This window comes from Schistocerca gregaria, chromosome X (assembly GCF_023897955.1).
Source record: "Schistocerca gregaria isolate iqSchGreg1 chromosome X, iqSchGreg1.2, whole genome shotgun sequence".
Taxonomy (NCBI): domain Eukaryota; kingdom Metazoa; phylum Arthropoda; class Insecta; order Orthoptera; family Acrididae; genus Schistocerca; species Schistocerca gregaria.
This window is the reverse complement of record NC_064931.1, coordinates 640,240,746-640,484,538: the sequence shown is the minus strand read 5'-3', so window position 1 is coordinate 640,484,538 and position 243,793 is coordinate 640,240,746. Positions and strand designations below refer to the sequence as shown.

General features: G+C 41.8%; 1 protein-coding gene across 2 annotated transcripts; it reads right to left on the bottom strand.

The window, feature by feature from the left end:
* Positions 1-1,185: 1,185 nt before the first annotated feature.
* Positions 1,186-211,173, bottom strand: LOC126298221 (L-threonine ammonia-lyase). 2 transcript variants are annotated; one of them, XM_049989527.1, is made up of 10 exons: positions 211,082-211,172; positions 137,339-137,478; positions 99,182-99,298; positions 84,408-84,478; positions 62,829-63,116; positions 57,984-58,146; positions 49,273-49,428; positions 37,768-37,904; positions 7,919-8,144; positions 1,186-1,794 (listed from the first exon to the last, which is right to left on the bottom strand). In XM_049989527.1, the coding sequence occupies exons 2-10, from the start codon at positions 137,378-137,380 to the stop codon at positions 1,672-1,674; spliced, it is 1,323 nt and encodes a 440-aa protein (XP_049845484.1). In that variant the 5' UTR covers positions 137,381-137,478; positions 211,082-211,172; the 3' UTR covers positions 1,186-1,671. The 2 variants fall into 2 exon arrangements, with proteins under 2 accessions (XP_049845484.1, XP_049845483.1); XM_049989526.1 differs by lacking the exon at positions 137,339-137,478 and having other exon boundaries at positions 211,082-211,173.
* Between the last annotated feature and the right edge of the window lie 32,620 nt (positions 211,174-243,793).

Here is a 243,793-nt window from a genome sequence, read left to right as displayed (position 1 = left end):
TCTTGATAACCTGCTATTGTAGCAGCATTTACCAATCTAACAACTGTGCCAGACACTTGTTGTCTTATATAGACATTGCTGACCGCATTGCCGTGTTCTGCCTGTATACATACCTCTGTATATGAATATGCATGCCTATACCAGTATCTTTGGCACTTCAGTGTAATATTACATTCTTTTATGGGGTAAGTCCAGAGACAACAAACCCATCATCACATACAGGGCCAGAGCGTGGTTTGCATCAGAGTACCATCACAAAAGATGGTGCTTTTGATCATAGCAAACTCAGACAGATGGAAAGATTGTGGGGTTTTGCATCAAAACTGATTTTTAAATTCAACCAGTCGTTACCTTACCTTAGTTAAGATACAATGTTTATCCTGGAAATCTATAGAACACACCTCCTGTGCCAAAAATGAGACAGACAATTAATGTGATTGGTTCTAATATCACTATTATTATTTATCACTAACTCACAATCATTCACTTGTCGTTAATGAGATGATTACACCAGTCTTACATTTCAGGATACATTCAATTTGGAGCACCTGTACAATTAAATAGCAATAAATTACTGAAATATATAAGATTAATACATAGCTCATTGACTGGAAAATAGGCTTTAATAGTTGATTCAGTTCAGTGCAGTACCTACTTAAATTTTTTAAAAAATGTTTGCACTAGTAATGACAGCACTATCTTGTTTAGCTATACATCTAGCCATTCTGCACATCTATTCCGTGACATCAATGTAAATATTAATTAATTAAATACAGAGGTCACAATCTTAGAACATTGTATTCTGAACTTTTTGCTAGTCTTTACCAGTTACAAGGATTGTACTTCAGGAGGTAACACATTAAAGGTTATCATGGTCAGTACTAGAAAGTTTTCTCACTCAGTACAGCAGATAAAAATAGGTTGCTAATGCCATACTCTGCAGAGCATGTGAATATTGGTATCTGCAGCTAGTTATTGTGGACCAAATCTGGTAATTACAATTAAAAGAGAAAGAATGCTGCTGGGGCTTCATTTCATTACTGGACATAATCAGTAGTTACAGAAGTTAAATTAAATGAATTCAGTTAATTGTTTTATATTGTTACCCTTTGCCTTCTTAATTTCATAAAATTGTGCCATGTTTGCTAGTGCACATAAGAAAAAGTAGAAAATATCTCCAAATCCTCATAAAACACAAGTCTTTATTGACACTGCTGGATCAGTAGCTCTCACACATATATATGACACTATTAATAATAATAGAATTCACATAACACTTAATATTAAGATATGGATGAAGGAATTTATTTCACATGATCAACAATTCTTGGATACAATTTGTTTCCAGGCACATGCTGGTATTTCATAAATATGTTTTTTTATTTCATTTAGTTTCAAAAGCGTGAACTTTAGGTAAATCTGTCTAGACATTCATGCAACAAACTGAAGAATATTGTTGTTGTGACTCCGGTTACACATCAAAATTATTTTTACTTTCAGTTTAATTTTGTGATTATGTTTCCTGCCAGGGTTAAGACTACTTGTTAAATAGTGTAGGTGCAAAAAGAAACTCTTGCAGTAATTAAGAAATATAACAGTACTCTGAAAGCAATACTCAAAACAAAAACAATTTAGCAGTTTCTTTTTTTTTATATCACTTGATGTACACTCCTATGGCTCTGGAAGTCCAGCTGTAGGTATATCACCAAACACCACCTTCTCATAATTCTTGTACAATGTTTCCCTTAGCTGGCTGGCATGTTGCATATCTCTGGTTTCACATACAACTTTCACCTGAAAGCAGAGCTTCTTTAAGCATTTCTTAAAATTTATTCATTCATTTCAACAAAACCATGTTCCATAAACCCCATATTGAAAGAAAGCTTGCAGGGATGTGGAATGAGGCAAGTTATACATTAACAGGCAGAAACAGTCTGTGCAAGTGATATAAAGCAGATCTGTACTAGCATCAAATTATAATTAATTTTAATCTACTCACATTGATAATTATGTAAATTACTTCTAGATTGCTGGATTTATGTTTATGTATATTAGAAATTGTTACTTTGATAAAGATCACTGCTGCTCCTTGTATTTTAATACTTTTAGCTGCTGCTGCTTTTATATGACACTTTGAACAAAGCATTTACCTAACTTCATACATACCACTATCACTGTGTATACACTATCAATGTCAATAACTTCTTAATATATACATTAGAATTTTGCAGAATTTTTAATCCTGAGTGCAAATATTCTGATAAACTGGAAAATAGTTGCTAATAAGGTAGCCTTCCACTTTATTTTTGAATCTCTGCATTCTTTCCACCCCCCCCCCCCCCCCCCACACACACACACACACAGGTGTCTACTGGTAATCCGTTATAGACCCCATTCTAAACCCTGGATAGGGGTATATAGTCTAATTGGTATTATTTTCCTTCCAGTAATTTTGTTGTGAATTACACAGTTCATTTGAATTCATTCTTGATATCCTCTACAAATACCAATGGGGGGTATATGTAGTGTCATATAAGTGTAAGAATCACCATGTCCCTGAAGAAGTCATTGCAAGATGTTCAGTTAACAACATCACACAGTATACATGCTTCTGTAGAATAAATGCTTTTTTATGTCAGTTGCATTGGCCCCAGAAAATTATGCTATTACATCTGCAAGTCTACACTACTAGAAATATTTCTACATGCTAAGCAGACAGAACTGAGTTTTTTTGTTAACTTATCTGCCTGCTGATGCCAACTCAGTTTATTATTCATCAGGATGCCTAGAATCTCAACACATGTAGCCTCATTAAGCATGTGCTCATTGGTATCTACTTCTGGTACATGAAATTCATTCTTAAATTTGTAACTGCATGATATGAAACTTTCTAACATCCAGGGTTAACATGATTGCTGAGAATCCATTGTAAGCCAGTTCCATTATTCTCCTGGAGATATTCAGGGCCCCTATTGATATACATTTGTCAAGAGAAAACAATACAATGTCCCATGCAAATTATTGATGTAGGTCAATAACATGAACAACAGGAGAAGAACAAGTGCCAAACCCTGTGGGGAACCACATTTGATGTTTCTCAACTCCAAATTTACTCTTATTTCCATCCTGTTATTTGCTGATGTAACACACTGCTTTTATTGTCAAAAGAAGGCGCCATCCATGCTAGGGGAATGTCTTTAATGCCATAGAATTTAATAGCCCCAAGCATAATTTTATAATCCACACAATCAAAGGCCTAGAGAAGATCACAAAAAATGCCAAAAGGTAAGTTTTCCTGTCTAGTCCTGTCACAATTGAATTTGTGAGATCATGTACTGCTCTCTCAATAGATAAGCCATTATTGAAGGCAAACTGAGTTGTTGTTAAAATTTTATTCTCAGGAAAATGGTTCATTATTTTGTTGTAAGCTTCCATTTCAAAAAATGCTGAGAACACAGGAAGGAAGGCGCTGTGTCTATCATTAAATGTCACTTCCTAGTCTCCACATTTATAAATGAGTGTTACCACCACAAACTTTAGAATTTCAGAAAATACACCTTGACTGGTTACCTCAAAGTCAGCATAAGATTTTTAGTCGTTTGGTTTTATGTAACATGAAAATCTAAAGTGTAACTGCTTTTCATTAACATAATGTCTTTCATTATCTCAGTAATAGGCAATATGGCAAAACTAATGTCTTGTGATGAAGAATTCTATGTCTGACTAAGTAAGTCTAATGGATCTGCTTTTGGCAGTCAATTTTTGTCATTGTGACATTAGGTATTGTTAAGAAAAATAAACTGACTTTAGTAGCAAATGTTTTGAAAGATTGTCTTTCTCACTCCTACTATCATCAGAGGTTGAATATCATTTGCATTGTCAAATTTATTCTTCGGGAAGCTTCTTATTTTTCATCCAGTAAATTCTTTCCAAATAATGTAATTGAGTCATCATTTACGCTTATGTGAATGTATACTTTCATCTTCTTAGTTGAACCTGACTGATGAAGATGCTTTACTATTGCTATCTGACCATCATTCCCAGTTATAAACCATTGGTTATGGAGTTCACATCTATTTCATGAATGACAGTTGGATTTCGAAACAGACTGTCATGTGCTTTTACAATATGTCATATTATAGTTTGTAATGCTCCTGTGGAGATCAAACCTACAACAGGTCTCTCTTGCCAATAAAAAACTGCTCTTATTATGTGATGAAGGAAATAAATCTCAGTGATAACAGCAGTTGTACTGAATTCAAGATATCATTAGTATTAAATTCTTCTTATTTCATCAAAATGTCATGGATCTAACTTTGAGCAACTGTTTGATGACATAAGTGATACCAATGCACGAAACAGTGCCCATATATTATGTTTTAATGCATGCATGGAAGGGGAAGAAATGAGATGATGAAATTGCATGGATGCAGCACAGTACAATACTATATCAGAAACAGAATTGAAAAGCGTGTCATAGTAATTTATGTTAAATATGATGTAATATTTAGGCCTATTGATGTAAACACTTACTTCAATAATGCCTCTAAAAGGCACAGCCCTCTTAATCTGTTCCCCTTGATTTCCAAAGCTAGATCAGTAGGCTATAACCACATAATTCTTACAGTTCATTCTTTTCTGTATTCTCCATTGCCCTGCCTCACTCCTTCAAAACTCTTTCTTAATATTTTCCTATCCCATCTTCTGAGGAATGCCTCTTCTGCCACAGTCATTGTCCATGTTTCTGAGCCATGCACTACCACCGGCCTTAAAACAATTTGGTAGACAGTCACCTTCAATTTTATGCTCAGGCTATGTAACTGATTAATCTTAATTAGGACCCAGTAAGCTCTGATTCCAATGGCAATGCTTGTATTTATTCATATACATCTCTGTGATAACTCTTCAATTCACAATTAAGTTCCTGGCAGAGGGTTCATGAAACCACATTCAAGTTATTTCTCTACCATTCCACTCCCTAACAGCATGCAGGAAAAATGGAAACTTAAATCTTTTTATTTTATTATGATGATCATTTCTCACTATGTAGGTTGGTGCATTTGAAGGATAAAGTTGTAATTGAAACTTCATGAGAAGATCCTGTAACAATGAAGAAGCCATTGTTTTAATGATTGCTATCCCATTTTGCATATCATATCTGTGGCACTCTCTCCCTATATTTGTGATAATATAAATAACAAGCTGCCCTTCTTTAAACTTTTTCAGTGTCCTACATCAGTCCTATCCAATGCAGATCACACACCACACAGTGATACTCCACAAGAGGATGGACAAGCATAGTTTACGCAGTCTCTTTAGCAGACTTGAATTTTCTAGGTGTTCTGCAAATATATCACAGTCTTTGGTTCACTTTCCCCACAATATTATCTATGTGATCATTCAAAGTTATGTAATTCATAATTATAATCCCTAAGTATTTAGTTGAATTCACAGTCTTTAGATTTGTGTGATATATGGTGTGATCAAAATTTAGTAGATTCCTTTCACTACCCATGAGGATGAACTCACACTTATTTAGATCCAGTTTCCACTTTTTGTACCATATAGGTATCTTGTCTAAATCATTTTGAAATTTTTTGTCATCATCTGATGATTTTACAAGATGATAATGACAATATAATGCGTAAATAATCCAAGAGGGCTGCTCAGATTGTCTCACCAATCATTTATAAAGACCAGGAACAGCAGAGGACCTAAAACACTTCCTTGGTGAATAGCAGATATTTCTTCTGTTTTACTCAACGACTTTCCATCAATTACTATGAACTGTGACTTTTCCATCAGAACATCATGAACCCAGTTGCACAACTGAGATGACACTCCATAAGGGTGCAGTTTGGTTAGAGGTCACTTCTGAGGAATGGAGTCAAAAGCCTTTTGGAAATCTAAATATATGGGGTCAATTTGACATCCCCTCTTCATAGCACTCATTAGTTCATAGGAATAAAGAGCTAGTAGTGTTTCAGAAGAATAATATTTTCTGAATCTACATTGATTATTTGTCAAGAAATCTTTTTCTTTGAGGTAATTTGTAATTTCAAATGCTCTATATGTTCCAAAACTTTACTGCAATTTCTTCAATTACATTGTTATCATTGGTTAAAAGCTATCTCAAGTACTGAAATTCCTCACATCTCTCCTAGTTGGCTCCATGCACCTCTCTTTAACAGCAGCAAAGAGATGCTGCATTTTGGTATCATTTACTTGAAGCACCAACTGTTCTGCCTCCTTTTCTGTTCTGCCAAATCCTAATTACAGCTCTTTCAATCTTCTAGACAGGATACAACCCACAAACATCATCCGAATATGCTAGGTTTTGATTCATATGGTTAAACTTGAGTAGTTAATGTTGCAGCATATTCAAACAGCTAGGCATCGTCATCGTGATTTCTCAGTACATTATCTCTCTTGTCTTTTATTGTCAAGAATTTTGGCTTGTTCAGATTGAACAATCTATTTTTTAACTATGTTGTTGTTGTGGTCTTCAGCCCTGAGACTGGTTTGGTGCAGCTCTCCATGCTACTCTATCCTGTGCAAGCTTCTTCATCTCCCAGTACCTACTACAACTTACATCCTTCCGAATCTGCTTAGTGTATTCATCTCTTGGTCTCCCTCTACGATTTTTACCCTCCACGCTGCCCTCCAATACTAAACTGGTGATCCCTTGATGCCTCAGAACATGTCCTACCAACCGATCCCGTCTTCTAGTCAAGTTGTGCCACAAACTTCTCTTCTCCCCAATCCTATTCAGTACCTCCTCATTAGTTACGTGATCTACCCATCTAACCTTCCGCATTATTCTGTAGCACCACATTTCAAAAGCCTCTATTCTCTTCTTGTCCAAACTATTTATCATCCATGTTTCACATCCTAGAAATTAAACCTTAACCATAACTTTAGAAATCAGTACGATCTGTACTGGGAAAAGCATGAGCTGAGTCCAGATTGGGGTTAACTACTCTAGTACAAAGGTGTATAATCCCTATCCAGCCAAGATCAAATCCATCACTACTGACCTAAACAAGTTTAAAAAACATCCAAAACAGTACCTTTTTGAAAAAAAACTCTGTTCCTCGCAGGAATTTCATAATAATGTATAATCAGTGTCAATTATGATGTAACACATTGTAAAATATTTAATTTTAATGTTATTGTTAACCCTTAATCTTTATAAATGGAACTATTTTATGTAGAAATGAAAGATACATTGCAAAAGTATGAGATATTGTACAGCCTTGTGATTTATTTGCCCATGTATCTATAGAAAATGAAGCAGATAAAATAAATACAACAAGAAAATCATAACAGGAGATCAAAATTATGATCTATCTAACATGACAATAACTAACCATCTCACTGAGGCACTGTGCTGACATTTTGGATGAGTAGGTTGCAAATCCATGTCCATCCAAATCCAACCACACAGATTTAGGTTTTCCTAAATTTCTCTAAACTGATAAACGTGAGTGCCAGAATGGGCCAATTTCATTTCTCATTCTTATCCAGTCTGACCTATGGTTCACATGTAGTTACCTTATTGTCAATAGCATATTAAATTCTTATTTTTCTTTCCTTCCTTTTGTGTTAATTTTATGTTATAAACTATGCTCCAAATGTAAAATTGTTGGAAACCAAATTTTGTTAGTGATAAGATGATATCTGATTTGGAACAAGAACAGCTAACATTCTGCCTGCAACTGATAACAGTTATTCTAGTTCTATTGTAGGTCCATTGCTCATATCTATACATTACATAGATACACATTTTCTGTTCTTGAACTAGATGTTTTCCTTTCCTATTATGACTGCTACAAATTCTGGAATGCCTGCAGTTAGTAAATATTAAAGTAATGTACTGATTTATTATTGCATAATAGTACCTGAATATTTTACTTACCACAACACTAAATATGTCAGACTTTATCCATGCTCTTTCATGTATTATGTCTTTTATGGATACACCAAGGTTGGCCATTATGCGGCACAGCTCTGCAATCCCTCCTGGACGATCAGTAACCGTTACAGAGAATTTCACTAGTCTGCCATCTGCTGCAAGACCTCTTTCCAGACAGCGGCCCAAAATGGTAGTATCAATATTTCCACCACATAGAAGTAATACAATTCTGGAAAATCATTTCACAATATAACATTTGCTAAAGCTCGAACATGTTTAATTTACAGAATTCTGGAAACATCCCCCAGGCTGTGGCTAAGCCATGTCTCCACAGTATCCTTTCTTTCAGGAGTGCTAGTTGTGCATGTTTCGCAGAAGAGCTTCTGTAAAGTTTGGAAGGTAGGAGACGGATACTGGCAGAAGTAAAGCTGTGAGTACCGGCCGTGAGTCGTGCTTCGGTGGCTCAGTTGGTGGAGCACTTGCCCGCAAAAGGCAAGGGTCCCGAGTTCAAGTCTCGGTCGGGCACACAGTTTTAATCTGCCAGGAAGTTTCATATCAGCGCACACTCCGCTGCAGAGTGAAATTCTCATTCTGGAAACATCCCCCAGGCTGTGGCTAAGCCATGTCTCCACAGTATCCTTTCTTTCAGGAGTGCTAGTTGTGCATGTTTCACAGAAGAGCTTCTGTAAAGTTTGGAAGGTAGGAGACGGATACTGGCAGAAGTAAAGCTGTGAGTACCGGCCGTGAGTCGTGCTTCGGTGGCTAAGTTGGTGGAGCACTTGCCCGCGAAAGGCAAGGGTCCCGAGTTCGAGTCTCAGTTGGGCACATAGTTTTAATCTGCCAGGAAGTTTCATATCAGCGCACACTCCGCTGCAGAATGAAATTCTCATTCTGGAAACATCCCCCAGGCTGTGGCTAAGCCATGTCTCTACAGTATCCTTTCTTTCAGGAGTGCTAGTTGTGCATGTTTCGCAGAAGAGCTTCTGTAAAATTTGGAAGATAGGAGATGGATACTGGCAGAAGTAAAGCTGTGAGTACCGGCCGTGAGTCATGCTTCGGTGGCTCAGTTGGTGGAGCACTTCCCCGCGAAAGGCAAGGGTCCCGAGTTCGAGTCTCGGTCGGGCATATAGTTTTAATCTGACAGGAAGTTTCATAACAGCGCACTCTCCGCTGCAGAGTGAAAATCTCATTCTGGAAACATCCCCCAGGCTGTGGCTAAGCCATGTCTCCACAGTATCCTTTTTTTCAGGAGTGCTAGTTGTGCATGTTTCGCAGAAGAGCTTCTGTAAAGTTTGGAAGGTAGGAGACGGATACTGGCAGAAGTAAAGCTGTGAGTACCGGCCGTGAGTCATGCTTCGGTAGCTCAGTTGGTGGAGCACTTGCCCGCGAAAGGTAAGGGTCCCGAGTACGAGTCTCGGTCGGGCACACAGTTTTAATCTGCCAGGAAGTTTCATATCAGCGCACACTCCGCTGCAGAGTGAAAATCTCATTCTGGAAACATCCCCCAGGCTGTGGCTAAGCCATGTCTCCACAGTATCCTTTCTTTCAGGAGTGCTAGTTGTGCATGTTTCGCAGAAGAGCTTCTGTAAAGTTTGGAAGGTAGGAGACGGATACTGGCAGAAGTAAAGCTGTGAGTACCGGCCGTGAGTCGTGCTTCAGTGGCTCAGTTGGTGGAGCACTTGCCCGCGAAAGGCAAGGGTCCCAAGTTCGAGTCTCGGTCGGGCACACAGTTTTAATCTGCCAGGAAGTTTCATGTTTAATTTAATTTAATTTTGTTGTGGAGTTTTAGAAATTAGTGACCTGATTAATGTTATGGTTTCCTTAGGGGTTGTAATTTTGAAACTGGTGTTGCTCACAGTGTCTGCCAAAGAAAATCTAAGGGAAATATTTCTGTTTGTTTACTGTGTTCAAAATATTTGCTGTCATTGTGATGAAATAATCATTGTATTTGCTTGCAAATTACTTTAGTTTGTCATCATTCCTGCCACAACTATTTTTCAGTAACTCAAACCCATATACACTGCTCATGTTTAATAATGTACAAAACTGGCTTTATTATTGGAATGTTTTATTTTTTGTGTATAGTGCATTTTCATAACAAAAAAATGGGACAATTTTACAGTCTGGTTGTAAAGGAGTTTGAACTTGTGAGGAAGTAAGTATTACTTCTCTCTCACAATGTATATGTAGGCTAACCATGAATACAAGGGAGCAGGATTTCCCCTCTCTTGTGTGCTGAAGCCATTACTGGCTGCAAACCAGTAATGGCGGGTAGCAATTGGACAACAACATGTCACTGAGATCATTGTAATTAACCACTATCAAAATATAGCTGATTGCAGTGTCTGACAAAAAAAGAGAAGTACCCAGAAGATATGGCCAGATGTCAGCGGAACTTCACACACACACACACACACACACACACACACACACACACACACACACACACACACACACACACACACATTGGTGGGTATGTAAATGATTTGAATTGGAATCCTCTGTGATGGGTAGGATGGCTAGCAAATGTAGTAGTATTGTCTGTGTTTGTTAGCAGGTCTGGTAGGGTATAAAAGGAACATGAAGAGCATCAGATGTTCAGTATCACTGTGAGTGGCATTAAGATGCCACAAACTCATGTGAGACATTGTTGTCAGTAACTGACAAACTTTAAAATGAGCCTTGTCATGGGTTACCATTTAACTGGATGGTCAAATGGTACTGTATCCAGATTTTTCGGTCACTCAAATGTGACATTGACCAAGTGTCAGACTGCACCAAGCATGTCATGGTCCCTTCACATCTGCACCTCCCCTTCTGAGAACAAGGAACACACTCTCTGCAACACTGCATGATTGCTTGGAGACTAGCAGCACACAGACAGGGGAATTACCATCCTAATGGCTGTGCTTGGAGTGGTGCTATGACCAGAAAGCATGGGCTACTGATGAATGGTGTTTCTCCATGTTCAGCAATGAATCGTGATTCTGTACTATACCAAATGACCATTACAGTAGAGTGTGGTGGCAGCCTGGAGAGAGGCCCCATTCTTCCATTATTTTGGAGAGGCACAGCAATGTTACTTCTGACATCAAGGTGTATGGAGCCATAGGACATCTTGCTTCATCTTGTGTTACCTCTGATGCAACAATAACATGATGCCATATTTCAACAGAACAATGCTCATCCACATATGCCACATGTCCCTATGAACAATCTGTGCTATGGTGAGGTACTCCAATGGCCAGAAAGGCCCTTATATCTGCCCCCATACAGTATGTGGGATCAGTTCAGACATGAGCTCCATCCCAGAGCCAGTATCAACGTCAACAAGGATCAGTTAAAACAGTTGGGCAAGCTTGCCTCAGGAGAGGACACAATGGCTTTATGAGAAACTTTCCAGCCAAATCTACGCAAGCATCCAGGTCAGAGGGGCTACAACATCATACTGATAAGTGAGTTCATAATGCCACGTTCCTTGCAAATTTGACTAAATTTCATAATCACTGAAACAACATCACATACCCTCTCAACCTATGAAGTTTCATTCCATTTCCTCATCCCCTTGTGGGTACTTCACTTTTTTTACTAGGCAGCATGTGTTAATTTTATGTAATGCTGAGCTTGATTCCAGTTCATTCAAAAGGTTCCAATAAATCTAATTCTTCAAGACTGCATTCCAGTGAAAATGAAAGACACAAATTAAAAATTTTAATAGTGTGTGTAGTAAAGTTTAAGATCATCATACTGAGGTCTTCTTTTAAATCTTCTTTGTTTTCTGAACTAGTTCATGAAATTAACTAAACAAAAATAGTTTTTTGCCTTGTTTCACAAATTTTATTATTTTTATTGCACAACCTAGGTTTTGGGCTGTAAATTCATTTTAACTACATTACTGATACCAAAGACAATAAAGGAAAGATGAACATGGTGATAAGACGAAGATAAACCAATCAACTTCTGAATGTATCAATCCATGGCTTCATATAACATTACTTCAATGACCATTTTTTTGACAAATTACATGCAGAATTACACAATTCAGCAACTACACTAACATGATCAAATATATCTAGGAATTAAATATGAAATCTACAAGAGAACTTTATAATTTACAATCTCTTTGTCATAACTTAGAAATTAGAAAATTCAGTGTCATATTGTGTATAAAAGATAATAAAGCTGCACCTGTTTTTGAGTTTATAGATGTAATACTTTAAGGTATAGAGTTAAATGAATAGGTCACTTCGGAGGTAAAAAAGTAAAGTAAAGTCATATGGCATGGATGGTTGTGAGACCCCAAAGGACAGGTTCAGCCATCTAACTGGAAAAGTCTTCCCTATCCTCTGCACCAGGAGGCATCTTTCTGGTATGAAGTATGAGAGCTGTGTATGTAAGTATATCTGTTAAGTGTGGAGTGAGTGTGGAGTTCAGTGTCATGCTCATGTTGGATGATGATGAAATAAGGAAGAGGGTCATACATGGTGCCAGCACATAGCTTACTCCTCTTGAATAGCACCAAGGGAGCCTGGTGAGATTATTGTCCCCATGTAACAGACAGATAACCATCATAAGGTCATATGTCCTCACTTGATGATATTGCAGAGAGGTGTGAAATGTAACCCAGTAGATTGGTGCAAAGACTGGCGATAAGAAACTTTATGGTACCACATCTCCACCCTTTGCAGGCCAAATACTGGCAGTGAAAATGTCATCCACCCACCAGGCTGCAAGACAGCTTACCCCCAAGTCGAGAGCAAGTGCACAGGTGTGTATAAGGTAGGTACTTTGGAAGTAAATGTCTACTATCAGCTCCATTTCCAAATCACAGTCTCTATAATTGTATGGGTAGAGGTACCAAGTTCATTCACATTATCAGGAGAACAGTCATCTGTAGTACAAGAAATTCACACTGGTTTAGAATCCTAACTGGGAAAGGTATCCAAATTTTTTTGTTACAACCTACCCAGACAGCCAAAAGCACTGATGTGCCTTCTTCCAGAACATGTCAATGAAATTGCAGCCCCAGATTGAACCCACATTGTGGATTAACAATGATGGCTGATGGTCTGGTCAGCCAGAAATGGCTTTTAGACAATTTACCACACTGAATTAGGTAAGTACTAGGCTGGTGCCTGCATCCCATCACAAATACACACTACACTAACACTCAAAAAGTGATTACACATGAACATAAGATTTACACTGGTCACAGACATATGGGGTATACAGATTCATTCCTAGGTAGAATGATGGCATCAAGAATAGCATCTGGCTGCCAGACTCATCTGAAACTGCCAAAACCAATATATAATGATGCTAAATCTGTAGAGATATATGAAAAGTAAAAGAAGAAAGAAGAAGATTCAAAACTAAGGGTAGTTTAGTTATTCATCATCAAAAATAAAATAATTTCCCTTGGATGACTGTGTTTGAGAACTTGCAACTGTACTCAGGCTCATTCACTACCTATTTTTCACGTGGCTCATCTGCAAAGGGAGTTGGTAGTGGACGGTCGTATTTGCACTCCTAATACTGAGTCATATATTGGCTAGTCTTTAAACAGCAGTGAACTGAATACACAATTGTCTATACCACAGCCTTGCACAAAATGAGGTACACTTTACAAGATCAGGTAGAAACTTATTTATTGAAAAAAAAAAACCACTTCTAACTTTGTGGTCATGCATATTAAAGTTCATGAATAAATCTGATCTGGATAAATAATAATCTGTGCAATTCGCACACATGGCTTATTGTCTTGCACCTACACACGTTCACGTTGTTCCTTCACAGTTTATTCGCATACACTGGTGTCCATGCTTACACTCGTGGCACTTTGCCGCTCCGAACTTACCACCACAACAGACAATGGCCAAATGGCCAAAGACCTCATATTCCCACTCATATCCCATGTCCTGAGTCGGGTCACGTGACACTACATGGCCACACATGGCCACAATTCATTTACAATTTTTTATAAGATTTAAATACTTAAACCTAAATACATTATATAATTTTACCCACAGTTATCACGACATAATTTTATAATTCATTGAAAAAAAACACGCTATGCAATGGAACTATGATTCTCATCAAAATACAAAATAAGTATTTTCATGTCCATTTTGCATTACACTATTTTCACTCTGCATTTAATTCATAATTTTATTCTTAAGCTCAGAAAATTTAAATCAGAACTAATTTATGACATGCTATCAGATTTACAAAATTAGAAATAACACCCTCTCCCTTCATTTAATGACATCTTTGCATGAAATATGAGACATACAAATACTTGTCTGGCATGACAAAGATTGAAACTGAAAGGCTTCTCCATAATAAAATAATGACTTACTTCACAGTTGTTCTAAACATCTTTATAACTTAATTCTACTGTGAAACATTTTGATTGAAGTACACCAGCCCAACATACTTCTGCTGCTGTGTATTAAATTTAAATTACTGACTACTTGGAACAGCTCCATATTATCCCTTGTTACCTTACAAACCGTATTATAAGACAATGTTAATGTACATTAGAGATTTATGGAATTGACTAAATGAACATACTTTTAGGCCCATGGCTTTGTCCAACCTGCAGTATTTTATTTTGTTATTAACTTTTTCAACTGTACATATATTTGTCCTACAGGTCCCTCTATTGGACAAATCTACATTAAGAAAAGCTTAGTAAATTACCATCCATGTTTAATTTGACACTGTTATTATCCCTCTTCAAGCAAATACATGGTGTTCCTTTTCTTTGTGTTCAGTGCTAGCTGGGAACCCAATGTTGCTGGGTATGCACTTATTCCTTGCCACTCTTTATGTACATCACCTCACACTCCCCTTCCCACCTCTGTCCATCTGCTCTTTCTTCCTCTGTGCACCTCCTGAAATGTAATGTTCTGAGCACACTCCGGACATTGTGGATCTTGTAATACTGAATTCCCTAATGATTTCCAAACTGGAATGTCCCATGTGTGTAGCTCCAACTACCATTCCATGTTCAGAGTCTGTTAATTCCCGTCATGCAGCCATAATCATGTCAGAAACCTCTTCACATGAATCACCTGAATACAAATGACAGCTCTACCCATGTTTGTCATATGTCCCACATTGATTTCTGTGGTAATTTTATGCAGTCTTAGATATTAATGATTCGTTTGGTCATGGTAACGGATGGTTCACTGTAGCCATTGTTCGTGGTGGTTCTGGAGTACCAAATGTTGGTGGACTTGAAAGTTTCGTTGACAGAGACATTGAACGCTGCCAAGATCCCCTTTTATATCTTGTGTATGCAATGCTGCCACCATCTGTATATGTGCATATCAATATCCCATGACTTTTGTCACCTCGGTGTACATTGCAGCTACATTCAGCGGCATATGTGAATACCGTCTGCAAAATGTGTTGTAAATAGAAGTAGTACAAAAAAAAAAAAAAAAAAAATATATATATATATATATAAAACATAATGTCTGATGCTGAAGTTTTACTGCTTGAATAGCGAAAATGTGGTAAGCAATAAACTTTTCCATTTTGTCATTTTGTGGGAGGTGTGGAAAAGAAAACATCTAGTAAGGGTTTGAAATTATGTGTAAAGTTGTCTGCAAATCACTAAGTGCTCTCATTCTCAAATACTTGACAAATACAGTCTGCCTATTTGTGTGTTGTGAGCTACACTTTTTTTCACTCCCACCTCTTTGATAGTTAGATGGTTCTTACCACCACAGTGATTCTTTGCAGACAGTATGATATGTGTACCAAAGTTGGTTGAAACTGAAACAGTGGTTTAAGAGAAGATGTGGAACATACATACATACACATACACATGTTCAGAAAAAAAAAAAGAATGCCTTGAACGACTAGAGATAGAACATTCAAATTCACTGGACATGTACATTAGTACATTCTGTAGAAATGATTAGCACTTGAACCACGTTGGCCCATGGAGTCTCGGTCAACATCAATACCACAGCGCAATGCCACCTACTGGTACGACGTGCCTACAGCTCTTATTGTCTCTATGAACCAAACATAATGGATCAGAGTGACTAGAGCAAGCATGTAGGATACCTCACAGATGTATGCATGAACCATACCATCAAATCAGTGAGTTTGAAAGAGGTAACATTATTGACGTGAGAGAATGTGATGCATCCATCTGGGAAATTTCTGCTCCTGTGAAACGAAGAGTTTCAGCAGGGCAAACGGTATATGCAGAATGCCTCAGGGAATGCCATAGAACATGACAAGATGGGCCAGGTCATATCACCCAGGCCACCCACTGAGAAGATTGTCATCTCATCTGAATGGCATTGCAGGACAGAACTGCACTTGCCTCAGCTCTGGTGCAACAGTGGAACAGTGTAACACATTATACACTATAAGAGATGACAGTGCATTGCCGTTAATTATGGCACAGGTTACAAGTGCTTTGTCCACTTATCTGCCTACTTTTGATGAATATGCAGAAACATTCTAGATGACAGTGCTGCATGGAGCAACATCATTGGGGACAGGAATGGCATCAGATAGTGTTTTCAGATGAATCCAGGTTCTGTCTGTCTGAAAACGATGGCCGCATTTTGATTCACCACAGAAAAGGGGAATGGCATCAGAGTGATGGCATTCGCACAAGACATACAGCACGAACTCAAGGCCACATGGCACACTTAGAATCCTCAACTTTATAAACAGATCATTACAATGAACCCAATTATTATTTTTAGTTTTAAAGTATAGTTCTTCTCTGAAGATTAGAAATTGTGTGTCCATATGATTTGCAAAACAATAACTTCATTTTAAAAGCTAATAAGAGAAGTACTCCAGCTCAAATTGATAAAACCAAATAAAATTATTTAGAAAGATGGAGATGTGTCAGTTCTAGCATCTGTCAAGGTACTTTATCTGTAAGATTCTGCATCTGTATGCAAACACTGTCTGAAGGTTATCAAAAATGTGTGTGAAATCTTATGGGACTTAACTGCTAAGGTCATCAGTCCCTAAGATTACATGCAACTTAACCTAAATTATTCTAAGGACAAACCCACACACCCATGCCTGAGGGAGGACTCAAACCTCCACCAGGACCAGCCGCACAGTCCATGAAGGTTATCAAATGTAAAGACTAACAGAAGCACAAGCTGCTGAAGAAGCAGTACCATGTAAACTCATGTTCAGAAAAAAACAGAATACATTTAATGATTAGAGATAGGATGTTCATATTCACAGGACATGCACATTAGTATGTTCCACAGAAATGATTAACATTTGAACCATATCAACTCGTAGGTTCAAGATTAATATCAATATTGCAGTGCAATACCACCTACTGTTAAAATGTGATTGTGGCTCTCTTTGTCACTATAAACCAAGGTATGAATCAGTGTAACTTCAGCAGACATACACATGAACCGTACTGTCAAATCAGTGGGTTTGGAAGAGGGTGCAGTACTGGCATGAAAGAATGTGATGCATCCATGTGGGAGACCACCACCTGAGAAGATCGACACCTCATCCTAATAGCATTGCAAGACAGATCTGCGTCCTCCTCAGCTCTGGTGCAACAGTGTAACACATTGTACACTATCAGGGGTGACCACCCATTGCCATTTATTACAGCATGGATTACGTATGTGTCGTCCACTTCTCCAAGTACCATTGGCAAATGTACAGAAACATGCTAGACAGCAATAGTGGATGGAATCATGCCACTGGGGACAAGAATGGCATGAGACAGTGTCTGTGGACGAATCCAGATTCTGTTTATTTGAAAATGATGACCACATTTTTCTTCACCACAGACAAGGGGAGTAGCATCAGAGTGATTGCATTTGCGCAAGACATACAGCACCAACTCAAGGCCTTATGGTGTAGGGTGCCACTGGGTACAACCATTAATCACAGTTGGTGTGTGTCCAGGGCACTGTGACCAGTGTGACCTATGTGAATGACACCTATGACCTGTAGCCATATCCTTTCTGCACAACAGCCCAGATGGCATTTTCCAGCAAGTCAATGCATGACCACACGTTGATGCACAAACATGTGCCTTCTCGGTATCTCAGGATGTCAGTCTTTTGGTCTGGCATACCATATCACCAGATCTGTCACCAAACAAAAATGCATAGTATGTGGTGAAATGACATGTGCAGCACTGTGATCCAATGCCAACCACCACAGATGAACTTTGGAACCGGGTTAATGCAGCATGGATACCACAGGATACCATTTGTGCCTTATAGCAATTGATGCCATCACACATGGAACAAGTTATCAGGGTCCGTGGTGGGCTACATCCCTATTGGGCAACAGGACACACTCTGAACTGAGGTGACTGAAATGATAATCATTTCTACAGAACATACTAATGTACACGTCCTGTGAATATCAACATCCTATCTCTAGTTGCTCAAGGTGTTCCATTTTTTTGAACATACCTGTACATACACTTTTATAATATGTATGTATGGATGTATGAATTAGTTTATTGCATATTGACCAACTGTGATCATCATTCAGAATTTTATTTGCTTTTTATAGCAGGAATTCTGGTATGTACACGCTGTTATCAGCAAAGGGAATTTTTTCCCATATCTAGTGCTGCACAAAAAGTATTTGATTTAAACTGGCAAAAAAAAAAATGTGTTTCACCGTGGGCATGACCAGGACAATGTTCATTTTGTTTTCTGATTGGAGACATGATATTCAATACTCTTTTGACAAGGATAAATTGCTACATGCAGGCATCTATGTACTCAAGGTAAAAATAAACCTGCATTCTCTGTGAAGTTCAGTTGAGTGTGCCAAGTCAGATAAGATTCTGTAGCTTATGTACAGTGTTCAGTCTATTAACATGCCTTGTAGGTCACTTTAAGTTTAGAACATGTACATTGTTACTCTATGGCAAGTAGGACTGTCAGTGTGGGAAATTGGCCACAAAATTGGGGTACAAAACAGTGACAAAGTTCAGACATTCAGCCACTATTGTGACAGACAAAACACTGAAGATCTGCCTTTTGTGCTTTATTATTGTTAGCAACAACCACAGATGACTGCTACCTATAAATTATGGCTTTAAATTTATCAGGGGTTAGGTAAATTTCCATTACTGTAGCAATCAACATCGATGTTTTTAAAAGCTCTCTAACTTAAATATAACTTACATCTTAATTATGTGATTAATGTGATCATATGTAAGTAATTACTTTACACAAGTTGTGTTGGAATTAATAAAAGCATTTCTCCTGACCTACTTTCAAGTATTATGTGTGTTTAACCAGGGCCTATGAGAAGCAACGGCTAAAAAATGAACTTGAGATGTCACACTAGTCAGCTTGTGCACCACACTTTGTGAACTTTCAGCTCCAGGCAAGGCCTACAGGAAACCAATATGTAATTGAAAAGATACCCACTAAGGATTTTAACTTTGTCATGTACAATTGAGAGCTTTTATGCAATTAAACACACAATTAAACTTGTCTGAAATAGTTACTCACTCCCTGCCAGAAATGGCTGCTGGCACTCTTAAGACCTGCAGTGTCACCTGTGTGATGTTCATGCCATGGCCTGTCTTTCTTGTTGGCCTTGGTTTAATATAGAGTAATAAAGTTTCATCACCACTACATTTATTTTAAAATAAAGGAAGCAATTACAACAAAAGGGTGAACTAATGATCCAAATGACACTATATTTATTTTATACTGTTTATTAAATAAGTAATGTGATATTGATATGTTGTAATAATCAATTAAAAATGTTTTGTTTTGTAAGTTTGTCCAATATTCATTAACAGTATTATACTTTCACATTTTTCTTTAGTGCATTTTCCAGTTGCTTAAACTGTGCTGCCACCTGGGACTTACACAGTGAGCATACTGGTAAAAGGAACACTTCTTTCTTGGAATGTGTTTGTGGCTCTGTGCATATGTATCACTTTTTGTACCCATTTAGTAAATAAAACATTGACATTATCGTACAGTGAGGATCAGTGGTGTTTCTATGTGACTGCTTTATAAACTGATGGGCCTAGTAATTACCGAGTGACAAGGTTTATGTAACATAAATAGCTAAGTATAAACAGAAACATAATTGGTGAGTGCTTTATAAACTGATGGGCCTAGTAATTACTGAGTGACAAGTTTTATGTGACATAACTAGCCAAGAATAAACAAAAACATAACCTTAAACTGATGGAAAATGACATTATAGGAGCTAGAAACCTCAAAGGCATTGAGAACCAGGGAACCTGGAAATTTCAAGTTCATATTTCCTTAAATTCCATGGGAGGTTTGTATATTGTCATTAAACCAATGCGCAATGACATGAACACTGCAGCAGGACAAGCATATGAAAAGGATCTCACAGTGTGGAAAAAGATGTAAAATCCAGGTCAGAAAATTACTGGAATCTCAATTGAGAAGAAGACACTCCCACACATTTTAACTGTGAATACAGCCATGTGGAACAAACTTCTTTCAGTTTATGGACAGGAAAATAATGTAAGCATACATTGGTTCCCACAGCAATGGTACAATTTAAAAAGAATGTTTCAAGTGACCTTGTTCTTCACTTGAGGAATAAAGGAGAAAATATTTTGAACTATGTTGTGATCACAAAACTGTTAATGACATTACCAATGAGCAGTAATCATTCCCTGAATGCATGAGAGTGAACACGACCTGAACAACAAACACTAGAAAATTGTTGATGCAAGGAAAATACCTAAATCTCTGGGGGAGGGAGATCATTTCTGGCAGGTAAACAACAGAGGAACAAGCATGTTAGGAATAGCCCCCAACTTGAAAATAAAAATTCAAGAAAACCAGGTAAATGCAGTGGCTGTGACAGGACATCCTAAGCATGGCTTATCATGGAGTTCTGTTTCTGTATTTCCTGAGGCTGTAACTTTCCTTACCCATCACCCAACTGTACTCCAATCAACTGCAGCATCACTGTAAACTGCACACAAATGTTCATGGATGTTCACCACTGTTTCTTTTCCTGCACACAAGAATTCAATAACAGCATGCTGCTTGTAACCTGAATCATATGTAGACGCCATTTTGACACTGTACTATGGCTCTGCCATCTGCCAGAATGGTTCGAAATTTCACCAGCAGACAGAACAAACATCAAAAATGGTTCAAATGACTCTGAGCACTATGGGACTTAACTTCTGATGTCATCAGTCCCCCAGAACTTAGAACTACTTAAACCTAACTAACCTCAGGACATCACACACATCCATGCCCAAGGCACGATTCGAACCTGCGACTGCAGAGGTCACGCAGTTCCAGACCATAGCACCTAGAACCACTCAGCCACCCTGGCCAGCAACAAACATAAAATGTGAAGCACCAAGAAGGATGTTTGTCTATGTATATTAATGGTTTTTTTTTTTTTAATGTGGGCATTACTTATTGAACGACCCTGGTAATAGAAACCAGTATGTTGTCATTGATGGTGAATGTTAATCAGAGACAAGGGTATCATTATGAGTGTTCCAAGGAAGTTTGATAGGATCATTATTATTCTCTACATACATAAATGATCTAACAGACAGAGTGAACAGCAATCTACAACTATTTGCAGATGATGCTGTGCCATGTATGGAAAAGTGTCTTTGTTGACTGACTGTACAAGGATACAAGATGATTTATACAAAATTTTTAGTTGGTGTGATGAATGGCAGCTTGTTCTAAATAAAGAAAAATGTAAGTTAATGCAGACATGTAGGAAAAACAATCCCATGATGTTGGAATACTGCACGAGTAGTGTGCTGTTTGACACACTTACATTGATTAAATATCTAGGTGTAGTGCTGCAAAGTGATATGAAATGTAATTAGTACACAAGGACAGTAGTAGGGAAAGTGAATGGTTGTATTTGATTTATTGGGATAATTTTAGGAAATTGTGGTTCATCTGTAAAGGTGACCACATACAAAACACTTGTGTGATCCATTCTTGAGTTTCAGTGAGGTGTGGGGGATCTCCACCAGGTTGGATTAAAGGAAGACATCAAAACTGTTCAAAGAGGGCTGCTAAATTTGTTACCAGTAGGATCAACTGACATGAAAGTATTTTGGTGATGCTTCATGAACCAAAAATGGGAATCCCTGGAGGGAAGATGGCAATTTTTGTGAAACACTACTGAGAAAATTTAGAGAACTAGCATTCTAAAACCATCAATGCACATTTTACATAAGGGTCACTAAAATAAGAACCATTAGAGTCCATGCAGACTCAACAGATAGTCATTTTTCCCTTGCTCTGTTGGCATATGAAACAGAAAATGAAATGACTAATAGTGGTTCAAGGTACCCTCTGCCATGCACCATATGATGGCTTGTAGAATATGGATGTAGATTCATAAGATGCCTTTCCATTGAAGTGACTCACAGTCGACAAAGACAGGTGACCTCATGCACAGTGATTTGTGTGACACTATACAAGTTAATTCAGTTAGCAATTTGCAGTTCTTTCTTTTATTAAGGGATAACTATTCCCACTGGCCAATAATGTATTTCTTAAAACATAAGTCTGAAGTGAAAAAACACTTGGAATATTTTGTAAACACAAGTGATAAGCACATTGAACATGGTATTAAAGTGATCACTCCAATTCATTGATCAAGAGGTACATAAAATAATGCAGAATCATGGGATAATCCATCAGATGTCAGTAGCCTGCAGTCCCTAAAAGAATGTTGCAGCTGAACATGAGAACAGAACTTTGGTTGAGAACGCAAAGACAATGCTTCATGGAGGTGGGTTGCCAATATGATTATGGGCTGAAGTTGTAGACATGGAAACATATTTTGAACACAACAGGCAAAAGTAATGTTGATGAAAATCACATAACAAATTGTGGACTGTGATGTGGCCAGGATTTTTGGAGAGATAGTTTACACACACATCCCAAAGGAGAGATGGCTGAAATGGGATTCCAAAGCTGAAAAAGGTTTTTTAGCTCGATATGATGCATAGGTACAAGGTTATCATGTTTGGTTCCCTCATAGTGGTCAAGCTAAAATATATTGTGATGATGTTTTCATGGAAAAATTATACAAGGATTGTCAGTCTAAGAAAACTGTCCAGAAAGAAGATGAACCATTCTTAATATTTGAGACCAATAGCATGAGCAGCCTACTTAAGAAGAAAGCCTAACTCATGCAGAAGAGGAGGTAATTAAATCACCTGAAGAAGACCTGAATACTGAAATCAACAGTATTAAACAGAATGTCAATAAATATGGTACAGAATCCATCAATCAAACAGGAAGAAGCCTATGTGACAGGGTGACAGTCACAAAGCCTATTAGATATGCCAACCTTAATATAAATTTGGCATATGTGACACATTGTTATGAATTCATACCAAGATACAATGGACTGTGACTACTCAGAAAACTGGAAAGAGGCCACGCAAGAAGAAATGAGTGCACCTAATCTTAATGAAACTTTGATTATGATTTATTCTTCAGAAAATCGAGACATACAAGACAATTAGTGGGTATTCAAAGTGAAGAGGGAAATGAATGGAATTTTGTATAGATTCATTGTTCAACTTGTTATTAGAGGATTTCAATACAGGCATGGCATGGACTATATTGACACTTTCAGTCCAGTATTAAGATCTGCCCCCACAAGAATAATCCTACCTATCACAGCATCCAAAGCCATGGATATGAGACAGTTTGATATTGAAATTGTATAGATTCATTGTTCAACTTGTTATTAGAGGATTTCAATACAGGCATGGCATGGACTATATTGACACTTTCAGTCCAGTATTAAGATCTGTCTCCACAAGAATAATCCTACCTATCACAGCATCCAAAGCCATGGATATGAGACAGTTTGATATTGAAATTGTGTTTTTATGTAGTAAAATTGATCCAGAGATATATATGTAGGCAAGAAACCACAGGTCTTTGTGGGATGATACCAAAAGGATATACAAGCTGAAGAAAAGTGTCTATGGACTCAAACAAGCATCTAAACTATTGAACCAATATTTCAACAATGTGTTCAACCTGATAGAAACAAATGCAAATCCCTGTGTTTTTGCAAACAAGGGTGGACTCTCTTCGTATCAATGATGGTCTGGTTGTATCAGAGTCTAGAGAAGTCATCAATCTGTTGTATGATTTGGAACAGGAATTTGGTGTAACTACAAGCACTGCTAGTCATCATGTCAATTTGCAAATGCAAATTTCAAGATGGCTCCATCATCTTAAATCAAGAGGCTGTGCTGATTGATTGACTGAGTGATTAACTGATTTATATATTTACTCATCCATAGTAAAATATGAATTGTATAGATGTCATCAATTGTTGATTAATACTTCTTATTAAATAAATATGCATGGTTTCTTACAGATTTATTGTTCTTATAATTAGTCTTACAGTACATTATTTATAGTTGTGTCACATAGTGTTGCTTAATGTGTGGGGTATTCAGGAATAGATCACATTATATTTAGTTTTTGTTCCACAGACCAAACAAATGAGATGATTCTCTTGGGTGTGCAACATGTCAGAAAGTGTAACATTAGAAACATAAAACATTTGAATATAATACTTACTACCATTGTCTTTTGTCAAGAGATTATCAAAATACGTGAATACATTACAGTAACTGGAACTGTTAATATTTACAGAATTAATATGAATTAATCTGGTGTCAGAATGAAACATTGTTAAGTACTTTTAATAAATTTTATATACACAAATTACCTAATCTTGACTGTTGTGACAAAGTGCTGTCAAAACTGAAATCTGACGGACTTTTTACAAATGCTGGTCTAACAGTCCCTGTTAAGACAGACGTCTATAGAGTAGAAGGAGTTGCCTATCAAAAAGTCTTTAAACTCTGTTTATCTGAAACCAAGTTTTTAATGGGTGCTGGCAATTCATTGAAAATGTTCGTTCCTCAATATTTGACCCCTTTTTGGACCAAGGTAAGTGATTTTAGGTCCTTATGTAGAGTGTTCTTATTCATAGTATAAATACTATGCATTGAGCTATTGATTGGAAATAGAGATTTATTACTTGTAACAAATTTCATTAAGGAATAAATATACTGAGAAACAGTGGTTAGAAAACAAAGTTCCTTGAACAGGATTCTACATGATGTTCTTGACTTTACATAACAAATTATTCTTATTGCATGTTTTTGCATGCTAAACCATTTTGCTCAGTTTGATGAGTTACCCCAGAATATGATCCCATATGACATAATAGAATGAAAGTAAGCAAAAGCAATTCTGCAGAATGCCCTTCCCAATGGAATTTATTATCGAGTTGTAATCCCAGAAGTTCAACACTGTCAACCTCTTCGATTTGCCTGCCTTCATATGTCATATATATGCTGGAAGGAAATCTCTTACAGGCTATGAATTGCATCAAGTGGGTCTTTTCAAAGTTTAATGACAGTGAATTAGCTTTAAACAATTGATTAATGTTAGTGAAAATTTTATTAGCAGCTATTTCTAAATCTGTACTTGATTTGCTGAAATGTTTGTATCATCTGCAAACAAAACAAACTTAGCATCTTACAATGCAACAGATGGGAAGTCATTAACGTACACAAGAGAAAGCAGAGACCCAAGATGGATCCTTGAGGAACACACATGTAATTAATTCCCAATCAGATGGAGAATGACTGCTTCCTGCATTGGTATTTTGCAATGACACCCTTAGTTTCCTGTTTATTGAAAGAGACTCAAACAGTTTTGCTGTGTCGCCAGTGACACCACAATATTCTAATTTACTTAAGAGAATGCTGTGGTTCACCCAGTCAAAGGCTTTTGACAGGTCACAGAAAAGGCCAGTAGCCTCTAATTTATTATCTAATGAATTAAATACAGTCCCCCTATAAGTGTAAAGCGCTTTCTCTATATCAGAACCCTTAAGAAACCCAAACTGTGACTTGGACAATATATTATTTGCAGCCAGATGCTTAAAGAGACACTTGGACACAATCTTTTCAAATATTTTTGGGGAAGACAGCAAACGTGAAATTGCTCAATAACTTGATGGCATTTCCTTATTCCCCTTCTTGTAAAGAGGCTTAACTTCAGCATGTTACAGCCACTCTAGAACTATTACACTGATAATAAATTTATTTCAGAAAGCACTGAAGATAGAATGCAACTTGCATGAACATTATTTGACTAACTTCATTGATGTGTTATCATACCCATTAGTATATCCATTTTACTGAAGTTATTTTTAAAGATTGGTTTCAGATACTCCATTGCACTGTTCACCAAACCTGATAACCACAAGCTGTCAGTAACAGAAATGCAATAGTTGTTTAAGAGGTTTCCAACACTACATGCACTTGTTACCAAAGTCTCATTTAATTTTAGAGCTATCTGTTCCTCTTCCTTTTTGGACCTACTTGTCTCTGTCTTCACTATATCCCATACAGCTTTTATTTGGTGCATGGTGTAACTATCTTTTTTCTCATAATAAAGCTGCTTTGGTTTCTGAATTACTTGCTTCAGTATTTTGCAGTATTCTTTGTAATGCATTACAATGCTAACATCAGAGCCATTCCTAGATGATAGATACAGTCTCCTTTTTGTCCCACGTGATATCTTTATTCCTTGTGTAATCCACAGTTTACTTTTTGACTTCTGTGTGATTTGAGTTACTTTTCAGGGAAAACAATTTTCAAATGTGGAAATAACTTTATTAATGAATTCTTTCTATTTTCCACTTGAGTCAGATGTGTCATAAACATCTATCCAGTTTATGTCTTTGATCAATTTCCTGAATTTATCAATTTTTGACTGATTTATTATGCTCTTGTACTCAAATTTAATAGATTTTTTATCCTGACAAGTTTCAATATTTAACACAATATGCTGCATGTCATGATCAGGTAGCCCATTTACTATTGGTTTTGTGATATGATTTTTTTCCCTTGATTTTTCTATAAAGATGTTATCTTCAGCAGTCTCAGAGTATTTACATATGCCAGTTGCAAAGTTTACAGTAGCAACTAAATTGATTGATAGTGTTACTGATGGCAATAATTGTTCACTGAAGAGCTTTTAAATGAATCAACATTAAAATCACCAGCAACCACTATTTCCTCGATTTTTTACTGTGAGATGGGACACCAGAGATTCTAGATATTTTATGAAGAGGTTAAAATTTCCTGAAGGTGATTTGTATATACTAACTAATATAAAGGACTTATTATGAAATACTATTTCTGTTGCACAAGGTTCTATGTGCTGCTCTGAGCAAAACTAATTAATATCAATATTCTTGAAATCAAAACAATCCTTCCTCCGTATTTTCTCTACAGAAGTAGGAAGCTAACTTGAATCCTGTAACATTTAACACATCTATACCAGTGGTCACATGATGTTCAGAGAGGCAAATTAAATCAACTGCTTTGCTAAGCTCTAATTCTTCAACACAAATAAGGAACTCATTAAGCTTACCCCTTAGTCCTCAGATATTCTGATGTAATAAGGATAACTGAGCTTTTGCACTGACTGAATTACAGCTGCATGAAGCTAATTTTCCTGTCAATTTTTGAGTATCTCTAGTTTCAATCAGAGGCTGTCTGCATGAATTGTGTACATTAAATTTTGCTCTCTGGCTACTTGTTTTATCAATGTGAATGTCATTTTCAACCTGTCTCTAAAAATCTTTTGTTTGTGCTCTCCCTACCCTTAAAAACTGCTGTTCTGTCACTGTTAACCACTGATACCCAGACAGCTTTCCCTTCCCTTTCATATTGAGGTGAATGCCAGTCTAGTATAGTCCCACCTGCTGATAGAGTCAACAGAAACGACACCAGTGTGAGACCCCACACTTGATCCAAGCAGCTGTTCCACCTCTAAATTAACTCTTCTAACAGAAGAGTTTAAATGAGGCTGGGGCACCACAGAACAGACACAAGACCAACATCACTATGTTTCATTGCTGAAGGTATCTTTACCCCCCAGGTCACTCTCTGTTCAATAATTATGGTTCCTGTCTATGCTATTGCCTGCCCCACCCACTATTACCATGGTGTCTTGCTTTGTGAAGTCTTTGTGAAGTGAACCTACATCCTCTATCACATGACCTAGATTTGCACTAGGTTTAAAAAAACTCGTGACCATATGAACTACCTAACAACAAAACTTTCTTCTTCTTCACAACTTTTTCTGACTTCTTACTATTCAAACACTTTTTGAAAGTTTGTTGAGTCCTGTTTACTCCTACAGCTACTTGTAGCTCATCAGTTTCCAACTGTGATAACAGATGAAACCTATTTTTCACATTCACAACAACACTGTCTGAGAAATTCCTATTCTTATTTCTTCTATAATGTGTTGTCACTTCCTTCCTCCCTACTCCTCCCTTAACCTTTCCAGGTCTTGTTTCACTTTATCAAGTTCCACCTGAAGGGCAGAAATCTTCTCCTCCTGTTGCACTATCTTCCTATCTGTACAACAAATCTTATGCAACTAATCAGCCTTGTTTGTATCCCCAATTTCCACACTGCTACAGTCACCCACATGGAAGAAACTGCAACAATTTTCACACCCTCACCCCAGAACTAACAATCCTACAGCAAGTTATACACTTCTCACTCACAGCAAACAAATTTGAGCTTTAGTCTAAGTTAAACAAGAATAACTTCCTAGACTACTCAATTAATACATTAAATTTCTTAGAAAGTTTAGGCCTAAAGTTTGGATACAAATTCAAAACTTCCAGAGAAACAAAAAAGATTTAACCTGTACTGTTTATGTGATGAAATAAAAAGAAAAAAAATAAAGAACTGAGCCTACACTATATTAACTTTTCACTTATTTCAGAACTTTTCACTCCACCTACTTACCAGAGAATAAAATGGATAGTGTGTAAGAATACACAAACAACACAAACTTTACTTTCTTGAAATAATCACATAACTTACAGTATATGATAACATATACAACTAGTCCAAAATTCATGCCTATGAAATGTTCTCATTTTCCAGAAAAAACACGAGGAATGTGAAACCTTTAATTAATGGCTTACAATAGGTATTATATATAATGACCTGGTGTTTCCTCTCAGAAGATTCAAGTGGCATCCTGGAGACATTTTCACTAGTGGTTCAGAAGTCTGAGGTGAGAGATGACTTGGCACCCACAAGTGAGGCAAATATTAGTCACTCCAGCAGGAGGGTTAGTCATAAGCTCATCTCTAAATGATCATTTTGCAGCTAAGTTGTTAAGCCATAGTTGGTCATGCATCTTGTTCCATCTGCAGTCAGTTTCCTCCATTTGCTGGGATTCTCAGCGAGTTGCTCTCACTTGTAACTGTCAATGTTGAATGCACATATATGATGATTGATGCAATCCCTAAAGTGTAGTGAAGGTCTTCCATGAGGTCTCGTTGCTCCTGCTATTTCATTAAGTAATGTGCGCCTGGGCAGATGGGAGTGGTCCATATGATGCAAATGTCCTAACCACTGCAGGCGATGTTGCTTGAGCATGGCAGTGATACTCTGTTGTTTTGCAGTTTTCAGAACCATGTCATTTGTCACATGATCCTTCCATGATGTTCCCAAGATGCTCCATAAGCACTGCAGGTGAAAGGCGTTCAGCTTTTGTTCCTGTTTGGCATATGATATCCAAGTCTCAGCTCCATACAGGAGAGTACTCAGCACACATGATTGATACACAAGTACTTTTGTCGACAATGTAAGATGTTTGATGTCCCATTCTTGTCTGCAGAACTCTCAAAAAATGCTGGCAGCCTTTCCTATTCATGCATTTATCTTGTCATTGAGGGAGAGATCTTCTGATGTTATTGAACCAAGATAGCAGAATTTATAGGCTACCTTCAACAAGAAACTGTCCAGAGTGATGACAGATGAATCCATGTACCCTTGTGCCAAGTCAACTGTCTTCTTTATGTTTATAGGCATGAAGAAGAGCTTGCATGCAGTAGAGAATTTACCCACAAGTTCTTGCTGATCAACTTGAGTATGCGCTACAAATGCAACATCATCAGCAAATAAAAGGCTATTTACAAGCAAGTCTTCTCAGAAGCACTTGGATCTGGGTAGAAAAATGTTGTAGAGCTTCCCATAAGCTCTGGTATACAGGTTAGTTTCACCAAAAGCAACTTTGAGGAGTGCTGAGAAAAAAATATTCAACAGAGTGGGAGCCAATACGCAGCCTTGATGAACCCCTGTTTTCACAGCAAACAGGTCAGATGTGATTCTCTTGAAGACCACAGCACCTTCCATATCTTCGTGAAAAGCCACGATCATCTTTAAGAGCTTTGGAGGACACCCTATCTTCAAAAGTACTGCATACACTCCTTCTCTGCTGACTGTGTCAATAGCCTTGTTTAGGTTGATAAAGGCAATGAACAGAGGAGTTTTCTGCTGGTGGCACTTTTCCTGAGTTTGCCCGAGTGTGTAGATCGTTGGGGACAAAACCCAAATTGATCCTCAGGGTATATGCACTCAGCAAGCTTCTGAAATCTGCCCAACCACATAGGCAAATGTTTTTCTAGGTATACTCAGGACTGAGATTCCACAGTGTCAGTTGCAATCACCGTGATCACCTTTACCTTTGTATATATTAACAATATTGGCATCATGCATGTCTTGCAGCTCAGTACCTTCAGCCTAGCATTTCAGTAAGAGGTTGAAAAGCAGCGGAAAAACTGGCCTAAGTTTTACAATTTCTGTGGAAATGTTGTCTTTGCCAAGGCAATTCCCACATCTAAGCAGTCCAATTTCTCTTTGAAGGTCCTCCATAGTAGGCATGAAATATAAGTCATGGTAAGATGTCATCTGAGGAATTTCATCCATTGTGTTTGGACTAATACTGATGGAATGTGAGTAAAGGCTGGTGTAATTTTCTACCCAATGGTTCAATTGAAGATTTCAAACTGTGGTGATTTTTCCATCTATTTCCTTGAGTGGTACGCTCTTCTTTGGAATGGGTCCACACACACCACCAATATCACCACTCCTGCATGCCAGTGCAAAGCTGCTCCCAACAGGAATTGATGAAGTTGCAGACAGTACATTGAACAGCTGCCTCTGCTTTGCTTACCTTCCTGTGTATAGAATTCCATGGGTTTTTTGGCCAGATGACAGTAGCCTGTCGCTTAGCCTCAAGGAGAGATTTCAAGACATCTACATTCTCGATGAACCAATCCTGGGATTTTGCTTCCAGATTACCAAATACATTTCCAATCATAATGGTTAGAAACAATTTTCTCTTCCAGTCTTCAGAAATAGGAGCACCTGGGTTCCAGGGATCCACCTCTTTTTCCTATCTCATCACTAAATACTTCTACTGTAGTAGTGTTTCTTGCTTGGCAAAGATTAATTTTTCTTTTGCATGGTGTTCTGGCACAGTGAAACTTTTTAATCATGAAGAGCACTTTTGTTGCTATTAGTGCATGAGCCATGTCACAGTCTGCACTAAGAAAAGAACATGTTTGTAGAAAGTAACGCAGATCTTTCCTTTTAGTTAGAATAAGATCTAACTGATGCCAATGTTTTGAGCGGGGTTGCATCCAGGAAACCATGTGGTTCAGTTTACCTTTAAGGTATGTATTGGTGACTCACAGCTGATACTGTGTTCAGAATTCAAGCAACCATAGCCCATTTTCATTCATATTGCCCACTCTATGTTTGCCTAGGCAGTCAGGCCAAGTGGCAAAATCACTACCAATGCGAGCGTTGAAATCTCTAAGGATGCATAGATGGGCCCCAGAGTGCACTCCTTGTACCACATCACTGAGTTTGTGATAAAACTGATCATTGGCATCTGAAGTTGAGGTAAGTGTTGCCTTGCATGTATTAATTTATTTATTTATGATGTAATATTGCCTTAATTAATTGTTATTACTCAGTTAAACACTTATCTTTACAAGAGCTCTGAATCTGAAATATTGTAAACTTGTGCAATTATTCACTGTGAACCATCTCCTTGCCAAAGCTTTTACATGTTCGGTCCATTTCAACTGACAATTTACCTTTAACCGCAAGCTTTTACACGTTAAGTCCATTTCAACTGACAATTTACCTTCAACCCCAAGAATTTGGGGTCCATTAAATGTTGTAATAGATCATCATTAACTTTTAATCTAGCATCAGCTGGAAGAACATACAATTAGTTTTCTTTATGTTTACTTTATTTTTCAGTGATCAGTTATGGACACCCCTGAGGGCTGCATTAGCCTTTTCTGTCAGTTGTGTTAGAGTATTATCTATTATCACTGTGTTGCTGTCATCAGCAAACAGTATATTTTTCTCTACATTCAATACTATGGGAAATCATTAATCTAATTAAGAAAAAGGATTGGGCTTAATACACTCCCCTGTGGGACACCTATTTTAATATATTTTGGATCTGACTGGTGTTTGACAGCAAATCCTTCCGAAGTACATGAGATCTCAATTCATTGCTGCAACATGGAGAATGGTAATGCTATGGCAATACTGGCTGACTGTGGTCATATGTGTTTTCTGTGCTAGGACTCGGTTAAAAAATTATCAGTGCTCCAAGTTGTTGAAAGCTCACTCTGTCTATCAGGGGAAACTACATTTGACATCACTTTTGTTGTGCACAATGCTAGTCAGCACCTTGAAAAACTAGAAGATATACACTGTAATGCTGTGGAGAAAATCTTATAGTACCTAAAGGGCTCTTACAACTTATATTGTCCAAGGAGTGGGAATATCCTTTTGCAGGAGGTGCTCTTACTCACAAACCAGTCACAGGTTTTGGTGAAGCTGCCATATCTTTGAGCTCTAAAGGCAGAAGCTGGTTGCCTTCTACACAAAAGGTGTCTTACAGCCCTCATATAGTTTATGAAAGGCATTTTTATTTGTATGTACAATGAGAAGGCTCCTTATTTCTTTCTTTTTTTTTTTTTAATTCGCTAGACTGGTCTTGAAAACATGCTCATCATCAGCAGTATTATATGTTATTTTAAAGCTTTCATAGAAATGGGAATCTTTAACTTGGGACATGTCTGCTCTGTAGATCAGCTAGCAAACATTCCCACCAAGCTACTCATTAGAAGCACCTTTGGTAAGATACAACAGCTACTTTCTGTTGTCAATACTGAATATCTTGCAGATAAAAGATTGTGAAAGTGTTAAACATTTATTAATTGAAGAGGTAATGTTGTAATAATCAATTAAAAATTATTTTATTTGTTTCTCTGATATTCATAAACAGTGTTATACTTTCACATTTGTATTTGGTGCACTTTCAGTTTCTTGTACTGTACTACCATCTGAAACTTAAGCAGTGAACTTACTGGAAAAAGACCACTTTTTTCTTGTTATTTGTGTGCGTGTCTGTGTGCATTATGTACCACATTTCTGTACCAGTTTAGGATACAAATCTTTGCCATTATCCTACAGTGAGAATCAATGCTGTTTTACTGTGAGTCCTTTATCACAAAATGTTCCAGAAATTGTCAAAATTTTAGTAAAAATGTTTCAGTTTAAACTTTATTATTCAGTTTTTAGTTGTTACTGTAATAAAGTAGTTTGTTTCATTAAAAACATTTTATTTTTAAAAAATATGATTAGTTTGCTTAAAAATTCATTGATGATATAAACTTTTGCACTCTAAAATATTCTTTTGTGAAATTGAAAAAGGTTTCAGTAATTTTTACTACAGTCTTCTAACCTTAATGCTCTAATTTCCAGGTTTCTAGAAAGGTATAATTTTGTCAAAATTAATGTGCTTATTATTAAATTATTGAAATTATAATGTTTTAGTTTAGAAAAAATGACAGGAAAAGTGAGATTATAAATGTAGGTGCTATGCACCTATTCTACAAGTTTGTGTTCAGCTTTTGACATGTAAAGATAATATCCAATTAGTCTATGACTAACTTATTACTGAAAAGATACTATGCCACTCATCTGAAGATGTCTGTCATTTTCATCACTTGTCTGTAGAATGTCTCATGGGCAGTTCATCTGTTGTTAATAAATGATGAAAAAGGCACATAAATGTGTTTCATTCATCACATAACAAGCCCGTCCTCAGACAATGAGCAAGAAGCAAGAGGGAAAGATAAGCAAAATCAATTTTGTTTGTAATTATTTCCACCCACTGATAATTAAGTAGTGCAAAAAGGTAAACATTTAGTCCTAAAATTTGCTTACTTTTTCTGATGTTTAACTTCACTGCATACTGACTGGGATGGCATAATACAAACTCCTAAGTACTATAATGAGAATGTGATAGAACTGTGCACTGACGTTTTTGAGACAACTGGGAGGGCTGTGTCAGTTCAAAGAGTATAGACCTATCTCCATATGATCAATGTGGCCTCTAAACATCCAGTACAAGCCCAAGCCCATCAGCACCATGATGCACAAAGAAGGAGGGCAAAGAAACATTTGGAATGGAATCTGGACCAGTGGTGTGAGCATATTTTCACAGTTGACTGCAGGATTTGTTTGTTACTTGATGACAGTTGTAGAAGGAGATGTATGCCTTTGGGATGCAGTACCACAGGTTCAACAAGGGGGTGGTCAGTCTTGTTTTGGGTTGATATCATGTATAGATGATGGGTGCCTCTCATCATTATCAAGGTTAGTTTGGGTGCTGTGCACTAAGGGAACGGGATCTCTAACTTACTGTCCAGATCTAGCAATCTTTTAGTAAATAAATAGTCTCTCAAGAGGTTAATGCACAAGTAAACCATTTGAAACTTATGAACACCTTTTACCAGCAAACAGGAATCAACAAAATGAAATGGTCTGTGGTATCTGCTAATGTGAAACAAATTATGCATGCTTCAGGACCAGCTGAAACATTGCAGTAACCCTTGTCACACACTGAACGACCTCAGCAGAGGCATTGTGAAAGAAAAGGACAGATCTCAGTGGCAAAATCTCGAATACCTTGTTGACTGCAGCCAAAGAAGAATCCATGCATGGGGAGGAGCAAAATAGAGTTTGATTTAACAGATGTGCAAAAATGTGTACTTCCAAGCAAACAGCTTTTATTTTGTGATTTGTTAGCATATCTCAGAGTATTTTCTGAGAGAACAGTCCATGACTGTACTGCCAGTACTCAATGCCTAATGAGCACAGTATTTCAATTAGCAATCCTGTTGCCATCAACAGATGAACCGATGAACTAACTTCTTACGGGCATGCAAGTAACTTATATCTCCTCACCCAAAATCTCTCAAGCAACATTCCATACATGGTTCATGAAAAGCTGGGCCAACTCTAATGACATCAATGCTGTTGAGACATTAAACCCCAATCTCTCTCTCTCTCTCTCTCTCTCTCTCTCTCTCTCTCTCTCTCTCTCTCTCTCTCTCTCTTTGTCTCTCTCTTTGTCTCTCTCTCTCTCTCTCCCTCCCCCACCACCCTCTGGTGTATCCCAGATTCCCTGCCAATGCAAAAAGAAGCATGTAGATCATGTGGTTTACACAGTCGAAGATCACTGTCATGAACATGGGTGGCATACTTGTTTACTACAGCCAAGCAAGTCAATTATTGCAGTGCATATTTTTTTCTGAATTACACACTATGGAATATGACTGTAGCACAAATTTGACACAAAATACAAATATTGGAACTTGTCATAAAAGAAGTCACCCAAATCAAATATGAAACAAGCACCAACCAATAAACTGCAACAATGGTTACATTCTCAACAAGACCTGAGAACCCAACTCAGTATGATTAAGGAAAAGGGTGTGGTATTCATCATACATAACAAAGTGACTTCTGAGAAGGTGGTGTTCCAAAAACTATGCCACCTAAACTGCTTCTACAGCTGCAGCATACACCATAAGGTGCTGAGAGCATATGAAACATCATTCTGGAGAAATGAGGGGAGAGAACATAAGTCATCCATTTATCTCCTGGACATCTGTTCATCAGTGCATCAGATGACAATGAAATGTTTGCTGAAATATTGTGTCCATTGGACAGTGAGTACTAGCAGATTGTATATGGACTGTCTGCATTTATTTTGGTTATTATTTTGTTTTTACTCCATAGTAAATTGTTTTTATTAGTTCCATTATTCTTTCATTACCTGATCTCGTGAATCTAGGGCAACACTCATTCACATATATATGCAATAGGGACAGAACTTTGAGCAGTTTACATTAAAAACAATGTTACTTATAAGATGCTCCTCTGAGGAATTTCTATAATAATGTACATTGAATCTAATAAGTCCTTTAGTAAAATTTTTAGTTTATTTGGCAACTGTGCTATCTCTGTTCTATATATGCTCTTTTTCCAGATATGAACAGAATCAATAATCTCCGAATCTTAATATTCTGGTGTCATTAAAGCATTAAAGAAAATCAACAATTACTCAACTATCAAGTGTCCTAGTTGGACAACCTGAGTCTTTGCACTGCAGTCATGGAAATGCAGTCACTCTTAGAAAGTTACTAATCTTAAAAGTACAAATGTTATTAGTAAAAATAGATTACCTGGAGAAAAATAATTTCTTTTCTTAAATTATATTGTGTGAGATAAAAACTGCAGTAGTTTGGCATGCTGTGGAAAAAGCTGGTAATTTATAGAATTGATGTTGCGACACTTCATTTTAGCAAAGAAGGGAGAAATACGCTGTTTTACATTGAAACATCATCATATTATTTACCATTACTGGAATACTTGAGAGTACTGCTGCTTCATATAGTACAGAAACAAACTAAATGGACAGTGCACTAATATTTTTTATGTTACTAAGTCAACTTGTTCCACTATGTATAAACATAAACATGATAGCACTGCAAATTATGTATAGCTCAGGTAATGCATTTGTTAAGCACTGACTTCAGATTCAGGAGGATGGAGATTAATGTTCTGCCAAAGCATCCTAATTTAGGTTTTCTATGGTTTTCCAAAAGCACTCAAGGCAAATATTGGGATGATTCATTTAACAAGTTCATGGCCAACCAGCAGTCCTTTCCTTATTAAACATATATGTATACAGGGTGTTACAAAAAGGTATGGCCAAACTTTCAGGAAACATTCCTCATACACAAAGAAAGAAAATATGTTATGCGGAGATGTGTCCGGAAATGCTTACTTTCCGTGTTAGATCTCATTTTGTTACTTCTCTTCAAATCACATTAATCATGGAACAAAAACACACAGCAACAGAATGTACCAGCATGACTTCAATCACTTTGTTACAGGAAATGTTCAAAATGTCCTACATTAGCGAGGATACATGCATCCACCCTCCATCGCATGGAATCCCTGATGCAGCCCCAGAGAATGGTGTATTGTATCACAGCCGTCCACAATACGAGCACGAAGTCTAAATTTGGTACTGGGGTTGCGTAGACAAGAGCTTTCAAATGGCCCCATAAGTGAAAGTCAAGAGGGTTGAGGTCAGGAGAGCGTTGAGGCCATGGAATTGGTCCACCTCTACCAATCCATTGGTCACTGAATCTGTTGTTGAGAAGCATACGAACACTTCGACTGAAATGTGCAGGAGCTCCAGCGTGCATGAACCACATGTTGTGTCGTACTTGTAAAGGCACATGTTCTAGCAGCACAGGCAGAGTATCCCATATGAAATCATGATAACGTGCTCCATTGAGCGTGGTGGAAAAAACTAAAATGAGCTCTAACATGGAAATTAAGCATTTCCGGACACATGTCCACATAACATCTTTTCTTTATTTGTGTGTGAGGAATGTTTCCTGAAAGTTTGGAGTACCTTTTTGTAACACCCTGTATATTCACACATATGACTTATGTTTTTCTTGTATTAATCTGACATATTCTAAAGCATTGTAAAATTATCCTTTCACAATTAAATTACTACTACTAAGTTATCACTAACCTCTTGCCTTTATATTCAGGTAAGTGACCTGCAAGTATTGCTGCTAGTCCGGCTGCCCCAGCACCTTCCACAACACATTTTTCTAACTCCACAAGCCGCAAGATGGCAACAGCAATCCATTCTTCCTTCACAACTACCTAAAATTATGTTGGCATCTTAGAACAAATGTTCAAGGGCAATACACTCACAAGCCAAATGCTATGACCGCTTGCTTAGTGGCATGTTCGCCCATCTTTGAAGTGTAATACAGCAGTGCATGGCATGGATTCAACATGGCATTCACAAAAATTCAAAGATATACAACACTAGATGTCTATGTACAGGTCACACAATTCCCTTAAATTATGGGTTGGAGTTTTTTGGACACTAAGGTAGCACCAGATAGTATCCCAGATGTGTTTCATTACATTTAGATCAGGCAAATTTGGTGTCCAAAACATCAAATGAGATCACTGTCATGCTTCTCAAACCACTGTATCTTGATTTTGGTCTTATAACACAGACAGGTATACTGCTAGAAGACATCATCACAGTTCAGGAAAATATCAAGCACAAAGGGAAGCGGATGATCCACAGTAAAGTTAATGCTCTCCACAGCTGTCAGAGTACCATCACAGCTGAGATGAATGTCCTTCATTAGCATAATACTACCTCCAGCAGCTTGTGTGTATGCATCTGAGCAGCTGTTCACTTGCTTGACAGTGTATCCACACATGACCATCAACCTAGTGTAACAAGAAAGAGAATTCATCCATCCAGTTGACATTTCCATTAACCTGTGAGTAATCTTGATACTCTCATGCTCACTGGAATCTTAACTGATGATGGCATTGGGTCAACATAGGAACATATAGGGGTCATCTGCTGCAGAGCATAATGTTCAACAATGTGCAATAAATGGTGTGCTCTAAATCACTTATACCCACACTGGTGTATTGAGCCCTCTCATCTGCCTCATTGCCTCCAACTTCCACATTCTGTGATGAGGCATGAAAATCCAATAGCTTCTCATCTGGTCATGGTTCCTCTGTCCTTCAACTACTTTCCACAGATGCTCATGACTGTAGCACATAAACAACTAACCAGCTTTACTGTTTCTGGAATGCTCATATCCATGCATTGTGCCATAACATTAGCCTCTGTCAAACTTACTTACATCTGTGGATTTCCCCGTGTCTTCACTAGAATGATTCCTCATTTGTCTCTATTGTGCTTATATGCTTTCCTTAGCACATCAATGACCCATAGTGCCATCAGGTCGTGTTCATCTCACACTGGAAAATGCCTAATGTTTTGGCTCATGTATAATGTGGCTTTTACAGCATTTACACTGAAGAGGCAAAGGAACTGAAACACCTGATTAATATTGTGTAGGGCCCCTGTGAGCATGCAGAAGTACCACAACATGACATGGCATGGACTTGACTAATGTCTGAAGTAGTGCTGCATGGAACTGACACAATGAATCCTGCAGGGCTGTCCATAAATCCATAAGAGTATGAGGAGGTGGAGATTTCTTCTGAATAGCGCGTTGCAAGGCATCCCAGATATGTTCAATAATGTTCATGTCTTGGGAGTTTGATGGCCAGCAGAAGTGCTTAAACTCAGAAGAGTGTTCCTGGAGCTGCTCTGTAGGAATTCTGGACGTGTGGCATGTCACATTGTCCCACTGGCATTGCCCAAGTCCATTGGAATGTACAATGCACACGAATGGATGCAGGTGATCAGTCAGGATACTTACATACTTGTCACCTGTCAGTCATATCTAGATGTATCACGGGTCCCATATCACTCCAACTACACATGCCCCACAACATTACAATGCCTCCACCTGCTTGAACAGTCTCCTGCTGACATGCAGGGTCCATGGATTCATGAGATTGTCTCTGTACCCATACACATCCATCCACTTGATACAATTTGAAACGAAACACTTCCGACCAGGCAACATGTTTCCAGTCATCAACAGTGCAATGTTGGTATTTATGGCTCAGGCACGACATAAAGCTTTGTGTCATGCAATCATCAAGGGTACATGAGTGGGCGTTCAGCTCCGAAAGCCCATACTGATGTTTCATCGAATGGTTTGCATGCTGACACTTGCTGACGGCCAAGCATTGAAATCTGCAGCAACTTGTTGAAGGCTGGACTTCTGCCACATTGAACATTTCTCTTGAGTTATTGTTGGTCCTGTTCTTGCAGGTCTTTTTCCGGCTGCAGCGAAGTTGGAGATTTGATGTTTTATCAGATTCCTGATATTCACGGTACACTCGAGAAGTGGTCATACAAGAAAATCCCAACTTCATCGCTACCTCAGAGATGCTGTGCCCCATCATTCATGCACTGACTATAACATCACTTTCAAACTCACTTAAGTCTTGATAAGCTGCCTTTGTAGCAGCAGTAACTGATCTAACAACTGCGCTAGACACTTTTGTTATGTAGGCATTACCAACCGCAGTGACATATTCTATCCAAAGTTAGAATATAAGACAAATTATTTTTCCACTCACTGAAACATTGAAAACTTATCCATTTTCCTACAGACATACCTTTTCTTTCCTTAAGAATTTTTCATATTATCAGTTTTGGAACAGAATTTTCTGGTGATACCATCAAAATGGCATGGAATTCCAAAAGGGTTTTATGTGCTAAAATGTTTTTGTATTTTGTACTGTTTCAATGATATCATGAAAAAATTGTGAACTGACACTTTGAAAAATGGTTAATGAAAGAAAAAGGAAGTTTGTAGGACAATAAATGAGCTTTTAATGTTGCAGTGAAAAAATAAAACACTTCGAAGCTTTTGGACAAAAGCTTACAGCACTCACTGTTTCTTTCTGAAGCCTCTCTGAAACATATATTCCTGCTCAGAAGGTTTGCCTCCTTGTCTGTACAAGTAGTACTATCATTTAGGGAAATGTGTGAACTATCATCTGTTTTTTTACAAAAATATCCTGTTGTAGCCATCTGATTATAACTTCATCAGTACAATAAACAACCTGGCCAGTCATAGTAATTTGTTGATTACCAACTTACAAGATCACCATAGAAAGAATAGTTTCATGCATAAAAATCCAGACTGTGAATATTTCTACGCAGATCCCTTAATATATGATAGTATTGTACAGTTATCTCCCAGTCATGAAATTTTGAAAGAGGCACTGAAATTTGAGAATCTTTCTCTTGATTAAATTTTATGAATAGTGCAGTCATTATAAGTAGCTCAGGCACCCAACCAACATTTTTATTGAATGCCATGAGTGGGTGCAGATAAACTGTAGGACAGTTCAGATTTCTAGTTCAGTGCAGAATCACGCTCATTGTAGTGTATGAACATCTTAAGAGGCATTGGAAGATAGAGCTTACACAAATGAGTCAACACAAGAGGTCTGGCATGTGTCACCACCATGTTCAGAATGTTTCCGAAAAGATAAAAGAGCAGCACTCTTACTCCAATTGGGTATATGAGCACCATGGTACAAACAATGGCATATAGCAAGGGTTTGTTGAAATCAAACTGACCACGCAAATCTGCATGGTCTGAGTTTTTATATACAAACAAGTTAACAATATTGCCTCTTACCTACTTTATTAACTGTTTAGGCTCTTGCCATTGTCTCCTTTAGGCCAGTGAAAAGCATTAAATTCACATTGGTGGCCAATTAAATGGAGAAGTCTCCTCAACAGCCACACTATAGAAGTCACTTTCTGAGTTTGCTACTCTGACAGCTCCAAAATTTTTTAGCTTAATTCTGTAATTTAAAAAAAAATCTGTTAGAGTTTTGCTTCAGAAGTAACTGAGTGCATCTTTCATGACCATACTTTCCCAGCTTGATAGTTGATGCTTTCTTGCTGAGACTTTTTTGAAACACAGACCTAAGAAGGCGTTACCATTCCTTCGATAGAAGGGATGTATGATGGCCCATATGGTGAAGGTGAAGAACCAACATGTGTCAACAGCACTGTGTGGCATATATATTCTTATTTATGGGACACTATAGTCCCTGAATGCTGATGAAAACAATATGAACAAATTCATAAGTAAAGTTTTTCAGCTACCATGCAAGAGAAATCATTCACTAACCAACTACTTAAATGCCAACATGGAGAGAATGAAGACTAGAAGCTGCTAAATAAGGCCGATAAAGAACCACCTGTGTTGGCTCATGAGTCTAAAAGTGGTACACAGCTGATGATTGCATGAGCATAGTTCAACAGTAGCCAGTCTGTATTAGTGATTAATGTAACAGCATAACTCTGCCTGCAAATAAATGCCAGTCATCCAGTAAAGAGCATACTCAACAACTCAGTAGCAATAGGAAACAGAATTAAAGTTGAAACAATTTTAGCTGCAAACACATGGCCTCTGCCACTATGCACATTTACATTCATTTCACTGCAGAGGTTGACTGCACACTGCTGACAAACTTAGTATTCTATGAATAAAATACGCACAAAATATTTGAAATAAAAATAAATTAAGTGTACTTGACTTACTATGCAACCCAACCTGTTTGAACAAGATTATCTTTTAAACACCTCAAGATTGTGAGAAAACAAATATTTGTGTAGCTATAACATAGAAAGCACCTACATTATCCACACGATTCAGTTCAGAACAGCATGCTATCATAAATAAGTTTACACATTGCATTTAAATTATCATACAACCTATCAAATTACATAAAATAAAGCAAAATGAACATGTTTCAAAAGTAAACTTAAACCATTTATTAAGACCCACTGCTTTTTCTCAGTACAAGATTACCCATAGAATTGATGTGTCCTATATCCATTTCACTAGAGTAATAGACAATGGCCCATAACATCAATAAATGACAATAGTTAGTTCATGTTTCTAGTCTCCATGAATCTACTCATCTGAAAAACTATGGATTGCATCATTGATTTGTTAGACTTTTGTCATGCCCTCCATGCATATCACTGTTTGTAAGGCACTCATCAAATAAATTAATTCAGTAGCTTGTACTCTCATCTACACTTCATGTGCATGTTTTATTTCCCTTGCAGCAATTGTCAAAGCAATTTGATTAAATATGGTTCATACTACTAACTCAGATACCTTTTAGATATATATGTTGCAGCGAACCATATGTCATTATAATCTTGATGAGGGCATTATGAATAATTTTCTCCAGAATGAAATTTTAACTCTGCAGCAGAGGGTGTGCTGATATGAAAGTTCCTGGAAGATTAAAACTGTGTGCTGGGTCAAGACTCAAAATTAGTACCTTTGCCTTCCATGGGCTAGTGCTCTATGAACTACGCACATTCCACTGCAGAGTGAGAATTTCATTTTGAAAACATCCCCTAGGTGTGGCTATGTCATGGTTTCTCTATATCATTCCTCCTGAGAGTGCTAGTCTTGTAAATTTTGCAGGAAAACGTCTGAGAATTTTGGAGGGTAGAAGATGAGGTACTGGCAGAAGTAAAGCTGTGAGATGGGTCCTGATTCATGCTTGAGTAGCTCACTCAACAGAACACTTGCCCTTGAAAGGGAAAGGCCCTGAGTTCGAGTCTTGGTCTGGCACACAGTTTTAATCTGCCAGAAAGTTTCAATAATTTTCTTGTTTTGAAGAAAGAGTAGACATTATCATCTTTGCTTAATACATACAATAAAATTTTGTAAATATAGTTGGAGATGTGGAAAAGAATTATCAACATAGAATTTGTCATTGCCATGTCTATAATTAATGAATATTAACTGTATAATTAGCTAAAGAGTTCTCATACACTACTGACATTAATACATTTTTTCTTTATTTTATCTCATTTTGTTGATGGTGCATTTACGATAGGCACACAAAATAGCCAATTTTTCATTAATACTGTATTTCATTAAAATTTGTTATTCACTGGATAGCTTCCTGACTACTGATGATGGTAATACATTTGATGCTTGTAGATACATTGTCTTGAAAGAAACATTTGTGGTTCACAATATGTACAAATCTTGTGAAGGAGAAATTTTCAGTGAGCAAATAGCTGTTCATTTATAAATTAGCATATCTCATTTAAAAGACCCCAGTCTCATCTTTTCAACAAACATTTTACTTTCTCCAAAAAAACTGTATGCCAGAAGATACTTGTATTCAAACTTTTTGTGTTTTAGTTAGCTTCTGTTGTGACTCACTGATTTTTCAAAGTGCCGCCATGCAGTTACGCATGTCCTCTACATGGGACGCTGTCTGCCAGCCATGCAGCAGCAGTGCCACCTAAGTGGCCAAGCAGCCAGTGGCCGCTAGACTCGGACTTAGTTATGATTTGACTGTTAAAGTGACACACGCCTTACTCTTCATGGATTTCACCTCAAATGTATCGGTTGTTGTCACAATTGGCTCCTTTGAAAGATCCTGTGTCTTTGTCCTTTGCTGAAATGTGCTCACTTCTGTCCATTTATTTTCAAAAGCATACACGTGTGGTAGCCTCTCGTGTTGCCTTTTATCGTTGTCAAAAACAACCAACTCAATCCTATCGTGCTTGGGCTGCTGAGCTTCATGGCCTCAGGAGAAAGTGTCAATTTGTTACTGAAGTTCACAAAGAATCCTATGCCGATTCCGTGATATAGGATGCTATTATCCGGTTGGTGCCCGACAAAGAACTTAGGCAACCTGCTCTTCAGTTGGCAAATCCAATTCTAGATAAAGTCCTATCCATTTCTCAGTCTTTTGAAATTTCTCATGCTGTTGGAGCATAAATAGAGGCATGGGGTGACATCAGGGAAATACAACCTCTGTGTGCTGTTGACAAGGCGTGTGGCATGTGCCTGCTGGCTGACGTGGCCGCAGTATGCTCCCAAGTGCAGCCTCAGCTTAACCAAGAACAAACCTCTAAAAAACTGCAGAAAAACCCACGGCAACTTCCTTCATGTGTTTTACGAAACATTTTCGAGAGGATTGTCTACAACATTGGGCCGTGTGACACAGATACAAAAAAAAGGGGTCATGTGTCATCCGTTTGCAAATCCGACAGCATACATGATGTTCATGAACATGGCGCTGATTCTGATTCTGTGTTGTCTGTCAATTTTACTTCTTCCCTTTCAGGGAAATTATTCCTCACTGTCCAAATACTTGGTCGAGATGTTCGCATCCAGGTGGCTACTGGTTCTGCTGCCACTATCTTCAATTCTCAGACATATCTTCACTTGGGTTCTCCAATCCTGTCACCTGTCACTAGGCAATTATGGACAATAAACAGAAGATTTCTCTCTTGGGACATTTTGATGCTGAGGTATCTTACAAATCTGTCGTTCGCACTGTTCCCATATTTGTGGTTGACCATAGTAACATGGAGAATCTTTTTGGTTTCGATGCCTTTTGCGTTTTTGGGTTCTCCATAGATGACTCTGTCAATATCGTCTCTGATGCTATTCCTTATGCTCAATTGGATTCCTTGTCGATGACATTTTTATCCCTTTTTTCTCCTGGGTTAGGCCATGCAAACAACTTTGAAGCTCATATCACTCTCAAACCCACTGCTTGGCCTAAGTTTTTTTGGGCTCAGCCCATTCCTGTGGCCCTTCGTGATCAGGTCAAATGGGAGCTGGATCGTCTCACGGCTTCAGAGGTCTTGCTTCTTGTCACTTCCAGTGAGTGGTCCTCTCCTGTCATCGCTGCTAAGCCAAATAGTGCTATTCGTCTCTGTGGTGATTTTAAAGCCACTGTAAATGCTAAATGCCTTATTGACACTTACCCTATGCCTCGACCTGAAGAATTGTTCACTAAACTTGCTGGAGGCCTGCATTTTTCTAAACTTGACCTGTCAGAAGCTTATCATCAACTTCCTCTTGACACTGCTTCCCAGCAGTTTCTTGTCCTTAACATGCCTTTCAGCCTCTATCAATACCAACAATTGCCATTCGGGGTTGCCAGTGCCCCTTCTTGGGGAAAATAGCATACTATCACAGGTTTTTACCATCTGCGGCTTTGGTGGATCAGCCATTGCATCGCCTGTTTCATAAAAACGTGCCCTTTCACTGGTCCGCCTCATGCGATGTGGCTTTCCAGAAATTGAAGACTATGCTGAAACAGGCCTCATGCCTGGCTACTTATTGACCTGGCCAAGATCTTGTTCTTGCCATGGACGCCTCTCACTACGGGGTTGGTGCAGTCCTTGCGCACCGTTTTTCTGACGGTTCTGAACAACCCATTGCTTATGCCTCCAAAACGCTCATGGATGCCCAACAAAAGTATTCTCAAATTGAAAAAGAAGCTTTGGCCATTATTTATGCTCTTCATAAGTTTGGTGTTTTTCTCTATGGATCCTAATTTCATCTTGTTACGGATCACAAACCACTTGTTTCCTTGCTTCATCCATCAACATCACTTCCCGACAAGGCTGCACACCACCTCCAGCATTGGGCTCTTTACTTGTTTCGTTTCAATTATTAGATTCATTTCCGGCTGACGGCTTAACATGCAAATGCTGATGCACTGTCTCGCCTTCCCATGGGTCCCAATCTGGCATTCGATGGGAACAAACTTTTGTGTTTCCACCTGGATGTTGCGTAACAGCGGGTTGTGAATGGGTTCCCCATCACCGGGGACCAGCTGGCGGCTGCTACGGGTTCTGACCCTACCCTCTCCTGGGTTTTACGCTGTATTCAGAAGGGTTGGCCATATCGTCTGTCTGCTAAGACTTCTAATCCGTTGCGGAACTACTACGCTTTGCGTTACCGCCTCAAGGCTAGGGATGGTATTATCCTCCTTTCCACCAAAAATGCTTCACGCGTGTTGTGGTACCTGCATCTTTGCATGCTTCGGTCTTGCGCCTCCTTCACCAAGGGCACTGGGGTGTCTCTCACACAAAATCTCTGGCACGTCATCATGTGTACTGGCCCGGCATTGACTCTGAAATCACACACATGGTCACTGCCTGCGGCCCTTGTTCATCACAGGCCACTGCCCCAAAGTCATCTTTATCACCGTGGCCTTCACCTGGGAAGCCTTGGGAGCGTATTCATGCTGACTTTGCGGGACCTTTCTTAGGTACTTACTGGCTTCTCGTTATTACTGCCTACTCTAACTTTCCTTTCATTGTCCGTTGCATGTCGCCTACCATAGCGGCAACCACCAATGCTCTAGCTCGCATTTTCTCTTTGGAAGGCCTTCCCTCTACTCTTGTTACTGATAATCATCCACAATTTGCCTCTTCCGTCATGCATGTCATGGTCCCTCCGTTCCATCCACAGTCAAACAGTGAGGCTGAACGACTGGTCCACACATTTAAGCCTCAGATGAGGAAACTCCTGACTTTTTCTGCTGATGATGATGCACTTCTCCAATTTCTGGCTTCTTACCGTTTCACCACCATGGGCGACCACAGCCCGGCTGAGCTCCTACATGGCCGACAGCCCTGCACAGTACTTCATCTTCTGCGGCCTTCCACCTCACAGCCGCGGGTGCCTTCGCTTGGCCTGTTCACCGCCAGTTACGTTATATGGGTACAGGGATATGGCAGGGGGCCAAAATGGAGTCCTGGCCACATCTTATGACACCGTGACCAATGCCTGTATGAAATCCAGACGGACACGGGTGTTGCAGTGCATCATTCAGACCAGCTTCGGCCTCGTGTACCAGCAACGCCTGTTCCGGATGCTGCTACACCACATTTGGCTCTACCTGATGCTCAGGATCCTGGAACCTCTCATTACTCACAACGCAGTCCTCTCACCATCATATCAGTGCCAGCACAAGAACTGACATCAACAGGAGGCATGCCCATGCAGGAACCAGATGACCACCATCTGTCGGAGCAACTCTACTCGCCGCCTTCTCCTATGGACGCGGGCACATCGCCCATGTCTCCTGTTATAACAACCGGACTTGCCACAATGGACAGACTGGTGCACAGGGCCCCTGCAGATTCAACCCCCACATTTCCTGTCATATTGACCCATTATCATCGGAGACACTTCTGTCTGTACGGTAAGCCTCCTCCTCGAGACTTTACGGCCAGTCAAACAACACCTATGGATGTTAGCATATCACAGACCACCTCCATCAAGACCCATGCAAAAACTTTAAAGGGGGAAAAGTGCTGTGACTCGACGATCTTTCAAAGTGCCGCCCCGCAGTTACGCGTGTCCTCTACATGCGGCGCTGTCTGCCAGCCATGCAGCAGCAGCGCCACCTAAGCGGCCAGCCAGCCAGCAGCTGCTTGACTCAGAATGATGTACATTAAAATCAACCTCATAACGTAGTATTTATTCTTTTTGGCATTGTCTAGTTATACAGCTATTAGTTAAATTTATGTCATTACCTATTGTATCTTTGTGTCTTAATTTTCCTGATTTTGATGTTAATATTCAAAATGTAACAGTCTGTGCATCAATATTTTGTGATTTATAATATTATGCTCATCTATACATAAGCATGCTGCACAGTACCACAGGCATTCTGAAGTCAGCATTCAGATTTTACAGTTACCACATGTGAGTCAGCATTTCATCATCAGTTTGTAACTGTCTATCTGAATCAGTCTGTATTTAGCCACCAAAATGTTCATTTTGTTCCCAAATAATGTAAATTCATTTAGTGGTCTGCCACCAGAGAAATTTGAATATGAGATGCAGTATGTTCATTAGTACTGTAGCTGACATGAAGTCTCTGTTTCCTCTCCATGTAGGCATGACGAATAAAGAAATCAATACTGGTAATTCCAATTGAGCTATTATTGAGTGCACTCTGCAATGCAATGACAAAATCCTTGATAATAGCTTCACAACACAGATGGTTTTAATTCATCCACTCATCAACAGTACCTGAGAACTTGCAGGAGGGCAGCTGCTCCACAACATGTATGCAGTTCTCACTACCCACCTAGTCTTAAGTTGAATCCAAAAGAAAAAAAGGCTAGAGGAAGGAAACAACTGTGATCTGTTGAAAAAATCATTGTGTTCTACTTGAAGTGGCCACTTTATAATAATCACTGTTGTTACTGTCTAGCTCTTGATTCCTCCCTCATTTCATTTTCACTCTCCCTCCTTACTTTGGCCACCAATTTAATATTCAGTCATCTTCATTTTATGATCCTCTTTAATGTTTTGTGTATTTTTCTCCTACACCATTCATTTGTTTCTTCTTGTCTTTTTATTAAATGTTGCTGTCCTTTAATGCCACATCTACGTTTCTATACTCAGTTTTCCACTTCATCATTTCTGACTTTTTTCCCCTTCTACCTTCTCAGACACTAAAAAATTTTCTTTTGTTAGTGTTGTTGTTATAATTCTTTTCTTCTATGGTGCCCGTTTTGGTATGTGCATTTCGTTGCACACCATTTTTCATTTGTGAACTTTTCAATAAACAGTTTTACTATGAATCAAGTAAATAATTTATTGTCCCTAGATAATACGTAAAAATGGTGTCTGTATTCAGATAATCAGTGTAGTATTGAACTAATAAAATATTATGAACAGTACTGGTTATTACGTAGATTGTTCTGGTCATACAGTTTGAAACAATCCAAATGACTACTCACCATTTTGTCAATCAGTGGAGCAGCAGTTACAAATGCATTGTATCCCACCTTTGGGACAGCAAGACCATCTGCCAAGGTGGACTGAATTGGTGTGTACACTGGTTTCTTTGATTTCAAAGCACTTGAAAAACTGGCACACTTTTCTGACTCCACTCCCTATGGCAGATCAATAAATTTTATCAACAGAGGTCCAAATAAAAATAAAAGGTTGAAGTATATAAAACTATGTTAAAGGACCTAAGAGTTGAAATGAAAATGAGTCACAGGGAATTCATAAAAATCCAATAATAGGTACTGAAATACTTAGTACAAACAAAAAGAGTGGATAATTTTATGTTGTTGTTTATATAACTGTGTGATAATCGTTTTTAAGCTACATCAGGTGAGTGTACATATGGAGTCTTTGTGAAACTTATTCATAATATATTGCTATAAAGTCAGAGAAACCTAAAATCCAGTATTCTTGTTAGTTTTAAAATGCTTATCTGATGATGCCCTCATTTTATCACCATGTCACAACATAAGGTACCACCACATTAAAGTGTATAATCCATAATATCTTTACTAATTTGTCATCTACATCTACAGGCATTCTCCACAGACCACAATGCAGTACATGTCAGTGGGTACCCTGGACCACTGCTAGTCATTTCCTTTCCTGTTCCACTCACAAATAAGGAAAAATGACTGTATACATTCAATTGTATGAGCCCTAATTTCACCTATCTTTGCGGTCCTTATGGGAGATGTATGTTGGCAGCAGCAGAATAGTTATGCTGTGATTTTAAGTGCCAGTTCTCGAAATTTCCTCATTAGTGTTTCTCAAAAAGAACATCACCTTTCCCCCAAGGATTCCCATTTGAGGTCATGAAGTATCTCTATAATACTTATGTGCTGTTCAAACCTACTGGTAACAAATCTAGCAGGCTGCCTCTGAAATTCTTCCATTTTTTTCCTTTAATCTGACCTAGTGTGGATCCCAAACACTTGAGCAGTACTCAAGAATAGGTTACACTAGTGTCCTATATGTAGCCCCCTTTACAGATGAACCACACTTTCTCAAAGTTCTCACAATAAACCAAAGTTGACCATCTGCTTTCCCTACCACACTCCCTTTATGCCCGACCCATTTCATAGTCTTTTTCATTGTACCTGTCTGTGACTCAATACCTGATTTATGTGGTGAGTAGCAATCTATCCTTTCCATATTGTGGTTATTCTATCATGGACTTTTCACTGTCTAATACTGATTTTATATGATTGTCGCATTTCATATTGTTTCTTAGCATTATTCCTAAATATTAATATGAAGTGACATGCTCAAGATGTACACCATAAATCTTGTAATAAAATATTATCAGATTCTTTCACTCTGTTATAGGAATTATAGTACTGGTATCTTGCACTCATCAATATTTAGAGACTTGCACTCTGAAAGTAAGACTGCTGGACTGCAGACCCCCCAGCCTTCCCCCTCTCCCACCCTATTTCATATTATCATGTGAGGTTTCTACTGTATAGAATTTTACATGACCCTTCATGACAAACTTATCACCTATACACTTGTCCTTCCACACATATGGTGTTAAATTGGAAGTGAAAAATACATTGCCTCAGTGCACTATATCGGCTGATGATGATTTCTCATCCTGGTGTCAAAATATCATGACATTTTGCATTGTAATACAGTAACAGAAAGACCTGGTGGAATGTATATAATAGAAAAAGGAGTTGACCAAAATAAGCAAAGTTCTCAGAATTTTTTATGTACCTTTTGACAACTGAGCGCCTCTAATATTTGATGAATTGTTGTATTTATTCCTTCAATTATTTATTATGCCATTCCAAAAGTTATGTCTGGTAATAGACATGAGACAGAGAATTTGAATACCAAATGATTACTTTTTAATCTGATGTCCAAATATTGTGCCATTTCAATAGTTACATCTGGTGAAATGGTTGAGTTGTATTTTTAATCTGAGGTTTATTTTAAGCCAGTTGTACAGTATGTAATTAGTATAAACTTTAATTAGACCACTGAGAACTAAATGAAGATGTTCACATGTGATTTTTGTGTTACACTGTTGGTCGAATTTTGAACAAATTAACTATTGACTAATAGTAATTTTTTTTCTCTTCATTCTCAGGCATAAGTTGATCCATCATTACACACTGTTATTTTTCTTTTGTCTACTTATTCTAATTCTGCATGTGAAGTATGAAACTCACCAACTTAATATAAAAGTGACTATGAACTGTATCTCTGATCTAGGGAATAATATTTGTAACCTAAGAGAATAATCAGATGTAGATAAGACCCATAGGGATTTACAGAAATTTTAAGGTTGTCAGTAATAAACCAAATGCTTTTACATATGTAACTCTTCAGGCTTTCCTGGCGATCTAATGACATCTTGGGTTGTTGGGTTTTCTGCCGGATATCAGCGTCGTACTTGCATGATATTTTGGTCACGTAGCTCGTAAACTTCATCAGGTGCGACCTGAGACTGCTCCTCGAGTGTACTTGGTCCAGTATTTATGCCTATGGCCTCCCCCCTCCACCAATGGCTGCAGGCGCTTCCTCTGTGGTCGGCACCCATTCCCTGCAGCCTGCTGGAGTGTTGCTGCTCCGTTTTCCATCCGCTGTGGATCTAGGTGTTCCCTCTGCGGTCCGCGCCCACCAAACCCGCTCCTGGGGGTTTCATCTATGGTCTGGGGTACTAATCGTTCTGCCTGCGGTCTGCGCCTGCTCACCACGAGCTGTTGGAGCGTTGCCGCTCCGTTTTTCATCAGCTGCAGCTCTGGATGTTCCCTCTGCGGTGCGCACCCACCAGTCCAACTTCTGGGTGTTCCATCTTTGGTCTGGTGCACCTGGCAGTCCGATAGGGGCTCGTTTTCCATCTACATGTCTCTGGTTCTTCTGTTTGTGTAGTGTTGCAGCTGGCCCCATTGCTCCTTTAACAATTCCAGAGCCGGATCCCAGGCTCTGCTTAGCTGGTACCCTGTGTCACAGTTCATAAGATCATCAGCCATTTTTATTTCTATCGATTCTCTTATAACACTGTCCCAAAATCTGAGTGTTTGTGCTAGAATCTTGGTATCCTCATACTTCATGGCATGATCTAGTTCTAGACAGTGTTCAGCTATGGCTGACTTAGTCACCTGTCTTAGTCTAGTGTGCCTCTGATGTTCTTTGCATCTGATCTCCACAGTTCTTGTCATCTGACCAATGTAGGACATGTCACATGGACAAGGTATATTGTAAATCCCTGGTTTTCGTAACCCCAGGTCGTCTTTGACACTCCCCAGCAGTCCCCTAATCTTGTTGGATGGACAAAAAACACACTTGATATTGTGTTTACAGAGGATCCTACTGATTCTGGCAGAAATAGAGCCAGCATAGGGCAGATATGCCACCTTCTTTGCTTCATCTTGGTGTTCTTCAGGAACCTGTGGTATAGTGGCTGGTTGGAGTGCCCTCTCAATTTGTCTGTCCATGTATCCATTCTTGGAGAAAACTGTTTTGAGACGTTCTATCTCTATAGGTAGATTCTCTTGGTCTGACAGGGCACGTGCTCTGTGGACCAAAGTCTTCAGAACCCCATTCTTCTGTGCAGGGTGGTGACAGCTGCTGGCCTGCAGATATAAATCAGTGTGTGTTGGTTTTCGGTACACACTGTGGCCAATTGATCCATCTGCTTTCCTCTGGACTAGTACATTCAGAAATGGCAGCTGGCCATTCTCCTCCAGTTCCATGGTGAACTTGATATTAGGGTGGCATGAGTTAAGATGTTCAAGAAACTCATTGAGCCTGTCCATTCCATGTGGCCAGATCACGAAGGTGTCATCCACATACCTAAAGAAGCATGTGGGTTTAAATGTGGCTGTCTCCAATGCCCTCTCCTCAAACCTCTCCATAAACATGTTGGCAACCACAGGGGACAGTGGGCTGCCCATAGCTACACCTTCAGTTTGCACGTAATATCGGTTTCTGTATAGGAAATACGTGGATGTCAGTGTATGACTGAACAGGTCCAACAGAGCACCGTCAAATTTCTCTGCAATCAGTTCTAGTGTGTCCTTCAGTGGGATCCTGGTGAACAGTGGTACCACATCAAAACTAACCATGATGTCCGAATCTGTGATGTGCAGTTGCTTGAGCGTTGCAGGAAATCTTCTGAGTTATGGATGTGGTGAATACATTTCCCCACATACGGAGACAGGAGACCTTTTAAGTACTTGGCTATTGTGTATGTAGGTGCCCCAATATTACTGACAATTGTGTCTGCTGCAGAATCCTTTAACAGATTCTCAGTTCGAATATAATAAACTTTCTTGAGGCGAAGAAGTTTATGTCCATGAATCAGCATGGTTTTAGAAAGCATCGCTTGTGCAAAACTCAGTTTGTCCTTTTCTCACATGATTTACTGAGAACTATGGACGAAGGGCAACAGGCAGATTTCATATTTCTAGATTTCCAGAAAGCATTTGACACAGTACCCCATTGCAAGCTGTTAATGAAGGTACAAGAATATGGAGGAAGTTCACAGATATGTGAGTGGCTTGAAGACTTCTTGAACAACAGAACTCAAGATGTTGTCCTCAATGGCAAGTGTTCGTCACAGACAAGGGTATCGTCATGAGTGCCCCCAGGGAAGTTTGATAGGACCACACTTGTCGTCTATATATATATATGATTTGGCAGTCAGGTGGCAGCAGTCAGAAGAGGTTGTTTGCTGATGATGCCATGGTTACAGTAAGGTGTCAAAGTTGAGTGACTGTAGGAAGATACAAGATGACTTAGACAAAATTTCCAGTTCGTGAGATGAATGGCAGCTAGCCCTAAATGTGGAAAAAGAAATGGTAGTTAATGCAGATGAGTAGGAAGAACAAACCTGTAGTGTTTGGATACAGTGTTACTAGTGTCCAGCTTGACATAGTCAAATCACTTAAATATCTGGACATAACATTTCAAAGCAATATGAGGTGGAACAAGCATGTAAAAGCTTTGGTCAGGAAGGCAAATGGTCGACTTCAGTTTATTGGGAGAATTTTTGTAAAGAGTGGTTCACCTATGAAGGAGAATGCATATAGGATGCTAGTGCAACCTATTCTTGATTATTACTCAAGTGACGGGGATCCATACCATATCAGATTGAAGGAATACATCAAATCAGTTCAGAGGAGGGCTGCTAGATTTGTTATCAGTAGGCTCAAGCAAAATTTAAGTGTTATGGAGATGTTTCAGGGAACTCAAATGGGAATTTCTGGAGGGAAGGCAGTGTACTTTTCAGGAAGCACTATTGCAAAAATTTAGATAACCGGCATTTGAAGCTGATTGCCAAACGATTCTGCTGCCACCAACATACATCATGTGTAAGGACCATGAAGATAAGATACGAGAAATTAGGGCTCATGTGGAGATGTACAGACAGTTGTTTTTCCCTTGTTCTGTTTGCCACTGGTACAGGAGGGGAAATGAAAAATACAGAGTACCCTCCACCATGCACCTTATGGTGGCTTGCATAGTATCTATATAGATGTAGATGTAGACATAAATGTAGAATTATGTCTCAGTTCCAAGCAGTTAGCTGATAAAGCTGTATAAATATTTTTTTCAAAATGGAAAAGTTAAAAATGGCAAATGTCTCCCATGGTATATGAATATAATTCGGAAACTTGTTAAGAAAACAAAAACAGCTGCACAATGGTTATCATTAAAAGCACAGAACTGTGGTTAAGGTATGCCAATTAAGACACTCTCAGCAACTGCAAGATCAATGTGCAAAGTGTCTGAAGACTTATTTTTCAGAGTTCTATCACAGGACTGCTCCCAAACATTAAAAAATTGGTTGAAAGCAAAAAAGAAAAAACTGATGAACTGCTTATAAAGGCAACATTATCTCACACTGTACTTCAACACGATGCAATGTGGGGCAGACTATGTTCAGTGCTGTGATCAGTGACTTTTGGTCAAATTGTTTGATCATTTTTACAACAATTTGTTAATGATATCACATAAAATTATCTCCTACGGTATCAGGGAGTGTAAGTACGTAAAATATGCTTCTATCCTTGTCTATACATTAAGAATAAATGGCATTTTAAGTGCATAACATTGAGAAAGTAAAGGATTATCAGAAGATGACACTTGTAATATTCCTCCCATCCTTCCTATCCAGTGCCCTTTTCCTAGCCCATTCTGGGTCAGGACTGATATGGTACTTCTCCAATTTTGCAGAGAACTAATCATACCAGTATACAGGATATTATTATGATTGGGTCACCAAGCTGTCCTATTAGTCACATGCATGCCATTTCCAGGATTTGGGGAGGCAAGCTGGCCCCAAATTGAAGCCAGCCCTGTGGATAAATGATGATGGTCTGTGTGCCAGTGAGCCTGGCTCCGGCTTCTAGGTGGTTTCCACACATCCCACTAGTTGAATACTATGCTGGTACACACCTTCCACCTTAATTACATGATTCATATAATTTTAGAAAATATTCACACACTTTCATGTGGAATAGCACTAAACATGGTCAGATGCTGCACACAATTACCATTCTCGTGGGGGTGTGTGGTGGGGGGGGGGGGGGGGGGACACTTAGAGGGTGGGGGGAGGGGGGGGGGGGGGAATGACAGGAATGGCAGAAGGGCATCCAGTCATCCTTTACCACTAACATTGCAAAATCTAACAATTGTCTTGCTTATCCCATGAAGATACTAAATAAAAGTTAGTAAAAGGAAAAAGACTGCAGTGGGTTATCACTTCCGAAGGAATTTTAAAGCTACTAGCAGCAGTCCCCCCAACCCACAGGAAAAATCTGTGGATTCTTTCTGTTTGCAACTAGTGTAACTGCATGGTCAAATGCAAAATCATTTTTCAAAGTGTCTGCTCATCATGTGTCTGAAGTTGGACATGGGAATCAGCCCAGTATTCACCTAAGTGGGTGCGAAAAACCAACTATAAACCACAACCAGGTTATGCCACATGCCAGCTCCCTTCAGTAATGCCTGAGGCAGATTTGACCTGGGACCAATGGGCCTTCCTAGGTCCTGGTAGTGGGCTCTGTAATGCACTCTGCTACCCATGTGAATCTTATATTTGTGTATTATAAAAACAAGTTAAGTATTTACATAAGCCCCTAATTGCCTGTTTAAGTCTTTCATCAAATGACATGAAACTGTTTCATTCTTAATTTTATGCATGTCATCAAGTGTGTGAATAATATGAGAACTCTATAAAAATCAGCACAAACAACTAAATTTAAGTATGACTGCTTACTGTTGGAAAGGAAGATGCTGATGTTGCAGTGGGCTATATCTAAGCATGGTACCTATAATATCAATCAAGCTCTTCACTCTTAATTCTTCCAAGCCAGGGAATGAGCTACACTTTCACTATTGTCTTGTAATGTTTCTATTGCTTCCAACCTAACTCTTTTCCTGGAAAAGGCAGCAAGCAGTCATGAACAATTTTTCTCTATCTCTCTCTCTCTCTCTCTCTCTCTCTCTCTCTCTCTCTCTGTGAGACCCCTCCTCTGAAGTTAATTTTGCTAAGATGTACTAGAGCAGGGTTCCTTACCTAAAGATGCTTGTTTCAATTCTGACTGTGAAAGAATTTTCATCACTAGAATATAGTTCATAAGGATAAGAAGGATGAATGGAATACAGTTACTGATCATTAACATGAGCACCAGTGTAGTGTATTTTTATTTCAAATCTCATAGAGTACCTCACCGAAAGATATAATGTGACAAGGTTGATAATAGTCCATCCTCCAAGCGGTACTATTAAGCTTGCTGACCTGTTTGATTCTACTTGAGAGCAGTAAGGTTTGTGCCAGCAACCAGGTTGTATTTTCTCATTTCTCTCATTAATAACACTATGCCCTACACACATTAATCACAGTGATGTTACCTATACAAATACATCTAAGGTGAAATAAACATATTACATTAAGGGAAGGTGGATGTGACAATAGGAAAAGCATCTTTCCAGTTAGATAAATGGACAACCTCTAAAGATTTGTAACTAAATTCCTTTTGACTGCCCCCACCCTCCCCTGGCCTCTCTTTTTCTCTTTCTCTTTCTCTTTCTCTCCCTCTCTCTCTCTCTCTCTCTCTCTCTCTCTCTCTCTCTCTTTCTCCGTCTCTCTCCTCTCTCTTCCTCCCTCCTTCCCCCCCCCCCCCCCCCTCTCTCGCACTCTCTCTCCTGCTGTAATCAATGAACAAACCTTTGCCCTTTGCGGGCAAGTGTTCTACCAACTAAGCTACCCAAGCACGACTCACGCCCCGTCCTCACAGCTTTACTTATGCCAGTACCTCGTCTCCTACCTTCCAAACTTTACAGAAGCTGTAAGGACGGGGCGTGAGTCGTGCTTGGGTAGCTCAGTTGGTAGAGCACTTGCCCGTGAAAGGCAAAGGTCCTGATTTCGAGTCACGGTCTGGCACACAGTTTTAAGCTGCCAGGAAGTTTCATATCACTGCACACTCCATTGCAGAGTGAAAATCTCATTCTTCAAGTAAACCGCATATTGTCAATACATCTCCACACTAAAGCCTATGCCTTAGTAGAACCTATATCATGATTCATGTTTCTTATAGATTAGAGGCAAAAATTATTTGAATACCAGTACCAGATAATTTTTAATGCAACATAAAGAGCATCTGCGTCAGAACTTTGCTGTAGTCCATAATTTTGCACTCACAATGATTTTAATATCAGGAAACATTGACTTGACTGCAAGAGCAACTCCTGCTATTAGTCCTCCTCCTCCAACAGGTACAACAACAGCATCAATCTTTGATACTTGCTCCACAATTTCTAATCCTACAGTTCCTTGTCCAGCAATTATGTGTGGATGATCATAGCTGGAACAAAAATAAGTAATTACAAGTCATATTACTTAACTATGATGTTTTATAATCCTCCTTTTACTATCTCAATCTTTGAAAATGTTTTAAACCAGAATTATTTGTATATATTTACACTGTTAAATTTGGTTCATTGTGACATCAAAAATAGTTTTTTTGCATCTTTGCTTAGTTGTCTAAAACTATTAGCATTTATGGTTCTCATTCCCAGTGATTTATGTTCAGTTACTACTTCCCTCCATTTCAACCCCCACCTATATGCCCTACCCCACTCTTTCCCTCAATTGCTTATCACAGTTTATCCACCACAGGCGAAAAGGCTTATGTACTCATTCTGAGTAAAATGTTTGTTGGAGGATGTCTCATTGACCTCTAATTTCATCTTAATATGGTATGAAATCAATTCTTTATTATAAACATATATTATGTGATTTAATTTTTATTCATTTCTTTGTGTCAGATGTAATCAATTATCAAATTTGTCAAACTCTTCATACATAACAAACACTGAATCATCAAAGAAACTGGTGTAGGCATGCATACTCAAATACAGGGATACGTCAATGGGCAGAATACAGTGCTGCAGTCAGCAACGTCTATATATGACAAAAAGTATTTGGCACAGTTGTTAGATCAGTTCCTGCTGCTACAATGGCAGGTTATCAAGATTTAAGTAAGTTTGAACATGGTGTTATAGTCCGCGCATGCACAATGAGACAAAGCATCTCCGAGGTAGTGATGAAGTGGGGATTTTTCCATACGACCATTTCACGAGTGTACCATGAATATCATGAATCTGGTAAAACATCAAATCTCTGACACTGTTTCAACCAGAAAAAGATCCTGCAAGAACAGGGCCAATGGGACAGATGTGCAACACTTCCACAAATTGCTATGAATTTCACTGCTGGGCCATAAGCAAGTGTCAGTGTCTGAACTATTCAATGAAACATCATCAATATGTGTTTATGGAGCCAAAGGCCCACTCCTGTTTCCTTGATAACTGCATGACACAAAGCTTTATGCCTTGTCTGGGACCATCAACACTGACATTGGACTGTTGATGACTGGAAACATGTTGTCTGGTCCGACAAATTTTGTGTAGCTGGAGTAATATAGGATCCCTGATATGTCTAGATACAACTATGACAGTTGACATGTATGTAAGCATTCTGTCTGACCACCTGCATCCATTCATGTCCATTGTGCATTCCAATGGACTTTCACAATTCCAGTAAACTCTGCCACATCCCCCATTTTCAGAATTGCTACTGAGTGGCTCCAGGAACACTCTTCTGAGTTTAAACACTTCTGTTGGCCACCAAACTGCCCAGGCATGAACATTATTGAATATATCTGGGATGCCTTGCAATGTGCTGTTCAGAAGAAATCTCCACCCCCTTGTACTCTCGTGGATTTATGGGACAGCCTTGCATGATCATGGTGTTAATTCCCTGCAGCACTATTTCAGACATTAGTCAAGCCATGCCACATCATGTTGTGGCACATCTGCATGTCCATGGGGATCCTACATGATATTAGGCAAGTGTACCAGTTTCTTTGTCTCTTCCGTGTACATGTTCATACAGTTATGTCTATGCATCATGTTGCATAGACATCATTAATAGTGAATATTAAAAATGTACTTTTTGGCTATTATAAATGTGCTAACCAGTACTTGACTGACTGAGGGTGATGTCTTCATCAAAACTGCCATTGTTGACTTAAGGGAGTAGTCATAATAACTGGGAAGACACTCCATTGTCTATTACTGCTCACATGAATGGAGTCAATTCATGGGTGAGTCTCCAGTTTTTCATGTTATTCGTGCTTCTTATACCTACAGAATGCAACTTGTTGTGCAGCTTCATGTGGCCTTAGGTTCCCTATGCCATACTGTAAGACTTCCAGATAAAGCTGTCCTTAAGTTATCAGATTGGTCTAAAAATATTCTGCAGAATACAAGAAAGATCTCTTGGATTTTGCCCCTTGTAGGGCTGCATGTCATCCATATACTGGGTGACACTTTGAAGTAAATGCATTACTTGTTTCCCTTGTAACTGGTAGTACCTGTAATACAACAAGTGGACTGGAGCCCATTGATCAAGAAAATTTTTAATGTCTCACAATAAACAGACATGAGGGAAATATCTGTAGGTCTGGTGTGATGTTGTTTTTGCCACACTTATTACAGAATACCTGAGGTTATCTAACAATGTTTCATAATTTTCATTTTCTTCTGAACACACAGAAATTTTAAATCTTCATTCCGTCAATCTTCTGTAGGTTTCCTACAATTTCTAAATCACTAAAGGCAAGTGCTGTGATGTTATTTTATAGGGAAAGACTGTGGGCAACTTTCCACATTATCTTCGTCCAACTGAGTACATGTGTCACCTCTAATACAGTCAACAGGGTGTTAAGGGGGCTCTGAGCACTATGGGACTTAACATCTATGGTCATCAGTCCCCTAGAACTTAGAACTACTTAAACCTAACTAACCTAAGGACATCACACAACACAGGGTGTTAATCTCTAACCTTCTTTCTACCTTAAATGTTTTTTCCCCTCATTTTCTTCATTTACAAGTATTCAGAAGATTGCAAAATTGCCAGTAAGATGGAGTTCTTTATTCAGTTATTACAGTATGGTAGTTCATTTGTTAAATCATTTAGAAGATTCATCAAGAATGGCTACAGTATGCATAAAATTTTAATTCACTTTGTAAATCACATAAATATTATTGGTATAATTGTTCACCACCACTAAAGTATTTAAATGAGGTGCCAGGTTAATGAAATAAAAAGGTGTATAATCCCTAATATATGAATGTATATAATTCCTGCAGTGCATTTGTTAACAGAGTGTATTTTTGCATTAATTATTAAAAAAATAAAACTAACATAGCAACTTCACTGCCAATCACTGAGCTAAATTCAACAATGCTAGACAGCCTGTTTCAAACACTAAAACAGCAACACCATTTTAATTCAGTGGAATCAAAATTGCAGGCTCAATTTTGATAAAAATAATCATTATAAAATATCTGTAGTAGAATCCACAGTCAGTTAAAATATACACTGGGTTTTTGGAATGGAAAATGTTCTGTAAATGATTATAATGGGCATAAAACACATATTATGATGTATCACATAATCAGTCATGTTGGGAGGCTTTTTATTCTTTTTATAGATGAGCAATGTTAGTGTTTTTCATAGAACTGTTTTCATGTACATCTAAGTTTTTGTAAATGAGAGGCACAGTCGCTAACAATTTATTAACGCAAAAGAAGATGTGACATTTATAGCAACACTTGCTGTAATATTAGCAAAACAAACTGAAAACATGGAATAAGAAATGCAACCTCAATCACCCTACAATACATTTGTTAGTTGTCAAAAAAATGCACCAACCTAGTTTTGAGTGAACATATGCTATGTAAGCGAACTAACAAGAAAAAATGCTATGTGTTTAACAACCTGCTACACAAATAGGTATAGCTCACACAGTATATAGTATATGCTAAATTACATAAACATTATTTATAAAATAAAAATAGTTCTAGTCCCTGTCTTTCTTGCAGTACATTTCTTAATGGATTAAAAATCTATAATGTAGTGTCTACATTATCTGATCAAAAGTAACTGGATACCTATTAGTGGACATCAATATGGGGTGTGTCCACCCTTTGCCTTTATGATGGCTTGAACTCTGCTGTGGACACTTTCAATGAAGTATCTGCATGTCTGTGGAGGAATGGCAGCCCATTCTTCATCAGGAGCCAAACCACAGAGGATTGTGATGTTGGAGACTGGGGTCTGGAGTGAAGTAGACTTAATAACTCATTCAAAGGCGTTTCATTGGGTTCAGGTCAGCACTCTGGGCAGGCCAATACATTTCACAAATGTCATTGTCAATAAATCATTGCCTTACAGATGCTGTTTTATGTCAGGGTGCATTGTCATGCTGGGAGAGACAATCTTTGTCTCTGAACTGTTTCTCTACTGTATACAATAGACAATACTGTAAAATGTAGTCCTATCCATCTGAATTTAGTGCTTCCTTATTCAAAATAAGGGGACTACACTCTAACTACAAAAAACACCCCCGTACCATAATTCAACATCCACCATACTTCACCATTGGCACTGCACATGATAGCAGATAATGCCCTCCAGGCATTTGCCATACCCTAACACTTGGGTGGTTCTTTCTGCTGCTTTCATGCCATTTTTACAACCACATTCATCAATTCTTGATGGTGCCTGTCTGCCATTACACGAGATCTGCCTTGTCTTGACTTAGCTATGGCTGTCTCTTTGCATTTACACCTCAGAATTACATGACCAATAGTCAACTTGGGCAGCTTTAGAAGTATTGAAATGTCCCTGATTGACTTGTTACTCAGATGACATCCAATGACTAGTTCATGTTCTGAGTTACTGAGCCCTTCTGATTGAACTATTCTGCTAATTCAGCTGCCCTACTGATAATAAATACTTCCCATCTTCTTTTATACTGGTGGATACACCTCTCAAGACATCTAGTGGTCAGTTGCACGTTACATACGGGGTGTAAAAACAAGAATTATTACAAAATTAAAAAGTTAATATATCCCATGTGTAAAAGCTCTGCAGTGTTTTCTAGCTATCATGTGCACTATGGATGAAACTTCTTACCCATTAATGTAAGTCAAGTCTTTCTCATGTGCAAGTCTCATTGCAGCCTTTTTGGCTTCACCCATATCTTCACCATGGATTATAACAGTAGCTCCATGCTGCTGACAGGCTTGGATCTTCATTAATGGTGCTACAGAAGGCATAACAACAGTCACAGGAATCTTCAGATCCTTTCCATGATAACAAAGTGCCAGAGCATGGTTCCCAAGGGATGCTGAAATAACACCTCTTTTCTTCTGATCCTCAGGTAGCATCAGAAGTGCATATCTTGCACCTCTCTCCTTAAAGCTGTAAACATTATAGGCATTACATAATATACCATGGACTGACAATTTCATCATTCAAACTGAAAGATATTCTTTTGTTCATATTTTAACATTGATATACTGATATGTCATACTAAGTGACTAACAAACAATAAGACAGCTAACTTTTCTTTAGCAGGGAAGACTTTGGGAAACAAGCATCAAGCTGAACCTTTGAGTCAGCCTGTGAAGTATGCAGGGATAGAGCAAGTTGTATCACCTGCCTACAAAAAGCAAGGATATTCATTTGAGTCCTGTCAGTTCATATGAGATTGCTGAAGTTATTTTCTTTTCATTTGACAGATTACCAAACAACACAGAGGTATGTAACTGCAGAAGCTACTAGCTTGGGAAGGTTTTTGCTGAATAATGTGTACCATGTTCATTCAATAGAAGCACATTTCACTTAATCTAAAAACATTGCTCCAAAATACTTCACTATCAGATAAGTAAATATGGAAATATGTGGTGTTCATTAGCATTTTTGTGTGCTATGAACACAATAAAATATATGCAAAACATGAGAAACATATTAAAACCAACTTATAGCTAAACATTTTAAGTATGACATATTGTCATCCATAAAATCACTCTGTAAGAATGGTAATCCAATGTTTATGGTCTGAAAACACATAAGATGAGTTGTTTTTAACTCTCTGTTAAGAGCTCCTATATTAGGAAAATTACAGTTTTAACTTTAGTTCTTTAGTACTGTTTTCTGACAGCAGTTTATTTATTCATTTATTTATTTATTTATAAATAAATAAATAAGGGATAACAGCAATGATTATCTCCAAAGCATGCACCTAGTAAGGATATGTAGAGGCTTCACTTTCAGGAGGAATGAAGTTCAAAACCCCTTCTGGCCTTTCAAATGTAGACTTTCACTGGTTCCTGTAAATGAGTTAAGGCGAATGCTGAGATAGTTCCTTTAGAAAAAAAAAAACACAAAACATAAGGCTACAATTTGTTTTCCATAATGACCTCATCGGTGGGAAAAAAATAAAAATCTCTAATCTTCCATATTTTCCTATGCAGACATCATCATCTTTCACAGAACAATACTTATTTAGTAAATACTGTTAATCAGTTAAAATCACTTCAAAATCAAGGATGTAGTTTTACCTGTAGTGTAAATGAATTAGATCCTGTGACTCTGGGGAAGTGCTCAAGGGTCACCACTTCAGCCATGGCATAAATGGATTAGGTTCTGTAACTCTGTCATGCCATTAGTAAAACAGCTACACTGCATGCCAAAGTGCCCAACTGCCATTCTCCCGTCAGCCAACAGCACATCTATCAGATGTTTTGGCACACAGTGTAGCTGTTTTACTAGCAGCATGGCAGAGTCGCAGGACCTAATTCATTTACACTGTGGCTAAATAGTAATAATTGAGAGTATAAGACTAAATGATTATAAAAGTCAATGAAAGTTATTTCACATGCTAACAGGATATGAGTAAAGCCAAGCAAGACAAACCCTACTTATGTAGTTACATTGTTGTATCATTAAAATATGTTGTTAAATATTGTACAAACATGAAGGTACAAAAATGAACCATATTTATTGCTAGTCCATTCAAAAATTCATCAATGCAACAACTTAAATATTCTAAGGGAACTTCTGGCAGAAGGTGATAATGTCGATTTTTCTGCTGTATGATCTTAGAAGGGTCAAACACTTGCTCATACACTACCCAATGAGATGGAGCTGTAAGCAAGGCTTGAACTGTGTTCACATGCTACATTTAGTCTGGTACAAAGGACAGCATGACTTTTAAATTTGTTATCCACCTCATTCAGATGAACACTGGATGTGCTCCATTACTATATTAGAAACACAACACACAAACAGTCAAAACACAAAACCACACAGAACTAAATATAAACACATCCCAAGGAGAAATCAGACTTGTTATTCCACACTTTAGATTAAGATGGTCTAGTCATATTACAATGGGCATTATGTCAAGGAAACAAGTGCCATATTATTAATGAGCAAAGAAAAATCCAATGTGGTCCCTAGTGGAAAGGCACACTTAGCAAGACCTAATTGTAACATGTACAGAATTATGCAACCTGGCCCATTTCAAAAATAGTTGCCAGAGAGTTACAAATTTGGTCTGAAAATACAATGAATATCTGTTTCCTGTCTATGGATGATAAGACCCAGCTGGATTTTCTGAGGGGATCTAAGCAAGACCTTGGCATGATAATGATATATTGAAGATGTTATTCTTTCAGATGTAGCTCACCAATCAAATGACTCCTACTTTCTAGAAAAAAAAGAGTACTATAGTGAAGTCATTGATGTTTGTCCCTCTCTGTGTTGGTGCAATTACAAATAAGACCTGTTTGCTGCAAATTTTTATACTCTTTTGAACAAGGAAATCTGTTATAGTAACACATTAATTGCTTGCACTTCTTACACTGTTGTTATCATTGTTACTGTTGTTGTTGTGGTCTTTAGTTGGAAGACTGGTTTGATGCAGCTCCCCATGGTAGTCTATCCTTTGAAAGCCTCTTCATCTGTGTGTAACTGAAGTAACCTACATCCATTTGAACCTGCTTACTATATTCAAGCTTTAGTATTCCTCTACAACTTTTAGATTGCTGTCCCTCCCCTGCCCCCCCCCCCCCCCCTTACACTCTTGCTTCTATTACCAATTCCTTGATGCATCAGGATGTGTTCTATCAAAATTTTTTTAGTCAAGTTGTGCCAGAAATTTCTATTGGCCTGAATTCAATTCAGTACCTTCTCATTTGTTATTTTATCTACCCATCTTATCTTCAGCATTCTTCTAAAGCACCATATTTCAAAATTTTCTGTTCTCTTCTTGTCTGAACTGCTTATTGAACACATTTCACTTCATTAAAAGGCTACAACCCTAACTAACAGCTTCAGAAAAGACTTCCTACCAGTTAATTTGATATTAGATATTGACAAATTCCTCTTTTTCAGAAATGCATTTTTTGCTATTGTCAGTCTGTAATTTATATCCTCTGTACTCTGGCCGTTATGTTATTTTACCACTCAAATAGCAAAAGTCATCTACTACTTTTGGTTGATCATTTCCTAATCTAATTCCCTCAGCATTTCCTTATTTAAATCAACAACACTCCATTACTCATTTAATTTTTGTTGATGTTCATCTTGTAATCTGTTTTCAAAAAACCATTCATTCCATTCACCTGTTCTTGTAAGTCCTTTTCTGTCTCTGACAGAATTTCAATGTCATCAGCAAAGTGGAAAGTTTTTATTTCTTCTCCATGAATTTTTATTCCACTTTCCCAGCTTCTCATTGGTTTCCTTCACAGCTTGCTCATTGCACAGACTGAATAACATTGGGGATAGGCTACAACCCTGTTTCTCTCCTTTCTCAATTGTGGCTTCCCTTTAATGTCTTTCAGCTCTTGTTAACTGCAGTCTGGTTTCTATAAAAGCCATAAATAACAGTTTTATTCCTGTATTTTATCCTGCTACCATCAGAATTTCGAAGAGTGTAGTCCTGTTAACCCTGTCAAAAACTTTTACTGAATCTACACATCATATAAATACAGGTTTGCCTTTCTTCAGTCTGTCTTCTAGGATCAGACATAAGGTCAGTATTGCTTGTGTGTTCCCATATTCTTCCAGAAACTGAAATGTTCTTCCCTGGGATCATCTTCAACGAGTTTTTCCATTCTTCTCTGATAATATTATGCAAGCATGACATATTGAACTGATGGTTAGGTGGTGTTCAAATGTGCCTTCTTTGGAATTGGAGTTATTACACTTTTCCTGAAGCCTGTAGGTATTTTGCCTGTCTTATGTATCTTGCACACCATGTGTAATAATTTTGTCATGGCTGACTCTTCCAAGGATCTCAATCATTGTGAGGGAATGTCATTTATTCCAAGGGCTTGGTTTCTACTTAGGTTTTCAGCCTGTCAAATTCTTCTTGCAGTCTCAAATCTCCCATGTCATCTTCACCTACTTCCTGTACTCTTTCTATAACATTGCTGTCAATTTGTTTCCCTGATACAGACCCTTAATATATTCCTTCCATTTTTCAGCTTTCCTTCTATATGTTACTAAAATGACATGGCCTTAAGGGAAGTGGATGACACATAATGGTGGACATGACAGATTTGAAATTCCATCTCACCTTGCAAGCAGCCATTCCACAGTTTCACATGCATCACTGCAACACTGTACTGAAGGGATTGTCTTTCAGCACAGACAGTGTGGTATTTTACCATGGCTATTTCATGATTATGATCACCAGCATAAAGCAAGAATTGTGAGAAGTAATCAATAAAATGTGTCAGGACATTGTGACATTACAATTTAATGCAAGATGTTCTCAAGGTGCCTCTGAAAGAAAAATGGGGTTCATTTGTTGTCACAGGATGTGGAGGCTGGTTAACAAGCAGACAGCCTGTGCTAATGTCCTGACACAGCAGTAAAAAGTTATTAGAATTTACTTTTCTGTAAGGAGTGGGGTTTACATCTGTAACTGACAGTCTTGAGATTGTTTGAAATCACTTCAGCCTCTACCATGTGCTGCACTGTGGTTTAGAGAATATGAATGTGAATATAGATGTATTAAAATAAAAATGATTCTTTAAATGAGCTTGTGATCAATTTCCTCACCTAAAACTGTACAGCTCAGTTAGTGTTATATGTCTTCTTTACTTTCAGGTACAGCACAAGAAGCTACAGGTCCCACTGTTTGACCAAAACACAGTGTCAGTTGATGGAAACTCCAAATATAGGTCACTGGTATTGGCTAATTTAACTACTTTTTTTCTATACAGGCAACTGATTGTAGGCACTATGAAAGGTTACTTGAGAATAATTTGCACCTTTCTGTGCAGTTCATGTACTCTTAAAACATAAGTTATTAAAGCAAGACAATGCATTTGCTCATGCAAGAAGGCCTCTGTATACTTGTTTTGATGACATTCCAAAGAATTTCAAGTTATTGTATGCACTTCGCAAAATCTTTCGCACAATATGAACGCTATGGGAAATTTATGGGATGAGACAAATATTTTTGTTACTGGGTTCTGCATTGGGACATTTAGTCCACCAATGTAACATGCAAATTCTGAAGATTGGAAATGTGCCTGCCTACAGGCCACTTCCATAGCCATTCACCAACACCCCAGAGGACAATGTAAGGTTGTTTTCACGGTCAAATCTAACAGTCACTCTCATGACATGTGGCACTACCTTCACCTATTGGCAGCGTACCACCAGGAGGCTTGATGAACATGGCACTACTTGCCTTCACTGTGTCACATGCCAGGAAGTAGGCTATAACATATCCATCTGCTGCTGCAAGGTTTCAGTGAGCCAGTTCCAGCCACCACCTCAATCCATGCTACATGCCTTCATGACAATAATGAGCAGTTACCATTCAGCTATGGGCCTCTGCCTCTACAACTTGGCCTCTGTGGACTCAGGTGCAAGGACTTGGTATTTGATGGTTCAATGAACGTAGTACTTGTGATTAACAGACAGCTGTCTACTTGCAGCCCATCTGTTGGTACTAATTTTACTCAATGGTGATAGTGGTCTACACTGAAAGTGTAATGTCTAGATTTGTCAGTTTGCCATAAATTCAATAGGCAGTTTGTATGACTTCAGAGTGTCTTTACAATCTTCATTGAGACAATTAGGACCATCAGTGAACTTTCTGCGAAGCAAGACTTTTATTTTTGTTAAAATGACATTGATATTGTTTTATGTCCACCTAGGAATTTTGTTTTGCTTGTGAAGCCCCCATAAGGGCACTAGTCACTGGCAATGAGGTTTTCATTATAAAATTTGTGTATATTTGATGTTTCCCAGAGAAGACAGTGATGCTTGGTTTTTCCATGAGTTTTCATGTAATGTCACTGGTGGCCTAAGATTCAACTTTCATTTCACTATGGCTGTAGTCAACACAGTTGTGACCACCCAAGTTCTCTTATTATTGAAAAAAAGCAGCATTCACAGTAACTGATATTGGAGAAGGTGGTTGGCTGCACCACGCCACTGGAAGTATCCAGAAAACTTGCATGGACTGACTCTACGACGAAAGTGTTCTGGTCAGCGCTACCACTGTTTTCTGCTTTTGATAAGAAGGTAGAATCTTGGGCTAATTGTACCATACACCTGAAACAGCATTTCACTGCACATGGAATTTAAGGTGGTATCCAGCAACAGACCTTTTTACCAGCCTGTTCAAGTGTCACAGTTTATAGACTCAGTCAACAGTTGAACAGAGAGGTAAGACCCAAAAATTAAAATGAAACTAGCAGAGTATTCTGATTCCCAGGTACATGTGGCCACTACCTGCGATGAATTTTTTTAGGTGTCACAAAAATATACTGAGAATGCAGAGTGCAGTTACAGGGTATTCTTTGGACTGTTGTTTCTATTGCACCAGTTTGAAGTGTAAACAATGCTACACTGATGCTTTTGTTAGAAACATGGTCCTTGTGTATTCACTGGATGAGGGATTTAGGAACAACTTGCTGAAACTCAATGACCCATCTTGGTTGGCCTGCCTTCTGCTCATTCAAGCATTTTAACAGACAGTGTGATCCTCAGTGGCCCTACAGAACTTATATCTGGTGTTTTCACCAGATATAAGTTTTGTAAGACCCATCAACCATTCAGGCAACTGGTCTCAATCTCAATCTTTGGGAAGAAAAAGTTCTCAGGCCACAACTACGCATTATGCAGAGAGTTTGAGCAGCTGGGTTTCTAGGAAGCTGTGTTTTATCAGGACATACGAGTTCTGGGGGTTGTCGATGTGCTGGCTTGCAGGAGAGCACCTTATGGAGCCTCAACATCCTTGTAGCACAGCAGTAACACAAGGCTGATTCCACAGGGAACTCTGACAGTCACCACTGTAAGAAGTGGAGCTCCCTCTGCCCACAGGAGTTACCTCTGCCATGACCGGGATGTACAGCAAACATGGCACTACTCGCTTTTGCAGAATCATGTGACAGCAAGTAGACATGATATATCCATCTGCTCGTGTAAAATTTAGGCTGCTGCACAGCCTCAGAAAGTCAGTTCAAGCCACTGCTTTAATCCAGACCATATGCTTTCACTGAGGCAACAAGCAGCCATCAGTCAGCAATAAGTCTTTGTCTATACGACTTGGTCTCTGCGGACTCAGGCACAAGAATCTGGTATCTGCCAGCCCATTAAACTTAGTATTTGTGGTTAATGGAGAGCCATTCACTTATGGTTCAACAGTACTTCAAGTTTTTGCTGATTCCACTCAAAAGTGAAGGTGGTCCACACTTGACAAGTAACTTCTAGATTTGTTGGTTTGCCACAAATTTGAGAGAGAGTTCAAATAACTTCAGAATAGCTTTATGTTCTTTATTCAGACAATTAGTAAATCAGTGGAGTTTCCATGAAGCTATGCTTCTATCTTTGTTAAAATAACTTGATATTGTTTTATGTCTACCTGGAAACTTTTTGTTTTGCCTGTAGATGCAACTTACAGGTACCACACTGAGTAATTCTGTAATATTTTGTCATAAATATTGGTGTTTGCTTCTATCTTTTATGCAAGACTTGCCAAAAAAATTTGGCAGTGAAATAAATCCATTAGTCCTGCCACAAATGAGCTATCAGCAGTATTACAACTGAATGTTTGTGTCTCTCAAGTAGTCTTCCATTTTCTTGCTTAGTCAGTGGAAAAATCAAATTAATGCCATATAAAATATTAGAAAATGTTTTGTGCTTCTGAATTTTCAGTTTTTGGTTAAATACTCAAATTCACAATGACTGCAGACTATTCAGAGCAAATCATTCACAGCAACTGCCAAAGGTTTCCATTATGTGTTCGCTACATATGAGGCAACAAGCAATCAACACACAAAATAGAAACTATTTTAGTTTAATGAAAATTGGACATATGCATAGTCAAAAGTAATCACTGGTCCCACATCATACATGGAGAAGGACACTTACCTCTGGATTATAGAGTAGCTTGTGTGACTATATCAACCAGAGAGGAAGGGGTGGTGTATTAATGAGTCTTGAGAGATGGCACAGAATTTGGAAGGAGCACACCTAAAAGTCCAATCCAGTGATCCTGATGTGCATTTTGCATGGTTACCCAAAATCACTTCAAACAAATGTTACTGTGGACCTTTCGATCAGAACATGGTACATTCCTTCGCCTATCCCCTTCCATCTAATCTAACACTCCACACTTGGATGTGCCCAGATCTCGAGCTGTTTTGTGAGGAAGGTTGTCTGTAGAAAATGACCAAAGGCTAGTCCCATACTTGCACTAAAAACATTTAAGGTATTGCATCCTGTTGATAACAGGAAAAAGCCAGTGGGCTTTGCCTTTCCTACTCATGCAGCAGTCTCTGTTGCGGTCAGGGCATCCATAGACAGGAAAGAAGAGGCTGTTAATGGTAGTGGTAGTGGTATGATAGCCCCTCTTAGGGAAATAAGCTCACCAGATAAAAAATCAGTTACCCCTAGAGAAATCATTACAAGCATCATTTAATACCATGCAGTTCTGCCCCTGGACTTGATGACCATCTGGATTTGGTTAGAACAAGAGCACAAAAGTTTGCATGTACCGTACATTGAATCCAGGTTAAGCCAGCTGCTGAGGATTTGATTGTGGAATTCCATTGCGGGGATGCTGATGTCAGCGTTTCACCAGTTGTTCCAATATGTCCTACAAATTTTGTGTAGGTTTTGGGCAGGTGATTTTGCAGGCGAATCAAGATGTATCATGATGGGGGTGTGTTCATAAAACGAGTCACATATTCTTTCTGCCTGATCAACTTTACTGTTAGCATCTTTTTGTCCCTGTGTGAGCAATGGCCTATTGTGAGGCGACTGTCTTTAGATGTTCATTGTGTGTAGTTTCCGTCACAATGTTCTCTCGTTAACAGGTGGGGATGGGCCTTCATTCATTGCCTGCAGCAATTCCTATGAGGTTTGGAGGCGATTTTGATTCACAAGCTCTGAAACGCGTCTCCGGTTCCTCTCAGTCGGGATCTCTTTCCTATCACAATTCTGACGTCGTGTTTCACGGCCACGTGTGTTAAGCCACTGCTTTAGAAACGTTGTACAGTCCACTGTGAAACACCAACAAATCCAGCAACTTTACCCACCATATGGTGTTGACATGGCCAAACAGGACTGCCCCTTTTTGCCACTCTCTCAGGTCCTTACATTTACCTATGTTTATGAATTATGTCTGCCTGAAACATGAATGTCTCATTGATCACTACTTCCTTATGCTCACATAGAGTCAGTGTGAATGCCAGTGAACATGTGACTCAGTCGGTACGCCATCTGTGATGGCTTAACAATTCATCTGTGTGTGCGCACAGAGGTGGGCTTACCATCAAGGAGGGGGGAGGGCAGAGATATGAACCAAATGTGCACTTGGTATGTATTCTGGGAGGAACTATTATCAGTTCAAAAATGGTTCAAATGGCTCGGAGCACTATGGGACTTAACATCTTAGGTCATCAGTCCCCTAGAACTTAGAACTACTTAAACGTAACTAACCTAAGGACATCACACACATCCAAGCCCGAGGCAGGGTTCGAACCTGCGACCGTAGCAGTCCCGCAGTTCCGGACTGCAGCGCCTAGAACCGCACGGCCACCGCGACCGGCCTATTATCAGTTGGAAGAGGTCATCCAGGGAGCAACTGAGAGCGCAAGTTGCAGCCAGCTACAGATCATCACTCACATTGTCATCAACAACATCTGTCAGCTGAATTCTGAGGCGGTTCTTAACTCTCAATGGTGACCGACAGAAGTATTGAAGGCAGCTAGCCACACTAGCGAGGTCTCTGCACAGCTATCGATCTGACATATGGTTCTAAGGACTGATCAGCGTCCTCTGGTCTGGAGGTGAGTGGAGGATCTCATGCAGATGCTACACCAGGTCTATAACGAGATCAGCTTAGATTCCTTGATCTATTATACACAGCTGAAACTAGTAAAGTTGCCCTTTATAGTTCAGGTGTGCACTGTACACCACAAAACGCAACTTGTGTTGCACAATATGTGTGGAATTCGTGATTTTTTGACGAATATCTGAGATTTAAAAAAAGGCATTAGATAGACCAGTTATTTCAACAGACGGAACAGACGAGGTAACAAATCTGGAGAGAGAGATTGTTAACCGCCAGATTATTTGCAGTAAAGTGCAGAACTCATGTCTCTCGTAGAAAGTTATCGACCACACAACATAATGCGAACTAAGAGTTGGTTGAAACCCAAAATAGAGAGTACAGAAATTTTTGACAGCACATATCCGAAGGATAGATTGGACTCTTCAAGAGAAAGTTTGTTTATGGTGATGAGCAAAACATTACGTGTAGGGTAGTCCAAAATAAATCCGACTTAAAATTAATGTGGGCAACAGTAACCAGGGCCGATAGACTTAAGTTCCCGACCACTAGACTCAGAGTGATTCAGTAGCAGACTAAAGTCGATAGCGTGTAAATACCCCGAGTATAAGATAGTAAAGTGGTGACTTCAACCTGCTTAATATCAACATGGAAAACTATGCTTATGTTATCGGCAGTAAGGACAAACAGTCTAGTGGAGTGATACTGAAAACTTCGTCCGAGAGCTTCCAAAAACAACGTTCTACACCTCGTATAGCTACAAACAGACGTGATCTTCTCGAAAGTATCACCAATGAGGAGATTAGTGACCATGATGCCATTACAGGAACAATGGTCACCGAAGGCACACAAACAAAAATTACGCGAAGCGAAATGTAGTGTGAGGAGGGCTATGCGAGAGGCTTTCAATGAATTCGAAAGTAAAGTTCTATGTACTGACTTGGCAGAAAATCCTAAGAAATTTTAGCCCTATGTCAAAGCGGTAGGTGGATCAAAACAAAATGTCCAGACACTCTGTGACCAAAATGGTACTGAAACAGAGGATGACAGACTAAAGGCCGAAATACTAAATGTCTTCTTCCAAAGCTGTTTCACAGAGGAAGACTGCACTGTGCTTCCTTCTCTAGATTGTCGCACAGTTGACAAAATGGTAGATATCGAAATAGACGACAGAGGGATAGAGAAAGATTAAAATCGCTCAAAAGAGGAAAGGCCGCTGGTCCTGATGGGATACCAGTTCGATTTTACACAGAGTACGCGAAGGAACTTGCCCCCCTTCTTGCAGCGATGTACCGTAGGTCTCTAGAAGAACGAAGCGTTCCAAAGGATTGGAAAAGGGCACAGGTCATCCCCGTTTTCAAGAAGGGACGTCGAACAGATGTGCAGAACTATAGACCTATATCTCTAACGTTGATCAGTTGTAGAATTTTGGAACACGTATTATGTTCGAGTATAATGCCTTTTCTGAAGACTAGAAATCTACTCTGTAGGAATCAGCATGGGTTTCGAAAAAGACGATCGTGTGAAACCCAGCTCGCGCTATTCGTCCACGAGACTTAGAGGGCCTTAGACACGGGTTCACAGGTAGATGTGTTTCTTGACTTCCACAAGGCGTTTGACACAGTTCCCCACAGTCGTTTAATGAACAAAGTAAGAGCATACGGACTATCAGATCAATTGTGTGATTGGATTGAGGAGTTCCTAGATAACAGAACGCAGCATGTTATTCTCAATGGAGAGAAGTCTTCCGAAGTAAGAGTGATTTCAGGTGTGCCGCAGGGGAGTGTCATAGGACCGTTGCTATTCACAATATACATAAATGACCTGATGGATGACATCGGAAGTTCACTGAGGCTTTTTGCAGATGATGCTGTGGTGTATCGAGAGGTTGCAACAATGGAAAATTGTACTGAAATGCAGGAGGATCTGCAGCGAATTGACGCATGGTGCAGGGAATGGCAATTGAATCTCAATGTAGCCAAGTGTAATGTGATGCGAATACATAGAAAGATAGGTCCCTTATCATTTAGCTACAAAATAGCAGGTCAGCAACTGGAAGCAGTTAATTCCATAAATTATCTGGGAGTACGCATTAGGAGTGATTTAAAATGGAATGATCATATAAAGTTGATCGTCGGTAAAGCAGATGCCAGACTGAGATTCATTGGAAGAATCCTAAGGAAATGCAATCCGACAACAAAGGAAGTAGGTTACAGTACGCTTGTTCGCCCACTGCTTGAATACTGCTCAGCAGTGTGGGATCCGCACCAGATAGGGTCGATAGAAGAGATAGAGAAGATCCAACGGAGAGCAGCGCGCTTCGTTACAGGATCATTTAGTAATCGCGAAAGCGTTACGGAGATGATAGATAAACTCCAGTGGAAGACTCTGCAGGAGCGACGCTCAGTAGCTCGGTACGGGCTTTTGTTAAAGCTCCGAGAACATACCTTCACCGAAGAGTCAAGCAGTATATTGCTCCCTCCTACGTATATCTCGCGAAGAGACCATGAGGATAAAATCAGAGAGATTAGAGCCCACACGGAGGCATACCGACAATCCTTCTTTCCACGTACAATACGAGACTGGAATAGAAGGGAGAACCGATAGAGGTACTCAGGGTACCCTCCGCCACACACCGTCAGGTGACTTGCGGAGTATGGACGTAGATGTAGATGTAGATGAAGGCAAAAATGCCATCAGGAGAGCTGGTAGAGTATTTGTTTGGCCGAAACGATAGTCATTATCAGCTTGTTTAAAGAATGAACTGAGAACATTTAGTTCCAATCTGATAAACGAAGAACAGTTCTGGTGAAAGCTGAAACACGTTATAAACCGTGGTCTAGATTAGTTTGTTCCACATAAAGTAATAAAAGGCCTCAAAGACCGATCCTGTTTCAATAGTATCATTCGTAGAACGTAGCGAAAACAAACAACAAAACTCTCGCTGCAATAGACTACAGGGAAACTTAGAGCAAAAGTTAGTAGCATCAGTAAGAAAGCCCAGATCCCGAAAGGCTTATCAGAAAATTCTAGATAGTTATATTCAAACGTAAAGTGAATGAGGGTATCGAAACCTTCGATTCAGTCTATCGTAGATCCGTCTGGTGTCGAAAATGAAGACAACAGACAAATGACCGTTGCACAGACTTACAAATGAGAAGTACCGATATTAGCACCCTCAGTATTGAAAAACAGTAAAGACTACTTAAAGCGAAAAAGGCACCAGATCTTGGCATGTTACATTGAATACGCCACGGAAACAGTTCCTTCTCTAGTTCATATTATCGAGAATCACCAGCGGACGATTAATCCTGTGCGACGAAGAGAGCGCTAATCACTCCTGTTTACAAAAAAGATAAAAGATCGGATGCGCCGATTTGCAGGCCAATTATCGCTGACGTCTGTCTGTTTGGAAATTTCTGGAGGTAAAGAAGCTTCTCTCAAAGAACAAAAACTAATTCAAAAACTCACTCGTCTGAAACAGCTAGCTTCATTCACACAAAAAATTTGAAAACAATAGATGGCCGGCTGCTGTGGTCGAGCGGTTCTAGGTGTTTCAGTCTGGAACAGCGCTGCTGCTACGGTCACAGGTTCGAATCTTGCCTCGGGCATGGATGTGTGTGATGTCCTTAGGTTGGTTAGGTTTATGTAGTTCTAAGTCTAGGGGACTGAACACCTCAGATGTTAAGTCCCATAGTGCTTAGAGCCATTTTGAAAACACTGGATGCAGGCGCACAGGTAGATTCTGTCTTCCTACAATTCCCAACGCCTTCGACACAATACCACATCGTCGGCAACTAAGCAAGATACGAGCATACTATTTCCGCAAATATGTGACTGGCTTCAGGAATATCATACTAAAAACCTGGTTCGGATGACTGTAAGAAAATGGAGAAGAATTTGATCAAAATTTCGCTTGATGTAATGAATAGCAGCTCTCTCTAAATGTGGACAAATCTAAGATAATGCCTGCTGCAACGGGAAAGAAGCCTAATTATATAATTACGAGATTAATGGTGGACATTTTGAACATGTCACATCATATGACCAGTTAGGGTTAACACTAAGAAGCGACATCAGATGGAGCGGTAGCGTAAAGTCAGTATTAGGGAAGGCGAATGGAAAACAGATTTGTTGGAACGATTGTGGGAAAATTAAATACATGTGTAAAGGCAACCACATACAAGCCGTTATTGCAATCAATTGGAGAGTATTGTTCAAACGAGAGGAGTCCTTATTGCATAGGCAAGACAGCAGTCATCTAAGGAATTCAGAAACGTAACAACTCCGTGTAGCCCCTACGAAAGTGTAACAGAAGGGGTCACAGAACTTAGATGGGAATCCTTGGAAGAAAGATGACGTAGTTCTCGCGAATCGCTGTTAGATAAAATTAGATACCTTTTTTCTAAGGCTTTGTGATTATTATGTTCCCAACAATGTTTATCTCGCATTCACATTATGGGAATAAGATAAGAGAGGTGAGGACACATACAGAAGCATTTAGTCATTTTTTACTCTCTCAGTACGTGAATGGAATAGCAAAGAAAGTTGATAATATTTGTACGATGTACCATCTGCCATGCGCTATACAGTAGCTTGTGTAGTATAAACACTAGTGTGTGCGAAACTACGGGACGAAAATAACTTCCCCATGATAGGCCTCTTTCAAATAATACAGCTCGATGAAACTTGGACCATACATAGAAAGAACTCTACAGCATAGTACAGAAAGTAACTGAAAGACATGCGCAATGAGAGGAAGAGAAATGATACTTTTATTCAAAGACAATAATTACACCGAAGTCATCGCGATTTGTGTTGTTCCTCTGGACGCAAGGTTGGTAAGGAGTTCTTACGGTAGGGAGTTCCATTCCTCCACTGATGCGGTTCACAGCTTCTGGATGTCGTCGGTGCATGTGGACGTGCCACCAGACGTTTTCCAAACGCATCCCGCAAGTGCTCGATGGGATTTAATTCCGGGGAAAGGGCAGGCCAGTCCATTCGCTGAATACCCTCTTGTTCAAAGAGCTCCTCCACGTGCTCTATTCGAAGCCGTCCCACATTGTCATCCGTAAGAATGTCATCAGGGTCGAATGCACCCCTGAAAAGACGCACATGGGGAAGGTGTGCAGTGTCACAAAAACGTTGAGGGGTGAGTTTGCAGCGTCCAAAGATTTGGAGGTCAGTACGTCCATGCAAGATTATGCCTCCCAACACCACAACACCTGGACTGCCGAAACGATTGTGATCGACAGTGTTACTGGGTGCACTGTGTGTTCCCGCCTCTCGTTGTATGAGGGTCGACCAGCATTGTTCGACAGTTGGTCCAGGTGTTATGGTGTAGGAAGGCATAATATAATGTTGCATGGGAATGCTGACCTCACAATCTTTGAACACGGTACACTCTCCAGGATTCCAGTGTTTGTCACCATTGATTGTGTACCGTTGAGGTACCCCATGAGCATTAGATGTAACAGGGAAAATATCGACATTACATGGTTTTGGAATTTTAACAAACCCTAACGTAGGCTTATATTCATAATTAACAATGATACTTCCAGTACGAGCATCCGCATCTATTTCCGAAATACATGATTGTACACACTTCCACCCCAGTTACGCAAACGTTCTTCTTTTGTACTTGACACAAAGGCATAGTAGTATTTTAGATTAATAGGTTGCCCAAATTGGTGAGCAGGTACTGTAGCTAAAAAGGCATCCTCTTTATTTTGATATCCATACCATGCTTTCCAAATCGGAGGAAAATCACGTTTATGATCTATACTAGTAGTCTCCATGGGAGCTGATGACCCAGATATAGTAGTAATTACTCATGAAAATGCAGTATTTATGATTACTCCTTTAGCTGAAATTCTTGTTGATCGACCATTTTTGTATATGACACCATCCGAATTTGATTTATTGCCACATGGTAGTAGAATTGTTCATTTTTCTGCAAAAGTAATTGCTCGAAATCCTAGAATTGCTTTCCCAACAAATTCAAGTGAAACGTAACTCGCAACTTTAAATCAAAATAAGAATATGATTACTAGTGTGGGTATTAATTTAAAAATACCTGGTGTTAATGTAAAGCCTACTGCAATTATATGATATGAAAAGGCATAGAACCTTTTCCCCTGGGGCTGGAGGATTGCACTCTTTTCCTGTAGAGATTGGCTGGCGCTTGCTACGAGGCCATTTACATGCTGCATAATCGTTGAACCCCGTTCCGCACTGATCATTAATTCCATTACTTTCCCCTTCCAATATATTGAGGGATCCTTCGAGGAAACTTTCTCATTGTGCAATTTCATATGAACTAGGTAATCTCCTATTGGATCCCCTAAGCCATACTTGTCCCCGACTTGGCCGTTTTTGCAAGAAGAGATATAGCAAAATATTGAGCCAGTCGACATCGGACATGGTTGCGATGGCCCTACTCTTTCTCCATACGCGTCTTTTCAGCTATGCATTCTGTCCTGACTTCATTTTTACGAATGACAATGCGCGACCGCAACAGTCTGTTTAGTTGAATATTCGGCGAAGGGACTGGGCCTGCCCGTCCCCTCCAACTTAAATCCTAACCCCTTTCAAAAGAACTCCTTTCCAATCTGGCTGCCAGCAAAGAGCAGAGCATGCATTGCCGTCCATGGTGATCACACACCGTATTAAGAACCGTGTTCTGCCTCTTTAATGTCCAGGAGACGATTATAAATTGAGATGACTTCAGTGTAACTAGTCCCTTTCAATAAAAGTGTCATTTATTTTCGTCTAATTTCTTATTTCTTTCTATTGCCTTATGTACTATACTGTAGCAGTTCTTTGAATGTATGGTTCAAGTCTCATTGAGCTATGTTACTTGAAAGTTACACAAATGCGAAAGTTACTTCCGTCCTTAAGTTTTGCACACCAGTGTATGTGGATGGGGATGTAGACCTCGATCTCAACGTCACCTGACAATTTCACTTTTATTACGGAAAATGGATAACAAAAAGAAGTTTAAGCGCCTTCATCGATGGGGGGATGATTAATGGGGAGCACCAGCTTGGAAAGGATGGGAAAATGCCCAGCTGTGGTAAGTTCAAGAAACCATTGCAGCGTTCGCCGGCAGTGAGTTAGAAAGTTAAAAAGTCGTAAACTAAGTCGACAGGACGAAAAACTGGGCTCCGCTTCTTCCAAATGTGAGTCCAAAATGAATAAATGCAACGCCACTTTGTTCGACCCATAAGCCAGTACCCTGCACCTCAGATTACAGTTTGGATACGGTATATTTGCCTACATTGCGAAAAAAAGCTGCAGGTCATTCCAGTTTCTTTGCCCTCATGTGTGTAAACCCCAAAAATTTCACTACAGTAAAAGAAGTGTTAAGAAGAAGTAGAAGAGCAATTACGTAATTTGGTAGTCTCAAATCGGAAATACAAATAAGTTTGCATGGAGTTTGACATGGGCGCACGATAGCAATGTCTTTTAATGCACTGACGTTGAGTATACTGCTACCACATTAGTGTTGTATAAAAATGCAGACAGTTGCATTTGAGGAAGGCGTAAGGTTACGATACTATTAACGAACCTCCAAAATCACTGGAATGAGTCAGGACAAAGTAGTGTGCTACCATGAAACTGCAGAAGGTCCATGAGGCAACATTGCAACGGTGATTCATATTCTGAATATGTGAGGAAATAGCTGTGGTAGCCAACTTGATATTGTAAGGTGGCAGAATAAATGAGCCGGCCGGTGTGGCCGAGCGGTTCTAGACGCTTCAGTCTGGAACCGCCCAACCACTACGGTTGCAGATTCGAATCCTGCCTCGGGCATGGATGTGTGTGATGTCCTTAGGTTAGTTAGGTTTAAGTAGTTCTAAGTTCTAGGGGACTGATTACCTCAGATGTTAAGTCCCATAGTGCTCAGAGCCATTTGAACCATTTTTGAGAATAAATGAAGGTCAATTTCGCACCTTACATAAGAATTTTACACATTGTAACAGGAAGGTGAATATGACACCTAATTTACTTCAGCGGTAATGGGCAGATTTGCCTATAAGTATGTAATGCAGAAGGGATGACAATCAATCGACGGTATTAACACACCGCTCCTATATAATGCATGTCAATGAACAGAAGGTGAAACAAGCAGCGAGAGGAAACGTTTTGTGTGGAAGTGAGTGTGGGGAGAAGCAGAGACTGCACCATGGAAGGCACCACGAAAAGCTCTTAGAGGGCGTACCCTGGCGAGAGTCAGCGACTGGACTGGTGACGCATACTGGAGAGCAATTAATGGGCCAACAGAAGTAGGACAGAAAGAGGCTTTAGAAAACTGCGTTTCGGAATTCCAAATGGATACGAACAAAACCAGTGACACAGCTGATCACGTGAACAGCGAATGGTACACATGTGATGTACGCATGTAACTTTTAGGTGCCTGGAGCGGGCACAATACGTCCGATTGGCGGAAATGAACGAGGAAGGAGTAAAGTGCTGAGTTTTCGACTCAGTTCAAAGGTAGGGCCCTTGCGATTGGCGGAGAGAGTTTCCACAAAATAAGAGGAACACTCCTATTGGTCGAAAACGGCTGTGACGTGGAGAACGAAAGAACCCAGGTGGCGAAACAGTTCGACTACGAGAAAGTCAAGAGCGAAATTTTCGGGGACTCTTCTCTGAACTGGCGTCAAGTGCAGAACATGGCGCATAACGCTCTGTGCTACGCAGAGGAGAAATTTGTGTGAACATTGCGTTCACTGCGGCTGACATTCAGCTAGATATTAGCTGAAGCATCGTTGAGCTCCAACTGTGGAGAAACGAACCAGCCAGTCTAAGAAAAACTCGAGCTGGATTTTCATCACAGATGCTTTCGGAATCCGTGATTGTCGACATGAAGAAGGTCATTCTGTTCGAGATACCCCATTACGTTTGAGCTCAGAATATGTTATAAGAGTCTACAACGTGTGGATATAAATGATTTTAGACAACAGCATTGTGGATCATTTCTGCTATCCTTCTTGTGGACAGATGTGACCTGCACTTTCTGCCAACTTCTGGGCACCGATTTTGGTCGAGATCTCTACAATATATTATGGTCAAAAGGAAGGCTAAGTAGCCATATATTCTGTATAAAATCGCATAAGTATTCCATAGGGCCCTGGAGCCTTGTTCAGTTTTAGCAGTTTTCTGTGTTTCTCAAAGCCACTCTTACTAATATCTGTATTATTCATCTTTGCAGTGGTGCAAGAATTAAACAGGGGCAGTAATCCAGGATCTTCTTTGTAAAGCATCATTTGAAAACGGGACTCGACATTTCTATTTTTGTTTTCCGGTCTTCAATTTCTGTTAGCGTCTTGACACTAACTTTGGTGCCACTGAGATTCTTTGCATATGACCAAATTTTGGGATGTCATTTGATAATATTCAAATACTATAGTAGTCGAAGGCTTCACACATTACCTCTCAGCTCTTGACTAATTGCCACTGAAGACACTAAAGCGTTGTTTGTATCAATTTATGCTACCAGTGTCCTGTTGTTGCCCTCATGTGAGTGATGGGGTTGTCCACGGGCCACTTTAAAAGTAGAAGCCGCCTGTGTATGGGCTTCGACGTCAATAAAAATTGATCTCGGATGTTAGTGATTTCCACAACACGTGTGTCCCAATGCTTCAATCGATTGCCTCTGCGTACAACGGCAAAGACGCCACCAAGCGCCACATACGCAAGGCTGTGTGCCTCGCCTGCTGGAGAACAGGAACAAACTAGAGGTACGAGTAGAGGACGGTGATACAAGCAAATAACCCTAAGAAGCAGGTCCAGAACGAACGGTTTTCCCGAGACGATGTGTTTCTACTGAATACATGAACACGTTACAACAGACTCCTCGAGGAATCAGACTGCAGATATGCACCTGAGGACAAACACATTACAAGTGTTCCACGCGACCACTGTTTATGTGAAGGCCGGCTTCAGCACGTCTTTTCATCGATGCACGGATACATTCAAAAATCCCAGGCTTGTTCCCAATGCAATGACAACCATCCACAATGCGTTCCCGTAGTTCATTGCCCCACACACAAAAAATCAACAGGTTTAAGCCGGCGGACCTGGGAGGCCATGGTATTGGCTAGCCACAACCGATACACTTGTCGAAGATTGGTGTTACGTATTCCCGAAGAGCCACATGGAAGTGTACCACTTACGTATCCTTTCACAATTGGGAATATCATACAAATAGTCCAATAAGCTTGTGTCGCAGAAAATGTAGGTATACACGACCAGTAACTCATACAGTTAGGAAATGTGGCCCTGTCAATGTTGTTGCTTCAAGGACACTTTCCATTTCACACCAACGAATTCAGTTAACCGTCAACGATGTGGAAACAGCGAAGTTGTAGAATGTGTGTATGTCGTGCCCGGGAAACCATTGGCTTCTGGACCAGTGTTTACTAGGACTGTTTTCTTGTTTCATTGTCCTCCACTCACCACTTTCGTCTGCACCTATAATAGTCAGACCATACAATGGCTCAGCGAGAAACCGTTACCACCCGTTCTCTCAATGCTCAAATAAATTGTGCCACAACACAATAAACCACCTATGTCTACCAGTTGGCGACATTCGCTGTAGTTGGACTTCGTATGGACATCTGTTACTGAGTCTGGTTGTGTACTGATTGGTTACTTATCTCGGCTCGGCTCACAGACTTGAATTAGTTCCTCACCTACACGCTTCGCAACAGTACTTCGTCACGTAATGAATATTATGGCCACATAACTTGTACATTCCAATATTTAACAAACAGCAAATTAGTGCCGACACAAATCTGTACGTGCCATATTTTAGTAAGAAATTCTTATTTACGCTGTGTACCGCTGTCTCACAAAGTCTTTCTCGACGCACTACAAGGACCTAGGTCGAGAAATGATCTCTGTGTATCCCCAGGCTGGCTACTGCGCCACGTCGTACGGCCAGTAGATCCTGACGCGAAATTGAGCCAAGTATGTGTACAGCTGACGCTTTTCGCCAGCATCACTGTCGCACAGTTAATGAAGACTCTGTTTTATCACCTTTCATATGCTTATACGATGGAGATGCGAACCTGCCTGTCGTTCTGGCGTCTGTGCGGACGTAAAACCTGTCAACTGAGAATTACACGACCTATGATTGCTGTGTGGGGACGTACAAGAGGAGTGCCAAAACAAGTAAATACGTTGGCTGTTCATTGTTGGCGCATGTAACGACCCAAAGTACGACACATAACTGAGGTGCATAGTAAAAAATGTGCAAGCAAAGCATACTGACATTATAAGCGAACTGACGTTTTCCCACGACCTCATGCGTGGTCACACCAGCTCCCAGGGGCTCTACCGTTAGAACAGTTATCGACTTATACCTCATACAATACCTGCCAGTATATTGCAGGAAGTCCTTCTTCAAGTAAATTTCCATACCAGTGACCTGTGATAAATGAGATTTCTGAAAAGAAGACAAATTAAATCATATTAATACTTTCCACATAGTACCACAAAACATAAAACAAGCCATTCAAGCTTATAATTATGTAATAACATCACAATAAAAATACCTTATATTTTAGTGTACAGTACTAGATTGCTTTTTACTAAATCTTCAAATTCAACAACTTATTACATAACATACATATACAATGCTATCCAGAAATCCAAGTCAACCTGTAACCAGAGTAATTCCCTTGTCCTTTCTAATTAAGGGGGACAAATATGGGGAAGTAGCAGCAAATCTACGAAATTTTTGATAAGCCACATAAAATGATCCACGTACACAAAATCCTACGCGAAACTGCTTTGCTGTCATTCCAGAAGTCTTCAACAAGTCTTCTTAAGTTCAACATGCTGTAGACAGCACGGCACGGCCATAACAAGCAGAGCAACAATTCAGTTTTGACAGGAATGAAGTAAAAGACTGGCCGGAGCGTTGTCGGAGGGACAATTCTACAATTCGTCGTGTATAAACAATCGAAGATTAAGATTTGATGTTATTAGTGACTAAGCGCAAGCTATGAGAGGGTGAAGATGATGAAGAAAATTGGCTGTGCCTTCTTTAAGGAAACAGCCTGACAGTGACAAAATGATTTCAGGAAAATCACGAAAATCTAGGGAAAAGGGAGAACTAACCAACACACACTGTGGATACGAGTTCAGTGTCAATGCACCACTGCATCATCTCGCTTTGTTCTATCATGAAGGAACTAGGTATTATTTGTGGACTGGAAAAACTGGTATCTTGACTTACAGCGAAATCTTATCTTCTCCCAATTAGGAATCCAGAATTCTCTCTCTGTTCCAATTCACTCGGTGCGCGAGAATGTGGTAGAAATAATGAGCGAATTAACAGAGAAGAACCCATTTCCATATCACAATCTCTTCTTTCTGATAGATTTCACCTGTGGTTGTAATACGCTTTCTTTATCACCAAACTAATAATTACTTGCTGGGTTGAGATGCTCTAGTGTCATACACAAGCGACAGGATGGCAGCAAGTGTAGGTGGTATTCCTGTTGCCAATCTTTCGCCTTTATATCGTTATCTTACGGTTCTTAACTAAACTATGTATATACTTCTTTCTTGTTCCATTGGGAAATAGACGGCTTCTGTGAAAGAAAAGTCAGGAAGGTAGAGTTAAAATAATTTATTAGCTCAGTATGAGAAAGGCTTAAGACAAAACGAACTGTGATCTTGTTGAGCGGTCCATCTCAGTCCTAAATCATTTAAGGAAACTAAAACTAGATTGCTAGACGATGATTTGAATCCTGCTCCTCCGGAATCTGGGCCCAGTGTCGTAGCAATTGCTTCTAGCACCCAGTTATAATAAACAGAAACCGGTTTAAGATAAATGTAACTGTAGGTTAAATACACAAACCATGCCTAAAACCTAGCAAAATGGCGCAGAAATAAATAACATTTCTCTTCATTAAGAGGAAGTGATTAAAATCTTAAAAGTTTCTGACAGATTAAAATTATATTCCGAATCGGGAACTGAGCCCAGACCTTCACTTTTCGTGGGAAATTCTCGTACCAGCTAAGTAATCCCGACATCCTTCACGACCTTCCTCGAAGTTATAAATTTTTAGTGCCTCTCGTACTTTTCATAGCGTGCAGAGGTGCAGTCCCAAATACCTTTTTGGGCTAGCAGTACAAGCAGAACGGTTGCCATGGAAAATGCCGTAGTAATAGTTCATACAATGTTTGCAGAATAAATCATTCTGCCTACAGCGGAATTAATTCTGTAATGGAAGTTCCCAGAAGATTAAACTTATTAATAGGTTTAATGTATTGGAAAGCTTTATCACAAATAAATCAATTAATTGATGTTAACACTGATTAATTAAATTAGCTTTAATCTAACAGCAAGTATACTATGCTGCCGAGTAAAAGATTTATTCGTGACGGTTTCAAAAGCTGATGTGGTCATTCCAATTTCAGTTCTCAGAAGTGTCTGCAAACCCCATCGGGTGGTATGAATGGTTTCTTCAAGTCACTTCCCAACTCTGTCAGATTTCATGTAATGCTCCGATGTTGAAACATGCCAAAGCCTGTGATAAAGTAAACTGTGCTTCGCTGTACATCTTTCTCAGGAATGAGATTGAAATATACAAAAAAAGGACTGCGAATGTCTGTTCTGATGTATCACTTTAGCAGTATACATCCATCTTTCGTCTAACAATCGGTAAGAGCTACCATCGTCTTCAGTGGAAGTATGAAAATATAGAATTTCAGGGCATCCGCTATTTTCGCTTTCTTACTGCTAATTTAAATGAATGGTATTGTAATTAATTAATTAATGGAAATCCTTTTTTCCGACTCGGGTCAGTCAGCGTTACTGGGAGTAAATCGAATTCATACCGATGCTTTTCTCATTTTTATGCCCACGCATGACTAGGTAAGGAGACAGTAGCAGCTCCAAGTATCGTTCCATGTCATTTAGCTAAATCTACTGAAATATCAACACATTAGCTGGTACTGGCAGTACACAGTATGTGATATATAAAGAGCTGTGTAGCCTGTCGACGTGAAAAGAGGGTAGATAACCTCACTTTAAAAATGTTCAAATGTGTGTGAAATCTTATGGGACTTAACTGCTAAAGTCATCAGTCCCAAAGCTTACACACTACTTAAACTAAATTATCCTAAGGACAAACACACACACCCATGCCCGAGGGAGGATTCGAACCTCTGCCGGGACCAGCCGCACAGTCCATGAGTGCAGCGCCTAAGACCGCTCGGCTAATCCCGCGCGGCTAACCTCACTTTAAAGAAAGGTAATATTTGCAATACATAGCCTAGTTCCGGTTGGTAACGACGGAGGTACGATTCTGCAAATCACACCACGTCAATTCATCTGAAAATACCTCTGTGGTAAACAGACTCTAAAAATAGGTCGTTACGTTTAACGGTTATAGCGTCAACGCTAACAGGTCGAGCAAGGCACTGAACGATTGTTTGTCTCCTGTGAGTGACGTGTGAGACTTGCGACGGCGAAATGTGGCTGTTTACCAGCTTTCCTGCCAGTCGCGAACTGCGGTACTAATGTGGAATGGGTACGGACATCTCTGCGTGTTTACATGTACATGCCAAATAAACGGCCCAAGAGAAGTGTGGAGAAGGCTTTACCTTACACGAAAACGGCTCAATATACACCGCCAAAAAAATAAATGCAACACGCTCAAGGACCAGGTCATTTTACTGACAAGTGAGGTGAAAAGCAGGAGTATATGATAAAAAAACTCAGACTAAAGGAAACACACGTCACAGTAATCGGCGGTCAAAGAGTCGCATCGTTATACATTGTACCACCCTCTAGCGGCGACGCATGTGCACATTCTCGCACGCAAACGACCATAAAGGTGCCGAATGGCATCTTGCGATAGACTGTCCCAAGCATCTTGCGCTTTTTGTTGCAATCCGGTAATGGGTCTTTCAGGCCCAGGGTAACGATTAAGTGCCCACTGCATCACGTCTCTTACGTGTTCAGTTGGCGAGAGATCTCGTTATCTTACTGGCAGGGCAGTTGTTTCACACCGCGAAGAGAATGTCGCAGCAGCCGTATGTGAAAGTGCTCTGTCCTGCTGAAAATACACATCATCTTGCTGTCGAAGACATAAGAGTAGCACCGGAATAAAAGCCTGTGCAGTGTAGCGGACGCTGGTTACTTTACCCTGCAGAAACACCAAATGTGACTGCAAGTTTTAACTAATGGCCCCCCACACCATGAAGCCAGCGGTGGAACCGGCGTGACGTGGACGAATGCGCTCTGGAACAGGCAGCTCACCACATCTACGCCATACACGTCACTCGCATACAGGCAGAACGTACTCCCATCACTGACGACAACAGATCGGCGTTCCACTCTCCAGCCAGCTTTTTCACACTCCCACGTTTGTCGGTGTCGTGGTGTCAGTAGTAGCCTGGTAGCCTGGCCAGAGGCACACGGGGACCTTAATCACTTTGCACGCAGGTGGTTCCCAATGGTACCTGATGACGCAACAGGTGCTCTGATTTCGTCCCTGGATGATGTTCGGTCGGGCGCTGCTACTAGCACAATGCGTTGATTTGGACGTGCTTCTGTACTACACGGAAGTCCAGAGCCTGGTCTACACATGTGGGAATGTTTGAAATGGCTCTGAGCACTATGGGACTTAACATCGGTGGTCATCAGTCCCCTAGAACTTACAACTACTTAAACCTAACTAACCTAAGGACATCACAAACATCCATGCCCGAGGCAGGATTCGAACCTGCGACCGTAGCGGTCGCGCGGTTCCAGACTGTAGCGCCTAGAACCGCTCCGCCACCCTGGCCGGCCTGGGAATGTTCCACAGACCACTGTTGAAAGCAGCGGCAAATCACCGATGCCGATACACTGTGTAAAACATGTGCGGCAGTTCGTCTATACATCCGTCCAGCTTCCCCCATGGTCAGAGTGCGACCCCGTTGAATGGCTGATTCTTTTCAGCAAGAATACGTACTCATCGTTGGGGCATGGTTGTATCCTAGAATGAATGTTGCAAACACTGCTCACCTATAAACTCAGCACAGTCACTGCCTGCACAGTCAAAACCGAGGGTGCACAGACAGGCTTCCTGGGCGCCATCAGATTGCCGATGACCATGTACCCTGGTGTCACTAAACAGTCCCTGAGGGTGTTGCATATTTTTCCAGTGGTGAATTATTCTCTTAGTGAGCTCCTCGAAACGGACTTCCAAATGAACGTATTTGTCCCTGACAAACTGTGTAAGCCTCAAAGAATTTTTAATGTTGTACTTATACGCCAAAATCTGTTTGGATGGGAGTAACTAACTGTTTCGCACTTACTCTGTGCAGAAAGCAGATTCACATCGAAAAGAAAGTAATGAACTATAATTGTTTAAACGAAAGCATGCCAAACAGAAAGGTAACGTTTTTGAAGCGAAGCATCAGAAGAAGAAGAAGATGAAGTCAGCTGATTGACTCAGGAATTAAAATTACTCAACCCTTGATTATATCCGTAAAAAATATTAACTTAATTCTTGAAGTCTTCGCCTAATCATTGACCCTTCTATTTCAGAGGTAATAGTCTGACCACTGAATTTTTCACACGATTATGGGAAAGCGTGTTGAAAGTCGTAATGCTCATAAGGCTTGATGAGGCTTATGTAGATCTTGAATGTATCGATTTGTAAGACTATCCACATAACAGCACTCAGTTTATCAAGACTCTGCTAAATAATGAATTATTATTTTCAAAACATATGCTAGGCAGAGAGGTCGGCTTTCTCAGTTTCCGATTCCTGAACTGTGTTTTATGCTTTCGCAGTGATGAGATCAGATCGCTTCCCTTCTCCATTTGACATGCAGATGGCAGAACTGCATCCAGTGCTTCAATATGCACGCGGGAATAAATCATATGACCATCGCTCCTTGAACTAGAAGGCAGGAAGACCAAAGTCGCTGCATGAAGCATACCTGGAAAGTTCACAGCTGCTGTGACTGATGTGTATCATGTCGCCAGGATTTCATTGTGACATGCAGAAAATCTCTGTGATATCCCCCAGACGTCTTTCGTGGCAGTAAAAGAGATAGGACTACTTTGAGAGCTTTTTAACTTTTTCTTACGGGGTGTTAGCTGTGAGTTTTGGTATAAGTATCTCACCGCCTTCTGTGGATTATTACTAAACAGTGTAACTTTTTTTCAGAAAGATACCATCTTTCTGGCAGGTTCTGACACTTGATGGAGAATTGCTCAAAGTCTCATCACTTTCTGGCATGTGTACTGCAATATCATGAACAATGAAAAGTACAACAGAGTAGACAATTACTTATTTTTTGAACTTCTTTTCAGTACTTACTTTCATTTTAATGCATCTGTTCTAAGTATCGACAGACATTATCACTGTACACAATCACTTACGAAGACTATCGTATGCGTTATAACAGCAGCAGCAACTCTAGTTAGCACCTACATATAGATATCAACAAAAGTCTATTAAACTGACATTTTCTTACTATTTCAGAAGGACAATTCCATTGATGTTTTACCTGATCATTAAATTGATCGTGGAATCTTCAGTCAAACTGTGCATCGAAATCTTCCTAACACCTAATAGACATTGTGCCTTCCGCAAATCATGTCGGAGCTACACACTCATACTTATCACTAGACCGCGGATTTTAGGTAAAAACTTATTTTGTTCCTGAGTTCCTATTTCATAAAAATTTGTACTTATGTTTTTCATGACTGTTTACATTTAATAGCCTTAATTCTACAGGACACAACAAAGGCTATTTCGACGTTAGTGCCTATTTTTGCCTATTTCGGCTTTAATATCCTAAAAAGTGCCTATTTCATCGTATAAGACAGTGGCTCCAAGTTTTTCCACACTATACGACAGATGGAAAAAAATATTTTCTGTCCAGCGTGCAGCAAGGTGGCCAGTTGGTATGCGCTCATGCTTCGTATTTTCGTTCTTTTTTTTATTTTTTTATATCGCTATCCCTGTTAATACCAAATACTCCTTACAGGTGTTTTATTATTCATATGTAAAAAATAGATCACGGATCTTTAGGTTAAAACCTATTTTTTTTTCCTAAGCTCCAATTTGGATATAAGTTGGTACTTATGCGTTTTATGACTAACTAAACTGAATACCGTTAGTTCTATAGGACCTAAAATTGCGTATTTCGACGTTGACGCCTAATTTTGCCTATTTCACCATCAAAATCCTAAAAAGTACCTATTTCGTTAATCTGGCACAGAGTTCTTGTGTTTTCAAAGATTAGGAAAAGGAAGTAAACTTAGGGCCTTACGTCTCGTCGAAGGCTAAGGTCGTTAGAGACTGTTTACAATTCCTTTGCTTGCCTTACTACACCAACAGCACTCGGCACGGTTGAATAGTCATCCATACAAGTACGCGCCGAGAGCGACAGTGCTTAACTTCGGTGAGCGAATGGGAACCGGTCAAAGATTTGAGTTACACATTAGAATCGAACGTGGGAGTACTAAATGTTATATTTGAAATTATTTCGTTCGTAGGATTCTGGCCAGCTGTTTATTTTCGCAAAGAAACGGTTTCATAGGCCTTAAGCTGAGCACGGATTAAAAAATCACAATGTTAATAGTAGACGCCCTCTATAGCTAAATTACTGCCCTTCGCGCATTTTCTCGCTGCTGTCTACAGGCAGTCCTATCAAACTACTCAATTTCGCGAAAGGTATTATACGTGAATTTCTGTCAGGTGCCATATGTCCAGCAACGAGTACAGTACTTCCCATACCGCTCCCATGCACCGCAGTAAAAGGAAAAAAAAAAAGAACAGGTCATCGTTCACTTTTTCCCAGCGAAAACAAAGCAGTACATTGTGTAGCGACCGACATGTTAAGTGTTACTGACGTTCTAAATGCAAAATAAATTCTAGTTTCTGTGTGAGAATACTACGCCATGCCGAAAACAGCTAGTTCAAAGTCTACTCATATAAGGCAGTGGCTGCAAGATTTTCCGCATTATACAACAGATGGGAAAATTATTTCCTGCCAAGCATGCAACAAGGAGGTTAGTTGATGTTTTTCTTAGACTTCTTATTTTCCTGTCACTTAGGATTCTTTTTTAACTCTATCCCTTAGTAATACGAAATATTCTTTATATGTGATTTTAAACTGAATTTCCATTTTCTCTCGTATTAGGTTTAGAGTGTTAAGAAATCTCACTTAACTCAGCATGCAGATGGAATCGCACATACAGCTAATGTTGAACGAAAGTCAAAATTGAAGCAAACTCTTTTAACCAACAAATCTGGTGAATCCTCCGAAAAAAAGTAGTTCTGCAGTGATTTGTGTCATGCACTTGTGGCAGCAAACATCCCCTTTCGGAAACTAGAAAACCCTATTTTCAGAGGTTTTCTTGAGAAGTACTGCCATCAGTCTATTCCTGCAGAGTCAACTTCACGTAAGAATTATATCTGGTGAATCCTCCGAAAAAAAAGTAGTTCTGTAGTGATTTGTGTCATGCACTTGTTGCAGCAAACATCCCCTTTCGGAAACTAGAAAACCCTATTTTCAGAGGTTTTCTTGAGAAGTACTGCCATCAGTCTATTCTTGCAGAGTCAACTTCACGTAAGAATTATGTGGATTCAGCTTACAATGCTGCATTGCACAGAAAACGAGAAGATGTTGGAGAATCTTGTATATGGATTTCTGTGGATGAAACTACTGACAGTCTTGGCCGTTACATTGCAAACCTGATTATTGGCAAGCTAGATCCAGATGCTCCATCCAGGGCTCTTTTGATTTACTCAAAACAACTTGCAAAAACTAACCAACAAACAATAGCACAGATTGTGAACAATGGGCTTAAGGTGCTATACCCAAACGGAGTGGATGAGAATAAGATGCTTCTTGCCGTCACTGATGCTGCTGCATATATGATAGCAGCGTTACAATCATTAAAAGTATTCTACCCATTGATGTTGCACGTAACTTGTGTAGTGCATGGGATCAACCGCACAGCAGAGCAAGTAAGGCTACAATTTCCTAAAGTAAATGAAGTAGTGTCTATGGTGAAGAAAATTTTTGTTAAGGCATCATCAAGAATACAGGCATTCAAAGAACAGCTTTCAGATGTCCCATTGCCGCCAGAGCTTGTTGTCACCCGCTGGGGCACGTGGCTGATAGGACCAGAATACTATAGTACACATCTCTCAGCTGTCCAGAAGGTGGTTGGAAATATACCGGAGGATGCTGCCTCCGTAACTGCAGCAATGGAGTTACTCAAAGATTCTTCTTTAAAATGGGACTTATCTTACATTAGGGCCCACTAAACATTTATGGCAAGAATAATTTCACAATTAGAAGGCTCAGGGAGACCAATCTACGACAATATTTCTTTGCTTGAAGAAGTCAAAATGAAAATTAATGAAGCGCCAGGTGAAGTAGGGGAAAAAGTACGGGCAAAAATGCAAACGGTTTTGCAGAAGAACACTAGCCTGAAGGAGTTGTGTGCAGCTGCCGACATACTTAGTGGAAAACACAGCACTCCTGACTGCAGCATTCCTGTCCAACATGTGCCGAAAATGAAGTACGCCCCTGGCACATTTGTTGATGTAGAACATTGTTTTTCAGCGTATAAATTGATTCTGACTGACAAGCGCCACAGTTTTTCACTAGAAAACCTAGAAAAGATTTTGGTTATTTATTGTGAAGCCAACTATGCTCAGAATTTGTGAAACTACGAATGTATTAATTAAACCATTGCCACATCTTTTTTACGGAGATCTTTATCTTGGAGGAACTCAAAAATATTTGGAGCTATGTTCAACATTAATGTTGTAGATTGCTGTGTTCTGTAACTGTGTAAATATTCATTCTCCTTGTTTTAATGACTAACGAGATGTTCATACTGTCAACACTGTGTATTTTAATTTTTTCTGCATCATTTTTGTTAGAGCCTATTTTAGGTTTTATATAGCCTAAATGAACTACTGAAGGAGCCTATTTTAGGTGCCTAAAACACACTTTTTTACGACCTAAAAATCCGTGGTCTACTTATCACATGACAGCTGGCTGGAGTGGCCGAGCGGTTCTTGGCGCTAAAGTCTAGAACTGCGCGACCGCCATGGTCGCAGGTTCGAATCATGCCTCGGGCATGGATGTGTGTGGTGTCCTTAGGTTATTTAGGTTTAAGTAGTTTTAAGTTCTAGGGGACTGATGACCTCAGAAGTTAAGTCCCATAGTGCTCAGAGCCATTTTTTTATCACGTGACAACATCCGACACCTTTGAACGTTTCTTGAAATCTGTCCGTAAAGAGCGCTCCTATCCCATACTTAACAGCATTTTCATTAACACATTGTGCCTTTTCTCAGAAATCAGGTATTATTAGAGTTTTCAATAAAAGTATTTAAATCTCTGAAGCAAAAACGGACTATGGTTCGAGATAGTTTTGTGGGTATTTGTGTATCGTCGCAGGCTATTAGGGTTACAAAATGTTTAAAAAAAATGGTTCAAATAGCTCTGAGCACTATGGGACTTAACATCTGTGGTCATCAGCCCCCTAGAACGTAGAACTACTTAAACCTAATTAACCTAAGCACATCACACACATCCATGCCCGAGGCAGGATTCGAACCTGCGACCGTAGCAGTCGCGCGGTTCCGGACTGAGCGCCTAGAACCGCTAGACCACCGCGGCCGGCACAAAAATGTTTACTTACATCTACAATACACGGCTAAATGTGTTGCTATTTTTCGAAACATTCCCCTCAAACATTTATGGGGAATTTCGAAACAATGGCGAAGGCGGATACTGAGTACCAACACTTGATACCACTTTCTCACCGAAGAGGTTATCGCCTTTGGCGATCAACCCATGTATTTCAAGTTGCTACTTCCATCCGTATTCATTCTTTGTTTACTATACTGTAGGTTTCCTTCCCCTTCATCCTTGACGAAGTAGCCCCTGCCTAGGACAGAGATATTTTAGCGTACAGGTGTTGCTATCTTTCCCGTCGGCTTTTCCACTTTTCAAGTAAATACTTGCGTTTTTACGAACTCTGTAATGGTAATTTATTAAATATAACTCTGTTCTGTTTTTTTATACATTTAATGTTTAAGAAGTCATTTTCAGAGTCCGTTTTGCAAAATTAGTATAGCATTTACAACAAATTTCGCTACTCAAAACCAACTAAAGGGACCTACTTGTTACAAAAATTGGTCGTTAGTATGTCGGGATACGTTCTCATGGATTTGACCTGCTTGTGCTAGGTTGCGGTGCAGGAAGGTGAGACAGATCCGGTTTGAGTCCGTGCGCCAGATAAACGACGGATGGGCAGGTTCACCGATCAGCACGACTGCCATCAAGTAATGGACGTTCTCGCACATCAAGTAAAACATGTTTAAAATTCTCGGTCATCCTAGGAGACTTGCGCTGAGATATCTTAATTAGTACAGACACGCATTCTTGTAAGCAACAGATTAACGGGAAAAAAGACTATCAAAATCAGAAGCAACATTCCTCATCGTGCCCCAGCTATCAACAATAAACGATCTGCATTCACCAAGCAAACTGGCGCTGTGGTTGAAACACTGAATTTGTACTCGAGAGGAACAGGTATCAGATCTGATACACGTTACCTGTTGTTTCCTAAATCACTTCAACCGACACCTGTAAAGGCGCAGCTTATTTCCTCCCTTACACTTTGTCTCCGTCCCTATTGACGTCGAAATTGACGAAATGCTACGTCTTATTCTTCCTTCCTGATCTACATCTCTGTCTCTCATTACCTCAACGTTCAGCTCTAAGCTTCCTTTCGAACATATTTCACAGTGTTTCCTGATTTTGGCATATCATCCCATCCACAGAGAAGTATTTAGTGACGAAGCAATGGTTGATGGCTGATTTTAGATAAAGATGGAGAAAAACATGAGTGAACTATTCTACATTCTGACATAAAAAGTGAAACACCCGGAAGATATGATCGGATGTCACTAACTTCATACACGCACACACCATCGATCTGTGTGTCGTTGATAAGCAATTCAGTTCTCCATAACAAGTAGAACGGCCAAGAAAATGCATTAGCTTTGTTCGTGTTTAATGTTGTTACCAGGCCTGATAGGATATACAGGGTGATTAAGCTGTCCCTATCGATGTCGTTTTATGCAGCCCGTAATGTTTTATCTAGCCTTCAAAACTAAGAGCGAGATTTTCATATTGTCTCGCTCGCTACGTGCAAACTACTAGATCTACAGAAAAAATGAACAGGATATTTTTGTAGGAAATTTAATGTAGTTAAATTTTGTACTGCGACACTTTTTGGCTAGAGGTTTTAATTTTCGAGTTATTCAAGAAAAAAGTATAAAAGTGACCTTCAAACCCACCCCCCACTCCCACACTCAGTCCCCACTGGTCAAGATTTCTAGTACGTTGTTCATGGTACTCCCTTCAAACAATGTGAAAAAAATTGCGACTACAAGAATTATTTCCCACATTCTACCATTTTTGACGTCATTAACTGGCCTCATTAAGCCAACGGCTTAGTTGAGCACTTACATATTGTAAAATTGACATTTGCGTAAACTTTACCTTAAAATTTTATGAACTATAACAGCATAAAGTAAATAATTACATCGATGTATTCGTCAGGCCTTCTGATTACGAAAGTACTGTGGTTGTAAGGCTTAAGTTTGGGTCGAACTGTCAACGTAATTAGTTTTGGCGCAACGTTTACAAAAAGCGTTTTTATTATCCTCGCGAGTATGTTTAAATTAATAATGTTAACGAAATAGCCGACTATGCTGGAGGCGATATATCCCAATCAATAGATACCAAAAAAGGTCTAACATCGGGAATAGTTCAGGAACTGGGAAAGTTTTTTGCAGTGGTTGGAGGGAGTGTCACGAACAACATACTATAAATCCTTAATGGTGAGTGATAAGTGTGGGGGCGAAGGTGCGTTTGAAGGTTATTTTTGTACATTTTCCTTGAATAACTCGAAAATCGTGGCCTCCAACGAAAATGTATCCCAGTATAAAAGTTAACTACACTCCTGGAAATGGAAAAAAGAACACATTGACACCGGTGTGTCAGACCCACCATACTTGCTCCGGACACTGCGAGAGGGCTGTACAAGCAATGATCACACGCACGGCACCGCGGACACACCAGGAACCGCGGTGTTGGCCGTCGAATGGCACTAGCTGCGCAGCATTTGTGCACCGCCGCCGTCAGTGTCAGCCAGTTTGCCGTGGCATACGGAGCTCCATCGCAGTCTTTAACACTGGTAGCATGCCACGACAGCGTGGACGTGAACCGTATGTGCAGTTGACGAACTTTGAGCGAGGGCGTATAGTGGGCATGCGGGAGGCCGGGTGGACGTACCGCCGAATTGCTCAACACGTGGGGCGTGAGGTCTCCACAGTACATCGATGTTGTCACCAGTGGTCGGCGGAAGGTGCACGTGCCCGTCGACCTGGGACCGGACTGCAGCGACGCACGGATGCACGCCAAGACCGTAGGATCCTACGCAGTGCCGTAGGGGACCGCACCGCCACTTCCCAGCAAATTAGGGACACTGTTGCTCCTGGGGTATCGGCGAGGACCATTCGCAACCGTCTCCATGAAGCTGGGCTACGGTCCCGCACACCGTTAGGTCGTCTTCCGCTCACGCCCCAACATCGTGCAGCCCGCCTCCAGTGGTGTCGCGACAGGCGTGAATGGAGGGACGAATGGAGACGTGTCGTCTTCAGCGATGAGAGTCGCTTGTGCCTTGGTGCCAATGATGGTCGTATGCGTGTTTGGCGCCGTGCAGGTGAGCTCCACAATCTGGACTGCATACGACCGAGGCACACAGGGCCAGCATCCGGCATCATGGTTTGGGGAGCGATCTCCTACACTGGCCGTACACCTCTGGTGATCGTCGAGGGGACACTGAATAGTGCACGGTACATCCAAACCGTCATCGAACCCATCGTTCTACCATTCCTAGACCGGCAAGGGAACTTGCTGTTCCAACAGGACAATGCACGTCCGCATGTATCCCGTGCCACCCAATGTGCTCTAGAAGGTGTAAGTCAACTACCCTGGCCAGCAAGATCTCCGGATCTGTCCCCCATTGAGCATGTTTGGGACTGGATGAAACGTCGTCTCACGCGGTCTGCACGTCCAGCACGAACGCTGGTCCAACTGTGGAGCCAGGTGGAAATGGCATGGCAAGCCGTTCCACAGGACTACATCCAGCATCTATACGATCGTCTCCATGGGAGAATAGCAGCCTGCATTGCTGCGAAAGGTGGATATACACTGTACTAGTGCCGACATTGTGCATGCTCTGTTGCCTGTGTCTATGTGCCTGTGGTTCTGTCAGTGTGATCATGTGATGTATCTGACCCCAGGAATGTGTCAATAAAGTTTCCCCTTCCTGGCACAATGAATTCACGGTGTTCTTATTTCAATTTCCAGGAGTGTATATTAAATTTCTTATAAAATGGTCCCGTTCATTTATTTCTGTGGAACTAATAGTTTGCGCGTAGCGAGCCAGAGAATATGAAAACCTCGCGCAATGTTCAGAGGCCAGATATACATTGCGGGTTACACAAAACGATATCGGTAGGGGCAGCTGACGCACCCTGTATAAGGAGCGCGAACAGTGTCAGGTGGTGAGTGATCACTGAAGTTCACGGAGACGCCGCGTACTAGTGACAGCGTTATCAGCAGCTCACAGTGTTTGAGCGGGGCCTTCCTGTGAGTCCCACCGACTGGTCGAATCGCGCTGTATCCAGGCTTGTGGAACTTTAGGATGTAGCACTGGGGCGATGTTGGAGGGAATGTGAGGGCAGGCATACTCGTCGCCAGTGTTCCACGTCTGACTCCCAGGACCGACCGACCGCCGTGTCATCCTCAGACAATGGCGTCATTTGACTGCGGATTCTTTTTGTCCTTACTTTCGAACAGATCACTGCAGCCCAATATTTTACATCGATTATTGATCACAAAGTATTACTAGCACATTAACAAATGTTTAACAGTAGAAAATGGTCGAGAATGTTTTCCTGTGTAATAGAAAAAATATTATCCACTACTAGTTATTGGACAGTGAGAGTTGCTAGTGAAGCGTGACAGTGATATATATAGCTATCCATAGATCTTAACAGCAATGCACATACATGTTCAACTCACCACGCACGGCGTATACATGACGCCAGATTTTATTTTGAATGCGGCTGATGTGACTTCTTCGAAGTGTAGCTGATGTGGTGTTTCCTCTGAGCACAGAGGATCGAATTCATCCGCCACCTGAAAAATAATCGTAATCACTTTAAACATTGCACAAGCTCAATTCCTGGGGCTTGGTCTTGGCTGAATGCTTATAGAGAGGAGTTAGCATGGTGGTCCCCTACACTCTCCAACCTACTGCGACGTCCATGGCATTCTATTCGTACACGTAACTTATAAACGTACGTGGCATCGGTGAGAAGAACCTGTTTCCTTAGTACATATGCTTATAGTTAGGGGCCAGTACGCTACAGAGGAAGCTGGCTGAAAATACGTCTACCACGTTATTATCCATACATGGTCGGGTCGCAAGGACCGTGATCACTCCAATAAAATACGTGATTACGTGCATATAGGTTTATAATGGCAATATTACTAATGCTTTTAGAAAACCATCAGCATAGCATTTCAAACTTCAGCACAACTAACGCATTGCTGGTACAACACATATGCCTCCTAGTAAGTCTATGTATAGACATCTACCAATTGTAACAGAAATGTAAGTGCGTTTTCAGCTTCGTGTGCAGAAAACACGACATAGTAGTCTACCTAAATATATTTTTTGCAGTCTACCAAGCACATATGAGACGTGAATCCTACCGAGTCTTCGCTAGAAGTAAGTGCCACAAAGTCTCTGATGAAAACCAGCGGGAACCATGGACAGGTGGCATGTTCGGCTAGTTAAGCACTTCTTAAGATGGCCCAACCAATCACAGTTGGCCATCCTCCCACGCTGCCTGCTTTTACTGTTATTTTTCAGTATAGTCTGCGACTGTTTGCTGATGACGCTGTAAATGTGGCGGACAAGGTCGTCTTTGAGTGATTGTATAAGTACGAGTATACGGGATGACTTGGACATAATTTCTGTTTGGTGTGATGAACGCTTTAAATGTGGAAAAACGTTGGATATAATTTCTGTTTGACGTGATGAACGCTTTAAATGTGGAAAAATGTAAATTAATGCAAGTGTGTAGGAAAAATAATCATATAATATTCGAATTCACAATTAGTGGTGTGCTGTTTGACACAGTCACGTAAGTTAAATATATAGATGTAACGTTGCAAAGCGACAAGAAATGCAACGAGCAGGCCGGCCGAGGTGGCAGAGCGGTTCTAGGCGCTGCAGTCTGGAACCGCGCGACCGCTACGGTCGCAGGTTGGAATCCTACCTCGGGCATAGATGTGTGTGATGTCCTTAGGTTAGTTAGGTTTAAGTAGTTCTGAGTTCTAGGGGACTGATGACCTCAGATGTTAAGTCCCATAGTGTTCAGAGCCATTTGAGCCATTTGGAACGAGCAGGTAACATTGGTTGTAGGGAAGGCGAATGGTTGGCTTCTGTTTATTGGGAGCATTTTAGGAAAGTGTAGCTCATCTACACTGTGTAAAAAAGTTAAAGGATCGCTTTTTAGAAAAACTGTAATTGTCTCTGATTGCGACGCATAAGTTTCAAATTTGGCGAAAAGGTGCCGACAACCTTCCTCTGCAATGGCGGAAAAACGTAGCGCCCTAACCGTCACTCTCGAACTCGGCGATGCTTCAGACAGCAAGGCGTCGACACATGCGAAAAAAAGGCCACAGCTTAGAAGTTTCTGCGAGCTGTAATGTGGCTTAATGATGTCATATTGGCAACACATTTCACCACAATTCTGCCCAACGTCACTCAGGACGTGTCACACTATGGAAGGGTCGTCACAGCCCCTCCTACCCACGTTTCACCCCTTCTTTTCTCACCTCTGGGATAGAGATCAGAACTGCGACCCCCAGCGTTGAAATCACGCTGTTTTCTTAAGGGTGGCCAAGCAAACATTTCGAACACGCCACCTCTCACAATCTACACGAAAAGGCCTAGGGAGCGGAGTAGAGGACGTGAGTGAAACCAACCATTTCCCAGGGGCGTAGATTTCCACATATTTCGCGGTCGAAAACGACATTTCGCAGTGCGACGAGCAACAGGTAGACTCTCTTGACGAGCTTCGACACTGCTGACATCCTCAAGCGTTTGGCGGACTGCATCCCCATTGAACATGATAGCACCCTTTTGGAGTGCAGCACGACCACATTTTTGCTCTCGTGTACAAGTTGGAACCAGTAGGGACCGTTCAAAACCATCCGACGCAATTTGAACACGTGATTAGACACAGCAAAGGGTGCTTGTGCTTTCTTAGCGCTCCTGTTTTGCGCCACCCCTGTGGCGTGATCACGGGGTAGTGTAATGTTAACATGTGAATGAATAAAACGACAATGGGTCCCTCTAAAGATTCCCTTCCCCCACCCCCCATCCCTAATTTGCCAACGCCCTTGGTGCTACCGATGCTTTGCTGAGCACATTACAAATGTACCTGTTGGAAACTTCGACACCAGTCCAGCCTTGCGACTACTATAGCGCCTGAAAGTAGGCAAACCCCACTTAAGGTGTGTCGAACGGGCTGCCTTACAAACAGTAGCACACAACAAGCCATTTACTAGGCTCTAAGCACTATGGGACTTAACATTTGAGGTCATCAGTCCCCTAGACTTAGAACTGCTTAACCCTAACTAACCTGAGGACATCACACACATCCATGCCCGAGGCAGGATTCGAACCTGCGACCGTAGCAGCAGCGCGGTTCCGGACTGAAGCGCCTAGAACAGCTCGACTACGGCGGCCGGCGCACTTACTAGTGTGAGGGAACACTGAACTGCGTGCAGCGACCTCTCATGATTAAGAGGTCAAACATTCTGTTTCGTTCTTTTGATATGTAAGCAGTTGCTTGCAACTGGGTGCACAGCCAAAACTTCGTTGAATGCAAAATAAAAATTAAATGGACATAAAAACAGCCAAGGCAAGAACCAAACTTCTTTCAAGAAGTTTATCATGGCTATTGACCCTTATGCAACTAAAACTGCTGAGGACATTTAGAGAACCGCCATTTGCGACAGACTACTAAACCATCTTACTGTCAACAACATACACCTCATGTAAGGACTACGAAGACAAGATAAGCGAAATTAGAAATTCTGGAAAGTTGTGATAAGATCTTATGGGACCAAACTGCTGAGGTCATCGGTCCCTAAGCTTACACACTACTTAATCTAACTTAAACTAACTTACGCTAAGGACGACAGACACACCCATGCCCGAGGGAGGACTCGAACCTCCGACGGGAGGGAGCCGCACGGACAAGAAGCCTGAGACCCCACGCGGCCAGAGAAATTAAAGCCTTTGCGGAAGCATATAGATAGTCGTTTTTCGCTCACTCCGTTTGCGAGCGGAATAGGAAACGGGATTAGCAGTAATGGCTTGTGGAGTACATTTGTTTGTCGATTTCCTTTAATTTAATTCCTTCTTTCTTGCGTCAATCAGTCTTATCACGATCTTAACCTACTACTTCTCTCTGTCAACTTTAATTGTAATATATGTATTACTCTAATTACCTCTATTTTCTTATTTGTAGAAACTTATTTGATGTGAACTCTTTGCTAGCCACCCTTAGGAAAATCATTTGGTGTTCTTACTGCTCGCATACCTACACTGGTGTTCTGACCTAATGGATGGTCACTTCCGAGATCACTACTACTGTTTCAGAACATCAGTGATAGACTTAGGAACGTAGATGACACATTGGGGCAACGTTTGTTTTGTTAAGAAACATACTACTATTAATCAGTCGCTTAAGAGTTACACGTTTGAGACACATGCAAGTGTATGAAAATAAATAACAGTAATTGTACGAAAACAACTTTTTGTAAAAGGCATGTTCGAATAAATTCATACATGTGTTAAAGCAGTATTCCATGAACTCCATTAAATACTTGATACTTTCGCAGAAACGACCATACAGTTTTTCTAAGCATGACAAGATTATTTTAAAGCTAGTGAAACCCTCAGGAAAACAGCTCGTGTGACAGCTGGTGGCATAACATGACACTCATGGTATACAGAGCGTAAGCAAGTTAATGTTTACAGATATCTCATGTTCGGAAACCGGTGCTCATTAATCCGACGAGTGGTTATTCTGTTGTACCTCTCTTTACAGGGAGCTCAAATAATTTGTAAGCTATGCTGTAACCGGAGGAATTAAATGCCGGACTGGCTCTTTAAAGGCTCCTTGTTATAATAACCCGTCATTTCTGTAGGTGAATTGTTTGACTCTTATGGTGAAAAGACATAAAAGAGAAAAAGAGACCGAGAGAGAGGGAGAGTGAGTGAGTGAGTGAGTGAGTGAGTGAGTGAGTGTGTGTGTGAGTGTGTGAGTGTGTGTGTGTGTGTGTGTGTGTGTGTGAGAGAGAGAGAGAGAGAGAGAGAGAGAGGAGGGGGGGGGGGGGAGAATTTGTAGTTGTTTGTCGCCATGGCAACATATGAAAATCTAGCAGTTTATAGTTACTTTGCTATTGTGAACTGCTTTTCTAGCTCACACATGTACACACACACACACACACACACACACACACACACACACACACACACACACACGGACCGATGATCTCGTTGTTTTGTCCCCTCCCCCAAATCAACCAACCAATTTACCCTCCCCCTCCCCCCCCCCCACAAACACACACATGGAGAGGTTTCGCACAGCCGTTACTGAGAAGGAATTATGAAATATTCACCGGATATAAAATATAATCATGGATTCGGATTATCGAAAGGATTACGAACCAGATGACCGCAATCATGGGTTGAGTGCGTGCATATTCAATTAGCTGGTCTACATCTACATCTACGTGATTACTCTGCAATTCACAATAACGTGCCTGGCAGAGGGTTCAATGAACCACGTTCAAGCTGTCTCTCTACCGTTCCACTCCCGAACGACGCGAGGGATAAACGAGTACTTAAATTTTTCTGTGCGAGCCCTGATTTCTCTTATTTTATCGTGATGATCATTTCTCCCTATGTAGGTGGGTGCCAACATAATGTTTTCGCAATCGGAGGAGAAAACTGGTGACTGAAATGTCATGAGAAGATCCAGTCGCAACGAAAAACGCATTTGTTTTAATAATTGCCACTCCAATTCACGTATCATGTCTGTGGCACTATCTCCCCTATTTCGCGACAATACAAAACGAGCTGCCCTTCTTTGTACTCTTTCGATATCACCCGTCAGTCCCACCTGATGTGGATCCTACACCACACAGCAATACTCCGGAATATGGACGACAAGTGTGGCGTAAGCAGAGTCTTTAGTAGACCTGTTGCACCTTCTAAGTGTTCTGCCAATGAATCGCAGCCTTGGGTTGCTCTAGCCATAACATTGTCTATGTGATCATTCCAAGTTAGGTTACTTGTAATTGTAATCCCTAAGTATTTAGTGGAATTTATAGCCTTCAGATTTGTGTGACTTATCGCGTAACGAAATTTAGTTTATTTCTTTTAGTACTAATGTGAATAACTTCACACTTTTTCTTTCTTCAGGGACAACTGCCACTTTTCGCACCATACAGATATCGTATCTAAATCGTTTGCAATTCGTTTTGGTCATCTGATGACTTTACAAGAAGGTAAAGAACAGCATCATCTGCAAACAATCTAAGATGGCTACTCAGATTGTCTCCTACGTCATTAACATACATCAGGAACAATAGAGGGCCTATAACACTTCCTCGGGGAACGCCGGATATTACTTCTGTTTTACTTGATGACTTTCCGTCTATTACTACGAACTGTGATCTTTCTGACAGGAAATCACGAATCCAGGCTCACAACTGAGGCGTTATTACATAGGCACACAGTTTGGTTAGAAGAGGCTTGTGAGAAATGGCGTCGAAAGCCTTCTGGCAATCTAAAAATATGGAATCAATTTGACGTCCCCTGTCGATAGCACTCATTAGTTCATGAGTGTTAATAGCTATTTGTGTTTCGCAAGAACGATATTTTCTGAATCCGTGCTGACTATGTGTCAATAAATCGTTTTCTTCGAGGTACTTCAAAATGTTCGAATACAGTATATATTCCAAAACCCTACTGCAAATCGCAGCCTTGGGTTGCTCTAGCCATAACATTGTCTATGTGATCATTCCAAGTTAGGTTACTTGTAATTGTAATCCCTAAGTACACGTAATTCAGCGGATTTCTCCTACTTCCCTTTTTGGGTATTGGTGTGATTTGAGTAATTTTCCAGTCCTTAGGTACGGATCTTTCTGTGAGCGAGTGGTTGTATGTAACTGCCAAATATGGAGCCATTGAATCAGCATACTGCTGATATGGAACGTGACCGGTATACAATCTGGACCAGAGGCCTCGGCTTTATTAAGTGATTTAAGCTACTTTGTTACAACTAGGATATCTACTTCTATGTTTCTCATCTTGGCAGTTGTTCTTGATTGGGATTCAGGGATATTTACTTCGTGTTCTTTGGTGAAGAAGCTTCGGAAAACGGTGTTTAATAACTCTGCTTTTGTGACATTATCATCAGTGACTTCACCGTTGTTATCGAGCAGTGATGGTACTGATTGCGTCTTGCCACTGGTGTGCTTTATGTATGACCAGAATCTCTTTGGGTTTTCTGCCAGATTTCGAGACAGAATTTCGTTGTGGAAATTATTAAAAGCATCTCGCATTGAAGTACGCGCTATATTTCTAACTTCTGTAAAACTTTGCCAGTCTTGGGCATTTTGGGTTCGTTTAAATTTGACATGCTTTTTTCACTGATTCTGCAACAGCGATCTGACCCTTTTTATGTACCATGAGGGATCAGTACCTTCACTTATTAATGTATGTGGTATATATCTCTCAATTATTGTCGATGCTGCCGGCCGGAGTGGCCGAGCGGTTCTAGGCGCTTCAGTCTGAAACCGCACGACTGCTACGGTCGCAGGTTCGAATCCTGCCTCGCGCATGGATGTGTGTGATGTCCTTAGGTTAGTTAGGTTTACGTGGTTCTAAGTTCTAGGGGACTGATGACCTCAGATGTTAAGTCCCATAGAGCTTAGAGCCATTTGAACCATTTTTTGTTGTCGATGCTATCTCTTTGAAATCATTCCACAACTTTTCTGCGCTTACATGGTCAGATCGGAAGGAGTGAAGACTGCCTTTTAAAAAAGCGGTAAGAGCATTTTTATCAGCTTTTTAAAATAGATATACTTTGCGTTTCTTTTTGATGGTTGTAGGTATGACGGTATTTAGCTTAGCAGCAACTGCCTTGTGGTCGCTAATCCCTGTATTCGCCACGATACTCACTATTTGTCCAGAATTATTTGCTGCTAAGAGGTCAAGTATGCTTTCGCAAGCATTTACGCATCGATTAGATAGGCAAATTTCTCCCAGAAAAGTAATTTTCTCTGCGATTCCGAACCGATCGAAGTGTTGCCAGGGACAAGTACCACGGGATGAAAATATCCAGATAATTTTGAGAGCGCTGGATGTCAATTTTTTTAAATAGTTCCAAGATAGCGAGTTCGTTCAAACAGAAAAAAGGAGTTGTTCCATTCAGACTTGCTTCTCGGCCACGCCGTTGTTGAACAACACCCTTTCTTTCTGCATCTCTTGATTGGTAACACTCTGGCCTAGCTAACGTAAGAAACTTAAGTCCCCTATGCTGTTCAGCAATACAACAGCAGGAGAGGTTAGCTAACGTCCCATGTAAGGTTGGCAGAAGAGAGGCAAACTGAATAAGAAATAAAACTGATGGAGACACCCTCTCTAACCCCTCTGGAGCAGTATCTAATCGCGGTTGCCTGATTTCGGTTCATCGTGAAGATGGGCGTGCAAATCTGCCACAATCTTACTTACAACATGTTCTGAATTTCGTTACCTGGTGATGGGAACTCACCATAGTAATTCGGTCGCATAACAAAAAGATGCAAGCGATTTCCGGAATTGCTGTAAGAACACGCACTCATATCTGCAAGCAGCCTGCCACCAGCACGCCGATGCTTCCTTGGTAAGCTACTCGCCTTCGTTCTCGTATCCTCATCGAGTATTAACTTCTTACAGGGTGACAGACGAATAGCGTAATTCTGCCAGGCCCGCTGAAGTGTCCGAAAAAATGGTTCAAATGGCTCTGAACACTGTGGGGCTTAACATCTGAGGTCATCAGTCCCCTAGAACTTAGAACTACTTAAACCTAACTAACCTAAGGACGTCACATACATCCATGCCCGAGGCAGGATTCGAACCCGCGACGTAGCGGTCGCGCAGTTTCAGACTGGAGCGCCTAGAACCACTCGGCCACAGCTGCCAGCTGAAGTTCCCGAACATAGATGCTGTCAATAACCACGTGAATGGCTTTTTTTAGGTCAGCAATGGTTTTGGGGTTATTACTGTACAGGTTGTCTTTAGCACAGCCCCACAGAAAGAAGTCGCATGTATTAATATCCGCATGTATTAATACCCAAGAGCCATGTTGCGATCCCCAAAGTGCTCCTTCAGAACATCAAATACTCTCCTACTTTGATGGGGTCTAGCTCCGTCTTGCAAGAACCACAGCTTGTCAGGGTCACATTGTATAATGGGGATGAAATCGTCTTCCAAAACCTTCACGTACCGTACGGTAGTCACCGTGCCATCAAGGAATATCGCACCGAGGATTCCGTGACTGGACATCGCACACCACACAGTCACCCGGTGAGGCCGAAGAGACTTCTCGATCGGGAAAAACGGTTTCTCAGTCCTCCAAATGCGCCAATTCTGTTTATTGATAAATCCATCCAAATGAAAGTGGGCTCCGTTGCTAACACAAACCATACTAATACCCGTCATTCCCCCGGCCGTGCAGTTTGAACGTCCTAAGGCAAAGTTATGACGATTTTATTTCATATACACTACTGGCCATTAAAATTGCTACACCACGGAGATGACGTGCTACAGACACGAGATTTAACCGACAGGAAGAAGATGCTGTGATATGCGATTGATTAGCTTTTGAGAGCATTCACACAAGGTTGGCGCCGGTGGCGACACCTACAAGTGCTGACATGAGGAAAGTTTCCAACCGATTTCTCATACACAAACAGCAGTTGACCGGTGTTGCCTGGTGAAACGTTGTTCTGATGCCTCGTTTGAGGAGGAGAAATGCGTACCATCACGTTTCCGACTTTGATAAAGGTCGGATTATAGCCTATCGCGATTGCGGTTTATCGTATCTCGTCATTGCTACTCGCGTTGGTCGAGATCCAATGACTGCTGGCAGAATATGGAATCGGTGGGTTCAGGAGGATAATACGGAACGCCGTGCTGGATCCCAACGGCCTCGTTTCAGTAGCACTCGAGATGACAGGCATCTTATCCGCATGACTATAACGGATCGTGCAGCCACGTCTCGATCCCTGAGTCAACAGATGGGGACGTTTGAAGGACAACAACCATCTGCACGAACAGTTCGACGACGTTTGCAGCAGCAAAGACTATCAGCTCGGAGACCATGGCTGCGGTTACCCTGGACGGTGCATCACAGACAGGAGCGCCTGTGATGGTGTACTCAACGGCGAAACTGGGTGCACAAATGGCAAAACGTCATTTTTTCGGATGAATCCAGGTTCTGTATACAGCATCATGATGGTCGCATCCGTGTTTGGCGACATCGCGGTGAACGCACATTGGAAGCGTGTATTCGTCATCATGGCGATCACCCGGCGTGATGGTTACACGTATCGGTCACCTCTTGTTCGCATTAACGGCACTTTGAACAGTGGACGTTACATTTCAGATGTGCTACGAGCCGTGGCTCTAGCCTTAATTCGATCCCTGCGAAGCCCTACATTTCAGCAGGATAATGCACGACCGTATGTTGCAGGTCCTGTACGGGCCTTTCTGGATACAGAAAATGTTCGACTGCTGCCCTGGCCATCGCATTCTCCAGATCTCTCACCAACTGAAAACATCTGGTCAAAGGTGGCCGAGCAACTGGCTCGTCACAATACGCCAGTCACTACTCTTGACGAACTGTGGTATCGTGTTGAAGCTGCATGGGCAGCTGTACCTCTACACGCCATCCAAACTCAATGCCCAGACGTATCAAGACCGTTATTACGGCCAGAGGTGGTTGTTCTGGGTACTGATTTCTCAGGATCTATGCACCCAAATTGCGTGAAAATGTAATCACATGTCAGTTCTAGTATAACATATTTGTCCAATGATTACCCGTTTATCATCTGCATTTCTTCTTGGTGTAGCAATTTTAATGGCCAGTAGTGTAGTTCAATAACTGTCACCCTGCGCCGGCCGGTTCTAGGCGCTACAGTGTGGAACCGCGCGACCGCTACGATCGCAGGTTCGAATCCTGCCTCGGGCATGGGTATGTGTGGTGTCCTTAGGTTAGTTAGGTTTAAGTAGTTCTAAGTTCTAGGGGACTGATGACCTCAGAAGTTAAGTCCCATAGTGCCCAGAGCCATTTGAAAGTTTTTTTTTTTTTTACTTTCACTCTGTACTTATTTCCATCAGATTAATTCTCTCTGTTGGGTACTTGAATTTGTTCTTACTGTCTGTTAATAGGGTGGTATATGAAAATTTATTGACAGTGGTGTCCTTCGGTTGCTACAACCTTTCCCCACTTCTTGGGAAACAAATGGATTCCGTGACAAAAAAAGTTCTTCTGAGGTAATCCATTTATGAATCACTTTTTCAGATAGTCCAAAGTTGCGAGGTGTTGTTAGGAAGGCAATGCCTCAATAGGTAATCTGAAGGGCCAATGTCTGGTGAAAATGGGTGGGGGGTAAGACTTCCTATGTAAGTCCTTTCAAGGTTTGCTTCACTTGGTTTGCAACGCGCTTTGGCATTGTCATGAAGCATAATTAATTTTTCATGTCTCTGAGCATATTGTGGGCATTGGCTTTAAGTACGCCACTCAAATTGAATAACTGTACTTAACTGTGCTTAGTAGCGTTCAGCATTCACCGTCTGATCCTCTTGCAGCAGCTCATGTTATACCTCAGCCATCAGGACGCATTTTTTCACGCATCTCAAAATTATTGCCTTGGAATAGTTGAAACCAATCGCTACACGTTGTTTTCCACAGAGCATGTTCTGCATACGCTTCCACTAGCGACCGATGACATTCGGATGCAATTTCTTGAGGAGACAGTAAAAGAGTAACACTTCCCGCAGATGCTGTTTTATAGGTACAAAACGCGATATGTTCAACGAGCTAAATAGATATGTTCTTTCCACTTCACTAGAAAGTCACACAGGGTGAAAGCCTGGTAGTGGACTGTTAAAGGGGCCTCGTGTCAAAAAAAAAAAAAAAAAAAAAAAAAAAAAAAAAAAAAAAAAAAAAAAAATAAAAAAAAGGTTCAAATGGCTCTGAGCACTATGGGACTTAACGTCTGAGGTCATCAATCCCCTAGGACTTAGAACTACTTAAACCTAACTAACCTAAGGACATCACACACATCCATGCCCGAGGCAGGATTCGGACCTGCGACCGTAGCGGTAGCGCGGTTCCAGACTGAAGCGCCTAGAACCGCTCGGCCACAACGGCCGTTGGCCTCGTGTCGCCGTCCGCTGTGTTGCACTAGGACAATTAATGTGTCCTCTTCGCCAATAGTGAGAATTAATTCGAGTTATATGTATATATGCATGTATATATTATACACACAGTAATTTTCCTTAAGGTCTGGAACGAACCCTCACCGTTATATTCTTTGCTTGCTTTTACGCGTTATTTTCCCGTGGATAACTTGCTTGTGTCAATAGTAGTCCAGAATTGTGAATTCTAGACTTTTCCCATACTTGAGTCTGCCTCGTCTTTTCCCATACGTTTGAGATCAATATTTGAGTTTTGGTTTTGGCTGCAGAATCTTTGATACCCCTCTGTAGCGTTCGCACTGTTCCTAAAGGCTAACACACGCCACTGTTGAAACACCTGCTGTAGGTTGCGATCTCTGATGCTGAACGTTCAAGAACAAGACAGGCGGATCTTTAAGGTAAGCTGTAATTCATCTGAAAAATTGCACGAAGGAGTGACAGTGTTGCGAGTATGCTCGTGATTACTGATAGGCATGAATCATCCTATTTCCACATTAACTTGGAGTTGTCACATGAGCGGTTAGAATATGATGAACTGAATACAGATACGGATAGCTGCGACCAGTCACTTACGAAATATATGTTTATATTCATAAATTAGCTTTCGGAACTAATATGGGACAAGCAGATGTTATATATTTATTTTCGAAGCGACTCGTTGAGTACAGGCTTGCGGCAGGGTGGACAGTATTGTTGTCAGTATCCGCCTGTCGGCCACAAAATTAATCACCGTTCACCGTTCACAGCTTGTTGGAAGCATGAATGTCCAACAGCTTTTCATTTACAAGTAGTTTCGCTGTCATTCGTCTACTTTCAACTATACAAATAACAGGAACACGTGAATATCCAACAAGTCAGAGCAGTAGTTGATTTCCCATAGCTCCGAGTTACGAGCATATGAAGCAAAAAGTAGAATATACGTGTAGCTGGTGATGTTATGGCAGTTTTCAGAAAAAATATTTCAAATAAAGAGAAGATAATTTAAAGCCTTACATACTGCATACAGCATCTCAATATTGCCGAAGACAGGATCAAACTCGCATTGTTGAGAACAATAACACGACGCCTTGACTGTGTTACAGTAGTTAAGTGGTATCTGCGTGACTGTGGAACATCTGCTGTCACACGGTTCGTGAAACAGACAAAACAGTGACTCTGGGAACCATGTCACGCAAAATGTACAGTGCATAACTCGGCAGCCTTAACAGTGTGTCTCTTTTCATACATGTAGTCTTGTGCGCAGTCTAATTTTAGTAGCGTCTGGACGAACTAAAGATTGGTTAATCCAGCCAGGATGACATCAACCGCTATTTTTTCATCCAATATTTCGTCTTATTAAATTATGATCTTCAGAATCAACAATTATTGAAATAAATACGCATAAAACATATTAACTTTTTTAATAAAGCACTAAGAAACAGTTTAGAGCACAAGATGTGATTCAATGCAGCCTCAAACACGTACAGTGATATTATATCATTTTCAACGCATGTAAAAGGAGCTTCATCAGATTCATTTCACTGATGAGGAGTTTAAACTATTTTCTCATTTCCTTAGTCGCACATTCCTCCCAGTACATAGGACGAAATACCGTAAATTTAGGGTATAGCACTTTAGTGAAAATTTGCGAGATCCTAGGAAGGAGAGGAGGATTAGAGTGTAACATCCCGTCGACAACGAGGTCATTAGAGACGGAGTGCAAGCTAGGATTGCTGCAAGGATGTGGAAGGTAATCGAGTGTGCCCTTTCAAAGGAACCATTTGCCTGGAGCGCTTTATTGAAATCTCGGGAAGCTTAAACCTGGATGGGAGGTTCTAGGATCGGCCTGGACCTCCGGAAGCAACTAGCTCGTAATTTCTCTTAAACAAGTCAGAGGAATCCGTTACCGAAGAACACAGCATATTTCTGCATCTTTCATTTCGAGGAGCTTTGTAGTCGCTGTCTGTGATGATATCTATGATGCCAAGAGCAGTTAAAACAAAACAAGAAGAAGTTGACAGAAGCATACAATTTACAACGAATGCATTAATAACGTACTGTAACTGAGGAAGCCTGAGGTGGACATCAGTGGCAGACGAAACCCATATACCTGAAGGAAATCTAAGGCAGGAGCTCAAACACTCGCGTAAATCAGTCCTCCGCTTGAAATATCCTATGTCAGCCCACGGATGCATGCAAACTCCGTTTTATCCTTATTTTCTTTGTTTGTTCCAATAAACATTTGCATCATACAGGTTCTTCGTAATTACAATACTTACTAACGCATAACTAACTGATCTAATATATATTAGATACGAAAACGAAGACATACAGGTTGTATCATAATTAGCGAAAACTGATCTGGGTAAAAGCACACGATAATAAAAGCAAAAATGTTCCAGCGGACATGCGTTTGCAAATGAATATGCGATTAACAGCTGCCAATGACGTCAGTTTGAAATAATTCAATACTTTGTACAACCTAACTGAAATGTAAATTTTTCGATTAAATCCCAATCTAGTTGGACTCAAATTTCGCCCATGGGCTAGCGTAACAAGAAATACAGTAATAATGCAGCCTCCTAGATGTTAGGCCTACAATTTGCTGCACAGTCGTATCTGTTGAAGGTGTCCCATGCGTCATCTTCGCACTTGGATGCAATACTGCACTCGTCTCTACAGTGAGGTACAAATTCTGTCAAAAATCCCTGATCATCTCGTAAAGCTGTAAAAGACGGCAAATACGCTGTTTCAGATACGCACTCGAATAAAAAGGATGATATACGCTACAGTTTTTATATGGCCACAGACAGAAAAATCTAGATGACTGAAGACAGGTGATCTGGGTGTTACAGGACATTCTCGATCTATCCATCTGGAACTATACGTCGTCTTACATCAGCAGCAGAATAGTCTGATGCGGCGCGATGCATGTACCACATTCGTCAATTTGCGAAAAAGGGACATCTTCAAGCAGCCTAGGAAGATCCCACCGCAGATACCCTCATCCATCAAGTTTTCGTGAAAGAAACTGTGGCTCAATGAGACGAACACTTTGTACTTCTAACCAAACGTTCCATGGAAAACTTCGCTGATGTGACGACTCATGAAGAGCAACTGAGTTACGTCAGATTGGAGTCCAATTACATGCGCACTTAACCAAAAAGCTTGTATTTGAAATGTATTTGTCCTAACTAGACAACAATTGGTAATTTATCCTGGAACGTCTTGTAACAATACACTCGCAGTTATCTTGCAAACACTTCGTCTGAAGATCGTTTTTTGCTGGAACGTTTCTGCTTATATTGTAATCTTTCACCTTTGTCAATTTTCGCTATTAATTATGATACATTCTGCATAGTAATAGATAAGACAGTAAAATATGGCGTATACAAATTGAAAACAAGAGTAAATACAGTTATTTAATAAACCAACAAAACAAAGAATAGCGTGGTGGCAATTATCAACCTGTTTTGAAAATTTAGTGCCCAATTCTGTATCTGGTCATAGAATCCTTTCTGAATCTTTAATTTATTTCTAATAGCTATAAGGAAAGTTGACTATCCCAGGTTATATGGCCACAAATACAGATATACGTGCAATCTACATCAGCATCTATACCATACTTTGCAAGCCACTTAATGGTGTGTAGCATGTGGTACTTCTACCACCACATCTGATGCCCCCCCCCCCCCTGCCCTGTTCCGTTTGCGAATGGCACGTGGCAAGAATGATTGTCCGTAAGCCTCCGTATTGGCCCTAATTTCTCGAGTTTTCTCTTCGTGGTCATTACGCGAGATGAATGTGGGAGGAAGTAATACGTTGTCCGACTCTTCCTGGAAAGCGCTTCCTCGAAATTCCAATAGAAAATCTCTCCGTGATGCATAACACCTCTCTTGTAACAATTGGTAATGGAGTTTGTTGAGCACTTCGATAGCGCTCCCGCACCGACTAAACGATGCAGTGACGAAACATGCTGCTCTTGGTTGGGTCTTCTCTATTCTTCTTTTATTCGTACCTGGTAAGAAATTGAGGAACACTATTGAAGAATCAGCCGAACAAGCACCTTATAAGCCACTTTCTTCGTGGGCGAGTTACATTTCTGTTGTATTCTTCCTATGAATGTCTGTCTGGCATCTGCTTTTCCTACTGTTTGTTTTATATGGTCATTCCACTTGAGGTCGCGCAGGATAGTTATTCCTAGATATTTTACGGAAGGCATTGTTCGCAGCAGTTTCTCACCAATAGTGCATTTGTACAGTAGTGGCTTTCGTTTTTTGTCTATGCGCAATATGTTACATTTATTTACGTTCAAGGTTAACTGCCAGAGCCTGCACCATTGATCAATGCCCTGCAGGTCGTTCTGTAAATCTATACCGTCTTCTCGCGATCCTAATTTGTAACAGGCAACCGTATCATCTGTGAGCAGTCTTAAAGAGCATCTGACGCTTTCTACTAGTTCATTTATATACGTCGTTAACGATAACGGTCCTATTACACTTCCTTGAGGTACTCCGGAAATTACGTTTACATCTGTCGCTTTTGTTCAATTAAGAGCGACGTGTTGGGCTCTGTCCGCAAGGAAGTCTTGAATCCAGTCACAAATCTGGTCCGATACTAGATATGCGTTTTTTTTCACTACATGGCAGTTCCGGGCGGTATCAAATACGTTTTTGAAACCAAAGAACACGACATCAAACTGAGTACCGTTGCCAACAGCACTATGGATTTCATGGAGGAACAGAGCCAGCTGAGTTTCGCAGGATCTCTGTCTGCGGAATCCATGTTGATTTTTATAGAGGAGATTTTCGTTCTCCAAAAAATCACAGTTCTTGAGTAAAAACATGTTCCATAAGTCTACAACATACTGACGTCAGTGATAAAGATCTATGATTGTGTATATCTGTCCTGCGGCCCTACTTGAAAACGGAGATGACATGCGCCTTTTTCCAGTCACTAGGTAAACTTCGTTAGTCCAGCGGTCTACGATAAACTCCTGCTAGAAGGCAGTAAGTTCTTTCGCATATTATTTGTAGTATCTTATAGGTATTACATCTGATCCTGACGCCTTTCCGCTACTAAGCGATTGTAGTTGCTTTTCTATTCCGCGATCGGTTATCTCAATATCTGCCAATTCGACGTTCGAACGATGATTGAAAGGAGGGACTGTGTCATGATCTTCCGCCATGAAACAATTTCGGAAGATGGTTTCCATATTTCGGCCTTCTCTCTGTTACCTTGTGTTTCGGTGCCAGTATGGTCTCTTAGTGAATGAACAGATGATCGCCAACTGCGCCGGACACTGTGGTAGAGCGGTTCTAGGCGCTTCGGTCCGGAACAGCGAGGCTGCTGCGGTCGCAGGTTCGAATCCTGCGTCGGGCATGGACGTGTGTTGTGTCCTTAGGTTAGTTAGGTTTAAGTACTTTTAAGTCTAGGGGACTGATGACCTCAGATGTTAAGTCCCATGGTGCTTGGACCCATTTGAACCATTTGATCTGCAACTGCTTACTGATTTTACATTCGGAAGGACGACCGTTCAAACTCGCGTCCGGTCATCATGATTTCGGTTTTCAGTGATTTCAATAAATAGCTTTACGCAAAAGCCGGGATGGTTCCGTTGAAAGGGTACGGCTGATTTCCTTCCCCATCCTTCCCTAATCAGAGCTTGCGCTCCGTCACTAATAACCTCGTTGTCGACGGGACTTTAAAAACTAATCTCCTCCACCTCCCTTCGTCCGACTTTTGTTTTCCAGCTAGGTTTTGACGTCTCTTGAATCTAATATGAAACTCTCTTTGTTCACTAAGCAGTTTTCTAACACGACTGTTAAATCACGTAGGGTCTTTCCCATCCCTTAAGGCCTTGCACAGAACGTACTTGTCTTAGGCATATTGAGCGATGCTTTTCAATTTTCCATTAGTGCTCCACATCTTCGTCCTCAGCACTGCATATCTGATGCTGACAACTCGGGTACTCTGCAATTTTTATTTTGTTACTCTTGCTAAGCAAAAATACCTTCCTACCTTTCTTAATATTTCTCGTAAAACCACCTTCATAGTTTCTGTCACAGCCTTATCACTGATACCTTCCTCTACGTTAACTTATTCGCTAAGATCAGGTCTGTTTGTTGCTAGGAGGTCCTGATTTGGTTCTCTAACTATATCATCAAACTAGTTTTCGGACAAGAAATTCAGAATGAGGTCACACGAATCCCTGTCTCTGGCACGAGTTTTGATAAAATGACTCTCCCAATCTGTGTCTTGCAAGGTGATGTCACCCGCATTACAACAGCATGATCAGGAAAATAATTTAAGGTATTCTGTAAGTTCTCTCGAAGCCGCTCTATCGCTACAGCCATTAATCATACCGTCTATAAAAGCATTCGATTGCCAATTTTGGCCGAACTTTCATTCTTAAGTGCACCCAGATTAATAGTGCCTAATACTATTCTTAATGCACATTACACTTTGAAAAATACGTTAGGATGGTACAAATAAGGTCCCCAGCCTTTCAAATACTTCTCTAGAATAACACACACGAGAATTTTAGATATAACTGGTGTTGTCTGCCTCCGTAGCATGTGAATTGTTTCAGATCTCTGTGTATTTGATCCCACACCATTACAAAGTAGACAAACATTAGGATTCTAAGCAGTGACGTAACTAGGCTGGGCAACGAGGCCAGCGCCCCGGGGCGAGGACAAGGGGCCCGCTGGCATCCAAAAGAAAGGAGGGACAAACAAGTAAAAATCAAAATAGAAAGTAAAAGTGAAAAAATAGAAAAAAATGACATACATCGATGTCTGTTCACAAATGTCCATAGCATATTGGTGGTCAATAACCCTGTTTAATCGTTTGAATTGGAGCGAAATGGATTTCAGTCTGTTCAGACTCTGCTAATTGCACACTGACTGCTGAGAGGTGTACAACTGGCGATTGATTTCTTTCTGCACACTAACCCAGCACCTGTCAAATCGGATCGTCAGTAAAGTATGTTGATACACTAATGCAGAGGCAAACCACTTCACTTACTTTAGGCTAGTTCATCTTACTGCTACTTTGTCCGTCTGCTCCTTCGTACAAGGCATTCCAGTTGAAATGTTGAAGCTGTGTGACCTCTAGACAATTTGACATTTCTGTTGGTCCTCTGTATTCTAAATCCTAAGCTCTGGATTTGGATACCGTATTAGTAAATAATTCATTCGTCATAGGAGCTCCTTCGCCTAAACATGTTTCCGCATATTTGTACCGTGCGAAACATTTTGAAAACTTGAAAAAGAACAATGACGGTGTAAAATTAAGCCTGAATGTTGTTGCTGTCACAATTTTAATTATGTGGTTTGTAACACATTCATTTGTTTTGACTGGGTAGCCTGTCATCTACAACAGCAATGGTGTTACAATTAATCATAAACTTTATTCGCTGCACGATATTTTTTTCTCTCCAGATCTACAGAGACTTTCGATGTTACTCGCTTCATTCACGTGCACCTCACCGGAAAAATATAGTCACAAATTCGCTTTGGATGCCACTTATCAACGGCAATACAAGTCATTAGAAACTAGTTTCACAACAAATTTTTGTCAGTTCTACGATTGTGGCTGTATACAATGTTTTGTTTTCATCCAACGCCTGGAACGCAAGTTAAATCTTACTCTCGTCTTTCTGTCACTAGTTATCTATGTGTGTGTGTGTGTGTGTGTGTGTGTGTGTGTGTGTGTGTGTGTGTGTGTGAAAGAGAGAGACAGAGAGAGAGAGAGAGAGAGAGAGAGAGAAAGACACTCTCCCATTCAGTTGTCCTGCTCTCTACTCCGTATAACCGGCAATATTCCGATTCTTAAAAAAAATCGAACTCCCATGTATAAAACAGCTTCAAACGTCTAATTACTAATAAGTCCCATGTATAAAACAGCTTCAAATGTCTAATTACTAATAAGTTAATGTCCAAAATATTTTCTTTAAGCAGGTAAGCGAGAAAAAATTTAAGAAAGGTTTGAAAGTGTCCTTAAAGTTTGTTAGAAGTCGCTAAGTGCTCTCATTATGAAACGCTGGACGAACATAAACTCGGTAATTTGCGCTGCATTTTAAACAAAAGCTAGTTTATCACGCATCTCAATGTTTATGACGTCATATGTCCGACTATGATATAATTTTGCATGTACATTCAGTGATATGTGTAGATACTGCATGCGAAGTGTGCTACCAATAGAGAAAGAAATAAAAAAAGTAATATATTAAAACGTCTTGCATAATGTTGAAGTTTTACTGCGCGCCATTGGAATCAAACGCTAGTTTTCCACGTACCTAAATGTTTATGACTTAATATCTCCTGAACTGTGTGTCTTACAATGATATAATTTTGCAAGAATATTCATTAGTATATGTGGATACTGTTCGTATATTGTGTTGCGAATAGACTTAGTAGTACAGAAGGAATAAATTTAAACGTCAAGCTTAATGCAAAAATGTACTAAGCGATAATTTTTTCCATAATTTTGTGGGAGGTGTCATCGAGAAACAGTTTGAAAAAGGTTTGAAATTATGCGTAAAGTTGAAACTTCCTGGAGGAACAAAACTGTGTGCGGGCCGAGTCTCGAACTCGGGAACAATGCCTTTCGCGGACAAGGGATCTCCGACAAAAATCCAAGCACTAGTCAAGACCAATCTTCGCCAGTGCCTCATGTGTAAAGTTTCTTGGAAGTAGCTAAGTGCTTTCATTCTCTAAGATTGGACAAATATAGCCCGGTAATTTGCGCGCTGTCAGTTAAGTCCCCTCAAGGCAAACACACAGTTTCTAACAGTAATACTTGTCTCATTGTGTTTAACTTTTAACATATTGTTCTACCTCTTATTGAGTAGGTTATGACAACATTTTAAATTTTTAAATTCGGCCAAGAATTTGATGAAATATTGAAATTCATTCATCACATTATTACTATTTTGATGTATCACTTCAAATTTACACAATGACCGTAAGTAGTCTGCGTCGATGCGGGTGTATCTTCAAATATCTGCAACAATAGCTTTTTATGCATTAAACAGTAGAGTCTGCGTCAGAATTACGATTTTTGCGTTAAAGGTGTTCTATAATGATTATGATTATTTTTAAAGCACTATTATTAGTCTGGGACAAATTGCAGTTATAGTGGCTTATATGCGTAGTATCCTGGAAAGGGTAGATGAGTAGTAACAGCCGGAAAGTCATCGAGTAAAACAGAAGTAATATCCGGCGTTCCCTAAGTTAGTGTCATAGACCCTCTATTGTTCCTGATCTATATTAACGTCATAGGAGACAATCTGAGTAGCCGTCTAAGATTGTTTGAAGATGATGCTGTCATTTACCGTCTTGTAAAGTCATCAGATGATCAAAACGACTTGTAAAATGATTTAGATAAGATATCTGTATGGTGCGAAAAGTAGCAATTGACCCTGAATAAAGAAAAGTGTGAAGTTATTGACATTAGTACTAAAAGAAATCAGCTAAATTTCGGTTACGCGATAAGTTACACAAATCTGAAGGCTGTAAATTCAGCTAAATACTTAGGAATTACAATTACAAATAACCTAAATTGGAATGATCACATAGATAATACTGTGGATACAGCAAACCAAAGACTGCGATTCATCGGCAGAACACATAGAAGGTGCAACAGGTCTACTAAAGAGACTGCTTACACCAAGCTTGTCCGCCCTATTCTGGAGTATTGCTGTGCGGTGTGGGATCCGCATCAGGTGGGACTGACGGATGACATAGGAAAAGTGCGAAGAAGGGCAGCTCGTTTTGTATTATCGCGAAATATGGGAGATAGTGTTACAGACATGATACGTGAATTGGAGTGGCAATCATTAAAACAAAGGCGTTTTTCGTTGCGACGGGATCTTCTCATGAAATTACAATCACCAATTTTCTCCTCCGTTTGCGAAAATTGCTACCCACCTACATAGGGAGAAATGATCATCACGATAAAATAAGAGAAATCAGGGCTCGCACAGAAAAATGCAAGTGCTCATTTTTTCCGCGTGCCGTTCGAGAGTGGAACGGTAGAGAGACATATTGAAGGTGGTTCATTGAACCCTCTGGCAGGCACTTTATTATGAATAGCAGAGTAATATGGTAGATGTAGATGTAGAGATGCTGATATCTGTAGGGGATACGTTTGGCGACATGTTGACATCCTAATTTACAGCGCAATTTCACGTACATCCCACTGTTGTCGTACCAGCACCTGCCTTACGTCTCGGTGATTATTGTTTCGTTCACATAAACAGAGGTCACCTATGCCATAAGCGACTTGACAGGTGTTATAAGACACTCCATCCATTTAAATCCTCATGTTCGACCTCTGTTTGCGTATCACATACGACATAAATATCTTCGGTATAATATCAATGACGTTAGCAATGTTTCTCTTAAAATATTTACAAGTACACATTGCAACACTAGCTAGATTGAGAAATGTAGCACGTTAATGTGATTTAATGTACATTTGATGAACGAACTATACCAGTAACATTTAAGGGTGTGCAAAGTGTGACGGTGGTTTGAAAAACGGGTTCATTTGACTTCCCCAAGTTGCGGTAATATTCTGTAGAATATTTCACAAAATCCATTTTAGTAACTCTGTGGTGCACAGGGCCACTACAGTGGACAACTGTTAGTGGTCGCTTCTTTGGCGTTTTCAGTCAGTGCAACAGTTGGCGCAGCGGAAAGAGTACAAAACGGTAAACCAAGACGGGGATTGGGTCCCTACGCGGAGTCATTTTCTTATTTTTTACGTTATTTACAATGCAGTTAAACTGAAATAATGTTCAGTATATTGTATCTATTAATATTTTAATAAAAGCCATGTTTTAATAAAAGGCATTTTACATACTTTGTAAACTAGATACTTTAATCGCTTTATAGCTGATTTACACTTTCTGGGGTGATATTGATCGTAAGAACAGGGGAAGAAGTCATTTTATCAGAATCTTGCACACGCTATAAACGTCACATTTTTGTAATTAAATAATTATTTTAAAGTTTCTATAGAAAAACAAACTTCGTTTATGTGATTCTTGAGTTTCTCCCGGCGTATTTGATAATCAAAATATGCACGGGTGTACTGCCGGTCTATAGTGTCCAACGGGCACAATATTTCGGCGATCAAACATGTCGCCACATGATGGCGACATGTTTGATCGCCTAAATATTGTGCCCGTTGGACACTATAGACCGGCAGTACACCCGTGGATATTTTGATAAACTTCGTTTATATTCATGAAACGTTAGCTCTCATCGCAGTTTGGCAGCAAACCACGCGGAACGCACCATTTCTCCAAAATTAACGAGGATAACTGGTGAAGTATGATGGAATGTAATTTGTTGCAGTCTTCTCGCGGAACTATTTCGTTTTCTCTCTAAATGAGGTAAGTGAAGTTTTAAAATGCTTTGATCAAATTCATTAGATGATGATAAAAATACACATGACATAGATGCGCTGGCGGAGCGCATTTGGTGGAATACTGCACGATGCCAATCCTCCTCCATCAAGAAAAATCTCGTCCTATAGTTGAGGATTTGTTTGTCTTCCTTACGAGTCAATTAACAGAGGATATTTGTTCTCCTGCACGTAGCGTTTCATCACATTAGTTGAAAAAAGTAGAAGCGTTTGTGAGTTTCCCAGATTTTGACTAAATAATGATGACACTCCTATATTTTGACGCGTACTCATCCACCGGTTTTTGAATCCTCTGTCAAAACGAGCTCGTACTCTCTTGTAGACATACGTCTACTCTTGGTAATGATTTTCCCGAATGAGTTATATCATATTCCTCTGTATTGGGTCGCTTACTTTCTCCGTCCCCCCCATGAACCATGGACCTTGCCGTTGGTGGGGAGGCTTGCGTGCCTCAGCGATACAGATGGCCGTACCGTAGGTGCAACCACAACGGAGGGGTATCTGTTGAGAGGCCAGACAAACGTGTGGTTCCTGAAGAGGGGCAGCAGCCTTTTCAGTAGTTGCAGGGGCAACAGTCTGGATGATTGACTGATCTGGCCTTGCAACATTAACCAAAACGGCCTTGCTGTGCTGGTACTGCGAACGGCTGAAAGCAAGGGGAAACTACAGCCGTAATTTTTCCCGAGGACATGCAGCTTTACTGTATGATTAAATGATGATGGCATCCTCTTGGGTAAAATATTCCGGAGGTAAAATAGTCCCCCATTCGGATCTCCGGGCGGGGACTACTCAGGAGGATGTCGTTATCAGGAGAAAGAAAACTGGCGTTCTACGGATCGGAGCGTGGAATGTCAGATCCCTTAATCGGGCAGGTAGGTTAGAAAATTTAAAAAGGGAAATGGATAGGTTGAAGTTAGATATAGTGGGAATTAGTGAAGTTTGGTGGCGGGAGGAACAAGACTTCTGGTCAGGTGATTACAGGGTTATAAACACAAAATCAAATAGGGGTAATGCAGGAGTAGGTTTAATAATGAATAGGAAAATAGGAATGCGGGTAAGCTACTACAAACAGCATAGTGAACGCATTATTGTGGCCAAGATAGATACGAAGCCCACACCTACTACAGTAGTACAAGTTTATATGCCAACTAGCTCTGCAGATGACGAAGAAATTGAAGAAATGTACGATGAAATAAAAGAAATTATTCAGATAGTGAAGGGAGACGAAAATTTAATAGTAATGGGTGACTGGAATTCGAGTGTAGGAAAAGGGAGAGAAGGAAACATAGTAGGTGAATATGGATTGGGGCTAAGAAATGAAAGAGGAAGCCGCCTAGTAGAATTTTGTACAGAGCACAACTTAGTCATAGGTAACACTTGGTTTAAGAATCATGAAAGAAGGTTGTATACGTGGAAGAACCCTGGAGATACTAAAAGATATCAGATAGATTATATAATGGTAAGACAGAGATTTAGGAACCAGGTTTTAAGTTGTAAGACATTTCCAGGGGCAGATGTGGACTCTGACCACAATCTATTGGTTATGACCTGTAGATTAAAACTGAAGAAAATGCAAAAATGTGGGAAATTAAGGAGATGGGACCTGGATAAACTGAAAGAACCAGAGGTTGTACAGAGTTTCAGGGAGAGCATAAGGGAACAATTGACAGGAATAGAGGAAAGAAATACAGTAGAAGAAGAATGGGTAGCTCTGAGGGATGAAGTAGTGAAGGCAGCAGAGGATAAAGTAGGTAAAAAGACGAGGGCTGCTAGAAATCCTTGGGTAACAGAAGAAATATTGAATTTAATTGATGAAAGGAGAAAATATAAAAATGGAGTAAATGAAGCAGGCAAAAAGGAATACAAACGTCTCAAAAATGAGATCGACAGGAAGTGCAAAATGGCTAAACAGGGATGGCTAGAGGACAAATGTAAGGATGTAGAGGCTTATCTCACTAGGGGTAAGATAGATACTGCCTACAGGAAAATTAAAGAGACCTTTGGAGAGAAGAGAACCACGTGTATGAATATCAAGAGCTCAGATGGCAACCCAGTTCTAAGCAAAGAAGGGAAGGCAGAAAGGTGGAAGGAGTATATAGAGGGTTTATACAAGGGCGATGTACTTGAGGACAATATTATGGAAATGGAAGAGGATGTAGATGAAGACGAAATGGGTGATACGATACTGCGTGAAGAGTTTGACAGAGCACTGAAAGACCTGAGTCGAAACAAGGCCCCCGGAGTAGACAACATTCCATTAGAACTACTGACTGCCTTGGGAGAGCCAGTCATGACAAAACTCTACCAGCTGGTGAGCAAGATTTATGAGACAGGCGAAATACCCTCAGACTTCAAGAAGAATATAATAATTCCAATCCCAAAGAAAGCGGGTGCTGACAGATGTGAAAATTACCGAACTATCAGTTTAATAAGTCACAGCTGCAAAATACTAACGCGAATTCTTTACAGACGAATGGAAAAACTGGTAGATGCGGACCTCGGGGAGGATCAGTTTGGATTCCGTCGAAATGTTGGAACACGTGAGGCAATACTGACCTTACGACTTATCTTAGAAGAAAGATTAAGAAAAGGCAAACCTACGTTTCTAGCATTTGTAGACTTAGAGAAAGCTTTTGACAATGTTGACTGGAATACTCTTTTTCAAATTCTAAAGGTGGCAGGGGTAAAATACAGGGAGCGAAAGGCTATTTATAATTTGTACAGAAACCAGATGGCAGTAATAAGAGTCGAGGGGCATGAAAGGGAAGCAGTGGTTGGGAAGGGAGTGAGACAGGGTTGTAGCCTCTCCCCGATGTTATTCAATCTGTATATTGAGCAAGCAGTAAAGGAAACAAAAGAAAAATTTGGAGTAGGTATTAAAATTCATGGAGACGAAGTAAAAACTTTGAGGTTCGCCGATGACATTGTAATTCTGTCAGAGACGGCAAAGGACTTGGAAGAGCAGTTGAACGGAATGGACAGTGTCTTGAAAGGAGGATATAAGATGAACATCAACAAAAGCAAAACGAGGATAATGGAATGTAGTCCAATTAAATCGGGTGATGCTGAGGGAATTAGATTAGGAAATGAGACACTTAAAGTAGTAAAGGAGTTTTGCTATTTGGGAAGTAAAATAACTGATGATGGTCGAAGTAGAGAGGATATAAAATGTAGACTGGCAATGGCAAGGAAAGCGTTTCTGAAGAAGAGAAATTTGTTAACATCGAATATAGATTTATGTATCAGGAAGTCGTTTCTGAAAGTATTTGTTTGGAGTGTAGCCATGTATGGAAGTGAAACATGGACGATAACTAGTTTGGACAAGAAGAGAATAGAAGCTTTCGAAATGTGGTGCTACAGAAGAATACTGAAGATAAGGTGGATAGATCACGTAACTAATGAGGAGGTATTGAATAGGATTGGGGAGAAGAGAAGTTTGTGGCACAACTTGACTAGAAGAAGGGATCGGTTGGTAGGACATGTTTTGAGGCATCAAGGGATCACAAATTTAGCATTGGAGGGCACTGTGGAGGGTAAAAATCGTAGAGGGAGACCGAGAGATGAGTACACTAAGCAGATTCAGAAGGATGTAGGTTGCAGTAGGTACTGGGAGATGAAGAAGCTTGCACAGGATAGAGTAGCATGGAGAGCTGCATCAAACCAGTCTCAGGACTGAAGACCACAACAACAACAACTTTCTCCGTATTTCTTTGCAGTGTAAATAAAGTAAAAATTGAAGATAAAAAGAAGTTTCGTCGTAGTGATTCGACCCCGCGAACCACTAATTATAGTTCTGTATTTCTTTCGCATCGCCAGCCACGGGCTGGAAACTACGCTGAGATACTGGGCTCTCGACTCCCCCGCCCCGCGTCAAAAATGCCTTTTTTTCTAAACGCTTTTACATTTGGAGCTTCCATTTCTGCTACTTTCATTTCGGGTCAAGCCCTGCATACACCATAAATTTGGACGACGCCGCTGATGCAGTGTAGGCGCGGTCCCTTGGTAAGTTGAAGTCCCCCGGCGCGTTTTCTCTCTATGTATAGTTTAGTCTCCGGAACTACTACAGGGCTCTTGATAACGGTTTCCTCTAACAGCCCGACTGATTCACGAGGAAGATTTGTGTATATAATTTATTACTGGTATGCCAATACAGTCATCCATCCGTGGATATTTAGTGCTACCATCGCGAAGCTAACGTGGCCGCGATAGGTCTTTAAGTTCTTAGTCTAAGGTAATCGCAATGCTACCGTCCGAACTCCACTAAACCAGAGGGGTGAAGTGGTTGACAATCTTTTTATATCCGTCGATGCAGAGACGGAGAAAAGAGCTGCGGACGCGGTGTGGATACTGACAGCATTTTTCTTATACGCAAAGACCATGAGTGGCAGATTCAACGCAGCTTTAAAAAAAAAAATAAAAAATAAACAGAATAACGCATTATACCTAAAGATCTTATATAATAAGTCAGTTGATCGGATTATAAGAAAATAAACATGATGCAATAGATAAAACAGCAATATAAGAACGTGAAGTTAGGGGAAAAATACTTCCTACATTTTTTCATATTTTCCTCCTTTTTTACAGAAATAATGGTTAACTTGAGACATAAATTGAGAAAAATACATACACTAATTACAGAACACAGTACACTGCAAAGGACCGATATGGGCCCAAAAAGTTCGTTGTTATGTTTTTGATATTAAATACCCTTTATACAATTGAAACGTACAGAAATTAGATCTGAAACAGTGAAATGTGTGAGTCAGTGACGTGTCCTATGAAATGATCAAGTATACGTATAGGACAGACATAATTACAACAAGCAGAATATACTGAAACAGTACTACGCGTAATTATACAGCTTTATTTCACAAAAGACGAAAATCCCTATGTAAAAGAGAAAATAAGCAGAAGAGAGCCACTACACTGAATAAATCTGAACATGATACTTCATTCAAAACCACCAAAAAACATCAGTAAGAGCTTCCTAATTTTGGGACCTTACATCGACTCTTGCAGTAGGTAGCCAGGAGACGCTCTTTGTTAGCGTTCCTGACGATATGACTTTTCTTCGCGCGCCGCTGATGTGGATTCCGCCCACATTCCCTGGAGTGATTTTCGCGTCACTGCTTCTTGTCGCCATCACATGGACTTTTCTGCCGTATTGCCGCCTGCCATCGGCATCGCCTGGATTCACCGCCATCTCTCCGTCTGTCATCGACTCGACTCTCATTCGTATCGCCGCCTTCGATTGCCAGGACCATCTTTCGTGTCATCTCCGACTTCGTGGTGTCATCCATTTCGCTATGACCTTCTGTTCTGTCTCCTCTTGTGTCTCTGCTGTCGCCCTTCTCTCTACTGGTCATCTGAATATTCAGTCATGGACCTTCGTACAACTGTGACACCCACAGCCATTTAGACCGATTGCTATTCTGCTCTACCTTCACCCCCATAGGGCTTACACCGCGCCTTCGCCGGTTCTTTCCGCTTTTCTTAATGATACACCGCAAGGGTAACTTATCCAATCTATCAAAACCTTACATACAGTCGGCCGGTGTGGCCCAGCGGTTCTAGGCGCTACAGTCTGGATCCGCGCGACCGCTACGGTCGCAGGTTCGAATCCTGCCTCGGGCATGGATATGTGTGATGTCCTTAGGTTAGTTAGGTTTAAGTAGTTCTAAGTTCTAGGGGACTGATGACCTCAGAAGTTAAGTCCGATAGCGCTCAGAGCCATTTTGAGCCTTACATACAAACACCACCATCGACTCCACCTGGCTTTTCCGTTGTATCTGCCAGTACATCACCATGTGATACCACTCTTTTACCACCACTAGCGGTTTTGCACGAGGACAACCCATAACAGCAGAAACATGTTTTTATTTTCGCCAGTCATCAAAATGGCTCTGAGCACTCAACTGCTGTGGTCATCAGTCCCCTAGAACTTAGAACTACTCAAACCTAACTAACCTAAGGACAGCACACAACACCCATGCTCGAGGCAGGATTCGAACCTGCGCCCGTAGCAGCAGTGCGGCTCCGGACTGGAGCGCCTAGAACCGCACGGCCACCGCAGCCGGCGCCAGTCATCAACACACGAGCCTCACATACCCTTGCAAAAGCCCACGCTTTGTCAGCACCGACTTAATCTCGTCAGACAGGCCACACTCTGGGTAAGACACTCTGTGGCAAAATGTCAATTCCACTATCAATCATTTATTTCGGAAACAGTGTGCAAGTGATCGAATAGTGATACACTACCCATCCCAGAAGCCAAAAGTCTCTTCCTGAAGCCGACACCCCCACAATCCCCGAGCACCTACTCCAGTCAATCCCCTTGACTTACTTCAACCTGACCAACCGTATCTCCATAGCCTCAACATCATCCAACTCACACAATGCAAAACTTCTGTAATAATTAAGTCTTTATTTTCTCGATTTCCACTACCACGCTATGCAAAGTTCTATCCAAAACCTATAATCTTAGTATCTAATGATCCTCCAAGCTCCAACCAACCACAACTCCTCCATGCCACCTGCCAGCCTCACAACTGTGATCAGATACGTCGCATTAGAACTAAAATCTCAGCCCAATTTCAACATCTGTAAAGCCCTCGGCATCCACATAAGCCAAGTCCCCACATTCTTTGTTCATATATTTTCAGAATCCTCATCATCTATTGATGACTTGATCAATTATGGAGTCCCTAGTTAGCACTAAAGAACACCTTGAAGAACATTCCCATCGCACCATTGCCAAATATGCTTTCAACACTCGTTTAACGACTAACTAACCCAAGAATGTAAAAACCCATCCCCTTGTCCCCAATGCAAATTCATTCGGCTGCTAAAACAATACCCAGACCTCCAACGCTCACCATAAATTAATATCTGTAACTAATCCCACAAGACTTGGTATGCCTTCATCTGATCAGACTCAAAATGTTATCCTCATTACCTGTCTTTTCCTCTCGATTTCGCGTCTCCTTTGCCCAGTTCAGTCATCCCATAATGCTTATTCTCATTGCCTCTTGAGTAACTCAATTTCCTTATTGGTTTGTTCATGTAAGCTCTATTTCTCAGTGCCATAGCAGTTACAGATTTTCCGTATCATAGGCCTTGGGAATTACCTTGCAATTCAGCATTCAATTTGTCTAATGAATTTTTAGTCATTTGTAGTCTCCTGATTATTATCTTCCACGTCCATCCGCTTTTTATTCTTATTGATTTTGAGTGGTAAATAGTGTCACTGTCTTATTTTCGGTCTATCTACAAACCGTAAAGTAGAACTTCCTCATCCCTTAGACTTGGCCTATCTAACGGCTTCGACGGGCAACAAAAATTGTTCTGTTTCGCCTGACTGAATTTAAAAATGTGAAATGCTGTCATAGTTTATTCATTAAGGGGTATAATCTTATTATTATTACTGGTACCAGCTGTGTTTTTCTTGAGGTAGCGTAACTATTGGCGCACAAATACCCGGACTAATTCATCCTGTATTTGAGAATGAGAGCTCTTAGTGACTTCCAACAAACTTTACACATGATTTCAAATCGTTACTGAGCTTTCCAAGCTTACATGCTTGAAGTAAAATATTTAAGACATTAACTCATTTGTAAAGCAGTCAGACGTTTGAAACTGTTTTATACGTGGAGGTCGATTCTTTAAAGAATCGGGTGTTCACTGGTTGCAAGACGATTTGCTACACTAAGAATTTACAGGAGTTACGTACATGAAACAGTTTATTCTGAGTAAAAGGTACCCACAGGTGAACGCTTGCATGGCTCGTGGGAAAGAAGGCTCCTTTTCTTCTCGTTGTACACGCTGTTACAATATTTAACTGCCCGGTTACAGCAAACTTTCATATCGCCATAAAGTGGTAGATACTACGTTTTACCAGTATTCGAGAGTACGGCAATTCAGATCCTCGCCCGGCCATCTAGATGTAAGTTTTACGTGCTTAAAGCACGAGAGATTCCTTTGAAAACGGCACGACCTAATCTTCTCCATCCTTTCTCAATTCGAGCTAGAGCCCCTCTTGACCATTCTAAGTTTTTATATAGCATATATGCTACATCTAAGTTTTACTTTTACTGGCTGAGTGGTAACGCGCTTTCCTGCCATGCGGCGGACCCGGCTTCGATTCCCGGCCGGGTTGGAGACTTTGTCCGCCCGCGGACTGTGCGTTGTGTTCTCCTCATCGTAGCCGACACGCAAGCCGTCGACTGAAGTAACACTTGCAACGCGGCTCCCGAATTTCCCAGCATGGGGCCTCCTGGCCAAGAATGCCACGCGATCATTTCATTTTACTGACTCAGGGAATAAACTAAACTCGCTGTGCCTGATAGTAGCATATACGTTATACCATACGCTTCAGTGCTTCACTTGCTTTCGTTTCTGCATTTTCCCAGTAGGTGGCGTTTAACCCAGGAGATCGGTGCGATGTCTAGCGATCAGGAACCACCCCTGCTCCTCTTTACCGTAAAGGCAAAGGATAACAGCCAACAGCTCATGATACATCCAAACGGCTACCCATCCACTTACTGGCCATGCCCGACGTTGCTTAACTTCGGTGATCTGACCATAACCTCTGTGTCTCATGAAGCGAGGTCATGTAATACTGTTTATGGCGATCCGTCCGTCGAATGGAAAAGTTAACCTCGGCCTTCCCCTCTGGTGGCATTCGGGATGAGTAAGACAATGTGCTGGCACTGGGTTCCACTCTCTCTCTCTTCTCTCGTCATCATCCAACACAACATGGCGCCACGCTACACACAACCATTACAGTCGCCAGACTTTCCAGATGCACATAAATTCACAACTGTTCCACATCTGGAAGGAAAAGTGCCACTGTGCGCAATATACAGAAGAACCTTTCCAATTAGGTGGCTGAACATGCCCTTCGCAGTCTCCCAGCCAACAGTCCCATACGCCTTTACTTTTTTACTATGAACGTATCCTAAAATTTTAATTAATTACTCCCATTTCTTACATTTAGTACTTTGATCTTATTTTTCTCTCAGAACAATGAGCTGATCGTATACATAAACTTTTCATTCATAAACTCTAAGCTCAGGACTGAGGAGGTTAATGGCCTCGACGTCAATCTTGCCTCCCCTTAAGGCTCACAAAGCACGAGGGAGCCGTTAATGGACAAATTGGTGTTAACAGCCGACCGACACGTGGAGCGGTTGCAGCGTCGTATTGCTTTGGAGCTTCCCATGGTAATAAAAAGCGTTTAAAGTACTGTTGCAAACGGGTACGTGTTATCACTAGCTACTCGTAAAACATTACGTCAACTATCTATACTGTCGAACAGGGTCAACCAGATCTCTACCGACAGTCTTTCAGAGGTAATTGCATGGACCAAAATAAGAAAAAATATTTAGTAAACATGGAATCCAAAATGCCTATCTTAAGATCTATGAGCACTTGTTCAGTAGAACAGTTGTGTTTCTCAGTAGCGAAGATGAACAAGTGCTCATAGTCCTTAAGGACTGCACTTAAGAGCCAATGTTTACTAGATGTTTTCCATGTTTTGGTCCATACTATCACTTCTGAAAATTTGTCGGCGGAGTTCTGGTTCATCCTGTATAGTCCGTGCTCTTGTTTCATTGTTGTTTGGAGTCTCACAATCAGAGACGAAACTCTAGCTAAAGTGGACTAGGACAGAGAAGAGAATAGACGGTGGAATTACTGAAAAAACCGTACTGCTACCAGTGTGAAGAGATTTTTGAAATCACGGAATCGCTCTATCAGAATAACTGGACCAGTATTTGCAGCTGACTACTCCGGAATTGTAGACAGCACCGTATCATAATGCCGTCGCTATTTATAATTTAGCGCATCAAATAAAAATGCTAGCTCACGCACATCGGATAGACACGAATATCACACCAATCCTTTGCCTACATGTCATTCCATATACAGAGTGTTCAGAAATTCCCGTTACAGACTTATGTGGAATAGGAATCTATGTCCGGAAACGTACTATTTCTGTTCTAAGACGTTTTCACTTCAGATATGTAACGTATCAACGTCTCCTGAGGGAAAGAGAAAATTTTCAGAGTTGCTTATCATAATACGCAATAGAATAGAGAGGATGACGTATACTACTGGCTCAAATGGCTCTGAGCACTATGGGACTGAACATCTGAGGTCATCAGTCCCCTAGAACTTAGAACCACTTAAACGTAACTAACCGAAGGACCTCACACACATCCATGTCCGAGGCAGTATTCGAACCTGCGATCTTAGCGGTCGCGTGGTTCCAGACTGAGGCGCCTAGAACCACTCGGCCACAGAGGCCGGCCCGTATACTACTCCTATGGACTACTTCCTGTGGGGTTATACGCAAAACTTAATTTACGAGACTCCTGTACAGACGGGGAAAGATCTGGCAAAAGTTCTGCCCGCTGCACTAGAAATTGAAGAGACAACAGCCGGGATGGAGAGCGGTTACCAAAATATGCTTCATAGGTACAATTTCTGTAACAACGTTCATCGAGTGGAGTGGCGCAGTTGTTAGCACGCTAGACTCGCATTCGGGAGGACGCCGTATGATTTAGGTTTTCTGTGATTTCCCTAAATCGCTTCAGGCAAATGCCAGGATGATTCCTTTGCAAGGACACGGCCGACTTCCTTGCCTAATCCGGGACCGATGACCTCGCTGTTTGATCCCACCCCAAATCAACCAACCAACAACGTTGGTGGTCACCACATCGAGCTGTTGTTGTAATGCGCCGGCCGCTGTTTCTATCGGTACAAAGAACCTTGTTCTGGGCGCTTCCCTGCCTTCACGAATTGGCATTCCGGGCCCTGGCAGGTCGGGCAGCGTCCTTGCTGTTCCCGTTACGGCTGCCGTGGACGCCCAGTTGTCCTTTCTTTCCTTTTCTCCGCAACTGACATATCCTGACGCAACGCACTGTAAAGCACACTCAGCCACCATCAGTAGCGACGATAAGCAACTCGGCTGCGATTTTCTCTTTTCATTCATGTATGTGGACGTACTCCGGTAATTAAAATTAAGTGTTCTGCATTTATTGACGCAGAAAGCGTTTAAAAGTAACATTATCAGTTCGCTTGGTTGTATGATCATTTGATAAAAACTGTTCTTTAAAAGTTAAACACATGAGATTAAGGCTTCGTTATATCCTCTCGTAACTGAGGTGGTACATCGGTACCAGTCTATTACTCAACTAGTCCATTGGTTCCCAAGTCTTCTGAGGCCATTAAACCTGAGTGTAATCAGATATTAGAGAGTACCCTCCCTCCAAACACCCCTCCCCCCACACACACAGTCATCAACATTAGCGTATAATTAAACTTTAGAATTAAAAAGGATTTTATTTGAAAAATTTAATTGCTAAAATGATCAAAGATAAATTATATTTAGTTTTGGCCGCTTTTTATTAAACCACTATCTAATGAGTCAATGAGACTGCTGGTACCTCTTGCTTGAAACAATCCTTTTTTATATTATAAGTTCTCAGTGAATCGCGTGTGCTGTCAAAAACTCCTACTTAGAAAATAAAGCTACCTATTCACATTGAGGATAGACATTTGGTACAAAACACGATTCCTCTGCACCACACCTCTCCCTAGCGACACTTGCTTCACCCATAGCCTGTAACTTCATTTAAAATGCCTGATCGTCATCACCGATTTCGTCCAGATTTGTGGTATATTCACAGCTTAGCCAGAAATGAAAGTAACAGAAGTGGAAGCGTCAGATGGCTACGCATTTAGAAAAACTAGCATTTTTGGCGCGGCTGGGGCGAGGCATGAGCCACTTACATTAGCGTATCTTCCAAGCAGGGGAAAGAGTACGGAACGACAATTTGAGGGTCATAGGGTCTAGTCCCCATGTGGGAATTTTTTTATTTTAAATTTTTACTTTACTAGCTCTACAGAGTCAAAAAAGCTAGTTTTTGTAAACGCCTAGCCGTCTGGAGCTCCCTCCTCTTTTACTTTCATTTCTGGCTAAACCCTGCATATACAAGGTATGAAACGGGAAGGCAAAGGAAAATTTGGATTGCAAATAAATTTCCGGGCACGGATTGTACACTTTAGTTACAATCCTTTCTTGTAAAGCTATTTGCAGAGTCCTTGTGGACCTCGAAAGACAGTCCTTTCTTGGGACTTATTTTCCGCAATCCCAGATTTCCCTTTGCCTTTCCATTTCATGCTGTTTATGAAAATCTGATAAACGCAATTTACTGAGCGATGTTTCGGTTTATTTGCTTTGTAAGTAACGTAAAAACTGAAAATAAAAGAAAATGTTTCGAGAGAGAGACATGAGCTCACCATCCTCTGATTACCATTCTCTGGTCTTTCCACTATGATATCCGCTGCCTGGAAGCTACGCCAACAGAAATGGCTCACGTCTCACTCGATCCGCGCCAAAAATGAAATTTTTTTCCAAACCTTTTCCCATCTGATGCTTTTCCCTCCGCTACTTACAATTCTGGCCAAGCCATGCGTGTACCATAAATCTGGACGAAATCAGTGATGTCATGTATGTGTCACTCCTCTTGTAAGTTAAAATATGTGCACTATACAATAGTTGATTACTGGACTGCTCACTCCTGAAATGGCAGAAATTCGAAAACTTCTGGCTGCCAATGCTTTGTTTCTGGTGACTGCCTTAATAATAACAACAATAATAATAATAACATCGTGTAGACACTACAGCAGTGAAGCAGCCATTATATATTTATTGTTGTGTTGTACTGTTACTTAGTTTCTGTATGTGTTGCGAAGCAAATAATGAAGCAGTGTCTGGTCCATTGCGGTAACTACCTACAGTTCGGAGGAGTTTTCATTAGACATTTAAGCATATGTCACGTATATGTCTCAGTTTTACTGGCATTGTTGCATGGTACAAAGTATGTGAGTAGTGGGTGGAGTATGTGAGAAAAATGATGTTCATATACAGGGTGAAAAGTATTTAAACCGACAAACTCTGGGAGGCTGTAGGAGACATCAAAACAAATATTTTTCCGTAATGTCATTTTTGAGGAGTATTCAAAGCGGTAGAGGAAGATTTCTCTGGCGACGAATTAATTAACCCAACATACACTTTTCCATTTTTGTGTGACCAAGAGACAACACATTAACACAACCCAATTTCAATTACAGTAGATTTTCAAAAATGCCTCCATTGACACGTAAACAAAGGTTACACCATCGGACCATGTTCTGTCTGACACGGGCAAAAACCCCAGGAGTATCCTGAATTGTTCCTGCTGCTGCTACCATCCGGGCAACCAGATCCTGTTCTGATGCCACAGGAGTTGCGTAAACAAGGTTGCGCATCTCTCCTCACACAAAGTCCCGAAGGGACATATTTAGGGATCGAGGAGGCCATGGTACAGGACCACCTCTGCCAATCCACGTTTCTGGGAACCGTCGGTCCAGGAATCGACGCACACGATGACTGAAATGTACCGGCGCCTCGTCATGTTGGAACCACATGAGTTGTCTTGCAGGGAGCGGGACGTCTTCCAGCAATTCTGGCAATGCTCTGGCGAGAAAACTGTAATAGTATCTGCCGTTTAATGGCCTAGGTAGCAGATACGACCCTATTAAACAATCCCCAACAACACCGACCCACACATTAGTGAAGAACCGCACTTGATGAGCCCTAGTAACTGTGGCATGTGGGTTATCCTCACTCCAAACATGCGAATCGTGCATGTTGAAGACTCCATCGCTCCCGAATGTTGCTTCATCGGAAAACAACACAGAGGATGGACATGTAGGATGCATTTCACACTGTTCCAGGTACCACTGCGAAAAGTGTGCTCTGTGTGGATAATCAACTAGTTCCAGGTTGTGGACACGCTGTAAGTGAAATTGACGTAACAATTGCTCGCGAGGGACTGTTCTTAGATTCGTCTGATTCGTCCCCATGTTACGTGCAATTGCGCGAGTGCTGATTGAAGGATCCCGCTCCACATGCTGCAATACAGTTTCCTCAAATTGCAGCGTTCTTACCGTGCGACGGCGTCCCTGTCCAAGTAATCTGCTAAATGACCCGATCTCACGCAGACGTTCGTACACAGCAGCAAAGGTCGTATGATGCGCGACACGGCGATTAGGAGTTGTTGATAAACCCGCTGTGCAGCTTGTCCGTTGTGGTTCGCTACGTAGTGCGCGCCAACCATATCTGTGTACTCACTCTAGGTGTACCGCTTCATTAGTAAACAGAGACAATGCATTACTACACTGGTGGACAGCAAGTTGCCTACAAATGAAGAGCATAAGAACTGAAGATCGTAATACAGCCTCTAATAACTGAAGAGCGTAATACGGCCTCCACCGGTTTAAATAATCCTCACAGGAAAAAGTGACATCAGGGAAAATATCTGTTTTGACATACCCTACAACCTCCCAGAGTTTAAATACTTTTCACCCTGTATTCGTTTCACAAGCTGCAACTTCCACCATATACTGTCACTCACTAATATTATTGTTTTAAAAGTATGTAATTATTGGTATAACGATGTAATCATTATTACGGCTTTGTGAAATAGGATGATAATAGTAATAATGAGATTTTAAAAATAATTTAGTTTCTTGACCGAAAGAGAATCGGACCATTTTGTTTTTACCCTCAGAAATTTTTTTCATTTTATTGCGAAGAGGGTAACTGCCCTAGTCGGATGTGGGAAACCGCCAAATAACCACATCCAGGCTGATTGGCCTCGTTTATCCGCCGCACAATGTGCCAATTAGCTTCAAAACTTGGACAAAACAAAAATATAAAAAGGTGTGCGTTCCGACTTAGTCTCGCCAAATACTGCCTAGGTGGCACTGGTACATACATGTCCAATGCTGCAGTGCTATTCCAGTTACAAGTAAGCAGTGTGATACGTGCCGTCACAGCTGCCGGTAACGATGAATTGGACAACGACACATTTTTCGGTTATTGTTTGTGTGGCCTGTTTAATAATTGACAGCCATCATACGCAGCTGTCAGGATAAAAAAAAGATGGATAGCACTCCAGTAGATATTTCTTTGACACTTTTAACCGGTATAATGACATATATAGACTTACGGCTAAACTATTACCGATATTCTCCAAAATAGTTAGGGACAAAATTTCCTCAACATTGCTCCACTTTTGTAAATGGCTCTCCTGCTACTTTAATAGTACTGTTAACGAGTGCAAATGTATTTTTGTATAGGATTTTATAACCTTCTTTGGATTATGTCCAGGTTTTGAAGCAAGTTGGCCCATTGTGCGCCGGGCGGATTCGATCCGGGCACGCCGCAGCTCCCCGAATCCAGGAAGCAGCGGGCTAACACGTACGGCTATCCGGTCGGCTGTTATCTGCACTAAGAACAAACAGAAAAATTTCATTATCAAAACGAAGGTGATTCATATTTATTCGATGAAGACATTCCTAGCCGCGCGGGATTAGCCGAGCGGTCTAGGGCGTTGCAGTCATGGACTTAGCGGCTGATCCCGGCGGAGGTTCGAGTCCTCCCTCGGGCATGGGTGTGTGTGTGTTTGTCCTTAGGATAATTTAGGTTAAGTAGTGTGTAAGCTTAGGGACTGATGACCTTAGCAGTTAAGTCCCATAAGATTTCACACACATTTGAACACAAGACATTCCTTCTTTGCTTTCCCTGTTGATGCTCTGTAAATTCCTTAAAAATCTGAAATCTTCTTGCCTGATCCCTCTTTCAGCTCAGAATGTCTCACTTTCCAGATGTGGCACTGTGAACATCTTCTTCAGTAAACTATCATAATTCGAAGTAATGCCTTGTTTCTCTAATGCTATTAGTACAGATTGTGTTTTAAGTGAATTAAAAGTTTCAAAAAATCCCAAGGAAAGCAGTAGTTCGTAGCTACTAATTGCTTCTATAATTTTGATCACGACTTGTGTGTGGTCTAAAGCCATTTTATTAATATGCTTGATTAAAAACCAATGTTTTTCAGTGCGTTGATGGTCAACATTTCCTCCCATATACGCCTCGCAAAATGACCATAACTAGGAAATTTGAGAAATTCGAGCTAAGAAAAGGGCTTACCGACAATAATTCTTCCCACGCGCCATTTGCGAATGGAACAGGGAAGAGGGGGACCAGTTATTGGTACCAGAAGTACCCTCCAACACACAATGTCAGGTGGCTTTTGGTATATTGATGCAGATGTAAAAACTGAGTCGTTAAGCCACGTCATCTTCCTGTTCAAAGTTTTAGAAAACTCGACGTTTCGGTGCCTCAGTTGGGATCTTCCGCAGGATTCCTGTGGCGTCCTTGGGTGGTCGAAAAGTCCTGTTGCGTCCATTTATAAAAAGGCTATTTTCCCGCGCATTTTCGGACAAATGGAGTTAATAGGTAAAAGTCTTCAGGCTGCCATTGATGGACTCGTCTTTGGTAAATGCTGATAGCAGATAGTGAAAGAGAGCGGAATGTTATGTCGTGCCGTCGAGGTTGCATCCTGACAATTGTATATATTCTTTGCGCGACGCGGCAGGGTATTTACTTCTTTGACGACGTGTAGCCTCGAAGCCGGAGGGCAGTAGCCGTGATCTCTGTCAAAATTGCACTCATTCTTAGGGACATAAACTGCTTCCCGGACTTCATTCAGTAAATATTTTTTCCTTTCGCAAGACTAGTAAGTTAAGAAAATTTTAATACTGATCACATTCTTCTTGGTGTCATCCCTGTTTCACCTACATGTACTTTACAACAACAACATGTCACTTCATAGACTGCCGCAGTGTGAAGGTGATCAGTCACGTACTTTTTAGTCTGTAAAAACGGTTGACCCAATAATTTAGACCTTAAAAACTTTAACCTTACAGAATGAGGGGGAGATTCCTCATTGTTCTTCTTTGAACTGTTATTACCGCTTTGTTTTGAAAGTTCTATTCATGGAAAATTCATTGTAGCCTTTGGTCACCAGTGCTTCCCTTAAAAAATCAATTTCTGATATCAAGCTCTTATTTTCACTGATACAGAATGCACGGGAAGGCTCAAATGACTCTAAGCACTATGGGACTTCACATCTGAGGTCATCAGTCCCCTAGACTTAGAACTAATTAAACCTAACTAACCTAAGGACATCTCACACATCCATGCCCGAGACAGGACTCGAATCTGCGACCGTGGCGGTCGCGCGGTTCCAGACTGTAGCGCCTAGAACCGCTCGGCCAAAGAGGCCGGCTGCACGAGAAGACAGGGTGTTCAGAATTGCTTGCTACTTGGTTGGGTGGTGAGTCGAAGCGACGCATAAATGACTGCGTTGGTAGGCTTCCTACAAACTCTCCTAAGAACTTTAAGGTTTGCCAGTGACATTGTAACGTAGAAAGAGACGGCAACGGACTTAGAATGTCGTGAAGAGATTCTGAATGTATGAGAAGCAACGATATTACCAAGGAGTGAAGGCATTACACCTAACGCTCGCAACATTAATTGGTTCCAACAACAAGGAGAAAGACACAACGAGGAATCGAGACCATATATTGCTGTCGTCGTAACTGTGCCTACACAGTAGTAGAGATAACCCATAAGCAGTATAAACAGAAGCACTTACAAATGGCCCAAGTACAACTCACAGATGGCACACACATACAATAAGTTGCAGTGTAACAACCGATGCCCTGTGCATATGCTAGCTGTACCAATGAACAGTGTTTCTTATACAACAAGCCACATTTGCTATCATCGTGAGGAACTGTAATTAACCCGGCATGGCGTCCGCCTGTAAGCTTTGCCCTAAGCCCGTAATTGATAAGGAAATACAGTCAGCCGGGAACCAAACCCACTTCACCATGAAAGATCAAAACAAATGTTAATATCTCACCACGTGGCCCAAGAGTTCCTTAAACACAACACATAAAACTTAGACCAGATTATGTGTCACGATACATCGCTGACTACAACCTTCTTATATAATTGGTTCAGCTCTCTCGCAAGTACTTGGCAAGAGGAGACAGCCAAATTCACACTCTTAGCATACACATAATCTGTGAGCAAAATAGAATATAACAGTTCAGTTCAAGAAGTTTCTGGATGAACTGCATCTCTTCTCATACATCTCGCCTCCTAGAAATTCATTTACTACCGAACAAATGGAGCAAAGATTCGCCGATGATAGCTTGTCTAATACATCCGCAGCGCATCGCACGATACATGACATCCAGGACATCTGACGGCAAACGTTGCTTTGTGAGTACCAACACTACTAATACTTCAGATTACCAGTGACAATACAGTATCCAGTCCCTCTCCCATTCCAGTACGATGGCAATCTCTGTGTTTTGACATTCTAGCCAATGGCGAACCGTGTTCCTTCTCTGTAAGATGAAACTCACTGTTCGGTCGCCACACAGGACCAGCTAGCATGCTTCTTCGCCGAAACCTCCTCGGCTTCGTCACAAAGGGTCCACCAGGCTCAGAACCAATGAACGTCTCTACGGGGCTCAACTGAAACGCGCCAAACGCAATTTAAACAACCATACCTTTTATAACCACAGCTGGTGACAAAGACCGTGATGCCTATAGGCACAGCGTAGTCCCGCCCTGAAGGCATTGCCCGAATTCTCTCAATCCTCTACACCCAACATTCACCCGAGATGAAATACGACACGCATGTCACTGGACTCGCATTCGGGACGACGACGGTTCAAATCTCCGTCCGGCCATACAGATTTACACTACTGGCCATTAAAATTGCTACGCCAAGAAGAAATGCAGATGATAAACGGGTATTCATTGGACAAATATATTATAGTAGAACTGACATGGGATTACATTTTCACGCAATTTGGGTGCACAGATCTTGAGAAATCAGTACCCAGAACAACTACCTTTGGCCGTAATAACGGCCTTGATACGCCTGGGCTTTGAGTCAAACAGAGCTTGGATGGCGTGTACAGGTACAGCTGCCCATGCAGCTTCAACAGATACCACAGTTCATCAAGAGTAGTGACTGGCGTATTGTGACGAGCCAGTTGCTCAGCCACCATTGACCAGATGTTTTCAGTTGGTGAGAGATGTGGAGAATGTGCTGGCCAGGGCAGCAGTCGAACATTTTATGTATCCAGAAAGGCCCGTACATGACCTGCAACATGCGGTCGTGCATTATCCTGTTGAAATGTAGAGTTTCGCAGGGATAGAATGAAGGGTAGAGCCACGGGTCGTAACACATCTGAAATGTAACGTCCACTGTTCAAAGTGCCGTCATTGCGAATAAGAGGTGAACGAGACATGTAACCAATGGCACCCCATACCATCACGCCGGGTGATACGCCAGTATGGCGATGAATACACGCTTCCAATGTGCGTTCACCGCGATGTCGCCAAACACGGGAGCGACCATCACGATGCTGTAAACAGAACCTGGATTCATCCGAAAAAATGACGTTTTGCCATTCGTGCACCCAGGTTCGTCGTTGAGTACACCATCGCAGGCGCTTCTGTGTGTGATGCAGCGTCAAGGGTAACCGCTGCCATGGTCTCCGAGCTCATAGTCCATGCTGTGGCAAACGTCGTCGAACTGTTCGTGCAGATGGCTGTCGTCCTGCAAAAAGTCCCCATATGTTGACTCAGGGATCGAGACGTGGATGCACGATCTGTTACAGCCATGTGGATAAGATGCCTGTCATCTCTACTGCTAGCAAAACGAGGCCGTTGGGATCCAGCACGGCATTCCGTATTACCCTCCTGAACCCACCGATTCCATATTCTGCTAACAGTCATGGGATTTCGACCAAAGGGAGCAGCAATGTCGCGATACGATAAACCGCAACCGCGATAGGCTACAATCCGACCTTTATTAAAGTCGAAAACGTTATGGTACGCATTTCTCCTCCTTACACGAGGCATCACAACAACGTTTCACCAGGCAACGCCGGTCAACTGCTGTTTGTGTATGAGAAATCGGTTGGAAACTTTCCTCATGTCAGCACGTTGTAGGTGTCGCCACCGGCGGCAACCTTGTGTGAATGCTCTGAGAAGCTAATCATTTGCATATGACAGCATCTTCTTCCTGTCGGATAAATTTCGCGTCTGTAGCAACTCATCTTCGTGGTGTAGCAATTTTAATGGCTAGTAGTGTAGTTTTCAGTGTTTTCCATAAATCGCTTAAGGTAAATGGTTCCTTTGAAAGGGCACGGCCGATTTTCCTCCCCTCTGTTTGCTAATCCACGCTTGCGTTCAGTCTCTAGTGGCCTAGTTGTCAATGGGACGCTAAACAATAATCTTCCTTCCTTACGTACGACACGCTTGTGGTAGTAGAGCATCCGACAACCCCATCCGATGAACCTCAGCCTGTCAAGGCTCGCAGAGTTTAGCGGAACACGTGAACAATGCTGCACTACGCCACAGGAGCCTCAGTCCAGCGTGAGTTTGAAATCAACGCGATAGTTTCATGTGCTGATCACGTGACAACAATAATCTCAAGTCAACGTTGTTGTTTAGCAGCAGTCTTTTTTATAGTCTTAACACATTCAGCCTAGCCGGTTGCACATGTTGACTCACCGCGCTCTCTACAGTATCTAGAAATAGGTGTTAGTTTCTCACAATATAGTTACCTGACAGATACCATGAACTGCATGATGTTAACGTCTAAACTAGAAATCGGGATCTACCGTAGTCGATTCCCGATTGGAGTCACGTTCACCATCCATAAAATCTAACTATGACCAAATACGATGGTATAGCTAGTCTTGCCCACCCTCTGTGCATCTGTCACTCATGTTGAAACCTTAACGGGTGGTCTGATTATGCTGCATAAGGGACTATTCCTTTCTTTGAGGTGCTTGGAGCACTACGTCTAACATGGCTGCCTCTGCTTACACAGTTCCTCATCAGTGCTGTAAACTCTACCGGTTAGAATACGCCTTTAACTTATTGCATTACATATTATGCTAGTAGTTTGAATTCTTTCTAATCAGTTACCTTCTCAGCTAAGTAGATATAGAACAACTGCGTTCAGATATTCCTGTATTTTGTGAAAAATCCAGTCGAGACTTTCAGCAATGGATAATGATGACGTTGTGAAACAGCAGAAACGCCTACCTGGTGATGAAGTAGTGTCTCTGAGCGCTGCACGACCACCTCGTGGTTATAGCGGTTTCTTGAACCGTTAACAAGCAATCTCGCGCAGGTGCTTTTGTCTCAGCATTAAGCAACGTTGCACGTCACACTTTTTCTGAGGGTAACGCAAAAACCGTCAAATGACTTTAGTGCCGTCTCATGTACTTTTCGTCAGACAGTGTATTAATCCTATTTATGACAACCCTTACAAAGCGCGGTGCTGCAGTGGTTCAGAAACTAGGAGTCACATTTTGGAGGAGTATCACCGAAATTCCCTTACGTCCGTAAAGGTGAATATCTTCCACGGTTTCCGTAAATCGCTTAAGGTGAATACCTGAGTCCTTTGACAAAAAAACAACCGAGTCCGCATCCGTTTTCAATTCAGCTAGTGTTCTGTCTCTTTTGATAGCTGTGTCGATATGACGTTGTACTCCAATGGCCCTTTTTTGCTTCCTTCCTTCCAATGAACTAACATCGCAAACAGAAATCCATTTACGTTGCGTTGTTCCCGAGATAACTGCTATTCTTATTTTCCTCAGAATAATTTTCATTAATGAAAATATATGCAGACGAGGTATTTTTGAGTCGTTTATTGTTCAGGCACTATTGTATGAAATGTAGTAAGTTGTTTGATTTTAAGCTACTTAGTGGTAAACGTACAATTTGCATGAACTATCTGTTTCTTATTTGTTGGATCTGGTATTCTCCGACTTTCAAGTTATTAGAGGTCGTGTGTCTTTACTTTTTAGTTAACTGTTTCAGGCAAGTATCCTAACTTGTGTGAGTCTCTAAATTCCCACATAAGCACCACAATTGGCTATCTTATTAAACTCTGCCTTCTCTTGACAACTATTTTCCCTTTACTATCCTATTTAAAACTCTTTCATTCCGCTTTTTTCCTGTGCGTGTACTTTCCGAATTCGTCTGTGACAGCATGTTTCAGCTCCTCCTCCGAGGCCTTAATTAGCGATATTATGTTTGCAAAGTTTAACATCCACTAATTCATCTTCTCGACCCAGGTCACCGCAACATGCTGAAGCTCGACCCGAGATTAGTCCGTTCAGATACCGATAGTGGAAGCACTTTGCGTAAGTGATACTGGTCATTAGGGTGGGAGGATTAACGGCTTATAGTTCCTCATCACAAACTGGGTACAAATAAACTGGCTTAAATCTCACAGCCCCCGGGCGGCGTATGAATACTGGTTACTTATTCGCGTGTCCGAAAGGGTCGACTGTAACCGTAATTTCAGCGGCTGTAGGCTACTGGCCGCTGTCGCATTCGACCTATCTCAATTTCGTTTTCTTTCAGGTTAGAAACATTTATTTATTTACTGATTTCTTTTATTTGTTACTGTTGCGAAGGGTGGGTGTAACATCTATACATTCCATATTCCTTTCAGTATAACGCTGAATAAATAAAATTGAACATCTACAGCGAAATTCTACATCCTTAACATAAAAATGTAGAAGTTACATAAAAGAAGAAGAGTTAGTAAAAATGAAAGAAAAACCCAGCATCACAGAACCCTCTGGCCCTGATCCGTTACAGTGGTAATGAGCATCTTAGAACTGTTCAGCATTGCTGACCGTGCAATTACCAATATCTAAATTTGTTCCTATATTAAACTACAGCCAAATGATACTGCGTGGGTCGGCAGCACTCGAGCCTTTGCATCATCATCTGTGTTGCCATTGCTATTTTTTTTTCTTTTGTGCAAGTTGATCGACTGTCGATTTTACAAATGAACACATTACATCATTAATTAGCCTACTCATCGACATCTCATTCCGTCTCATCATCAACTCCTTCCTACTTACAATGTCTAATGATTTTTGCTCTTCACTGTTCCATTGTTGAACTCCTCCAGGTTGTCCTGCTACTGCTGTTTTTCTTGTACGTATAAGCTCCAAAGCTGGTTGATCTTGACCCATTTAGTTACTACAAATATCATCTCGTGCTTTGTCATTAATATCCCTATGTTCCCCGTCGTAAAACTCACACTGCAGTGCTGCTGATATTCTATTGTCAGCAGAGTTAAGTAAATTAAATCCTTCGGCATCTTGACCTATTGTGCCAAAGTTCATATTATCTGGCCTGTTTCTCATTTTCAGTTGCTGTAAAATACAATGAAGTTTCACTTGTTCAGGGGTCCTTACTTCTCCGCAATCGCAGATGGCCGCGGACCATCTTCCTATTCTGTGTAAATGGACCAGACAAGGACCGTATCCAGAAATGAAGTGCACTATTCCCTTATTTGCGTCATTTAGGCACGCTTGTAGTCTGTCTTTACCCTTGAGAAAAAATTTCAAATAAAAAGGCAGTCTCTGTTGCAAGTAATTTCTGGGTAACAATTATTGAACTATATGAAATAAAATCGTCATAACTTCTGAACGGTTTGCATTAGGACGTTCAAACTGTTGGCTGGGGGCATGATGTGGATTAATATTGTTTGGTTTAGCAACCTAGCCCACTTTCATTTGGGTGGGTTCGTCAATAAGCAAAACTGACGCATTTGGGGGACTGAGAATCCGCTTTTCGCGATCGAGAAGTCTCTTCACCATCAACGGGTAGCTGTGTTTACACAACACAGCTACCCGTTGATGGTGAAGAGGCTTCACCATGTATGGTTTGACAAGGCCCGTGTATAATGTGATCGTCAGCAAGTTCTCCATCAAAGCTCTTTTCCTTTTTTCTTTGCTACCTCCCCCCTCTCTCCTCTCTCTCTCTCTCTCTCTCTCTCTCTCTCTCTCTCTATCTATCTATGTCTTCTCACTTTTTGTGGAAGTCACCATCAGCCAATGCGACTATTATTAAATCACTTCAGAGCGTCATTCGAACCTCAGCCTTATTGCGGATTCATTGCCACACAAAACTACAGGCTGTCTGTAAAGTCAAAAAACTATTTGAGACAGAAAATTGTGATTTGTTGTAAAAGGTTTAGCAGCTTTCAAAGATATTTTTCCCGTTTATCCTTTGTCAAAATGGCGACAGTCGAGGTGAAGGTGCAATGTGCCACTTGCTGTGCAGAATCCAAAATAATGACAACGACGCTGTGAAGAACAACGAGCTGTAAAATTATCGACGCCAATATGGGAGGGAACCACTGGCAAAAACGACCATAATGAGGCGATGTAAAAACTGTACAGAGAAAGGCCGAGTGGAACACCTCCCTCGAAGTGGACGTCCCTTTATGTCTCAAGCACGCGTTGATAGAGTGAAAGCTGCATTTCAACGCAGTCCCCCAAAAGTCATTTCTTCGCGCACCACGCGAATTGCAGCAAGCAAGATCAACTGTCCATAAAGTGTTAGAAAAGCGGTTACTCATTTTTGTGTACAAAGTGAAATGGTCCAAGCATAGCGGTCAAATGATCGTCCTCTGTGGCGCGCATTCTCTTGTTCTACGCTGGCCAACATAGCTGCTGACAATGAACATTTGAAAATTGCTTATTTTCAGATGAAGCAACGTTCCACCTTCGAGGACATGTGAATCGTCACATTTGGAGTTGGAGCACTGAAAATCCACACAAGGCACGTGAACACATCTGTGATAGCCCGAAGCACAATATTTAGTGTAGGGTCGAAAATTACATCGCGAAACACCTCGCTTGCCATCACGACATTGGTCAGGTAGATGGTGGAGGTATTTTCGTGTAGGGAATGCTTACAGGTCAAGGCATGGCGACCCTGATACACTATATGATAAAATACAGGGTGGTCGGAAATTCCCGTTACAGACTTCTAGGACTTGTAGAGAGGAGTGAGTACAACGTATTTTGAATAGGAACTCATGTTCGGAAACGTCATCCAACGAGACTACAGAGGGTCAAAGCTATAGGCGCAGGCGTCTGTAAATGTACATATACACGGGGTGATTCCGTGATGATTTTACAGGCTTTCTAGGATGATGCAGAACGATGAATGTATTAATTTGAAGTACGGATCCCTCTACCGGAAACGAACGAGTCGAAAGTTATAAACGAAAACCGTTCTGATACCTCTGACAGTTGAATACATGTACCGGTTATTGCGTTGCGAAGAGTGTAGGGTTGGTAACTTTCAGTGGTGGTAGTGTCGACAAAAACGAGAAAAAATATCCAATAAACGTGGGCTCTAAATTGCATACCTGAGGAGCTATGACCATTCGTTCATCTTTGCTAATGTGAAACACATCTCCTCTACTGAGCAAGTGTTCACGGCTCTTAAGGTTCGCACTTTAGAGCTAACGTTTATTGGACATTTTTTCTCGTTTTTGTCCACACTACCACCACTGAAAGTTACCAACCCTACACTCTTCACAACACAACACAACACAACACATGTATTCAACTGTCAGAGGTATCAGAACGGTTTTGGTTTATAACTTTCGACTCGTTCGTTTCCGGTACAGGGATCCTTACTTCAGATTAATATATTTATCGTTCTCCATCATCCTAGAAAGTCTGTAACATCATCACGGAATCACCCCGTGTATACGTACATTTACAGGCGCCCGCACCTGTAACTTTGACGCTCTGTAGTCTCGTTGGATGACGTTTCCGGACATGAGTTCCTATTCAAAATAGGATGTACTCACTCCCCTCTACATGTCCTACAAGTCTGTAACGGGAATTTCTGACCACCCTGTATTTCTCGTCGCCCGTATGTAATGTGGAACTGGCTGCTAGATGTCATGAGAAGCGTACCCGCCAATGTAGAAGGAGGCGGGGAGTAATGTGTTGTCACTAGAGAAGCAGTGACAACAGACTGTGTCGGCCAGGAGAGGTCAGTGACTTGGAGTGTGCGCTAGTCATTGGATGTCAACCGAGTAACAAATCCATCAACGACATTTCAACTCTCCTTGAGCTGCCAAAGTCAACTGTCGGTGGCGTGACTGAAGTGGAATCGCGAAGGAACAACCACAGTTAAACCAAGACTAGGTAGACCTTATGTACCGACGGACGTTGACCGTCGAGCATTGTGGAGGGTTGTTGTAAAAAATTTGCGTGAAATCAGCTTAAAGAATCACTCGTGAGTTCGGAAGTGCTACCGGCAGTTCTTTCTCGTTCTTAGGGAGTGGTCCCGTTATTGTGCTTAAAAAAAAAACTAAATGCGAATATGAACATATTGTATAGAATTGTATACTGCATAAGTGGAGGAACAAATCGGAGAATATGATTATTTGTATCAGCATGACAATGCATCCTATCATAAAGCAAGATCTCTGAGGCAATGGTTCGTGGACAACGACATTCCCGAAATGGACTGGTCAGCCCAGAGTCCCGACCTGATCGCAGTGGATCACCTTTGGAATGATTTACAACGTCGACTTCTCTCCAAACCTCAGCGTCCGACATAACTACCTTTCTTTGGTTTCGGCTCTTGAGAAATAATGACCTGCCATTCATCCACAGACGTTCAGAAATCTCATTTAAATTGTCCCCAGCAGAGTTCAAGCCATCATAAAGGAAAAGGTTGGACACACCCCATATTAATGGCCACTATATTCTTTATCAGATAGTATACATCCGCCACGGTGAATGATACTGGAACCTTCTATCTGATCATGTTCATCACTTTGTTCGCGTTCTGCATCCCACAACTCACCTGTAGCTTCAGCAAGACAATGGGCCCCCAGTAGTTCACGAATTAGAACAATGTTTTGTGAGACGCTCTAGCTACGTAAGAGTGCTTGTGTGGCCGTCAAGGCTGCAGTCATGGACTGTGCGGCTGGTCCCGGCGGAGTTTCGAGTCCTCCTTCGGGCGTGGCTGTGTTTGTTTGTCCTTAGGATAATTTAGGTTAAGTAGTGTGTAAGCTTAGGGACTGATGACAGCAATTAAGGCCCATAAGATTTCACACACATTTGAACATTTGTGGTCCACAAGGTTGCCTTAGTCCAATCCCTTTGGAAACACCTAGGGCTTCTTACCATCGACCTGACCCAGCTTTGGTCCATCTCCGAGAGTTCTGGACGATGACTGAACAGTCATTGAAGATGACTCCCCAATGCTTTCCCAGACTCATAGAGCTCATACCATGACGCGTCTCAGCCGCCATCAGCGCTAAAGCGTTTGCTACACTATCAGGTACGTATCTCTATTTCAGTTTTTCATGGTAGTATTTATCTGAACAAATATTTAAATGGAAGGTGTTTTATGCTTCTTATACTGAAAAAATTATAAAGTTCTTTTTAAGCTAATTTTGGAGGACGCTAGCACGGCGGTATTCACGAGGACGCGCTGAAAATTAAAGCCTACGAATTTTTTATGTGAGAACTCTTAAAGATTTGGAAATGAAGCGAACTTTTTTAACATTCTACATATTTATTCTTCATGCCTACGCGTTTCTTTCTCAACATAATCAGCGCGCGACGAACGCATTTTCCCCAATAAGAAACGAGTTGTTGATACCTTCACTGTAGAAAGTTTGACTTTTTTGACGGAGCCACAACGTCACCTCTGCTCGCAGCGCTTCGTCACTATGAACTTGAAGTCCTCGAAGGTGTTCTTTAAGTTTTGGGAATATATGTAAACCAGATTGGGCCAAGTCTGGAAGGAGGATTATTGATGACAGTGAACGCAAGGTGGCGGATTCTTGTAGCGGTCGTGCGTCATCTGACATTGTCATTCTGAAGGAGAGAGTGCTCCATGTGTGGACGAACTCTTCGAATTCGAAATTCCATTACAGAACGCTGCTTCTCACGCATCTACATAGATACGTTACACACAGCCATGTTACACGCTACAAGTCGAACCCATCTAGGGCTGTAAATACGTAGACATGAAGAATAAAGAAGTGGATTGTTAATAAAGTTTGTTTTATTTTAAAGCTTTAAGATTTTTCACATAAAAAGTGGAGACATTACTTTTCAGCATGCCCTCGTAAATCGAAGATTGCCACTTCGAACTCTGAGGACGGAACACATTTTCGGCATCAGGAAGCCTACTAGACAAAATAGTAGTCACTCCCTTAACACACTGGTCACCTTGGAGTGCTGTGGATGGTGTTGAACTGGTACCAGGCACTTGTATGAGCCTCCGCAGCTGACTTTAGACCTCATCGTGAAGTGGTATTCATGTGCCAGTCGTTTGTAGGGAATCAGCGTAGTAAAACTGGTAGACGTGGAGTCGTGATAGAATGGCAGAAATGACCTACCGAGTCTGGACGTGCCTAGGACCACACAGTGATTGAAGTTGCCCGATTTGTTTGTATACCAACGGGTAAGGCCACCGCGTCAACGAGGAAAGATGTACCACTCGCAGCCTCGTAACGTGACGCAAGATCAGTGATCGTAAAAAGATCCTAACTGACTGGGACCGGAAACGAATGTTATACCTTGTCAATGATAATCGGCTTCGAGCCCGACCGAAATTGCTGCTGTTAGTGCATGCAGGTTCATTTAAATCAGTTTCTGAGAGAACATTGCAAAGCGATCTGCGTGTAATGAGTATTTAGAGTCTGGTACCGCGCAAAAGGCCATTTCTGCCAGCGGCACGTAAAGCTGCACGTTGTCAGTGGACCAAAAAGAACACAAACTGGGCAGTAGCTGACTAGAGGCGGGTGGTATGGTCCAGTGAGTAGCAGTTTTCTATCTCTTCAAACGATTCAAAGCGTCGAGTGAACCGATGGCCCAATGATGCGTTTGACCAGCAATGTGTGGAGGATAGCGTTCAGACCAGAGATGGTTCCGTTACGCTTTAGGGGTGTTTTTCTTACCATGAAATGGACCCACTCGTTCATGTTACTGTGAACCTAAACCAGGATGTTTATTTCAACATTACTGGTTACCAACTGATGGCCTTTGTTCAGCATCTTCGTGATGGGTATGCTGGTAACACTCGCGTTTGCCATGATGACAACAGCTGTGTTCACGGAGCTACCCGCATACTCACACTTTACCGAACCTCGACTGGGCCTCTAAATCACTCAGTCTTAACCCCACTGAAAATATCTGGGATTATTTGGAGCAATGGACAAATCGTAGCAATTAACATCCCTGCAATTTAATACCTCTACGGAATCAAATAATCAACAAATGGCTTTAGTTTCATATGGCATGTATTAAGAAAATTGTGGTCTCGCTTCCTTGCTGAATTTGGTAATTTATCATTATCAGTAATGTGCTAGTATTTGTTGTGAAAAAGATTATTTGGAATAAAACGATGCCTGCTGTGAGACTAAAATTTCACAAAAATCTTTGTGTTCTGAATATACTAAAGCCTTCTCGTAATTTCTGTTCCGGCGTATGATTTGGCTTGAGTGCAATAGTAGTACTTCCTGGCTCACGATAAAAAAGTGCGTTGGAACATCCTGTTCGGAGTTACTGCATTGCATTGTCTGCTAGTATTTGAATTAAAATTTTACCGCTAACCATTAGCCAAGCAATGTAAAATGCACAGCGGATGATAACTTCGTCAGCTGCCGAGCGTAATAGTATCTCCCCTCTCAATAATAAGAAAAGTAATAACTGAAAATCAAGTATTGATTCCATTCATTTTAATGTTTTCTGGAGGGGGATATTGTTTGACTTGAGTATTGTTGGTTGCACAGAGACGTAATTGGAGACTTCAGCTGTGAATGGCTATTATCATATTGCTTCTTTACCATTCAGCTGTTTTGCTGTTGCAATTTATATGCTGTGATCGCATCGGTGACAGAGGTGACGCGGTGGAAGATAGAGCCGGGGTTGTTTCGAAATCGGTAGCAGATAAATATAAACAATAAACATAGCCGAGTGGTAGAAAAATAGTAAGAGACTAGTCTTTATTCTTCTTAACAAAATAATGTGTGCACTGTACTTACGAAGAGGTTATTTCCTCTATGGCTGTATATCCTGACAAGAATGTAGTTTGTTTTTGTTTGGTGAATGAATATGCTTACTCACATATGAGAGGAGGCTTTTTCGCGTGCGCAAAAATGAGGGACAAATTTATGAAGGCAACGCGGACGTCAATTAGGGCACAGACAGAGGAAGTGGCTGGGATCGCGTTTGCGTAAGACGCCGGGTCAGAGACCGCCTGATAATGCCCGTCTCCACCGCCCTGCCTCACTCTCAAAGTTCACGCGTCGCTTTGTGGCTGTTATCACTAGCGCTCTGAAACAGTAGGAGGGACAACCAGTGTCCACTTCCGTTCTGTGTAATTAAAATGTAACGATAGACACACCGCTTTTGATCTGTGGACGTGTCTTTTAGGCTGGGCACGTACGTCGCTCCTCCTTTCGTATCCACTGCACAAGCAGGCTAACATCAAATCCGTTGGCCAATATTAATGCTTTTTAGGGGGTTCTCGATTTCCGTTTAGGTAAAATTAACTCTGTGTATCTTCACGTTTTCGCTTTTCAGTAGCTGTTATATTAAATTTAGGGTGTGCAATGGGACAAATTCTTCTTCTTCTTCGAGTATTTCTGTTGTATACCTTTCGGCCATCTTCAGAATGAGCTCACGGGCAGAAGCTACAGTATTCGTCCGTCATTTTAAATCACAGAGACGCACGTGCCAGACATGTTGGTCGGCGGTAAAGAGCATGCATAATTTGAATCTGTGACCACGTGATCGATCCATGCTAGGATATCGATGTATCATTATTAGTTGCAATGAAGCGACGTCTTTGCGGTATGAGATTGTCTCAAGTCTAGAGTTGCCCTCATTTTTTCGGACTCGGTGGTAAAGGAAGCAGCTGAAATTCGTTTGACGAAGAATTTCATTTCACCTTGGACAAATCATGGAATGTGGTGCCTTCTTTAACAAGTTCGCCAAGTCGTCACCGCAGGGCAGTTAAAAATGATCCCTATTTGGATCGACCGAGCAGTCACAGATTCAATCTATGAATACTCTTTGTCGCCGATTAGCGTCTCTGGCGCTTGTGTACCTGTGGGTACAGGACGAGTACTGTAGCTTCAGTCTACCATCTCACTCTGGGATGGCCGAAAGGTATACGACCGAAATAGTAGAAGAAGACGAAGAAGAAGAAGAAGAAATCGAGTTTGTGCGGCCGCATTCCCGAATTATAATGGATGAGTCCTATCTCTGTTTTACTCAACCTGTTTTCATGCCAGCGAAGCTCCTACAGATAGACCACTCCTTTTTCGAAGCCTCCAAAGTTGTGGCATCCAAATTTAGCGTCCTACAAAATGCACTATAGTACTCAAGTCCAGAGAAAACGCAGGTATCTCAAGTCGCGCGATCGTCTCACTCTGTAGTGCCTGTACAACGCGGGCAATTCTACTAGCTGAAGTCGATCTCCACCGACACATTTTCGGAGGTTGTTCAGGAATATTTTTCGAGTATTTTGATATAAGGGACACGTGGTCCTCGGTGTACCATTACAGAGTAATTGCATTTCGTGTGATTTATAACATCAATTTATCTCTGTATCTGTATTACACTGCAAATAAGATCACCGGACAAAACATTAGTCACCCCAGTGCAATTGTTAAGAATTTGCAGATGGCATAACGATCGAGTCACGCGCTCAGACGTTCGCGCACTGCCTCTACGTGAGTATTAAGGCAGTAGCGATCAGTAAGACACATGTTTCAAGCGTGCATTGTACGTAACCATGGGGACAGAATGGCAAAAGGAGGCAGTTGTGTTTGGCCGTGCCCATGGACATAAAGTATGTGAGATTGCTGGATTTGTTGGTGTTTCGCGGCAGACTGTTCAGCGTGTCTGCAAGCACTGTGGTGCACCATACGTGGCCACGAAACATGGCGTCAGAATTGTGGTCAGGAAAAGATCCCGGCAGAGGGACCGGAGACGTGTTTTACGGCTTTTGAGTAAAAATCGCTTCCAAATCCGACAGGAACTGTTGCAGGTAGTAACCGAAGGCCCATCCCAGCCTATCAGCGAGATTACATTGCAACTGGCACTGGATGCAGTGTCGTTCCAAGGCGTGGCAGGCAGCGAAAGACGTCCCCGGAGGCTGATCAGAAAGCCTCTCCGGTGCGTCTGATAAACAGGTTTCTGGCACTGTCTCTGGCTGAGCCAGATGCAGCTGCCTGCCCTGTTTCAGAGGATCATTCTCAGCCTTCAAGGTCCGGGCAATCGCAGAGGGTGGGCTTATTGGTAGTTGGGAGCTCCAATGTTAGGCGCGTAATGGGGCCCCTTAGGGATATGGCGGCTAAGGAGGGGAAGAAATCCAGTGTGCACTCCGTGTGCATTCCGGGAGGAGTCATTCCTGATGTGGAAAGGGTCCTTCCGGATGCCATGAAGAGCACAGGGTGCGGCCAGCTGCAGGTGGTGGCACATGTCGGCACTAATGACGTGTGTCGCTTTGGATATGAGGAAATTCTCTCTGGATTCCAGCGGCTATCTGATTTGGTGAAGGCTGCCGGTCTTGCTTACGAGATGAAGGCAGAGCTCACCATCTGCAGCATCGTAGACAGAACCGACTGCGGACCTTTGGTGCAGAGCCGGGTGGAGAGTCTGAATCAGAGGCTCAGACGGTTTTGCGACCGTGTTGGCTGCAGATTCCTTGACTTGGTGGTGGGGTTTCGGGTTCCGCTGAATAGGTCAGGAGTTCACTACACTCAGCTGGCGGCTACACGGGTAGCGGAGGCTGTGTGGCGTGGACTGGGCGGTTTTTTTTAGGTTAGAAGGCCTCGGGAAAGTACGGATGGACTGCAATGACAAAGGGTGCATGGCAAATACAGGACGTGCTTGGATCAAGGAACAGTCGGAATTATAGTTGTAAATTGTTGTAGTTTTGCGGGAAAAGTCCCTGACCTTCAAGCGGTAATAGAAAGCACAGAAGCTGATATCGTTATAGGTACAGAAAGCTGGCTAAAGCCTGAAATAAGTTCTGCAGAAATTTTTACGAAGTCTCAGACGGTATTCAGGAACGATAGATTAGGCAGAATTGGTGGTGGAGTGTTTGTGTCTGTCAGTAGTGGTTTATCTTGTAGTGAAGTCGAAGTAGATACACCGTGCTAATTGGTATGGGTGGAGGTTATACTTAACAGCCGAACTAAGTTAATAATTGGCTCCTTCTACCGACACCCAGACTCCGATGATACAGTTGTGGAACAGTTCAGAGAAAGTTTGAGTCTCGTAGCAAATAAATACCCCACTAATACGGTTATAGTTGGTGGGGACATCAACCTTCCCTAGATATGTTGGCAAAAATACTTGTTCAAAACCGGTGGTAGGAAGAAAACATCTTCCGAGATTGTCCTAAATGCTTTCTCCGAAAATTATTTCGAGCAGTTAGTCCACGAACCCACGCGAATTGTAAATGGTTGCGAAAACACACTTGACCTCTTAGCCACAAACAATCCAGAGCTGATAGCGAGCATCATGACTGATACAGGGATTAGTGATCACAAGGTCGTTGTAGCTAGGTTCAATACCGTTTCTTCCAAATCCATCAGAAACAAACGCAAAATAATTTTATTTAAAAAAAGCGGATAAATTGTCACTAGAAGCCTTCCTAAAAGACAATCTCCATTCCTTCCGAACTGACTATGCAAATGTAGACGAGATGTGGCTCAAATTCAAAGATATAGCAGCAACAGCAATTGAGAGATTCATACCTCATAAATTGGTAAGAGATAGAACGGATCCCCCGTGGTACACAAAACAGGTCCGAACACTGTTGCAGAGGCAACGGAAAAAGCATGCGAAGTTCAGAAGAACGCGAAATCCCGAAGACGGGCTAAAATTTACAGACGCGCGAAATTTGGCACGGACTTCGATGCGAGATGCCTATAATAGGTTCCACAATGAAACATTGTCTCAAAATTTGGTAGAAAATCCGAAGAAATTCTGGTCGTATGTAAAGTACACAAGCGGCAAGACGCAGTCAATACCTTCGCTGCGCAGTGCCGATGGTACTGTTACCAACGACTGTGCCGCTAAAGCGGAGTTATTGAACGCAGTTTTCCGAAATTCCTTCACCAGGGAAGACGAATATTCCAGAATTTTAAACACGAACATCTGCTAGCATGAGTTTCTTAGAAGTAGATACCTTAGGGGTTGCGAAGCAACTCAAATTGCTTGATACGGGCAAGTCTTCAGGTTCAGATTGTATACCGATTAGGTTCCTTTCAGGTTAAGCTGATACAATAGCTCCCTACTTAGCACTCATATACAACCACTCGCTCACCGATAGATCTGTTCCTACAGATTGGAAAATTGCGCAGATCGCACCAGTGTTTAAGAAGGGTAGTAGGAGTAGTCCATCTACCTACAGACCTATATCATTGACGTCGGTTTGCAGTAGGGTTTTGGAGCATGTACTGTATTCAAACATTATGAATCACCTCGTAGGGAACGATCTATTGATACGTAATCAGCATGGCTTCAGAAAACATCGCTCTTGTGCAACGCAGCTAGCCCTTTATTCGCACGAAGTAATGGCCACTGTCGACAGGGGATCTCAAGTTGATTCCGTATTTCTAGATTTCCGGAAAGCTTTTGACACCGTTCCTCACAAGCGACTTCTAATCAAGTTGCAGGCCTATGGGGTATCGTATCAGTTGTGCGACTGGATTCGTGATTTCCTGTCATGAAGGTCGCAGTTCGTAGTAATAGACGGCAAATCATCGAGTAAAACTGAAGTGATATCAGGTGTTCCCCAGGGAAGCGTCCTGGGACCTCTGCTGTTCCTGATCTATATAAATGACTTGGGTGACAATCTGAGCAGTTCTCTTAGGTTGTTCGCAGATGATGCTGTAACTTACCGTCTAGTAAGGTCATCCGAAGACCAGTATCAGTTGCAAAGCGATTTAGAAAAGATTGCTGTATGGTGTGGCAGGTGGCAGTTGACGCTAAATAACAAAAAGTGTGAGGTGATCCACATGAGTTCCAAAAGAAATCCATTGGAATTTGATTACTCGATAAATAGTACAATTCTCAAGGCTGTCAATTCAACTAAGTACCTGGGTGTTAAAATTAACAACAACTTCAGTTGGAAAGACCACATAGATAATATTGTGGGGAAGGCGAGCCAAAGGTTGCGTTTCATTGGCAGGACACTTAGAAGACGTAACAAGTCCACTAAAGAGACAGCTTACACTACACTTGTCCGTCCTCTGTTAGAATATTGCTGCGCAGTGTGGGATCCTTACCAGCTGGGATTAACGGAGGACATCGAAAGGGTGCAAAAAAGGGCAGCTCGTTTTGTATTATCACGTAATAGGGGAGAGAGTGTGGCAGATATGATACGCGAATTGGGATGGAAGTCATTACAGCAAAGACGTTTTTCGTCGCGGCGAGATTTTTTTACGATATTTCAGTCACCAACTTTCTCTTCCGAATGCGAAAATATTTTGTTGAGCCCAACCTATATAGGTAGGAATGATCATCAAAATAAAATAAGAGAAATCAGAGGTCGAACAGAAAGGTTTAGGTGTTCGTTTTTCCCGCTCGCTGTTCGGGAGTGGAATAGTAGAGAGATAGTATGATTGTGGTTCGATGAACCCTCTGCCAAGCACTTAAATGTGAATTTTAGAGTAGTCATGTAGATGTAGAACGTTTGGGGTAGGTCACCTCGCAAGGGGTCGTTGTTCACACAGGCACATAAAGACGACAACAGCAAAGTTCATCTGTCTGGAAGAACATGTGACTGGTTTAATTAACACTCCCACACCCTATTACATTTCGACTGGCCTGCGCAATCAACTGACTTGAATACCACAGCAAGTCTGAGAGACATGTTGGTACAGCGGTTAAAACGGTGGCGTAGGCACCCCTTCACTCTGGTGGAATTGCACGATCAGATCCTCAGTTAGTGGCTTAACGTGGATGCTACGTCCGTGCACAACCTTGTGGATTCACTTCCTAACGAAATCCAGGTGGTTATCAAGTCATTAAATGGAGCTTTTCATGATTTCTCTAGGGGTTCTTATCTTCTACAACAGTGCAAATGTCGACGGTACGCGCTGCGTCTTGTTTCGAGGTGGGCGGTGGGGGTGTGGGGGGGGGGGGGGGGGGGAAGGAGGGAGTGTGTCCACGTTATTCTTTGCCTTTAGACTTGCAGAGCCTAGACAGAAATATGGAAACATCTCGAGAAATAGGTACTTGGACATACATGCACATGCTAGCCAAGCCTACAGGTTGCGCTGTTGCACAGCGTGTTTCAAAAATGACTTTACAGCTTCGAAAATGTGAATAAATTAATTCATAGTAGCTATGGAGGTTATTGTAGTGAAATACATCAACTTTTGTCTCGCGTAGTTCGCTAGTGCCGAATCACACAGTAAGGAGCGCTAGCGGCAGTTGCGTTAAAGATGGCTGCCTTCACTGGACCCGAGTATGCAAGCTGTGCGTTTTGGTTTGAAGAATCGAAGTCGGTGACAACAGTTCAGTGTAATTTCCGTACCAAGTATGCTAAAGATCCTTCCAGTAGGCCTACAATTTGTGAGTGGCGTAAATGTTTTGTATAAACAGGATGCTCAGGTCTTCCAAGCACATCTGACGACGTCGTTGAGTGAGTGAGACAACGTTTTATCAACAGCTCTACGAAATGGACCTCCTGTGCATCGCGCGAACTGGAAGTCATACGACTGTTTGGCGTGTGTTCAGAAATCGTTTGCATTTGAAACTGTACGGGCTGAAGATCGTACAAGCAATAAAGGACACTGATAAAATTGCTCGCAAGAACTTGTGTGCGGATATGTTACAACAATTACATGAGAATGAACATTTCTTGGACAAAATCATCTTTTCTGACGAGTCGACTTTTCACTTAGGCAATAAAGGGAACTGATAAAATTGCTCGCAAGAACTTGTGTGTGGATATGTTAAATCGATTACATGAGGATGAACATTTCTTGGACAAAATCATCTTTCCTGACGAGTCGGCTTTTCACTTAGTTGGCAAGGCTAGCACACACAACTGTAGGATTTGGAGCAGTGAAAATCCACATCAAACTTTGCAACATGTTCATGATAGCCCTAAGCTGAACTTTTTTTTTTCATTGAGCAAGAACAAAATGTAGAGCCCCTTTTTTGCCACGAGAGAACCATCAATGTTATGGTGTACCTGGATATGTTACAACACTTTTTGATACCACGGATCGATGAGGATGACCAAGAACGAAATGCAAGATGGTGCACCACTCCACTACCTAACTAACGTCCAGCGACCACTTTCCAGGTCAATTGATTGGCCAACTTGCGCCAATTCCATGGGCCCCAAGTTTCCCAGACCTGACACCACTCGATTTTTTTATGGGGATTCATCAAGGATATCGTGTTTGTACCTCCTGTGCCGGCTGTTCTACCTGAGCTTAGAGCAAGAATTTATGCCGCCACTGAACAAGTTACACCTGCAATGCTACAGCGAGTTTGGGAAGAAATTGACTTCCGATGGGATGTGCGCAAGATAACCAACAGAAGCCACATACGACATCTTTAGTTTAAGGTAAAAGAACTTGAAGTTTTTCCCTACAAAATAACACTACACCCAGCTCATCTTTCAATAAATTTATACGAATTTTTAAACTTGCAAAGTCTTTTTTGAAACACCCTGTATTTGACGACGGATGGTACCTTTGCAATGTCCTTAATACGTTGCAAGTGTCAGCCGTGGTTGGAACAGTGTTCTGTGTAGTTGTGAGTGCATTATGTTTGATGGTTCAAATGGCTCTGAGCACTATGGGACTTAACAGCTGTGGTCATCAGTCCCCTAGAACTTAGAACTACTTAAACCTAACTAACCTAAGGAAATCACACACATCCATGCCCGAGGCAGGATTCAAACCTGCGACCCTACAGCAGTCGCACGTTTCCGGACTGCGCGCCTAGAACCGCGAGACCACCGCGGCCGGCTATGTTGGAGCTGAGTGAATTCGAATGTGGACAAATACTTGGTGCTCATATGGTGGGTGCTTCCGTAACCAAGATAGCCGACATGTTAGGTGTTTGAAGAGGCCCTGTATCGAATATTCAGGGCATAGGAAAAACATCATCCTCTAAATCACAATTCGGACGAAACTGTATGTCGAGTACTCGTGACATATGGTAACTGAAGAAGTTCGTGAAAAAAAAGAAGACGACAGCTGCAAAAGTCAGTGCACAACTGAATACTGCACTCACGAACCCTGTCAACACCAAAACCTGAAGGGAGCTCCATAAGTAGGGAATTGTAGGACGAGATGGCATTCCAAAACCACACATCAGTGGCGCAAATTCCCGTAACAGGAAAACGTGGTGCTGAAGCCGTAAAACGTGGCCTATGAAGCAACGGAAGAAAGTCATTTGTTGGATGAGCTGTTTCACATGGTTCTAGCTTCTGACCGAGTTTACGTCCAAAGAGTGAAACAAGGCGTGGATTCGGTGATGATCTGGGCACCCATGGGTGTCATGGTTACTCTGTCAAGGATTATGTGACCATTATGGCTGATCAGGTCTATACCATGGTACCGTGTTGGTTCTCCAATGGTGGTGCTGTATTCACAGAGCTGACATCGTCCAGACCTGGTTTTGTCAGCACGAGAACTATTTTTCACACCTCTCCTGGCCGCCACAGTCACCAAGAAATTATTTATGCCCAGGTGCAACAGACAAAGCAAAAAGGTAATAGGTAGTAACGGAGACACTTAGGGATGTTGAGGTGAGAAGAATGTAGGTTGAAACAGTTTTCCACAAATTTACACGTTTCGATGCAACAACGAGATAATTTTAGTTTATCTCTACTCAAGTTTCTTTTGAGGATAGTATGGAAAAAACCGTTACAAGCTGTTCTTGAGTAAAATATGCAAGACATTAACTTAATTCTTATGTAATATAGGATATGGTCAATAACTGATTTGTTTGAGACTGGGAGGGGGGGTTATACTTGCAGGAGAATGTCCCTAGGAACACACGATATTTTCGGGCTGTACTATAGTCTGGTGACTGAGATGTAGCATCACATTAAGGAATGCGCACTACAGCCTGTCACAAGCAGTTTGCGCGATTTTCAGAATTTTTTATTGTTGTTAGGACTGAGATTCTGTTTTGTGCAGCATCTGTAAATGTTGTGCAGCATCTGTAAATGTTTAAAGTTCTACACATTTATGTGCTCTGTAATAGTATGAAGATTTTTTCAAATATATTGTTAACCCTTCAATCGAATTTTATGGCACATAAAATTCTATACATACAAAAAGTTGATCGTTTATTCAACAGAAAGAGCTTCACAAATTGAGCCAGTTATAACGATTTGGTCCATCCCAGGCCTTTATGTAAGATGTTATTCGGCTTGGCGTTGATTGATAGAGTTGTTGTATGTCCTGAGGGATACCTTGCCAAAAATCTGTCCAATTGACGCGTTAGATCGTCAAATTCCAGAGTTGGTGGAGGGCCCTCCCCACAATGATCCAATATTCTCAGTCGAGGAGAGATCCGGCGATCTTGCTGGCCAAGGTAGGGTTTTGTAAGCACGAAGACAAGCGGTAGAATCTCGCACTCTGTGGCATTATCTTGCTGAAATGTTAGCTCAGGATGGCTTGCCATGGAAGGCATCAAAATGGGGCGTAGAATGATGTCGACGTATCGCTGTGCTGTACAGGTGTAGCGGATGACAAAGGGGCCCTCTTATAACATGAAATGGCACCCCAGACTATCACTCTTGGTTGTCGCAGTATATGGTGGGCGACAGTCAGGTTGATATCTCACCACTTTCTCTAGCGTATCCAGACGTCTTCGGCCTGGAATCTCATTGACTTGAGTAGAATTGTCTTCAGTGATGAGTCACACTTAAAACTGAGCTTCGATGACCAGTGAAGATGTGTCTAGAGACGCTCCGGACAGTGGTCGGATACCAACCTGACAGTCGCCCGCCATACAGCAACAAGCAGATGTGATGGTCTGAGGTACCATATTTTTCACAGCAGGACCTCTTTGGTTGTCATCCTCGGTACCCTTGCAGCACAGCGGTACGTCGACGGCATTCTGCGCTTGGCTTTTTTGCCCTTCATGGCAAGCCATCCTGGGCTCACATTTCAGCAAGATAATGCCCGCCCGTAGATGGCGAAAGTTTCTACTGATTGTGTTCGTGCTTGCCCAACCCTAACTTGGCCAGCAATGTCTACATATACACTCCTGGAAATTGAAATAAGAACACCGTGAATTCATTGTCCCAGGAAGGGGAAACTTTATTGACACATTCCTGGGGTCAGATACATCACATGATCACACTGACAGAACCACAGGCACATAGACACAGGCAACAGAGCATGCACAATGTCGGCACTAGTACAGTGTATATCCACCTTTCGCAGCACTGCAGGCTGCTATTCTCCCATGGAGACGATCGTAGAGATGCTGGATGTAGTCCTGTGGAACGGCTTGCCATGCCATTTCCACCTGGCGCCTCAGTTGGACCAGCGTTCGTGCTGGACATGCAGACCGCGTGAGACGACGCTTCATCCAGTCCCAAACATGCTCAATGGGGGACAGATCCAGAGATCTTGCTGGCCAGGGTAGTTGACTTACACCTTCTAGAGCACGTTGGGTGGCACGGGATATATGCGGACGTGCATTGTACTGTTGGAACAGCAAGTTCCCTTGCCTGTCTAGGAATGGTAGAACGATGGGTTCGATGACGGTTTGGATGTACCGTGCACTATTCAGTGTCCCCTCGACGATCACCAGAGGTGTACGGCCAGTGTAGGAGATCGCTCCCCACACCATGATGCCGGGTGTTGGCCCTGTGTGATCTGGTCGTATGCAGTCCTGATTGTGGCGCTCACCTGCACGGCGCCAAACACGCATACGACCATCATTGGCACCAAGGCAGAAGCGACTCTCGTCGCTGAAGACGACACGTCTCTATTCGTCCCTCCATTCACGCCTGTCGCGACACCACTGGAGGCAGGCTGTACGATGTTGGGGCGTGAGCGGAAGACGGCCTAACGGTGTGCGGGACCGTAGCCCAGCTTCATGGAGACAGTTGCGAATGGTCCTCGCCGATACCCCAGGAGCAACAGTGTCCCTAATTTGATGGGAAGTGGCGGTGCGGTCCCCTACGGCACTGCGTAGGATCCTACGGTCTTGGCGTGGATCCGTGCGTCGCTGCGGTCCGGTCCCAGGTCGACGGGCACGTGCACCTTCCGCCGACCACTGGCGACAACATCGATGTACTGTGGAGACCTCACGCCCCACGTGTTGAGCAATTCGGCGGTACGTCCACCCGGCCTCCCGCATGCCAACTATACGCCCTCGCTCAAAGTCCGTCAATTGCACATACGGTTCACGTCCACGCTGTCGCGGCATGCTACCAGTGTTAAAGACTGCGATGGAGCTCCGTATGCCACGGCAAACTGGCTGACACTGACGGCGGCGGTGCACAAATGCTGCGCAGCTAGCGCCATTCGACGGCCAACACCGCGGTTCCTGGTGTGTCCGCTGTGCCGTGCGTGTGATCATTGCTTGTACAGCCCTCTCGCAGTGTCCGGAGCAAGTATGGTGGGTCTGACACACCGGTGTCAATGTGTTCTTTTTTCCATTTCCAGGAGTGTATATCTACATAGACACTCCGCAAAACATCGTACGATGCGTGGCGGAGGGTACCCTGTTCCACTAGTTGTCATTTCCCCTCCTGTTCCACTCGCAAATAGAGCGAGGGAAAAACGACTGTCTGTACTACTCCGTATGAGCCCTAATCTCTCTTATCTTACGTTCGTGGTCCTTACGCGCGATGTATGTTGGCGTTAGTATAATCGTTCGGCAGTCAGCCTCAAATGCCGGTTCTCTAAATTTTCTCAATAGTGTCTCTCTAAGAGAAGGTCGCCTTTCCTCCAGGGATTCCCATTTGAGTACCCGAAGCGTCTTCGTAACACTTACGTGTTGTTCGAACCTACCGGTAACAAATCTAGCAGCCCGCCTCTGAATTGCTTCGATGTCCTCCTTCAAACCGTCCTAGCACGCGTCCCAAACACTCGAGCAGAACTCAAGATCAGGTCGCACCAGCATCCTATATGCGGCCTACTTTACGGGTGAACCACTCTTTCCTAAAATTCTCCCAATAAACCGAAATCGCCGGATCTCTCCCCAACTGAAAACGTTTGGAGCATTACGAACAGGATCCTCCAACCAGCTCTGGGTTTTGACGAGCTAACAGGCCAATTGGACAGAATTTGACACTATGTTTCTCAGGAGAACACCCAACAACTCTGTCAATCAGTGCTAAGTCGACTAACAGCTTGCGTAAGGACCAGAGATGGACTGCGCGTTATTGACTTGCTCAATTTGTGAAGCACTTTCTCTTCAATAAATCATCTATTTTTTTTCTGAAATTGTAATGCCGTCCCACTCCGATAATTCCTACTTGGTGCTTCCCTTTTTTTCGTCTTAGCGTGTATTTTAAAACTTGTTACATAATGAACATCCAGCATGCTGGAGAATTATCTATATGCACTGCAAATGTTTACTGTACAATTTTAACATCTTCGGAAATACCATTTTCGATTTTATTATGATGATTTGAAACTGGGTCTCAGCCCGAAACTAGTCATCGAATGAGTCAAAAAGTAATAATTTGCAACTTGTTCTATTTTTTTCTTTCTTCTAGTTATATATCGTGTGGACTATAAAGCCATACTTTGTCAGTCACGCACCATCTTGTACGTTGAAACAAAAGATCTGTTACAGTAGAACATGATACATTTACAAATTAACTGAGTTTCGTTACTGTCTTAAGAGTTTTGCCTGTCTTGAAAATGGAAATTTGTGTTAGTTTCCCATAGCTTCAGTTTAAAATTGTATTTAACTTTTAATTTGATTTTGATAATACTTCAGCTTGATTTGATTTCACTTGCTGATTATTGGTGTGCAGTAGATCAATAGTGTAACACACTATTAACAAGATGCTCTTGATTGCAGTACTTTTAAATTTGAATAAAAAATTTGTGCCTAGGTACAAGACCACGGTTTACCTAGGAATATTTTTTCACATTTGGAAATACCTTAATTTCCCAGAGTAATTTTTGTAATTATAGGAAAAGAGTGCAGCATGTAGAAACTGAGTGACGTCATTTGAGAATGAAATAAGAAACCATATTAAATATCTATTACACAGCTGGCTAGAGGCGAGTGTCTGAGAAGTGTCCCAAGGTACAACAAACTGGCCTAAACAGTATTTTATTCAGGATCACATACGAGGGAACGTTTCGTTACTTCCCACACACCTCGTTGTTTATTTTACAATCAGTGTTAGTGCTGTTATTACTTCTACAGCTACTACTGTCACATCTGTGGAGAGTCCAATGCTATTCACTTCAATGCAAAACTTGCATCTCCAGGCGTTCTCGGAGCTTTTTGCTACGCCGGAGAAACTATTTCTTTCCTCTGGATTTATTTGAGTGGTCACTCACTAAGTGTGTGAGCCAAAAGTCAAGGAAACAGGTTTATAAAAATTTCTATCTGTTTATGTGGCTGAAACAACAATTGTAATAAACTGTCGTTACATAAATTGTAGTTATAGTACATCTGAGATGAATGTATGACAGATGGCCCGAGTTGAAAGACAAGCAGCCAGTGCTCGTGGCAGTGGCTTGTCGGAGCTGTCAGATTTGAGCAGACGAAAACTGAGCCATTGCTATTGTCGGGATGTACTATACATGAAGTAACTACGGCTATCAGAAAGGTAGTAAGTAAACTGAAAAGTTCTTGTGAATGCCAAATCTCGGGGGTGTACGACGTGAGGGGCCAATATGGAGGGAACCGGAGCTCCCGCTATCTATTTTGCAGCTGCCACCCATTAATCCCAAGACCAGAGAGGAGAAGTTTTGATCTGCAAGTAAGCTAGACGGTCCAGTATGGAATTTCCTAATTTAAAAGCTGTTTTTAATGTAATTTTTTCTTGTAGGGGTGACACAGAACCATTCAAACAGAAAAAGATTTATTGTGTTCAGCGACTGCATCCTTGAGGCAGATCTAGGCAGATCTTTTAGTTTAGCACGAAATAAATCTTTTAGATCAGTTAGATTGAAGCAAACAGTTTTAGAGAGCCTGCACCATGCAAAGGAAGTAGAAGAAGGAACAGGATAAGCAAATCAGTGTGATGTGTACCTATAAATATTAAATTAGGCATCATTTTGTAGTTGTACTTGAGAATGATGTGTAATTTATTTGCGTTAATGTGTAATTGTCTTGTTCTAAAGAGAATGAAGTCAGTATTTTTACAGAAATCAAGTGAAGTAGTTCTAGTTTTAAGTTCTGTTTCATTAAAATTCAGAATATGCAAGATGACTATTGAAAAACATGCTAAGTTTAATGGCGGGGTGACAGAAATAGTATTTTAAATGATCACCACATGGTAATCTGTGTAGGTCTTTACTGAATAATTGAACAGTTGAGATCTCACACCGACGCAAATGAGAAGGCTATTAGGAAGTACAGGTAGTGGCTTATGTGGAGACAAGACTCAGAAATACGCCTGAACTTAGACTGTACAAGGAGCAGGTAGAAGTCAAACAGTTCATAAGAAAGATTATTGGATTTTTTGTGCGCTATATTTATAGAGTTTTTTATGTCCTTCTGTCGTGAGTCGTATATAGTTGCTTAGACGAGGTTCACATTTTGGAATAGGTTACGATATGCATGTACTACGTTGGGTTAAGTGTATTTTCATTAACTATGTAGAGCACTTTGGTCTGCGTAGAAAATCAGTGGTAATGATAATGAAATCGGAATTTGTTGCTTTTATCTAAAAATATAGCGACAGTGATTTATTTATAATCTTAGTGTTTGTTTGTACTTATTTCGCCATTTTGTAATGTGACTGGAGTCAGATGGTTGACAATGAGGAAAGGAGGGGAAACTGATTTTTGTTTGTTGTTGCAACTATAATAGAGAATTCTTGTATATTTTGTTTAGTGGGATGCATGTTTTAGATATACGCCAATAATTGGTAGTCTATGTAGCGGATGAGAAGTCAGATGATTTGTTTTTTTTATATGATTCTGAACAGATGTTCGCTAGGATAGTTATTTGATCACAGTAATTCTGGACAGTTAAGCTTATTTACTACATATGCATATGGCTTACTGGTTTATATGTATATTTTATTTAATTATAACTGTTTTGGTATCATTTTAACGTTTTCCTTTTGTTTACTTATGTAATCAGTCAGTTGTTTGCTCTGTGTGCAGTCATGAATTAGGTTTACAGTAAAATCGTGACAATAGACTGTTTGTTCATTCTGGGAAAACAGCTACTGTGGAACTGAATGCTTGCAATGAGGCTAATCACGGAAAATCTACATACCCTTAGCTCTGTTAACATCACGTCTAACTTATTTCGGTTAGAGATCCTTTTGTCTTAGTGGTGTACAGTTTCAATAATTGCTTGGGCCATTTTATTGCTGAAAATTATATGCTGTTGACACTGAAATGAAACCTTCACACAAGCACTACCTCGTTTTTTTTCTGAGCATGGGTCGAGAACGGAGGTGGGTTCAATTCGACTTATTCTTGAATATCAGGTGAGTCGTCGTGTTATATTCTTTGTTTTTTGCTAACAACTAAAAGGCATGGCTGGCTGGGGAGAATGCATATGAACTGACGATCAAGCTGCACCCATGTAACGAGAGTGGGAGCTGCCAGAGCAGACAACGTCAGGTGTATTGACAAAAGTGTGCTATGATGCGAGGAAACTATTAATACTGTATGCAAAGGTGCAGTCAAATGAACTGTGTCATTCATTATGTATATAAATGCACAAAAACAAGTTATCAGTTAAGTTTGAACTGTGAAAAGCAACGCCAATTAAACTTTCTTCTGTGGCATTTTGACCACTCCCAATTATGATTTTTCGGATAATGTACATTTTATCAGCCATACTCAAGGGAACACAAGTTTAGATCACACTAATAATAATTTTTCTTTGTTATTATGCCGCGCGGAATGGCTGTGCGGTTTAAGGCGCCATATCACGCATTGCGCGGCCCCTCCCGCCGGAGATTCGAGTCCTCCCTCGGGCATGGGTGTGCGTGTTGTTCTTAGAATAAGTTAGTTTAAGTAGTGTGTAAGTCTAGTGACCGATGACCATAGCACAGTTTGATCCCTTAGGAACTCACACACATTTGAACATTTTGTTATTATTTTTATTTACTGGTGTGTTGCGACTTTTTATCTTTCACAGTAATCTGCAGTGGCATTTCTATATGAATTTCTTTAGATGTTAAGCTAGAATACATAATGCCATATACACTGAAAAACCAAAACATGAAGACCACTAACCACCACGAGACTGAACGTCACTTGCTGGCGTTGCATGCACGCGTGCAAACTGTGTAAACAGAGCCTGACGAATGCGGAACCATTCTGACGATGAAACGAGCCGCAAATGGGGAAATTCATTTTGATAAATGCCAAATTGTTATGGCTCGGTTCCTGGGAACGATCGTCTCTGAAACAGTAAAGCTAGTTGGCTCTTACACTGCTACTGTCGCTTGCATGAGTGGAAATTGGTTGTGATGTGTCGGTACACGAGGTGGCCAATAAAAGACAATCAGAAATTAAGAAAAAGATAATATAATAGTATGTTCAATTACATTATGCACACTTAGTAATTGAGATATGCACTGAAGAGCCAAAGAAACTGGAAGACCTAACTAATATCGTGTAGAGCCCCTGCGAGCACGCAGAAGTGTCCCAAAACGACGTGGCATGGACTCGACTAATGTCTGAAGTATTGCTGGAGGGAATTGACAACACGAATCCTGCAGGGCTCTCCATAAATCCGTAAGAGTACGAGGGGGTGGAGATCTCTTCTGAACAGCACGTTGCAAAGCATCCCAGATATGCTCAATAATGTTCGTGACTGTGGAGTTTGGTGGCCAGCGGAAGTGTTTAAACTCAGAATATTGTTCCTGGAAACACTATATAGCTATTCTGGACGTGTGGTGTGTCGCATTGTCCTGCTGGAAATGCTCAAATCCGTTGTAATGCACGATGGACATGAATGGATGCAGGTGATCAGACAGGATGCTTACGCACATGTCATCTGTCAGGGTCGTATGTAGACATATCAGAGGTTCCATATAACTCCAACTGCACACGCCCCACACCATTAAAGAGCCTCCACCAGGGTCTGGATTCATGCAGGGTCCATGGATTCATGGGGTTGTCTCCATACCTGTACACGTCCATCCGCTCGATACAATTGGAAACGGGACTCGTCCGACCAGAATAGATGTTTCCAGTCATCAACAGTCCAATGTCGGTGTTGACGGGCCCTGGAGAGACGTAAAGCTTTGTGTCGTGCAGTCATCAAGGGTACACGAATGGACCTTCGACTCCAAAAGCCCATATCGATGATTTTTCGTTGAATAGCTCGCAACCTGACGCTGGTTAACGGCCCAGCATCGAAAACTGCAGCAGTTTGCGGAAAGGCTGCACTTCTGTCACATTGAACGATTATCTTCAGTCGTCGTTGATCCCGTTCTTCAAAAAAAAAAAAAAAATGGTTCAAATGGCTCTGAGCACTATGGGACTTAACATCTGAGGTCATCAGTCCCCTAGAACTTAGAACTACTTAAACCTAACTAACCTAAGGACATCACAAACATCCATGCCCGAGGTAGGATTCGAACCTGTGACCGTAGCGGTCGCACGGTTCCAGACTGTAGCGCCTAGAACCGCTCGGCCACACCGGCCGGCGATCCCGTTCTTGCGGGATCTTTCTCCGGCCGCATCGATGCCGGAGATCTGATGTTTTACTGGATTCCTGATATTCACGAACCACCATGAAATTGTCGTACGGGAAAATCCCCCCTTGATCGCCACTCCCGAGATGCTGTATCCCAACACTCTTGCGCCGACTATAACATGACGTTCAAACTCACTTAATGCTTGATAACCTGCCATTGTAGCAGCAGTAACCAATCTAATAACGACGCCACACATTTGTTGTGTTATATAGTCGTTGCCAACTACAGCGCCGTATTCTGTCTGTTTGATATATCGCTGTATTTGCGTACTCATGCCTATACCAATTTCTTTGACGCTTCAGAGCATGTAACTTTTAAGCGCTGTAGGCTCTTCCATGGTGCAAAGTTATATTTTAATGAGAGTAATGTTCTTGATATTAACAAATAATCTTCAGTGCTAATACTCTCTGATAGTCTTAGACACGTAGTAATTACTTAGTCGCATCATCCTAGATTGACGTACAGCAGTCTTCTGTACTAATGTTGATAAGTCAGTAGGTTCACTGATTGAGTAACAGAGCTGTGAGTGCGGCTGCTTGAAGGAACACGCCGACCATCAGAGTCGCAGTCCTGGACAATGTGAGCGAATCCCGCTTCCGGCCATCCTGAAAAACTGGTTCAAATGGCTCTGAGCCCTATGAGACTTAACATCTGAGGTCATCAGTCCCCTAGACTTAGAACTACTGAAACCTAATCATCCTAAGGACATCACACACATCCATGCCAGAGGCAGGATTCGATACTGCGACGTAGCAGCAGCGCGGTTCCGCACTGAAGCGCCTAGAACCGCTCGGTCACAACGGCCGGCGGCCATCCTGATTTAGGTTTTCCGTGATTTTCCTAAATCGCTCCAGGCAAATGCCGGGATGGTTCCTTCCTCGTCCTTCCCTAATCCGATGAGACCGATGCCCTCGCAGTTTGGTCTCTTCCCCCAAAACAACCCAACCCCAATGTGAGTGGTATGAACAGGAGCCGTGTTGTATTGGAACACAGCACCACATTGGGAAACAAACATTGTACCATGGGATGGACTGATCAGCCAAAATAGTCACATAATCCTTCGTTGTGATACGACCTTGCAGAGTTAACCATGGGGCCCATGGAGTACCACGATATTACTGCGCAAATCATCACCGAACTCCCGCCAAATTTCACTCTTGGGACATAAACTCGTCCAGAGGCTGAAAACAGTGCGAAACAATACTCATCTGATCAAATAACTTTCTACAGTCACTTCAAACGAATCCTCTTGGGGCACAAACATCAAACGAGCTTATGTACCACGCTATCTTGGTGTACAAATAGACGAGAAATTGAATTTTCACGAACACATAAGGCTAGCAACGGACAAAGCAGAAAAAAATAATACATAAACTGGTGAGCCTAAATTCAGAATAGCACACACTGTTTCTACCAGTCATACGGACATACCATTGTGCATTCTTCGAATCTGTTCAAAAATGGTCCAAATGGCTCTGAGCACTATGGGACTTAACATCTGAGGTCATCAGTTCCGTAGAACTTAGAACTACTTAAACCTAACTAACCTAAGGACATCACTCACATCCATGTCCGAGGCAGGATTCGAACCTGTGACCGTAGCGATCGGGCGGTTCCGGACTGAAGCACCTAGAACAGCTCGGCCACACCGGCCGGCTTCGAATCTGTACTCAGCCTCGCAACTAGCACGTGGGGGCACAGACTGAACCTAGTCACCACCAAATCATACTCAGGCGAGAGCAAAGAAATGTCCTGCTTAGGCTATCAGGAGCCTTCGGCACCACCTCAGTGGATGCACTGAGTGTGCTGCTCGGAATATACCCGATAGCTATCACGATCAAATACAGACCTGGAAAGGACTGGCTAAAGATAGGGAGACCAGATAAGGTGCACACAATAACTGGAACTGGTGTACCAATGCAGACGACACGTCATCCCAGAAGAGCTTCCATTTGTATACATGGCAAGGTAAGTGGGATGTAAGTGATAAATAACGTAGGCCGTATGACTATCTTTCTGACATAAGGGAGTGGTTGAGAATGAAACATATCGATCACACCCACTGTATGGCGCATTTGCTAACTGCACACGGACCTTATTCCACGTACTTAAACTGCGTGGGTCTGAGACAGACACCTACATGCACATGCAGATAAGAAGGTTTCCCAGAACATATTGTCTTCTGCTGTGGGCAAAACGCGAATGTTAGACATACACTACACAGACTACACGGTAACAGACATACATATTTACATACAGAGAAATAAGAGACCAAGAACAATGGGCACAATTAAATGGGTTAAAAAAACAGAATCTGCATTGTGAAATTTGGTACTGGAAGATTGCAATATATAAGTCATTATGGCTCATGTTCAAAATCGGAATATTTGGCGTATGGTTAAAAGTTTGCACCGGACGGGAAAATTCCATATTGTTCCAGCTAAAACCGTATGTCGAGCAACAATATTAGCAATATTAAAGGTGAAACTTCCTCACAGATTAAAACTATGTGCCGGACCAAGATTCGAACTCGGGACTTTGCCTTTCGCGGGCAAGTTGGGGTTGGGTTGTTTTGGGGGAGGAGACCAGACAGCGAGGTCATCGGTCTCATCGGATTAGGGAAGGAAGGGGAAGGAAGTCGGCCGCGCCCTTTTAAAGGAACCATCCCGGCATTTGCCTGGAGCGATTTAGAGAAATCACGGAAAACCTAAATCAGGAAGGCCGGACGCGAGGCCGGCCGAAGTGGCCGTGCGGTTCTGGATGCTGTAGTCCGGAACGGAGCGACCGCTACGGTCGCAGGTTCGAATCCTGCCTCGGGCATGGATGTGTGTGATGTCCTTAGGTTAGTTAGGTTTAATTAGTTCTAAATTCTAGGCGACTGATGACCTCAGAAGTTCAGTCGCGTAGTGCTCAGAGCCATTTGAACCATTTGAACCGGACGCGGGATTGAACCGTCGTCCTCCCGAAAGCGAGTCCAGTGTGCTAACCACTGCGCCACCTCGCTCGGTCCGGGGAAGTGCTATACCATCTGAACTACGCAAGCACGACTCACGACCCATCTTCACAGCAGCAGTTCTGCCAGTACCACGTCTCCTACCTTCCAAACTTCACAGAAGCTCTTCTGCGGACCTTGCAGAACTAGCACTCCTAGAAGAAAGGATATTTCGCAGACAGGGCTTAGCCACAGCCTGGGGGATGTTTTCGACAATGATATTTTCACTTTGCAGCGTGAAAATCTCATTCTGGAATATTAATGGTATACGCCTTTCCCTCCTGAGACGGAATTCGCTTATCCCAAATGTCTGCGTCCAGTGTTGTCACATGTGAAACTGACCACGCGTTTATTAAATGTCTGCGAGTCCTGTGACAGGTTGGACGTTGCTGCCTTTGTCACGTTGAACGCCGCCTTACGTCGGGACTCCATGGCGGCGATAGCGCCTGCACCCATTGCCACCAACGTGCGCTGCCTGCCTGGTGGACAACTCTCCGGAGCCCATATCCAGGAGGGAAAAAAGCACTTCTTTCGGACTTTTCACTAGTCAATTCACCCGCCTCCGTAGGGGTCATGTCCCGACCCTCACATTCTGGTATCAAGAGTGGTTGCAGCAACGATGGAGAAGAAGTGATTTCTGACAAAACTACGTCATGATGTCAAAAATTTTCAACATCAACCGCTACGACGCGGGGAGAGAACGCTCCAGCTGCGACATCATTGACAGATCCAGTTCGCAGGTTCAACAGCACTGGTGGGGTGAGTAAACTTGCTATTCTAGTGACCCTCCTCGTTCATGCGCACAGGCGTGGTGGGGAAAACTGGTCGTCGAAGAGACTTACAAGTGCAGTGTGTGGAGTCAGAAGGGCCTGCTGACATGTGTCAGTTTATCGGTAATACTAGTACATACTACTAATGGCCATTAAAATTGCTACACCACGAAGATGACGTGCCCGAGACGCCAAATTTAACAGACAGGAAGAAATGCTGTGATATGTAAATGATAAGCTTTTTAGAGCATTTACACAAGGTTGGCGCCGGGGGTAACAGCTACAACGTGCTGACATGAGGAAAGTTTCCAACCGATTTCTCATACACAAACAGCAGTTGGCCGGCGTTGTCTGGTGAAACGTTGTTGTGATGCCTCGTGTAAGGAAGAAAAATGCGTACCACCACTTTTCCGACTTTGATAAAGGTCGGATTGTAGCCTATCGCCATTGCGGTTTACCGTATCGCGACATTGCTGCTCGCTTTGGTCGAGATCCAATGACTGTTAGCAGAATATGGAATCGGTGGGTTCAGGGTAATACGGAACGTCGTGCTGGATCTCAACGGCCTCGTATCACTAGCAGTTGAGATGACAGGCATCTTATCCGCATGGCTGTAGTGGATCGTGCAGCCACGTCTCGATCCCTGAGTCAACATATGGGGACGTTTGCAAGACAACAACCATCTGCCCGAACAGTTCGACGACGTTTGCAGCAGCATGGACTATCAGCTCGGAGACCATGGCTGCGGTTACCCTTGACGCTGCATCACAGACAGGAGCGCCTGTGATGGTGTACTCAACGACGAACCTCGGTGCACGAGTGGCAAAACGTCATTTTTTCGGATGAATCCAGGTTCTAGAGTTTCATTCTAGAAACACCCCCCCAGGCTGTGGCTAAGCCATGTCTCCGCAATATCCTTTGTTTCAGGAATGCTATTTCTGCAAGGTTCGCAGGATATCTTCTGTAAAGTTTGGAAGGGAGGAGGAGACGAGGTACTGGTAGAAGTAAAGCTGTGAGGACGGGCGTGAGTCGTGCTTGAGTAGCTCAGTTGGTAGAGCACTTGCCCGCGGAAGGCAAAGGTATCGAGTTCGAGTCTCGGTCCGGCACACAGTTCTAATCTGCGAGGAAGTTTCGAATCCAAGTTCTGTTTATAGCATTATGATGGTCGCATCCGTGTTTGGCGACATCGCGGTGAACGCATGTTGGAAGCCTTATTCGTCATCGTCATACTGGCGTATCGCCTGGCGTGATGGTTACACGTCTCGGTCACCTCTTGTTCGCATTGACGGCACTTTGAGCAGTGGAAGTTACATTTCAGATGTGTTACGGCCCGTAGCTCTATCCTTCATTCGATCCCTGCGAAACTCTACATTTCAGCTGGATAATGCACGACCACATGTTGCAGGTACGAGCCTTTCTGGACACAGAAAATGTTCGACTGCTGCCCTGGTCAGCACATTCTCCAGATCTCTCACCAATTGAAAGCGTGTGGTCAATGGTGGCCGAGCAACTGGCTCGTCACAATACACCAGTCACTACTCTTGATGAACTGTGGTATCGTGTTGAGGCTGCACAGGCAGCTGTACCTACCTGTATACGCCAACCAAGCTCTGTTTGACTCAATGTCCAGGCGTATCAAGGCCGTTATTACGGCCAGAGGTGGTTGTTCTGGGTACTGATTTCTCAGGATCTATGCAGCCAAATTGCATGAAAACGTAATCACATGTCAGTTCTAGTATAATATGTTTGTCCAATGAATATCCGTTTATCATCTGCATTTATTCTTGGTGTAGCAATTTTAATGGCCAGTAGTGTATAATAGTATGAACGCATGAACACTCATTCAGCACACTGATGCTACGGAATCCGCCTACCACCGCCCATGAAAGCCGAAGTTGGGACACCTTACAACAGCTGCGGAGCGTCAGGAAGACATGGCTGGACTAGAAAACCAGGGCAAATTAAGTCACCATTGCTAACAGTGACAGCAGAGCACTGCAGCCTGTTAAAATTACCGAGGTGAAGCGCTCCCGTGGTGGAATACTTTGCCAGCATGGCTCTCACGTATTCATATCGGTATTCCACAGCCGCGCTGACGCCAGCTGCCGTAACCGCCAGAACGCGGTTCCTATCAGCTGGGCAACAGCTGAGCAGGCACGCCGTGCGACCGTGGCCTACTATATCACAGAGGGCAACAACTTCCTCTCCGGCTGTGATTATGTCTGTGAGACTGTCACAAATGAGTTTCTTAACCAAGGATGTTTCATTGACAGCTCGCCGTAAAATGCGTGTGTCAATCAAGTCAGCAGCCCACGTCCAGGCAGAGAAACGGCACTCCGTTCTGCCTTACCAGCAGCGGATTCACTCACTACCTTATGGGGCACATCTCGACCCCTACAGTAAAGTTCATATATTTATCCCACGATACAGAAGAAATTAAATTATTCAACTCTTCAGAATATTGAGTGTCGTTACCATAAAACACCATACGCTGATGAATCATTAACTGTCGCCCACAGCGTGTAGTTCCAGGAGACACGTGTAGAATATCAGCAGCTGTGGTCGTAACATACCAGTGCGAATATCGACTGAAGTTTCGTAAATTAGATTATTTGCGTAAATCATACAAAGAAAGTTCATTTTTACCCAAATCTTGTATCAATTCATACCTGACATAGTGAGCTAAGTGTGTCTACATTCCGTCCTATCGAAATCACATAAGATCACCAAATTTTTGTGGCACACCTTCCAAGCAGCGAGTGTCAGCATCATGTTCTAGAAAATTCATGCAAGACGCAATTACTTGGTAACTAGTCACTAGAGATCGTGAGCTCGTTATGTAATATCTCAGGAAACATACCGATACACGTCTGAAAGTTTTTCAGTTGAGTTAATACACAGTTTATATTTTATGTAGTATACCAGGTGATCAAAAAGTCAGTATAAATTTGAAAATTTAATAAACCACGGAAAAATGTAGATAGAGAGGTAAAAATTGACGACACACATGCTTGGAATGACATGGGGTTTTATTAGCAGAAAAAAACAAAGTTCACAAAATGTCAGACAGATGGCGCTGGACAGCAAAACGTCAGTGACTGCGGATGACAATCGTGTATAAAAGGAACTGTAATGAGAGAGAGAATCAGATGCGCCAGCAGTCGCAGGATGTTGCCGTTACCTGAAAAGGCGCTTTTAGTGAAGCTGTATTATCAGAATGGGGAATGTGCTGGTTCAGCGTTACGATCCTATCGCCATAGGAACGGGATTCGACCGGGTAAAGGTCTGTTGACAAATGCAGCTGTGGCGAGAATTATTTCGAAGTTCGATGCCACGGGTTGTTTAGACGATAGACCCCGTAATGGCCGACCGAGCACAAGGCGCAATGCTGTTGAGACAGTTCAAAAATGGCTCTGAGCACTATGGGTTGGTTCAAATGGCTCTGAACACTATGGGACTTAACATCTGAGGTCATCAGTCCCCTAGAACGTAGAACTACTTAAACCTAACTAACCTAAGGACATCACACACAGCTATGCCCGAGGCAGGATTCGAACCTGCGACCGTAGCGGTCGCGCGATTCCAGATAGTAGCGCCTATATCCGCTCGGCCACCCTGGCCGGCTGTTGAGACAGTTCACGAAGAAATGGAGACTGTAGCGGGTTCGTCTATGCACGGGGAAGTCAGCGCTCGTGCAGTCGCACGTCGCACCGGCATTCCATACACTACTGTTTGGGTAGCACTTAGGCGTACCCTCCTATGCTATCGGTACAAAATCCATCAGCATCATGAGTTGTTTACTGGCGATTTAGCGAAGCGGAGGGCATTTGCGGTGTGGGCGTTTCAAAAGATGGAGGTAGATGACGATTGGTTGAGTAACGTGTTGTGGACCGACGAAGCTCATTTCACGCTCCGAGGGTCTGTCAACGCCCACAACTGCAGAATTTGGGCTACCGAAAATCCTAGAACTGTTGTGGAAACTCCATTGCACGACGAGAAAGTCGCGGTATGGGTTGGATTTACCACATCTACCGTTATGGGGGCTTTTTTCTTCGAAGAAATACGTGATTCTGGTTTTGTAACTGCTACCGTGACGGGTGAGAAGTACGCCGATATGTTACAGAATCGCATCATCCCTAACCTGGCTGATGAACACCTGCTGGAACGTACGATGTTTATGCAGGATGGCGCTCCACCCCATATTGCTAGATGTGTGAAAGATCCCTTGCGCGCGTCGTTTGGTGATGACCGTGTGCTCAGCCGCCACTTTCGTCATGCTTGGCCTCCCAGCCCCCCAGCTCCGTGCGATTATTGGCTTTGGGGTTACCTGAAGTCGCAAGTTTATCGTGATCGACCGACATCTCTAGGGATACTGAAAGACACCATTCGATGCCAATGCCTCACCATAACTCCGGACATGCTTTACAGTGCTGTTCACAACATTATTCCTCGACTACAGCTATTGTTGAGGAATGATGGTGGACATATTGAGCATTTCCTGTAAAGAAAGAACATCATCTTTGCTTTGTCTTACTTTGTTATGCTAATTATTGCTATTCTCATCAGATGAAGCCCCATCTGTCGGATAGTTTCTGAACTTTTGTATGTTTTTGGTTCTAATAAAACCCCATGTCATTCCAAGCATGTATGTCAATTTGTAACTCTCTATCTACATTATTCCGTGATTTATTCAGTTTTCAAATTTATACTGACTTTTTGATCACCCGGTATATTAATTATATATAGTTATGGTATATTTTATGCAGTAATGGTATATTTATATTGATGTTAGATCTAACTTCTTGTTGTGGAAAGTTGTTCATGGTCACGATTTTCAAGTTCTTTGTTAAGTTTGACAGGTATTGTGGCAATAAATGGAGATGAATATGGTCAGATTGGAGCGAAGGGTAAATTTATGAGTAAACAGAGATCATAAATAGATAAAAACTGAAGGTAGAAGAGATCCGTAATATAGATAAGAGAAGGAGTGCAAAGCAAAAAGTTAGTTACGTCCAACGTTAATCAGACGAGAAGTTTAGAGTATTATGGAAAAAGTGGTAAAATATATCCACAAATGATCTGAAATTATGCTGTCTGCGAAACTTACAAGATCCATTGAACAGGGGGCAGTGGATGATTTATACAGAAAACACACAGATTGAGGTGGTCCCGTAAATGGTTAATTGGGAACAGGAGACCAGGAAAGGTTTACAGTCTCCAATGTCTTCTGATAGTCCTTTCTGAGTATTTCTAATCATATGACAAGGCACGTTAGCTTTCTGAAATACCTCCTTCTCCCCAGGGAAGACAACATTCAGAGAGGTAACCCTGGTTAAGACATAGAACTTTTATTCGTCAGTAGAGAGGTTCTAATCCCCGTCCAGGGTTTACATTTCAGGTTTTCCATAGGCACTTCAGACGAGTGACCATGACTGATTTGATTCAGCAAAGTTTGGAAGGTTGCAGAGTGTTACTAGCAGTATTGAAGCTGTGAAGGCGGGTCAGGAATGGTGCGTGGATACTTTCGTCAGTAAAAGATCTGTCCGAGAAAAACAAGATTCCACTTTCAAGCACCGGTCGAGCAAACAATATAAATTTTCTGTTATACTTTTTGGGAGTTTTTTAATATCACGTCGTGTCCTGCTGTGTACTTTCTATTTTGTTGACCTAAAACCATATCCAGTAAAGAGATTTGTGTTTTTTCAATACTAAGATATTTAAACTTTGTCAGAGCAGGCGAAGAGGGGCTAGCCCGAATGACGTTGCTCACAGTAATTTCAACCTATAAGTCTTCCAGTTCTTACTCAAACATTCCGACGATAGATCATTCTACAGCTGGCAGTTCTGGATGCGTCTTTGCAACACTTCCATTAAAGGTGCAACATGTTAGTTGGAAGCTCGAGGTGAAGGCAAATGGTTGCCCTGCAAATAAACTAGCTAGAGATAGGCGAAATAAGCGAGTAACAACGCTTAAATAAAACAAATGTAAAACGCCACGCACACGCACACAGCAGAACGAAATATTCGTTGTAACAAGGAGGCTGTCGAGGAGAACACTGCAGTCTATGGTACTATGCACTGGCAAAAAGAGCAGCTTGCGATCTATAGGGCTCTAACAGCGGATCAGTAATAGCGGATATGATTGGAGATCCCTTGGAAGCTGTACATCTTTTTATTGCTTCCCACTATCCCCTGTTATCTGGCATCACCGTCAACACATACTCGTCATCGTGAGAAGCATTTCCCAACCACATGCGTGGACTGTGTAGAGCATTATAGCCATGCGGATTTTCAACAGACGGTGGAGATAATTCTACGAAAATATAGTAGCTTTCGAATTCAGAACATGTTCTTATTTCACTCGACATCAGTTTTGTTCACGGCTAGGCGTCGTCTCACCACGAGACAAGCGTCTTCATACCGGACGCTTCTCTTAGAGCCTGCAGAAAATGTAGACTGGAGACGATCTTCATTTGATCTATACAGCTGCTCTCCACTCTCCACCTTGGCCTTGTGGCCTCCATTTTTCCTTCCATGATTATATTCTCTAGACTTTCATTATCTGTTCTCACAGTATGGCCAAAAACTGGAGAATTTTTTGGTTGACACGAGAAGAAAGGCGCCTGGAAATACTGAGTTGCTCAATGATGGAAACATTAGTTCTTTCTGTCCATTTAATGCACAGCATCCTGTGCCAGGACCAAAGTTCAACTGCATCAAAACAATGCTTGTCTCTGGTCTTTAAGCTTCATGTTTCGCAGTCATAAAAGAAGACTTAAACACGAGTGTTTCAAGAAGCCAGATCTTTACGCTGTTCGTTATCAGTCTGTTCTGCCAGATGTTGGAGAATTTCCTCGTACCCACTTGCCCTAAGGTGATCCGTATCCGTATTCGTATCTCATCTTCACAACTTCCTGTGTAGCAGACGGTAGACCCAAGGCAGATGAAAGAATGCACGACTTTCTTTTATCGACCTGTGAGTAGACCTATGCTCCTCGATCAAGTACCATGAGTTTGGACTTGGTGACACTGATTTCTTATACATGTGACAGACTAATGTAGTTTATTTTTGTTGGTGGCTCAGCAAGTTCGTTATCGCTGCTGACTGAAAGTACGATGTCATCAGCAAATCGGAGGTTGTTAATAGTTCTTCCAGCAACTGAGATGCCTTTAGTCCAGCCATCAGGAGCTTTCCTAATAACACGTTCTGCATAGACGCAGTAAGGTGAGAGGATAGGACACAATCATGTGTGACACCTTTTGATACGTTGTATAAATTGCCTTCACAGTTTCAACATAATTATCATATATGTCACTCGAGATACTTACGTAATATTCCTTGTTTTTTTTTTCCTTGTTTTAGTCAAATAGTCGAGCTCTGTTCCACAGTGTTTTTTTTGGATCGAAAGAAAGAATAAAAAATAATTGAAATACTGTAGCGACATCCCATAGATGTACTGGACGATGACTTACGATTTCTCTCTGCAAGTGCAGTTTGCACCCCCTCTCCTCCCAAAAAATAAAAATAATAACTTATAAACGATTATGAGAGTCAATGATCACGATAATCAGCTCTGTCGAACATCAATGTCGTTTCTTGTAGACATTGTAGGTTTGAATGTAGAATCTTTCTATGTCGTACTGAGAATTCATTCGGGTACAATGAAACTAACCAGATTTTTCATGGGTGCCACAGTGTTAAGAAACGGGAAATTTCAATACACCACACGGGTCCATACAATCTCATCATGAAGTGCAACACCATAACTTGTTGCGACTAAGCCCTAGAGGCACCTTGGAGTGAATAAAGCATCTCATGTCATAATATTTTTAAAAATCCGTTATTAACGTGCAAAATGCCGACAACACTTTTTTCCTGCCTCCATCCATCACTAGGGGAAATAGAGTAAAATCCATAGTACACTAGGAAGAAGATTTATGACTAATACAAGAAAGATGAGCATATTAAGGATTTTTTAAGACATGGTCTAGATGTATTCAACAAGTTACAGGACATTCGGAAGTCTGATGTACAAACCTACACATTTCTGGAAACGTATATGGCCTACAGAAACGAGGTCATAAGCAGAGATATCTTTCTCACTGTACACGTGACTTTCACTGAAAATTGTGCTCTTCACTAGTGCTCAGTTGCCAGTTTCGTCCTATTGTCAGCTTTCATTATTGATTGATAAGTTCTTACGATTTTTGTCTTTGTCAGTTACTTCTTACGTCAGAGAAGTTGTCGAAACAATCGTTATCCGGTCGACTCATTCGGAATGATTTCTCCTTTCCTGTGATAAATAAGTTTCTCTCTTCAAACATTTAGGTACCAATATGGCTAAAGCTTTCTTGGATCTAAGGATAAGAGAAGTGAAGTCTGAAGAAGAGCAGTGTATTCTAACCTTTTAGAGTAATATATCCTTAAATTTTTGTGTTGTTAGCAATAATATTTTGTCCATAGTAATGGCATCAGTAGCAACGCGGTAGGTAGCTCAGCAAGTGATCGTGTGTAGAGTTCATTCTGGCTTTGTTTGTGGAACAATCTTGTTATTAATCTGAAATTCTTTAAGAAGGACAGATCGGAATTTGAATCCGTATCCTCACAAAATCAATACCAGCGTCTGTGCCGCCTCTCTTGGTAACTTTTTCCATACCAAATAATAGTGTATCAGTTATCCTAACTTGTGCATGTAAGTGCTGTCTGACGCTGCCAAGATCCATGTGTAGCGTCTCGTAAACACCGAGGTCGTTAGAGACGAATTACTCATGTTTAACACTCCTCGAGTATCGAGTCGACCGTGGTCCTCTCTAGGGAATTATCTCAGCGATCGGCTGGAGGAACCATTGGAACTCACAGAATGCCAAAATCAGTATAGAACGGGTGTCAATATATTCTCTCGTGAGTAAACGTTATAGCTGTAGCATGTAAATTTATGCGTGACGGAATTTGAACGAATAATTTACCGTCCCAAGTGGACATCGTAACCGCTTCAGATATTGTTTCAAAGTGACATCTGTGGTTTATGTTGCGAAGGGGCATTAAAGGCAAGCAGCTACTTACTGTCCACCAACCGCACCATCAACCCATCTTGTGCAGCAGAGACTATGGACTTTATCTGCTAATGATAGTGAAGTTAAACCACATACTCCCTCCATTGTACTAATTCTTACATATGTAGTAAATCTTTCTGGTCCATTCTGCTGTAAGGTTTCTTCTAGATAGTTATACAGTATTTGCTAATTCGTATTTTGCCTATTGGTATCTCATTCTATTTTTGCACATTTTTTTAAAGAATCTGGCAAGAATTTTGTTGTTTTATCTGAAATTCTGAGAGCTCTTTTGAGAAGATTCATTTGATTTCTATTTACTTATTTCTTTACTTTTTTAATTGCACTTCCGGTTCGAAAGCGGTAACGGCCCTACTTATTTGAATAAATAGCATTATAAAAAGTGGCTGGTTGCTTTACCTTCTCTGCAATAATCAACATGAATTTTGTACACAGACACGGTCTCAAAATATCAGTTTTCGACAAAATAGCAATTTAACATTCAACTATAAAAGTAATGAATTAAAATGATAATAATAATCATAAACAAAGGGCATAAAATTTATCAAATCTTAATAATGATAACGAAAGAGGAAAGCATTGAGCGTAGCCTTCTCGGCATTCACCTCGCATGATTTGGAAAAACATGGACAACACAGGAGAGGATAGCTAGGTAATGTAAACAACGCAACGCCCTCTCTACATGATCAGTTACCATACGTTTTCGTTCATTTTAGTGAAATACCGTTACGAGGAAGGAAAGAAGATCCGGGTTCAATGATCCACTGACGGCCGGATCAATGGAGGCTGTGCACAAGTACTGGCTGTGAAAAGTAATCGGCTGTGTTCTTTCGAAGGCGCCATCCCAGCATCCGGCTTAAGTGATTTAGGGAAATCACGCAAAAACCTTAATTACTACCGGCGTACGGGGATTTGAACCTGAGCTATCTCGAATACGAATCTAGCGCCTTACTACTGCGCCAGCTCGCTCAGTAAAATTTCTACTTCACTACCACAGTTGATGAGACAAAGTGTTCATATGTTAATAGTATCCTCGTCTGTTTCAGTCTTTCATTTCAGTTAATTGGATTCCCACAGCACATTTGACCTGTGGCTTGATGGCTGATTGGGTGTTCTCCAATAGATTATGTGATTCCATTTCTGTTACTTATCTCAGTTTTTCGCCTCCGGTAGTGACTTGTATATGTGGGAAACGCCAAGCTGTATCGAATTTTGGGGTCTACGTTAAACTGTAGTGCTCCTGTAAGTGGCTGGGTAAGTCAGTTCACAGACCTGAGAAAGATAAGGTCATCTTGCCTCCAGGAGGACCATTCGTAATAAAGTCCTGTTGTGTTCAAACATGCTTCGATTTGAAGATAGATTAACTTTTTTAATTCTATTTACTGAACTTAATTAGTTTCTGCAATGAAGAAGTGTCACTCGAGAAAAGTTTTATGCTCCGATTCCCCTAATACGTTATGGAAAAGTATATTTTTCACCATGCCATTTGTTAAATTATCTACCCGTTCCATTCACGGATAGAGAGCGGGATTAACCATAGGTTCTATGTCCCTGTGCATATTGTTATTAGTCTAATTTTGTTTTCAGCATCTCTACCAGAGGTTGCACAGAGTTTCAAGGACAGCATAAGGGAACAATTGACAGGAATGGGGGAAAGAAACACAGTAGAGGAAAAATGGGTAGCTCTGAGGGATGAAGAAGTGAAGGCAGCAGAGGATAAAGTAGGTAAAAAGACGAGGGCTGCTAGAAAACCTTGGGTAACAGAAGAAATATTGAATTTAATTGATGAAAGGAGAAATTATAAAAATGCAGTAAATGAAGCAGGCAAAAAGGAATACAAACGTCTCAAAAATGAGATCGACAGGAAGTGCAAAATGGCTAAACAGGGATGGCTAGAGGACAAATGTAAGGATGTAGAAGCTTATCTCACTAGGGGTAAGATAGATACTGCCTATAGGAAAATTAAAGAGACCTTTGGAGAGAAGAGAACCACATGTATGAATATCAAGAGCTCAGACGGCAACTCAGTTCTAAGCAAAGAAGGGAAGGCAGAAAGGTGGAAGGAGTATATAGAGGGCCTATACAATGGCGATGTACTTGAGGACAATATTATGAAAATGGAAGAGGATGTAGATGAAGACGAAATGGGAGATAAGATACTGCGTGAAGAGTCTGACAGAGCACTGAAAGGCCTGAGTCGAAACAAGGCCCCGGGCGTAGACAACATTCCATTAGAACAACTGACTGCCTTGAGAGAGCCAGTCATGACAAAAAACTACCAGCTGGTGAGCAAGATGTATGAGACAGGCGAAATACCCTCAGACTTCAAGAAGAATATAATAAAACCAATCCCAAAGAAAGCAGGTGCTGACAAATGTGAAAATTACCGAACTATCAGTTTAATAAGTCACAGCTGCAAAATACTAACGCGAATTCTTTACAGACGAATGGAAAAACTGGTAGATGCGGACCTCGGGGAAGATCAGTTTGGATTCCGTAGAAATGTTGGAACACGTGAGCAATACTGACGTTACGACTTATCTTAGAAGAAATATTAAGAAAGGGCAAACCTACGTTTCTAGCATTTGTAGACTTGGAGAAAGCTTTTGACAATGTTGACTGGAATACTCTCTTTCAAATTCTGAAGGTGGCAGGGGTAAAATACAGGGAGCGAAAGGCTATTTACAATTTGTACAGAAACCAGATGGCAGTCATAAGAGTCGAGGGGCATGAAAGGGAAGCAGTGGTTGGGAAAGGAGTGAGACAGGGTTGTAGCCTCTCCCCGATGTTATTCAATCTGTATATTGAGCAAGCAGTAAAGGAAACAAAAGAAAAATTCGGAGTAGGTATTGAAATTCATGGAGAAGAAGTAAAAACTTTGAGGTTCGCCGATGACATTGTAATTCTGTCAGAGACAGCAAAGGCCCTGAAAGAGCAGTTGAACGGAATGGACAGTGTCTTGAAAGGAGTGTATAAGATGAACATCAACAAAAGCAAAACGAGGATAATGGAATGTAGTCAAATTAAATCGGGTGATGCTGAGGGAATTACATTAAGAAATGAGACACTTAAAGTAGTAAAGGAGTTTTGCTATTTAGGAAGTAAAATAACTGATGATGGTCGAAGTAGAGAGGATATAAAATGTAGACTGGCAATGGCAAGGAAAGCGTTTCTGAAGAAGAGAAATTTGTTAACATCGAATATAGATTTATGTATCAGGAAGTCGTTTCTGAAAGTATTTGTATGGAGTGTAGCCATGTATGGAAGTGAAACATGGACGATAAATAGTTTGGACAAGAAGAGAATAGAAGTTTTCGAAATGTGGTGCTATAGAAGAATGCTGAAGATAAGGTAACTAATGGGGAGGTATTGAAAAGGATTGGGGAGAAGAGAAGTTTGTGGCACAACTTGACTAGAAGAAGGGATCGGTTGGTAGGACATGTCCTGAGGCATCAAGGGATCACAAATTTAGCATTGGAGGGCAGCGTGGAGGGTAAAAATCGTAGAGGGAGACCAAGAGATGAATACAATAAGCAGATTCAGAAGGGTGTAGGTTGCAGTAGGTACTGGGAGATGAAGAAGTTTGCGCAGGACAGAGTAGCATGGAGAGCTGCATCAAACCAGTCTCAGGATTGAAGACAACAACAACAACATCTATACATAATCGGTACATAAGAGGCTGAAGAATATTCGTTGTTCCCGTCCTGAAAGCTGGTTTTCGCTTTTCGTAACAACGGAAGGAAGCTTCTCTCATTACTAAGGATATAACTGTCGTGGTGCATTTGTGTGTAACTAATTTTCGACGATGAACTTTGTTTTTATAAATAATAACAAATTTTATCAGAAGTGTTCTGCTCAGTGGTAGTTTACTACATAGGTGCTCCGCTGGAACTCAAACACGGGGGACCTTCGTCGAAGCCTCAAGGAAAACGACATGCAGGAAGGTTGGACCAGTGGAAGGAACAAAGGCAGATAAGTATGGACGCCAACTGGTCCTGCTCTGGAGGTCACCACCCCCAGATGAATATGACAGACACACAAAATTGCAACACTAGTCTCGTTTCTGTTGTTCGATACCTGGTATAAGACATTTTCCGACAGACCACCAGAAGACAATTATAATAAAATGATTGTCCACTGCTTCCGAGTAGAAACGATTTTGATGAAACCTTGGCACCGAGTGAGGATGTACCTCGAAGTGTTAAAAAAAGTTGCATACTAGCACTCCAGGAAATCAATGCGAGCAGCTTCTTTCTGTTTTTTTTTTTCTTTTTTGTAAAACGTGTATAGCGTCTTTCTTGGCGTGAGTACCAGTTGCGGTTTTATGATTTTCTCTTACATTCTCCTGTAAGTTAAACAAGTCCATGACCACTCGGACGCTCTCCTTCGTAAAGGTTCCACGTGTTTTTTTTTTTATTCAACTATTTTGGTATCCAGAAGGTCATTCTCTTTAAGTTACATTGTTACGTTAGAACTCAGAATATGTTATAAGATTCTGTAACAGATGGGTGTTAATATACACTCCTGGAAATGGAAAAAAGAACACATTGACACCGGTGTGTCAGACCCACCATACTTGCTCCCGACACTGCGAGAGGGCTGTACAAGCAATGATCACACGCACGGCACAGCGGACACACCGCGAACCGCGGTGTTGGCCGTCGAATGGCGCTAGCTGCGCAGCATTTGTGCACCGCCGCCGTCAGTGTCAGCCAGTTTGCCGTGGCATACGGAGCTCCATCGCAGTCTTTAACACTAGTAGCATGCCACGACAGCGTGCACGTGAACCGTATGTGCAGTTGACGGACTTTGAGCGAGGATGTATAGTGGGCATGCGGGAGGCCGGGTGGACGTACCGTCGAATTGCTCAACACGTGGGGCGTGAGGTCTCCACAGTACATCGATGTTGTCGCCAGTGGTCGGCGGAAGGTGCACGTGCCCGTCGACCTAGGACCGGACGGCAGCGACGCACGGATGCACGCAAAGACCGTAGGATCCTACGCAGTGCCGTAGGGGACCGCACCGCCACTTCCCAGCAAATTAGGGACAGTGTTGCTCCTGGGGTATCGGCGAGGACCATTCGCAACCGTCTCCATGAAGCTGGGCTACGGTCCCGCACACCGTTAGGCCGTCTTCCGCTCACGCCCCAACATCGTGCAGCCCGCCTCCAGTGGTGTCGCGACAGGCGTGAATGGAGGGACGAATGGAGACGTGTCGTCTTCAGCGATGAGAGTCGCTTCTGCCTTGGTGCCAATGATGGTCGTATGCGTGTTTGGCGCCGTGCAGGTGAGCGCCACAATCAGGACTGCATAAGACCGGGCCACACAGGGCCAACACCCGGCATCATGGTGTGGGGAGCGATCTCCTACACTGGCCGTACACCTCTGGTGATCGTCGAGGGGACACTGAATAGTGCACGGTACATCCAAACCGTCATCGAACCCATCGTTCTACCATTCCTAGACCGGCAAGGGAACTTGCTGTTCCAACAGGACAATGCACGTCCGCATGTATCCCATGCCACTCAACGTGCTCTAGAAGGTGTAAGTCAACTACCCTCGCCAGCCAGATCTCCGGATCTGTCCCCCATTGAGCATGTTTGGGACTGGATGAAGCGTCGTCTCACTCGGTCTGCGCGTCCAGCACGAACGCTGGTCCACCTGAGGCGCCAGGTGGAAATGGCATGGCAAGCCGTTCCACAGGACTACATCCAGCATCTCTACGATCGTCTCCATGGGAGAATAGCAGCCTGCATTGCTGCGAAAGGTGGATATACTCTGTACTAGTGTCGACATTGTGCATGTTCTGTTGCCTGTGTCTATGTGCCTGTGGTTCTGTCAGTGTGATCATGTGATGTAGCTGACACCAGGAATGTGTCAATAAAGTTTCCGCTTCCTGGGACAATGAATTCACGGTGTTCTTATTTCAATTTCCAGGAGTGTATTTGACAGTAGTTTAGCCAGTCACTTCTTCCACCATTCTTGTTGTCGGGTATGACCTGTGCTTTCTTGCAAGCACTCTGCACAGTTTTTGTTATGGTAATTATGATTAATAGATGGAATAACTCAGACGAAAATTCCGTATGGAAGATGACAGAGATTCCAATCGGCTCTGGGACCTTGATTAATTTTACTCACTCCGTCTTCAGGCCACGAGTGGCCTACCGGGACCATCCGACCTCCGTGTCATCCTCAGGGGAGGATGTGGATAGGTGGGCGTGGGGTCAGCACACCGCTCTACCGGTCGTTATGATGGTATTCTTGACCGAATTCGGTCGAGTACCTCCTCAATTGGCATCACGAGGCTGAGTGCACCCCGAAAAATGGCAACAGAGCATGGCCGCCTGGATGGTCACCCATCCAAGTGCCGACCACCCCCGATAGCGCTTAACTTCGGTGATCTCACGGGAACCGGTATATCCACTGCGGCAAGGCCGTTGCCTTGATTAATTTTAGTAATCTATATTACTAAATAGCTAAACCTGGGGACATTCCCAGTTGCAGGTTGCCTATTTTACGGCTTTCAGAGCCAACGAAAAACTGCTTTTGAGTATTGAAAAATTTAAAATGCTTTCATGTTATGTTACAGTTAGAAACTGTGCATACGTCTTGGGGCAACGTAACTCACAGAATGTATGATACCCAGACTACATTCATCTACACCGAAGGAAAAAAAAAACGGAACACCAAAAAAATAATTAATGTTGAGTAATGAAATTTCTAAGTAAACGATGGAGACATTTCTTCGAAGCCGACACGTCTGATTTCCTTCCCCAGCCTCGCAAATCAAATCAGATCCTGTACTCTGTCTCTAATGTAGTCTGTTAAGTGGCGCGCGGTATTAGCCGAACGGTCCGAGGCGCTGCAGTCTTGGACTGTACGGCTGATCCCAGCGGAGGTTCGAGTCCTCCTTCGGGCATGTGTGTGTGTGTTTGTCCTTAGGATAATTTAGGTTAAATAGTGTGTAAGCTTAGGGACTGATGACCTTAGCAGTTAAGTCCCATAAGATTTCACACACATTTGAACATTTGTCTGTAAGTTGAAGAGTGAAAGTGTTGCAAACAGTGCTGCAGAAATTACAGAATATTTGTGTCGGAGCATGCAAAAAAGAAACGAGACTTGGAAGAAAAATTGTTTCTTACGACTGACGACCTAAACCAGCACCTTAGAAGCCACAACATGTGCCTGGCAATGTCAATAGCTAGAAAGATTTGGCCAACAATTATAAACTTCGTCGTAAGAAAAGAAGGAGCTTGAATAAATATTAATAAAAGTAGGGACAACAACAGTGTATCTTTTATTCTTCGAAGAATTTATTGCAATTTTATTAACTCTATTTTTCTTCACGTGCATTCTATCGTCTTTGCTACCTAACTCTTAACTGTAATTTTACTTACGTTTAGTCACTCTTTCCAACTGTGTTATTATTTTTATTTTGCCCTCCGAGTATTTTTTATAGAGAAAAATAACCCAACGATCAGCTACAAATTTTTACTCTCACTTTTTTTGGATCATATTCGGAAAGTCTATTTCCATTCTCAATGCTGTGTGATGCGCTAGTATGATATCACACACAACAGAGCCATCACTAAAACCTGTAGGATCCTGCCTCACGTTGTAGTCGGTGTCCAGCGTGGGTGTGACGTGTTGCATGGTTTTCGCATAATAGTTAGATGCCGATCACAACCTTAGGGAGGTTCCGAGGGCTTTTACGAATGGCTCTTTTGTATGTGATGTGGGGTCATACTGTGGCATTGCATTATTAGTCCTTAGTTTCTTTAAAGTCAGTACCGCCATTAGACTGTTTTTATTTGGAGTGTTACATTTACACGATCATGATTTCGGTTTCAAAGTGACATTATCAAGTGTTTTAAGTGTTATACAGTGTCTAAGATAGGATACTGTCGTATTTAAAATACACTATTAGACACATTGTCTAAGGGTCAATATGTATTGATTCTTAGACAATGTGTCTGACAGTGTAATTTACATGCGACAGTATGCCATCTTAGGCACTGTATAACACTTAAAACACTTCATAGTGGCAATTTGAAGCCGAAATCATGATCGTGTAAATGTAACACTGCAAATAAAATAGTCTAATGGCGGTACTAACTTTAAAGAAATATTTTATGACTGTGGCCCCACATTATGAAAAAATTATTTATTCTTTAGTTGTTTTTATTAGCAGCAGTTTGGTTTTTGCCCTTTCCCCGATTTCGTTACTTGTTTTCTTGATTGATGTTATTTATGATGATTTTATTGTTTTCGTGGTCTTCAGTTGATGCAGCTCTTCGCACTATTTTATTCTGAGCAAATCTCTTCATCTCTGCATTATTAATGCAAACAACACGGTGGGCAAAATAAAACTGACCGGGAAAACATTTATAACATTGATGCAGAATTGACCCTTGTTAATGAACAAAAGTGCTCAACACAGAAAATGCTGGAAACTGTGATTTCGATGCACCAGACGATTGCTGTTGCATATTTGCGCACAAGCATCACCCACGTGGTCTGTCCCGAGAACTTTGCTGTGTCTTAACGTTTGAGTGAGTGACGAGCGGACGTGTTACGTGACCAGCTGGAAGTAACACAAAATGTTGCTCACTGTCGAGTATTATGCGAAGCACAATTCGTTGAAAACGCGTGCGTAATTGTTTGTGCAAGGGTTTAAGGGCGGAAGTGTTTTGATAGGAACTCCAGCAAAGTCTGCAATGCAAAATGTAGAAGAAAAATGGCGCGAAAATAGTTCGAACACCACAAAACATTGCTCGAGTGAAGGGAAGTATGGAATTAAGTCTGACGAAATATCAGTGTCATTTATCTGTGCATGTCTGAATTAAGAGATCGTTGTGTTGAAACATTATAGAAAAGTACCCGCGTCTGTATCCGCACGAATGTACTGTTATGTATTAGTTAAAGCGAGCAGACGACCTTTCGGGTGTAACTAACCTAAGGACATCACACACATCCATGCCCGAGGCAGGATTCGAACCTGCGACCGTAGCGGTCGCACGGTTCCAGACTGAAGCGCACGTCGATCGCTTGAACTCTCTTCCTGTGATTCTTACATACAGGGCAAATTGAAGGGTCAACTGTACTCAAATAACCCTCAGACATTGGAAGAGCTACAGCAGAACATAGAAAATGCTTTTGCTGCTATCCCTCAGGCAGAGCTGCATGGCGCGTCCCACAGTTTGATAAATCGAGTGCAGCGGTGTATCGACGTCAGCGGTGACCATTTCCAGCATCTTCTGTGATGTCCATTAACAGGGGTCAACCTGTCTCATTGTAAATACAGGGTGTTTATAAAAGAATATCGAGGTTTTAACGCTTTATGCTACTTATTATATTAAACTTATAGTTATAAATGATATGTCAAATGAAAGAGCAACTCAAACAGTTTTACCAAGAACCTCATAATTGTCTAAGTGAGCACCATTTGTCACACGGCACACATCAAGTCTATAGCAGAGTTCTTCCCAAAGGTTGAGAAGTGTGTCTTCAGTGATTGTAGCAACAACTGCTTCAATCCGGTTTCTTAATTAAGGGAGGTCTGCTGGAAGCGGAGGAAAGGATGATGAAGGAAAAAATCGCATGGCGTTAGGTCGCGTGAACGTGGAGGCTATGCAAAGCAAGCCCTGTCATTGGCCCCTTGCGGCCTATCTAGCACTTGGGTACAGTGAAGTTCAACCAATCGCGTGCTTCGCTATTATTTAACATTTATAAGGTTCTTAGTAAAACTGTTTGAGTTGCTCTTTCATTTGACATATCATTTATAACTGTAAGTTTAATATAATAAATATTATGAAGCGTTAAAACCCCGATATTCATTTATAAACACCCTGTATATTCCAGGCAATTCTGTATATCCATTAACCTATTTTAACCTCCTTACTGTAGCCTAGCCTTGGTCTCCCTCTACAATTCGTATCCCCCGTCCCGCCTCATCCCACTTAAACGTTTCCGTCCATTACCAATCTGCTTATTTATTGATATCTCAGGATGTGTCGTGTCAACTGAACCCATCTTTTAGTAAAATTGTGCCATGAATTTATTTCCATCTCATTTCCGTTCAGTACTTCCAAATTAGTAATCCGATCTACTCATTCAGTATTCTTCCGTAGCATTACATTTTAAAAGCCTCTATTCTCTTCCTGTTTGAACTGTTTATCGTCCAGGTTCCACTTCCATACAAGGCTACGCACCCGACGAATACCTTCAAAAAAGACTTGCTAACACTTCAGTATACATTCGATGTTAAACAGTTGTATCTTTTGCAGAAATGCTTTTCTTCAGGTTGGCAGCTTGCATTTTATATCTTTCAGCCATCGTCAATTTGGTTGTGTTTGCTCTTCATTGCCAATTATAAATATTACAACAAGTGTCTCATAGAAATTTGTTTTTAATTGGGCTACGGCTTCGTGTGCTAATCACGAAGTTATTACATTTATTTTTCTTGACTGGCAGTATCAGTATTCCAAATAATTCATGTTTTTCTTTCCATTCTAATCTCTACGACACACTACCAATTACATTTTCATCCTTTCTACTCCCCCGCTATCGCAATTTCAAAACAGAGAGTTAAATTGTCTCCATCTCGTCAGTATCTCTAACATATCTCCTTACATTAAAAAGCGCTTCGCTGTTCGGGCACGTCTGCAATCTCAGAAAATCAGCACCCGCCGACTCCTTCCCATGACAGAGGATACGAGAGAACCTCCACTTGAACAGGCAAGTCTGGCCACCCCTGAACTGTGCCGCCTGTCTGGAATGTAGGTCATGCCGCAGGCAAGGGCGAACACCTCAAACTGTCTGCTGTGCTACAAGCTTCTCGGAAGACGGAAGTACTGTTGAAGCTACAGTCTGCCCGTAAACTGATAAGTGAGCAGCGCGTATGGTTCGGGAATCGGCCTTTCCCCGAAGAACGCAACAACCGCCGTACAAGATAGTTGTCAAGAAGAGCGCGTCTTCTCTCCAAAACCAATTTCGCCGAAATTTATGGTATATCCAGGACTGGGCCAGAAATGACAGTGCCAGAAGTAAGAGATCCAGATGGCCAAGCGTTCAGAAGAAATAGCATTTTGGTGAGGTTCGGGTGAGGCCTGAGCCATTTACGTTAACAGTTTCGAGGCAGTGCAGCGGTTGTCTCAGCGGGACGGTAATCAGACAGTCGTAGGATTGGCTCCCTTTGCGAAAACTTTTTTAAAATTTTTGTTTATTTTCAATTTTTACGTTACTTACATTGCAAATAAATTCATCATACTCGATAAATTCTATCCGATGTGATGAAAGGGTATGTGCAGGTAACAATTTTTTTCTGTACATTGACTCGTGATGGGAAGAACGAACAAATCCACAGTTATACGTAGTGACTCTTCAATATGAAGGACTGCCATCGTGCAGAATTAAAGTTGATCTCCTAATTGCACTACACTAGTACAACCCTGCGATGCCTATTTTGTTCGTCAGCTGAAGAATCTGATGAAGTTTCAAAATCACTCTTATCTCGTCAAGAGAGAAAAGTAAATCACATCCCGAGAAGACTGCATCAAAATACATTTCCGTGTACACAATCAGTTACACTCGCCAATATCTGACGATCTGATGTAGTTGTGGTCTTCAGTCCGAAGACTGGTTTGATGCAGCTCTCCATGCTAAGGGGGAGATTCCAGATTAAGTGGTAGATCTGGGTTCGAATTTCTGAGCCACACAAATTTTCAACTTTCACCATCGAATTATTTCTATGCCCGATTGCAGCTGGCGTCAACTATTCCTTCAAAATATTATAGAAGTAATTACAACCGAAAAGGCTGACAAAGTACCGGTAAGAGATGTTAGATTCGGCTCCTGGTCTCTCAGCCCATGGCGTAATACTTTTGTTTTCCCCCTCGAGGCATGAAACATATACACTGACGAGAAAAAATCGCAACACCAAAATATAATTAATGAAGAGTAATAAAATTTCGGGAATACATTTGTCTAGGTCACAAATATAAGTGATTAAATTACAAGATCACAGGTTAATGTAAGTGCGAGATAACCCATTGCAGATTTGAAATGCTGGTACATCAATAAACAGTGTAACCCCCAGGATGATGAATGCAGACGTGTATGCACTGTGTTGTAATGGCGCAGGATGTCAGTTTGTGAGATAGAGCTCCATGTCTGTCGCACTTGGTCAGTAAATACAGATACCGTTAATCCTTCTTGTCAATGACGCTGAAGTTGTCGCCCGATGATGTCCCATATGTGCTCGGTGGGAGACAGATTTAATGATTGGGCAGGCCAAGGCAACATGTTGACACTCTGTAGAGCATGTTGGGTTACAACAGCGATATGTGGGAGAGTGCTATCTTTTTGGAAAACACCCCTGGAATGCTGTTCATAAATGGCAGCACAACTGATGGAATCACTAGATTGACATACAATTTGGCAATCAGGGTACTGCATGGGATAACCACGAGAGTGCTCCTCCTGTCATACGAAATCGCACCCCAGACCATAACTGCAGGTGTAGGTCCAGTGTGTCTAACACGCAGGCAGGCTGGTTGCAGACCCCCAACTGGTTTCCTCCTGACCAACGCACGGCCATCAGTGTCATCGAGGCAGAGCCAGATTTCATCGAGAAACACAACAGACCTCCGCCCTGCCTCCCATGAGCTCTCGCTTGACGCAATTGAAGACGCAAATGGCCGTGGACTGGGATCAGTGGAAATCATGCTACAGGGCGTCCTGCTCGAAGCTGTCCTTGAAGTAACCTTTTTGAAATAGTTCGCTGTTTCACTGTGGTGCCAGCTGCTGCTCAAATTGAATCTGAGCATGCAGTACGACTCCCCAAAGCCATATGCCGAATACAATGGCCTTCCCTCTCGTTAGTGCCAAGTGGCCGTCTGTAGCCCAGTTTTATTGCGACCATACATTCTTGTGGTAGATTAAAACTGAAGAAGCTGCAAAAAGGTGGGAATTTAAGGAGATGGGACCTGGATAAACTGAAAGAACCAGAGGTTGTACAGAGTTTCAGTGAGAGCGTAAGGGAACAATTGACAGGAATGGGAGAAAGAAATACTGTAGAAGAAGAATGGGTAGCTTTGAGGAATGAAATAGTGAAGGCAGCAGAGGATAAAGTAGGTAAAAAGACGAGGGCTAGTAGAAATCCTTAGGTAACAGAAGAGATACTGAATTTAATTTATGGAAGCAGAAAATACAAAAATGCAGTAAGTGAAGCAGGCGAAAGGAATACAAACGTCTCCAAAATGAGATCGACAGGAAGTGCAAAATGGCTAAGTAGGGATGGCTAGAGGACAAATGTAAAGATGTAGAGGCTTATCTCACGAGGGGCAAGATAGATACTGCCTACATGAAAATTAAAGAGACCTTTGCAGAAAAGAGAACCACTTGCATGAATATCAAGAGCTCAGACGGAAACCCAGTTCTAAGCAAAGAAGGGGTAAGCAGAAAGGTGGAAGGAGTATATAGAGGGTCTATACAGGGGCGATGTTCTTGAGGTCAATATTATGGAAATGGAAGAGGGTGTAGATGAAGATGAAATGGGAGATGTGATACTGCGTGAAGAGTTTGACAGAACACTGAAAGACCTAAGTCGAAACAAGGCCCCGGAAGTAGACAACATTCCATTAGAACTACTGACAGCCTTGGGAGAGCCGGTCCTGACAAAACTTACCCATCTGGTGTGCAAGATGCATGACACAGGCAAAATTCCCTCAGACTTCAATAATTCTAATCCCAAAGCAAGCAGGTGTTGACAGATGTGAAAATTACCGAACTATCAGTTTAAGAAGTCACAGCTGCAAAATACTAATGCGAATTCTTTACAGATGAATGGAAAAACTGGTAGAAGCCGACATCGGGGAAGATCAGTTTGGATTCCGTAGAAATGTTGGAACACGTGAGGCAATACTGACTCTACGACTTATCTTAGAAGAAAGATTAAGGAAGGACAAACCTACGTTTCTAGCATCTGTAGACTTCGAGAAAGCTTTTGACAATGTTGACTGGAATACTCTCTTTCAAATTCAGAAGGTGGCAGGGGTAAAATACAGGGAGCGAAAGGCTATTTACAATTTGTACAGAAATCAGAGGGCAGTTATAAGTTTCTAGGGACATGAAAGGGAAGCAGCGGTTGGAAAGGGAGTGAGACAGGGTTGTAGCCTCTCCCCGATACTATTCAATCTGTATATTGAGCAAGCAGTAAAGGAAACAAAAGAAAAATTCGGAGTAGGTATTAAAATCCATGGAGAAGAAATAAAAACTTTGAGTTTCGCCGATAACATTGTAATTCTGTCAGAAACAGCAAAGGACTTTGAAGAGCAGTTGAACGAAATGGACAGTGTCTTGAAAGGAGTGTATAAGATGAACATCAACAAAAGCAAAACAAGGATAATGGAATGTAGTCGAATTAAATCGGGTGATGCTGAGGGAATTAGGTTAGGAAATGAGACACTTCACGTAATAAAGGAGTTTTGCTATATGGGGAGCAAAATAACTGATGATGGTCGAAGTAGAGAGGATATAAAATATAGACTGGCAATGGCAAGGAAAGCGTTTCTGAAGAAGAGAAATTTGTTAACATCGAGTATAGATTTAAGTGTCAGGAAGTCGTTTCTGAAAGTATTTGTATGGAGTGTAGCCATGTATGGAAGTGAAACATGGACGATAAATAGTTTAGATAAGAAGAGAATAGAAGTTTTCGAAATGTGGTGCTACAGAAGAATGCTGAAGGTTAGATGGGTAGATCACATAACTAATGAGGAGGTCTGGAAGAGAATTGGGGAGAAGAGGAGTTTGTGGCACAACTTGACTAGAAGAAGGGATCGGTTGGTAGGACATGTTCTGAGGCATCGAGGGATCACAAATTTAGTATTGGAGGGCAGCGTGGAGGGTAAAAATCGTAGAGGGAGACCAAGAGATGAATATACTAAGCAGATTCAGAAGGATGTAGGCTGCAGTAGGTACTGGGAGATGAAGAAGTTTGCACAGGACAGAGTAGCATGGAGAGCTGCATCAAACCAGTCCCAGGATAGAAGATCACAGTAAACATTCTTGTGACCACCGCTGCCAGCAGTCACGTACAGTGGTTACATTCCTGCCAAGCCTTTCTGCAGTACCGCAGAAGGAACATCCAGCTTCATGTTGCCGTACCACACGACCTCGTTCAAACTCAGAGAGGTGTTGATAATGGCGTCTTTGTCGCGTTAAAGGCAGTCTTGACTATCATTAACTCAGCCCGCCCGGTTAGCTGTTCGGTCTAACGCACTGCTTTCCGGGCAGAAAGGCGTTCCGGTCCCCAGCACGAATCCCCTCGGCAGATTAGTGTCGAGGTCCGGTGTGCCGGCCAGCCCGTGGATGGTTTTTAAGCCGGTTTTCCATCTGCCTCGGTGAATTCGGGCTGGTTCCCCTTATTCCACCTCAGCTACACTATGTCGGCGATTGCTGCGCAAATACTTTCTCCACGTACGCGTACACCATAATTACTCTACCACGCAAACATTGTGGTTACACTCGTTTGGTGTGAGAAAATTCAGGAGGATCCACTGGGGGCCGAACCGCACAGTAACCCTGGGTTCGGTGTGAGGCGGCGGTGAGGTGAGCTGAGTGGAAGGCTGTAGTCGGTTGAAGGGTTGTGTACCACTGAGCTGAGGCTAAGGCGGGGAGGAAGCCTCTCCGTCGTTTCTTGGTCCCCAGTTCCATACAGTACAATACAATACAACCATTCACTCATCACATCCAATTTCAGAGGTGAGTAATGCTCACCACCGTCAGAGAGCATATTTAAAGCAAACCTGATTTGCATCCTCATTGTGGCACTACTAGCGCCGCTCTTAAAGCCTTCTTGGTGTTGCGCTTTTTTTTCTGTCAGTGCAGAACGTGACGTTCTCATAGCGGATTGATTAGAAATCTGATAACCTGCTCCTGTTGCAGACTCAGGAAAAAACAGGAAAGACATGGAATCACCATGTTTTCCAGAAATCTACCTACTTCAGTTCTCCCAAAGAACCTCTACATCTACGTGATTACTCTGCTATTCACAATAAAGTGCCTCGCAGAGGGTTCAATGAACCACCTACAAGCTGTCTCTCTCTACCGTTCCACTCTCAATCGGCACGCGGGAAAAACGAGTACTTAAATTATTCTGTGCGAGTCTTGATTTCTCTTATTTTATTGTGATGATCATTTCTCTTTACTCAGGTGGGTGCCAACAGAATGTTTTCACAATCGGAGGGGAAAACTGGAGATTGAAATTTCATGAGAAAATCCCGTAGCAACGTAAAACGCCTTTGTTTTAGTGATTGCCACTCCAATTCACGTATCGTGTTTGTGACACTATCTCCCCTATTTCGCGATAATGCAAAAAGAGCTGCCATTCTTTGTACTTTTTCGATGTCATCTGTCATTCCCACCTGATGCGGATCCCACACCGCGCAGCAGTACTCCAGAATAGGGAGGACAAGCGTGGTGTAAGCTCTCTCTTTAGTAGACCTGTTGCACCTTCAAAGTATTCTGCCTATGAATCGCAGTCTTTGGTTTGCTCTACCCACAATATTATCTATGTGATCGTCCCAATTTAGGTTATTTGTAATTGTAATCTCTAAGTATTTAGCTGAATTTACAGCCTTCAGATTTATGTGACTTGTCGCGTAATCGAAATTTAGCTGATTTCTTTTAGTACTCATGTGAATAACTTCACACTTTTCTTTATTCAGGGTCAACTGCCGCTTTCGCACCATACACATATCTTATCTAAATCATTTTGCAAGTCGTTTTGATCATCTGATGACTTTACAAGACGGTAAATGACAGCATCATCTGCAAACAATGTAAGACGGCTACTCAGATTGTCTCCTATGTCGTTAATATAGATCAGGAACAATAGAGGGCCTATAACACTTCCTTGGGGAACGCCAGATATTACTTCTGTTGTACTTGACGGCTTTCCGTCTATTGCTACGAACTGTAACCTTTCTGACAGGAAATCGCGAATCCAGGCGCACAACTGAGGCGATACTCCGTAGGCACGCAGTTTGGTCAGAAGACGCTTGTGAGGAACGGTGTCGAAAACCTTCTGTAAATCTAAAAATATGGAATCAATTTGACATCCTCTGTCGATAGCACTTATTACGTAATGAGTATAAAGAGCTAGCAGTGTTTCACAAGAACCATATTTTCTGAATCCGTCCTGACTATGCGTCAATAAATCGTTTTTTTTTTTTTCAGGTACTTCATAATGTTCGAATACAGTATATGTCCCAAAACCCTACTGCAAATCAACTTTAGTGATATAGGCCTGTAATTCAGCGGATTACTCATACTTCCCTTTTTGGGTATTGGTGTGACTTGAGCAATTTTCCAGTCTTTGGGTACGGATCTGTCTCTGAGCGAGTGGTTCTATATAATTGTTAAATATGGAGCTATTTTATCAGCATACTCTGAGAGGAACCTGACTGATATACACTCTGGACCGGAGGCCCTGCCTTTATTAAGTGATTTAAGCTGCTTTGTTACACCGAGGGTATCTATTTCTATGTTTCTCATGTTGGCAGTTGTTCTTGATTGGAATTCAGGAATATTTACTTCGTGTTCTTTGGTGAAGGAGTTGCGGAAAACTGTGTTTAATAACTCTGCTTTAGTGGCACTGTCATCAGTGACTTCACCGTTCTTATCGCGCAGTGAAGGTATTGATTGAGTCTTGCCACTGGTGTGCTTCATGTATGACCAGAATCTCTTTGGCTTTTCTGCCAGATTTCGAGACAGAATTTCGTTGTGGAAATTATTGAAAGCATCTCGCATTGAAGTACGCGCTATATTTCGAACTTCTTTAAAACATTGCCAATCTTGGGGATTTTGCGTTCTTTTAAATTTGGCATACTTTTTCGTTGCTTCTGCAACAACGATCTGATCCGTTTTGTGTACCATAGGGGATCAGTACCAACAATTATTAATTTATGTAGTAAATATCTCTCAATTACTGTCGATACTATCTCTCTGAAAACATTCCACAGCTTTTCTACACTTACATGATCTGATCGGAAGGAGTGAAGATTGTCTCTTAAAAAGGCGTTAAGAGCATTTTTATCAGCTTTTTTAAATAGATATACTTAGCGTTTCTTTTTTATGGTTGTAGGTGTTACGGTATGCAGCCTAGCAGCAACTGCCTTGTGGTCGCTAATCCCTGTATTCGTCACGATACTCACTATTTGTCCAGGATTATTTGTTGTTAAAAGGTCAAGTATGCTTTCGCAACCATTTATGCTTCGAGTGGGCTCATGAACTAATTGTTCAAAATAATTTTCTGAGAAAGCATTCAGTACAATTTCGGATGACGTTTTATGCCTGCCGCCGTCTTAAAACGTATAATTTTCCCAGCATATCTAGGGTAGATTGAAGTCACCGCCGATTATAATTGCATGAGCGGGGTACTTATTAGAATTGACACTCAAGCTTTCTTTGAACTGTATAGATTTAAGTCGGCGGTTGGTAAAACGATCCAATTAATAGTTTAGTCCGATTGTCAGATATAACATTTACCCATACTATTTCACACGAACTATCTACTTCAATTTCGCTACAAGGAAAACTACCTCTCACAGCAATAAATACTCCACCACCAACTGTATTTAATCTATCGTTTTTGAACACTGTTAGATCGTTTGAAAAAAGGCATCTCTCTGTACCTACAAATATTTGAGGTTCAGTGCTTTCTATTAGAGTTTGGGGCTCTAGTTCTTTCCCAACACAGCTACGACAATTTACAACTACAATACCAATCGTTCCTACAACTACCTTACTGTGTTTCACCTGCCCACTTTTAGACGGACGCCCCTTTTGTGGTTCCCTGAGACCCTCTAACCTAAAAAACCACCCAGTCCCTTCCACACAGCCCCCGCTACCCGTGTAGCCGCCTCCTGTGTGTAGTGGACTCCTGACCTATTAATACACGGTCACAGAACCGCCTGAGTCTCTGATTCAGACCCTCCACTCGGCGCTGCACCAAAGGACCACAGTCGGTTCTATCGACGATGCTGCAAATAGTGAGCTTCGCCTTAATCTCATTTCCGCTAGCCGCCCGAAACCAGACAGAATCTGCTCCGATCCAAAGCGACACACGTCATTGGTACCGACATGAGCCACCACCTGCAGTTGGCTGCACCCAGTACTCTTCATGGCATCCGGAAGAACCCTTTCCACATCCGGAATGACTCCCCCGGGAATTCACTCGGAGTGCACACTGGCTTCCTTCCCCTCCTTGGCAGCAATGTTCCTAAGGGGCCCCATTACGCGCCTAACATTGGAACTCCCAACTGCCAGCAGTCTGTAGGATGATTGCAACGCCAGAAGAGTAGCGAAATCCAGGAAGATCTACAGAGGGCTGACGAATGATACAAGGAATAGCACTTGACCCCATAAATGTAACGTGTTGCTCATAAAATGAGGAAGCTATCTATCCCTGTTCGAATAAACTATTGGGCATAAATCACTGCAACCAATAACTACCGTAAAATACCTAGCAGTATCTATCCAGAGCGACCTATAGTGGTAAGAACACATAAAACAAATAGCAGTAAAAGCGGATGCTAGGCTCAGATTCATTGGGAAGATTTAAGGAAATGTAATTCATCCACGAAAGAAATGGCTAACAAAGAACTCATTCGATCGATTCTTGAGTATTGTTCATCAGTATGGGTGCTCTTGCCAAGTAGCATTGATAGAAGAAATATACAAGATCCAACGAAGAGCGGTGCGTTTCGTCACATGATCTCTTACTCAGCGCGAGAACGTTAAGCTGTCTTCACACGAACCGTGCGTAGGAACGTCAACGTAGGGAGTGCAGAATTTCTGGCGTCATAGCCTGTAAAAAGCACATCGAAGAGTCTTTTAGAAAGTGTAGACTGTAGAGTAATACGGAAATTCTGAACGTGCTTTTGAACGTAGACCAATGAGACGGAAGAATGCCACCTAACTCACACGCTCGCGATCTCTTTTCAGTACTGTTTTGAAGACGCCATATTAGCTTTCAGTGGAAGTCCATAGTTGGTGGGTTTTATATTATAACCTACTTTGCTATGAATATATACCACTTTAAAGCATCAGCAAATTAAGAATATTTCGAAAATCCGTCGTTCTCTTCTAGGCTCGTTGTAACAAAATGACGGGAAACATCATAGTGCTGATTAAAGAATTTTCGATTTGTAATTAGCGGGTTGCGAAAGAGTGCCGCTTTAGGGCAAAGACACATTGAATATTCATCAAAAATACGTTGTTCTTGGTACGATCTCTTACAATTAAATTTCAGTTAATAACATATCTGTTACTGAACCTTCAGAAGGCACTAATATACAAGAGAAGGGCGGATATTACAGAAGTTCAAAATGGTTCAAATGGCTCTCAGCACTATCTGAGGTCATCAGTCCCCTAGAACTTGTAACTACTTAAACCTAACCAACCTAAGGACATCACACACATCCATGCCCGAGGCAGGATTCGAACCTGCGAACGTGGCGGTCGTGCGGTTCTAGACTGAAGCGCTTAGAACCGCTCGACCACAGCGGCCGGCTATTACAGATGTACAGCATACCATAAGGAATAGAGACACCAAGAGATGTGTGGCCTTGAAGCTGGTTTGCGACTCACTACAGCCATTTTTCTTATCTTCGCGTCTCTAATACGTTCAGAGACTTTCGTCGTAAGTTAATAGAAGTATATTCTATAACATTCGATGTTATGTAAATTTACGGTAAGTGCATACTCTCTCAGAAGTGTGTTTGTTCGATTAGCTTTATCTACGACAGAGGGTGTATTACTTGCAGCAAGATATTTTGTACTTTCTTGTTTAGAGTCTCGTATTTCACATGTTTCTATCAATACCAATAGCGATTAAAATAGAATCACCTTAGAGTTTTACTGAAAAGTGAGAAGGATGAAGGAATTTTTATCGTAGTGAGAGACTATTGTAATTTTGTTTCGCACTATTTTTAATGTTACTTTATAAACTGATGTCCTTACTGACTGGACATGTGACTTTCCTTTTTGCCTTATAACATGTTCTTGAAGTTTTTGTTTACAAATAATGCAGGCTAAATAACATGTCTATCCTACTCGCAAGGAACACTATATGCGTTGTAACAGAGCTAACGCAGGAATTTTACGCTCGTCCATTTTGTAAACAAACTGTGATCGCGAGCCAGAGAAACCGATAACCACAGCAGCGCGCTGCGATCGTGTGTTCCACGTTGAGGCACACGTGCCGTATACACAAGCCGGGTAGTTCCTGAGCGTTCAGTGCCATGGTGGAATTCAAGTCAACGAGTTGTATACTTAATGCCATGGCACGTGTGACGGCGGCTTATACGAAGATGCTCAACACTGAACAAACTACAGGGGCAGACACTGCAAGAGAAGCGCTTTAAATCAGTGAGAAATTTGCTGTTGAAACTTCGAGAGCCTAAGTCCCAAGAAGAGTCCGGTAACAATGATTTCCTTCCTCATACGTCTCGCGCAGTGACCGCGACAAGAAAATGAACGGCTTTAGAGATCATACGGATGTACCGACAATTATTCTTCTCGCGCGTGATTCCTAAATGGAAAAGGGAAGGAGAAAAAATATAATGGTACCGGAAGTACCACACTCCCTAAGGTGGCTTGCAGAATATTGATACAGATGTAGATGTACTGCCTTCTAGTACAATTAATTCTAAGTCGTGAAATTCTATTTTAGAGAAAAATGCAGAAAATTTGAACATAGTTTTCAGATCACAGGATATGGCGATAGAACCAAAATCGGTAACCGGGCTCGTTGGAAAGATCTGCTCAGAACATCATATATTTTAATAGCACCATACGAGTACATTTACTAACAAGGGGACGCCACGACGTGCGGATCACGGATTTACATCAAATTTCGTACATTTTTAGCAGTCTATTAGGGCGACACAATGTGCAAGTACTAAGGCGTACTATTTAGTCAATTTCGAGAAAATAGCAAGAGAAGTACTGGTGCGTTGTGATTAAGCACGAGGTGGCGGCGGTCAAGCAGTTAATATTCGAGCTCCGTAGTCAGTGGATCTCTGAATCGATATCGCTCATATTTTTTGTTTTGGTTTTTAAATGTATTTTTCTTTTTCAACGCTGGTCATATTATTTCATATGTACGACATTTGAGAGGTAATATGATAAAATGTACGCGTATTTGCTTGAATTTTTATTCAGTCTCCACCTTATATGGCTGTTTTAATTATTACAACAAGTATTATAACGATGGACAAGTAAACGATGATACGAATAAATTTTTCCATGTACACGTATTGAAACGTCCCCAAAGAACAATTTTATACACGACTGTGCTTAAACTCAAACACAATATTTTTGGCGCAACGCAATCTGACTTTCAAAAATCCCTACAAAAGAATGGCCCTGACTAACATTAACCTATACCTTTCACAAATCACTTACCTCACAAAAATCTTCGTTACTCGAACTACTGCAATACAGCGAGCGCCACTACTGCCAGCTAAATAAAAGATTCAAACTACGGAAGGCACTAACTACTGATAGGTATAGTTAGCAAATGAAAGATTTTAATAGAGAACAAACAGTGTATTTACCTTAATAGTCAAAATATATATGGTAGTTCATGACATCCAGTCTTACAAATTACAAAACTTCGCCATCTCTCTCCCCACGTCCACCACTGCTGGCGGCTCACCTCCAACTGCGCAACGCTACGCGCTGTTAGCATCCAGCTGCCGTTGCCCGACACTACAATGGCAGACAACAATGCAAACTAAACACAGACTGTGCACAGCACAGCCAGTGATTTTTTATACCGAGCGCTAAGCGGCGTTACCAATAAGAAAACCTAAACAGCCTACTTACAGTATGCTTATCTTGATTTGCGAAATCCCGTGTACCAGCAAATGGATCAGGTGCCCGGAATTGCTTTGCACCTGGACTCTTCGATCTGTAGACACAGAGACAGGCCTCTATCGGCAGTTAACTTGCGTAGCGGTGAGGCCTTGCTAATGTAACAAGAATAAATAGTGTACGAGCGAATTTTTCGGAAATCAGAATCACGGAGAATAGTATAAAACTTCATGAAAATATACTTGTTTTTCGTTACATTGCCTCTCAAATGTCATATTTGTGAAACAATATGAGCAGTATTGAAAAACATGTACATTTAAGAAAAAAGCACAAAATGAACGGGACTCGATCTTGCGATCCGCCGAGAAGGGAGTTTGAATGCTGAACACTTTACTGACGCCAGCTTGTGCTCAGAGACGCAACACACCGCACTTATTCGACATGAAAACTGTCTCTTGCGTTTCTAGAAATGGCCTAAGTAGCACGTCTCACTACTGGCACGTTATACTGTCCTAATGGACTGCTAAAGCTGCCCAAAAATTGAAGTAAACGTCGTAAGTTATGCATATAAAAAATCTTTAAAAATTAATGCAAAAATAGGTCTATCTCTGACCATGGAATAATATCTAGACTGAACTTATATTTAATTATCTAAGGGGCTTAGTGGAACAATGTCCGCGGCTCGTGGTCTTGCGGTAGCGTTCTCGCTTCCCGAACACAGGGTCCTGGGTTCGATTCCCGGCGGCATCAGGGATTTTCTCTACCTCGACATGACTGGGTGTTGTATGTGTCTTTCATCATCATTTCATCCTCATTCGCTCTGAAGTCGCCGTAGTGGCGTTAAAGAACTTCTGGAGCGGATGCCGTACCGCCCCGCGAGAGGTCTCCCTGCCACCAATGCCAGACGCTCATTATTACTGAAACAAATCTATTTTTTAAAATAAAGAAACAGTTAAAAAGTACGTGTTAAGTAATACTGCCTACATAGTGAAGGATTACTTAAATAAATATTAGGAGTTTGGTAAAAAATATAACACACCTATATAACAGTCAACCACCTCTGCCATTTCAATTTTCACTTGTTTCTTTTTCAGGAAAACCTCATACAGCGCTCTCCAGTGCTTAACGCTAATATCTAATCCTCCTCTTGAGCTCAACATCTCGCCCATTAAGGAGCGATGCTAGCTCAATTTCTTAGGTAAGGAAAAGGAAAGTTGGGGTACACAGAATGGAAACAAAACTTCATCCTCGTTGTATGGACGTCACTGATAAAGTGCGTAATGTGTGCGATGATTGGTGATGAGAAATGAATGAAAAGTATAGCACTAGCCTTTTTTTACATGAAGAAATAACTTATTTGCAATACTATATAAAGAAAACACTATTGTATACTATAGATAAATTTATCAATGTTGCGCTATTTCTAACGGATAGGCTTTGTGTTCGCGAGGGTGGGTGCTAAAGTCTCTATCCGACCATCTTCGTCAGCTAGACAGCTAAGTATGTAATACAGCGATATGTCAACCTTCTTTCTAAAAGTGTTCCTCGGATGGCTGGCTCTGAGCCCTATGGGACTTAGCTTCTGAGGTCATCAATCCCCTAGAACTTAGAACTACTTAAACCTTACTAACCTAAGGACACCACACACATCCATGCCCGGGGCAGGGTTCACACCTGCGACCGTAGCGGTCGCGCGGTCCCAGACTGTAGCGCCTAGAACCGGTCGGCCACTCGGGCCGGCATTCCTCGGATGAATAAAAAATGTTTCAAATGGCTCTGAGCACCATGGGACTTAACAGCTGAGGTCATCAGTCCTCTAAATATAGAACTACTTAAACCTAACTAACCTAAGGACATTGCACACATCCTCTAAATATAGAACTACTTAAACCTAAGTAACCTAAGGACATTGCACACATCCATGCTCGAGTCAGGATTCGAACCTGCGGCCGTAGCGGTCGCGCGGTTCCGGACTGAAGCGCCTAGAACCGCTCGGCCACACGGCCGGCTCGAAGAATAAAAGTACTACTACTACTACTACTACTACTACTACTACTAAAAATCTCGTCAACGACAAGGTCATTGCAGACGGCTGTGACTTTCTTACTCTACAAAAGCATGATACACTGAATTGAGATTTTCTACACTATAAAATATAAAATAAAATGTCTCTGGTTTTGTAGGACAGATACTGCTTTCCTGGCTATTAAACTACAACGGGAGGCAAAACAAATGGCAGCTGTTGTGTTGGCGCTTTACAGTTATAAACACGATTAACAGGTCAGGTTCACTATTAGAACTTGTAAACACTTTGAATGGACCGACGCCGACGGCCGTGCCGAGGTTGCTGCACCCTTCCCCGCCAGACCACCGAAGTTGAGCACTGTCAGACATGGAGTTGGATGGGTGACCAGCAGGGCACGCCGCGTGCAGGTGACTATTTTCCCTTTACCTTTACGGCAGACAGGACAGGAGAGGTGGTGGCATAAGGTCCCCGATCATCAGTCCTTGCGCCAATATCTTAAGTTAAATTCCAGACCTCTTCGCAGTGTCTCGTGAAGTGAGGACATGCGACAGTGGCGATGGTAATCCGTCGTCGGATGGGGACGTCAAGCTCGGCGGGAACTTTGGTGCTCTTCGTGAGAAGCAGGCTATGTGCCGGCACCGGATTTCTTCCTCTCCCTTGTCTGACCGTTGAGAACAGTACGCTACGCGCCCATGCCCTTACAATTAGCTAAACTCAACAGGTACACTTATTCACACAGTTCTCACACTTTGCGAAGGAAAGGTACCTGCAGACGTGGGGGATAGGATAAACCTTTGAAATTAGGCAGGTGAACCCGCCCTTCAGGTTATCCCAGCCATTCATGCCATCCTCCTTTACTTTTTTTTATGCACCTTCGGCACCGATACGCGAAGCTTCCTTCCTTTGGCTACAGACGTTTCCAGATAGGTACAGCACTTCTCTGACAAGCTATTCACAATGAATTAGTTTGGTCAGAAAGCGTGTTGTAAGTTCTGAGCCGCTTTAAATTCAAATTGCAACCTAACAGCTGATGATAAAAGACTTACCCAACAAAATTGATAACAGCATTATAAGGTAACATTACTTTTCAAAATTTATTTAACCAGATAAAGTATTTTGTTTTTGACAACTGTCAAAAAATCGACTAGTTCACGTAGTACAATAAGTTAAACAGGTGGATTTCGTAGCATATCTCGCGTGAATTAATCCCCATTGATGGCAAATATCACACATAGCGATACAATTTTTCCCTAAGGCTGGTTTCCACCGCAAGTAGTATGATGTAAAAGTATATCCGTGACAACTGCGAAAAAAATGCAATTTGTCGCAACTGACCTACATAATAGAAGATTTCTGTAAAAGTACATTGCAATGTCTTTTGAATAAATCGTGGGAGAAGACAGTGATCAACTTTATTACTAATAGTTACTATTAAAATCAGTCGTGATCACAAATTTAATTATTCTGGTAACTGGTTTCGACCACGCCTGTGGTCATCTTCAGACCAAAATACTGTATGAGCAGGAGTATCCTTCTGCTGGTGAATCACCACCAGGAGGCTGTTGCTCAAAGAGTATTTTGGTCTGAAGATGACCACAGGCGTGGTCGAAACCAGTTACCAGAATAAAAAAATTTGTTATCAAGACTGATTTTAATAGTAACTATTGCCTTGCAATGTATTTATTAAATACAGAATTGCACATCGAGTTGATGTTTGCATTCACCTTTTTTGTCAAGATCCGATAAAAAAAACATTACGACGTCGACAACAATAGAAACGACAGACATATTTTGTGTAAGGTTCTGTCTGCAGTTTTGTTACATCCAGACTGAAGTATCTAAAAACTGAAAAACACTACGCAGTCGTTAATTCATTGAATTCGCATTGAGGAGAGAGGAGATTAAAATCCCCATCTACACATAAAAATTATAGTCTTCCGTGTTTATTCTAGATACCCCAAAGAGAATGCCGGATGGTTTATTGGCAATGTCACCACGGGCATCGCGCCCCATCCATATCTAAGTTGGGCTAGTATTTCGTCTCCAGCGACGTCCGCGAGATATTAAACCTTAATCTTCGTTCCATTTATTGAAATGTGTAAAAGTATTGCTCCGCATCTGTCGATTTTACGGATAAGTGCTATACGAAGGGAGATACAGATGATTGTCAGTAGATTACCAAATGCTGGAAAACGCATTTTTGTACGTCTGCATCCTACGGTGATAGTGCGCGACTTGGGTTGTAGATACCTCAGGTAGAAGAGGTCTATGTCGCCGAAGAATGGATTATTAACATCGAAGATCAGATGTTGTGAATAGAGCTTTCTTTATGAGGCACAATTGCTTTTCTGTGATTACCAAAAGCACTTTTCTTCCCATTCTTATCAATCAATAGCTTCCATCAAGACAATCAACAGCAAATAATAAGACATTGTTTAACAACAGCGATAATTTTGTAAATTAGTTATAGGGCAACTCAAAATGAATGCAGCGAGTACAGACATATATAACTATTTAATGTACAGCGAAGCATCGATAAGATTTGTAGAAAATGTAAAAGAATGGTCTTTTCTGTTTATTTTATTAGTTTTCTATATGACTCCCTTTGGTCACACTGTCATCATCTAAGTGGTAATCCATTTCACGTCACATACTCTGAAGCATATGTGGAGATGCCCTCGCGAGAGCATTATAAATACATATTTTGAGTTGAGGAATCGTTTATGGTAAAAGAGGTCTGTCATATAACCCCATAAAAAGAAATCATGGATGTCAGATGTGGAGATCTAGCTGATGAAGAACGAAACACAGCGTCCTCATGCCCAAACGTTCGGAAGATGATTTAAAAATGCACCGGCTTGAAATTCACTGCACTTGTGTGACGTTCGGGATTTCGAACTTTCATTTTTTTACGTTATCTATATTTTTATCAATGCATCGGCATGCATTAAGTAATTACAGCCGTTTGTGATCCCCAAATTCATGTTCTGTTTCTAGTGACCACGCTGTCGGCTGGACTTCAAACTCTTATCTTCCTTCCTTCCTAAATTTAGTTTGAATTGTCCAGAACATAACGATTTGTCATGCTCTGTAGTAAGCAGAAATTTGCAACACATTCTAGATCAGTTTTTTGAAAGTTTTGAGCTTATTAGGGCATGGTGTCTGGATAACAACATAAATATTTAATGTGGTTATTAATACTACATATAGTTTTAAATAGTTGCACACTTTGATTCCAGCGCAGAGTAGGAGATTCATTTTGAATGGCAACTTTTGTTTATGAAATACATCGGAAATTCCTACTTGCGAAATCAGACTTTGCTGCTAAATAATTTCTTGACCTGTACAGAGCACCCGACGGCAACTATATCTCATTGTACGTAGGCATTTGTCAGATTAATTCTGCGCGATACGCGCCAAGTTCTTTTCTCTGTTAAAGTACGATTATAATATCGTGTGGCTCAACGGCTTGGTGCGAGTCTCTCAACTGGACGCAGAACCGCTAACAGTACAGACCGCAAGCACTTACGTTGTCTGGCGCGGCGGCTGCAGCGGCGTGCTCTTCGGTTGCCATGCTGGTGGACACTACTAAGTAACTGGCGAGCTCCACGGCCACAGGCGGAATGCGGCCTTCTCCCGCCACCGGAGCACTTATACCGTCGTTCTCAGCTTCCGCGCATGCGTGTGCGCGTAAAAATCAAGGCGCAAGTCTCTCGTACGGCACCAGCTAGAAAAAAAAAGCTACGTCAGTGTCCGTTTATACTATTAGCGTGTTAGCCTTCCTGATTTCTCGCTTATGGGCACAAATACCGGTACTCCTGATGTCCGACAAACTTCGAACGTGGAAGAAACACAGGGCGTCCATAAAATCCCGCACTCATTTTTATAAATTATAATCTAGAAACTATTAGAGATAGAGCATCGCGATTTGTTGTCAAACATTTAGTTTGTTTCTGGTACGCAAGAATTTCAGTGCATGTGCCACTCGTCGCTCGTAAAACAACAAAGCTATATTCGATTTGCGCCCATGTAGGTGGCAGCATGTTGGGAACGGTAGAAATGCCAATGACTAGTGCTGTGTACACGCGACCCTTGACGTAACCATACAAAAAGAAATAAAATGGTGTAACATCGGGAGAGTGCGGGGTCCGTGAGATGAGACCATCACGACCCGTCCACCTCTCAGAAAATATGCCATTCAGCACATCCGCACGTTCACACTTCGATGTTGCGGTGCATTATCATGTTGGAATATGACGGACGACTGCAGCTCTTCGATCTATGGTAGCATGAACTGTTAGAGCGTGTCCAGGTAAACATTTCCCGCCCTAGTGTTCCGTGCGAACAAAAGTGGGCCCGTCACCCTTTCGCGCATTAGTCGACACCAAACATCAAGCTTCGGGCTATCAGGGATGCGCGTGTGTGTTCTGTGAGTTTTTGGAGCACAAAATCCTTATTGTGTGGCAATTCACGTGGTCAGAGATGTGGAACGTTGCTTCATCTGACAGCAGACACTTCTTACGCGAGTATATACCGCAGAGGATCACAGTTACCAAATGACACATTGCGTCTTCTAATTGTCTCTCGCCATTTTCATGCACTCAAGGTCAAATCTGCAATCAAGGACAAAACAAAGAAACTTCGAGAGCTACTATACGTTTTGCAGCAAGTCACTATTCTCTATCTCTAATAGTTTACAAGTTATGATGTTTTGATCTGATAGGGCTTTATGGATACCATGTGATCCTATAACTAAGGTACTTCGGAGAAGACTAAAACTGCTTGGTGATGTCTCAGAGTCCACAAGCGCTTGGGCTGGTTGGTCATCTATACGGATATTGAAGTTCGTTTCCATAATTTTTGAAATGACAGACGGCGGATAATTTTTTTCTTCAACGGCCTCACCTCCAAGGAATGTCGCACACTTAAGCTTTCCAAATGGTTCAAATGCCTCTGAGTACTATGGGACTTAACATCTGAGGTCATCAGACCCGTAGAACTTAGAACTACTTAAGCCCAACTAACCTAAGGACATCACACACATCCATGCCCGAGGCAGGATTCGAACCTGTGACCGTGGCGGTCGCACTGTTCCAGACTGAAGCGCCTAGAACCGCTAGGCCACAGCGGTCGACTTAGCTTTCCAGGTTACATGGGCAAGGTCATCAGCTGGAACTTCTAAATGGCGCTGGAGACCTTGATTGGTGCGTTAGGAAGCGTCCTCTCCAGCGGCTATCTTGCGGCAGTGGTGCTGTATGTCATCCTGGAACTACACCTCCTTTTTGGGCGTCTTGTGGTTGGTGTCGGCTGAGTTGTCCTTCCAGTCTACTGGCACGGGCATCATTAAATACCAGTCGCCTTTTCCGACTATAGCCCATCACATGTCCCGACCGCCAGCAGTGAAAATATACTCGCTGGTTGTCCCGGGTTCTCCAAACGTCAGTCTTCCATAAATTGTCGCCTCGCGCTGCATTGTAGGAGCGTAAATTCGCCCTGTCCACTGCTGCTTCGCCGTTTTCGACGGAACTACACGACGAGAGACTGGAGTAAGCGTATGTTCCACTTTCTCACTTATGATATCTTGAAGCGTCCTGGTTTTTGGTTTGACGTGCACTCCCATTGCTCTTTCAATCTCCTCTCTCAGTATCTGATGAATGGCGTCTGTAAGATCTGTTTCTTCCCCCAACACAGCCATCGACACAACATTCAAAGCCGTAGAAACTTCTAGCGTCAAGTTCTTTTTTGATGCATCATCACAGTGTTCTGGCACCATTTTACGAAATCGTCCGCTGTGGAAACTCCTTCAGTGGAAGTGCTTGGCACATGTCATCAGAAACCCCTTCATAAGATGTGCATCTTTATCTTCCTCCTTCATCTTAGGATCGACTATTTTACACAGCTCCAAGGCGTCCTGAATATATGATTTTGTAGTTTCTCCTTGACGCCGCGATCTGTATTTTAATTTTTCTTCTGCCTGGCATTTCTCGGCAATACTTCTGCCATTCCGTCTGGAAAACTCTCCAGCCTGCCAATTTTTCCTTGTTGTTTTCGTATAACTCTGCTTGGCAGCACCCTCCAAGTAGAAAAACAATATATTTTTCATGTGCTTTGAAAGCTGGCTTCTATTAGAATACTTTAAACAGGATTCTAGAACTAACAGGAAATCTGGGTGACTGACTAGTGGGATAATGATATCGTGTGGAACAGAAGAAAGAGGAGATTAGTGTTTAATGTCCCGTCGACAACGTGGTCATTAGAGACGGAGCACGAGCTCGGATTACGAAATCGGTCTTGCCCTTTCGCAGGAACCATCCCGGCATTTGCCTCATGCGATTTTGGGAAATCAAGAAAAATCTAAATCCAGATGGCCGGACGCGGGTTTGAAGCGTCATGCTCCCGAATACCAGTCCAGTGTGCTAATCAGTGCGATACCTCGCTCGGTTGATGTAGGAAAAGTGGGAATTATATCAAAACGTCAGAAAAAGTCACAATCGAGTTGTAGTAGCCCATTGCAAACAGTAGTATAAGCTGCTTAAAAATGTTAAGAAAGCAAAATCGACGGTCAGGGAGAAAGAAATCGAAACTCAGCTCCTTTCTCTGAACACCAGGAAGGCTGGAGGCAGCGACGGAGTCAACAAACACATGCAGAAGAACTTTCAACGGGGGTCTTCAACGTCATACTTCGTTCAAGCCCCTATCCCTCGGCATGGTAACATGCGAAAGTTGTGGTTATCCCACGTCAGGTAGCCAGGTACCGGCCCGTCAGCTTGCTCCCCGTCCCTTGTTCCGACGTTCGAGAGGCTCTACATAAAAAGGCTGATGCAACACGTCACTCAAAGGAGTGTCATACCAGACGAACAGTTGGAATTTCAAAGCGGCCGTTGCATCTCTCACGAGCTGCTGCGTCTCGTGGAACCAGCAACGAGAGTGCTGGAAACAAGGGAATGTCTTGGGGCGGTGCTTCTCGACGTGTCCATGTCCTTCGACTCTGTGTAGCGCGACAGCCTCGTGTACAAACTCTTTGTTCATGCGATACGGATGGCACGTGTGGTCCTTCTTCGTGAGAATAGACGACTGGTCGTCCAGCGAGCGGTAGGTAAGAGCAGGGGTGCCTCAGGGTTCGATGCTCGGCCCCTTGTTGTACTCCCTGCGCTTTACGGCGACGATACAGCGCTTTTCACGGGCAGCATGAATGTTCAGATAACGAGACGCCGCCTCCAGATTGGGTGCGACTCATTGGGTTCATGGTCGACGAAGTGGCGCTTGGAATTCAGCGTCACCAAGAGCCAGGTAGTAATCTTCACATGAAGGATGCTACCGCCAGATCTACCATCTGTCAGTATCTTGGAGTGCCCTATTCCATGGACGAAAACTGCGAAATACCTCGGGGTGAACCTATATCAGCGACTCAGATGGGCGCCGCATATTTATGACATCCTTATAGCCTCTGCCTAGTCGTCGGACATCGCTGCCTCCGCGACACGGTATTACGCTCTACTCGACACTGGTCGGATCAGTGTTGGAGTACACGGCCGTGGTGTGCGGTAAAGCCCCCGACATGACATCGTAGCCTTGCGGAGGGTGCAGAATTGGGCTCTTAAGCTCACTCTGCGCCTTTCCAGGCTATGTTCATCTCATTTGCTGCAAGAAGAAACAGGCATCGCGATGCTGCAGGACAGATTCCGGCAGACTGCTCGTGCTTTCTACGTGAAGGCGGGTCAATCCCGCAACCGGCTCGTCCTGGAACTGGGCCGCCTCCAACACCGCAGGCAGATAACATGTTGACTGACCCGCTCCGAGAATACTTTTCTCTGAAGCAACCTGAGGACAACTCACGTCCACATAATCCGAGGCCACTCCTGCTGCGAGAACAATTTTCTCCACAGGAGCTAGAGGACATCATGTCTCCACATCACCTGCACACATGCTCTCCAGATAAGCGTCGAGGAAGAAAACAGCATCTGTTACGCAAACAGAATAGCTAATTCTGGGCATTAAACTAAAACCATATGGTTAGCCATGAGGGAAGTGTCTGGTCAACAGTGCAAGGTCAAGGACGTAAAGTCAACACGTAGTAAACATGTTTTAGTTCCTGATAAGTCAGATATATGTACAGTATTTATCCATCAATTTCTGAATATAGCAGATGAGTTAAATAAAAATTTCGTTCCACAAGGAATCGTTTAACTCTCTTAGAAAACGACTTTCCAAGACTGTTGTCTGAATACACTTCAGTGGTACCGACAAGGGGGAGACTGAGTCAATAACTAAATCGGTGAGGACTAAGGACTCTCACTAATATGACGGGGTATCTAGCGGAATACTAAATTAGTCTGCTGTGTATATTAGGCAGTAATTAGGCACTAGTTTTTCCCTTAACAATGGCCAGTTTCCTCAACGATTAAAGTTCAAAAATGGTTCAAATGGCTCTGAGCACATGGGACTTAACATCTGAGGTCATCAGTCGCCTAGAACTTAGAACTACTTAAACCTAACTAACCTAAGGACATCACACACATCCATGCCCGAGGCAGGATTCGAAACTGTGACCGTAGCGGTCACGCGGTTCCAGACTGTAGCGCCTAGAACCGCACGGCCACACCGGCCGGCCCAACGATTAAAGTACTTAGTAGTGCAACCACTTCATACAGAAGGAAAAAGGGATAATGTAGACAATTTTAGAGCTATAGCTATGCCATTTGTATTTCCGAACGTTACTGAAAAGGCAAAACTTCAAGAATGGATTCCTCATATGACAAGAAGAAAAAGAGGATTTCTCAGCATGGCTCCATAAATGCATCATTACATATTTATTCGACCTTGAGTTCCTAAAACCTGCACTGTACGTCTGTAAAGCCAGCTAGTACACTCTGGATACTTATTAGAGGAAATGTTAAATGTGACCTTTTCCTGCCTGAATACAGACCTCTGTTCGTCGCCTCACTAAATTCTGCACACCGCCGAAAAAGCCTAGTGCACTTCGTACTGTCTGCCACAGTGCGTGCATGGAAAGAGTGTCTAGTGCAGTCATCGACAAAAGCAGCCGAATACGTGGGAGACTCAACGTATCACCACAGGTGAAAGCCGAGGGGTTTAAATCAGTTGTACGGGGTGGCCAAGCAATCGGTCCACCTCTATCTGTCCAGCGCTCAGGAAAATGTACGCTCAGGTGCCGCTGGGCAGATTGAAATGGGGGGAGAAGGATCGAGCATGAAATCAGCTGTCGACTCGATGCAAGTGGCATGTCTTCTGGGTACTCAAACAATGCAGTACGTAAGAAATTTGCGTAGTTATGTCCAGTAAGTCTCCTGGAAGAACGTAGATCTGTACGGGGTGGGGCGGCGGGGGGGGGGGGGGGGGGGGGGGCGGTAGATTGAATGCCCCAGGGGTCAGTGCTGGAACCACTACATATACTGTATAAACAAATATGACTTCTAATATAACAGCTGATTCTAAAATATTTCTTTTTGCTGATGATACTAGCTTAGTGACGAAGGATGTTGAGTGCGACACTGGCAATGTATCAAATACTGCACTTCAAGGTATAAGTTCATGGATTCTACAACATAAACTGATGCGAAATCATACTAGGTCTCAGTTTCTACAGTTTTTAACACACAATACTGCTAAACTAACATTTTGATAACACAAAATGGGCACATGATTACTGAGTCTCTGTAATCAAAATTTTCTAGGTGCTCGAATAGAGGGTAAGTTGTCATGGAAAATCTATGTCCAGGATCTCGTTCAAAAACTAAATGCTAATAAATTTACGATTAGAACAACATCCGCAATAAGTGATAGTTCAACACGGAAATTAGTCTACAGTACTTTGCTGTCGGCCGTTGTGACCGAGCGGTTCTAGGCACTTCAATCGCGAACCGAGCGACCGCTACGGTCGCGGGTTCGAATCCTGCCTCGTGCATGGATGTGTGTGATGTCCTTAAGTTAGTTAGGTTTAAGTAGTTCTAAGTTCTAGGGGACTGATGACCTCAGATGTTAAGTCCCATAGTGATCAGAGCCATTTGAACCTTTTGAAGTACTTTGCATATTTTCATTTTCTTACGACTAGGGCCCGGATTTTTAGGTTTTCATAAAATGGATTTCAGCCCTTTATTGTCTTGGAATAGGTATTTTTATGATTAAGCAAATTATTTTAGCTCTTATGGAGTCTTTTAAGGAAAAATATGTTTAACACCAATATTAATGTAGAAAATTTTACTGTACCTTTTACACAGTTATTATGGTTCTTTGTGGAAAATAAACAATTAATTATTCCCTATATCGGTATTCGAAACAACGCATAAACAGTTTAGGTACCTACCAGTGCTACAATAATTTTCTCTTTTTGTAATATTTTAATGAAAAGTATTTTACTGAAGGATCTTTTCGTTTGTTTCTAATATAAAAACACATACGTGGGATGTGTACTTATGAATGGGCACATTCCGTGGCCTAAAGCTACAACTAAGAAGAAATTTTATATTGTACTTTGATACTACAGTATACAATTAACAACATTTTTAAGTTTTGTAAAGTGAAACTTTTTATATCGTCTAGCAGTAATTTTTTTGTAGGCTGATCACAAGTGGTCAATGGCGCATATTTAATCGATGCTATTGTTCATGACCACTAATACAATCCAGCTTCGAACTTCTCCTCCAGCACTCATGACAGACTTTTATTATTTAGGGTCAACTGCCAATTTTCGCACCATACAGAAATCTTTTCCAAGTCGTTTCGCAATTTGTTTTGATCTTCTCGTGAGTTTCCTAGACGATATACGACAGCATCATATGCAAGCAACCAGACCCCATAACACTACCTTGTGGAACGACAGAAATCACTTCTGTTTCACACGATGATCTTCTGTCAGTTAGTTCAAACTGTGACCTCTCTGACAGGAAACCACGAATGAAGTCACATAACTGAGAGGATATTCCATAAGCGCGCAATATCACTACAAGCGGCTTGTGTGGCACAGTGTCAAAAGCAAGTGTCAAAAGCAATATGGAACTCTAGAATTGCAGAATCAATTTTAAATCCCCTGTCAATAGCTCTCAACACTTCGTGCGTGTGTAAAGGGCTAGTTGCGTTTGAAAAGAAGCAAATTTGAATACGGTACATCTGCGACCTCAGAAAAATGAGACTCATCCAGTGACGCTACAATATTTCAATATCTTTAAAAGATTAGAAAATAATATTTTACAGTGAATAAACATTTTAGCAGTGAACGCCACTATTAACATCTTTTAAAGACTTCGTGCGATTTCAACTTACGGCGTATCAGATGATAGCATTGCACTGTAGCTGCCTGTTTCTTGATTTTTTTATGTTTTTTTTTATATCTCTTCCTTATGCAAATGTTTGTCACAACATTGTATCCTCCATAATTACACAGTAAATGTTTACAGTGTGAATACCTCACAGTAAATACATGTGTATTTATTTAACGAACAGTTTCATAATTTTCCAGTAACTTTCTTTAATCATTCATTACAATTGATAATACAAAACCATGGCAGTTTAAGAAGCTGACTGCACCTTTGTAAAGGACTGCCATAAGATGCTTTTGACAAGCAGACTTAAATAATTCTTTAAACAATCTATCTACATCTACATGGATACTCTGCAAATCACATTTAAGTGATTGGCAGAGGGTTCACCGAACCAACTTCACAATTCTCTATTATTCCAATCTCGTATAGCGCGCGGAAAGAATCAACACCTGTATCTTTCCGTACGAGCTCTGATTTCCCTTATTTTATCGTGGTTATCGTTCCTTCCTATGTAGGTCGGTGTCAACAAAATATTTTCGCATTCGGAGGAGAAAGTTGGTGATTGGAATTTCGTGAGAAGATTCCATCGCAACGAAAAAAGCCTTTCTTTTAATGATTTCCAGCCCAAATCCTGTATCATTTCTGTGACACTGTCTCCCATATTTCGCGATTATACAAAACGTGCTGCGTTTCTTTGAACTTTTTGGATGTACTCCGTCAGACCTATCTGGTAAGGATCCCACACCGCGCAGCAGTATTCTAAAAGAGGACGGAACGTAGCGTAGTGTAGTGTAGGCAGTCTCCTTAGTAGGTCTGTTGCATTTTCTAAGTGTCCTGCCAATAAAACGCAGTCTCTGGTTAGCTTTCCACACAACATTTTCTATGTGTTCTTTCCAATTTAAGTTGTTTGTAATAGTAATACCTAGGTATTTAGTTGAATTTACGGCTTTTTAGATTGGACTGATTTATCGTGTAACCGAAGTTTGAGTTCCTTTAGCACTCATGTGGATGACCTCACACTTTTCGTTATTTAGGGTCAACTGCCACTTTTCGCACCAGTGGGATATTTTTCTAAATCGTTTTGCAGTTTGTTTTTATCTTCTGATGACTTTATTACTCGATGAACGACAGCGTCATCTGCAAACAACCGAAGACGGCTGCTCAGATTGTCTCCCAAATCCTTTATATAGATAAGGAACAGCAAAGGGCCTATAACACATCCTCGGGGAACGCCTGAAATCACATCTGTTTTTCTCAATGACTTTCCGTCAATTACTACGAACTATGACCTCTCTGATAGGAAATCGCAAATCCAGTCACATAACTGAGACGATATTCTATAAGCAAGCAGTTCAATACGAGCAGCTTGTGACGTACAGGGTCAAAAGCCTTTCGGGAAACTAGGAATACGGAACACATCTGAAATCCCTTGTCAATAGCACTCAGCACTTCATGTGAATAAAGAGCTAGTTGTGTTTCACAGAAACGATGTTTTGTAAACCCTTGTTGACTGTGTGTTAATAGACCGTTTCCTTCGAGGTAATTCACAATGTTCGAACACAATATATGTTCTAAAATCCTGCTGCATATCGACGTTAACGATATGGGCCTCTAATTTAGTGGATTACTTCTACTCATGTTGGCACCTGTTCTCGATTCGAATTCTGGAATATTTACTTCGTCTTCTTTTGTGAAGGCATTTCGGAAGGCTGTGTTTAGTAACTCTGCTTTGGCAGCACTGTCTTCGATAGTAACTCCATTGTTATCGCGCAAAGAAGGCATTGATTGTTTCTTGCCGCTAACATACTTCACATACGACCAGAATCTCTTTGGATTTTCTGCCAGGTTTCGAGACAAAGTTTCGTTGTGGAAACTATTATAGGCGTCTCCCATTGAACTCCGCGCTAAATTTCGAGCTTCCGTAAAGGATCACGAATCTTGGGGATTTTGCGTCTGTTTAAATTTGGCATGTTTGTTTCCTTGTTTCTGCAACAGTGTTCTAACCCGTTTTGTGTACCAAGGAGGATCAGCTCCATCGTTTATTAATTTATTTGGTATAAATCTCTCAATTGCTGCCGATACTATGTCTTTGAATTTAAGCCACATTTGGTCTACACTTATATTATTAATGTGGAATTAGTGGAGATTGTCTCTCAGGAAGGCGTCAAGTGAATTTTTATCTGCTTTGTTCAATAGGTATATTTTTCTCTTATTTTTTGAGGATTTGGGTATTACAATATTCACTCTCGCTACGACAACCCTCTGTTCACTAATCCCTATATCGGTTTTGATGCTCGTTATTAACTCAGGAGTATTTTTTGCGAAGAGGTCAAGTGTGTTTTCACAACCGTTTACTATTCGCGTGGGCTCATGAGCTAACTGCTCGAAATAATTGTCAGAGAATGCGTTTAGCACAATTTCGGATGATATTTTATGCGTACCTCCGAAATTAAACATGTATTTTCGCCAACATATCGAGGGTAAATTAAAGTCACCACCAACTATTATCGTATGAGTCGGGTACGTGTTTGAAACCAAACTTAAGTTTTCTTTGAACCTTTCAGCAAGTGTATCATCTGAACTGGGAGATCGGTAAAAGGATGCAATTATTATTTTATTCCGGTTGCCAACAATGACCTCTGCCCATACCAACTCACAGGAAGTACCTACTTCAATTTCGCAACAAGTTAAACTACTTCTGACAGCAAAAAATAACACCACCAACCGTGTTTAGCCTATCCTTTCGGAACACTGTTAGGTTTTTCGCAAAAATTTCGGCTGAGCTTATATCCGGCTTTAACCAGCTTTCAGTGCCTATAACGATTTGAGCATCAGTGCTTTCTATTAGCGCTTGGAGCTCTGGTTCTTTCCCAACACAGCTATGACAATTTACAACTGTTATACCTATGGTTCCTGTATCGACCTATTGCTGTGTTCAGCCTGCACCCTTTGTGACTGAAGCCCTTCTTGTGTTTTCCCGAGACCCTCTAACCTAAAAAACCACCCAGTCCACGCCACACAGCCCCTGCTACCCGTGTAGCCACCTCCTGCGTATAGTGGGCACCTGACCTATTCAGCGGAACCCGAAACCCAACCACCCTTTGTCACAAGTCGAGGAATATGCAGCCTACACGGTCGCAGAACCGTCTGAGCCTCTGATTCAGACCCTCCACTCGGCTCTGTACCAAAGGTCTGCAATCGGTCCTGTCGACTATGCTGCAAATGGTCAGCTCTGCTTTCATCTTGCAAGCAAGACTGGCAGCCTTTACCACTTCTGTTAGCCGCTCGAAGCCAGAGAGAATCTCTTCTGATCCAAATTGACACACATCACTGGTACCGACGTGAGCCACCACCTGCAGTTGGCTGCACCCTGTACTCTTCATGGCATCCGGGAGGACCCTTTCCACATCTGGAATGACTCCACCCGGTATTCACACGGAGTGTACATTGGTTTTCTTACCCTCCTTGTCAGCCAAGTCCCTAAGAGGCCCCATAACGCGCCTAACCTTGGATCTCCCAACTACCAATAATCCTACCTTCTGCCATTGCCCGGATCTTGCAGGCTGAGTGGTTTCCTCTGAACGAAAATCTGTTGCCATTTATTGTGAGCGCATTTGGCCAAAAAGACTGGCTTATTTATTTGTGGACAACCCTATATTTACATTTACTGCTAATGGCTTGAGTCATACTGACTGTTTATTATATTTCTTTATATAAATATTGTTGTAATTGTTATTTTAGTCTGGGAAGTGGTCAAGATGGGTCAGATTATGTCTGTAGAATGCATGAATAATGTATTTTTGGCGGGGACAGCCTCCAACCAAAGCAAACAGTAGAGGAACAATATGGGATTCAAGTGGAGACTAGGACGTTTCCGGGTGAAGAGCTCAAGAAAGCGATTCTGGGACTTTCACACTGGAAGTGTTTGATTCTGGCCGGTGAACGCCCGCTACCATACTCTGAACTTCTGATCGGATTTCTGAATATGCTTCAGAACAGGACTCTAAGTTTTTCCGCTTGTATTATGTAACTGAGGATAGACAGGGTGTAAGTTACTATTCTTGGCATTGCATGTGACAATTTGTGAATCATCATGTTGAACTCTGAACTGTTCTGAGCTGGTGAATATTTCGTGTATTGAGATTACGAAATGGACTTATTTTTCGCATATCTTTTATGCACTATTTAGTTTGGGGATTTTACTGCCATTCTTGTAACGCTCTCAACATAACTTTACTGCATTTGACAAGGGTATTTTCTGTCTGTATGTTAAATGAATATCGTAGGACCATTTCCCGTTTATTTGAGATGCCCTTTCTAGAACAAACATTATTCAGCATAATTCTCTGTCATCTACATGAATTACAGACGTTAGAAATAAACATTTTGTATTAAATTATTCATTTAGCTTTTATTTTGTATTTCTGTGTATTTTATTAATTCACGATTCTAGCCAATGCATAGAATATTTGACTGCCAGGATCACAGCTACAGGCTACTATTTGCAACGAATTAGCTGCGGGGCATGAAAGCAGACGTGCGCTGCTCAACCCTATGACTACATCGAGCTATTCTTTTTAAACAGAGCCATGCATAGCGCAAGTATCTAAAGTACTAGTAACCACTGGTAAACACCCAGTTGGTGGGATGCTGTTTGGAAGAGCAACTGCACTAGCAGTAACCGCTAGGTACCGTCGCAAATGTGATCATATAAAATGTCAATTTGATTTGAATCGCATTTGCATATCAATAAACTAATTTTAAATTTCAGTTTGAAAAGCCAGTTTATGACGATTTCTGTTTAGACACGAGAAAATTACGCTTAAAGGGTACTACACAGTGCGAATCAACGTACCACGCAACTTCACTTCATAATTACGAAAATAAATAGACTCAAGTGTCACGGATTTGTTCCTTTAACGTATCTCTCTACTGTTGGACAGCATTCTGGTAAAGGCTGACTGGGTTTGTCTCAACACTGCGGCGTGTGGACACATTCTCAAAGATACAATGCGGCAACAATGCGTCATACACAGTGTTGATTACAGTACGGTCTCTGTTTCTTATACCTTCCGAACTACAAAAATCAGTATACTCAAATATCATCGATGCAGCAGCATGGTGATACATTATCGAGTTGTAAAGACAAATGACATTGCGCCATACACATTCTTGATTTCAGTGCAGTGTAGAAATTTCTTTGTCATGTCTTTTCTCAATATGTTCAAAGTCATATTATTGATTTTCCTTAGTATTACTTCAGAATGTCTATTTGAAAGCCGTGTTTTTCTGCAAAAGTGTTCTGTAGCCGTACTTTTTAGGTGAAAGTTCTAGTTAGCCCCTTTTAGGTCTTAAAGTATGGTTTCCGCCTTTCCGGAATATTTTGGAAATTGCAGCCCATGTCCTGTGGATACACGTTATGTGTCTTTAATACAGTGGTTTCCATTGCCTTCCACAATCTCAGACTGTTGAACATTGCTGAGTCGTCCGCCTTTTATCAGCAGTGTGCCGCCCGAAGGGCAGCAGAGTACCCTGAACCTTCGTCCGCACCGCCTACCACTACGACAAAGCCGTTTGCAGAAAGAAGGTGACTTTTTACGCTGGAAGTCTTCAGCCGCCATTGCTGATAATTTTTATTCAAGATTTAAGCAGTGACTGGGTTAGAATCCGGGACTATAGGGTAATATCTGCAACAGCAGAAAATGAATAGAAAAGTTGGGCAGAGAATGAACAACTATGGACAGTCCAGTGATAGCGTTGTTCCAATCAGATTGGACAACAAACCAACGCCGACAACGGTAGTTCAGGTATATGTGCGGACGTCGCAAGTAGAAGATGAAGAGATAGAGAAAGTATATGGGAACATAGATACAAGGAAGATAATTCCGTCCGCAGCTCGTGGTTGTGCGGTAGCGTTCTCGCTTCCCACGCCCGGGTTCCCGGGTTCGATTCCCGGCGGGGTCAGGGATTTTTCTCTGCCGGGTGATGACTGGGTGTTGTGTGATGTCCTTAGGTTAGTTAGGTTTAAGTAGTTCTAAGTTCTAGGGGACTGATGACCATAGATGTTAAGTGCCATAGTGCTCAGAGCCATTTGAACCAAGATAATTCCGAAGAAAAAACCACATGTAATGATCGACGAAAGGAGGAAGCATAAAAATCTTCAGGTAAAGACAGGAATACAGAAATATAAATCACTCCTGAATCAAATAAATAGGAAGTGCAGGGCAGCCAAGGCGAAATGGCTGCACGAAAAATGTGAAGAAATCGAAAAATAAATATTAGTAACGAGGACTGAGTCAGCTTATAGAAAAGTCAAAACAACTTTCGGCGAAATTAAAACCAATGGTGGTAACATTAAGAGTGTAATGGGAATTTCACCGTTAAATGCAAAGGAAAGAGCGGATAGATGGAAAGTGTACACAAAAGGCCTATATGAGGTGGAGGACTTGTCTTATAGCTAGATAGAAGAAAGAACTAGAGTCGATAAGGAAGACCTAGGGGATCCAGTATTAGCGTCAGAATTTAAAAGAGCTCTGCAAGACTTGAGGTCAAATTAAGCAGAAGATATAGATAACATTCAATCGGAATTTCTAAAATCATTGTGGAAAATGGTAACAAAACGACTAGTCAAGCTGCTATTAGAATCTATGAGACTGACGATGTACCATCAGACTTTAGAAACATTATCATCCGCACAGTTCCGAAGATAGCAAGGGCAGATAGGTGCGAAAACTGTCGCAGAATCAGCTTAACATCTCATGCATCCAAGCTGCTGACAAGAATAATCTATAGAACAATGGCAAAGAAAATTTCAGATCTGTTAGATGACTATCAGTTTGGCTTTAGGAAAGGTAAAGGCACCAGAGAAGCAGCTGTGACTTTTTGTTTGATAATGGAAGCAAGACTTAAGAAAAATCAGGATACTCTGATAGAATTTGACGATCTAGAAAACGCGTTCGACAATGTGAAATTGTGCAAAATGTTCGAAATAGGACTACATTAGATGGAAAGACGGGTAACACATATGTTCAAGAGTCAAGAGGGAAGACCAAGAATGAAGTGCTCGGATTGAAAAGGGTGTAAAACAATGATCCTGTTTTTCGCACCTATTGTTCAATCTATAAATCCAAGAAGCAATGGCGGAAATGAAAGATAGGTTCAAGAGTAGAATTAAAATTCAGAGCGAAAGGGTATCAGTGGAAAGATTCGCTGATGACATCGCTATCCTCAGCGAAAATGAAGAACGCTACAGAATCTGTCGAATGGAATGAAAAGTCTAATGAACACCGGGTGTGGATTGAGAGTCAACGGGAAAAGGGTAGTTGAAATGAGAACAGCGAGAAACTTAAGATCGAAATTAGTGGTTACAAAGTAGACGAAGTTAAGTAATCTGCTACCTCGGAAGCAAAATAACCCTTGACGTATGAAACAAGAAAGACATAAGAAGCAGACCAACATGGGTAATAGGAGAATTCCTCGCTTTTATTTGGGGATTTAAATTTCTGAGAATGTACGTTTGCCCGCATCTCGTGGTCGTGCGGTAGCGTTCTCGCTTCCGAAGCCCGGGTTCCCGGGTTCGATTCCCGGTGGGATCTTGGATTTTCTCTGCCTCGTGATGGCTGGGTGTTGTGTAAAGTCCTTAGGTTAGTTAGGTTTAAGTAGTTCTAAGTTCTAGGGGACTGATGACCATCGATGTTAAGTCCCATAGTGCTCAGAGCCATTTGAACCAATGTGCGTTTGGATCACAGCATTGTATGGTAGTGAATCATGGACGCTGGTAAAACCGGAAAAAAGAGAATCCAAGCGTTTGAGATGTGGTCTTACAGAAGAATGTTTAAAATCGGGTTGAGTGATATGATAAGGGATGATGAGCTTCTCCTCAGAATCAGTGAAGAAAGGAACGCGTGGAAAACAGTGACAAGAAGAAGATACAGGATGATAGGACATATCTTAATGCATCAGGAAATAACCGCCATGGTAAAAATTATAGGGGGAGACAGAGATTGGAATACGTCTACCATATAATTGAGGACGTAGGGTGCAAGTGCATCTCCGAAAGGAAGAGATTGGCCCAGGAGAGGAATTCGTGGCGGGCCGAAACAAACCAGTCAGAAAATGAATTATGTAAAAAAGTGCGATTTAGACCTTTTTTAATTCTATTGGTTTGATATCTTTAAATCCAGGCCCTACTTATGCGTGCGGCGTTATAACCTGAGGTAACTCTTTCCAGGTTCTAAGTTCTAGGGGACTGATGAACTGAGATGTTAAGTCCCATAGTGCTCAGAGCCATTTTGAACCAACTCTTCCCATTCACAAACAGTGTTTGTGGCTCAGAAACGGACAGCTAGAGTGCTATGTGGTGTACGTTTGCGAACCTCCTGTCGATCGCTGTTCAGAAGTCTGGGAATTCTTACACTGCCTCTCAATATATATTTTCTTTAATGTCGTTTGTTGTTAGCAATATGAGCTTATTCACAAGAATTAGCAGCTTTCATCCAGTTAATACTAAGCAGAAATCCGTCCACTTGTATCGCATCTCCTTGCCTCTTGCATAGAAGTGCTTGATACATCCGTTTTCAATAAATTACCGCAAGAATTAAAAAATCTTAGCAATATGCCGCAGACTTTTAAGTGTAAACTGGAGAACTTCCTCATGTCTCACTCCGTCTATTCATCTAAAGAATTCCTAGGAAAAAATGAAGCAATTTCCAGAATTGTGTTGATGTATATTGTCGGCAGCTTTTCGTCTGCATAGGATTCGTGTAAATTTTACTTCATCTACTATTAAATTTCATGATAGTAATTTCGTTTATTGACTCGTTGCATGACCAAAGAGTTTTGCTCCTCACTATCGTCCTACGGCACTAGACGTGTAAAATGAAATATTAAAAGAACTTTTTGGCATCATTTTAGTTATCTCCTCTTCTTCTTTCTCCGACAGCATCCGCTAAGTAGAATGTGGTTCCAACTCTGATTTCTCGATATGTAAAAGACGACTCTGTCGTGGCCTGTATGAGCCACAGTGTTGCCAAGGATGTGTGCGATCATAAGCTCAGATACCCAGCACCTTCACCAGAATAATGTCATGTAGGCAACAAGAATCAGGTGTCCTTAGACGCTGCTAGGTGATTAACAAGCTCTGATTTACACTTAACGAAGATTTACTGAACTCACACATACAAGAGCATGCAGCTTATTGACTCCGGCCAGAACATCACACAGCATATATGCACGTCAGGATCTCTAGAACAAAGGTTCTCATACATTTAGATGGTACTAGAAGTGAACACTCAAACTAAAATTTACATAGAAATCTTTAAGCCACGCCATTTTACAGGCGAGTCGAGCACTTCACTCAGTAACCCGTACTGATACTTGGTTCTTTGTCTTGCTCTGCGATCATAAAGGTACACTAAAAAAGGTAAGAGCCGGAGACTGTAACATGTCAGCTGCTAACAGGTTCGTAATGCCATCGCCTACAGAAGAAGATGTGGTCCCTATAATATCGATGAGGCCCCAAACTGGCCACTAGAGGGAGGGGGAGGGGAGGGATTGGAGTACACTTACGTGATGACAGAGTGAGAATGTGCACGCATAGACCGTCCACTCCACTCAGTAGTATTGAAGACAGAGAAATGCAGGCTTCAAAACAGGAGCGAAGGCGTGTAGTGCGTTTTCTGACAGTGGAAGGGGTGCGGGGAATGGAAATTCGTCCAAAAATGGGCACAAATGTGCGGAGAGCACTGCATGTCCATTGCAACTCCGACGCTCAATCCGACATCTGGTGCAATACAAAATTTTTTGGCTTACGTGGCCACTTGTTGACAAATTGCTTATTGGCCTCTGTTTCAGGATCTTCGGCCGACGTTCCTTTGATGATTTTTCTGACGTTTTGCCAGAACAAGCGGCTGACATTGTCAAAGCTTCACCCTCCATTGCTGGTGGTCGACAGGAGTCGAACTTGCGGCCAAGGATTGAATGTACCTGCCGCGCCAACGTCCTAGGGATTTGGACGTTACCGCTGCGATTCAGTTCAGCGCAGCGCGGAAGTCCAGAATTCGTTCACCTCGAGGCTTTCTTCAAGGAGCTCGGATCGTGGATTCCCGTGCTGCAGCAAACGACCGTTCCAGGTAGCAAGGGGAGAACCGCAGCCGTAATGTACATGGAAAAGTCCTTGGACAATGGCGCGTCAGTTAATATAATCTGCGACCGTGAGCTTGATTCCTTACAACCACCAGCAATGGAGGCTAAAGCTCTGACAATGCCAGCCAGTCAGGCTGCCGAAACGTCAGAAATACCATCAGTCGTCGGTGTTTGTGGCAATGGCTGCCACCGCTATTCGCCGGTCTTCAGTAATGAGGGCATCTACCCGTTGGACAACGATATCAGTAACGCGGTGTGCCGTTTCAGACAGAGCGTTTGATCCTTGCAACTGACAAGCAAAGCTTTCCGCACATTTTTGCCGTTCTTAGACGAATTTCCGTTCCCCGCACTCCATCTGCAGTAAGGAAACGCACTATATCCGTTTGCTGTTCTTTTGAAGTCGCTGTTTCTCTCTTTTCAGTCCTACTGAGTACAGCAGACGGTCGACATGTGCGTTTAGTCGCTCTGTCGTCACGTGGGTGTGTGGTGAACATGGGGCCATATTCTTCTGTAGGCAATGGCTCTACGATCCCTTCAGCAGTTTTAATTTTACAGCTTCCAGCTCGTTTCTTTTTGAATGCTCCTTACGTATTGTGATACGCAACAGTCCTATAACGGTCCTATGGCAAGCAAAGTATGATGGGGCTGGAGCCATCCTCAGATGGCCAGTGGGAACTACGTACGGGAAAGTTACAGCTCCAGATTCGAATGATCGTCATTATCTCAATTATCTGCTGCAAGTATTCATTACACTGTAAACTATCCTGTACAGTGAATGATTCATTCTAGAAATGTAGATATATGGGCCACATGGAAGAGCTGGAATTTCTTCATATTATGCTAAAGTACTGAAGGAAAAAAATCGAAAATCTTCGGTATATCTTGTTACTAAGGTAATGCAGGTCAGACGTGGCACTGAGCTGCTATCTCACTGACCACACTCATTTCCCATTACTTAAGTTACATAATCAAGAAAGTAGATTAAGATAAGAAAGAATGGTGGAACATAATAGGAATGTGTGCTTTATTTTCTTTAAAGGTGAGTGGGGCAAACGACATCGTAATCCGACCTCTGCGTCGGGAGACATTTAAATTTTAACCGAGCTCTAACTTCAGAGTTTCGTGGGTAATGCGACGGCCGAATATGACCATTGGGTGGCGGGTAGCTGACAGCCCGGTAACATGCAAGTCACCCTGGCTGTGGCTTGGAGGGAGGTGCCGGAAAGTTTCTGGGGTCCTCGCGGAAGGATAAGGATGGTTCGGGAAAAAAAAGACTAAGGTTAATATGCAGTTTGTGGGGAACTGACACCCCTTGACAACAAGCAGCTGGATTCATGTCAAGCCCTGAAGCCTGAGAGAAAAAAATATAGTCTGTCGAGAATGATACGTTTTTAAATGGTCAGTGTGACAGAAAAATTGTTTTAAGCAGCGGCACAAAAATGTTGACACTGGAGGGACAATTGTAGGATAAGATACACAGATCATCCAGAACATTATGACCATCTCCCTAACAGCCAGTACGTACACAGCACGTATAACAGCGGCGACGCTTCATTGCATGGAAGCAGTGAGGCCTCGGTAGGCCGCTGGAGGGAGTTGGCACCACATATGCACACGCAAGTCGCCCAATTCCTATAATTTCCGGAGGGGAGGCGGGGGGTGAACTCTGATGCCAGGTTCAGTTGCATCACAGATGTGTTCGATCAGGTTCAGACCTGACGAGTGGGGGGGCCAGCACATCAATTGGAACTCGCCACTGTGTTCCTCGAACCACTTCATCACACTCCTGGCCTTGTGACATGGCGCATTATTTTGTTGAAAAATGCCTCTGCCGTCGGGAAACACGATCGTCTCATGAAGGGGTCTACGTCGTCAGAAATCAGTGTAATATACGGCTTGGTCGTCAAGGTGCCTTGCACGACCTCCACTGGAAACCATGGATGACCATATGAACGTCTCCCAGAGCAGAATGGAGCCGCCATTAACTTGTCTCTATCCTGCAGTACAGATGTCAAGAAGCTGTTCCCCTGGAAGACGACGGATACGCGTTCTCCCATCGGCATTATGAAGAAGGTATCGGGGTTCATCAGTCATACAACACTGTCTCTGCGCCAACGTCCAGTGCCGATGGTCATATGCCCATTTCAGCCGTACTTGCCGATGTCGTGATGTTAACATTGGTAAATGCATGGGTCGTCGGCTGCGGAGGCCCATCGTTAGGACTGTTCGTTGCATCGTGTGTTCAGACAAACAGTGTACCCTACCCAGCATTCAAGTCTGATGTTAGTTCCGCCACAGTTTACCGCCTGTCCTGTTTTACCAGTCTGCCCAGCCTGCGACGTCCGACATATGTAATGACGGGTGGCCGCCCAACCCCACGACGTCTGAACGTTGTTTTACCTTGGTTTCGTCACGTGCTGAAGACGCTCATCACAGTACTCCTTGAACTTTCCGACGAGTTGTGCAGTTTCCGAAATGCTTATGCCGAACCTCTGATCAATCACAATCTGCCTTCGGACAAACTCAGACAAGCGCCTTCCCCGTTCGACACATGGACAGCGCACTTACTAATACTACACGCATGAGGCCCGAGTCTGACCAGCAATTATTCCTCGCCAGGTGACGCTGCTGTCGCCTGAACGGGTTTATATCGATAGTAGGCCGGCGGTTGTAATGTTCTGGCTGTTGAGTGTATTACCAAAAGTGTAAATATTAGGAAAGTGACTTGTCTGGCGTCACAATCGACATAAAATTTATAAATACGGGCCAAAGACCATTGTACAGGCAAAAATCGTCGGGTGTTGCCTGGGGCAACAACTGTGTCTGATGGCAATTCCAACTCAGTGGTGCAATGAGCTTCGTAATTGCTCATTTCAAGTTGCCTAACCCTGAATACGAACAGCTGCGTTGGCAGTGACTTAATACGTGTTGTAAAGTTATAATTTTGATTGTGACAATACCTACATACTTACGAGGAGAACACAGCAAGTGCCATAACTCGGTTTCCCAGAAATTTCGCTGAGAGGAAGAGGATCAAAATAAGCGAATACGTGTTTCGGCTTATCTGCAGATACTCAACTGTTTCTGAAAAAGCTACGGTCTAAGTTTTCGAGGCATTTTCCAGGCTAAGTAATTGCCTTTTACTGTGGGATATCTTCAGAGGCGTCGCGGCTTCTCAAATTTGCGTCCTGTGTTCGGAAGCCGATTATTCCTTTTCTTTTTGTTTTTCATTTATATGCCGAACTCTGCAGATGACTGCTACACGAATATTTTTCAGTGTGTATTGATATAACGTTGTCTTTATTCGTCTACTAATTGTATGTCAGATGGCTGAATGAAAAGAGAAAAAAAATAAGAAAATTATTTGAAATGTTTTCGGTGAAATGTCTGTAGTCTATCTTAATTCATAATCAGTTCAAGCGCCAGTTTTCGAAAAAATGATCCGTTATGCATGGTTTGCCGTGCAATTATTGCCAACGCGTGAAATCTTTACCAGTGTTAATGACGTTCCTTTCTGAGTGAGGTTCATATGAGGAAATGTCACTGTGGCAAACCTGTCTTCGCGCGATGCTTGTTTTGTTCGGATTATATGTGTTTCGAAAGTTACTACAATCGGTATCATCCAAGGGAATGTACCAAATCTACCTGAATAAAAAATATATTAATAAAATATACACTGAAGAGCCAAAGAAACTGGTACACCTGCCTAATATCGTGTAGGGCCCCCACGAGCACGCAGACGTGCCACAACACGACGTGCCGTGGACTTCACTAGTGACTGAGGTAGTGCTGGAGGGAACTGAAACCATGAATCCTGCAGGGCTCTCCATAAATCCGTAAGAGTTCGAGGGGGTGGAGATCTCTTCTGAACGTTGCGAGGCGTCCCAGATATGCTAACTAATGTTCATGTCTGGGGTGTTTGGTGGCCAGCGGAAGTGTTTAAACTGAGAAGAGAGTTCCTGGAGACACTCTGTAGCAATTCTGGATGTGTGGGGTGTCGCATTGTCCTGCTGGAATTTCCCAAGTCCGTCGGAATGTACAATGGACATGAATGATGCAGGTGATCAGGCAGGATGCTTAGGTATGTGTCACTTCTCAGAGTTGTATCTAGACGTATCAGGGGTCCTATATCACTCTAGCCGCACACGCCCCACACCATTACAGAACCTCCACTAGCTTGAAGAGTCCGCTGCTGACATGCAGGGTCCATGGATTCATGAGGCTGTCTCCATATCCGTACACATCCATCCGCTCGATACAATTTGAAACGAGATTCGTCCGACCACGTAACCTGTTTCCAGTCGTCAACAATCCAATGTCGCTGTTGACGGGCCCAGCGGGGGGGTAAAGCTTTGTGTCATGCAGTCATTAAGGATACACGAGTGGGCCTTCGGCTCCGAAAGCCCATATCGATGATGTTTTGTTGAATGGTTCGCGCCGGCTGCGGTGGCCGTGCGGTTCTGGCGCTGCAGTGCGGAACCGCGGGACTGCTACGGTCGCAGGTTCGAATCCTGCCTCGGGCATGGGTGTGTGTGATGTCCTTAGGTTAGTTAGGTTTAAGTAGTTCTAAGTTCTAGGGGACTTATGACCCAAGATGTTGAGTCCCATACTGCTCAGAGCCATGTGAACCCTTTTTGAATGGTTCGCACTCTGACACTTGTTGATGGCCCAGCTTTGAAATCTGCAGCAATTTGCGGAAGGGTTGCACTTCTATAAGTTGAGCGATTGTTGTCAGTCGCCGTTGGTCCCGTTCTTTGCAGGATCTTTTTCCGGCCGCAGTGATGTCGGAGATTTGATGTTTTGCCGGGTTCCTGATAGTTACGGTACACTCGTGAAATGGTCGTATGGGAAGGTCCCCCTTCATCGCTTTTTCGGAGATGCTATGTTCCAACGCTCGTGCGTCAACTATAACACCACGTTCAAACTCACTCAAATCCTGATAACCTGTCATTGTCACTACGGTCGCAGGTTCGAATCCTGCCTCGGACATGGATGTGTGTGATGTCCTTAGGTTAGTTCTAGGGGACTGATAACCTCAGAAGTTAAGTCCTATAGTGCTCAGAGCCATTTGAACCTGTCATTGTAGCAGCAGTAACCGATCTAACAACTACGCCAGACACTTGTCTTATATGGGCGTTGCCGACCGCAGCTGCCTGTTTACATATCTCAGTATCTGAATACGCATGCCTGTTGACGCTACAGTGTATATATGTATACTCTCACAACCTTTATATGTATACCAAGGGTCTATGAGCTGGTAAACAGTGACAGTGACAAATCAATACACAGGACTTGACAGTGAAGAAGAAGAGGAAAAAAAGAAAATATGGCAAACTGTAAAGAAAAACAGACGCTGTAAAAACGTAAGACAGCAAGAAAATCACACCATGTGGTAAGAAGCCAAAAAAAAAACACTGATGATGCGACAAGTGCAATGAAACATGTCTGGGCCAAAAAACAAAATTGTGTTTTTCTAAAGACTGACCCCACGCGAAACATATGTAATGTGAGCACTGTATATAGATTGACCACAAGAAAATGTAATTATTGTATAAAAGGGTGGATACAGATGAAAAAAGTGTATGGCACAAATTGTGGGAGACATTTCTCACACCTAGATGTTGAAATTATGTAACATGAACATGGGTCTGGAACTCATTAACCTCCAACTCATTAATTATGGAAAACACACACCAACAGAACACACCAGCATGTCACATGCAACTCTTTCTCACAGAAGATGTTCAGTACGCGCTACATGGGCACCGATAGATGGATCAACTTAAGTGAACGTAGAATGCGCTGATGTATCCCTACAGTGTTGCGTATGGTTTTTCAGCCTTCTGTAATACGGGCTCGTAGACCCTGAACATCTTTTACTGGGGTTCCGTACACATGAGCTTTCAAGTGACCCCACAAATAAAAGTCCAGTGCGTTTAAGTCTAAGTTTAAGAGACCAGGCAATTGGTCCCTCTTTACCTATCCACCGGTCACCACATCTGTTATTTAGAAGCCGACGGAAATTAACAGTCAAATGAGGAGCTGCTCCATCATGTATGAAGTACATGTTTTGTCACAGATCTAAAGGCTCAGGCTCATCTGCTAACAGGTTAGGTAAAACTTTCTCTACAAAATAATGATAAATTTGTCCGTTCAGCCTGGGTAGAAGAAACTGAGGCTCTACCAAATAGTCACCAACAATGCCGGCCCAAACATTGACAGAAAATCTTTGTAGATGAGTCGCTTCAACAGTTGAGTGAGGACTGACGTCTGCCCACACAGGCTGATTATGAAAATTTACTATCTGATCTCAATGAAACTCATTGGAGAAAATGAGTTTTCACGTGGGAACAAAGAGTTTCCAGGACCATGTTCGTATAACATAGTTTCCTCACCTACATGTGAGGATTGTGTCCTGCAGTTTGTAGTGTAAATAAATGTATCTGGTACTCGTAACTCATAAAAAATGAATTTGCAAATAAAACCAATTTATACATACGTAAGGAAAAATGGCTGTGTAAATACATCTACGAAATTATCTTTTCAAATTTTTGTATATATAAGAAGAAAATAGCTGTGTTAAAAACCACTAAGACTATCATCATAATCAAATAGAATTGTAAATAAGAGAAAAAATTGTTAATAAAGAACAAAAAATTGTATTGCAAGAAAGCAGTTGTTAATAATAAACTATAAGGGTAATTTGTTATATCAGCGTTATTGTTTCTAGACACTTTCACTATAGAATTACTGCTTAACAACAGACCTGAACCTGTCTCCACGATGCACAGACCTTGACCGAAGAGGCCTAGACAGTTGAACTAGTTTCAAAGGATGAGAAGGAGAAGGATTGAGAGTTCGAATCTTATTGGTCTGTTGGATTTTTTTTTTTTTTTTTTTTTTTTTTTTTTTTTTTTTTTTTTTTGTACTCCCATCTGCTGAGAGAGATGGGGAGAAGAGAGATGTTTCTCACAAATTTTTTAACATGCATCCTGTATCGAGGTACGCCATGACCTTGAATATATTGGGTTGGTGCATAAGTTTGTAGTGTTTACCCGCAAGTTTAATAAACACAGCAGATACACATAACAGAGACTTTAGAGACCAATAACATATTTTCCTTCAGTATTTACAACAGTCTGCCAACACTGGGGTAACTTTATGATTACGCGACTGTAGAAATAACGTGGTTTTGAGGCATACAACTTGTCGAGCCATGCTCGGAGCGCGTTTTTATCGGACGTTCCTTGACAGTTGTTCGACAGAGAGCGGGAAAGGTGAAAATCTGAGGGAGCAAGGTCTGGTGAATAAGGTGCTTGGGGAATGATTTCCCACCCCAACTCCTGTATATTATTTTTTGTCGGTCCAGCAGAATATGAACAGGTGTTATCGTGGAGTTGCATCATTTCACATAATCTTCCTAGTCGTTGTTCTTGGACTGCGTCTGTAAGACTGAAACGTCCCCTTAGAAAAATTAATGAATTACTGTGCTGATAAACCTGTTGCGTTATTTGATTTTCAAACAGCTGAGCAGAACTGAACGTACTCAGACATTTCTCTCTTTACTTATTCTGCTCAACACTAAACTGACAAACAATATTTTTAGCGCAACGCAATCTGTCTTTCAAAAATCCCTGCAAATGAATGGCCCTGACTAACAATAACCTATACCTTTGATGAATCACATACCTCACAAAAATCTTCGTTACTCGAACTACTGCAATACAGCGAGCGTCACTACTGCCAGCCAAATAAAAGATTCAAACTACCGAAAGAACTAACTACTGATAGGCATAGTTAGCAAATGAAAGATTTTGATAGAGAACAAACAATGTATTTACCTTAATTGTGTTTAAAAGTCATATATATCAGTTCATGACATCCAGTCTTGGAAATTTACTGTTCCTGATCGACACACGTCCAGATCATCCGCTCTCAAAACTCCATCATCTCTCTCCCCACAAAATATTGTAAATTTACGGTTTTCAGCCCAGGAAAGTGATTGCACCTCAAGCGTTAATAACTCGGATTATTCAATGTAAATGACAGGAAAAATCTAGTGAACTTTGAGGTTTAATTCCGTGCATACCAGGAAGTAACTCGTTGATCACAGACTTGCCAAACATACCTTGCCTTGTTGCCAAATCTCAGTTACATCACCAGCAGGAAGAAGACGAACCAATGTGATCCTACAGTGGGCTGGGAAGTGACCAAAGACGCGGTTGCTACGGCCTGGAATACGTAATCCGTCTGATTCACATTTCTGCAACTGGGCTTTCATACCACTTGAGTATGACACAGCATACCAATCAAACACAGACCCAATCAAAATCTAAGTGATTAGTATTTGACTAACTCGTGCTGATAGAGGCACGCTTGCATTCAGATACTTAGTTTTATTAAAACAGACTTTCGTCATAAGGTTATCGTGGTTAGTTCTATTTCATTTCTTATAATACAGTGCACAATTTTTGTAAGGTTTCTTTTAGTGTTGTTAAAACAATAGTTAACATGAGAGAGAAATTAATCATCAACGATATACAAGAATTCTCTGATGTTATCTATAACAGTCTGACAATGCAGATGCAGTTTATTGATTAAATGCATGTAGAAAACTTGTTCTAAGTTAAAGCTGTCAAACAAGGTTTGATGATGAATAAAATGCCACTGCCACACAGCAGCTAATGTAGAAAATACTTTTCTGGCGTATTTTGGCACGATGCGCTCTCCTCATACATAATACAAAAGTTTCGAGATACATCTGCTGCCTGGCCATCTATTAAACCCGAAAAGAACAAAATGACACAGAATTTAGCCCTTTTTCCACATGCTACTATTTTGGGTTGAGAAGTTTCAAAATTCTATCAGATTGATAACTTCAGCAGACAGCAGAATTGCGTTTTAAAAAATGTAGCAGTGAATGTACTCGAACTCGCAACGCTTACCGTTACACTACTACGTGACACATAGCTACAACAGCTGAAGAAGTCAACAACAATTCCTCCAGAACTTCCGCATTCCACAGTTCTGTGAGAAAATGCATATGGCAGGATGTAGACTTCTGAGAGACAGACAGTTACAGCTTTTCTTTTGCACTGCACGACGTTTTCAACAAACAGGTAGCGCAATAGAGTAGCTCAAGTCGAAAGGAACACTTCCTATTTAAATGTCTGCACCCTACACTGTTGGCAGTTCTGTGTAGGTGGTAGTTATGTGATTTTATTTCGTTGATTACAAAATAGAGTCGAATGTATGCACTGGGTAGCCGAGGCAGCTAGTTCATGGCGATTCGGTCAACCAAGTACTGAACTTGCTGCAGACCACTACAGGGAGCCTGTGTGTCAGAATTCTCATCCAGTGTGGCGCAACGTTGTTACGATAGGAAAATGGGCCTGAGAGAAAAGGTTTAGGTGGTCTGTCGGACTGATGATAGGTTTATGTACTGATGGTCTGGGTTCGATTCCCCCTTCTGCTGATGATTTTTGATAAGAAGAGACAGATTCTGTTCTCTTCTGGCTACGCCAACTGAAGAAGATATAATGGCATTGTGGTCTGAAATTCACATTAAACGTGATATTCCTTCTCTACCAAGTAGACGTTAGGTTGAACCACAATAAAGTCAGGAGTCGCGACATGTAGAAACACTATCAGCAGTAACCTTTATTATGCTAGTTATTTATTTCTAGTGGCGAAACAAACGCTATGTAGGGTCTCAGGACACTTATTCCGTCATTTATTTGAGTTTCTGTATGTCGATAAAATTGGTTCTGAACTTTGAATGCAACTCAGACCACCCTTCACGCAGAATTTGATCCCTTCATGACAATACAGCTCGATTACAATTTGTTGTTTGTTCAAACCTGCAGATTCCTCAACAAGTCCACATATTGCGAGTGAATGGGTTCGAATCCTGGCCCGGCACTAGAGTTTTCATTATGTTCTATCAAGCTCTAGCATAAGAACACCTATCTGCTGGTGGATAATAATTTAGATTGTTAACATGTAGATATAGCCGCCGTATCTGCGTGAATTAAACTGTTCACAAAGTATGAGGCATCACCCTCATGACTTATATACACTATCTGATCTAAAGTATGAAGCACCCATATGTAGTACGGAACTGACCACTGGATGTCACGACAGGCACCCCCCCCCCCCCCCCACTATAATAGGAGGCGGATAGTATTGTGTTGTCAGTAGAGAAGCACTAACAGCAGAATTGGTTAGTAAGGGGAGCTCAGTGACTTCGAACTTGGACAAGCTGTTGGATGCTACTTGAGTAATAAAGCCATGAGGGACATATCAACCATTCTAAACCCGCCCAATTCCACTGTTGTGATTGTGAACTGAAAATGCGAAGGAATAACCATAGCTAATCCGAGACACGGCGGATCTTATGTGCTGACGGACAAAGAATGTCGAACATTTTGGACGCTGGTTTGTAAAAAATTGCAGAAATCAGTGGAAGGAGTCACTCACTAGTTCCATAGCACTACCTGCAATCCAGCTAGTACAATGACTGTACGTAGGAATTTAAAAAAAAAGTGATGTACAAAGTCGAGCACCTCCTCATAACCCACATATTTCTGTAGTCAATGTTAAGCGACGTTTAAGATCTTTCACAGAGAGATGCAACTGGACAGTGGATGACTGAAAACGAGTGATTTCGAGTGATGAATGATGCCAGACCCTTTGGCAATCTGATGGAAGTGTTTGGGTTTGGTGAATGCCTGAGATCGTAGCCTGCCATTACATGTTATGCTGACAGTGAAATATGAGGGAGGTAGTGTATTAGCATGGGGATGTTTTTCGCGTTTGGGCTGTAGTCCACATGTTGCTCTTATGAAAATATTTAATGTAGAAGTAAATCAAGAACATTTGCAACATTATGAACTGTGTACACCAGAGGAAATGTCCAGAGGCGATGACTGTTTGTATCAGCAAGACAGACAATATATTTCCTGAGATGGATTGGCCTGCACAGACACGTGCCTGGACTCAAAGGAACACCTTTGGGATGAGTTATAAAGTCTACTTCACTCCAGATCCCTGTGTCCAACATCACTACCTTCTCTAGTTTCGGCTTTTAAGGAAGAATTGTCTACCATTCCTCCACAGAAATTCAGACACATCTACATACACATTCCGCAAGCCACCGTACAGTGCGTGACGGATGGTAGCTGTAACGCAACTAATCGTGTCCTTTTCTGTTCCACTCGCAGGCAGTGCGGGGGGAAAAACGACTGTCTATATGCCTTCGTATAAGCCTTAATTTCTCGTGTCTTATCTTCGTCGTCCTTACGCGATATGTATGTTGATGGCAGTAGCATCGGTCTGCAGTCTGCTTCAAATGCCAGGTCTCTAAAGTTTCTCAATAGGATTCCTCGGAAAGAACGTTGATTTCCCTCCAGGGATTCCCAAAGAATCTCCGTCACACATGCGTATTGTTCGAACCTACCGTTAATAAATCTAGCAACCCGCCTCTGAATTGCTTCGATGTCTTCCTTTAATCCAACCTGGTGTGGATCCCAAACACTCGAATAGTACTCAAGAATAGGTCGCACAAGCATCCTATATGCGGTCTCCCTTACAGATGAACCATACTTTCCTAAAATTCTCCCAATAAACCAAAGTCGACCATTCTTCTTCCCTATCACAATCCTCACAACCTCGTTCCATCCCATATCGTTCTGCAACATTACGCCCAGATATTTAAATGACTTGACTGTGTCAAGCAGGGCACTGCTAATTCTGTAAACGAACATTACGGGTTTATTATTCCTACTCATCGGCATTAACTTACATTTTCCTAAATTTAGAGCCAGCTGCCATTCATCACACAAACTGCCGGCCGGTGTGGCCGTGCGTTTCTAGGCGCTTCAGCCTGGAACCGCGTGACCGCTACGGTCGCAGGTTCGAATCCTGCCTCGGGCATGGATGTGTGTGATGACCTTAGGATAGTTAGGTTTAAGTAGTTCTAAGTTCTCGGGGACTGATGAGCGCATATGTTAAGTCCCATAGTGCTCAGAGCCATTTGAACTATTTTGAGCAATAGGCTGATTCCATATATCTAGATTTACGAAAAGCATTTGAGACGGACCCCACTGCCCTGTTAACGAAGGCCCGAGCATGCGGTAAACGTTCCCAGATATGTGGAGTGTCTAGAAGACTCCTGAAAGAACAGAACGCAGTATGCTGTTCTCGACGGCGAGTGCTCTTCAGAGGCAGGGATATCGCCAGAGCGTCCCAGGGAAGTATGATAGGGCCGCTATTATTTTCTGTATACATAAATGATCTGGCGGACAGGGTGGATAGCATTCTGCTGTTGTTCACTGATGATTCTGTGGGGTACAGCAAGCCTATTGCTCTTCGTCCATACTTCGAAGTATATAAGAAAAGGGGAAGCTGAGTTTCACACGAGAGATGCTTTCTAAAACCGTGCTGATTCGTGGACATAAACTTTTTAGTCTCTAGGAAACTGACTATATTCCAACTCAGAATATGTTCTAAAGTCTGCAACAAACTATGTTAAGGATATTGATCTGTAATTTTGAGAGACCATTCCCTTAGTCGAGCCCGGGTCCCTTGGCGTGACATTCCGTCGCACTGACCACTCAGCTAACGGGGCGGACCTTATATGCACTAAGATGACAGGAGTCATTGGATACCTCCTAATATCGCTCATATCTCCTCTTGGCCAGGACAGTGCACCATGTCGACGTGGCATGGACTCAACAAGTCGTTGGAAGTCCGCTGCACAAATATTGAGCCACGCTGCCTCTATATCCGTCCATAATAGCGGAAGTGTTACCGATGCAACATTTTGTGCTCGAATTGACCTCTCGATTATGTCCCATAAATGGTCGATAATATTCATGTCGGGCAATCTAGATGGCCAAATCATTCAGTCCAGTTGTCCACAATGTTCTTCAAACCAATCGTGAACAACTGTGGCCCAGTAAAATGGCGCATTGTCATCCATAAAAAAATCCATAATTGTTGGGAACAAATAGACGAGCAGAACCATTCCCAGTAATGACCTGTTTAGTTTGACCAGAGCAAGCAGCCCATTCCATCTAAACATATCCCATACCATTATGGAGCCACCACCAACTTACACAGTGCCTTGTTGACATCCTGGATCCATGGGTTCGTGGGGTCGGCGCTACACTCGAAACCTATCATTAGCTCTTAACAACTGAAATCAAGATTCATCAGGCCACAGTTTTTCAGTTGGCTAGGGTCCAACCAATATGGTCAAGAAGCAAGCAAAGGCGCTGCGGGTGATATTACGCTGGTAGCAAAGGCACTCGCATATGTCGTCTGCTGCCACAGCCCACTAATGCCAGCTTTCGCAGCACTGTCCTAACGCGTACGTTCGTCTGACGTCTCACATCGATTTCTGCGATTATTTCAAGCAGTGTTGCTTGTCTGTTAGCACTGACAACTCTATGCATACGCCGCTGCTCTCGCTCGTTAAGGCCGTCCCCCACTGCGTTGTCCTAAGTGATAGGCAATGCCTGATATTTAGTATTCTCGGCACATACTTGACAACGTGGGTCATGGAACATTGAATTTCTTAACGATTTCCGAAATGGAATGGAAAAGCGTCTAGCTCTAACTACCATTCCACGTTCGAAGTCTGTTAATTGCCGCAGTGGGGCCATGATCACGGCAGAAACTTTGTCACATGGCTCATCTGAGTACATATGACAGCTCCGTCAATGCAGGGTCCTTTTATACCTTGTGTACGCGCTACTACTACAGTATATGTTCATATCGCTAGCTCGTGACTTTAGTCATCTCAGTGCACAGTAGTCTCCTGCGGTTTTTTCCAGTCTCATAGGACTTTGCGCTGGGCGAGAGATTCGAGATAAATGGAAGCTAGGCAAGGGGCCAATGTCGTAGACTACTCTTTGTAATACCGAATTGGGATACCTTCCAGACCTGTCCCCAGCAGACTGCAAGCCATCACAAAGGTGAAGGATGGACACGCTGCATATTAATTTCCTCTAATAGGGTTCCAGATACTTTTGATCAGGTAGTGTGGTTTGCATTTGTGTGACTGGAATTATAGCTTGTAGGTGCCCTGTGGAGAGTACTTTTTCGAGGCAACTTGGAGGGCTTTGTAGACCCAGACAGTAAACACAACCCCCTCCAGACAGGCAATAATCCCTCTGGGTGTTCATTATTAACAAAAGCGCAAAGCTCCCAAAACCATGATTCACAAAGAAGGTACGCAAAGGAACGCCTCTAATAGACTTAGATTCTCTTACCCGACGAATGTAGGATTTGTCTAACGACTGATGATCGTCTTAGAACACTGTGGAAGCGGAAAGGTAACAATGAACATCTTAGAAATGCAATCTCGTTGGTTCACCAACGTGGTGAGTCAGTCATGATTTGGGGCAGTATCGCATACAGATGTGGGCTGCCTCTCGTTGTTGTAGAGGGTAATTTCATGGCTTTGCAGTGGCGAGACGAGGTCCTTCCTGAGGTGAAAATCAAGCAAAGGGTATCGTGTACAGCACTTGTTTACATAAACCCGACTAAGCATCCTTGAGACCACTGGAAAATTGCAGTGCGATATTACAGGGATTTGCTCACACACTACGTCAGGAGTGCTGCCTTCGAAGAGGCCAACAGGCCTGAGCAACACCACATCGACTGTTTTGCGGAAAGTACGTTACAATATTCGGCACCTGGCAACATTTTATTTAATGTTGCCCAGCAGCAAATTTTGCATCCGCAGGTGTGCAATAAAGTGCTCTTTCGTGCAGACTATCTTTGGTCTGGTACTTTTTTTTGTTTTTATTTCA

Bases quoted from the DNA above. Each gene is read 5' to 3' on its own strand.
- LOC126298221 (XM_049989526.1), bottom strand. From the start codon at position 211,126: ATGGCAACCGAAGAGCACGCCGCTGCAGCCGCCGCGCCAGACAAC. The intron at 49,429-57,983 runs GTGAGTGCAAAA...GATCTGCCATAG, and splicing joins TTCCTGATATTAAAATCATT to GGAGTGGAGTCAGAAAAGTG. The intron at 8,145-37,767 runs GTTAGTGATAAC...ATGATTTTCCAG, and splicing joins CCTGAATATAAAGGCAAGAG to AATTGTATTACTTCTATGTG.